Genomic DNA, 263417 nt, shown 5'->3' with positions numbered 1-263417 from the left:
GGGATACTCTCCACCATGGCTGAGGATTTTGCAGATGGGGAAGATGAGGAGGAGGACAAGCTCGGGGAGAGCACACAGCACACCGTTTTCCCCGACAGCCAGGATCTTTTTATCACCTTGACTGAAATACTCTCCCAACCCAATGAAGCCGGAGAAGGGACCTCTGGTGAGTGTACCTTTTTAAATATAATACATGTTATAAAGCAAGCTTTTTTTAATGATTAAGTAGCCCTTAGGACTTGGGATGCATTCATGGCCAGTACTGCTACTGGAAAAATCTGTTAACGTGTCTGGGGATGGAGCAGAAATCTTCCAGGGACATCTCCATGAAGCTCTCCTGGAGGTACTCTGAAAGCCTTTGCAGAAGGTTTCTGGGGAGAGCAGCCTTATTCCGTCCTCCATGGTAGGACACTTTACCACGCCATGCTAGTAGCAAGTAATCTGGTATCACTGCATGACAAAGCCTGGCAGTGTATGGTCCCGGTGTTTGCTGGCATTCAAGCAACATCCGTTCTTTATCTCTCTGTGTTATCCTCAGGAGAGTGATATTGTTCATGGTAACCTGGTTGAAATGGGGAAATTTGATTAAGGGGTCATTCAGAGGTGCCCATTCCTACTGGGCTGTTTGCCTGTGGCTGAAAAGAAATCCTCCCCGTAGTTAGCCACGCGGTGGGATGGGGGGCCATTGGTGCTGAGCTGTTTGCGTTTGGCTAGCAGGGATCTTCCCTGATACCAGCCAGGCAGTGGGGGGAGGGGAAAAGCGATCATCCCAGAGAATAGGATGGGGGAAGAGGGTTAGTTTGGTTTCTGCTGCTGTACGTTAACAGGAAAACTGCAGCACTAAATGGCCAACTCAACGGGCTTTGTTTGGTATGGGAAAGGAGGGGGCTGCTGTTATGAAGGTTGCAGAAGCCAAAAGACTATGGCTTACCATGGCCGCCTGCAAGCCGAATTCTGTTGCCCAGCCCTGCGTGTGTGATCTCTAACAGCAAAACCGCAGGCACTCAATATAAGATGCAAAATGTGACCTTGTACCAAAATCTCATGTGCTATGTAATGTGAATAGTGTAGTTCACCGTGAAAGAGTATAGCCATTGTTCTGTAAAATGTATCTTTTTAAATACTTCACTCCCTTTTTTATCTCCAGCTGCTGCAAATGTTTCAAGCCTCCCTTCTCCATCCCAGAGGCAATATTAGATAAGGCGGCGAAAAAAAACACAAGTGCGATGACATGTTCTCTAAGCTCATGCAGTTGTCCGGCACTGACAGAGCTGTGTGGAGGGACACAGTAGCAGAGTACAGGACGGTGGCCGATGAACGTGAGGAGAGGTGGCGGCAGGAAGATCAGAGGAGGCATGAGGAAACGCTGGGGCTACTGTGGGATCAAACGGACATACTCCGGTGTCTGGTGGAGGTTCATGATGGCAGCAGGATCACAAACTGCTGCTGCAGCCCCTGCTTAACTGCCCTCCCTCCTCCCCAAGTTCTATAGCCTCCCCACCCAGACGCCCAAGAACGCAGAGTGGGAGGCTCCGGACACCCAACCACTCCACCCCAGTGGACAGCCCAAGCAACAGAAGGCTGGCATTCAACACGTTTTAAAGTGGCCTTTTCCTTCCCTCCTCCCACACCCCACCCAGGCTACCTTGTGAGTTATCTCCCTATTTTTATAATCAATTAATGAAGAATACATGTTTTTTAAACTATAGTGACTTTATTTCCTTTGCAAGCAAGCTGTGATCGAAGGGGGGAGGGCGGGTGGCTTACAGGGAATTTAGAGGCAACCAAGGGGGCGGGTTTTCATCAAGGAGAAACAAACAGAAGTGTCACACAGTACCCTGGCCCGTCATGAAACTGGTTTTCAAAGCTTCTCTGATGCGCACCGCTTCCTGCTATGCTCTTCTAACCGCCCTGGTGTCTGGCTGCTCGTATTCAGCGGCCAGGCGATTTGCATCAAACTCTCACCCCACCATAAACGTCTCCCCCTTACTCTCACAGAGATTGTGGAGCACACAGCAAGCAGCAATAACAATGGGAATATTGATTTCACTGAGGTTCTGAGCGAGTCAGTAAACTGTGCCAGCAACCCTTTAAACATCCAAATGCACACTCTACCACCATTCTGCACTTGCTCAGCCTACAGTTGAACAGCTCTTGACTACTGTCCAGGGTGCCTGTGTATGGCTTCATGAGCCAGAGCATTAAGTGGTAGGCTGGGTCCCCAAGGATAACTATAGGCATTTCAACATCCCCAACAGTTATTTTCTGGTCTGGGAAGTAAATCCCTTCCTGCAGCCATTTAAACAGACCAGAGTTCCTGAAGACATGAGCGTCATGAACCTTTCCCGGCCATCCCACATTGATGTTGGTGAAACATCCCTTGTGATCCATCAGTGCTTGCAGCACCATTGAAAAGTACCCCTTGTGGTTTATGTACTGGCTGCCCTGGTAGTCCGGTCCCAAGATAGGGATATGCGTTCCATCTATAGCCCCACCACAGTTAGGGAATCCCATTGCAGCAAAGCCATCCTCTATGACCTGCACATTTCCCAGAGTCACTACCTTTGATAGCAGCAGCTCAATGATTGCGTTGGCTACTTGCATCACAGCAACTCCCACAGTAGATTTGCCCACTCCAAATTGATTCCGGACTGACCGGTAGCTGTCTGGCATTGCAAGCTTCCACAGGGCTATTGCCACGCGCTTGTGAACTGTGAGGGCTGCTCTCATGTTGGTATTTTTGCGCTTCAGGGCCGGGGAAAGCAAGTCTCAAAGTTCCATGAAAGTGCCCTTACACATGCAAAAGTTTTGGAGCCACTGGGAATCATCCCAGACCTGCAACACTATGTGGTCCCACCACCCTGTGCTTGTTTCCCAGGCCCAGAATTGGCGTTCCGTGGCATGAGCCTGCCCCAATAACACCATGATCTCCAAATTGCGGGGAAACACAGTTTTAGAGAAAAGTGTGTTCATGTCCTCATCACCACGCTACCGTCGCCTCCTCGCCTGGTTTTTCAGGTGCTGGTTCTGCATACACTGCATGATAATGCGCGAGGTGTTTACAATGGTCATAACTGCTGCGGTGAGCTGAATGGGCTCCATGCTTGCTGTGCTATGGCATCTACTCCTGCTTGGGCAATCCAGGGAAAAGGGCGTGAAACGATTGTTTGCCCTTGCTCTGATGGAGGGAGGGGCGGCTGACAACATGGCTTACAGGGTTGGCTTACAGGGAATTAAAATCAACAGAGGGGGTGGCTTTGCGAGAAACAGAATGGCCCCCTCAAGGATAGAACTCAAAACTGGGTTTAGCAGGCCGTTGATTTCACGGAAGAAGGGAGGAGAAAATGAATACAAAACAAATCTGGTCTATTTCTTGTTTTGATCCACTTCATCTATCTTTATACATCTGCTGTCAGCAGACTGTGCAGTACGACCGCTAGCCATCGTTATCTCCTGGGTGCTCGGCAGAAGACGGTGCAGTATGACTGCTGGCCATCGTCTTCTGCTGGCTGCAGATTAAGACAGGGCACTGCCAGTAGGACTGAATCGCCATGAGACGAAACTTAAAAGGGAAATGACCTGGCTGAGTCACTCCCATGTTTGCCTAGGCACCCCTGACCTCATCGAAGTCAGTTAAAAGAGCACCCTGGACTACGTCGACGACGGCTACCAGTCATACTGCACTGTCTGCTGCCAAAAGGCAATAAACTGTTGCTATGTAGCAATGCAGTACCACGTCTGCCAGCACCCAGGAGACGTACGGTGACAGTGAGCTGAGCAGGCTCCATGCTTGCCGTGGTATGGTGTCTGCACAGATAACTCAAGAAAAAAAGGCACAAAACGATTGTCTGCCCTTGCTTTCACGGAGGGAGGGAGGGAAGGCGGGCCTGATGATATGTACCCAGAACCACCCGCGACAATGTTTTAGCTCCATCAGGCATTGGGATTTCTACCCAGAATTCAAATGGGCGGTGGAGACTGCGGGAACTGTGGGATAGATACCCACAGTGCAACGCTCCAGAAGTCGACGGTTGCCTCGGTACTGTGGATACACTCCGCCGACTACATGTACTTAGAGCATTTGTGTGGGGTCACACAATCGACTGTATAAAAACGCTTTCTACAAAACCGACTTCTATAAATTCGACCTAATTTCGTAGTGTAGACAAGGCTTTAGGTTGGTCTCACCCCAGGTATCATTATTGGTTCACCTGGCATGAGCCAACTCATCTGGAATGGTTATCAGCTATTCTGGGGTGGGTCTGTCATAGTTTTTTGTGAAATTTTTTTGAAAGGTCTCATTTTCGTTCTGATGTGGAATAAAAACAAAAACGTTGAAATCTTGAATTTTGTTTTGCAAAATGGAATTTTTTTACAAAATGGAATTTCCAGCCAGCCCTAGCTGGGATGTGCGCCACAAGGAAGTGGGACGTAAGAAAAGGGAACTAGAAGGAGCTGGTATGACAATACATGAAGGAGCTTAGAAAAGGGGAGAAGCTAGTAGATTTGGAGGTAATGAGGGAAGTCAGGGCATGTTAGGTTACAGTAGAGGTCTGATTGAGGAGGGATCTCCTTAAATTAACCTAAAAGAAGACCATCACTACTCAATATGTTAGCCTGATAAGTTAGCTGGAGAATGACACAATGTGCTTCCTTGCTCAAAGAGCTGAGTGTAATGCTTAATATTATGGAAGTTCCATATATATATGGTAAATGACTTTATTTGGCAGGTTTTGTATGTTTATCCAGTTTTGGGGAAAAAGCAAACCATGGGTCTGAAACAATCCTGCATGCTTTCCTCAAGGATTTTCCAAATACAGTCGTCACAGTACTGCACCTGGGTATTGTCAGATGGCGTGGATTTGTCTTCATTGACTGCAAAGCACAGGGACAAAGGATAAAAATGGGAACATTACAGCTATACATAACACAAAATCTCTTTCACGTTTGTTAGCTATAAACATGACTTGCTCTGCGTTTAGGATTGTTCCAGTAATTTGTTGAAGACTTTTCTTGGGGAGAGAGGGGCAATCTAGTCTAATGAAATGGAATCTAGAAATGCCCAAGTGCTAACACCTGCTTTGCCACTGACTTGCTGTGTGGCCTTGAGCAAGTCAAATAACCTCTTACTCAGTTTCCCCAGTAGCTTTTACTATCTGTAAAATAGTAATAATTACCTACCAACCTTAAGGCTGTTTTGAGGCATAAATAGTTAATGTTTTACAGCATTTTGAGTGTGTAAATTGTAAAGGGAGCAAATTTAGGCCAACACTGAGTGCTTCTAAAAGTTCTACTCAAAGATCAAAGATGAGACATTGTGGATGTGTATTTGCATAAAGGCATAGAATAACCTATCAAATAAGCAACTATACTATAAGAAAAAGTTAATCACTCATAAAAAGTTAGGCATTTTTCAAATGCCGCTGCAATATTCCAAGACAATATAAATATGTGATTCAAAGTTCTGTAAACAGAAATCGTATGTGTAGTAACATTTTGGAAGAGTTTTATTTCTGAGAATGATTTAACATTCTGATAAGCTTTTATTTTCATGATCCATGTAACCTCATTTACTAGCAATTTTCTAATATTTACATATGAACTTGTGTCAAGGTTCCTTCCCCACTCTGAACTCTAGGGTACAGATGTGGGGACCTGCATGAAAACCTCCTAAGCTTACTTTTACCAGCTTAGGTTAAAACTTCCCTAAGGTACAAATTATTTTACCTTTTGCCCTTGAACTTATTGCTGCTGCCACCACCGAACATCTAACAGGGATATAATTTGGAAAGAGTCCGTTTGGAAACGTCTTTCCCCCCAAATGTTACACCCCCTTTCCTGGGGAAGGTTTGATAAAAATCCTCACCAATTTGCATAGATGACCACAGACCCAAACCCTTGGATCTTAAGAACAATGAAAAAGCATTCAGTTTCTTAAAAGAAGAATTTTAATAGGAGAAAAAGTAAAAAGAATCACCTCTGTAGAATCAGGATGGTAAATACCTTACAGGGTAATTAGATTCAAAACATAGAGAATCCCTCTAGGCAAAACCTTAAGTTACAAAAAGACACAAAAACAGGAATATCCAATCCATTCAGCACAGCTTATTTTCTCAGCCATTTAAAGAAATTAGAATCTAATGCGTACATAGCTAGATTACTTACTAAGTTCTAAGACTCCATTCCTGTTCTGTCCCCAGTAAAAGCATCACACAGACAGCGAGAGAGAGACTTTGTTTCTCCCTCCCCCCAGCTTTTGAAAGTATCTTGTCTCCTCATTGGTCATTTTGGTCAGGTGCCAGCAAGGTTATCCTAGCTTCTTAACCCTTTACAGGTGAAAGGGTTTTTCCTCTGGCCAGGAGGGATTTTAAAGGTGTTTACACTTCCCTTTATATTTATGACAATTTGACTTAAGTGAATAGTATAAATAGTGGGTTTCAGAGTACAGCCGTGTTAGTCTGTATCCACGACAAGAACAGGAGTACTTGTAGCACCTTAGAGACTAACAAATTTATTAAAGCATAAGTTTTCGTGGGCTTTTCATTATAAATAGTAAAACAATGATGGAGTCCTGTTAAAATCCATAAGGAACATCCAGGTCAATCCCTGAAGTTACCAAAGGGCCGAATTCATCCCTTGTGTTCAAATGTCATGTTGGGACCCAGTTTGGAGAAGCAATGAATGTTTCTTGGAACAGCTAGTTCTGGAGCACACAAGTACTCTTGTTGTAGGGTAATTGACTGCCCAGGTGGCTGATTAGTAAATAAGCACTTGGATCTAATAATGGTTACCCAAGCTCATTTAGAGAAACTCCAGAGGGAGACAAGAGGCTCCCATAGAGGGGAGCTCTCAAGAGGAACCTGAGTCACAGGGCTGAATACCTAAAAGGTGAACTCTCTGGGGAACCTGCCAGGCTGGGGAGCCTATAAGAGGAGCTCCTGGAAAGGGGAGCCTCTGAGACAGAAGGCTTTACCATTCATGCCTCCAGACACTGGCTCCAAGCCCAGCCTGGCAAGGATCACCTGCTGTCCCTGGAGAAGAGTCGCAGTGGATAGACCTCCCTGGAACCCAGATTCCAGAGAAGAACATTACTTTGGGGGGCAAGATTATGGGTAGAGGCTGGAACCAGAGAGGAAGAGCCTGGGTAGAGGTGAACGTGACTCAGGGGAGGAACATGGACTAAGAATGATCTCATCACTCCACTGGGATGTTGGGGTGAAAGTTTTGTTTATGTTCTGCATTGGCTTTTTTGCTAATAAATTAGGCCCTCCACAACAAGGGCCTCTTTAGCACTTATCTGGCTGTTTGGACTTATTGGTACCCTAACCAAGGGGAAGATCAAGTAAGGGCTTGTCTGTAACACTATGCCTGCCTGCAAGGGGGTGAGCTGGGTCAGACTGGAATGGTGACAGGAAGGTTCATGAACACCAGTGCTGGACACACAGGAAAGGTTTATGATGCCAGGGTTTTCAAGAGAGTGGAATTGTACTCGAAAAGGGAAGAAGAGACTTAATTCCCCAGAAACCACATGATTCACTAAGGTGTTTCTGTACCAGCAGTTAATTTGGGGAACCCCGTATACCCACTTCTAACTTGACTAATGTAACAAAACCACAACATCAGTGATCCAACAAAAAGGAAATTTGGTTACAGACTGAGTAGCTGCAGAATGGTCATAGAGGGTGCATTTGGGAAGCTGAAAGCTCATTGACAATGTCTGCATACGTGTCTGGATGTCATTGTGGCCAACACCCTTTGCATAATCGTGGCATGCTGCGCCCCTCACAACATATGTGAAGGGAAAGGGAACTACTTCAGTATGGAGTGGGCACAGGACCAGAGGTGCCAGAAGGGCAATGCCCCCCTCCCCCCACTCTTTACTGGCCATAAGGGTGAGCAACAGGGGGACGGTGTGGAGAGAAGCAAGTGGGGGCTCAGGAAGAAGGGGTGGGGCAGGGCCTCCAGGCTCATGGCCATTGTTCGGGCACCTGTGGTTCCCCCACTTTTAGGGTGCCTCTGCCACACCTGCAAAGGACAGAACTAGTTTGCAAAGCTTATGCTAACAACTGGATTCCATTCATGTGAACACTAGTCCTGGTTCCTGTTGGGCAAGTGAAATCCAGGATGCAATATATTCTCACATCCTGAGACAGCAGGGAGGGAGATAGTGCCCTCAGCAGAGTCAGAAGTCACTATTTCATCCTGTGGAACCACTTTTAAAGCAGTAGAGAACACTTGCATAGAGTTGTGAGCCAACATACATTTTTGTAGGTTTTGATCTCCTACAGCCAACATTCTGTACCTATTGACCATAGACAATTGTGTGAGGGCACCTCCTTAAGGTTAACACCTTTAGCCATGTGTTTGTGTGGAGGAGGGTGCTGACACAGTTCCATTACCATAATTGTGCAATGTTTTGTATTATGTTAACACCTCTATTAAGAAGTTCCTTATCAAGAACACTCAATTGGTGTTAACCACTTTAAAAACAGTTTTGTACGTTGTTGTGAGGGGCTTCAGAATATTTCTTTTCACCATTCACTGATAGCCTTGCCTATAGCATTTAGCAGCTATTATGCCTGACTACGCCCAATGTTTAAAGTAGTCAAGGTTTGTTGGAATTTGGGGGAGGGAGGGGCCATTTAAGCACTGTTTGGTGTCTGATGTCTTTACTGTTTAATTTTCCTTTTTCTGTGTACTAAATTAATATATTAACCAAGCTACAAAGACATATATGTAAACTTTTCCTGTGTGTTTAATTCTGCTGCTGGTGAAAATATCCAGTGCATTCTGATCACACTTCACTTTTCATATTCCTCCAGTGGTCTTTTTAAAATTATTTTATCTATGGCCCAGGGAGTGGGCATGGGGGGGAGAGGGAATTCTTTGCAGTGTTATGGCTGCAGTGATTTATGGAAGTCAGTCATGTACTGTGAATTTTTGGGCCCGATGCCAAATCTGGAGAAAACAGCCCACTGATCAGATTTGCAAAGGAGGGCCTACACACAAGCCAAGGGAATAGTAACATTATAAGTGGCATATGGAACATAAAAGTGGGGGGATCTTGACAGAACTGCAAATCCAAAAATCAGGGGTCAGGCTCCCTGAGCAATGTGCACACATTATTGTTGGTGAACCTGTCTCCTTGCCCTTTCCCTCCCCGTCTCCCTGGGAATGGCAGAGGAAAATTGTCTGAGCATCTCCTGTGTGGGGTTTGAGGGGGAGACACAAGCTGGGCTTTGGGGAGTGCCATAGGCTCATTGTTCCACCTCTACAGAGCCCTGGGGAGCAGCTGGAGGAGGAGGAGAAGGAGATGGCACCAGTTCCCAGAGAGGCACAGCGGCCTTCGCTGGTGGGCCCCAAATTTGTTTGGCTACCAGCTGAATGAGTGACTACATCAGGGCTTGATCCCATTTCTCGAGACATGCGTCCTGCTTCAGGAACTGGTTCACCAGTGCCTTCTCCTGCTGAAGAGTCTGATCCACCCAAGCCTTGAGGAACTCAAATTGCTCCTGATTTCTCCTGTCCATGCCAATGAGCTAGACCTCCAGGGTCCTTCTCCATCTGCCTCTGCTGTCTCTGGGGTGCTGCTCCTGTCCACCTTGCAGAAATGGTTTCTATTTGGCAGTGGAAGGTCCTGCCAATTCAAAGGCAAGGGTAGCATTTCATTTGTATTTCCTTTGAGGGAAGCTAATAAATCTTCCCACGCAACATAGCTGTGTTGCCAAAGGCCTCAATATGGATACTTTTTAGCAGTTCAGGAATGTAACTGTTACACTCTCCTTCATTCTTAGACTTCTGTAGTCCCCTAGGAAGGAGCAGAGGTTAATAATTGTAAGATACCTGTAGTAATGTGTGAGCAAGGTCTGAACGAGCTCTCCCACACTGGAAGCAGGGGCCCATGCCTGCCTCCTTCCCCCCCCCCCCCCGCTCCGCACACTTTTTAATAAAAGAATCACATGCACAGTGGGGAAAAACATGATCATACTGCTAAAGGCCGAGATGCATGTTGTACTCCTGGGAGAGTTCAGTGCTACTGCGCAAGTGCAGAATTCATGTCCCCTGCAGATTTTTCCCTCCACAGAAAAATAGATTATGTTGGGGAGGCACTGCAATTACATCTTTTGCCTACCAAGAGCTGCTGTGGCACCAGAAGTGAGGGCAACTGCTCACCACCAAAGCAGCCAGCTGTGAAGAGAGAGGGGACGCTTTGGGCTTGGGCCCTCCACTTCTACAAAGGTTCTGGCACCCTTGGCTCTCCCCTGAAATCTACTGATGAGCTGGAGGAAAAGATTTCAGAAACTGAGCTTGTTTGCATAGATACACCTAGTCTGCCTAGGTGCACAGCATGGAGCTGTTTTGACCAAATGATCACTTTTGGCTGCTGTTGGATTGCAAGTCACTTGGGCGTTGGGTGCAATGAAAGGTGGTTGTCCTTGTTGTCTGAGCGTGGGATGGCAGAACTGTGTTTAGCCTGCCCAGGTTGAGGGGGTCACCCTCAACTGAACTGCATTCACTAAGCAGGGGTACGGGTGCTAAATCCCAGTGAAAAGGAAAATGGGTGGGGACAGATAATTGTACCTGGTGGTGTGCTCTTTATCTAGAATCATAGAATCATAGAATCATAGAATATCAGGGTTGGAAGGGACCCCAGAAGGTCATCTAGTCCAACCCCCTGCTCGAAGCAGGACCAAGTCCCAGTTAAATCATCCCAGCCAGGGCTTTGTCAAGCCTGACCTTAAAAACCTCTAAGGAAGGAGATTCTACCACCTCCCTAGATAACGCATTCCAGTGTTTCACCACCCTCTTAGTGAAAAAGTTTTTCCTAATATCCAATCTAAACCTCCCCCATTGCAACTTGAGACCATTACTCCTCGTTCTGTCATCTGCTACCATTGAGAACAGTCTAGAGCCATCCTCTTTGGAACCCCCTTTCAGGTAGTTGAAAGCAGCTATCAAATCCCCCCTCATTCTTCTCTTCTGCAGACTAAACAATCCCAGCTCCCTCAGCCTCTCCTCATAAGTCATGTGCTCTAGACCCCTAATCATTTTTGTTGCCCTTCGCTGGACTCTCTCCAATTTATCCACATCCTTCTTGTAGAGTGGGGCCCAAAACTGGACACAGTACTCCAGATGAGGCCTCACCAGTGTCGAATAGAGGGGAACGATCACGTCCCTCGATCTGCTCGCTATGCCCCTACTTATACATCCCAAAATGCCATTGGCCTTCTTGGCAACAAGGGCACACTGCTGACTCATATCCAGCTTCTCGTCCACTGTCACCCCTAGGTCCTTTTCCGCAGAACTGCTGCCTAGCCATTCGGTCCCTAGTCTGTAGCGGTGCATTGGATTCTTCCATCCTAAGTGCAGGACCCTGCACTTATCCTTATTGAACCTCATCAGATTTCTTTTGGCCCAAACCTCCAATTTGTCTAGGTCCTTCTGTATCCTATCCCTCCCCTCCAGCGTATCTACCACTCCTCCCAGTTTAGTATCATCCGCAAATTTGCTGAGAGTGCAATCCACACCATCCTCCAGATCATTTATGAAGATATTGAACAAAACCGGCCCCAGGACCGACCCCTGGGGCACTCCACTTGACACCGGCTGCCAACTAGACATGGAGCCATTGATCACTACCCGTTGAGCCCGACAATCTAGCCAGCTTTCTACCCACCTTATAGTGCATTCATCCAGCCCATACTTCCTTAACTTGCTGACAAGAATACTGTGGGAGACCGTGTCAAAAGCTTTGCTAAAGTCAAGAAACAATACATCCACTGCTTTCCCTTCATCCACAGAACCAGTAATCTCATCATAAAAGGCGATTAGATTAGTCAGGCATGACCTTCCCTTGGTGAATCCATGCTGACTGTTCCTGATCACTTTCCTCTCATGTAAGTGCTTCAGGATTGATTCTTTGAGGACCTGCTCCATGATTTTTCCAGGGACTGAGGTGAGGCTGACTGGCCTGTAGTTCCCAGGATCCTCCTTCTTCCCTTTTTTAAAGATTGGCACTACATTAGCCTTTTTCCAGTCATCCGGGACTTCCCCCGTTCGCCACGAGTTTTCAAAGATAATGGTCAAGGGCTCTGCAATCACAGCAGCCAATTCCTTCAGCACTCTCGGATGCAACTCGTCCGGCCCCATGGACTTGTGCACGTCCAGTTTTTCTAAATAGTCCCTAACCACCTCTATCTCCACAGAGGGCTGGCCATCTCTTCCCCATTTTGTGATGCCCAGCGCAGCAGTCTGGGAGCTGACCTTGTTAGTGAAAACAGAGGCAAAAAAAGCATTGAGTACATTAGCTTTTTCCACATCCTCTGTCACTAGGTTGCCTCCCTCATTCAGTAAGGGGCCCACACTTTCCTTGGCTTTCTTCTTGTTGCCAACATACCTGAAGAAACCCTTCTTGTTACTCTTGACATCTCTTGCTAGCTGCAGCTCCAGGTGCGATTTGGCCCTCCTGATATCTTTCCTACATGCCCGAGCAATATTTTTATACTCTTCCCTGGTCATATGTCCAACCTTCCACTTCTTGTAAGCTTCTTTTTTATGTTTAAGATCCGCTAGGATTTCACCATTAAGCCAAGCTGGTCGCCTGCCATATTTACTATTCTTTCGACTCATCGGGATGGTTTGTCCCTGTAACCTCAACAGGGATTCCTTGAAATACAGCCAGCTCTCCTGGACTCCCTTCCCCTTCATGTTAGTCCCCCAGGGGATCCTGGCCATCTGTTCCCTGAGGGAGTCGAAGTCTGCTTTCCTGAAGTCCAGGGTCCGTATCCTGCTGCTTACCTTTCTTCCCTGCGTCAGGATCCTGAACTCAACCAACTCATGGTCACTGCCTCCCAGATTCCCATCCACTTTTGCTTCCCCCACTAATTCTACCCGGTTTGTGAGCAGCAGGTCAAGAAAAGCAAGAAAAGAAAAGAAAAAAGAAAAGACTCTAAAGAGTCTTGAGGATACCATTTGACCCTATCCCTCTTCTGCGTTGGATGACACAACTGATAAGACTCACTAGGAAGTCATTTATTTTGTTACAGAACGTTAGAGCTGAATTCAGTGATGACCAGGTCTAAGTGCTAGGCTTACATCTTCTGTGGGACAGTGTCTCCAGTGAAAGAGAATTACCAGCCTATGCAAGTAGTGAGGCTTCCCCCCTGCCCCGCGTTGAAATCACTGTGTTAAGTGGTGGGACCTTGAGACAGAATGATGCAGTGGTGGGGTGAATGATGATGTGGCAGCAGGCATTAATGCAGAGTGCATGGCACAGCAGCAGCAGTAGAGGAATTGTTTGACACCTCCAACACACACACTCTGGGGTGGAAGGTGAATGCACCTCTGGATCTTTGCTGACCAAGGACAAAAACTGTAAGTGGGGTGCTGTGGGGGGAGAGGAGTGAAATGTAAAAGGAAAATTTGTTTGTTGGACTTTCACATTGTAAGGTGAGAACCTGAGGCAAAAATCACTGCCCAACATACTCTTGGGTATGCTTCCAAATCATGCTTGTGGCATTTCCGCAAACTAATGCCAGGTTCTATTCCACTTTTTATTAAAAGTTTTCTTTTCTATACTCTGACTCAGTGCTTGCGAGACAAGAAGTATTGCCTCTTAGAGGCACCCAAGAGTGGAATGTAATTTTCCCAAGTTACCGGATGGGGATTTGAGACAGTTCTGTATTATGTTGTAAAAGGAACCTCTACATATTGAACGGCCATGTTACTGCCAACTCCATCTGGCAGAAGGGTTAAAAATTTTTTTTTAAACTTAGTGTATCAAAGGGGGCTTCCAGGGGGCTTTGTTACTAGTTATCTATTTCTTCTTTAAAAGCTGGTCATCATTTGGAGAACATAACAGTTTTCAAGGTACCAGAATGGAACAGAGAGGTGGCTTTCCAGTCCTGTGGAAGAGATCCAGCCATCTACACAGTGAGATGTTTCTGCTAATGGTCACCCCTCTACACATTGCTGATAGAGGGGTGACCATTTTGTCAGTTATGAAGGTGGACCAAACACATTTGCATTGCCATTAACCTGAAGAACCAGATGGAATTTCTGCTCCACCAGAAATTTGCTGATGTTTTCTTACAGGACTGGGAAGCAATTTGAGAGAAAATGAACTATATTCTAAGACTAGCAGACGGAGTGTCTATGGAAGGAAGGAAGCGAACCACTGAGAATGCCCAGCCACTCTCAACCAGCACTACCAGAAAATCTGGCCCCTGTATCCAGCAAACGTCTTTGAAAGGGACAGGGAAAGAGAGACACTTCAACTTTATTTGTTCCCTGAACTTTCTGATCAACACTGCAAGCCACTAGCATCTCCACTGCTAAAAGATACCACATTGTGTTTGTTCAGCCACCAGAGTGGATCAGTCACTCAACCCCATTTCTCCCAGCTTCTGCAGCATGGGGCAGAGTGGGGAAAGGCCACACACAAGGTACAAGGAATGGTGAAAACATCTGTAATGTTCATAGAGAGAAAGGACTGCTGTGATTTTCCTTGGACAACCAAAGAGTTTCCTTCCCAGACTTAGGTGACGCTGCACCTAACCCAGCCCCACCCCCTTCAGCCCCCTTACGAATGGTAGCTGCATTGGAGGACCAGAGGGAAGTGGAGGGGTGGTTTTGTGCCTTATAGCCATAAGTTTTCTACTACTGTCCTATCCCTGGCGGGTCCCTTTCCAAACCTGTCTCCTCCCTCCATTTGCCCCGACTCTGTGTGGCCCTAGACTATTGTAGCTAGTGTGCTGGCCCAGAAATGTACAGACATAGGGCACAATGACCGTTCATTAATAATTTGTTCTTCGAGTGCTTGTTCTTGTCCATTCCACATTAGGTGTGCGCGCGCTGCATGCACGAGCGTCGGAAACTTTTCCCCTTAGTGGCTCCCATCGGGCCGGCGGGGCCCCCCGAGTGGCATCACTGCTCTGTGCATATATACCCCTGCTGGCCCGACCCCCTCCAGTTCCTTCTTACTGTCCATGGCGGTGTTGGAACAACCTCTCTCTCTCGTAGAAGAGCAGTCCCTTAGCCTTTAGAGTAGCTGTTATCAGTTCATTAACATACATATTGTGGACACTTAAGTTATTAGGTGCTTGGAGGCCTCCAGCACCTGCCCCGGGCTGCGGGGCATGCCGCAGGCCCATGGCTTCAAGGCTTGCGCCACGTGCCGCAAACCTATGCCAGTTAGTGAGCCCCATGAGTCGTGTCTACGTTGCCTGGGGGACAGACATCAAACTGAATGGGGTAGGATTTGCAAGGCGTTTAAGCCAAGGACAAGGAAAGAAAGAGACTTTCGTCGAAAGCAACTGTTGATGGAGGCCACATTGTAGCCGCTGGGCCTGAAGCGCCCAACACCAGCTCAGGCTTCCTCGGTGCATAGTGCCCCAGAGTCGTTGAGAGACCTGGCACTGGCTAAGCACCATAAACTGTCAGCCCCAGAGCGACAGGCTAGGCCCCGGCATCGCTCGTCCTCCCCGGTGCGGCCCCCAGCACAGCTGAAAGGAAAGCGCAGTCATTCCCCGCACAGGAGGCCGGCGCCTCCCAAGGCCCCGAGCGCCGATAAGAGTGGGAAGGCCACGGTACCAGTGCTGACACCAGCGGTCCCGGCAGCACAAGCCCCACCGAGCCCAGACCTAAGTGAGCTCAGTGCGGACGATGGGCTCGAGGGCGTAACGGATCAGCCCTCAACGCCTGGCACCTTTGAGGCTGCAAAGGACCTCATTGAGCTGTCGGCAGCAAGCCCTCTCCCGTATAGGGAGAACCCTCTGGCACCCATGCCTTGGGTGCCATCAAGGGGTAAGCCGGCAATGGTGTGCCGCTCGAGGACACCGTCCCAGCACCAGTCCCGGAGTTGCTCCCGGCCGAGCTCTGACTCCGCAGACTCACACTTGCCAGCAGCCCAGAAGGAGGTTTCAGCACCGGCAGCGGGTCAGCACAAAAAAGCACCGGAAAGGGCATGCCGCTCTCCAGCACCACCCAGAGACCGGCACTGGGAGGAGTTGAGACACCCTTCGCCAGAGGACTCCTGCAGATGGTCCCGGTCCAGGGAACGCCGGTCCAGATCCCGGTCCTGGTCCTGGGGATACCAGTACCGCTCCCACTCCCGCTCAGCCAGAAGCCGATCGTTCTCCCGCCGGCACAGATCGTTGGCACCGCCATGGCCTTCGCGATCGGCGTCGCTGCAGTCTGGTGCCAACTCCGGCCGCTATAGCTACCCGCACGGGGTGCCGGACAACAGGGACCCTCATGGGAGCTGGCAACCCCAATGGGGGCCACCAGGCCATTGGCCATTCTGGACCCCCTGGGCCTAACAGGAGCGCCAAGGGGCCCCATCCAGGGCAAGTTACTCGGTGCAGCGGTCCTGGTCCCTGCACCAATGCCAGATGGTGCCGGAGGCTACAGTATCCAGGCCTCTGGTATCCCCCCAGCATAAACCGGAGAGACCAGCACCGAGCCCGGTGCCGTCCCATGGACTCCTGCCCCGGCCTGAGCCAGAGGTCCCTCCCACAGGAGAAGGGGAGCAGGAGGACCAACCAGAGGGGGTCAAGCAGCAGCTAACCTCCTTGTCTTCGCCCCATGAGGTGCTGGCGGGTACAGAGGTGTCTGGCCCTCTGCCGATAGACCATAGGGCCCACCAGGAACTGCTGCGCAGGGTCGCCCAAAACTTGGGATTGCAGGCTGAGGAGACAGTTGAGCAGGAGGACCCCATGGTGGACATTTTGAGCCCCGAAGGTCCATGCAGAATAGCGCTCCCTCTCACTAAGATCATTCAGTCCAACTATAAGACTATATGGCAGACCCCGGCCTCCAGCGCTCCAACGGCCAAAGGAGTGGAACATAAATACTTTGCCCTATCTAAGGGCTATGAGTTCCTGTTCTGCCACCCAAGTCCATGCTCCCTAGTAGTCTCCGTGGTAAGCAAAAGGGGACACCATGGACAGCAGGCCTGGGCCAGCAGGCCCCGGCCCCTAAGGCCAAGGAGGCGAAACGCCTGGACTTTTTTGGCAGAAAGGTGTACTCATCTGGGGGCCTTCAGTTGAGGATTGCTAACCAGCAGGCCATCCTCAACAGGCACAATTTCAACTCCTGGGTGGCGGTGGGGAAGTTTAAGGACAACCTCCCATAAGGTTCCCAACCGGAGTTCACGGCCCTGGTGGACGAGGGCAAGGCAGTAGCCAAGACCTCTCTCCAGGCCTCCCTGGATTCGGCAGACATGGCGGCTAGAACAATCACATCAGGGGTGGTCATGAGGCACTTGGCATGGCTCCAGGAGTCAGGCCTGCCGCGCAAGGTCCAGAATACACTCCAGGACCTCCCCTTCGAAGAGTCCAGGCTCTTCTCGGACCAGACAGACACGAAGCTGCACAGCCTCAAGGACTCGCAAGCTACACTGGGTATGCACACCCCGGCGACCAAGAGGAAGCTCTTTAAACCGCAGCCTTCCCCTCAACGCCAGTACCAGCCTCACCATAGGCATGAGCCTTACCATAGGCGAGGCAGGGATAACAGGCGACAGTGCAACAACAATAGTAACAATAATGCACCGGGCCAGAACCAAGGCCAGCACAAACCCCAGCCAGGCACTAAGCCAGGCTTTTGAAGATGCACTTGAGGACAGCGTACCAGACCAATCACCGGATCCATCCCTTTGTTTCCTGAACTGCCTGTCCCGTTTCTCCCGTGTGTGGTCCACCATTACGTCAGACCGTTGGGTCTTACGCATGGTGCGGAACGGGTACTCGCAGTTCGCTTCCTTCCCTCCCTCCCACCCCCTTCCCTGTCCCTCTTCAGGGACCCCTCTCACGAGCATCTCCTAGAGAAGGAAGTCCGCTCGCTGCTAGAGGCGGGGGTGGTAGAGGTGGTGCTGCACAGCCTAAGGGGCAGGGGTTCTACTCCCAGTACTGCCTCATCCCCAAGGCCAAAGGGGGCCTTCGCCCCATCCTAGACCTGTGCAGGCTCAACAAGTTCCTGGTCAAGGCCCGGTTCCGCATGGTCTCTCTGGGCATCATCATCCCTTCCCTGGATCCGGGGGACTGGTACGCTGCCCTCGACATGAAGGATGCGTACTTTCATCTCGCCATCTTCCCAGCACATCGACATTCCTATGCTTCACTGTGGGCTGAGAACATTACCAGTTTGCGGTTCTCCTGTTTGGTCTAGCCATGGCCCCAAGGGTGTTCATGAAGTGCATGGCGGCCTTCTTACGGAGGCAGAGAATCCGGATGCACCCGTACCTCGACGACTGGCTCCTGGCGGGCTGATCCGAGGCGGAGGTGCGGGGCCATGTGGAGGTGGCCCTGAGATTGTTCCACGAGCTGGGGCTCCTGGTCAAGGTCCCCAAGTCCATGCTCATACCCATGCTGAGAATGGAATTCATAGGGGTGGTCCTGGATGCGGTGCAGGCCAGGGCAAGCCTTCCTGAGGTGCAGGAGGTACTTCAGGATTGCCCGCACTGGGGCCTGGCACGGCCGCACCTGTCAGGGTTCACACCAACACGAGAACCTTTTCCACTTGGTCATATAGGCCGCCCTGGTAGAGGGCAGTAGAAAGCCCTCTACTAGGGCGGCCTATATGCACCTTTCCTGGAAGGTGGCATTTCTGGTTGCCATTACCTTGGCCAGAAGGGTGTCCGAACTAAGGGCCCTCACCTCTGAGCCACCGTATACAGCATTTCACAAGGACAAGGTGCAGCTCTGGCCGCACCCCAAGTTCCTCCCTAAGGTGGTCTCCCAATACCATTTGGGCCAGGATATTTGTCTGCCGGTGTTCTTCCCGAAACCCCATACAGACCCGAGTCACCGCAGCTTGCATACCCTGGATGTGCGTCGAGTGCTGGCATTCTATTTGGAGTGCACCAAGCCCTTTCGCAAATCCACACAGCTGTTTGTGGCTGTAGCTGAGAGGATAAAAGGCTTCCCAGTGTCAGCGCAACGGATTTCGTCTTAGATTACAAGCTGCATCCGGGTGTGCTATGAGCTCGCAGGTGTTCCAGCCCCAGCAGTCATGGCCCACTCGACCAGGGCGCAAGCGACTTCCACGGCGTTCCTGGCACAGGTCCCGATCCAGGAGATCTGCAGAGCAGCCACCTGGTCCTCGGTGCACATCTTCATGACCCACTACGCAGTCAACCAGCAGGCCAGAGAGGACGCGGCGGTTGGCAGAGCGGTCCACCGAGCAGTTGTTCCGTGACTCCTACCCTCCTCCAGAGGTAAGCTTGTGATTCACCTAATGTGGAATGGACATGAACAAGCACTCGAAGAAGAAAAAACGGTTACTTACTTTCTGGTAACTGTTGTTCTTCGAGATGTGTTGTTCACATCCATTCCACCACCCACCCTCCTACCCCTCTGTCGGAGTCGCCGGCAAGAAGGAACTGGAGGGGGTTGGGCTGGCTGGGGTATATATGCATGGCGCAGTGGCACCACTCCGGGGGGGCCGACGGGAGCCACTAAGGGAAAAAGTTTCCGATGCTTGTGCACGCAGCGCGTGCACACCTAATGTGGAATGGACATGAACAACACATCTCGAAGAACAACAGTTACGAGAAAGTAAGTAACTGGTTTTTTTTTATAGCTTTTGCTAAGTGCATAATGTGGCCCATGGGAATTCAATGAAATTCTTGACTTATAGCCATGTCTTGCTCAGGGACCATTTTGGGGTGGAGCAGGGATTGGGGTTCAGGCATGTAGCACTGGGACAAGATGGGATATGGGTGGGAGCCCATTGCAACTTAGCAGCCTCAGGTTCTGGTTCCTGCTGCAGCTCAGGGTCCTCCTCAGGCTCATTGTTGGTGGGAGGAAGGGGCTGCCTGCTCAACCAGCTCCATCGGGTAGAGGTACAGAATGACATGCTTCTCTTCCTCTGGGGCTTCCAGGGCTTCCTTCATGCTATCTCGACACCCTAGCCCCTACTGGCATCCCATTGTACTTAAGGCAGTGGAGTTGAGGAAGGGGTCATGAGATACTGCAGGCTACTACTGGGAGCTCTGGAGAACACCAGGTCTAGGTCATCATAGCATGGGCACGTATGAGGGTCCGTTTTGGAATGATTGTTGGAGTTCTTTACCCTCCAGTATTGGAGTCTCGGGTGTTTCATTCATTCCTGCCATTGGGCTGGAGTCCTGTGAATTCCTGCCTCCTCGAAATCTCCCAGCTCAGGTGAATGTTCCTGCTGCTCTGGGAGAAGTCCTGGAGGATATTGTAGCCTAACCACACATTGTGATCAGCGCCCAGGTATGCTTGGCAGACAATGCGGCTGCAATCAGAACATGATCCATGTTCACCTGTACTCATCAAAAGAGTGCAGCAGAAAACTGTTCTGAAGTGGTCAGCCCAGTTTGCTACTATCACTGGCAACAGAGTCACAAGGCTTTTATATAGATGTGGTAAGGGTCAAGCAGAAAAGGGTTCACTGCATTGTGGGAATGGGTCTGGAGGAATACTGAAACTTGGGATCTGGTACATGCCTCTTGCCCCATCACACACTACACTCTACCATGGGTACAGATCCATGCCACAGTGGAGACACATGCATACCCACAGCCTCAGGCATGCTAGCTTCCTTGTCCTGTACTCGCCTTCAAACTCATGCTTCAGGGATTTAGATGTGGGCAATGTGTGTGTGGGGCGGGAGTGCACATGGAGACATTTACAGTCACTAGTATTGTAGCCTAAGAGACACTGTTTTCCAGGGTACAGTCCCCCATTCTGTTGGTATGACCTGCATTCTTTGTTCCTAAATGTATGACGTTGCCACTTGGCTGTACAAAAATGCATTTTATTTATATGGTCCCAGATTAACAAGTGATCTACATTACTCTATATGACTGCCCTGGCCTCATTGTTATTTATCACGCTGCCAATCTTTGTGACAGTCACAAATTTTATAAACCATGACTTTACATTTACTTCCAGATCATTGATAAAAATGTTGAATAGCATTAGGCTTAGTAATGATCCCTGCAGAACCCCCCTAGAAATACCACATTCAATGATGATTCCCTATTGATAACTACTATTGGATATCTGTCAGTTAGCCAGTTCTTACCCCATTTGAGTTGCTCTGGAGTTTGCTGCCCTGGCAATGAGATTAACCTGTCTCCTGGCCAAAACTAAAAATTTGGCCTGCCTCTCTGACATCTCCTTGTGGATGTCTAACCATCAGCTCAAGCTCAACATAGCTAAAATAGAGCTCTTAAATCTTCCCCCAAAGCCTTCCTTCCTCCTCTTTTCTCGATCACTCTGGACAACACCATCATCCTGCCTGTCACTCAGGCCTGTAACCTGGGCATCATCTTTGACTTGGACCTCTCTCTAGGTCCTTACATCCAGGCTATTTCTAAATCTTGCCAATTCTTTTTGCATAACATCTCAAAAATATTCCCTTTCCTATCTATTCACACAGCTAAAACTCTCCTCCAAGTTTTCATAATCTTGTATCTTGATCTCTGGCCTTGATAAATGCTCATGTCCATTCTGCAAACTTCATTCTCTAGCTAATCTCTTTGACCATGTCACTCTTCTCTTCAAATCCTTCCACTGACTCCCTCTTCTCTATTGCATTAAATGTAAGTAGCTTGTCTTCACTTTCAAGACCCATAGTGTGTGTCATTCTCCACACTATCTTTCATCTCTTATTGACTATTAAGATGTCAACTCCTCCCTTCGATCAGTTCATGATGCTAGCCTCTATTACCCATTTGTTAAATGTTCAAACAAGCACCTTTCTATTTTTTTTTTAGGACACCCCTCATACTTCGGAGGATCTCCCTATAAATATCCACAAAACGAACTCATTATCACCTTCAAATCCCTACTTAAAACTCTCCTTTGGTGTGATGCCTACAAAAAAATTTGACAATGGCTAGACCATTGTTATGCTGAGCCCACTGCCTGTCATACTGACCAACATTGCCCCATTGTTTCCTTGTGCTCCCTCATCTGCATGTCTGTATCTATCTAGTGTCTCTTGTCTTCTACTTAGATTGTAAACTCTCTAGAGCATGGACTGTGTTTGTACAGGGTTTGTACAGTGACTAGCACAATGAGGTCCTGGTCCATGACTGGGCCTCCCAGGTGCTACGCTAACACAAATAATAACAATCTGCACCTTGTTCATGTTAATTTTCTCACATCTTCCGCTACTCCCCGTTCTACACACCACCCCACTGCTATGCTGTCTTTCCTAGTATCCAGCACCCCAGTCTCAGGAAATGGGGCAAACCTTTGGCTTATTTTCCTACCTTGCTCTGCTCCCTGGTTTAGTTGCACATTTCCACAGGTCTGTAGAGTATACCAGTTCCTATCTGTATGTTTGGTCTCTTCTGGATCTCAGATGGTCCAGTCCTACATGACAATTGCCAGTGCTGTTAGATACATTGCATTTGTGTCAACAGTGTAATGCTGTTGCAAAAAAAAGCGAACATCATTCTGGGATTTATTAGCAGGAGTGTTGTAACCAAGACACGAGAAGTAATTCTTCCACTCTACTCCATGCTGATTAGGCCTCAGCCGGAATATTGTGTCCAGTTCTGGGTGCCATATTTCAGGAAGGATGTGGATAAATTGGAGAAAGTCCAGAGAAGAGCAACAAAAATGATTAAAGGTCTAGAAAACATGACCTATGAGGGAAGATTGAAAAAACTGGGTTTGTTTAGTTTGGAAAAGAGAAGACTGAGGGGGGATGATAACAGTTTTCAAGTATGTACAAGGTTGTTATAACGAGGAGGGAGAAAAATGATTGTTCTTAATCTCTGAGGATAGGACAAGAAACTTAAATTGCAGCAAGGGACATTTAGGTTGGACATTAGGAAGAACTTCCTAACTGTTTAGAGTAGTTGAGCACTGGAACAAATTGCATAGGGAGGTTGTGGAATCTCCATCATTGGAGACTTTTAAGGGCAGGTTAGACAAACACCTATCAGGAAAGGTCAATAATACTTAGTCCTACCATGAGACAGGGGACTGGACTAGATGACCTCTCAAGGTCCCTTCCAGTCCTATGATTCTATGTACCTTGCCTCTGGGCATGGCATGAGGATGATAGTGTTTGGGGAGATCAAGCCTATTACTCTGTGGTTTCTTTGGTCTGTCGTGTCATTTGTTCTCACCTTATATGTACCTTTTAGTGTTCTGTATATTGCCTTACTATCTTTTTTTCTCCCTCCCTTCTAGCATCCTCTATTAGGAGATGTAGTATGGGCTCATCTTTGCCAAGGGAAGAGGCCACTGGTTCTTTCTATGGTGGCCAGTCAGTTTTCCCTATCCTGCCTCTCTACCTAGTTCCAGTGGAGCCACTTGTGAAGACAGGGGATGACTACCAGATGGCCAAAAACTATAGGAAGGTAAGTGTCCTTCCTCAAGGCTGTTTCAGATGACCTGGGGAAGGAGCCCACACTATGCACTTTCATTGATGTACTAATTATATCTTATGTGTATCAGCATGCTGGAGGGTTTAAAGTGATCCTCCAGAGATGCCTGAACATCCCACATACACCAGTTTCACATTTTTGAATGCTTGGGGTTGGCAGTATTGCCATATATATATGGCAATAGAGAAGAATGAGGGGGGATTTGATAGCTGCTTTCAACTACCTGAAAGGGGGTTCCAAAGAGGATGGATATAGACTATTCTCAGTGGTACCAGATGACACAATAAGGAATAATGGTCTCAAGTTGCAGTGGGGGAGGATATTAGGATGGATATTAGGAAAAACTTTTTCACGAGGAGGGTGGTGAAGCACTGGAATGGGTTACCTAAGGAGGTGGAGGAATCTCCTTCTTTAGAGGTTTTTAAGGTCAGGCTTGACAAAGCCCTGGCTGGGATGATTTAGTTGGGGTTTGGTCCTGCTTTGAGCAGGGGGTTGGACTAGATGACCACCTGAGGTCCCTTCCAACCCTGATATTCTATATGTTTCAGAGTAGCAGCCGTGTTAGTCTGTATCTGCAAAAAGAACAGGAGTACTTGAGGCATATGTTCCATTCTATGCATTCGATGAAGTGGGCCGTAGCCCACGAAAGCTTATGCTCAAATAAATTTGTTAGTCTCTCAGGTTCCACCAGTACTCCTGTTCTTTTTATGATTCTATATGTGTCTTTTGGGGTGGGTGGTGGTTGTGCAGCATCCCATATCTGTCTATCTTGTAACTTGTATCGTTAATCACCTTGGTTGAATTAGTTGTTTTTCAGACTGAACCACAGGGAACTGTTCTCCTTCCTTCTTTCTAATACAAAACAAAGTTTTAGTTTTGTATCAGCTCTGTGTCTTTACTTTACTTTACGTTGGCACCAATACTGCCACCCCCAAGCATTCAAAAATCATGAGACAGTACCCAAAATCATGAGATTGGCCTAACCATCTTGAGATGTGAAGAGGTAAATAACACTTTCTTCACACCATTCATGACTTTATAGATCTCTGTCATATCACTTCTTAGTCATCTCTTTTCTATGAACAGGCCCAGTCTTTTTAATCTCACCTCATATGGAAGCTGTTCCATACCCTTAATCATTTTTGTTTCCCTTCTCTTATCCTTTCCATGTATAATATAACTTTTTTGAGATGGGGTGACCAGAACTGCACACAGTATTCAAAGTGTGAGCATTGGATTTATATAGTGGCATTATGATAGTTTTCTGTCTTATTATCTTTCCCTTTCCTAATGGTTCCTAACAGTGTCAGCTTTTTTGACTGCTGCTGCACGTTGAGCAGATGTTTTCAGAGAACTACCACAAGGACTCCACAATCTCTTTGTTGAGTGGTAACAGCTAATTTAGACCACATCATTTTGTATGTATAGTTGAGGTTATTTTCCACCGTGCGTTGCTTTGCATTTATCAACATTAAATTTCATCTGCCATTGTGTTGCCCAGTCACCCAGTTTTGTTAGATCCCTTTGTAACTCTTAGTTAAGTCCAAAGTAGACTGCAATCTTGAGTAATTTTGTATTGTCTGCAAATTTTGCCACCTCACTGTTTAACCCTATTTCCGGATCATTTATGAATATGTTAAACAGCACTGATCCCAGTACCGATCCTTGGGGGACACCGCTATTTACCTCTCTCCATTCTGAAAACTGACCATTTATTCCTACTTTTTGTTTCCTGTCTTTTAATCAATTGCTGATCCATGAGGGGACTTACCCTCTTATCCCATGACTGCTTATTTTGCTTAGAGCCTTTGTTGAGGGACCTTTTCAAAGGCTTTCTGAAAGTCCAAGTACACTATATCCACTGGGTCACCTTTGTCCACATATTTGTTGACCCCCATCAAAGAACTCTAATAGATTGGTGAGGCATGATTTCCCTTTACAATAGCTGGGTTGACTAAACTCCAACATATTGTGTTCATCTATGTATCTGATCATTCTCTTCTTTACTATATTTCAACCAATTTGCCTGGTACTGAAGTTTGGTTTAGTGGCTTATAATTGCCAGGATTGCCTCTGGAGCCTTTTAAAAAAATTGGCATCACATTAGCTAACCTCCAGTCATCTGGTACAGAAGCTGATTTAAGCTATATGATACACACCACAGTTGGTAGTTATGCAACTTCATATTTCAGTTCCTTCAGAATTCTTGAGTGAACAGTATCTGGTCCTGGTGACTTATTACTGTTTAACTTATCGATTTGTTCCAAAACCTCTTCCATTGACACCTCAGTCTGGGACAGTTTCTTAGATGTTTCACCTTAAAAAAAGAATGGCTCAGGGGTGGGAATCTCCCTCACATCCTCTGCAGTGAAAACAGATGCAAAGAATTTGTTTAGCTTTTCCACAATGGCCTTATCTTCCTTGAGTGCTCCTTTAGCATCTCAGTCGTATAGTGGCCCCACTAACTATTTGGCAGGCTTCCTGCTTCTGATGTCCTTAAATTTTTTGCTGTTAGTTTATGTCTTTTGCTACTTGCTCTTCACATTCTTTTTTGGCCTGCCTAATTATACTTTTACACTTGACTTGCCAGAGTTTATGCTCCTTTCTATTTTCTACAGTAGGATTTGCCTTCCAATTTTAAAGGATGCCTTTTTGCCTTTAATCGCCTCTTTTACTCTGTGTGTAGTTATGGTGACTGTTTTTTGTCGTCTTACTATTTTTTTTAAAATTTGGGGCATACATTATATTTGAGCTTCTATTATGATTTGTTTAAATAGTTTCCATGCAGTTTGCAGGCATTTCAGTTTTGTTAGTTTCCATTGAACTAGCTTCCTCATTTCTGTGTCGTTCCCCTTTCTGAAGTTAAATGCTAGCCTGGAGGTATTCACACCCCATCAAGGATGTTAAATTTAACTACATTATGGTCGCCATTAGAGAATGGCTCAGCTATATTCACCTCTTATACCAGATCCTGTGCTCCACTTAGAACAAAATAGAGACTCTCTCCCCTTGTAGATTCCAGGACTAGTTGTTCCAAGAAGTAATCATTACTGATGTCTAGAAATTGTATTTCTGCATTCTGTCCTGAGGTGACACGTACCCAGTCAATATGGGGATAGTTGAAATCCCCCATTATTATTGAATTTTCTATTTTTATAGCCTCTCTAATCTCCCTGAGCATTTCACAATCACCATCGCCATCCTGGCTAAGTGGTTGGTAGTATATTCCTACTGCTATCTTATTATTATTCAAGTGTGGAATTTCTATCCTGTGGTACAGTTTGATTCTTTGAAGATTTTTCCAATATTTGACTCTATGCTTGCTTTCACATGTAATGCCACTCCCCCACCAGCATGACCTACTCTGTGATTGCTATATATTTTGTACCCCGGTATTACCATGTCCCATTGATTATCATCATTCCACCAAGTTTCTGTTATGCCCATTATATCAATATCCTCATTTAATATCAGACACTCAAGTTATTATTCAAGTTATTATTTAGACTTCTAGCATTTGTGAATATTTATAAGCACTTATAAACGCACTTATAAAATTTGTCAATATTTGTCTGCCTTCATGTGATATAACTGAATGGGACTCTTTTTTTTTCATTTGACTGTTTCTTTTTAGTTCCTACCTATACTTTTATCACCTTCTATCCTCTCCTCTTTTCTAGGATATAGAAAATCCTCATTAATAGATCCTCCCCTAAGGGACATCTCGGTTCAAACTGTGTGCTCCTCCATACCTGTCGGCTTTCCCCCCAGCCCTTAGTTTAAAAATTCTTCTATGACATTTTTAATTTTACGAGCCAGCAATCTGGCTCTGTTTTGGTTTAGGTGGCGCCGATCCTTCATGTATAGGCTCCTCCTTTCCCAAAAGGTTCCCCGGTTCCTAACCTAAAACCCTCCTTGGTACCTATATGTACTACGTCTATCAGCTCCTCCCCAGCACTGCACATAAGTTTGTCTAAATTACTCAAGAGATCCCCAACCTTTGCACCTAGCAGACAATTTACCATCTGGTTCTCCCAGTCATCACAAACCCAACTATCTGTATTTCTGATGATCAAATCCCCCATTACTATTACCTGTCTCTTCCTAATCAGGGCCGGTGCAACCACTAGGTGAACTAGGTGGTCGCCTAGGGCACCAAGTGGTTGGGGGCGGCGGTGGAGTGGAGGTAAGCTGGGGCACGGGGGCGAGGGGAGGGCTGCCTGCAGCAAGTAACGGGGAACCACTCCCCACCCCAGCTCACCTGTGCTCCGCCTCCTCCCCTGAGCACCACCCCGCTCTGCTTCTCTCTATCCCAGGCTTGCGCGCTGAACAGCTGATTGGCACCGCAAGCCTGGGAGGCGGGAGAAGCAGCGGTGTGCTCGGGGAGGAGGTGGAGCAGAGGTGAGCTGGGGCAGGGAGCTGCCGCGGGGGGGGCTCCCTGGGCCGAGAGGAGGGAGAGAGGGAGGGGGCAGCAGGGAGCTGCTGCGGGGGGGGCTCCCCGGGCCGAGGGGAGGGAGGAAGCGGCATGGACCTGCCGCGGGGGGGCAGGGCGGTGCAAAGTGGAAGTTTCGCCTAGGGCGTGAAACCTCCTTGCGCCGGCCCTGTTCCTAATAACTGCAGTTCCCTCCCTGGAGAGGTATCCGCAGTGTAAGTGGATATCAGGACATCATCTGGAAGGAGGGTGCCAACTATGTGATCATTTCTCTCCGCTCCAGCTTGATGTTTTCCTTCCCCAAGACTTTCATCCTCCTCAACAGCACAGGGGCTGTCAGACTGGGGGTGGGACCATTCTACTGTGTCCCAGAAAGTCTTGTCTGTGTACCTCTCTGTTTCTCTTAGCTCCTCCAGTTCAGCCACCCCGGTCTCAAGAGCCCATACTTCGTCCCTGAGGTCCATGAGCTGCTTGCACACATACGCCACCTGTCCACAAGGCAGGTAATCATGCAAGCTAGATGGCCCAGCTCTGCTGCTGGGCTTCTACCTGCATTATTTTTACTCCTGAAGCTTTTTTGGGGGGAGGGATTGTTTTGGGTTTTTTTGCAGGAGGGGTGAATATTGGCCCAAGTTTAAAGAACATTAGGTATAGCTGGCTCTCATGCTCCTTCTCTAAACTCCTTCACTAAAATCCTGTTTGCTGCTTCTGTTCACTAGTCACATAGGAGCTGGCATTTTAAACCCTGGTTTTCCCTGAGTAGCCCCACTCCCTGGTTAACAGATCCTAAAGGATTAGAGATCAAAGCCTCATTAGGTAATTCTCAGCCTTGCCTAACAGGCCACTAGGCTCAGCCACAACCCCCGCCCCCAACAGACCACACTGTAAGCTTCAGGCAAGCAGAAAGCACACAAACAACAAACTAACAGACAACAAGCTCACCCCAAGGGTCACGTAGTTGCTCCTCCTTCACCTGGAGAACTCACTTGCAAAACTCCCCTGTTTGCTGCTCCAGTTTGCTAGCTCCTCCTCTGATCTCCTTGCCTGCTGCTCTCTGAGCCTTTAGTCACATTTTTGAGCTTTTCTCTGCAATCATGAGGGCTAGAAACTTACTTATAAAAGTGAAAATTGAGATTCTCATGTAATCACATGAATCTGGGAGCTGAGGCATTACGAAGAAGCAAATAATATGAGACTCACGATAAAATCATGAGAGTAGGCAATGCAGTGACACTGAGACTCAGGAAGCGTGATTTTAAACCCCCCCCCCCCCCCCCAACAGAGTCTGGTATAAAGAAACTTAAGACAACAGTTAAGAAATTAAAGGTGTTAGACTCCACATGGAGCCTGCTTGAGCATACCATTCTGTAATTGCCAAAAACTGAAACAGAAAAACAATAAAATAAACCAGAGTCCACAGTTATTCCCATGGCCACAAGGGGGTGCAAATTGCAAATAACCACAGCTCTCCCTCAGATTTTCCATTGGCGGAAAGCAACTTCAAATTCCAGCCAGGACTCTGTATAGAAGCCCTACTGGCAGAGGGTGCTTGGGACAGGTAACGAAGTATCTCATCTTTGGTTAGCCTGGCCCCAGTGCCTCTCAGACCATCCCTCTATACTTGTGGTATTGTGTGGGCTTCAAGCCTTCTACCAAAGTGGAGGTTATAGAAGGTGGATAGCCTAGGTGTAATTGAGGAAGCCCTGCCCTGGCATGGGGATTGGCTATTTATCAAGGGAGGAAAGTAGAAGTTATGTTGGTTGCAGCAGGTGGTGGTTTGTGTGTCAAGCTCTAGGAGACTAGTCTGACCAGATTCCTCTACTTTGTGTGAGAGCTCTGAACCAGGGTGAGGACATTATGTATTGTTTCATGTAATTGTGTCTGTCCTGAAACCTTATTAAAAAGGGACATACTATTTTGTTAGTTTGTGTTCGCTTTTCCTTGCCCAGATCTTATTGATGCCCAGTCAGGGAAAGTAAGGTGGAACTCACCTCCAGTGCACACCTGGCTACATGAGTGCATTCAGGGATGGCCTATGCATTTACAGGTAGTGTGCATTTCTGTGCACCTGCTCCAGGACTTCCCGTGGGCAGAGATCCACAACATGTGGTTCTCAAAACACCAATAACACGTTATATTTACTAGTCAAGAGAACTGTGGCACAGCTGTGTCTCTGGTACAGTTTCAGCCATACTATGGATGCTTTTTTAACATGCTTGTCGTAGTGTAGATGGAGATATCGTCACAGCCAGCTCTAATCCACCATTGGATCCCTGCTGAAACCTAGAGGTGGGCCCCAACTAAATGTCCACAACTGGACTTTGGAAGAGTTCACATATGGATATAAAATTTGTGGTTAGCTATAAAGGGCCAGACAAAAATGTATGACAGGGATGCGGAAATAGTGGTGATTGGATACCTCTTTCTGAGTAACTGTTAATTGGGGAGATAACCTGTTAGTCTGTGATTGTGGCGCATTAGACCCAGCAAAATGCATTTTATTAATAAATACAAACATCCATTTAAAAAAAATAAAATACAATGAGCTCCCATGTATTGTGTAGCTAGAATGTGTCTTGCAAAAGACTCTCCCAGTACAGTGATGGGCCTATAAGGTCCCCACAGCTCTAGTGTTTTTGCATATTTTTTCAATTTTGATGCAGCCTTAAAAAAAAATCTGTCAGACATATGCTCTGATGTTGGCAGCAGCGACAGCAGCAGAGAGTCAACAGCGTCTGTTTGTTACTGCAATTGTTGGATTGCAGCTCTGTTTGGTGCAATCCAACAGCCGTTCTACCAGAAGCTGTTTAACTTTTTGTACCACTCAGGGAGCCTCCTGAAAAGATGACTTTGCAGCAGGATCACTCCAGCTTTGCTGGACAAAATGTAAGCAAACAGATGAGGAGAATGTGGGACTCAGATCAGGGAAAGAAGGGAGGTTAGAAACTTCCTGGAACTCAGACTTCCTGTTCAACCAAGGACATCGGATCACCAGTTGTCAAGGTAGAACAAAGCCTTGGGTTCATGCTGGGCTCCTCCCCACTGCTCCTGGACACACATTTTGCATTTCGGGGCAAGGAATGATTTTCACTATCTTTGAATGGCCAGAAGACTCCTCATCTCTGAGGAAGGGATGGATCTTGCCACTGTGATCCATGTATTTGTCACCTCCAGGTTAGACTTCATATTTGATCTCCCTAAGGAAGCCAACAGCTACATCTCACAAGCTGCAGCTCTTATACCATACAGCAGCCTGCTTTGAGACCAACAAAAAACTTTTTGATTAAGCATCAGTGCCCTCCCTCGAAGGGAGAGGCACCAGAGTAGTCCTGTCCATTTCCGGAGCCTCTCTGTCACTCTGCCCTCTAAACCATGCCAGTTCTCCGGTGGAGACAGATACGTGGCAGAAAGGTAAATGCCAAGATAGAGCAGCAGACCCACGCTCCAACTGATGGCCTGAAGCGCAGGTGGGAAGGAGCTCGCCTGCCACCCATCCCCGACCACCAGGCCAGAGCTCTTGACCCAGTTGACTCAGGAGGAGGAGGCTGCAGGAGCACCTCAAACCAGCACTCTCTCACCATTGTTGATAACTTGAAAATGAATTTAAAGTCTTAAGGCCCAATGTGGTGTTACTTCTGAATCTGGACCCAAACAGAGGTAGTGAAACAAAGGTGACTTTACATCACTTTGGTAGTTCCTCTACTAAAGGGCCAGGCTGGGGAAGGTAAAGTATTTCCCAGCACTATACCATTACAGTGTCATTATACACACTGAGCTTTGGGTTAATGAATGGCTCCTGCCCTGTGATGCCAGAAATGAAACACTGCAATATAAGTGAAATATTATTTGTAATGGTTATTTGGCCCTTCTGCATAGCCATTGTTATGTGGTGTGCTGCATGGGTGCCACCCTTTGGCTGAACGGTAGGGTGCTGTGGGTAGGGCTACTGCTCTCATACCCCAGGTTGAATGCACTGTGAAGGGTGGGGGTAGTGCCCCAGTACCTAGGGGGGCTGCACCATAAAGAGTGGGGGTGGTGTGCAGTGATTGGGGGGTGCTGGGCAATGGGGTTCTGCCATTTCAGCCGCAGGTGCTGTTCTTTTATACCCTTGGGTGCTGTGTGGTGATCACTGGGATGCTGCACTGTAGGGTTGTGCCCTGGCACCCCAGCATGCTGTGTGGGTGAGGTGCTCCATAGTGGGGTGATGTGTGGTCATGGGTGGGGTGCCACACTAGTCTGTGGGGTGCTGCATGCTGGGGGGTGCTACCCTTGCCCCCTAGACTATGGCTTGCTGAAGGGGATGCCTAGAGGGGAATCCTATGTGTTTTGAATCTGATTACTCTGTAAAGTTACCTTCCATCCTGATTTTACAGAGGTGCTGCTTCTTTTACTTTTTTTTTCTTTATAATAAAGTTCTGTTTTTTAAGACTCTGGTTTACCTATTTGGTTGGTAGATTATTCTCAAGCCTCCCCAGGAAAGGGGGTGAAGGGGTTTGGGGGGATATTTTAGAGAAACAGGACCTCCAAGCGGTCCTTTTCCTGAATCTTTGTCTAACTCACTTGGTGGTGGCAGCAGTACCCAGCCAAGGACAAGGAAGGATTTGTGCCTTGGGCAAGTTTTAACCTAAGCTGCTAGAAATAAGCTGAGGAGGGTCTTTCACGCGGGTCCCCACATCTGTACCCTAGAGTTCAGAGTGTGCTGCCTGGGGGATGCACACAGTGGGTTACTGAGGCGTTTGGGTGACAGAGGCAGGCGCTGCTCCCCTGCGGTGAACAGCAGGGGTTCGGGCGCCCCCATCCCTCTCCCCCCACTCGCTCCCTGAGCCCACAACTGCTGCTGGCCCTTTAAATGCTGGCGGGAGGCCCGTGCCGCCGCTGGCTGGGAGACCCCGCGCCTCCAGTGAGAGGTGAAACCAAGATGGCGGCCGCGCAGTGACTGAGGCGGAGACAGAGCCAGTGGGAGACGGACGGGCCTCGCCGCGCCTCAGCCAGCCAGCCAGCCCGCCCGGCCGGGGAGGGGCCTTTCCTGCCGGGCGCCCGGAGCGGAGCGGGCCGGACTACCGGAGCGGGCCGAGGAGCCGGGGCTGAGCCGCAGCAGTAGCGGGAGGAGGAGGAAGAAGAATATGGCGGCGGAGCCGGGCTGGGAGTGAATCTGCCGCCTGCGAGGGGAGCCCATGGGGAAGACGGGGCGCTGAGCCCGGCCGCCTTCGCACCCCGCCCGGGACAGGCAGCGCCCGCTGGCCGCTCACGAGCCGCTCTGGAGAAGGAGGGGCCGCGCCTCCTCTGCCCCCCGCACTGACGAACTGCGAGCGAGGGGGCGTCGGGCCTGGGCAGCGCCCGCACAATAGAGCCGAGCGCCGGGCAGGGGGTGAACTGACCCCGCTCCCTCCCCCTTGCCGCCGATCTGCCACCACCCCTTGTTCCCTCTGCTAATCTGGCTGCTTCCTGTCCCCTTCCCCGGCCAGCACACGGTTCTCCCGGCTCACCCCTCTCCTAGCACCCCTGCTCTGCAAGCCCCATCCCCTGCCACCTTTTCCCTTTGCTTTCCCCCCACCCGCTTCTAGCTTCCATAGCCATCTTACCTCTCCTTCACCATCCCTCCTCTACCACCTCTGCTCACTCCCCACGCTGCCCCTTCGGCCTGCCCCTTTACCCCCGGCAGCTCAACTGCTCCTTCGGCTTTCCCTCCTGAATAACACTTCCCTGGTCCTCCAGCCTCGTAAATAGCTTCCCACCAACCACCCCCTTCCCCAGGACTCTGCTGTGCCTCCAAATATTGGGGATGAGGAGGAGACTGCCCCAGCAGTGAAGAATAAGGAGAGATCCCGGGGTGTCTGTGTGGGGCTGCTACCCTCTTTCCTGCTCCTCTCCTCTGAGGGGGGCCTAGCCCCCCACCAACCTCCTGTTCCTTCAGGTGTCACAGGCCAGTGTGGTGGCTGTGGTGTGGCAGGCGGCAGGATGACCGACACCCGGCGGAGGGTGAAAGTTTACACGCTGAATGAAGACCGCCAGTGGGATGATAGGGGCACCGGACATGTGTCCTCTGGCTACGTGGAGAGGCTGAAGGGCATGTCCCTGCTTGTCAGGGCAGAGAGTGATGGTAAGTGTGTGAGAGCATGCCAAGTATTGGTAGTAGTCTTTTACCAATCCACCTAAAAAAGGAAGATGGGAACTGGCTTTGTATATCTATTCCATGACACTAGTGGCATAATTTGTATAGGATTCTGAAACGAGGGAGGCAGCAACTATGGTTAACTCTTGTTAGGCCAAGTGACAGGGTTGGAAGATTAGGACAACACACTCCTACCCATCAGGTACACACTTTGTGCATATTGGACACACAGACGTAATGGTGCATACCAAATACACTTAGTCCACATTGCACACACTATTTTGCATCCTGCTTCTTGCCCCCCCCCCCCCCCCAATGATCTTTGCCACCAACGCTACTTGGGATCTCTTCTTCAAATAATTTATAATGCCCAGATTAAAGAAACTACTCACAGTTTGGATTACATTTGTTGAACATAAAATATTTTAAATTCAGTGTAGTGTCTAACCTATTCAGCTCTCAGTAGTTGGGTTTCAGATATATTTTTCACTCTTTAAAAGTGTTTTAAAGGGTGTTTTATAATGTGTGGCTATACATATAGTATTAAATTGTTGATTTTAAGACAGTACAAAGAACAAAACAATATTGTTGGGATATATTTTAAGCAGCTACAGTATTCTGGACTCATGGTAAAACTGCTTTAGAATTACCCCTTAAATAATAAATTCACTTAAAGCATATCACCTGTTTTCCTCACATTGCAAGCATGTTTCTCTACAGATCACTAAATTATGGTAGGTTTTGTGTAAGAACTATCCATGATTATTTGATCAGTGAGTTAATGGTTGCTGTAGTTACTGTGGATTAAACTTGAAGTATATCTGGCTTTATTTAACACTAGTAGCATGAATTACGGTGTCCTATCTCATTTAACCATATAGTTGCATATTTGGTGATGTTTTTCTGACCGTAGCTATTTCCAGGCTTTTTATGTTATGTCTGGTTAGGTTGGATCATTCTTGCAGATTGCTGTCTACAATTGATTGTAATCTCCCCTCTCCCCCATGTTTATTTGACTTTCCTGTTGCTGATATTGAAGGATAGAAAACTTCATTGAGGTCACTTACTTAGTCCAGTCATTGCATGGAAAAGTTCTGAGAACGTGCGCTATAAGGAAATCCTAAACTGATATAGTAGAAATCAAATTTAGAAAATTGATGATTATCAGAAACCTGCTTAAATGCTAATTACATTGATTTGAGTCTTTTACGTTGCTAAATTATTATTAATGAATTATGAAAGCCAAATATATAATTGATTTTACCAAAGAAAATTTGAAGACTGTTCTCCCCATTCTTTTCAGCATGTCTTATTTCTTATGTAAGATAAACTCCTCCAGATGGCAATGGACCTCTACTACTGAATTTAAGGGTGAAAGGGAGCACAGTGGGGGGGGGGAGAATCACCATTGTAAACTGGTTTTATTTTACAATGGTATAATTATAGCACTCACCACCACCAGGACAGCTTTCAAGAGCATAACAAATGAGTAAAGTACAACTGAAACATCAAATGATAGAGTGACATTAAAACATATATATATATAGTGGCAATATTTTAAAAATACAATGATGTGGGTAGAATTTTTGAGTATAAAATGCTGCAGGTTGTAATCTGTCAAGGAGCAGTCTGTTTAAGCTACACAGACTTCCGCTGATTTCAGTGGGATTTGCATATGTAGATTGATTTTGGTAGTTTACTTGCTGTAAATGAGCTTGTTTAAATCTATAAAAGAAAGTGGAAGTATGAAGTATTGTAAGTGGTGTTTTAAGGTTTATCTAGGAGTTACTGCATTTTAAAGATTAATTATCCATACTTTTAAAAATATTCAGCAAACTAATATTTTTAAAAATTGAATAACTGAAATTAACATATAATAGTTTATTTAGCTGTCATAACTCTTACAGCATGTACAGTTTATAGGATTATTAGATAATAAAATCCTCTTCAGAAACTTACCTTTTTTGATCACTGAGGCTAATATATCACTCCTTTTAGGCAAACATGCCCTCTAGTAATTGTTTTCTTATTCTTGTCACTTTACCTTATCAAATTAATATTCAGTTTTCTCTCAGTGTCAGAAGTCAGTGGCCAAGAAAGTTTTGAAGGCAAATTTGTATGTAATGAAATTTTTTTAAAAATTGTTTGGTGTATTATTGTATGAAATGTTTGTAAGTGTGAACAGTTAATTCACAAAAACAAACAAACAAAAGTGACACCAGATTGTTATACTTCAGATGCATTGATGCCGTTTACAGGGCTCAGGTCCCTTGTTCCTCCTTCTTTCAGTTACCATTCAGCTTTTCTGTTAATTGCTTTGTTAAATGTAAGGGTCAAAATTAACAAGTACTGAACAAGTACTAGTGTTCCACATGTCTTTGCGTCCCTGTGTAGTTCTTTCATCTTTCCTTGACAGTTCCTCCCCTTTCCATCATGCTGTCTTCTGCCTTTGTTTCTTCCTACAGTTTGGGGTCAGGACTCAACTTCCTTTTATTTAATGGCTTACCCACAAAAGCTGAGAGACCAATTTAGGTTTCAGAATTCTCTAAGGGAGAATGCAACCAAAAGTCAATTTTTATCCGTGGCCTTTTAAGATACAGTGCTATAACCACTTCCAACAGATGGAACATAGGAATTACCATACCAGATCAGGCCAGTGGTCCATGATATTGTTGTCCTGTTTTTGACAGTGGCCAGAAACGTCAAGTAAGTTCAAGCATCCCTGGTATAGACAACTGACACTAACCTGTTAATACAGGAAATCTCTTACTGTACCCAGTTATAGGATGGCTTATGCCCTGAATCATGAGGGTTTATATCTCCTAATTGTTCTAAATCCCATCTATTATAATTGAATGTTCTTGTCGTTATCCATATAAATGTCTAGTCCTTTATTTGGATCCTGCAAAATTCTTTTCCTTAATAATACCGATGTGGCAATGAGTTCCACTTGCTGGTTTGCTTTTTTTTTTTTTTTTTGAGGAAAACAGGGTATCTCAGTCAAATCTAAACTTGATGCGTTTTAGTTTCACTGCATGACCCCTTGTATTTCTGTTAGACAATAAAGGAGTGCCTAATTTCCACTCCTTCTGTCATTCATTTTTAATAACTGTATCCTTTCGCCGCCTTGTCAGTTCCATGACCTGAACAGTCCTATTCTTCATATGACAACCTTTCTATGCTTTTAAATCATTTTCATTGCTTGTTTCTGAACCTTTCCCCCCCCCCCCCCCCCTTTGAGGTAAGGTGACCACAACTGAAAGCAATATTCCAGATGACGGTATACCATTCTCTTAATGATACAAATAATTTTCAATCCCAAAGATATAAAATATCAGGCACTTGCTAGTATAAGGACTAAGCTTATTTGCCTTGTCAGAATACACTGATTACCAATCCATGCTTCCCCTTCTGCTTAGTCTTCGTCTGGGCAGCACCTCCCTGCTGCTTGGGCCTGAAGACCCAAGCTTCCAAGTCGCTGAATTCTGAATCCTAATTAATTCTCTGCCAGTCCTCCAACAAATACCGTTTTTTCCCTACCCGCCAAACAACGGTGACAGCAGCCAGGTCTCCTCTGCCCCTATTACAGAGGCAGGAGGCTACTCTGCCCCAAAAGCAAGGGTGGCACTGCTTCTGTCTCTCAGCACAATTAGGAAGATGTCACTGGTTTGATTTATACTTTCTCCCCATTTGGAAGGTTTTCTTTGTGACCACAATGGCTTTAAACTATTTTTTAAAAGTAAAGCTTAGGAGTCTGCTAAAGTTGATGGCACTTGCCCAGGAAAGTTTAGTACTCACTCTGGAGGAGATTGTGTTTTTGTTTTTGTTTTTGTTTTTTTACCTCCCCCCGCCCCATCCCATTTTCTGTACATCCTACTGCTGTTTTGATTGCTGCTAATCATGGAACTGACTAGTCTGTATACCATGACTGGAATGCACGGTAATGCCCGTTAGTGATGCTGTTCTACCTGTCCTGATATCATAAAGGGTGATTTTTACTAGCCACAAAAGAGATCTTATGTGGCCTGTAAGGCAGGGGTTCTCAACCTTTTTCTTTCTGAGGCCCCCCCTCAACATGCTATAAAAACTCAAAGGCCCAGTGTGGGGACTCAGGGCTCCAGGCTGGGGGGACCCTTGAGCTTAGGCATACTTTAACTTCTATTTTTGGGGGGGACGGACAAGGACTGGTGGGGCTTTGGCCAGCTGTGCACAGTGTGGTCCGGAGAGGGAGTGCCACATCCACCTTCTGACTCACCTCACCTCAGGAGGCCACCCAGCCTGTCTGGGTTGTGGGGGGATGCAACCAAAAAATATAACTCAAAGTGGGGACTCGGCTCAAAGTTTGAAAACCACTCAGGGTGCAGAGAGAGGGGTAGTTAGGGGCTGTGTGCTAGGAGTGCTTCCCCTGTGGTGGCTGTTTCCTGAGGGCTCTGCTGCCCCAGAGTCAGGTCCCCCGGCCCGAGCAATGCTTTCGAGCTGCATGAGCAGTCAAAGGGGGCTGGCAGCTGAGGAGCAGTCACAACCCCGAGCATCAGTAGCAGATGGGAATGCCACGGCTGCCCTCTCCATGGCACCACCAAGCAGAGGAGCAGCTGTCCCGCACTGCCTGATTCTGGCTTCCCACCTATGACCTGGCCACAGGGCGGAAGAGCGGGGGGAGCTGCTCCTGGGACTGTTCCACTCTGGGTAAAGTGCTGCAATTTTTTTTTTTTTGGGGGGGGGGGGGGGGGAAGCAACACCTGTTGGCAACCCCCAACTCTGCTTCTGCCCCAGGGAGTTGCCAGGGCTTGGGACTTCAGCCCCGTGCTGCTCCTGGCCTCAACCCTGGGTGGGGAGGGCATTGAGGCTCCCCCACCACTCCCAGCTTCAGACTAAGGGGAGTAGGGGCAGTCCAGAGCTCCCGGCTTCAACCCCACGCTGCTCGTGGCTTCAGACCAGTGGGGCGCCGGGGCTCCCAGCTTCAGATTGGGGGGCACCAGGGCTCGTGGCTTCTACCCCACATGGGGGCATTGCGGCTTACAATATGGGGTTTCAGCCATGAGGCCCTGCGGCCCCCCAGAAAGGGCTCGTGGATCCCCAGTTGAGAACTGCTGCTGTAAGGTTTCATCTTGCCTCAGAAACCAATTGAACATCTGAGAAATTTGGGCTGTGGTACCACTATTGCCTGGGAAATAAAAAATAATTCTGTGGTAACACACTTCAGTCCTTTTGGGTAAAACTAGGAGTGATGGATTGAAATTAAAAGAAACATTTAAGATGAGGGAAAATGTTAATCCACCTATTAGACTGTGAAATAGTCTCTGAAGGAAAGTAGTGTACGCACTGTAGTTTGTTCTCCTGCCATTGTGTGGACCCTTTATAAGAGAGCTTTTAATAGGTAGAGCTATATGAATTCTGTAACAGCAGACTTTACTGCAGAATCCGCCTTTTGCGCACACTTTCCTCCAGCATTATACTATTAAAAAAAAAAAAAGCCCTCCATTGTTGTGAAGGAAACATTGCCACTTCTGCTCATGTTAATGATGAAGTATTTTCCCAAGTCTGCAGGCAGCCTGTACTAATAGCTGAGTAGTATGAATTGCGTTGTTAACTAATTTTCATTGCTGGTCACTGGTAGCAGAAGCATCCAGCTAATTTTTAGGGTTGTGGGAGAAGCATGAATCCCCAAGTGCCACCTCCCTCTACCCTTTCGAAACAAAGAAGGGCGCTGAGAACCACTGGCTTAACACATTTAAAGTATGTTTCTTTCCTAAACAGTAACTCTCAATATGCCATTGTGGAGCTCTGTAGTTATTCTTGCTCACTTCCCTGTCAGAATTGTTTTGTTTGTGAATCAAACCATACCCACCCTACCCACTTCTGCAAAGCTGCCCTGAGCTATTGGACTCAAGCTGGGTTCTTTCCATCTTGCATACAACTCCCAGTAATGGAGGTTCTGTAGACTAAATCTTACTCTCCTCTCCACAGGTAACCCTGCTGTCTTCACATTATTCCTTCAGTGATGCCCACATAAACTCATTAGCTTTAAATGGGTTTGTATAGATATCACTTAGTGCATCATTTGGCCCGCAGAATTTTTTTCTTGTGGTTATGTAAAAAATGCAGTTTGACTCTGAAGTTTTAAGATGAGTTTTCAGGGCAGGCAGTTCGAAAAAATGTTTAGAAAAATGAGCAAACTTCATTTGGAGTCATTAGTGAACATGGAATCCTGCTGATGTTTTTAAAAATGTGCTTTACAGGCTATAACCGCTTTCAAAAAGTAGTGTGGATAAAGTCTTGGAGAGTATTCTAGGGGCTTGTCTACACGTACAACGCTGCAGTGCATCTGGTGAAGGCACACTATGCCGACAACAGAGAGCTCTCCTGTCAACATAATAAAACCACCTCTGCCCTAGACAGTAGTTGTTTCTCCCGCCGACATAGCTCTGTCCACACCAGTGCTCATGTCAGAGTAACTTATGTCACTCAGGGGAGGGGTTTATTCACACCCCTGAGCAGCATAAGTTATGCTGACAAAAGCTATAGGACACCCATAGCCTATGATAGCCCCAAGAAATGGAAGGTATATTTTACAAATTTATTAGACATGTCTAACAAGATTGATTAAACCCAAGAAAATATTTTTAATTATACTATTCAAAAGACCAGGACTGGAATCCAGTATTTTGAGTGGAGAATTCATGTAATTAAAAACAAGAAATTTTGTTAGTTGCAATCTATGACCTACTAAATGAAGGTTGACATTGTTAATGTTTCTGTTATCACTACCATACCTATTATTTACTATTTTTACTATCCACAAATGTGCTTCAGGTTCCTGCCTCCAAAGAACTTACTGTATGGGAGCTTTATCCTGCAAAAGCTTATGTGTATAAGTAGTGGGTTTTTTCACATGAGTAGTCTTATTGACTTAACTACTAGAGTATTTATTAACTTGAGTAACTATCCGGAATGTCAGGCCCATTATAATATCCTCACAAGTCCATCATATTTCCTAGGTGGAGTGGAGTTGAGGGAGGTCATGGGTTACAGAGAACTCATTTATTCATTCTTACAACAAAATATGGTTTAAATGTTTTGAGTCTCTCAAAAGTGTGAAAACGACGCATGCTTTTGCTAGGTGACTGCATAAATGAGTAGGAGTGAGTTGAATTGTAAGGTTGGAGCCTTGACAAATAGATTTTGGAAGGCTGTTGCAAGCATCAGGTACAGAATAGAAGAAAGCAAGATTTGTGATAACAGTAAAAAAGAGGTAATAAAGACTGACCTTTTTGATAGCCTGGAAGGAGTTGTCCGACATAGGCAAGGACTTTATTGTCTTAAGTATTTGTTTTGAATAACTTTTCCACATTCTGTATACTGTCTTGTCAGTCATAGAATTAATCACACGCACAAGGTCATCTCGCGTATTCCCTTTACTTTTTTCAGAAATCCAGTATCTGTAGAGTTTGTCCAATAGGGGTTCATGAAGACACATAGCTTAACAATTTCTAGTGGCTTTTAATTCCACCATACCTTTTGGAAGTTGTTTCCAAGTCTGACTGTGTCACTCTAAAGCCTAGTATGTCTGTTTAATCGGTGTGAAGTCATGGAAGCTGCTAAGGCTCATGAGAGCTCTTCTTGTTTAAACTATCATCAGGTTCAATCATCACTGGGATTTGTGTCCATTACTGTCAGATTTCTAAGTTCGCACCCATTTTGACTTTACAAATTACACTGGCACAAAGCATGGGCTTTCAGTTACAGTTAGGTGTGTATTTATGCCATGCCAAGAGCCCAAGACCGTTGTGATTACAGAGGTAACTCAGCCAGTTGCCACCCATACTCTACAGCTAATTTGCATGCAACAGTTCAATTGGTTATATGATGTAGACTGCGCAGATAGTGGGTTACTTGGCCCAGCTGCTATCCTTGCAGCATGGACTTTCACCTAATACAAATTAATGTACATTGAACACATTACCAGTGATTGCTTTATATGGTAGCCTTGCTTAAGGGAAAAAAACCAACTCCGACAATATTTCCCACTCCATATTGTAAGAGAGATTATTTTGTTTTGATAATGCTGAATTGTTGCCTTTTCACAAGGATGGCAGTTAAAGACGCACTGCACAACTGGGTTCCCAAAAGCAAAATGAGTTGTATAGAAATAATCTCCTATCACAAGTTGATATTTATCACGTCTATCCATCTAAATGGGACACACATTCTAGTGCTTAACATTTCTGGTTCAATAGGACTTTGTAACTAAGTTAATCATGAGGAAAACATACATTTGCATGTAATGTATTTACACAATTTTTTTAAAAAACTTAAAATTAAGGTCTGCCACACTGAAGTAAATTACATAGCATTACTGCAAAATTCTGTTCTGCTCCCTTGTGCTGTTCTTTCCTGTTATTGCTACTTACCAAGGTGAGTGTTTGAACAGAAGCTCACAAAAGTTATGCTCAAATAAATTGGTTAGTCTCTAAGGTGCCACAAGCACTCCTTTTCTTTTTGCAAATACAGACTAACATGGCTGCTACTCTGAAACCTTCTTTATAGTGAGATTCTTCATCCTCCTTGGTTCCTTTACAAATATAAAAATATTGAGGAGACCTCTATAGTAGTGATCCATATCAAAATCCTGAATTAATATCAAATAGCTGGATTAGAGTCCTTTTAGGTCTTGTCTGCTCATGAAGACAATCAGGAACAGCTGTTCCTGAATAATGTGTGGACATTTCCAGAATAAGAGTGCCCTGTTGAACATGGATTGAGTGTACACACATGGAGTTATTTCTGAATAGGCCCATGTGTAGATGGGCCCTTAGTCTTTCTACACACACTTTTATAATCAAAAAGGACTTATCAGTTCAGTGGGTATGTGTTTTTGATTTGTTGTTTTTTTTTTAAGTCAGTGTGTGACAGGAACTTCACAGATGGCTTAAGGCTGTTTACAACTTCCTTAGAAAAAGAAAGAATTGGGCTAGCAGATATATGATTAGCTGACAAAAGAATATTTATATACAGCAAAACTTCTGAGAGGAAAAAATAGTTCAGGTCCACAGTATGTACTGTGTGAACTTAAACTTGCAAATAGATTTAAATTTTAAAACACATGAAAATCTATTTCTCCTCTTCTTTACCTGTTGGCATCTGAGTTGAGGATTCTGTTATGCAACAGTTGATGATATATGAACAACCATCTCTCTTTGGAATCATCAACAGTTCAGGAGAGTTTTTAGGTGGTTGCAAGGCAAACAAAATCCTGAACTTGGGACTTAGGCTTTGTGTACACTACATAGTTTTGTTGGCAAAAGGCAGCTTTTTGTCGCAAAGTTAAAGTGATTAAAACATCAGTGTAGAGGCTGCTGTTCGTTATGTTGACATAACTTGCCCTCCCTAGTATCCCACAACGCCCAGCATGACTGCTCTGCTCAGTCCTTTGAACTCTGCTACTCTGCATCTAGCTACACAGGCATGCATCCCTCCCCTTTCAAAGCTCTGGGAAGCTGACATTCCTCAGCGTTTGTGAAGAGCGCATGGAGCTGCTGAGGATACTGCTTCTGGTAGCTTAGGAGGCTGTGGGAGAACTCTGAGGGAATTACAGAACCCTTAATGTGGAATTGGCTGGCAGGCAGGCAGAGCAGGCTGCTGCTGAGGGGTGGGGGAAGAGGGGAGAGACTGTTGTGCTGTGCAGAGCCGGGGGGGCTGATGAGCCAGGGGGCCTGCTTCAGGATTTGTTGGTTTCTGCAGCTGTCTGAACTTAGAGACTGCATTCCGACACTCGCTCTCCTCTTCCCTCCCTCCCCCAACACACACATTTCCCCATCTCTCACACTCTGTCTCTCTGCGCGTGCACACACATACACTCCGTCACACACTTTCCCCACCTTCTCCCCCCACTTCAGTTGAAAAGCAGCTGGTAATCTAGTAGGATGCCCATGGAACGATCAGATTGATGTGCATCATGTGATGCTGTACCTGTCCCATGAGGCATTGCAAACCTTTCCCAAAGCACCCTGTGGCCAGTTGCCCAGTGGGATAGCTACCCACAGTGTACTGCTCTATGTCGATGCAAGAGCTGCTAGTGTGGGTGTGCTCTGCTGACACAAGGAGCATAGTGTGGACATGTGAGGGTGGTTTAAAGGGCCGTAACTTTTGTCAACAAAACTATAGTGTAGACAAGGCCTTAGAGTTAATAAGTAGTACACTAATTGCAGGTAAGTTTAAAAAAAAAAAAAAAACACCCGTGTCTCCTTTAAAGTGAATGTATTTGTAATTTTTAAAAACTACATATTCTGTTACTGACGTGGTTTGTGTGTCTCTTGTTTGAATATCAATATTTTGTAACATTCTAAATTTATACAGTAAGAAGCACTTTTATCACAGGAGGAACTATCATTAACATTGGTATTCAGTTCTACTGCTTTTAGTAGCCATCTTGCTGAAAAAGTAATGTATGGTCTAATTCTGCAGTCCTTATTTAACCAAAATTCTTATTGAAGTCACTGGAAATCCTTCAGATAAGGACTGTATGTCTAAACCCAGGGTTTGTGACTGACAGTGTGAGAAACAAGTGTAAGATTCTTTCAGTAATTCTCTCCATACTGTTAACATAGGTTTTTAAAGTATGGATTTATAATTAATGAACTGTTCAGGTATTGAACATTAATTTCTGGTGATCAGTTCAGAAAGTTGGCTCCCACCATGAGATTCAGAAATGACCATTTTAATTACAATTGTCCTTTTCAAATTCTGTTTATTCATGGAGAATTGCTTCTCACCTTTTAGAAACTTCAGAGATTTGCACTAAGAAAAACGGGTTTAAGTATTTTAATTTCTCTTAAATTCCAGGACAGTAAGGTTCAGTGAAGGTTAAGCATGCATACCAGTAACTTATGGGTAAGAATGACGAAATAAAAAAATATTAGTGATGTTGTAATTATACTAAAAACCCAGGAAATTCAGAGTTAAGGTTAACCTAAAAGAAGTCCAAACAGGTAAAGGTATGGAAAAGCACACTTAAGGCACCCCATACAACTTTAACTCTGCCTGTTGTCACAGGGTTGTATGGGTGCCTTAACTGTGCATTTCCATATCTTTACCTGTTTAGATTTCTTTTAAGGTTACTGGTAATTCCTGGTTTTATAATGTGATTGTGTGGACTACCTCCCCCTGGTGATAGAAAACATTTTTGTGGCAACTACAGTAACTGCTTCCATGGAAAAAGTAGTATCAAGAAATTGACATGGATCATGAATTTTTTAATGAGATTTAGCAGATGGAAACAAGCAGAGCCAGCATCATGTGACCAGTGAGGTGTCTGCAGACCACCAGGAAGTGCTTTGTGGACCACATCTTAGGAACCATTTATTTTTCTAATTTGATCATCTCACCCATAAATGCTGTTTGGGGTAGGAAATAATGAAGTCAAAATAGATTATGGAGATTAAGGCCCCAATCCTGCAAATACTTATGTGTGTTCTTAACTTTATTTGTGAGGAGTCTTGTTGACGTCAGTGAAACTACTCATGTGAGTAAAATAAAGCATCTACGTACCTGTTTGCAGGATTGGGGATGAGGTTCTGAACATAGTCTTAGGTTGTGTGTATTTTTAATGTGTATTTAGTGTATCAGTGACCGAAAAGAGAATTTTTCAATCCCCATTATTGAATTCACAAATGCAATTGTAGAAGTAAAACAGAACTTTCTTCTTTTTAATTCCTTCAGGTTCTCTTCTTTTGGAGTCCAAAATTAATCCAAACACTGCATACCAGAAGCAACAGGTAAACTCTAATTATTTTATATTGCCTTTCTTTTTAAAGGGAGACTGTTACTTCTTTAATATGAATGTTCTCTGCGTTTACTACCCTTTATTACAAGTAATGCTATCTGTTACTGTAACTGAAAGATGAGAGAAAATACTTGTCAGTGTTTTTGTGTATGATCATACAACCAATCAGTTTCCTGTGTGAGTATCTTTGTGTACTTTACACAGCAACAAAACATAGGGAAAAACAGCATTTTGATTGTAAAATTACAAATTAGCAGGGGGTTCTTGAGACCTTATACTACCTGAAGCTATTTATAATCCCTTTTTGAAACAGACCTCGTTTCAAATAACTTGATTGTCCCTTAACTTAAAAAATGTATTTTATATATTATTCTTTTTACTCAGATATGTATTTGTAAATATCTATATGTTGATTGCTTAGAAAGATGGTGATCAAAGTTTTAAGGCATACAGATTAACTCTGCCCAAAATATGCTACCTCTTTCTAAACAAATAGATGAAATATTGATGCCTGCCTGCTTTTTTGCGATCCTAGGGTTGACTGTTCTTTGCCAGTAAGACTTTCACATCTTAAACTAGTTAGTTGTGTGCATTGCTAGCCTGGAGAGTCTTTTTGCTTAAAGAATTAAAATGGAATTTGATGGGTGTGTATATTGAAAAGCACAATATTCTTTCAATACTAGAAAGGGACAAATGCTGCTGTCCGCTGGTTATTGTTATATTGAACTTAGTTCATGCAAATTAAGCCTATTTTCTAATCGGTTTTCTACTGTGTTGTAGACAGAGGCTAGCTTCAGTAATGCAGCTCATGATATCTAGGAAAAATGTGTCTGTAAAATTGTCTTTGTTTGGCATTTTTGGCCTTTAGTTGTCCTAAAACCTTTTTTTTTTTCCTCTGCAAATAATAGTCTAGAGCATTTGTACCTCTGGAACTTACTGCTTGATTAGGAGTTTAATTTTGTACTTGTCGAAGGGAATCTACTTACTCTTCCTTCCTGTGAAATGAGACATGGGGTTCCAAACTTTTAAGAGGACAGGCTTATTTCTTAGTTTCATTTGACTGCAATTACAATAGTGTGATACCCTTTTTTGAACTGGATCAGTAGCCAAAAATATAATTTAAAATTACAGATTTTCTGTCCTCTTTTTCTCTTCATTCTCTCCTTCACCTCTACTCTTTTTGTCTCAACTCTTCTTAGGTTTTTCCCTGTCCAGTACACCTCTACACACCCCCTTCTAAAGTAACTATTTCCATCAGTACCCTTACTTCCTTCTGCAAAGTCTCACCTCACGTGCACTGTGGTGATTTACTCCAGCTTTGGAGGGTTAGATCCTATCAACAATAACTTTCTCTTTCATCCAGGGCTACCTTATACCAATGAAATTCGTCATGTTAGCCACTCTGTGATCTCCTTAGCATGTGTGTAACACTTCTCGTGTCCACACAGAAGTGCTCCTGCTGATGTGCATGATTGGGAACCATTGCTTGGATTAGATTTGCTGCCAGAAATGCTGCCTTGTTGTCTCAACTGCATTAGTGTCAGTGTGAACAGAGATCACTCGCATAACACTAGTGGTACAAATATTGCTATCCAAGAATAAATCTGTTCACACTTCAGTGACAGTTTTCACAGCTCAGAACTCTATTGTTACTTGTCAAGTTGGTTGTATGCAGACCCAGAAACAGCTTTTGCTGGTTTTGCTCCCCCAGCCTCCAGAGCATCAGTGAAGGACACAAAGATAACAGAACTATATTATACCAAACTTTATCAGATCTGTTTTTTTTTTTTTTTTTCCTGGAAAGCCAAAAGCAAAAGTTAGCTTTTTTAGATTACATTCACTTATACGTGTAGAGAAATTCCACAACATAATTATTTTAATTGGGGGCTGACTTAGCTTTTTAACCTGTTAGGGCTGTTTTCCACATCCTGGAGCTCTGAAAAACAAAACAGAACAGGGAAATTGGTTAGCAGATACACATCAAGCCTATCCCATGTGCCGCCTCTTGCCTTCAAGTCAGGGTGGATTTGATTTAAATCAAATTGACTAGTCAGGAAGACTCGATTTAATCACGGATTTCTACATAAAAGTGCATTCTTGTTGGTTGTTATAACCTTAATACATATTCTTCACAACTCAGAGATAGATGTAGGTTTCATTTTTAGAAGGTACACACTATACATTTTTAAAGTGATGTTCCTTTCATCATCTTCAACGCAGCTTCCTCCTGAGAAGGAACACTTCTCATGATGTTGTTTCATTTGGCCAACCAGACTTTGCATTTCTTTGTTGCACTGTTTGCGTTTTGCACACATGCCTGTCTTACCCACAGGTAGAAGAACTTCGTTAAAATATTCCGAAATTGGGTCTCTTTTACGGCCTGCTGCCATTATAGGTTTTTCCTTCTAGGGAGAGAATGCGATGGTAGATGTCAAATCAATGAAGACTACACTCAGAAAGACCTCAAGACTTCTGGAATATGCTGCTCAAACAGTTTCACTTTTGTTTCTACTGTCTGTCCCTCCTGTCTCACATTTATCTCCAGACTTCTTTTCCTTGTCCAGATTTATTCTGCCCCCAACAATCTTCTGTTCATTGAACTTCTTGAAACTTAGCACTTTTAGAGAGAGATAAGAGATTGACTCTGTGTACACAAATTTGCAGAGGGACAATAGGGTTGAGGTCTGTTATTTCTCACCTTTTTATATTTATTTATTTAAAAACATTTTTGCTGTTAACAAGCATGTTGTCTCTGGAGACACAAATCCACAGTTTGAGAACTGCAAAACTAAGCATTTCCGATGGTATCTTCTAGACCAGAGGTGGGCAAACTATGGCCCGCAGGCCACATCCGGCCCACAGGACCCTCCTGCCCAGCCCCTGAGCTCCTGGCTTGGGAGGCTAGTCCCCGGCCCCTCCCCTGCTGTTCCCCCTCCCCCGCAGCCTCAGCACGCCATGCCGCCGGTGCAATGCTCTGGACGGCCAGGTAGCGCAGCTGCAGAGCTGCGGCCTGACCTGGTGCTCTGGGCGGCGCAGCTGTAGCACCACCAGACACCGATGCTCCAGGCCACACGGTAAGGGGGCAGGGAGCAGGGGGAGTTGGATAGATGGCAGGGGAGTTCAGGGGGATTGGCAGGGGTGTGGATAGGGGTTGGGGCAGTCAGAAGGTGGGGAACAGGGGGGTTGGATGGGGCAGGAGTCCCAGGGGGGCACTCAGGAATGATAGTGGGGGGTTGGATGGGGCAGCAGGGGGCAGTCAGGGTTGGGGATCTGGGGCTGGTCAGGGGACAGGGAGTGCTGGATGGGGCAGGAGTCCCCTGGGGGCCGTCAGGGGACAGGGAACAGGGGGTTGGATGGGGCAGGAGTCCCCTGGGGGCCGTCAGGGGGCGAGAAGCAGGGGGGTCAGGTAGGAGGCGGGGGCTGTGCTGTGCCTGGCTGTTTGGGGAGACACAGCCTCCCCTAACTGGCCCTCCGTGCAATTTTGGAAACCTGATCTGGCCCTGAGGCCAAAAAGTTTGCCTGCCCCTGTTCTAGACTGAACACTGAGTCCCATTGCGTAGATAGAAAGATTAACCTAAATCTGTACAGAAGCCCCTGGAACCCCGTAAGATTGGGTCCCTAATTCTTGAACTGTTGGAACTCATTTACAAAACTTTTCTTAAACATTACATGAATATTGTCTTATACTATAGAATTAGAATGTATAATCCCTATTCCATGATGAGATATCTTTGAGCTATAATGTGTCTTAATTAAAACTATCTTTAGGTCCACTTTTTTTTTTTTTAAATCATTGATTTTTATCCACCCTGCTCCAAGTACAGCAGTGTATCTCTCCATGTTGCTCCCAGAGCTACTCTTCAATGCTGTCCACTCCCCCCCATTTGGCTGGAGGACCACTATATCCTTGGGGACTTTACTGAAGTAGGTGGGTGGTTAGGAGGTGAGAGTGGAAATTGGCTGAGCTATGTCTAGTGGCCTTGAGTGTGGATATCACCACCACCAAACCTGGGCCTGGATATTACCTGTTTCTGAATAATATAGGGAAAATGAAAAATTTTAAAAAACCAATAACAAAAACTGTAGCAATAATTGAATCAAGCACCTTAATTTGAGTGTTGTCAGATGCTGGGCCTCCAGTCCCAGAGTTGACCTGACATAGGGAACTCCTGACTCTTGGCTATTTCACCTGTACAACGTGTGATGGTATTTCTGTGCCTCTCACAATCTGTGGTGTTCTTGTGCAGGAAATAGATAATGGAACAAATCAGAAATGAGAGTGAACAGGTGCATGTGTATGCTATATACTGTAGAGATTATATGTCTGCTGGAAGAGCTGTGTGGGAGCAGTGGGATAGGTACTTGGAGAGCAGTAGAGCTGCTGTGACATAGCAGAATACTTCTGTGGGCGTTAAGCCAAACCCTAAAGGATCTGCACCCACAACAGCTTGACTTTTGTGAACATACTGCATTGTTGATGCTTACACCAGCGCAGCCCCACCACTGTTACTCACAGTTCAGTTCTGTAATGTATATTCCAGAGTCCACCTCTAAAGAGCAATGTGAGCTGTTTTTTTCCTAGCCCTTTTTCTGTCACCAAAAAATTAAGTGCTGCAAGTGCAGAGCCTCCTGGCCTAGAACAAGGCATCACTTGTTGCTGAACCACCTGCTCATCACCATTATAGTGCAGCTCCCTCATTTGGTTTGTATGCATTTTCACCCTTCCAGTCTCTCTCTTCATTTCTGCTTTTCTTTTCCTCCAATCATTCCGTACACAGCACTCCTGGAAAATGTCTGTGCTGCTGTTCCTGCACCCATTGCTTTTCCAGGGGTACTGGCAAGAATCTCTACTGTGTGATATTGGTCCACTCTTATTAGGCTTTGTTCTAGCTTATCCAGATTAGTCTCTTCCTCAAAAAATTGTGCTGAAATAGGAGAATTAAGTCAAAAATTCAGTTTAAATTTGTGGTGATTTTCACGTCTCTTTTCATGAGGAAGTAGTGCTGGTACAGTGCTGGTACAGTGGACGTGTAGTGTGGTATCTCATTGATGTGGAGTCCACAGATGTATAGAAAATGCTTGCTTGTAGATCCCTGGATATTCACATGGACTTCACATCCGTTGTATTACCTTCCAGCTGCATCTTTCCCTAGCAAAATAGCCCATTTGTAGTTCAGCTACCATTGGCCCCCCTTCTGTGCTTGAGTTCTGTGATCTCTCGTTCATAGGGTTAGGTCCTTGTACCTGTAAGCAGAGGGTTTTTAACAATCTGCTGGGGTAAGGGAGCCAGAAAGCCGGCTTCATTCAGCAGCAGGGGTTTCCCCTGAAGTGGAAGGAATCCCTGGCTGATTGTATCAAACCTCCTTGCAGTTCCAGGTACTGGGTTTGTTGCTGGACTGCTCTTGCAGCTCCAGCAATCTTTGGCTGGCCTCTTAGGAGTTTTGTTACCATCCAGCACAAATTAGAGTAGCCTCAGGGATGTTTCAGCATGTTCTCAGGGCTGAACTGGTTCCCAGTCAGTTCTACACTTGGCATACCAGACGAAACATACCATAAAAATCATGCTCTAAAAGTTTAGCAAGCCTCACTAAAGGGTTGTTCTGCTATACATTTATGTATAAAGTTCAAGAATTGTCAGTCACAGCCTAAATCTTTTAAGGCCTCCTACTTCAAGCTTATTGGCAGAAGTTCTTCCTGGGTATGTGAGAGTAACAAGCATTTGGAGCGTGTTCCTATTTACTTTTAGTTCAAGATGTTTCTGATCAAAGTTCACCATAGCAGGAAGAACATAATGCATTGCTTAATTATACTCTCATTAGCTGGAAACTTCCAAATACTCTGCATTTAAAAAAAAAAAAAGCCTAAGAAGGCATACTTGATGTAGTAATACTGTGTAATATGTTCAGTTTTGTACTCTATGGAAAGATTATTAAGATTTTGGATCTTTTAGACAACCTATTCAATAGCAAATTTCCTGGCATGCCTTCTTCCTTTAGGAGTGTTTTAAATATAGAAAATGAGGTTGGAGGCAGAAATAGCTAGGAAAAGAAACTGAATTCTTCGAATTCCCTGTACTCAGAAAAAGGAGAGAAATTCAAAACTGCTATCAGAAAGCAGAAAAATTGCCACCTCTTCTCCTAGCAGTTCCTCTGCTGTGGCAAGACATGTCCCAGAGTCATATGACTGATGACTTGCTTGACCAATAAAAAAAAGACTTCTCTTTTTTGGCTTATTTAATCCATTGAAGAAGACACGGTCCATTCACTAAAGAGTTTATATTCGAATGTAGACAAGCACTACAGTTCAGCTACGTAATACAGTACCTTTAATCTATAGAGAGTAATGTATATTTTTAATACTATACTGTTAACGAATGGAGTGCATTTTTAGATTATTTTAAACCAATTATCAAAGCAATTGTAAAAATAAATAACAAATTTAGGATTACAAACAGAAAAGGCAGATGGAAATGATTAGTCCACTAAATACAGAAAGTACTCTTGGGTTGGTGGGAATATCATAGAATCATAGAATATCATGGTTGGAAGGGACCTCGGGAGGTCATCTAGTCCAACCCGCTGCGGCCTCGGATGGGGGGCTGTCTCTGCACGCTGTCCCCACCCTGAGCGCTGACTCCACAGCTCCCATTGTGATGAAGTGAGCTGTAGCTCACGAAAGCTTATGCTCAAATAAATTTGTTAGTCTCTAAGGTGTCACAAGTACTCCTTTTCTTTAAACTGGAATATGTTATTCTATCCCACGTTCTTGAAATATACTGCAACTAAAAACAAAAGTTCAGCTATTGAACATAGGAGCTAATAGAGCAAATGCAACAAAAAAATCACTTGTAGATATGTACTTAATATTTTTTGCAGTTTTCAGGAGACCCAAAGTGAATTTACAGAGCCTTCAGGATGAGCAAATAATATGGGACCAAATTCAGAATAAAAGTATTCACATTGGTCATATTAGCAATATCGCCAGAAGATTACTTCAGTAGGTATAAGCTGAAACTGATTCATTCCTATCTGTGTGAGGGAACGTGGTGTTCTGGCTTGACATAACTGATGCTTCAGAGAATATTTTTTGAAACTTGGTTTACCAGTAGGTCAGGCTACAGCATGTCATCAGAACATCATGTCACGGTATCCATTAGATGGTAGATTATATGACTCAGTAACATTAAGCTGTCTTTTCTGTTACATCTTCAGAATTGATTATAGATGCCTGCAAAGATAGCTGATGATCCTTTAAACATGTCAGTACTAGTGCAGGAAAAGACTACAGAACACGGTCAGTTTTCTAGAATTAAGATCAGCATCTCTTGCTACAAGATTCATCTTACTACAGAATTGTTTCCAAGGCATCCTGATCATGGCACATGTTAATTTTTTGGCCCAAATAAACTTATTGCTCAACTTCTTCTTCCAATTCATCCACCTCATTACCATTTCAAGACAGGCTGTGAAGAGTTTTGGTGAAACTGTGTCTCCTTGCTTCACACCTTTTTTGACTGGGTTGCGAAGGGGAGTGTCGAACAGAGTTATACCTGTAGTGCAGTCAGTTTGCTTCCTCTAATAGTCTGTAGTTTGTGTCGATGCCCTACTCTGCAAGAGCTTTCAGCATTCCATCGATCTCTACGCTGTCAAATGCTTTTTTATAGTTGACTAAGGCAATGCATAAAGGGAATTTGTATTCTCTTGAGCACTCCAATAGCTGTTTTGTAGTGAAGATATGGTCCATTATGCTGAAATTCCTTCAAAAACCTGCCTACTCTCTCAGCTGCTGCTTGTCCAGACTCTGCGGTTTGTTGTTATTTTGGTGAACAGCTTGTAGACATGTGAGAGCAGGCATATTGGATGACAGTTCTTTAGAACTTCACGATCACCCTTCTCGTACAGCAAAATGATGCAGGAGCTTGCACCCAAGGACTAAGAAGAGAAACTTTAGACTTAAGTTTCTCCTTATGGAGTCAGCTCTCCATCTCTAGCTGGCTCATACTGCATTGGAAACCAAGCCCAGCACTTTGGTGCGGAGCGCACTGGCCTGCGTCAGTAAGGGAGGCCACGGTGCCGGTGAATGACTTGGGGCCCAGAGACCTATGGCACCACCGCTCTCTGGTACTGAAGATAAGTTCAGTGACTTCTCAGCACCGATTTCACTCGCCAGTGCTACATAAACAGAGAAGAGATGAAAGGGGGTGCTCACCAACAGTCTGAGCAGTGGAGCGTGATGGGGCCCATGGAATGCATCCCACTTCTGGACACTCGGCTCCTGCTCAGGGACAGCCATTGACTCTGGCCGCCAGGCAGAACCGTTGAATCCAGTTCAGTTGGACTCCCTGAGATGGGAGAGCTACATTGGGGTGTTGAACATGCCGTCCATTCCTGACACATTTGAAGCCTCCAGGAACCGCATAGAGATGGCAACCCAGCACTCCCCGGCGCCGGCAGAGCTGACAGCGCAGGCAACACAGAGAGTGCTGGCATTGGCAGCTCCAGCACTGCGCAGGAGGGCTGGATTGTCTAAGGGAAAACTGGACATGCTGCGCCACCGGTTGTCCTCGCCTCAGCACCAGCACTGTCCTGCCCGGCACTGCCGTGGAACCAGAGATCAGACTCTTGAGTCGGAGCTGGAATCATATGTTTCCAGATGCATCTGGCACTGATTTCATCACTCCAGGCATAACAAGACACAACAACTTCTGATGATGCCCGGGCCGCTACAGTGACAGGCACCCACTCAGTGGCTGTTCTGGACCCCATGGGCGTATCATCAAGCCCACGGGCCAAGCTTCAGGTCATTTTCGGTCACCTCGGACAGATGGGGACCTCTGTCTGCTTCCATGGTGAGGGAACCACCAAGGGGTTTGGAGCCCAGCGCCCAGGCTGGCACTGAACCGGCACAGAGTTTGTGTCCAGCACCGCATCTGCCCCTGCGCGGGAAGCACCTGCACGGGAGGACCTCTGTAAGTTGGAAGGTCAGGAGGACCTTTGCTCCTTCCTGAACCACAGCCCAGACTCACTCGCGGATGCCTTCTTCCTGTGCTGGAAAGGGCGCCTGATGTACGTATTCCTGCCTTTCCTGTTCATCCACAAGGTCCAGCGAGAGAAAGTGTCATTGATTTTAATAGCACCAGCATGGCCATGTCAGCACTGGTTTACCACTCTGCTGGACCTGTCAGTGAATACGCTCATGACTTTGCCCTTGGTTCTGGACTTGATCACACTGCCACCTCCAGCACCTCAACCTAGATTCTCTCCATCTCGCAGCATGGAAACTCCATGGCTGAATGTGCTTGAACTTACCTGCTCAGACCCTGTTTGGGAGGTTCTCCTTGGCAGCAGGAAGTCTTCCACTCACACCACTCATCTGACAGAGTGGAAGAGATTTTCTATTTGGTCTCTCCAGAAAGGTATTCCTCTATTACAGTCCCGATTCCCTTTTTCCTGGACTACTTGCTTCACCTGAAGCAACAGGGGCTGACAGTTTAGTCAGTAATGGTGCACCTGGCGGCAATTTCAGCTTTCCATCCTGGCTCAACGGGATGCTCGGTGTTTACTAACCCTATGGTTGGCCGTTTCCTCAACGGGCTGGACAGATGGTACCCCAAGTAAAACAACTGATCCCTCCATGGGATCTTAACCAGGTGCTCTCAAGGCTTATGGTCCCTCTCTCTGAGCCTCTAGCAACATGCTCTCTGCTCTACCCGTCTTGGAAAGTGGCGTTCCTAGTGGCTGTAACATCAGCCAGGAGGCTTTCTGAGCTCAAGGCTTTGACGTCCAAGCCCCCTTATACCGTTTTATATAAGGACATGGTCCAATTGCAGCTGCACCCAGCTTTCCTCCCGAAGGCAGTTTTACAATTTCACGCGAATCAGGACATCTTTCTGCCAGTGTTGTGTCCTAAGCCGCATGCCAATGACAAGGAACGCATGCTACATTCTCTTGATGTCAGACGGGCATTAGCCTTTTACATCGAGCGAACAAAGCCATTTAGGAAGTTGACGCAGCTCTTCATGTCTATTGCCAAAAGAATGAAGGGTTTCCCTGTTTCATTTCAGAGAATCTCTTCTTGGATCACAGCCTGCATCAGAATGTGCTACAACCTGGCAAAGATTCCGTCCCCTGCATTGACAGCGCACTCCACAGGAGCGCAGGCTTCATCTATAGCATTCCTGGCACAGGTCCCCATTCAGAACATCTGCAGGGCGGCGACATGGTTGTCTATTCACACCTTTACATTGCACTATGCCATCACTCAGCAGGCGAGAGACTATGCTGCATTTGGTAGAGCCGTGCTACAGCTGGCAGCTCGGTGAACTCTGACCCCTCCTCTGGGGGACTGCTTGGGAGTCACCTACTTGGAATTGACATGAGCAATCACTTGAAGAAAAAAGAGTGTAACCACCTTTCATACCTGTTGTTCTTCGAAATGTGTTGCTCATGTCCATTCCAAGACCCACCCGCCTCCCCTCTGTCGGAGTATCTGGTAAGAAGGAACTGAAGAGGTGGGGGGTCGGCAGGGACCTATACTCACTGCCATAAGTGCACCACTCCAGGGGGCTCCACAGCTGACCCGAGAGGCACCGCTAGGGGAAAAACCTTCAGATTGTGCATGCGGCTCGCACACAGCTACTTACAATGGACATAAGCAACACATCTTGAAGAACAACAGTTATGAAAGGTAGGTAAGCATTTTTTTGTAAATTCATTTGCCATTTAGAAACCACAAATAGTCTAATTCCAAAGCAGTTAGGAGCATAACAGCATAGTGGCTTATTCGAGACTTATTATGAGAAGACTATATATTCATTTGTAATATATATGTGACAAGAGTTGAAGGCAGTAAGATACGTAGCTCTAACAAAGTTTGGAAACACTAGTATGATAAATGGAATGTTGCTTTTATGAACTTAAACAAAGCAACCTTGAAAGCTGTTAAAGGATGTTTCCTTATCCAAAGTATTCTTGCTAGTAATTTCTTTAGTTAATGTTTTCAAAAAGTAGACTCCATATTAGGAAAAGAAAGGATATTGCTTGACCTTATTTGAAAAGCAGTAGCTGATGTTGTTCAACAGAAGTAATTGTGTTTAAACCAGTGGTTCTCAACCTGTGGTCAGTGGACCCCTGAGGGGTCTGCAGATTGTCTGAGATTTCCAAAGGGGTCTGTACCTCGTTTTGAAATTTTTTAGAGGTCTGCAAATGAAAAAAGCTTGAGAACCACTATGTTAAACTATTATATGAATAATTATGTTTGACCTTCTTGTTATGAGTAACTTCCCTATTAGTCTTGATGGTCATGTCTTTGACAGAGGGGGAAAAATGCATCTTACCTATTGACTTCTTTCTGCTTTGAAATGGTTTTTCCAGCAATCCAACCGCACCCAATTAAATGAGAATTTTATCTACTGTACTAGTCTATATCAAGTTAGCATTACTATTTAAAGTGAAATTAATCTTTTAAATAAACACAGGGCCTGGCACAATGGGGATCTGATTCCGATTGGGGTCTGTGGGTGCTATTGCTATGTATTATTGACAAAAGTTTCAGTATAGGTAGTGCTAGAATTTGATACAGATTCATAGACTAACTGCAGTTTTCAGTTAGGTGGTGGTAAAATAAGAAACTGTGATGAAGAAACATCAATTTGATATCTGGTTCTTATGTCATTATTTCAGTGATCTTCAGTTTTCTTTCCTACTGTCTTCCCCCCCCCCCCTCCTAAAAATTATAGGCAGTGTATTTTCCTTCCTCATTAGGTGACAGCAGCACCATGTGCTGCTAATTTACCACCAACGCATTTCCACTGTAATCTGTCTCGCATGAGGATACATCATTCATTGCAACTTTTTTCCTTTTGTATTTTGGAGGTGGCTTGCTAAATCTCTTCCTTCTGTCCACCACCTCTTCCCCAACCCTTTGGAAAAAGAAAAGGTAAACTGCCGTTTGCAAGATAAACCCAATGGTATATTTGAAGCTGAATAGCTGCTCTGGTAATGGCAAAAGGATATTATTTTCTTGATTGACTCGCTCACAGTGGAGCAGGATAGTAGTGCTGTGCTATTTGACTAGTTTTTGTTTTTTTTTTAAGCGTTGGGGATTGGGTAATGGGTAGAGGCAAAAATGAAGATATTTTTCTGGCAAGTTCACTTTAAAATAAAAATGCTCACTTTCCCTTTTATGGTTATTATCCATTTAATGCTTGTTGAAGTAAACAAAAACCCAACTGACATATGAAATGTTTAATAATGTAAGTCTCTTGTAACCTCTCACTATGACAAATTTAAAATGAACTCCTTTAAAAATGAGAGTAGTAAACTAAACAAGGTTATGCGTAATGTAGCATAGGTATTCTGTTTTATAGCATGCTTCAGATTTAAATGTTGAATTTGATCAGAAAAGAGTTTCTGATGTTTTAATTTTTTATATATCCAATGAGTGAGTGTATATTTTTGCATTTGACTACAAAAGGTGGTCTTTTATCAGGCCAGCTGTATAACTCTAATTCATATTTCTTTTAAACGGTACAAGAAGAGAAAAAGAAGTTCCTAAATAACACTCTAGTTACTTTCTCCAGACCTGAGGAAGAGCTCTGTGAAGCTCAAAAGCTTGTCCCTTCCATGATCAAAATTTGGTTCGATAAAAGATATTTCCTCACCTTCCTTGTCACTCTCATATCCTGGGACCAACACAGCTGCAACACTGCAAACTAAACTTGAATGCACTACTTAAATAAAGTAGATTATACCGAGATGCATGTAAAGGGAATTAACAGTCTGTTAATTTTAGCAATATGTTGCCTCATAGCCCTGCTCAGAGAGAGAATTGATACCTTTGTTTGAAAAGGTACACCAGATTATCAGCTTCTATGCCTGTTTAATACCCCTGCATGTACTATGCTGATTTCCGTAAACGACAGGGCAACACTTGGACATGGTCACAGGCTTAGTAAGAGACAAGCACAACTTGGTGCCATTTTAACCAAGTTTTGTGGTCTTGCAAACTGGTAAATGTTATATCCTTTCAGATTTAAAATAAAGGAGTGGAGGGCATACAGTTGAGTATAGTGGTAGAAAAGACATTCATACACCCAATAAATTAGCTCCATGCTTATCGTGTGCTGATCCTGCACACGACTTATGCATGTGTGTAATTTTATGCACCGTCATTAGTCCCATGGAAGTCTAGTTAATATAACTGATGTAGTGTACTTGTTAGCATGTTTTATTAGGGACGGAAGGAGAATAATTACATCCTGAAGCTAAAGAATGGTATTTACATTATTCAAATATAATTTTTAGTTGCGTAAAGTAAGATTGAAACAGTTTTCAGTTTTATTCTTTGACTTAGTTTATTTTGGTTTGTATAAAATGTGACTATTTCAAGATCCTAGAAGCTTCAAACATAACTTTAAAATATGATGATTGAATATGTATTGTTATACTGTCCTTCTGGTTTTTGGTTTCACATTTGCCTTGTTAAAATAACTGATAGATCACTCTTTTTTAAAACATTTTTTAAAACCTGTTATAGCTAAAATATAACTCCATCTCTTTCAAGGACACTTTGATTGTGTGGTCTGAAGCTGAAAATTATGACTTGGCACTTAGCTTTCAAGAAAAAGCTGGATGTGATGAAATATGGGAAAAAATATGTCAGGTATGTTTGAAAAATGGAAGATTATCTGGATGTTGCAATGTTATGCCTTTGATTTTTATGGACTGTTTTAACAATGAGATTAAGCATAGTACTTGTAAGTAAAAATACAGAGGGAAAAAAATTACATATTTGGTAGTTGAGAAACTGCTGCTTTCCCCATAAAGTCTGGTGCTAAGCTTAACAGTTACAGTTATGAGGAGAGCTTTCAAATATATTAAAAGTATCTTTGAGATCACCCACACTTTCCCTAAGGAAAGTTTGCACAAAGTACAGGTTCATGAAAAAGTTTAGACAAACATAGGTCTGTGTCGAGTTTTACTTAGCCCTGCCTTGAGTACAGGGGACTGGACTGGATGGATGACTCTCAAGGTCCCTTCCAGTCGTACACTTCTATGATTCTATGAGGTTTCATAACAATGATTTCATTAGTTACTAATTACTTCATTTTTTTTTTTTTTAAGGTGGGAGATAGTTTCAAACTGCAGTTCAACATTAGAAGTAACTATAGAATAGAGATTGTATTTGATTTAATCTACCTGTTATCTTTTCCATTTTTGTAGGTTTCTTAATGCTAGTCTGTTTTCTCTCCTAGTTCCTGTGCTTCTCCTCATTTCCTGTTTTTCATATAATTTTTTCTTATCTGTGCATTTCTCTTTCTTCTCTCTCATACCCTCCTGTTTCAGTTGCCTTTCTGCTGTAACAGAGAGAGGGGAACTCGGTTAATTTACTTGGGTGGATTATTCTTCTGCATGTGTGTGATGGAGTCCCTGTGGTGACTGGCAGGGGTTGAAAGATTTATTTGACATCTTTTAGGTTGGGAGTCAGATCTGTACCTTTATATTCTCCCCCAAAAGTTCTGACCTTTTCAATTTAAAGCAGTTAAACTGTTCATCGTACACTGCATTTTAATTGTGACATGTCAATCAACTTTCTATTTAATACAATTTTTAATATATTTTACTAGGGCTGGTTGAATAACAGAAAATATATTGACTGTATGTATCTGCTGTATTCCACAGTGTTAATAGCATTTGTCCAGCTATGTAGATGTTTGAATACCACCCAAAGGATTAATCAAATAAATTCATTGAATATTATTACTAATGTCTCGTTTGCTTGATGTTACTTTCTCTCCCTCCTAGCTTCACTTCATTCTTTTTCTTTTCTGTAATAAACCATGGGGTGTCTCTTCTTCCATCTCTGCTTCCCTTTTCTTTCTCTCTGCCCCCTTATCTCTCCCACCACCCCTTTATCTGTCTCTTTTCTTTCTCTCCGCTCTTTGTTCTACTTCTGTCCTGTATATTTTGTCCTTCCACTTCTTCTCTCCAGAGATCAATGTCTTCATACATCTCATTTTTTCTATTTTAGCCCATTGAGCTTTCCCACCCATGAACCCACGATCAGAAATATTGCCAGAGGATTAAAACTGTTAGCTATAGACAGATTCAAAAGATAGGGTGGCACCCACTGTTCCTAGGGAATACTCAGGTGAAAAGTCAATCATTCCCAGCTTTGGAAAAATTGAATGTGCTAGTGTTCTTGCCAGGTTGTTGTCCTTGGACTGTGTTTTGAGGCCCCACCTTTTATATCCACCTGTGGCTGGAAGGCATCCAAATTTGAAGCCTTTGAGTCTCTCTCTCCTTCCCCTCGGCCTTCTTTGGTTGTTATGAGGATGGAGAGTTGTTCTCATTATTCTTCCATAGCCTTCTTTCTGGCTGCTGCAAGGATGAGGTGTTTGTTATATATCTCCACTAGCCTCCTGGCTGCGTCAATGAGGTGAGAGTGTCAACCTCTTCTGTTCCCTCAGTTTTTTTGGCTACTGCAGATATATTGAACAAAGGGCACAGTATTGGAAACAACCTTCATTTTTGAGTTCTCTTTCTCAGTGAATAGCACCAGTGCCTGTCTCTGCTGATGTTCAGTTTTCCCAAACTGCAGCAGAATAAAACTGACTTGATTCTTGTCATTTTCACTACTACCCACAGATGTAAGAAATACCAATAAACACTGACAAGACTCTGGTCAGTTCATTCTGGTGTAGCTCATGGAAAGTTCTGATCAGCAGCAGAGGTAGTTGAACAAGTTGTATATAAACTTAAGAAGATTGCGCTGCATCAGTTTAATATCTATTTGCGTTAGAACCTTATATTCAAAATCATAAGTGTTAGAAAAAATATTTTTAATTGAAAGTTTAGATTCTGCAGATGTGTTGTTCACCTGGGAACACTTCTTATTCACCTTGGGCAAGGGGACCTTTCAAGCTCTCGTGATGGGCACCTGAGAAGTGCTGATAATAATAATGTCTTCCTTTTTGCCTGAAGTATTCAGAAAATTCTGCTATTTCTCTATTCCCTGTATTTCCAGTTTCCTGACATTTAAGTATTCAGCTTTATACAGACTAATACAATTAAATATCTGGTCCAGAAAATTACTCCGTTTCAAAATCGTATATTAATGAAGGTGTTCAATGTCCCATACTGTGCCTTTTATGCCAGGATTCAAAAGCACATCAGAACCTGAACTGCATTGTATTTAAATGGCAAACTCTTATTCATGCATTTATTTTTGGCTCCAGGAAGTACAGTAACTCCTCGCTTAACGTTGTAGTTATGTTCCTGAGAAATGCTACTTTAAGCAAAATGATGTTAAGCGAATCCAGTTTCCCCATAAGAATTAATGTAAATGGGAGGGTTAGGTTCCAGGGATATTTTTTTCACCACACACACACACACACACACACACACACACACACACACACACAGTGTAAGTTTTAAACAAATTAATACTGTACACAGCAATGATGATTGTGAAGCTTGGTTGAGGTGGTGAAGTTAGAGGGTGGGATATTTCCCAGGGAATGACATAGTGCTAAATGATCTAGCATTCGGCTGAGCCCTCAAGGGTTAATGTAGCCTCACACTGTACAAGGCAGCAGGAATGGAGGGAGGGGAGACAGCATGGCAGACAGAGAGACACACCCTGTGTGTGGGAGAGAGAGAGATGTGCATTGCCCCTTTAAGTACGCTGGCACCACATTCTAAGTACATTGCCTTTAAAAAGATCAGGAAGTTGAGACAGCAGCTGCGGCCAGCTCTCTCAGTCCTGAGTCCTGTTGTGTCTCCCCCCTGCTCTATATGGAGAAGGGGTAAGTGGGGGGCAGGAGTAGGAGGAAGGGGACACCCTGACCTTAGTCCACCTCTTTCTCCCCCATCCCATGCAAGCAGGAGGCTCCCAGGAGCAGTTCCAAGGCAGAGAGCAGGAGCAGCACATGGCAGTCGGGGAAGGGATAGCTGAACTACTGGCAATTGGTAGCCTGCTGGGCAGTTGCTGCACAGGGAACATAGGGGAGCAGGGAGCTGATGCGGGGGGCTGCCGGTCCATCCTGGTTCCAAGCCCCTACCAGCTAGCTCCAATGGGCTGCTCTTCCTGCAAGCAGTGGACAAAGCAAGTGGCTGCCAAGCAACGTTATAAGGGATCATTGCACAACTTTAAACGAGCATGTTCTCTAATTGATCAGCAACGTAACAATGAAACAACTTTATCCGGGACGCTTTAAGTGAGGAGTTACTGTAGAATAATTGACATTCCAGATCATGCTTTTAATAAAAATATGATTAGAAGTCTTTGTACCATCAAGGAGTGTAGTGTGGCTTTTTGCTGTTTTCCTTCACCCTCTGTCCCTTACTGGAAATGCACATCTTTAGAAATTTTTTTTTTTTTAAATTGCCAGTAGAAATTTTACAAAATTTACTTACAAAAAATGTCTCATTGCAATAGGTTCAAGGAAAAGATCCTTCAGTGGATATTACTCAGGACCTTGTAGATGAATCTGAGGAGGAGCGTTTTGATGATATGTCATCACCAGGTCTAGAATTGCCATCTTGTGAATTGAATCGGCTAGAGGAAATTGCGGAACTTGTGGCATCTTCACTGCCTTCCCCACTGCGTCGTGAAAAACTCGCACTAGCATTGGAAAATGAGGGCTATATTAAAAAGCTCTTAGAAATTTTTCATGTGTGTGAGGACTTGGAGAACCTTGAAGGACTACACCACTTGTATGAAATTATCAAGGGAATCTTCCTTTTGAACAGAACTGCACTTTTTGAAGTAATGTTTTCTGAGGAATGTATAATGGACGTAATTGGATGCCTAGAATATGATCCTTCTTTATCGCCGTCACGGAAACACAGGGAATTTCTGACAAAAACAGCAAAATTTAAAGAGGTGATTCCTATATCTGATCCAGAGCTGAAGCAAAAAATTCATCAAACATACAGAGTACAGTATATCCAAGATATGGTTCTACCCACTCCCTCAGTGTTTGAAGAAAATATGCTGTCAACACTTCACTCCTTCATTTTTTTTAATAAAGTGGAAATAGTTGGTATGTTACAGGTAAGTCTGAAGCTCTTACTTTTTAACGTGGAAAGTTGACTTGAAACTGGCTTTCAGCATTTTTTTTTTTTAATATATATATTTTATTATGTGCAAGAGATTAAGAGAGTTTGGAAGGCTGAGCTATAAAGTTGATATTCTGCAATTAAAATGTGAACTTTAGACTTATTACTGTAGAACTTATAGTGTAAATGTAACAAACTACCTTAGTACCTAATTGAGCAAAGTTGAATTGAAGTTAGCAAGGTGTACTGAGTATTCTTACCCAGTTGTTACGCCTTTACTTGTTAAGACTCCAGCCTCTGTAACTAAGAATGAATGTGCCCTAAATCTTTTCACCTAAAATTTCACATGTATGATTTTATGCCAGAGTAGAATTTTTCTGAAGGTTGAGGCCGCGCAGACAAGTTGTTTGGAAGATACAAATTTGAAAAAATAGTGGTGACTTAGTTTCTTAAACATGTTCCTAATTATTTTGGCTCATAATTGCAAAATGGTTTTGCCAAGAAACTCCCAATCTGTTCTAATCTGTCTTGTTTTGAATTTGTGCATTTGTTGAAAGGTTTTCATGGAGAAATTTAGATATTAAAAACAATTTATGCATGGTGTTCTTACCCACACACATTGCTTAGGTATTCATACCCAACCCTATGAACTGGGCAGAAATAAGTATCAACTTTGTGTAGCACAGTGAGCGCTATAAGGCTTTCATCAGAGCCAGGCAGAGTTGGTAAGGCACACAGATGTGTATTTTATTAATCTGCAGTCAATGGATCCAAGCTTCTTAAACCAAACAAAAGCAAGAATGATGGAGATAATGGTCATGTTTTCTTGGTAACTGTGTAGTCTGTAGAAGTGACCACAGTGCTAAATGTTTCTGCAGACTTGCTGTGACTGTGGTCCTAGTGGGGCCTGGCTATGGTAACTCAATTAGGGTGCACTGCAAAAAATGGGGCAGCCAAACCCCAAAAAGCTGGTGGATATTCCAATACTTAGATTTACCAAGCTAGCATAAAACAGCTTCTTTATTACCTTACTGCTTACTCAGAAGTCCAGACACAGTTCCCTTAAAGTAATCCAGCCTCAGGCCTCCATGCAGGAACCCACATCAAATATGATGAAAATTTCTGTAAATCTTATTTCATCACATAAAAGAGAAGGTTTTACCAATCCCAAAGGATTGGACACATTACCTCTCAGGTTAATGAATGTTTCAGATCTTACCCAAATACACGCTACAGCCAATTCTTATTAAGTAAACTAAAATTATTAAAAAACAAGAGGTTAAAAGATGGTTAAAAGATCAGTGTACATACAGAAATGAGTTCAATTCATTTAGGTGCAGATTCATAGCTGAGATGGTGAGCTTTGTAGTTGCAAAGAGTTCTTTCAGAAATAGTTCGTAGTTTATAGTCCAATGTCCAAATATCGTATTCAGGGCATACCAGCATAACTGGGACCTCAGTCTTGTGACTCAGACTTCCCCTGATGTAGCCTAAGCAGATCTGAGATGACAGAATCAGGATCCAAGGATCTTTTATACAATTTCATGTCATTTGACAAGTTGGAGTTCCTCAGGGAACAAAAGGTAATTAGGATGACTTTGAAGGAGGTCCATAACCAGTACTTAGCTATAAGAATTAGCATAAGGCCATTTGCTTGTTCCTCCACCATTCACAGTACATTTTCAAAGAGAGATGAATACCAAGATATCCCATGTTTACAATTCATTTAAATGTTAGGATCTTCTTTTGACCTCTGAATTATCAGAATGCAGCATAGACAGGGACTGTTGATTACATTGTTGACCCTACTCCTATATTTGTAATTACAGAAAAACAAACATCTCCCCACATGTCTTTTGAGGGTTATTTATTTTGCAGGATATTTAACCCTTTTTAGCCATGTGTCACACTTGCCATAACGTTTTAAGCTTAGTTTATTTAGATGAACCTCAAAACACCCTGTTGAATATCGTTACCCCATAACAGATGGGGAAACTGTGGCTGAAAGATTAAAATTACTTGCCCATAGTTACATGGGCAAGTCAAACCCAGGTCTCCTGATTTCTAGTCTAACTTGCTAGACTACGATGCTCCTCAGCTGAATCACTTGATCTCTGAATGTGTTTTCCTGTGTGTAGAAGGGGGAAAATGCACATATTGCCTAAATTTTCAAAAATTGACTAATAATCTTGGGGTGGCCAGCTTGAAACACTTTAAGGGCCTGATCTTCAGAAAGTGCTCAGCGCCCACCCTCTGAAAACTGCCCATTTAGGTGCCTTATGTTAGGCATCCAGGCTCATTAGTCATTTTTGAAAATCTTGACCTCTTTGTCCACCTCAAAGGTGCTTACCCTCCTCCACCCATTGCCATCTTACTTATTACAAAATTGGAACGCTGTTTGCTGATGGCAATTCTTCAACAAAAAAAACTTCAAAAACAGACTCCAACAAGAGACTGCTGAATTGGAATTAATTTGCAAACTGGACACCATTAACTTAGGCTTGAATAAAGACTGGGAGTGGATGTGTCATTACACAAAGTAAAACTATTTCCCCATGTTTATCCCCCCCACCCCCACTTTTCCTCACACGTTCTTGTCAACTGCTGGAAATGGCCCACCTTGATTATCACTACAAAAGTTTTTTTTTTTCTGTCTCCTGCTGGTAATAGCTCACCCTGCCTGATCACTCTCATTACAGTGTGTATGGTAATACCCATTGTTTCATGTTCTCTGCGTATATAAAATCTCCCCACTGTATTTTCCACTGCAAGCATCCGATGAAGTGAGCTGTAGCTCACGAAAGCTTATGCTCAAATAAATTTGTAGTCTGTAGGGTGCCACAAGTACTCCTTTTCTTTTTGCGGATACAAACTAACACGGCTGCTACTCTGAAACCTATTTGATGATGATGTCATTTGCTGACCCAACAAACATCAACTACTGACTCCAAGTTACATGAATTGGATAAGCTTTGGGGAGGAAATTTGGGCAAGAGGAGTTAGTACTGCAACAGCCTCAAGCAGCAAGACTTGCATCACATGTGCAGCTATCAGAAATAGGAGTATCTGTTGTTCAGGATGAAGGAGTTGATAGAATAATAGCAGACCAGTTTCTTCTCTACTGTTGGTTTTTGTGCCTTAGCCAGTGGTGATAGTGTATTGCATGTGGAGTATGGTTGAAGAACTTGTATGCAGGGGGTACTTCGAGGCTGGAGTCTTGGTTCTCACGTTGACTTGCTATATGACCTTGGATAAGTCACTTAAACCCCTCCCTACTTCTGTTTCTACTGTCTATAAATGAGAATAATGCTTATCAACCTCACAGTGGGGCTGTGAGGATTAATGATTTACTTTAAACATAAAAATGTGAGTCCTATTAATTGCCCTCTGCAGCTTTGAAAAGCAGAGAGCAGCACTACACAGGGCAGACTAAACATCCTTCACTGTATCCTAGCTCTTCTGACTTCCACAAAGTATCAAGAAGGAGGGAAAATTCTCAGGTATATAAATTGGGAAGGATTAGAAAATGGAAGATGTTTGGCAGAAACATCTAATTCTGCTTGTTTCTGGAGAAAATGAAAGAAGGTACACAGAATAGTAATGGATGCTTTACACTGTGCTAGAGGGAATGGCTTATTGGTACATTTGAAAGCTTGAAAAAATTACCAAACATTACTGGCCCAAAGTTTAAACCTACTAATCTGGCTGAAATACAGCTGTGCCTCAAGCCATACACCTCCCAAACTGTGTTATCTGAGATTTTAAAGCAACAAAAGGCTTTTGAACAGTCAAACTTATCAGGGTGGCAGCTCGCCCCCAATACATTAATTTATGCTGCCCTCTCCTCTTCTTCCCTCACACAGTAAATATTAAGGTTTGACACAGTGTTCATTTTTAATTTCTTTTCTCTTTATGTGAGACCAAAGACTCCCTGAGATCAAATTTTAAAACCAACAAGCTGTCTTTTCACTGTCATCTTATATCTCCTCCCTAGTTCAGTGTACATCTTTATTGATTGACTCTCATTCATTCCACTGCTCCACACTCTTTCTTGCTCCCTTCCCTACTCTGGGAGAGGAGAAAATGCAGTGGTGGAGCTAAATATGAGGTATGGTTTATGGTGGAGCTAAATATGGGGTCCGGCTTGAATGAAGGAAAGAGAACAAGTCAGGTACATTAGTGGAAGAGGAATGAAAGTAGGAAAGACCACACTCGTGTGTGTGTTTTTTTTAAACTTGAGCTAGGGTAGTCATTCATTTTACAGAGAGAGAATGAAAGAGAAAGGGAGAAGAAGAAAGGATAGCCCCAGAAACCCTTCAGACCATTAGCCACAGCGTCTGGGAAGGTGGAAAGGAGGGCTTCAAATGTTCCTATTCACTGGCCACTTGGAGCAGCTGTAAGATAGATGGGAGAGCAGCCCTCTGAGCATCCTCCCTTTGAAAACTTACTTACCGCCTCAGGCTGCTCACCTCTGGGATTCTTGTTGTGCTCTGTCCCATTCTGTTAAAGAGGCAGTGGCATTTAGGCTGCTATTCTCTTTTCCTCTCCTCCTGAGAAATAGCATGCAGTTCCCTGGTTCCACTCACCAGGCAAAATTACTGCTCAGCCTGGGTGAGTAAGTTTTGTATGCCTTATTAAAATCAGGTTAGAAACATTTACCTGGAGGTACAGTCTGGTTAGGGTTGCATTAGCCCTTTGTGCTCAAGGTAAAATGAATGAGTTCCGTGAAGTTTACTTTGGATTTTTTTAGACAGAACTTTAAAACTGAAGGTCTGTCTGCTCTATGTGAATATAGAAGCCCATTGTATTTTTTGTTAGAGTAGAGGCTTGTCACAATGTAACTGAACAAAATTTTCCTTTCTGACTGTTGTTAATCCTGTGTATTAGTTGGTGGTTGCTGTCCACTGTAGAAGCCATTGTAGTTAGTGGAGTGCCTGGTTCTCTCTCTCTCCTTTCTATCTCACCACTTCCTGCTGGAGACTGGTGCTGCTGGAGACTGGGGTCTTTATAAGGTCCTTTTAACTGAAGAGACCCCTGGACTTGATGTTCGGAGTGCTTTAAGATAGTCCAGTGGGAGCCAAGGATGGTGGGTGCTGAGTGCTTGGCTGTCTTCTGTGGACCATGGTAGTGCTTGTGGTGGTGATACTGCTGCTATTCATTGTAGGTCAGCCTTGAACAACTCTGGGCCCAATGAACGTGGGCTGTACAGGAGCAAAATGGTTCTGCTTTACGTTTAAATGCATGAAGTTATTTAGAATGTAAGGCATTTTACACTCCGTCCACAACATCTGTGCCTCTTCTCTTGCCCCCTGTGCCTTTCTTCCCTTACATAACCCTACCATACACACCAGACTAAGACTGACTGAGATGAGGAGCCTGGGGTGGGTTGGAAGAGACAGGACTGGGCCTGGCTGGAATGGACAGTGGTAAAAGGGAATCAGGCTTAGGGGGAACAGGAGCACAAGAGTCCACTAGATCAGTGGTTTTCAAACTTTTTTTCTGGTGACTCAGTTGAAGAAAATTGTTGATGCCTGTGACCCAACGGAGCTGGGGATGAGGGGTTTGGGGTGTGGGAGGGGCTCAGGGCTGGGGCAGAAGGTTGGGGTGCAGGGGTGAGGGCTGCGGGGTGGGGCCAGGAATGAAGGGTTCAGAGTGTAGGAGGGGGCTCTGGACTGGGGCAGGAGGTTGGGGTGTAGGAGAGGCTCAGGGCTCTGGGCTGGGGCTGCAGGCTCTGGGATGGGGCCGGGCATGAGGTGCAGGAAGGGGCTCTGGAGTGGGGTGGGGGAGCTAGGAGCTGGGGCAGGGGATTGGGGCGCAGGCTCACCTCGGACGGCTCCCGGTCAGCAGCACAACAGGGGTGCCAAGGCAGGCTCCCTGCCTGTCCTGGCACCATGGCTGCGCTGCGCCCCAGAAGCGACCAGCAGCAGGTCCAGCTCCTAGGCGGAGGTGCGCAAGCGGCTCCTCACGGCTCTCGCCCGCAGGCACCGCCCCCCTGGCCCTAGCTCACATTGGCCGGTTCCCAGCCAATGGGACTGTGGAGCCGGTGCTCTGGGTGGGGGGCAGTCGTGGAGCCCCATGGCCCCCCCGCCTAGGAGCCGGACCTGCTGCTGGTTGCTTCCGGGGTGCAGTGCGGTGCCAGAACAGCTAGAGAGTAGCCTTAGCCAGGCAGCACCGCCGACAGGACTTTTAACAGCCTGTTTGGTGGCAGTGACCAGAGCCACCGCGACCCCAGTGCCTTACGTTCCGCGACCACAGTTTGAAAACCACTGGGCAGTGCAGGCTACCCTACAGAATGTGGAATTGAACCCTAGATTCTTGAGTCTCAGTATTCCTCTGCTGTCAAAAAATATTTGTGGAACCAAGTGGCAAATTGTGTCTCATCCCCCTCTAGTGGCTGGTCTACACAGAGGATGATAACTTATTGCTTCTATCAATTTCTCCATTAGCTTGTGTGGCCCTGCAGATGACCTATGTCAGTGTCAGTATTATGCCACCTGATAGAATTTTGTTTTTTTCCGTTTTTCTTTTTTAAAAACCTAAGACATTGCACACAAAAATATTAGGGCTTTCAGACAATTTTAAAAAATAATCGCGAGATTTAAAAAATTGCAATTAATCGCAGTTTTAATCGGACTGTTAAACAATAATAGAATACCAATTTAAATATATTATAAATATTTTTGCATGTATTTCTACTTTTTCAAATATATTGATTTCAATTACACCACAGAATACAAAGTGTACAGTGCTCACTTTATTTTTATTACAAATATTTGCACTGTAAAAAAGATAAAGAAATAGGTTTTTTTAATTCACCTTATACAAGTACCGTAGTGCAGTCTCTTTATCATGAAAGTGCTACTTACAAATGTAGGGTTATTATTTTTACATAACTGCACTCAAAAACAAAACAATGTAAAACTTTAGAGCCTACAAGTCCACTCAGTCATAGTGCTTGGTCAGCCAGTTGCGAAGACAAACAAGTTTGTTTACATTTACAAGTGATAATGCTGCCGGCTTCTTATTTACAATGTCACCTGAAAGTGAGAACATGCATTTGCATGGCACTGTTGTAATATAAAGTGAGCACTGTACACTTTGTATTCTGTGTTGTAATTGAAATTAATATATTTTGAAAATATAGAAGAACATCCAAAATATTAATTAAAAATGGCAATTGGTATTCTATTATTGTTTAACAGTTCGATTAAAACTGATTAATAGCAACTTTTTAAAAATCTAGTTAATTTGTTTTGTGTTAATTGGTTGAATTAACTGCGATTGACAGCCCTAGTTGCAAAGTCAAGCACTCAAAAGTGAAAAAATGCCAGAATTAAGATTGCCCCCTTGTGCATATACGTTACAATACAGTATTTATTTACATGATGAGGCCTCAGCTATGCCCAGTTCTGGGTGCCACAGTTTATGAAATATATGGACAATTTGGAGAGAGTCCAGAGGAGAGCAACAAAAATGATAAAAGGTTTAGAAATCTTTACCTATGATGAAAGATTAAAAAAACTGGTCACATTTAGTCTTCAGAAAAGAAGACTGAGGGGGACTTGATAACATACTTCAAATATGTTAAAGACTGTTACAAAGAGGACTGTGATCAGTTGTTCTCTATGTCCACTGAAGAGGTAATGGGTTTAAAGCAAAGGAGATTTAGGTTAGATAATAGGAAAAACTTGCGAACTATAAGGGTAGTTAAGCTATGGAATAGTCTTCCAAGGGAGGCTGTAAAATCGCCATCACTGGTGATTTTTTAAGAATAGGTTAAACACCCGTGAAGGATGGTCTAGGGTTTACTTGGTCATGCATCAGCGCAGGGGGCTTGACTTGATGACTTCTTGAAGTCCATTCAAGCCCTGTGTTTCTATGATTCTATAGTATTTTTTTTCCACAGGATCCCTGCTTCATTCAATGAATTGGATAGATCTGTGTGTAGTGAAGGAGGCTGTAATCTGTAGGACTGCTCTCTCGTTTGTTGCAGAAATTGGAAGGTGTGTAGTGAATAAAGTAGGGTGTTAGCAACTGTGTTGCACAAAGAGATGTGATTTTGGGCAAGTCATTCAAACCAAACTTTTTTTCACAGGTGAACATTAATTGTGTTCTTTGTTTTCTGGATGTTTTACCTGGTGTCTGATGTGCAAAAGAGCTTAGCACTCACAGCTTAATCTGAAGTCAATGTGCTTTGAACATAAGTCGTATATAAAGCTAAGTACCCTCAAAAATAGATTGTTGGGATGTCAAACTGAACTCTCAGAATTATTGGACACTTTTTTGACTTTTATCTCTCTGTTCTTCAGTTTCCCCATCTGTAAAACTCAGATGATAATGTGACCTCATCTCATAGGTGTGAGAATAAATTCATTCATGTTTGTGAAGCAGTCTGCTACTATTGTGATGAATGCCATTGTAAATGGATGCATCTATATTATATTGCCCCTTCTGGCCAACTGTGACTCTGCTGAGGCATGACTCAGTTTCTCTTTAAATCAGGCTCCCTTTTAATAAAAAGTCCACATAAGCCACATCTTGCAAACATTTTGGGGTCCAGTTTGGTACATCCAGCTCAAAGTCTTTCAAAAGAAAATTTAGACCTTCAAAGACTTCATCCCAATCCCAGTTTCAGCTGAGCCCACCTCTCCTCTCTGTAACAATTCAGTTCTTCCACCCCAATCCCAAATTGGGTGCAGCTCCTCCTCCCTGAGGGCCTATCTTCCAGTTCTCCAAGCACTTCTTGCTTGAAGTTTGGCCTTCTCCACAGATCTTTCTGGTTGCTGCATTTCCCCTGTTGTCTCAGGGCCATGCAGAAACATCCTTACTCCCTGCATTGTCTGCAAGCATCCCTCAGCACCTGTGGCTGACTCCCCTTCTATAAGGCCCAGGTGCCTTCCTTTATACCCAATTGGGCATCAGCTTTTCTAACCAGGTGCACTGGACCCTGCTCCCTTTCTTGCTGGGGGCAGTCATCCTGTCACAGCCATAAAAAAGCCACTGGGGAAATTAATAATACTGTCTTCCAAGTAGGGTTTGAATGGTGTGCCTGGGACCACACACTGAACAATGGGAATAAACCAAAATATTAAAACAGCAGCTCAATCACTGAGTATGGTGAGTCCTGGGTACTGAATGAGCCAGCTATTCTGTGGAAAATAGGGTACGTGTTCATGTAATTAATGACCATGTCATATGCACAAGGGAGCTGGATTAAGGTTGCATGGGCAATTTTAATTATGGTATTTCCTTCCTCACGTTTGAGTACTTGACTTTGCAACCTTAACAATCTTTTAACATAGTTTTGTGCATGTGTTTATATGTATAAATTTATGCAGTTCTAATTTTTTAGTGTTACGAGGGTGCCAACAGAATAGTATGGGTGCTTGTTGAATTGTGTACATATTTTATAAACATAATTATTTTTTTAAAAAACCGTGTGTGTGTGTGTAAAATAGATTTGATGCTCTTTATTGAGAGGGAAAAAAATTGATGTAATATTTATTTACATTTATGTAATCATGAGTCTCAAACTGGTCATGAGCAACCAAGCACCCCCATTATATAAGTAAAGTGACAAAAGAGGCTGTTTTTTGTCTCCTTCATGTTTCCATCTGCAATCTTATGTTTCTTTGCAAATCAATTTTGACAGCTGTTCAAAAATTGTCCTGTTACACCAGCCCAGAGAGTGGGTAGTTGGACTTTACCATTTTAGAAAGTAGTTCTAAGACTACCTTTCTTCATTCTGGGCCTGCATAGAGGAATATTGGTAGAAACAAGATGAACAAGTAAGGTGTTAGCATTTGAATGGCCGCAAAATTTGCGAGGGTAGTAGTATGGGACTGCTGGGATGGTGGGACCTTGGCTGTATTATTTATGCGTTGATACAACAATAATATTTGACAATTATGTAGTGTTATGGGGCAGTGTCGGCTCCAGCAGGGGGTCGGGGGAAGGGCAGGGTTCCAGTGTGCAGGGAGCAGTCAGGGCTCAATAGAGCAGGGACCCCAGTCTCATGGTGGGGGCTAGGGGTTGTGGGCAGGACTATATCTAGGGTTGGAAGGATTAGATTTTTATCAGTGTCAGTTTCACCACTCAAACTGATGAAAAAATATTTCCGTAGATGATAATGATCCAAAAACGTACAGATACACAAAGTAAGAATGCTGCTTGGATTTAAGGCTATTTACTTCGTATGTTTTGACACATGATGTTAAAACACAATTTGTCAATGGTTATAAAACTTGAACTTCTTGAATCTCAGTATCTACTGTCATTACATAATTACCTGACTCCTCCTGTAACTTCCCACAATTGAGAAAATTAAAATCAATAAAAATAAATCTTAAAACCCATAATTTTGCACAACTGTGAACACTTTAAGCTTTTTTTATTTTTGTCAATTTAAAATAAACATAAATACTATCTATCAAAATTATTAAAAAAAAAAAAAATTGCCACGCCTATCATTGGCCTGTGTAGGTGGTATAAGAAAGGCATTCAGCACATAATTCAATTTAAATTCGTTCTGGGTTTTTTTCCCCCCATTTTCTTTTTCATCCCCTCCTAACTGCCAACACAGCTTGGTGTTCCAGCATGCCCTATTCTAGTGATATCGCAACTATCAAAAAAAACACTCACTGGAACCTGGAGCTGACCAATTTCAGGAATGGGGGGAAGACAGGTAAGTGGTGGTGCTTACTTTGTGACGCTCTTTTGCAACTTAAAAATATTATTTTATACATTTCTTCTCTCATTGGAGGCTATCAATCCTATCCCTTTGTATTATTAAAGTTTAAAAAATAAAAACTTGCAAAAGTGTGCCATAGAGTGAGTAAACACCATTTACTTGACCCCTTTTATTGGCTGGTTCTGTGTGCCAGCAAGCTCCTGTGATGTTTGTAATGTTGCCAAAATAAAGCATGTTGTTGGGCTCACTTTGAGTCTATGATTTGTGTTTTCTAGGGATCTGAAGAATAGAATAGGAGGGGAGGAGCAGATAGGTTATGTAATAATTTATGTACTTAGTGCTGTCTTATCCCTTGCTATTTGGAATTTGAGTGCATGGCCTTTCTATATTATAATTTTCCTTTATTATACTCATAGATTAGTTTTCAGACAAAGCAATTATTTTTGTTTAAGCCAGTCTTTTATTTAAAAGGATGGAATTAATACAAGATTCTATACATGTATGTTTATTCTCAAATTGCATCATCCTACTAGCCGGTCCACATGTAATAGTAATATTCTGCTCTTTATTTTGAAACTGCTTTACAGATATTAATTTGTTTTGCAGCACCCCTGTGATGTAAGTATATATTATATGTAGGTGATTTGGGGGGAACTGAGTTAGAGAAGTTTAGCGATTTTGCCCAAATATCAAAGGGAGTGCATCAAGCTGAAATTTGACTGTCTCAGAAGGATGCATGCTGTCAGCAGTAGGCTCAGAAATGCCAGCTTTAATTTATTTGCATTTTGAAATGCATTTTACAGAGCAGTTTACCATGAAAATTATCTGATGCACTAAAGTAAATAGGGGCAGTTTTCCAATGGGAAATGACTCAGTGAAATTATGTATGCAAGTGTTGCATATTGGTGGTATCAGAGCTTAGTTTCTTCTTTCTTCCATGCTGATGAAATAGTTTGGATGTGTGTGCCATCTACAAAATATGATGGGTTCCTGTTACTACCAAAGCTGTGCCTAAATAATAATGGAGAAGTGTCTCAAGGGGGAAATTACTTATCAATAGTGTATGAAAGGACCTCTGTGTAGCAGGATAGCTCAAGATCAAGGAGATGAGGGCACTTTAATCTACATCACAAACTAATCACTTGTGTCTGATGTGGGAGGGAAGGGTTATGTAAAGTATGTGCAATATTACAACAGGAGCAGCAACAATAGCACTATACTTAAGGCTGACACACTGTTTCTGTTCTAGGAACTTACTTGCTTGTAACTTTATTAAACTTTCACCTTTTGGGCTGAAATCTTCCAGAAATTATCTCAGACCAAAAGGGAATATGAAGAAAGCAGGAAGAATAGGGTTTTGTGGGGGTTTTTTTGTTTGGGGGTGGGGGGGTTCTTGTCTGGTTTTCCACAGCTGTGAAGTGGATAGAAGTTGAAAAGTAATTTTATTTCACAGAAATAGCCCTAACTGGGAAGTGTGTTAAAATGTTTCAGCAGGGAAAATTGCATTTAATTTGACAAGTATTCATGCCTTTGAAAACTGCATATGGAGCATATGCAGTGTATTTTGTATGAGTGTTTGGGGGGAGGGGTTGGTTTGGTTTGGTTTGGTTTTTTGCTAAAGTTCATGAAATATATAGCTAAGGAAGTCTGAGCTGCACTTAAGTACATTTCTAAAGTTAACTGTGTAGTGAAAAGTACAGTGGGCTACAGTGAGGACTTTGCAGGAGACCTTAGCTCAGTCTCTGCACAGACTTTGTAAGATGCCGAAAGGCTAAGAGAAGCTGCTGCAATCTTCCAGAAGCTTAATGTACATGCTTAACTTTCAGCATAGTCCCACTGAGTGCTATAATTGTACAATCTTGTTGTTTCTCAGTGTAGTTTATGATGCGGAATTTCTTAGGCTTTTTGAAGATGGGAGTTAGAATTTCTGTTTGGTTTGCATAAATGGGCAACAGAACATGGATATTTCATAATCTGAAACTATTTAGCTTATAACACTTGAACCGGCCAGAGGAGGTCTTCAGGAGAGAACCTTTTCTCTGAAAACTCTATGACCTATATAGCTTGTAAGGTATATCAGAGTGGGTCTTCCCATTGCACACCTTACTAAGGAACTGACTTCACAAAGAATTATGCATGTGCTTAACTTATTTTCTGTCTTGGAAAAGCTGAAGAAATTCAGTATGATAATCTACATCAGGAATATATTAAGATTGTACAATTCTAGCATTCAGCTTTGACGTTTTCTGACTTTTAACCTGCAGCATTAGCTATGTTCCTTTGTACTGTGTATTTTTATAATTTGGATCACGAAGTCCATGATTCTTTCAAGTACAGTATTGCGCAATTTATTCTACAACTTTTGATGCATATGTAGACTCTTCTAATATTTATTATTAGAATATTTTCACTGTCATTCATTTAATTGTCTTCATGGTTCAGTATATTCTTCTTCGAGTGATTGCTCATGTCAGTTCCAAGTAGGTGTATGCGCACCACGTGCATGATCGTCGGAAAGTACCCTAGCGGTAGCCGTCGGGTCGGCTGTGGAGCCCCCTGAAGTGGCACCTACATGGCTGTGTATATAGGTCCCTGCCGACTCTCCGCCTCTTCAGTTCCTTCTTACTGTCAGTAACGGTCGTTGGAGCAGCTCCTCTCTTGTGTTAGCAAGCAATTCCCTGGTGATTTCTTTCTTCTCTCTCTGTAAGTAGTTTAAAGTATAGGTAGTGATAAAATTATAGTTAGGGTTCAGTGTAGTTGTTGTTAAGTTTTAGTTGGGGGTTACCTCCTACCCACCACTTTGTTCCCGTCCCAGGGACCAGGGTGTTAGAGAGCTTATTCCTTCACTCTCCCACTTCCCTGGTCCCTCTCGCATGAACAGAGAGCAACAATACCCCGAAGTCTGAAGGTGCAAACAATTCATTGTTTATTGGGGTGAACTTCCAGCAAGTTTAAATCCAAGTTCCTTTTTCCTTATTTTCGAATCCCAACTTACTTCCTGTTTGCCCCTAATTTATATAGCAATATTCTTAGCTATACCTTAACCAATCATTCTACTAAAATTTACCCAATCCTAATATATTGTAACATGATTAGCTAGCCAATTATATCCCACCACCTTAATTAGTTTACACCCAGCAAAATGAATTATACAGCAGACAGAAACAATCACAGAACCAGACAGAGACCATGCAAATAAACAATAGCAAAGTGGGAACAAAAATGACAAAACAATACAGGAGTGAGGATTTCACAACTACATCTATAAAGACATAAGGGTTTCCTAGCTGTGTCTATTGATAAGTGAGTTCTTACCAGCCAGAAAACTATCAAACTAAATTTCCTTTTACATCTTCTAGGCTCTTCCTTTTCTCTGGAGGTGATAGATCGGATCATCTAGCTAACAGCCCCATATTGACTAGTTTGGAACGTGAGGATGTGACCGTATGCTTCCCAGCTTATGGCTGCCTCTGCTGCTTAGCCAAAGGCATTGGCCTAAGAACAGGGCCTCAGACTGTCACAGTGAGAGAAGGCCGTTAAACAGATTCTTTCTTGTATACCTCTATTACTAGCTAAATGATAAACATATACCTAAATTCTTAAAGTATAGGCCTTTATAGGCAGGCCTGAATATCTATATCCTAATACAGGGCATTCCTCTGTCTCAAGGTTTTAAGCCATGCAGGTCCTGCCTGAAGCCTATGCCAAAGGGAAACTCTCACAACTCCTGTCTGAAGTGTCTTGGAGAGGGACACCAGTCCGACAGGTGTAAAACCTGTAAGGGGTTTAAGCCCAGAACTAAGATGGAGCGGGACTTCTGCTTAAAGCTCCTTCTGATGGAGTCAGCTCTTCAACCCCAACCACCTCGGGCAGCGTCTGACCCGGTGCCAGGTGCTTCAGTGCGCCGGCCTCGGTTTGGAAAGCCTCAGCACCAAGAAAGGACTCTGCCAGGGTGTCACGGCACCAACATTCCCCGACGCCAAGGACTTGCTGTAGTGCAAGGCACCAGTTGCAGTCGCCACACAAGAAGAAGAGAGCTGACAGGGCGCTTCCCTGCTAGGGTAGTGGAGCAGGCGAGCACTAGTGGGGTGTGTCCCGCGTCGGGACACCCAGTCTTGGGCTCACCTAGACTGGCACCGTCGACTCTGGCCTCTCGGGGAGGTCCGTTGAGTCCAGCCATGGTGGACTCCCCAGTGCAGGAAGATTTGGAGGATGACTTGGATGCTCCCTCCACACTGGACACATTCAAGGCGGCCAAGGACCTGATTACCATGACGGCGCAATTACCCCGCTCCACCAGCAGGTGCACCGGCTCAGAATCCGGGTGCAGCACTGGCAACATTGTCAGCACCAACGTTGATTCAACATGGGGTGAGTCCACTATGATGTAGCACCGATTTCCTTTCCCATGGCACCGATCCCCGGCACCGATCCCCAGCACCATCTCAATCTCCATTGCCCTGGTCAGATTCGGACTTCTCCTCAGAATCCGAGGCGGACTCCTACGCTTCCAGGCGGAGCCAGCACTGCTCCCAGCACCGTTCTGGACAAGACAAGGGGCAGCCCTTGCCTGTAGTGTCCTGGCCTCCACAGTGGCAAAGACCGATGCAGTGGCACTTTTGGACACCATGGACCTACCACCAAGTTCAGGGTCTGAGTTCCAGATCCTTGTTGGAGGTGTGAATCCCTCCATTGGCCACATAGAATCATAGAATATCAGGGTTGGTAGGGACCTCAGGAGGTCATCTAGTCCAACCCTCTGCTCAAAGCAGGACCAATCCCCAACTAAATCATCCCACTTTGTCAAGCCTGACCTTAAAAACCTCAAAGGAAGGCGATTCCACTACCTCCCTAGATAACCCATTCCAGAGCTTCACCGCCCTCCTAGTGAAAAAGTATTTCCTAATATCTAACCTTAAACCTCCCCCACTGCAACTTGAGGCCATTACTCCTTGTTCTGTCATCTGCCACCACTGAGAACAGTCTATATCCATCCTCTTTGGAACCCCCTTTCAGGTAGTTGAAAGCAGCTATCAAATGCCCCCTCATCCTTCTCTTCCGCAGACTAAACAATCCCAGTTCCCTCAGCCTCTCCTCATAAATCATGTGTTCCAGTCCCCTAATCATTTTTGTTGCCCTCCGCTTTACGCATTCCAATTTTTCCACATCCTTCTTGTAGTGTGGGGCCCAAAACTGGACACAGTACTCCAGATGAGGCCTGACCAATGTCGAATAGAGGGGAACGATCACGTCCCTCGATCTGCTGGCAGTGCCCCTACTTATACAGCCCAAAATGCTGTTAGCCTTCTTGGCAACAAGGGCATACTGTTGACTCATATCCAGCTTCTCGTCCACTGTAATCCCTAAGTCCTTTTCTGCAGAACTGCTGCCTAGCCATTCGGTCCCTAGTCTGTAGTGGTGCATGGGATTCTTCCGTCCTAAGTGCAGGATTCTGCACTTGTCCTTGTTGAACCTCATCAGATTTCTTTTAGCCCAATCCTCTAATTTGTCTAGGTTCCTCTGTATCCTGTCCGTATCCTCCAGCATATCTACTACTCCTCCCAGTTTAGTGTCATCTGCAAACTTGCTGAGGGTGCAGTCCACGCCATCCTCCTGATTATTAATGAAGATATTGAATAAAACCGGCCCCGGGACCGACCCTTGGGCACTCCGCTTGATACTGACTGCCAACTAGACATGGAGCCATTGATCACTACCCGTTTGGCCAATGTTCTAGCCAGCTTTCTATCCACCTTATAGTCCATTCATCCAGCCCATATTTCTTTAACTTGCTGGCAAGAATACCGTGGCAGACCGTATCAAAAGCTTTGCTAAAGTCAAGGAATAACACATCCACTGCTTTCCCCTCAATCCACAGAGCCAGTTATCTCATCATAGAAGGCAATTAAATTAGTCAGGCATGACTTGCCCTTGGTGAATCTATGCTGACTGTTCCTGATCACTTCCCTCTCCTTGAAGTGGTTCAGAATTGATTCCTTGAGGACCTGCTCCATGATTTTCCCAGGGACTGAGGTGAGGCTGACTGGCCTGTAGTTCCCCGGATCCTCCTTCCACATCTGTAGGCGTGGTAGGGATAGGGATGCTCAAAGGGTAGGAATGCTCAAGTACAGGCTGATGAGAACGTCAGCACTGGCACTGAAGTGGCTGTGGCATTGAGTGCTAGTGCCGCTTCCTGCTTCTCTCCAGTGGTGCAAGAGGATCCCCGTGAGCCAGAGGGGCAAGAGGACCCAGTACCTCCGAGGGCGTCATCTTCGTCCTCCCCAGATGAGGCAGTAGCAGGCACATCCACCACTTTGCCCACTGTGGACACCAGAGCCCATCAAGACCTGCTCAGGAGGGTGGCCCAGAGCTTGCAAGCAGAAGTGGTCTCTGAGGACACAGATCCCATGGTGGATATTCTGGCCCCATAAGGGACCTTGAGGGTGGCTCTGCCCCTCATCAAAACTATACAAAATACCACCAAGGCGCTGTGGCACACGCCTGTCTCTATCCTGCTGACAGCCAAGGGCATAGAGCATAAGTACTTTGTGCCTTTTCAGGGGTATGAGCACTTCTTCACCCACCCCCAGTCCGGGACTCTGGTGGTGGAGGCAGTAAACCACAAAGAGCGCCGGGGCAACCGGAGCCTACCCCCAAATCCAAGGACCTCTTCGGTTGGAAAGTCTACTCCACTGGGGGGCTCCAGCTTTGCATAGCGAACCAGCAAGAGGTACTGAGCTGCTATGCTTATAATTCTTGGAGCTCTCTGGCCAAACTCCAGGAATTGCTTCCAGCGGGACTCCCTTTTGGGGTTTGGAGCGGTTCTGGAGGAGGGAAAGATGGTGGCCAGGACCTCGGCCACCTGCATCAGAGCCAAGGCCATAGCCATGATACACTCTTGGCTACAGGTCTCAGGGCTCCCGCACGAGGTGCAGAATACAATTCAGGACCTGCCCTTTAATTGCTCCGGATTTTTTTGCGGAACAGACAGACTCAAGGCTACATAGCCTTAAGGACTTGCGGGGTGACCCTCAAGTCTTTCAGGCTGCATACACCAGCCCCACAAAGAAAGACATTCAAGCCCCAGGTCGCCCAACGTTTCTACCTTGCCCCTCCTAGACAGGACTTCCGTAGGAAGCGGGGTAAAAGCAATAGGAGGCACCCATCTCAGTCCTCCTCTGGCCAAGGGCAGGGCTTGGCTAAGCAGCCCTCAGGTAAGCAGTTCAAGGTCCTCCCCTTCGGCCTATCAGTGGCCCCCTGGGTGTTCACCAAGTGCATGGCAGTTGTGGTGGCTTTCCTTCGAAAGCGTCAAGTGCAAATCTTCCCGTACCTAGACTGGCTCATCAAGGGCCAGTCCCAAGCTCAGGTGGAGGACCATGTGAACCTGGTACGTATGACGTTCCTCAGTCTCAACATGGTGAAGTCTGCTCTGGTTCCCACTCAAATATAATTCATCAGGGCCCTCCTGGACTCAGCCTAGGCCAGGGCGTTTCAGCCCAAATCTTGTTTTTTAGCCATGAGCACCATCATACAAGGTTTCCACTGGTTCCCCACCATGACAGTCAGAAACTGCCTAAAATTACTCGGGCATATGGCAGCATGCACTTGTTGTGCAGCATGCAACGCTGCTCCTCCATCCCCTCCAGGCGTGGCTGGCCCAGGTGTACAGACCACACTGGGACCATTTGGACAGTCTGGTCACACTTTCTCCTCGGGCTCTCGAATCCCTACCGTGGTGGCTCGATCCACAGATAGTTTGTGCGGGAGTACCCTTTTCCAAACCTCAGCCGTCGCTAGTTACAGATGCATCAGTGCTTGGGTGGGGAGCGTACCTGAGCAACCTCAGGATTTCAGGGTCTACGGTCCCAGGCAGAACTATCGCTGCACATCAGTGTCCGGGAGCTATGGGTGGCCTAGGTTGCCAGACATTTCAGACCCATCTTCAGAGCAAATGTATATTGATGTTGACGGACAATACCACAGCGATGTTCTATATAAACAAACAGGGTGGTGCTCACTCCTCTTCCCAGTGCCAGGAAGCCCATAGGTTGTGGAACTTCTGCATCGCCCATTCGATACAGTTGGAGGCATCGTATCTACCAGGCACACAAAATGACTGGCCGATCACCTCAGCAGATCTTTCCACGGCCACAAATGGTCTCTCCAACCGGATGTCATCAGCGATATCTTCTTGAGGTAGGGATCTCCCCAGGTAGATGTGTTCGCGACAGGAGGCAACAGGAAGTTGCTCCTGAATCACAGTCCCAGCTTGATTGTGGATGCCTTTCTCTTCTCGTGGACAGGGCTCCTGCTGAACGCATTCCCGCCATTTCCACTCATCACAAGATCCTTCTCAAGATCCAGCAGGACAAGGCTTCACTGATTCTCATAGCGTCAGTGTGGCCCCGCCAGCACAGGTTCGCCATGTTGTTGAACCTCTTGGTGGACATTCCCATGATTCTAGATCTCATCACGCAGGACCACAGCCGTTTACAGCACCCCAACCTGGACTGTCTCCACCTCACCGCGTGGAAAATCCATGGCTAAACCCGTTAAAGCTCCAGTGCTCCGATTCATCAGGAGGTTAGGGAGGTTCTTCTCGGCAGTAGAAAGCCCTCCACTCATGCCACTTATCTAGCCAAGTGGGAAATGTTCTCTGTTTGGTCCTTACAGAAGGGCACCCCTCCGCTTAAGTCCTCAATTCCCTTTATACTGGACTACTAAAGCAGTAAGGGCTGACAGTCTTGTCAGTTAAGGTGCACCTGGCAGCTACTTCTGCTTTCCACCTGGGCGCAGCGGGGCAGTCAGTATTTGCTAACTCCATGGTTGGTCATTTCCTTAAAAGGGCTAGACAGACTGAACCCCCAGGTGCAGCAGCTGGTCGTCGTCCCCCATGGGACCTTAACCTAGCCCTCTCAAGGCTCATGGGGCCCCCTTTCAAACCTCTAGCAACTTGTTCGTTGCTTTACTTCTCTTGGAAAGTAGCGTTTCTAGTGGCTATAACGTCTGTCAGAAGAGTGTCTGAGCCCTCTTGTATAGTTTTTTTTTTTTTTAATAAGGTCAAGGTGCAATTGCAGCCGCACTTGGCCTTTCTCCCTCAAGTTGTTTGACAGTTTCATGCAAGTTAGGGCATCTTTTTGCCAGTGTTCTTCCCAAAGCCACACGCTAATGACGGGGAACACAGACACCATTCCCTAGATGTTAGACGGGCTCTGGTTCTTTACACTGAGCAAACAAAGCCGTTTAGGAAGTCAACACAACTCATCATTGCCATTGCTGAAAGAATGAAAGGTCTGCCGATCTCATCCCAAGAATTCTCTTCTTGGATCACAGCCTGTATCAGGACATGCTACAACCTGGCAAAGATTCCAGCTTCACCACCGACAGGGCACTCCACAAGAGCCTAAGCTTCATCTGCAGTGTACCTGGCACAGGTCCCCATCCAGGACATGTGCAGGGTGGCCATGTGTTAATCTATGCATACCTTTACATCATCAGCAGGCTAGAAACAATACTGCGTTTGGCAGAGCAGTGCTCCAGTCTGCAGCTTGGTGATCTCTGACCCCTCCTCCAAGGGACTGCTTGGGGGTTACCTACTTGGAATTGACATGAGCAATCACTTGAAGAAAAAAGAGTTTAACTACCTTTCATAACTGTTGTTCTTCGAAATGTGTTGCTCATTTCCATTCCAAGACCCACCTGCCTCCCCTCTGTTGGAATATCCAGCAAGAAGGAACCAAAGAGGCGGCAGGTCGGCAGGGACCTATATGCACAGTCATGTAGGCGCCACTCCAGGGGGCTCCACAGCAGCTTATTGTGCACATGTCAGATACAGGATTTGTATGCATACTATAGGATGGGATTTTTCAAAAGCACTCATTCCTATCTTAACTCTACAATGACTTAAATGGGAGTAGGGTTAGGCCAGGGCTGAGAGCTTTTGGAAAAAATCTCATCCATAGAAAGCACTATGTGTTTATTAGAGGTTTGAGGAGAAAATTGTATATTATATTTGCAATGCAGTTTCATAAAGTTTCAGAACAGAAGATACCATTATTAGAGCTACTCTGGCCATTTGTATATCCTAGGTAATTACACTTCTCCCAGTTACTTTCATTTTGAACCCAGTTACTTGGGTTAGACTAAAGCATTCCAGTACTGATTAGACTAAACTGTGTGCCACAAGCAGAAAACAGGAGAGATTAAGATACCACCAGTGCCTGAGGCCTCCACAGTGGCGGGCATTTGACTGGGTGGGATATGCCCAGATGATCCTAGCTTCTAGGAAGTAGATATAGTATGCAATCACAAAGTACTATATTGTAATACATACACAGAGGGTTATAGAGTTATGGTTGCATACACAACTTTTAGCACTTGGGGTAAAATTTTCAAAATGCCTCTCCAATTTAGGCCCCAATCTCATTTTCAAAAGTGATTTAGGAGCCTAAATCATTAACTTTCAATGAAAATGGTACTAAGCTAAAGTCACTTAAGCACTTCTGAAAGTTGTACTCTTCCTGACTTTTTATTGCTTTTAACCCTGCAATTTTAATGTTCTACTAATTTAGCTTTTTATACTTGCTTCCAGGGATCGTAATTGAGGTGAAAAAGATGTGGTATAGACCATCCACTCATTCCCACTCCCAATAAAGGAGAAGAAATATGTTCCTTATGAGGTCATCTAGATGACAGTTATGATATGTTGCTATCATGGCAGGGATGAGCATGGATCTTGTTACTGGTTTAAGTGGCAATACATGGACCAGACTACTTCTCTCTTCCAGTTTGAGGTGGTGGTATTAATAATATATGGTTCAATGTGCCACCCAGATCTACGTAGGGCTTGCCAGCAAGTTAAAGAAGTATGGGATGGATGAATGGATTGGATAGAAAGCTGGCTAGATCATTGGGCTTAACGGGTAGTGATCAATGGATCCATCTCTAGTTGGCAGCCAGTAAATTGAATTGTAGACCCCATACTTGACTTTCTTGGGTATGACTTCAGTTGGAATCTGGAATGTTCGCTCCAGGCTACTAGTAAAGTTTTTTGTCTCTTCAGCTATAACTCAGTTTGGAAGATCACTAGAAGCTTCAAATGAGGCTTCTTAGATTTCCTTTTGTTGTGAGTAGGTGGTTGGCATTGCTTATCCTGATCTGAGTCGAAGAATTGCAAGATTGACAAATGGCACTCTTTAAGTATATAGGACACTTCCAAAGAAATTTGGGTTTCAGTCACTGTTTTGTTTTGGGTTTCTTGGCCACTTATTGCATTAATAATGTCTTAAGTATATTTCACCTTAGTGTTGAGTAGATTTTTCAAACGCTGCTTATATGTGGCGTGTAGGAAGCTTTCCCAGGCAAATGCTATCAATTACTGTTTGGGGGCGGGGGATTGTTTTGTTTTAAGAATTTTTAGCTCTTAGAATTATACTTGGTTTATGTTTGGAAGGTTAACTGATATAGTGCTGTCTTCTTAAGTCTGCAGACAGATGGCTCTAGTGTGTCTGCCGCTGCTCATAGCTTTGCTAAGCTTCAGCAGCATGAACGTTAATCAATCTTGACTGCTGCCATTAAGAATCTTGTGAGCAGCGGCAGTGGAACTGATAAGAATCTAATCATTTTCATTTGGTTTTCAGCACTCACCCCTTTCCCAACATCTTGGTGTTGGAATTTTCCTTTCCTGTCATATCATTTTTAAGCTGCTGGGTATAGTTATGTTGTTAAGATCTCTGGTAAAATTTCCAGGTCCTGTTTATGAATGATATGGATAGAAGAGAGTGATTGATCAGGGTACATTTTAAAAAAAAAAAAATGTGATACTGAGAAAGAGTCAAAGAATGATTATTGAGGGGAGGGGAGAGACCGAATATGGGGTGATAATCAGACAATATAAGGTAGGGAGATAAGAGGATTGAGAGAGACAAGGAAAAGAGGAAACTGACAGATGACAACATAAGATATAACACAATTGGAAAGAAAATGGAATGAACCTAGGAAAGAAAATTGCACATAACAGCAAGGAAAGGACACATAGTTACATGTCACCTTGATTGATCGGTCTTTCAGCCCTCATATAGATTACGCCGATCATAATGTCTTCCATCAGTTACATGTATTAAGTGGAAAGTTGATTAACACTGTTACAATTAAGTATCCTACACAAATATATTTTCCCTTTAAAATTACTCTTGGGGGAATTCTGTGCCAAAAAAATAAAAATTCTATGCACAATATTTTAAAATTCTGCAAAATTATGCATATTTTATTTGTCAAAATAATACAATATAATCACACTAGTTTCAGTTATTTTGGTAATTTAGTTCAAAATATCATCAAGTATGTCTGAGTGTTTGGTGTTTTTGACAAATTAGATTTCTTACTAGACAAATCAATAGAGAACTTTGAGTAATCCATTTAAACTACAATGCAGAAACTTATTTCCCACTCCCCTCAGAAGCAGTGCAACGGCTTGGGGCAGGGTGTTGTGCTGAACACAGCCGGCTGACCACTGTTGCTATCTGTTCTGGCGCCACAGCATCCTCTGGTGGGCAAAAGGTGGAACTGCAGCACTTCGTGGGCAGAATTTTTTTCTGCACAGAAAATGCAAAATTCTGTGCCAGACATAAATTCTGTGCATTCACAGTGGTATAAAAAGCTTGGAGGCATGGCTTTGGGGAGTTAATATTCTGAGGGTTAGTTTCAGTATTGTCAAATAAACACATGGCATTATCTTACTTTTGTAGGAAGATGAAAAATTTCTGACAGAATTGTTTGCACAATTAACAGATGAAGCCACAGATGAGGAGAAAAGACAAGAATTGGTAAGCATTTGTAAAATATACATGAAGTGACTATTCATTGTCTGAATTTTGTTAATCACGAACATGTTTTCTACATTTTAGGTAAACTTTCTGAAAGAATTCTGTGCATTTTCTCAAACATTACAACCTCAAAACAGAGATGCTTTTTTCAAAACATTGTCTAATATGGGTATACTGCCAGCACTAGAAGTCATCCTAGTAAGTTAACGCAATACGTATTTTTCTGAAATGACTCTTTGTAAATATTTGTTGTAACAGTTATATTTTTTTCATTTCAGAAAGGTAATTATTTAACAAGTAGTTACAACAACATTGCAGTGTCATGGCTCTCTGAAGTACTTTAGTGATTTGTTTTGTCTGAAAGGGATACTGTCATCTTGAAATTCAGTCCACTTTAAAAAAACAAACAAAAAAAACCCCACAACTTTAAAGTAGTTTTAAGTATTACATCACTAAGTCCCCCTAGCAGTTTTTGTGAATTTGCAATTTTTTCCAATCTTTATTCCTTTTTCTGGTCTGTTTCTGTGTTCAAACTAAAACAGGGCTATGACCAATAAACCAGGGAAACTGTTAAACTGATTTCATACAAAGCTATCAATTAAACAAGAAAAAAACGGGGGGAAGGTCTCATCTCTTATTTATAGTGACTTTAGTTATTATTTGTAACAGTAATAGTTAACAATAAAAAATTCAGACAGAACTATGATTTCTGAAATTGCTTCTGCTCATTTAAACTACTGTCATGCCTTTCAAGTACAAGGATTTTTGTTTTTTAAAGTACTTAAACAGTTTTACTTGACTTCCCAGGGTATGGATGATGCACAAGTGCGAAGTGCAGCTACTGATATATTCTCATATTTGGTTGAGTACAATCCATCCATGGTACGAGAGTTTGTTATGCAGGAAGCTCAACAGAATGATGATGTAAGTAGGAGGTCTTCTGAAGCTTTTTTAGAAGGTTCATATTTCTGTCTCTATTATTAGTGACTAAATCCTACTTTATGAGTTTGCATTTTTGACAAATGTGCATTTGGAATAGTTTTCTAGAACCTTTCCTTTTTAAAAAAAACAAACAAAAAACTATGGTTGGAAGGTTCTCTCTCGTACCCATCACAGTAGTATTTACAATAATATTATTAATCACAACACAATTATATAAACTACAGCTTACCCTATTTTATCTATTAATCTTTCATATGTGGAAAGGTGACCATATCTCCTCATTTGCATAGCCTTCTTGGACCCCAATTCTGCAAACACTTAGTCATGTTCCTTAACATTAAGTGTATGAGCAGTCCAATGGGGCGTGGGCACATTCTTAAGTACTTACTTTTTGTTTAAAACACCCCAATCCTGTAACTTTTCTACCTTGCCAGGTGCACCAATTGATGTGTAAATTTTAGGGCTGTCAAGCAATTAAAAAAATTAATCACACGGTTAAATAATAGAATACCATTTATTTAAATATTTTTGGATGTTTTCTACAGGTAGCTAATTGATTTCAATTACAACACAGAATATAAAGTGTACAAAGCTTGCTTTATATTTATTTTTGATTAAAAGTATTTGCACTGTAAAAAAACAAAAGAAATAGTATTTTTCAATTTACTTAATACAAGTACTGTAGTGCAATCTCTTTATCATGAAAGTTGAACTTACAAATGTAGAATTATGTACAAAAAAAACTGCATTAAAAAATAAAACAATGTAAAATTTTGGAGCCTGCAAGTCCACTCAATCCTACTTCTTGTTCAGCCAGTCGCTCAGACAGACAACTTTGTTTACATTTGCAGGAGGTAATGCTACCCCCTTCTTGTTTACAATGTCAACTGAAAGTGAGAACAGACATTCTCACGACACTGTTGTAGCCAGATGCGCTGAAGATTCTTGTGTCCCTTCATGCTTCAACCACCATTCCAGAGGATATGTGTCCATGCTGATGAAGGGTTCTGCTCGATAACCATCCAAAGCAGTGTGGGCCGATGCATGTTCATTTTCATTATCTGAGTCAGATGCCACTAGCAGAAGGTTGATTTTCTTTTTTTGGTGGTTCGGGTTCTGTAGTTTCCGCATCAGTGTCGCTCTTTTAAGACTTCTGAAAGCATAATACACACCATGTCCTGCTCAGATTTTGGAAGGCACTTCAGATTCTTAAGCTTTGGGTCGAGTGCTGTAGCTATTTTTAGAAATCTCACATTGGTACCTTCATTGCTTTTTGTCAAATCTGCAGTGAAAGTGTTCTTAAAACAAACAACATGCTGAGTCATTATCCGAGACTGCTATAACATGAAATATATAGCGGAATGTGAGTAAAATAGAGCAGGGGATATACGATTCTCCCCCAAGGAGTTCAGTCACAAATTTAATTAACACATTTTTTTAACGAGCATCATCAGCATGGAAGCGTGTCCTTTGGAATGGTGGCTGAAGCATGAAGGGGCATACGAATGTTTAGCATATCCGGCACGTAAATACCTTGCAGTGTCGGCTACAAAAGTGCCATGCAAATGTCTGTTCTCGCTTTCTGTTGACATTGTAAATAAGAAGAGGGCAGCATTATCTCCTGTAAATGTAAACAAACTTGTTTGTCTTAACGATTGGCTGACCAAGAAGTAGGACTGAGTGGACTTGTAGGTTCTTAAGTTTTAGATTTGTTTTGTTTTTGAGTGCAGTTACGGAACATCCAAAATATTGAATAATTTCAATTGGTATTCTATTGTTTAACAGTGAAATTAATCACCATTAATTTTTTTGAGTTAATCACGTGAATTAACTGTAATTAATTGACAGCCCTAGTAAATTTTAAGCTTTTTGTTTACCTTCTTTATTTTTAATAAACCCTTTGCAACAACTGTCACTTTTAATATGCATCCAGAGATTATTTTTTTACTTGAAAAATTACATTAAAGCAACTTTGTTCTTGTAATGTATTTAGCAAGCTAAATTCTCTAAAATAATTTTGATTATAGGATCAGAAATTTAGGGGTGTAAGAGATGTCAGTTTCAGAATGGTTAAGAAACATGAAACAGTTCAATGTTTAATAGCACTTAAATGAATCCTTCAATATGTTAGGAATTTGCTTGTACAATATAATAAACAGAAGCTCTTTAAGTAAGATAGTGTATTAGTGAACTGTTGCTGTATTAGAACAGTCCTGCAACAGAAATAGAGTTGGGGCTGGAATAAAGTAACTGTGAAGAGCAAAGAAGGAAACGGAAGGCCATAGAAAGATGGAATTTTGAATAAAAAATGAACTCATAGCCGTTTAAAAATGAATTCTGGATCTAATATACTTGGTATATATTTTTAGCTGCTTTATATACCTGTCTCCCGTAATCTTTTTGGTGTTACTTTAAAATACAGTCAGCTAAACAAATAAAGAAATTGTACTACCTTTTATTTCCATGGTAATTTAAGATGATTCTGAGCATAGCTCTATTTAATTTCTGTATTGGTGGTTTAAGACCATAATTAAATAGTGGGCAGCTAAAATATTTTTAGTTCATATTTGGCCAGTGTTTCAAGTTCCCTTTAAAACTTGTTTTGTTTCAGGAAACATACTTTCGTATAGTACAGCTAATTTAGTTTCTGTGTGGAAAACTTCCTACAAATATGAAAGACAAGTTATAAATTAAGGCCCTGATCCTGCTAACATAAATGTGCTTAATTTTACTTGTGAGTTGACCCATTGTCTTCAGTTGACTACTCAGGTGTGTAAAAGTAAAGCATGTGTATAAGTGTATGCAGAATCAGGGCCTTAACCCATTGACAGATGTCTGAATTTCCAGAAGGTCCTCCTGTTGCTGGTAAAAGAATAGAATATCAGGGTTGGAAGGGACCTCAGGAGGTCATCTAGTCCAACCACCTGCTCAAAGCAGGACCAATCCCCAACTAAATCATCCCAGCCCGGGCTGTGTCAAACCTGACCTTAAAAACCTCTAAGAAAGGAGATTCCACCACCTCCCTAGGTAACCCATTCCAGTGCTTCACCACCCTCCTAGTGAAAAAGTTTTTCCTAATATCCAAACTAAACCTCCCGCACTGCAACTTGAGACCCTTACTTCTTGTTCTGTCATCTGCCACCACTGAGAACAGCCTAGATCCATCCTCCTTGGAACCCCCCTTCAAGTAGTTGAAAGCAGCTATCAAATCCCCCATATGCTTCTCTTCTGCAGACTAAATAATCCCAGTTCCCTCAGCCTCTCCTCATAAATCATGTGCTCTAGCCCCCTAATCATTTTTGTTGTCCTCCGCTGGACTCTTTCCAATTTTTCCACATAATTCTTGTAATAGGGCATGCAAGCACTAAGGGATTATATAAGAATGGAAAGTTTTACTCTTGAACTCCTATTCTGCAAACATTTATGCATTTGAATAACTTTACACATGTGAGTAATCCCATTTAGTTCAGGAGTTCTGTGTGTTTTCAGAAGTAGGGCCTTGCATTATATTTTAAAAGGACACTCAGGTTAAAACTCCTAATTTCAAAAAACAAATTCCCTAATGCACATCATAAATTCAATTTAAGAATTTTAAGTATGTACCTTCTCACTACCTTTTTTTGTGTTTTCAAAAAATGTGTCTAACTTTTATCCAATGTTTTTATTTATATGCCATTTTTAGTTGCTCTAAAAGATTCTCATGGATGAGTATAGTGCATTAGTATTAGGGATGCAAATAGAGTAGGTTTTCATGGGCATTTTTAAAAATACATTTCAAGGATCTATTTCTATTAGTCCTGAACTTTGTCCTAAAATCTTGTATTTTACAAAATCTTAGTTTTGGGCCAAATTTGACCTGACAGTGTCCCTTTTAATTTTAGTTTTTCTTAGTCATTACTAATCTCTTCATTTTTATCTCTCTTCTATTAGGATATTTTACTCATTAACCTCATCATAGAACACATGATTTGTGATACAGATCCTGAACTTGGAGGGGCAGTCCAACTCATGGGTCTCCTTCGTACTTTAGTTGATCCAGAAAACATGCTGGCCACAGCCAATGTAAGTGCATTCCCAAATTCGAGTAAGGTTGGGGGGTTTTGGTGTGTTAAAATGCTGTTGGTAATGTATGTTACTTTCATATTAAAATATTAATGATATATTTTTTTATCCTTTAGAAAACTGAAAAGACAGAATTCCTGGGTTTCTTCTATAAACATTGTATGCATGTTCTCACAGCTCCCTTACTGGCTAATACAACAGAGGAGAAGCCTAGCAAAGGTGAGACTACTGTGAATGTTAGCAGTCATGTCCAAGGCTATTGAATTGTAGTACATAGAATAGAATAACTGTCAAAGGATGTCTGAAACTCTGCATGATCAGAATAAGAGTATTTCAAAAGATTAATGTCTGATTGGAGCTAGAAAGTTGACTCGGAGCCACGTGAAAACATTGGAAGTATGCTTTTCAGTTACTCCTTTTGAAATGCATATATTCAACAAAGAAAAATAAAATTTAATTTTGAACTGGCTTCCAGAAAATTTTGAAATTGTATTTTATTTTTCTTTGAATCTCATATGTGCATTTATAATAGCCTGTAACTCAACTATGTTTTAAATCAACTAGTTTTACATTTTTAGACGAAGAAATCTGAGTTTAAATTTTCCATTTCTCTCTCTCGTTCTTTAACATATAATTCTAATGGGTCCTTATTTCATCTTTGATCTAGTGCTAGGTTGTAGTCTAGAAGCCTTTTTTTTTTTTTTTTTTTTTTTTTTAAATCTCTTACATGCCTTTTAACAAATTATCTTAGGCTGGGTCCACATTAGAAACTTTTGCTTGTATAGTAATGTCAGTTAGGGATGACTTTTTGTACAACATTTCTATACTGGCAAAAGCCCTAGTATAGATGCAGTTATGTGAGCATAGCAGGGCTTTTACTAGTCTCTCTTATTTTGCTCACCAAACTGGTATAAACTATACTGGCAAAAGCACTGTTTTGCGGATATAATCTGTGTCTATAGTATAGGAGTGTTTGCTTGTGTACTGATCCTGGCAAACCTTTTCAGATGTAGACCTGGGCTTTTGGTGAAAATACCAAATCACTGCAGGGATTGTATATTTGTTTTGTAAAGGTCTAACTGTGGCTTCCAGTTATTTACCTAAACTAGTTGCAGGAGAGCACAATGGCGTTTAAGCATCTAGTTATCTGATTGCATCTGCAAATTTGGAGTCACCTTGTGAAAAGTAGGCCCTAAATATTTTTAAAATCATGTTCTTGTTAACATTTTGTTTTTTGTTTTATAGATGATTTTCAAACAGCCCAGCTCTTGGCATTAATATTGGAATTGCTAACATTCTGTGTAGAACATCATACGTATCACATAAAGAACTATATTATTAACAAGGATATCCTACGGAGAGTACTAGTTCTCATGGCCTCAAAGCATGCTTTCTTGGCGTTATGTAAGTTTGAATTATAGAGAATAAACTATTAGCTTTGTGAAGATTAATATTTAATTCTTTAATTGTATTTTACTGGAAGAAAAACACATTTATAGAAGCATGACATTTACCAGTTCAGTACAAATATGCTACCTTTACAACTAGGTCTATATTTCTCATAGCAATTTGTTGATATGTTATTCCTCAATGATGAAGCAAGATGAAATTGATAGAGGCTGTATTAATTAAACTAGCTAGGGGAACACTTCCTAGGTTTTAAATAATACTGGCTTTAGAAAAAATTTAAAAGCATTTTTTAATTGGACATCTGGATCTCTATCTATAATAAATGTAAAATTTTAAAATACTTAGGATCTTCGCTGTTGATGCATGTTCAGATGCTTCTCCTGAGCTAGTATTTAGAATCCAGTAACAGCACATTGGTCACGGTCAGCACTTCTTGGGCTTGTTTATACAGGGCTTTAGTCTGCACCAGAGACGTGTAAATTCTAGTGTGTTGCACATTAACTGGCCTGTTCTGACCCTGCTGGCACATACTAAAAGTTCCTTAGCATGCATTAACGTAGTCCCATTTAAAGCAGAATTATATTAACACATGTGAAAAAACTTCTAAAGTGCATTAGCATGATTCACGTTGGCTGGTTAGTATGTGACACCCTAGTGCACACTAGAATGAACACCTCTCTGGTGTGGACTAATGCACAGTATAGACAAGACCTTTTGTTGTGCTAATGATAGTACTACTTTCTGGAGAGAAAGCACTTCTGGTGGTAAATGTCAGTGAGCTTTGCACAACCATGTAAAGAAAATTCATTTCATTGTCAAGACTAATAGTGGGAAGACCTTGAACAGCAACTCCAAAAAGTTCAAGTGACTAACTGAGCAGTTGTTACTACCTTTGCAAAAGGTTCGCAGGGAAATAAACAGCTTAGAGTGAGAAGGGCATTTTGAGTGTTCCATTGAAAATCATTCTGGCAGAATCAAAGCCCTTCAATAATGACATTTCACACATGCATAGTTGGTCCATTTTCATCACTTTTCACAAAACAATGGAGGGAAGGTTACCTGCATTAGACCTGGTCTACAGTACAAACTTATGTCAGTAGAACTACATTGGTCAGAAGTGTGGAAAATCCCCATCTCTGCTGAGCATGCAGTTATACTGACCTAACTCCTGGTGTAGACACACTATGTAGAGTTATAACTACTGCCTCTCAGGAAGGTGGAGTGCCTGTGCTGACAGGAGAAGCTCTCCTCTTGGCATAGGTAGCGTATTCCTTAAGACTACAGTAGCGTAGCTGCACTGGTGCAGCGCTATAAGTGTAGAAAAGCAAGCCCTCAGTTATGTACAGTAAGGTGCTGTTAGAGCTCAAATGCTAACGGAGCGCTGGAGTTCCTCAGAAGGGAGAGCCTTGAAAGAGATGTAAATAAATCAAGTCTCCACTGTGTGTTTGAAAGAGAGAGAAAATGCCATTTCCCATTTTAAAATAAAAGAAGGTTTACATTTCAAAAACTAATACAAAATATAATGAAATAGTTTCAAGTCTCTCATTGGAAAATAGAAATTATGAGCAAAATTCTGATTGGAGGAAAATGTGTTTTAGAATTTGGTCATGAAAGGGTAGATGCCACAGGGAATGCTAGTAGTTTATCTTTGACTTTTGATCACTAGTTAAATAAATTAAGTAGTCTCTGTCTAAATTCCAGTGGGCTTCTAAATCTCAAAAGCATAGCACAGTAAGGTTGACAGTGTCTGCTCCAGAGAGGGCTGGGACTGGATTTTCAGGTTTCATGACAAATGCTGGGAAGATTCAGCTAATCACTCAATACAATATCTGATTACAGTCTGTACTAGTAATTTCTTGTTTTTGTTAATGGCAAATTTCTCTTTTTTTAAATGATCACATCATAAGTCCAACCGTGAATATTGTCAGCGTTTCCTACATTGTGAAATGATTTTTCTTTTAAACTTGAACAGTTGTTTCAATTACACACTAACAGTGTAATTATGAAATTTGCCTAATTTACAGCATTCTATTATGTTAAAGCATGTTCATTGAAAAGACATGACCTATGAATTTAGGATTATTCTGAGGATTTTTTCCCCCTGGTAATGTAATATGTCATCACATTTCAATTCTAGTTTCAAGAGCTACTGTAGATTTAATCCACAGGATACTGGATATTTGAGTACTAATCCACTACCAACAATGTAAAGCTCCATGAGAGTTGGGATTGTGAGTTATTCTTCTTGTAGTCAACTTGGAACAATTGCTGGGTTTTTTTGGTTTTAAATGTAAAATATGAAAAATTCATGGCTTTTTAACAACCATTTCTCTGTTTCAGGTGCCCTTCGTTTTAAGAGAAAGATAATTGGGTTGAAGGATGAATTCTATAACCGCTATATAATGAAAAGCTTTTTGTTTGAACCTGTGGTCAAAGCATTTCTCAACAATGGATCCCGCTATAATCTGATGAACTCTGCTATAATAGAGATGTTTGAATTTATTAGGGTGGTGAGTACTATCATGTCTTGAATTGACAATTTAATTTTTATAATACATCATGTATACTTGGAGTTAAATAGACTTTAATTTATGATACAGTTATGGATGCCCACTTACTTCTGATGGTGTTTAAATGAGAGCATCATAATAATGTGACCACTAGAAATCCATAATTTAAGTGAAGTTTCACACGTACCGCTGTTGGAAAACACTGCCTTTGTTGTCAAAGCCCTACATTCAGTGGATGTAGTGTTGAAGTTGCCCTCCATTGTGCCCAGAGTTAGTTTATACAATGGTTGCATTTTTAACTCTGGATTTAATTATTTTTTTCTGAAAATATTGAAGAATAGATGTAACTTGAAATTTCACACATGGACACACTAATTGTGTGCTCTGGTGCAACAACAGTAATTCTAAAGAATATGGAGAAGTGTGTTAATCTACCTGATGATATAAATATTGGCCCCCAAGATTTCTGCGTGTGGCAATAAGGGACTAATCAGTTCCCTCCAAAGAACTGTTCCCCCCACTTGCCACCTTCACCCAGACTCTGGCAAGATGCTTTCTGGTTTTAAGATCCACAAGGGGGAAGGGCAGCCTGATGTTGGGTTGGGATGGGGGTCAAGATGACATTTATCATTCCCCCACTAGTCCTGTAGAAATTATTTGGGAAATGTAACACATCCTGGAGCTTTAGTAACTCTCTGTGATGGGGATCCTCCCACTTACATGGGGGAGCCTCAGGGTAGTCAAGGCCTGGAATAGTCGTTGGTAGCACAACTTCAGTGAAGTCAAATTTTCAGAAGTGGAGAGAGTGGTATTCGTGTTGAAGCTCCAGAGCCAGAGGACCCTGGCTTCCTACTGGTCCCTTAAAGTTTTGTAGGATTGGGAATTGTCCCCGCAGCTCATTCTGTGAAGAAATAAACCTCTCTTTCCCCTTGTCTTCCCTCTGACATAAAGATATAATTATTTGTTTGTTTTTTCCTTTCTTTGTTGAGTAGTGATTGTTTGTTTTCCTCTCTCCCTCTCTAGAATAAAGGTATTGACGTCCTTGTTTAGTTATTACAACAGATATAAGGAGACTGACTGATTGTAAAAATATATGTAAATTGCCATCAGAGATCTTAATTTTTAGAGTTTGCTTTCATTGTTTTTATACTGGCTTTGTAGACAGTCTTTTATCTTTTTTTTTTTTTTTTTTTAAAGTTTAGAGGAGTTTATCAATACAAAACTGTTACTGTTCTCTTTTTATCAGATTATTAATCAGAAGTTAAGTACCAGATTTCAGCTACACTGATATATACAATGTTTGTTTTTTAACTGAATAAATTAATATGATGTTACTTCGAAGGCATTTTATGAATATTGCATCTTTTCCATATCTTTCAGTTATATCCTGCTGTATTTTTTTTATAGTAACAAAATAAATTAGTTGTCTTGAATTAAAAAGTCTGTGTGTTTGATTGTACTTTTCTTATAGGAAGATATAAAATCATTAACTGCTCATGTAATTGAGAATTACTGGAAAGCACTGGAAGATGTAGATTATGTGCAGACATTCAAAGGATTGAAACTACGATTTGAACAACAAAGGGAAAGACAAGATAATCCCAAACTTGACAGGTAAATATACATTTAAATGTATTAATACTTTCATGGTAAATTGTCTTTGAGGATATAGGCGTTTGGATTTCTGTGTACTAGCGGGGCAGCCATAAATAATTCAGACCCTTCGCTGTTTGCGGCTCAGGTCTTGCTGAACAGATCTGATTGACAGTGTGATTTCCAGATCTGTGTTGCTCAAACACTTGGTCAGTTCAACTGATATCTCTTCTGAAACTGCACCTAACTTAAGAGTATGGAGGTTTTTTTCAAAAGTATAATAAATGCAGAAATAGTCTAACTTTTACATAGATTATCCTAACTGGAGCTAACAATATCTGAAGCTCATTCACTTGAAAATAAGATTCTCAACAGTAATCTGAAGGATTCTTGTCTCTTAGATTATCCCAGACTTTTTCCTAAAAAAATCATATACATAAACCACTTTTGGTGCAGTTAATTCCTGTGCTAGACCTTCACACGATTCATGTTTAAAATCACCAAGAAATGTAATTCCCAAAGCAATTCGTAGGGGGCGTTTCATTTTGTCACTATGCGTATCAATAAAGTAAAAGATGATGTAATATTCCCCTTAGGCTATCCTGCTCCAGTGCTATAACAAAGCTATATGACTGCTGACATGCTTTTCCCTACATCACTTTGAAGTTACGCAGGGATGGTACTTCCTCTCTTAGGGTTCACACCTGTATTTATAGGCGAATAGTTTTACTTCTGTGCATATTCCTATGGAATTAAAACAGCTATTCAGATTAGAACATTTGTTCATCTTCATAAATGTTTGCAGATTCTGGATCAATATTTTGAATTATTTATATTGTGGTTCAACACATTGAGAACACATTTTAATGAAATTATACATGTTACCCATTCTAGAAGTTCAAATTTCAGATAGAGTTGCCAACTTGGTAATATATAAAAATCGGACACTTCAGCAGGACTGCCAGAACCTCCCCGCCCCTGGCCCTTCTCCCTGAGGCCTTGCCCCTTCCCTGCCTCTTCCCCCCAGGCCTTGCCTCTGCCTTGCCTCTTCCTCCTGAGGCCCTACCCCCATTTGCTCCTCTTTCCCCCTCCCACTGTCACACGCTGCTCTTCCACTCCGCATGTGTCGTGAGGAATTTGCCTGCTGATCCGGGGCTAGCAGCTGCAACTACCTGATGCAGGTAGGAGGCAGCCCCGGCTGAGTAGGGGCTGGTGCGTGTGATAACTCTCCCACTTGCAGTAACTGAACTTTGGGTGTCCAGTCAGTAGATCTGACAATTCACCGTCAGGTCCCTTTTTCAACCGGCATCCGGCCACCATAATTTCAGAACATGTTATGTTGTTTTCATGTAAATTTGACTTCATTCTGAGAGATTTCTTAACTCTGATATTTCATTTTGAGAGTCTGAAAATTTAAGCAAAGGAGCAGGATTGCAGCAGATTTCTTTTAAAATGTCAGAAATTTTTTTAATAGATCTACCATGTTCTAGAGTGTGCTTCAAATATACAGTATTTAGTGCTAATATGTTGTGTTAAATATTATTACTCTGAATTATTAGTATCTAATGCCTGGTAAACTGAGCATTTCAATATACGTAAAACTCAAACCCTAGAGCTTTTATATTAGCATGCGTGTGGGAGCGGGGAACAAACATTCAGCCATACCATAGATTTCACATCTGAAGAAGCTGTTTGTTGACGGTTATTGCCACATTTAAAGGCACCACATTGTCTCTACTTAATTTATTGATTTGTTAGCATAGAAAAATCTGATTTAGAGGTGCATTGCCCTTAATTAAAAAAAATAAACAAAATTCTCTCTTTGCCCCTTTATGGCATTAGCCCAACACAGAAGAAATCCCTCTCTCCTATTCAGTTAGAAAAAAATCAAACACTAAGTGCTAAACTATCCTTTGCATTTATCCCTGGCTAAGGGATAGCTCATAGTTATGCTGCCTCAGAGCAGCCCAAGGAAAGAATTATGGCCCTGAGAGGCACAGTTGGCCTAACTTTCCTCCTCCTATGCCTATAGTGGATATGGGGGAAGGCTTCCTATTTGGAGGCAGCATGGGAGGGGAGCGACTTGCTCTCATTTACATTCCTTCATGGCCTTGTAAGCCAGACCACTAGCTGGCCCTAAGTGAAGCATGCAAAAATAGCAAAGATTCGATTACGTGGTTTAGTGCAAGAAGTACTTTGGTTAAGACAGGCCCACAACTTGGGAGAGTGTGACCTCCAGAATACTCACAAAGGTGTAGGACTTAGTTTGATTTAAGATGAAAACTTGTAAACTTATCAGAATTCTAAATTCAACAAAATTAAAAGTGGTACTGTACATACAGACACAGCAAGACCGCAGTATTGCCAGTCACAAGCATTAAAATAACATGAGTCACGCCACAAAAACATGAGATGTTGAAAACAAAACGTTTTGGATTCTTTTTATTTGCCTCCTGATTTTTGAGTGTAGAGGGCTCACATTTTAAAGATTTTTCTCGGCACTCAGGAGCTGTAGAAACTTACTTTTTTTAGTGAAAGATGAATCTAATTTCCTGACTCTAGGAGCTGGACTTCAAAAAATACACAAACCGTCAGATTCACAATATAATTTAGAGTTGACAATACTGACACCTTGTTCGTGACATCTATTATAACATTGGTATTAATTGATTGAGTTTTCATTTATCTATAAAGTATAATAATTTTATAATTCTTTAAAAATGTCCTTTGGTTTCTTTTTTGGCAATTGTAGATTAGTATTATGACAATACTCCACAATTTACTAGTACTTTTAGTGCATTTTATTTAAAAACACAAAGACTACTCTTAGTAATTTAAGACTTACAGCACCTTTGGAGAGAGTGATGAAGTATGTGTGAATGTGCTTATTAGTGAGGTTTTGCTGTGCTATATACTAAAATTTTCTCTTGTTGGATTTCTTTATGTGGTCCACGTAAAGTAAATAAATCCGTTTCAGGATGACTTTTAAAAAAAATAAAATATTGATAGTTCTTTTATCACATTATTTTTGTCTGTAAGCTCAAATTGTGTAAACCTACGCCATTCGGTTTATTCCAATGTTTATGTAAGCTTAAAGCAATACTTGAGTCTCAGAACCCTTAAAACCTACTTGTTGTTCCACAGCATGCGCTCCATCTTGAGAAACCATAGATACCGGAGAGATGCAAGAACCCTAGAGGATGAGGAGGAAATGTGGTTTAACAGTGATGAAGATGATATGGAGGATGGCGAAGCAGTGGTGCCCCCCTCTGACAAAACTAAAAATGATGAAGACATTATGGATCCCATAAGTAAATTCATGGAAAGGAAAAAATGTAAGTGACTGGAAGAAGAATGGCCATGTATCTAGTTTAAATTAAAGCCTGGGCTTCTATTTTAAGGAAGTATTATTTCTACTATAGTCAGGGGTTTGCCTGTATTTTCATATAAAGCCTTATTTTTAGTATTAGTACTTGCTACATGCAACTAAACTCAAACCATTTTAGGTTTTATTCATATCTATTTTAAAGGCATAAAAGTGAAAAAATAATGTTCTTTGAATGAATTTGCCTGTTTTTCTTAATGCACTGAAATGAAAAAATCCCAGCTGAATAATCAAGTTGTCCATATGCTATTTGCTTAATTTATATCTAGTCAGCTTCTTTGTACAGTCAACAAATATCACTGAAATAGTACACAATGGGGTCCGTGACAAGGGCTGCTAGGCATTACAGTAATACAAGTTGTTATAAAAATGTATTCATATCTCCTTCCACCAAGGTACAAGTGAAGATGGACAGGTGGAACTTTTGTAGCAAAATATTAAACATTTCATAACTCACATTTATTTTAAAAAAATCACTGGGGTATCACTGAAAAGTATATTTCTTTTCTACAGTGAAAGAGAGCGAAGAAAAGGAGGTTCTTCTGAAAACTAATCTTTCAGGTCGTCAGAGCCCAAGTTTCAAACTTTCCTTCTCTAGTGGTACAAAAACTAACCTTACCAGCCAGTCATCTGCAGGTAACTTGTCTGGCTCTCCAGGATCGCCAGGATCTCCAGGATCACCAGGATCACCGGGATCAGTTTCTAAAAGCACATCTCAGATGGCAGCTATTACTACCAAGGTATTTTTCAGCTACCATTGGTCAAATTTTTATTCTAGCAAATTTAGAGCCCATCTGATCACCTACATAAATTTGAGTTATTTCCAGTAGTTTAAGAATGGGTTCATTTTGGTAGAGTCCTCAGTACATTTTCCTGGTCTCTAGCACTTTTGAAGAACCTTGACCTAATATAAACAAAAGGAGTATTTAAATCAATTTTTATGCACAAACTTGTGCACAACTTAAAAAAAGAAATCTTAAGTATGAAGTATTTATTTGACGTATTCTCCATTTTCGTTTACTTTTATTGTGGAATATAAAAAGCAGTCTACATTCATTGGGTTGCATAGGAATACTGGGTGGGCAGAAATAGTTTGCTGTTGAAAGAGTTAATGGAAATATTACCAAATTTTGCTGCACACCACCATATGTCCCTAGCAGCAATTCTTACAGCAGTATCCAGAATCCTACAGCTATTTTATTAGCTGTGGCCATATATTCTTGGAGACAGTTGCTGTATTCCACAACACACGTGTGATTATTAAAATTTTGCTTCGAACGAAATTTCAGCTTTTTTTCAATTGACTGTCAGTTTTCAGGTGGGACACACTAAACTAATAAAAAATCATTAAAAAGGATTATCAGTAGTTGTATGAAATACCCAGAAGGAGCATATTAAAACTCCGACAACACTATATTTGTAAATGCAGTTAACTACATTTTGTCCTAAAATTATATTTAACACTTGTGTATTATCAAGCTCAAGTTTTCACAGTGGGAAAAGAATATATGGAGAGTAGAATTTCATGGTAATACAAACCCACTAAGAAAACCGGAACCTACTATAGTACTGAATTCTTCCATTTCTGAAGTGTCATTTGGATCTTTCTCTAGTCATGTGTTCTCCCGGAAGCCTGGAAATGAGGCCATTTCATCAGTTTTTAAAAGTCTGGATGATTTTTTTTCACCTCCATATCTCATTTTTGTTCTGTCTTACCAAAAGTTTTCTTCTACCAGTCATAGTATACCAGCAGGAGGGAAGCCTGATTGGAAAGAGAACTAGTGTGAGATTCCCTTAAAAATGTCCCCTCCAAGTTCTTCTGTAGGGAAGAGGGGTGGCAGATTTGTCCCACCCTTGGAAGAAGCAGTAGGTCAGGTATTCATGGAATTTAACTCGGTCTCCAACAGATTCCCTATCCATGTGGAGGCTTTTGTTCCCTCACCAGCCTCTGGTAGCCCTGCTACTCTACCTAGCAGGAGAGCAGAGTTAAAGCTTGGACACCTTTTAGGACGTTCCTTACATTGGGTGCTCTTCAGAACAGAGGGGATTCCACTAAAACATGAATACAGGGATTGCACATCTTCCTACCCCTCTGCATGCATGGGTCACTGAGTATGTAGAGGAATATGGGAGAGTAGGATAGCGCCACAAAGGAAGCTAATTGTTCTGTTCTGGAATGACAGTATCTACATGTAGAAAACTCCCCTTTATGTACAGATATTAGGGGAATGATACTGCCCTTTGTTTTTTAGTATTCTGTAAATTAGTTTTTGTTTTATAATTCACTCACAAGCTCAAAAGCCAAATCAAAAGTGAACCTTAACTACAGTACTTAGTTTGACAGTTTCCTGATCCTGACAACCCCTCTTCCTCCATCCCACCCCCCAAGCAATAAATCTAGCTGTATATATAGTCTTACATGTTGAATAATTAGACTGTTTTAAATGTCAAATGGTCCACAGTACTTGGAAAAGGTTATATTTACACTGTTACTGTGCAGTTTGTTGGGTTATCTGTTAATGCAGTGCAACAATGGTCTTTCTGTATAAGGTATCTTCCTCTTAACTTAATACCATAGTATTTCTGTGGATTCTCTAAAAATATTATCACTTATTCTTATATACGCCCATTAGAAATTAACATTGGAATTAGGTTTTCTAGTAACATTTATTTACTCACATTATTTTATATAGATAATATATATACAGTGTTACGCTGTATAAAATACTACTGTATATTGTGTGTATATATTATATACAATATACTTGTTGCATTTATGCCTCGGTATGCAATGGCCAAAATTTTCTAACTAAATTAAAGTTACTAAAGTTAGGCACCTAAACAAGGGGCTTGATCTTCAGAGGTGCTGGATGCCCACAACTCTTGGTAGTCATGTGTTGACTAAATTCCAGAAATTGGAAAATATTGTAGTAAGTGGGAGTTGTGGGTGCTTACCATCTCCTAAGATCAAGTCACATATTTAGGTGCCTAAATATAGATGTAGGTGCCTAACAATAGGCATCTGAATTAGAACATTTTGGTCAGTATGTGCAATGTAGATGAGTTAATGTTACTAGAGATACTTCTAATTTTGAATTTCCTAAAATTGTTTACATTTTGTAACCTTCACATCATATTAATATAGCTACTTTGCATATAATAAACATATATTTAAAATTACTATTACTACTTTTAAATTAGTGTTAGTGAAAAGAGACCATATTATAAAATTATCCTAATTGATAATTCAATTTGAAGGATGTTCCATATTGTCTCTGAAGTTCTGCCAGATCGCTCATTGCTGCAGTCCAGTCAACTATCCTAGGTAAAGGAAATTTCCATCTTTGTACAGATAGAGCTGCAATGACAATTTTTTGCTAAGTAGTTTGCATTTTCTTTAATTTCTACCCAAATTATCCCCATAGGTAGGATTGTTTGGAGGGGTAGAACCCTTTTTTTGGATTTACTGTAATCAGCACTTCCAAAAGACATTACTTTTGTGCATGTTGGAGTTGGGGTGTTTTTTTTTTTTACAAAACTTCAGACTTATCAATATTCTTGTGGTAATAACAGTTTCTAGTATCTCTGGGTTTGGGCAATATTTGGTTCATTTTTGTGTACATCTTAATTATTTGTATTTCTTCACAGGGAGGCCTCGTGGGGCTTGTAGATTATCCTGATGATGATGAAGAGGATGATGAAGATGAAGAAAAGGAAGAAACTCTACCTTTGTCAAAGAAAGCAAAACTTGAGTCATCATAATGGCAACCGTCTAATATCAATTCCAGTTGGGGAACGGAAAAAAAACTACTAATTTTTCAAATGAAAAATAATACACAACAAAGCAGCAATCTTTTGTGAATTACTGTGTGTGACACAGATCAACCTATACAAATGGATTTCTGCTAATCAAGTGCCAATTCAAAGGAGCAGAAGAAGGGGAAAATATTACATTTAGGGGGAAGACTTATGCCTTTGAGCTCTCCAGCTTGGACCACACATTGCCCTTTTCTCAGGGAAGGAAATGGAAAAAAATAAAAAGCCAACAGGGCAGGAGTTTTGTTAATGGAACTCTGGATTGGCTGGTCAATTACTACAATCAGAATATGCTTTCTTGGACAATGTATGCGACTTTTGAAGAAAAGGCTGTCTTGCCATAATTCTTCACTAAGAATGCCAGCAGTTTCTTTGTATAAAGAGACCTGCCTTTGAAATCATAAATTCTGAACATTTTAGTCAAGCTGCAACAGGTTTTAAAAACCTCTATGGGGGAGGGCCTGAATATAAAGTTTCCTCTTTTTTTATCTGTTCCCTTTTGCCCTTTAAACTGCAGAATTTTTTTGGAGGTGGGGGATTTGTCTGTCCCTTCTTGATTAAAGATTGAGTGGAATTCTAGATGTGGTCACTTTTTGTGTCATAATTTTATTTTATTTTATTTTATTTTGCCCCCTGAGTGTATGCTTAGTTGTTGAGTATATATTTGGGACCATTAAAAATTTTTTGATGTAATATAATCTCACTGTTGTGCTGGTACCTGTTTCACCCTGTGTAATTTTGTTTTGCATCACAAATCTTAATATGTGTAGGATTTTATGGAAGATGGTATAGTTTTTATTGAAAAAAAAAATGATTCTTGCCACAATGTGCATACAAAAGCAATACTATTTTGTGACTAAATATTTTATATTAAACTTTACATCAGCAACTGTCTTGAGAAACGATTCAGGGAAATAAGGTGGAATATAAAAAAAAAGTTGAAGAAACCTATAAAGATGAAATTAGTATTCCAAAGAGATTTTGAAATATCATAACTGGGAACAGTGATGGTATACTTACGAATCAAAATGGATGATGGATGATTTAGGAGCACCAGTATATTGACACATTTGACTTATGAAAATAAAAAAAGAAATCATTAAAGGTGAAGGAAAATCTGCATTAGTGGTATTTTTTAAACCTCTGACTCCCTTTGGAATACCAGTTTTAGTGTTATAAAGATGGTTCCAGGATTTGTTCATTTACCAGAATACCATCTATTGAGATCTATTCTGGTACCTGGCTGGAAAACACACTAAAAGTTCAATTACTAACTCAATGACCATATCTGTTTTCCAAAACCTGATTAATCTCAATTCTTAAGTGAAACTAAATGCTGCATGCTACTTCCTTAGTTTCTTTTGCAAATGTAGACTTCATTACATAGAGGGATTACGTTCAATAAGTAGCAAAATAATAAGAGTATCTTCTTAAAAATTAGTTTCATTCTTTTCCAAGCAAAAGATACCTGCTTAATGAGAAGTTGATTGCCCTCTGCTCATTCACATCACCAGACTGTCACAAGTACAAGTATGCCATTTTATAGGATTTGACCATAGATAGCAGCTTAGCTTTTAGTGTCTGTAGGTGGAATGTTGCATGGAAACTGACACATTGCCTGTAAGGTGCCTACAAAAAATACTTTTCAGATTGTGTGCCAGTTGTCAGTGTCAAAGCATTTGAGCTTCATCTTTATTAATACATATGTAATTGCACGGTGATTCCAGATTTAAATGAGAAAACACCATGGGGGAAAGAAGTGAATTGGTTATTCTAGCATACAATGTGAGTTAGTCTTTCTTTGCATTAACTACCTTTTCCTCAACAAGTTACTTCAGTTTTTCAGGTCCATGGTTATTTTATAAGTTATATTCATATATATATATGAATAGTTATATTCACATATCAGGGTACAATCCAGACTAATGAACAGCTATGTCACCCCTGTCCTGCAACCTTGGGTGCATTACAATTCCTTGCTGAAGTAGCTCCCAGCTGGGCCACAAACAGCATTCCAGCATGCAAGCCACATCCTGAATGTCTGTATGTAACTGCAGCCTGCCAGCCACACTTGGGTTATACTTTGGCTATCACTAGCCTTGGTTATATTGCAGGATGACTGCAACAGTCCTAGATTTTCCCCTAGAACTGTATGTCCTGTACTGCCTAGCTCTGTCCTGAACAGTATATGTATTTTAAGGAAACATGCCAGCTTATTGTTTCAAATAGTTATTCAGACACTTCAGTTTAAACTCAGTTTTATTTAATCCAGTGTAAAACATAAATATGAGCACCAGCAAAACAACTGCAAACCTAGAATTGGCCAGATTAGAGAGAGAAGCAAGAGACAAAGAACATGAATACTAAGAGTGGCACCAGAGATGAGAATGAAGAAGCAGGAAGCTGCCCACTGGTGAGCCATGGAGCTGAAGGAAAAAGAAACAGCTGCCCTCCAGACCCCTGGAAGCTGAGAAGGATAAGGAAAAGAGAAGCAGCTGCCCGAAAACAAGCCATGGAGCTGAATGAAAAAGAAAAAGCAGCCCTCCAACAAGCCCTAGAAGCTGAGAAGCCGAAATAGAGAGAAACAGCTGCCCGCAAGGGAGCCATGCATTTGAAAGAGCAAGAGGCCCAAGAAAAGAAGGAACAGAAATATAATCTGGACGTGATGGGGAAAAACATGGACAGATCCCAGTCACCAGCCTCTCCCTCAGTTCAAGGAACCCTCAGCTGGGATAAGCTGTGTGCTGCATGCAAGGAATTGGACTGCATTGAAGAATACCTTACCACTTTTGAAAAGCATTGTAAGGCACCCCAGGTTGCAGGGCAGGAGTGACACAGCTACTCATTAGTCTGGATACATCACAATGGTGTTCTGTAAAAGGACAATTATCGGTGAATTTTGTGCTGACGAAAGGTGTTAGATTGATAGCCCAAAAATGAAGTCATCTGTCACTAACCAAACAGGTACAACCCAGAGTTGAAGTGTGAGTTTCCCCACATTGCCTTGCTGAAGTGGCTCAATGCCGACTTGGAGGGATTTATCTTTATGGATGAGAGAGAGGGGGATACTTCAATCCATGTTTTTTGGGGTTTTTTTGTTTTTTTAATTTATCTGATCTAAAAGTCTGGGTAGCTGTAAGCCAGTCCTGGAAATGTTATTGCTTGAAGACTATCGACTGTTTCACCATTGTGATAGGCTCAGCTGTACCAACTAACTGGAAATGTGCAAGACACAATTGATGGTCATTGGACAACAATTTGAAAATCAAAGGCTTGGTATCTCTCTGGATGTGCCACTAAAGAGGGGCAGCCACCAAGGCAGGAACAGGTGCCACTGTTCATCAGCAAAGGGTTGATTCTTGGTATCTAATTGTTTTCATGCTACTGCTTGAGAAGTTGCAGCCATGTATTTCACTTAGGTGTGTGCACACCCAATGCACTGGAGCCAGAGAATTTTGCCTAGTAGTACCTGTAGAGGGTCAGCACTTGCATCATGTGGCCATAGTCCCTCCCCTCGCTGTATGTGGTAGTGCCACCCTGACCCCTCCCTCAGTTCCTTCTTACCACCTGTTGATGGAGTCAGAGCTCTGGGTGGTCTTAACCTCACAACCTCTCACTATTTTAGTCTCTCTCTTTGTAGTTGTATATAGTTAGTGGTACCCTTAGTATTATATTAGTGTTAGTTGTATTTAATTAAGTATTCCTTTGTGTTGCCCTAACTGGGGTTTAAATATTGTCCATCATGTGGGGAAGCAATCCCCAACAACAGTCGCCATACATGATGCATGCTGTGCTTGAGCAAGGCCCATGTCAAGGAGCGGTGTTCAATTTGTTGATCATTCATGAAACAGACTCATGGCTAGGGACCTTCACCTAAAGCAGCACCTACTCAAACAGACCGTGCAGCCTGCTTCCGCACTGAGGCCCTCATTGGATTGGAGGTCACGCTTGGATTCTGAGAGTGCTGCCGCTTCACACCCTGGAGCAGGTGCCAAAGAGCTTGAAGAGTCCCTGTTGAGTGCAAAGAGGAAAATGTCATATAAGACTCAAGACCACTCCATGCCTCGTAGGGACTCTTCCACCTCCCCCAGGAAGAGCACGGATTGGCATGGGGTAAGTGCCAGCATGTGGGATGGTGTGAATGCCTCTGACCACTCCTTGGTACTGAGTAAAGAGGTTAGAGACATGTACTATAGACTTCGGTTCTGGCCCTGGGGTGTCTATTGAGTCCTGTACTGATGAGTTAAATGTCGGTGGCATACCAGGCCGCCACAGAACTCTTCTGCCTTTCCATTCCGACCTCTCCCTTGGTCCAGGACTTTGCCAAGGCTGCATCATTTATAGCCCCACTACCTGGATGGGCTGCTGAACCCTTGGGTCTATTGGCACCACACCCTGCTGATCCCCTTCCACAGTCTGAAAGCAGGGCTGGTACTGGACTCAGAGCAAGGGACTACCCTCATCGGCACCAGTCCCTGCCTTGTTCTGGGCAACAGATGAGTCAGACCAGTTACTTACATCCTCTGGACTAGCTCCACCTTTATCCCTGGAAACCCAAGGCTCCTCGGTATCTAGGTGTGGATCTTCCTCCTCCCACTATCCATTGCCTGATCCATATTGGAGACTGTTTATGGAGCGCTACAGGCACCAAGATTGGCATTCATCTTGCAGTCGGGACAGGGACCCCTGGTCAAGTGCCTACTGGCCACCAGTGCCCTATCCTTATCAGTCACCTCCATAGAATCTGTGGGACATTCCTTAGTCACAGAGGTCACTCTCATCAGCTAATTCTAAGATGAGGTTGCCAGGCAGATTGGTGGCAGGAATTGTCGGCCCACTGCAAGTTCAAGCACCAGTTAGCCTTCCCCATGCTGAGCTCCTGGAGCTGTCCCTCCCAGCTCCACCAGTCTAGGAACGGGAGCCAGCCTTGGTGCAGTTAGCCGCTGCTCTTCATCCCCGGACAATTCAGCAACGCCTGGCTCATCTTCTCCAATACCTGAGGGTTTCAAGGCCTACCAGGACCTTTTGCAGCATGTGGCTGCTTCCCTGGACATGCAGGCAGATTTCCTGCAGGAGAACACCCATAAGCTAGTGGATATTCTATGTCTATGATGGGCTCTTAGAGCCTGCAAAGGTTCTGTAGAGCATGCTAGCATCAGTACTGCCTACCATGAAGCACATGGAGAAATGCTGTGTCTATCCTGTTGCAGAGGTTTGATGGCTTTTACTCCCATTTGGCCCCAAATTCCATAATCCTAGCAGCAGTGAATGATAGCCTGCCAAGGTAGGTTAAAGTCCTATCCTAAAAACAAGGACTCCAAAAGGATGGATTTAATGGGCAGGAACATTTACACCACCTCCTCCCTGCAAATGTTGATTGCAAACCAACAGGCAGTGTTGTCCAAGTACGACTTTGTAAATTGGACAGCTATGTCTAAGTTTGTGGGCCAGCTGCGTGAAACCTCCAGAGAGGAATTTTGGGCATTTATCAATGGAGGCTGTTCAGTAGCCAAGACGTTGCAGTCTGCACTGGACATTGTGAATACTTCAGCCAAAGTTATGGTTTCTGTGGTGACCATGAGAAGGGTCTCCTGGTTGCAGAATTCAGGCATTGCTCCTGACGTGCAGCAGGCCACAGATTTGCCTTTCGGTAGCCAGGTCTTGTTTTTGGACAAGACCTTGCACTCCTTCATGGATTCTAGGGCCACGCTATGTTCCTTGGGAATGTATATGCTGGTAGTGCAGAGGCGCCACTTCAGTTGCCAACAGCAGCATCAATACTATCCACAGTGCACCTTTTGGGCAGCCTTTTCCTCCCTTGAGACAGCTGGCTTACCCCAGAAAGGGGCATAGATCCCAAAGGAAGAGGCAGTTGGGTCCAGGGTCTGGCCAGTCAACACACCTTCTCCTGGTCCCCATTTTGACTCTTTGGTCTAGAGCAGTGGCCAGTCATCAATTCCTTTGCCCCACCTCTGTTCAGGGACAGGCTAACTCACTTTTAGGATGCCTGCGGCTTGATTACAACTGATAGCTGGGTCCTAAGCACTGTCAGATCGGGATATGCAATCCATTCCTCTCCACTCCTGCCCTCCACCCTTCCTCCCTGTCCATCTTCAGGGACCCCTCTCCCAAGATGCTGGTCCTTCAGCAGGTCCACTCTTTACTGGTCATGGGAATGGTGGAGGAAGTTCCTTCGGAACACTGGGGTCAGGGTTTCTGTTCCCAGTGCTTCCTGGTTCCCAAGTCCAAGTGAGAGGTAAAACCTATTCTCAACCTCTGCAATCTCCACAAATATATCAGATATATGAAGTTCAGTATGGTCACCCTATCAACTAACCTCCCCTGTGTTGACTCAGAATGGCTGGTTTGCTACTCTGGACCTTCAGGATGCTTGCTTCCACATGGCAATTCTCCCAAGCCATAGAAGACATCTCCAGTTCATTGTGGTGAATGGTTATTTTCAGTACACAGTCCTTTCCCTTCCATCTATCTTCTGCCGTCTGGGTTTTGTCAAAGTCAGATTCAGGACTCACATAATTTGTCAGACTACTCTGTTTATTAGCAAAGCACTTTGCCAATGCACCCAGATATGTGAGTCCCTCTCTGAGGCTCAAGTTAACTTATTTATACAAATAAGCCAAAGCCAATTTAACATAAGAGACAAAAGGAAGCAGAAACTGACAAATATACATACATATCTTATTTGCATACTAACGTTTACCAATCTCCTAGCTCAGTAGGAGCTCTAAGTTTAGTTTGAGGACCCATTGTCTCACACTCCTTAATGTTTCTCTTCCTGACAACTATATTTCAACAAACCCTTAAAGTAGCATTTCTTTAATGAATTATAATTTCAATATAATTCATTCTACTTTCACAGTTTTTATCAAATGTATTCTCATGGTGATGGCATACCTCAGGATGAAGGGAATCCACGTCTTCCCGTATCTGGATGACTAGCTACGCAGGCCAGGTCTACGCTACAGACCTATATTGGTATAACTACATCACTCAGAAGTATGAAAGATCCATAGTTAATACACCTCTTGGGGAGGCATATTAACTACACCAGCGGGAGAGCTACCTATCTACATAGGAGCATCTTCACTTAAATGCTTAGAGTGGCGCAGTTGCACCAATGTAGCATTTTAAGTGTAGACCAGCCCTCCAAGCAGGTCCAGGGAAAAGAAGTCCTTTATCACATACGCATTACATTGTGCTTACTTGACCATCTGGGTCTCGTCCTAAACACTGGAAAGTCAACGTTGGTCCCCACTCAGAAAATCAGATTAATTGGGGTGCTGATACTCTACAAGTTTGAGAGTTTCTGCTGACCAACCATTTCCAGACAATTTACCACCTTTGTCTCAGTCTGTAGTCTTAACCTTCCACAACAGTTTGCATATGCCTGAGGCTCTTAGGCCACATGTCCACTTGTACACAGGTGGTTAATTTGCAAAGTTGCACCTTTGTCGTCTTCAGATATGGCTCAGGACTGTTTTAACATCCAACCCTTCACCCTCTGGACAGGTTGGTCTGCCTCCCTCTGTTGATCCTGGATTCCTTGCAATGGTGGACGGTTCAGAGAACTGTATGTTAAGGCGTGCCCTTCGCGCCAGCCCTTACCAACCAGGACTGTTGTCATCAACGCCTCCCTGGTAGGTTAGGGAGCATATCTGAAGTCGCCGAATGTTCACGGCCTGTGATTGGAGCAGGAAGTGCAACTGTATATCACTGTCCTGGAGTTTCAGGCCATCTACAATACCTGTCTCGCTTTCCTAGACCTCATCAAGGGTTCAGTAGTTCACATACTTAACAGTCAATACCACTGTGATCTATTATGCGAACAGGCAAAGGGGAGCACACTTCAGCGTGCTCTGACAAGAGGTGATCAGGTTGTGGCAGTTCTGCATCAACGAGAGTATCAATCTGATGGCCGATCACTGGTCCTGGGTCCAGAATCATCTTGTGCACAATCTCAGGAATTTTGCCCTGCACCACGAGTGGTCTCTGAAGTTCAGGGTTCTGAGAGTCATCTTTGCAGCGTGGGGCATCCCGGCAATTGACCTGTTCGCTACAAGGGACAATAGGAAATGCCATCTGTTCTGCTCTCAAGGGAGCCCCAGTCTAGGTTCTCTGACTGACTCCTTCGACCTCAACTGGCAATCAGTTCCCTGTATGATTTTCCTCCAAGCCTGATCATTCCGCAGGTCATCAAGCTGAAAGCAGATCAGGCCAAGCTCATCCTCATTGCCCCGGCATGGCCGTGGCAGTGTTGGCTTTCCAAGCTTGCACTAACGATTCAGCCTCTCATATCCCTTCCTCTCCATCCTAACCTGCTTACTCAGAATCATGGTCATACTTTATATCCCTCGCTCAGCTCCCTGCATCTCACAGCATGGCTGCTCTGTGATTGAATGAGGAGGAAGAGCTATGTTCAGCAGCTGTTTGACAGGTCCTACAAGTAGGATAAAACTCTCTACCAGGGTGGCCTATGGGGCAAAGTGATCGTTGGCCCATTGAGTTCAGATGATGCTGGCTGGTATCCAAGACCTCTTGAAGTATTTGCTGCATCTTCAGTCATCGGGTCTTACACTTAGCTCATTGAGGGCGCATCTAGCAGTGATCTCAGCCTTTCATCCACCCGTTCATGGATTATCACTATTTTCCAATGCCATGGTGACATTGATCTTAATGCTTGTCTTAGTGGCTTTCATGGGACCTGTTCAAGCCTCTGGCATCCTGTCTTTTTCCTCTCGTGTCAAACTGCATTCCTCATGGCGATAACATCTGTGAGGAAAGTGAGATTGTTGCAGGTTTTGATGGCAGAGCCTCCTTACACACATTTCTCCAAAGACAAAGTGACGTTGCAGCAGCACCTGAACTGGGTGCCGAAAGTGGTTTCTCAGTTTCATTTAAACCAGGCCGTATGTTTGTCTGTGTCCTCCTCTTCCCCCACCAAGCCACATTCATCTCCAGAGGGGCAGCATCTTCATGTGCTGGATGTCAGATAATGTCTGGCCTTTTATCTGGACAGGACTAAACCCTTTCAGGCTTCGTCTTGTTTGTTTGTATCGCATGCAGGCCATATGAAGGAACAAGCAGTCTTCTCACAGACTCTCTGAGTGGGTAACTTCCTGCTTCAAGACTGCATACGAAACAGCTTTGGCTACATCTCCTCTACGGGTGTGAGCTCAATTCTACGCGAGTGCAAGCTATGTCAATAGTGTTTCTTAAGTGAGGTCTCAATATTGGATATTAACAGGGGTGCCACATCGTCATTGATTACTGCTGCATCCAGAACAGATGAAAATTTTGGGGAATTAGTCCTGCAATATTTGTTTAAATAGACTCTGAGCCAGACACTCCTGGGTATAGCTAGTGAGTCATCCATGTGGACTACACAACTGCATCTACTCGAAGAAGAAATGGTTACTTACTGTAATGGTTCTTCAAGATGCAGATGTGTATTTTACGACCCTCCCTCTTCATTGAAGTCTAGTCTTCAGGCATTCAGTGTGAAGGAACTGAGGGGGGGCCAGCGCGGTGCCACCTCATAGCTCCTCCCTTGGCTATATGGCCCTGAGGCACGAGCAGCACACCTCCAAGGGTACTGCTAGGCAAAATTCTCTAGCTCCGGTGTGCTGCCCACGCATGCACTTAAGTGGAATACACAGTTGCATCTACTCAAAGAAGAAGCAGTTACAGTAAGTAACCATTTCTGCTATTCCACTCCACATATTTGCATGTTTCATACATGCCTCATGCCAAGCTGCAGGTGTGGCACTGGATGTAGGAGAGACATGTATATAGAGGGAGCAGCAGTTTAAGACAGTTGTTTTCAAACTTTTTTTCTGGCAACCCAGTTGAAGAAAATTGTTGATGCCTGTGACCCAACGGAGCTGGGGATGAGGGGTTTGGGATGTGGGAGGGGCTCAGGGCTGGGGCAGAGGGTTGGAGTACAGGGGTGAGGGCTGTGGGGTGGGGCTGGGAATGAGGGGTTCAAGGTGTGGGAGGGGGCTCTGGGCTGGGGCAGGGGGTTGGGTTGCAGGAGGGGGTCAGGGCTCAGCTGGATGTGCAGGCTCTGGGGTGGGGCTGGGGATGAGGGGTTTGGAGTGCAGGAGGGGGCTCAGGGCTGGGGCAGAAGGGGTTGGGATGCAGAAGGGGCTCTGAGGCGGGGCTGAGGATGAGGGGTTTGGCATGCAGGAAGGGGCTTATGGCAGTGGATTGGGGTGTGGGGTTGGGGCACGGGCTTACCTCAGGCGGCTCCCAGTCAGTGGCGCAGCAGGCTTCCTAAGGCAGGCTTCCTGTCGGTCTGGGCACCTTGGACTGTGCTGGGCCCCAGAAGCAGCCAGCAGCAGGTCCGGCTCCTAGGCAGAGGCCCGCAGCTCCCACCTGCAGCCACCGCCTCCCCCAGCTCCCATTGGCCAGAAACCGGCCAGTGGGAGTGCGGAGCCAGTGCTTGGAGCGGGGGCAGCGCATGGAGCCCTGTGGCCCCCTGCCTAGGAGCCGGACCTGCTCCTGGCCACTTGTGGGGCGCAACGCGGTGTCAGAACAGGTAAAGACTAGCCTGTGTTAGCTGGGCAGCACCGCTGACAGGACTTTTAATGGCCACCAGTCGGTGGTGATGACCAGAGCCACCGCAACCCAGTGCCTTACGTTCCGCGACCCAGTACTGGGTCGTGACCCGCAGATTGAAAACCACTGGTGTAAGGCACTGCTGAACATCAGTAGTTAGTCTCCTTTACTCTGTGCTGGGAGATGTGTGAAAAAACACTTCGGCAGGGGAACAAGCTGGCAAAGTATCGGGGTGGAGGGAAACTGGCTTTTTGAAAAGCAGTGTAAAACAGAATGCTGATGAAACTAAAACTGGCAGAGGGATAATTATGCATCATGGTTGTGGCTTTATTCTGAAACTTGACTGTTGCAACTTAGATGCATCAGAGAGCATTAGCAGCAAAGAAACCTATAACATTATAGTTTGTTTATTTGTATTAATAGGAGCTCTAGCCATGAACCAGGACCCCATTAAACTAGGTGCTCTAAAAACACAGAACAAAAAAGACTCTTCGGACCCAAACAGCTTACAATCTTGTCATCAGTTCTTGAATGATTTAGTTAAGTTTAAAATTAACACAGTTAATACAATCCACAAGCTAACAAAATTGTCTGAATTGTAGAGTAATAAATGTTTTTAAAACTGTCCATTTTATGTGGAACTAGAAGACCATTTAAGTGCAAAGGGATATTTCTGTCATATCGTGTGTACCTTACACTCCTTTTTAACTAACAATTCTGGCCCAGTTAGACATGCGTATCTAAAGGGGCCATAGCATGTTATATAACCAGGTTTGGAATGGAAAAGTGATCTTGCTCAGTGTTCTCATACCATTTTCATTCCACTTTTCGTGGAAAACTTTAAAATGAAACATTTTCAGAACAAAGAAATTGTGAGGGGATATGGGTCCGTAAGATCTCTCATACAAAGTGGGCCACAGGATGAAGATGATTTATAGATTCCATGGCCAAAGAGACCATCGCAATCATCTAGTTACACCTCCTGTATAACAAGCCCTAGAACATCCCCAAAATAATTCCTAGAGCATATCTTTTAGAAAAACATCCAATCTTGATTTTAAAATGGTCAGTAATAGAGACTCCACTACGACCCTTGGTAAATAATTCCAATGGTTAGTTACTCTTAGTTAAAATTTTACTCCTTATTTCTGGTCTGAATTTGTCTAACTTCACCTTCCAGCTGTTGGATTGTGTTATACCTTTCTCTTCTAGATTGAAGAGCACACTATTAAATATTTGTTGATGATGAAGAAAACTGTTCTGACCCACATTTCTATCTAGTCTAAAGTAGGGACAAAGCTATGATCTTTCTTGTAGCTCCCTACTGGCCATGGCAGTTTTGGGTGACAAACTTGTTACAGATGTCTGTTCAGTTTCTGAATCAGCTCCCAGACTGCCTGGACCTGATTTTCACATCACCACAGCCAAATGCTCCATCCAGACCCAAAGTCAAGTCACTGCATCTGATGACAAGGCTGTTGTTGGCTTCCCTAGAAGTCCAAGAAATCCAGGCAGGAAAACATCTGTCAGTAAAATATCTTCTTCTTCTTGGTATGGGCAGTCCAACATAGTCTGGACTCTGATACCAAAGAATGTTGACTACTTATTGCATTTGAAGCAGTGGGGTGAAAATCAGGGAATAAACTCCTTCCCCTGTCCCCCCCCGCCCCAATCCCAGAGGGAGTGTTTGCTGGGAGTTTTTCCCCTAAACGGTCCCTCAGTGCTCTGCAGGCTCACTGCCTGTACCTCAGCCTGCAGCATGTCTGGGCTCAGCAGATACCCCTGTTCCTCCTGTTCAGCCCTGTCTACGGCTGCAGCTAATGGGAATTGTGCCTACCTGGCACTCTGCCAGGGAAAAGGGCTCTGTCAGGCAGCTGTGGAATGGGAACTGTGCATTTTGAGCATCAGCCATAAACCCTGCTCTGCCAGGGAAAGGGGCTCGGAGTCTGAAAGATAGGAAAAAGTCTCTCCCCATCCCTCCCCACTCCACAGGCTGGTTCCACATTTAAGCCTTAGGAGACTTTCAGGCAGACTGTGACCATTAAGAGGATATGAGCGTCAAGCTGTCCTGCAGTGGCTCAAGAGTGTGGGTACCAACCTCAAGGCAGACTCTTAGGAAACAGGGCACAAGCCTCAAATTGGTTGAGTTCTATGGTTAGATTTCACCAACTAGTTATCAAGTGTTCACTCCTCAGGCACTGTAACAGCCTTAACATGGAGTCCCCTTGGTTACTCAGATCTGTCTTGCCCCCAGGTAAGCTTACCTTTGGGATAGCTGGTCTCTTACACCAAACATCACAGCAATAGTCAGATTACTGCCAGTCCCAAAGGCCCAGTCATTTACTCCAGGTCAGTTGCACCTTAGATCTCACCCTGAAAACAACCCTTGTAGTCAATCCTGTAATGAACTGTGTAAACATTTATTATGTCGGCAAAGAAAATGAGTATTATTTACAAGATGAAAGTAGGCAACCATACAAACATGCAAATGAGTTCCAATCTTAACTTTCAAGAAGTAGTAGAAACTTCTATAACAAGCTAGGTCTATATGTCCTTCAGAGCTAACCCAAGCTAAACACGGGAGATCTCTTGCTTATGCGTAGAAAACCTTGCCCTTGAGAGTCCAAGCAGCACTGAGATACAGTTCCTCTTTGTTAGGGATTTATATTAATTCCCCTCCTCCCACCCCATCTGTTTTGAGTTGCAAACTTAGCTGATGGGAGGAATTCACTTGCACATCTCATCACGGGAGAGGGATTGGGAGGGAAGAGAGAGAGCAATCAAGAAAGTCCTATTCTCTGATCCACAAATTTTGTCTGGTGTCAATGGGCCTTTTTTGTCATGCAGGTCATAACATCATCTGTTGGAGACTAGTATTTCACACTAGTTAATGCTTTTCTTCTGTCTGGTGATTTACATAGTTACGGAGACGTACAATGCAAATGCTCAAATATTACCTTACAATATGGGATACAGATGTTATAAGTGAGATGCAGGTAGCAACTTACAAACATTTTTATAATTGTAATACCTATTTTAATATTAACACTATGGGCATGTCTGCACTACACAGTTTTGTTGACAAAAGTCAGGTTTCTGACAAAACAGTTGAAGTGTACACACAACAGAGCTCCTCCTGCTGATTTAACTCTCCTGCTATGCCAACATAATAAAACCACCTCAACGAGCGGCATGGAGGCTTTTGCGAAAAAGTTAGAGTGACGCAGTACAAGTGTAGACGCTGTGCTTGCTTATGTCGCCCTAAGTGGCCTCAAGGAGGTGTTCCACAATGCCCATCATGACCACTATGTTAAGCCGTTTCTTCTCTGCTGCCCTGCCACCACGTACACAGGCATCCACGCCTCCCCCTTTAAAGCCTCAGGAATTTTTGCAATTCTATTTCCTGTTTGCTTGGCGTGGACAGCTCACATCGCATCTTCCTAGCTGATTATGCTGGCTTTCTGCAACAAATAGGCTCCTGTGTGGAGTACAGCAGAGTTGCTGGATCTGTTGGCTCTGTGGGGAGAGGAGGCTGTGCAGTCGCAGCTCTGAGCCATAGGATAGTTCAGATGGCTGAGAAGGGCACACAAGGGACACAGTGTGCCCTTCTCAGCAGTGCCGTGCCAAGATCAAGGAGCTGAGGCAGGTGAACCAGAAGGCAAGGGAGGCCAACTGTCACTGGTGTAGCGCAGAAAACATGCAGCTTCTACAAGGAGTAGAAGCTGGTCTACCTCTGCTGCCAGAGCTCTGTGGATACTTCGGGGTGGGACTGGAGGCAGCACCCAGGAAGTCAAGCCCAAGGGCGAAGTGCTGGACAAGGAGGTCGAGTTGGAGAAGGATGTGGGACAGGCGCCAGGCTTGTCTGGTGGCGTGGTGAGCCAGGACCTCTTTTGTCTCTGGAGGGGTCTGGCCAGTCCCAGCAGTCTGGCTCTAGTGTGTCTGAAGCAAGAGAGTGGAGCTCTGGTAAGTACTCATTTTTTTTTGTTTTTCTGATAGTGCAGTTACATAAGGTAGAGGCGTCCTTTATTTTGTTACATGGTGCACGTGAGAGAAGGGATCAAAATTAACAACACTAGGTACTGTTTGCATCTGCTTCGCATTCCCCTGTGCGGCTACATGGGGGCGGGAGCTACAGAAAAGTTTGTTAATGCACACTGAGATCTCCCAGGAATCCTCCACAGAGAGCGCTAGGAAACTTTCCTGCAGATACTGTGCAACTCTCTGCCAAAGCTTCCTTGGCAGAGCTGCTTTGTTTCTTCCCCTATTACGGGAAACTTTGTCACACTAATCAGCAGCTACTTCTGGAGGCACCAAAGCAGCACACAGGTGAGCAGAATCCAGACCTGCTCTGAAACCTCACACATGCAGGAGATGCACCGTTTTATCTTCGGTTACCCTCAGTAGTGCGATTTCAGCTTCGATCGCTCCCACCTGTGAAAAAAGGTGCCAGTATTCAGAATAGTATCCCCACATGTTTATACTGATCCCCTTCTCGAAACCCAGACCCTTTGTCCCATCTTGCATGAGTCAAACTCACCATGTTTAGTGAGGGCCGAACTCACCATGTTTAGTGCTCTGGCCATGCTGCATGTTTGCCAAGGGAAAGTGAGAAAGAGGTGTATGTAACTTTTATGATTCAAGACTGTGAGTGCACCCACAATACTGACTCTGTGTATTGTTTCTTTTGCTTCTGGATGTGCCCTGGAGGGCCAGCTCCTACACACAGGTGGATGGCCTCCATCAGATAAGGAGGCCAACGAGGAGTAAAGAGGACATGTTTCACTAAGTGCTGCAATCATCAGATCTATCAGTCCACTGTCAACTGGAGCCCCACAGCCTGGGGCTGACAGCTGGAGCCCTGCTGCCCAGGATCTCCTCCTCCCCAGTCCCCCACTGGGAGGGAACCTGGGTTCAGGCTTTTTCCCACCACGGTCAATCCCCTCACCAGGAGGTAGTGTCAGGGCTCCAGCTGTCAGCCCTGGGCAGCAACAGGCGATGTAAGTGTCTACCTAACTACATTGACTTAAGTGCTTTGCCTTTCATGGAGGTGAAGTTATTAAGTCGGTACAGTGGGCAACTTACGTCAGCAGGACTGACATTTTAGTGTAGAAGCTAATAGCATAAGCTGCCTTGTGTTGACCTAACTCTGTAATGTAAACCAGGTCTCAGAAGAACCAGACTGGTTCCAGCTCTACGTTTGTCAATGTTTAATTGAGGCCTGGGGACCTTGGCATAAGCTGGCACCTGGTTTGCCACGGTCACAATGAGGATTCCACTCTGCACGAAACTGCACCTTCGTGGGATTACGGTAAGTGAGAAATCCCTTCCCATGTTCTTAGTGATCCTGATTTACTGAGCGGAGCCCGGAGTGGTATTCGGTCACTCCTACAGTATATATTTGCATGCTAGCCAACCTGGGGAAGCAGACAGGCAGCCTTTCAGAGTTCTGGGGACACCTAGCAAACTACTCCCACCCATAGGCGTTGACGCCGTGGGTGCTCCGGGGCTGGAGTACCCACTGGGAGCTCCCCGTCTCTCCCCCCCATCCCAGCTCACCTCTGTCTCCACTCTGCCTCCGCCTCCTCCCCTGGGCGCACCGCGTGCCCGCTTTTTCCCTCTGGCTCCCAGCGCTTCCACCGCAAAACAGCTGATTTGCGCAGCAAGCTCTGGGGAGGAGGGGGAATGCAGCGGGCTCAGGGAAGAGGCGGGGCCGGAGCAGAGATTTGGGGAATGGGTCCAATAGGGGCAGGGAGGGGGCGGAGTCGGGGTAGGGACTTTGGGGAAGGGGTGGGAATGGGGGCGGGGCAAGGGCGAGGAAAGAGTGGAGTCGGGGCGGGGCTAGGGGGCACGAGCACCCACCGGTGTTGGGGAAAGTTGGCGCCTATGCTCCCACCACTGAGGTATGTATACCAGTCCTCCTCATCATTTGGGTGAGCCCCATGCCAAGATGAATAGCCTTCTACCTTCCCCCTGTAAACAGCCAGGGGAAGGACCATACATACATGCACACAACCAAAGCCTGCCCACCCATAAAAAAAAAAACACAAACCCGCAGGACTTTTCCAGACCAGGAAGCCAAGGCCTTGCAAGATCTCTAACAAGATATCTTCCTATTGGGCCACTCAATAATGGAGTACACCAAAGCCCCAGGGTGCCTGTAGCTTATCAGGTGTACTTGTAGGCAAGCATAGTAGGTACTATCGCAGGTGCATCCCAGTAACCACTCGCCTTGTCTACACAACTGTTACAGCTGTAGCGCTCCAGCGAAGACACTACCTATGCCAACAGGAGGGATTCTCTCGTTGGTGTAGGTAATACACTCCCCAAGAGGCGCAGGCTGTGTCAAAGGGAGAATTCTCCCATCGACCTAGTGCTGGCTACATGGGCTTAGGTCAGCTTAACCACGCTGCTCAGGGGCTGTGGATTTTTCACATCCCTGAACAACATAGTTATACCAACCTAACTTCCTAGTGTAAACCAGACCTTAGACACATGGGTAAGGGAAAGGGTATTTTACTAGGGCTGGCAGGAAAGGGAAAGGGTGCAAATACCCTACGTACAGTGGCTTAAACAGTTACCAATAGCGGTAAAACTTTGAGTCCTGGGTCAGTCCAGTTGAGAACTAGGAGTCTTCAGGCCTACTGGCTGGGGTGTCTTTCCAGTCCAGGCTCAAGCAGATAGTCAAGCAGATAGAAGCTTGTGGGTTTTCAGGCCAGTCTCAGTTAGTGTCTCTCAGTGGGACCCCTCTGCACTGGCTTTCTGCTGCTCTCCCATAAGACCCACACAGACCTGCACCCACCTGTAACGTGCAGCAGTCTCAACTTATTGCACACACAACCTTGCCTCTGGTTCCTGAGGAACCCTTTCTGCACCCAGTTTCTATGTACCTCTTCATTTGCCAGGCAGCCTCTGCATCCAGCTTCTCGGTGGCTCCTGGTTAGCCACTACTCCCAAGCAGAGCTCAGTCACTTCCAACCTCAGACCTTTCCCCTTACCTCCTTACAGCAGATCCAAAAGAGCACTTCTGCTTAAAACCACATTTAAATTAATATGTTATATAAAAACAAATAAATGTCATAAGTCTTGGGAGCCTAAGGTTGGTGCAGCGGTACCTCCATCATTGACAGTCACACCTTCAGAAGGGGACTTCCTTTCAAAATACCCTAATAGGCCATAAGAGTGAGGACACAAACACAGCCATTTCAAAGATTCATTACAGCAATTCAGAGCAAAGATTTTTCATATGTAAGGTAAGCCTGTTTAGCCATGGAACCCTGATGCACCTGCAGAAAAAACCAGATGCGCTGAAGCAGTGACTCCTTCATCGACGCCTAGAACACTTTTCCAGGCTGTTAAGTGTATCAGAAGAGAAGTGTAGCTCAGAACTGATTCACCATTAGCCACATTGATACCTTTTGGTATCCAGAGAGAACATAATTAGGAAATGAGTCATTGATCTGATCAGATTTACATGTCTGGTGCATGGGGAAACAGAAAGCTCTTTTCAGGCACTGACGTCTAGATGCTATTGTAATCATAAGAATTGCAAAGTACTGGTGATCTCAGCTATATTACAGTTTCTCCAGAATGGCTGATAGGAGTCTTACAACCCAGCCCCATTAGAAATGTGGGTACCAGTCCTATCACATCAGACTCTTCATTAGAATATCATCAGATGCCAAGATTAATTAGCAAGACAGGTTAGACAAGCCTGTGGCTGACCTTTCTAGTTGCCATTATCTCTGAAAGGCAGGTGTTGGAATCAGATCACCTGTTTTTACAAGACCCATATTATTATTGTCATGAGGAAAAGGTCATTCTTACCTTGAACAGAAAAGTTTCTGGAGCTATAAGTTCCTTTCTCGTAATTCCTGGGAAACAGTTCTCCCATCATTTGGTCTAACCCTTAGCTCTCCTTTGGCAAGTTGTGTCATAAATAGGCATTCCTAATGCTATAAAGATATAGCTCAAGCATGTGGCATTCACACACCAATAGCACCCTGCTCATCTTATTCTACCCAAAATGCCAAAGCCTTAGGGTCTCAGAGTTGCTACAGGCAAGATATAAAAGTCCTGCATCCGCTGGCATGTTGAGCATCTAGGAAGCTATACACAGAAGCCCCCTACTGGCACAGAGGAAAAGTAGGTTTCCATTTCTCTGTAGAGGCCTCCTTCAGTAGAAAGGTGCTACCGGGTTGGTTCCCACAATTCCTTGCCTTATATGGGGGGAAATTTCACTACTGCCTATTATTCTATTATACCACTTAAAACTCTGCTTATCATTTCATCCACTACTGCTATGTTTTCTCTGCTTCCCATTAGTGACAACTGAGGAGAGATGCTGTGCAACACAATGTAATATTTCTTATCTGATCATTTTCTGTTGCACAGCTTTTCTCCTAATTCAACCCATCCTGATAGTCTGGTAAATGACTAGAACACAAATTGAAATTTTTATCTAAAAGAAAACAATTACATGTGTAAGGTTCAAGGTTAATTGATACATTATATCAAGTTGTCTTAATGCTAATAATCAGTTGCTAGAGTATTTCTACAGCTGTGGAAGAAATCTGGTGGTGGCCTAAACTGCAGGGTGGAGCTTAGTCCTGGAGCCTCCAGCAACAACATTAGGTTGCTTCTGAATTTCACAGAGGGGGCATTAACCCATCAGTGGTGAATGAAGAGAGAGCGTTCTAACAGAAAATTATCAGGTAAGAAATTTCTCAGTACTGGACCCTAAGGCCAACCCCCTTCTGTCTCTCACATACCCAATGCTGCTATGGATTTAGCTTCTCGGTGGTGGACAGAGGATGTTAAAACTCTTCTGTTAGATCTTCCTGCATAGTAGAACTGTGGTGATTCTGCAACATTTAGGACCTTCTGTGCCTATGGTTAAGAGGGGAACCAGCTTTGGCCCTTACAGAATGTACTCTAAGGAACAATCTGGCAATGGCATGAAGTTATTTGAATAGTCTAACAAATCTTTTCCATATCAATTTATTTTTATACTCCCATTCAAAGGAGACTAAACTGAAACATAACACCCTCAGTGTTGTCTGAGTCTTGTCCCAAAATTCTTCAGATGTCTTCAAGTAGAATCTGTCTGAGACTGCTCTACAATGGAATGGAAAATGCTAGGTCAGAAAGCTCATAGAAGAGTGTGCTAACTAGCTGCAGGGAGCCAGTCCATGCCTGAACTTCCATAAACAATTCTGCTAATGCTAATGCACCTCCTCCCGATCCAACAACCCTCCATACTGTACTATTCCTGGGCATCCTGAATGGAAAATGTCAGTTGTTAGGTAAATTGGTAAACCAGAAAAGCACCCACTAGGTCAGAATTTCCCCAGCTGGTTGCACAGAACTGGTTTCTCCTTATTTCTAGTTGTTAAATTATGTTAAACATGACTAAACATATATTGAATACTTCCTAAGTGTCACTTTTCCATGTAAGCAATTGCTGCCACTGCTCCAGGGGATATTCTGTGATTATAAGTGAGCAGGAGGGCGGTTAATGAAGTTGTGAATTGGAGCATGTGTATCTACCAATAAAAATATGATTCATGTGATGAAAGTTTGAAAACCCCTGAGCTAGACAGCAATAAATGGAGAACAACAAACATTTCATTTGTGCCCAAAACCAGATTTAAAATTAGATTTCCAAAACCAAGAAACATTAATCCCCTAGATTTTGGGGGGGAACCGTAGTTGGCCAATGTTTAATTGTCTTATAGGGCTGAGCCAGCAGACTTGCTGTGGAAAGAGATGTTTCAAGCTTGTAAAAAGATTAAAAGACGGTAATAAAAAATTGCTGTGGACACTGGACAGCAAGATATGGGGAATCTCCTGTCAATGCTGCACTAGCAGCTCTTTTCACACTAGTTTATTTATAATAAATGTTCTTCATTGCTAAGAATCTTGGTTGTGAACAGCAGAGTCATATTTAAAAGCAAGTTTCTTAATGACACTCCTAGGCAGACAGAAATAGAAACCCTACTTTCATTACCATCAATTTAGCTGTCCTGTATTGTAATCTTGTACATTCTGCTATTCCCATCGCTCAGGGCCTTACACTTCAGACAACACATGAATGGTGTAGCTTTGTTGATGCTTATAGCTGTTGCCAGGGGACAGTTTGAGAGAGGTGAATCATGCTGCATACAGTCAGCATAAAGGAACATTTGAAAATGCTTGGACTTAGAAATTTTCTTCTTCTGTAGTTTGTGTTGGTCTGTCCCACAACTACTGTGTGGTGGTGGTGGGTGCTTTAGAAATGTGTGCAGTAGTAATAGAGGCAATAATTATGGCCTCTATTTTTAACGGCTTGTATTCTCTTAGCTGCTTAAAGACATTGTTCTGGTAGGTTTTGGTGCTCTGGTAACTAGGTTTTTTTGTTTAGAGGCTGAAGTTCAGCATTTGTAATGGAGAGAAACGAGCTCTTTGCCAAATCTTGACAAAAAGATTTAGAAATGAATGTTACAAACCACTAGAAAAAATCACATAATACAAATGTGCACAGTATTTTCCTTACTGATCGAAGCGGAGAGTGCTGTTATCCATACAAATACTCATGCTTAGACCTAGCTCTGATCACATTCAGATCAACATTTATTTCACTGCCTTTTTGACAGCAGCAGTACCAGACCCTGTCAGTGGTTTGGACAGGGACAAGCACTTAATTCTTGATAGGTGGGTAGGTGTTGGGAAGCCAACTCTTGCTTGGGTGAGATAGGACAGAGGAAAGTGGGCTGATTATACTATGGTAAGAGAGACAACCAACAGGGAGTAAATATAGGAAAGCAGTGTGTGTATGGGTGAGGGCTGGGTCAAAAACATGAGACAGAATCAGTAGTGGGGAGGAGAGAAGGGGGAAAAATCACATTGGACCAAGGACTCCAAAAGCAGGGGGAGCCTTTGTTCCCCAGACTACCTTTACGCACTGAGGATGGGATTTTCAAAAGCACTCAGCGTTGACCTAATTTTTGCTCCCATTGAAGTCAACAGGAATTTTATCCTTGACTTTAATAGGAGCAGAGTTAAGCCAAAACTGAGTGCTCTTAAGAACCCCACCCTGAAGATCATGGCTCTATTCCAGGATTAGAACAGAGGTTGGAAAGCAACAAATTTTCCAAGTCATGGGCTCAAAAAACTCATCCCAAATAAATCTCTCTATCCTTCATTTTTTAATTTTTGTATTTAGACTCTTTAGGCAGGCACCCTTCTTCTTAACTGGTTTTAAAACACCTCACTCACTTTTGGGTACTAGAGTAATATATTTTTTAAAGTGTGTGTGAGTGGCGAGAAACAGTGGAAGAAAAGAGAATGGAAGCTCATGATACCTTTTATTTTTGTATCACACTTTCAAAGTGCATCCATTTTTCAAAGCTTATACTATAATTTGTTTTTTTTATCTGAAATGTGCACTACTCACATGTTTTTATCTTGAATTCAGCATAGCTATTTGGTTATGACATTTTAATTTAAGGATGCTGCAGCTTTCTGCATCCACTAAAAAGCATGCTGTGCTTTCCTGTATCCACTAGATGGCACTCATCTCCTTACACAGAGAAGTGAAATCATGGGGTGAAATCCTGGCCCCATTGAATTCCCATTTATAGGAGTTTTGCTACTGATTTCACTGAGGTCAAGATTTCACCCAGAGCATCTGCTGCTGTGAGGGGCCAAGTACTGAATGCAATGGGAGCTGAGGTGCTCAGCACCTTTCAGGATCAGGATTTTATTCCCTTGGGGCCATTAGATCAGCACACACTAATTTTATAATTTGTGATCTATAATGACCCTTTCTTCACAGCTCCTTTCAATTATCCCATATTCCTAATTTCCAAATTCTATCTTGTGAGAGACTGCTCTAGTTTAGGACTCTGTGAGAACAGAGAAAAGTGCACTCAAGTCATGACAGGTAAGGATATATTTACACTTACATAGCGCCTTTCAGATGAGGATCTCACACCACTTTACAAAACCGGGTAATTATCCCCATTTTGTAGATGGGGAAGTTACTGCTTAAAGAGATTAAACAACTTGCCTCAAGGTCACATAGCCAGTCAGTAGCAGAACTGAAAATTAGAATCCAAGGTTCCAGACTCCTGGCCCTATGCTTTAGCCAGTTAGATCTTCCGGATCACTGTTCCCCTGCTCTAGCCCCTAGAGAACATTCACAAAGAAGTGGAGGAACAGACCAGTCAATAGTATGGACAGGGTACAAGAAGTGAAATTGTAACAGTCCACCCCTCTAAAACTTTTGTAGAAAAATTGTTAACCACTCTTCTGCATTTTTCTCCATTCTTTCTCAGGGTTAGGTTCATAGGTATCTGAGACACTGGGTATGTGGCCCACTGTTTTCTGAGTCTTTTGTTTATTGTTCAGACACCGCTGTTCACTTCTCTCAGGAAAGCTAGAGAAGCAGATATACAGGGATGTAGGCAAGTGACAATTCATATAGACTAAGTCTGCCAAGTACCCAAGAGTTTAGGGGTTGTGGTAATTTAGCAGTGGTTCATATTTTACAAGTGTGTGTCTACTAACCAACCCCCTAGATAGGAATAGCCCTGAATTGTACAGACATCCTAATGCAGATCTGAACTCTGAGGCTTGAGCCCATTTTGATTTGCAATAAGATACTACACCTCTTACAGTGAGGAATAGTAGATAAACATATTCTCCAGCTGGGCTGATTTAATAAAGTACACAAAGCACAGGTTGTTCAAACAGGAAGTGATTTTCCACTTAGTTTACCTAGCCTTTAAATGACAGATGAATGAGTATGATCAATCCCATGTTGTCTCAGCAACTCTCTCCAACTTGGAGAGAATGTTTTCTTTCCTCCTGTCCTATTAGAAAAATCTCTGTCACACACATGGGGCCTAATCTTTTTCCCACTGATGTCAAGGAGATTTTTGCCATTGACTTTTACAAGAAACAGGCTCCTAAAGATCAAGGATCCTACTTATCTGCCTATAATTATGAGACACTAAAACCCCACTTAAATGACATGAACAAGACACTACAATTAACACTGACTGCTATCATTTAGCAGTAGACTTTTTACAAACTCTACAGCTATATTGTACAAACCAGCTGATGTTCCCCATCTTGTCCAAGGAAAATGTGCAGAAAAATAATTTAAATGGTATCTTTATTGAGGTATTCTGTCCTATTTGCTTACTGCTGCTAATGTGCTTGGCCCCTCTAAAATACCCAAAAATAAAAGCGGTCTCTGACCTAGAGAGCTTAGTGCCTAAACAATAAAAATATAGGTTGTACTAGGAAAGCCATGGGGGAGGCTGATAAACAGGGTAAATAAAATACTACATATGTGAAAAACAAATGTAGCAAACTCCAGCTAGCTGCTAGTATTTTGCATACAATGGTTTCATTTCAACTCTGAGAACCAATGAACGGGACAGATTTTATTGTAACTATCAAGATACGAATTAAACATATCAAAATGCCTACTAGCAATTTGTTAGGACTATCATGCAGCATGTTAAATTATCTGGAAAAGGAGTACTTGTGGTACCTTAGAGACTAAAAAATTTATTTGAGCATAAACTTTCGTGAGCTACAGCATCCAATGAAGTGAGCTGTAGCTCACGAAAGCTTATGCTCAAATAAATTGGTTAGTCTCTAAGGTGCCACAAGTACTCCTTTTTCTTTTTTCTGGATTTTTTTTTTTTAAGTTCAAATAGGCTAAATTCTGTCTGAAAGAAAATAATTCCCACTTCCTTTTTGCAAGACTCTATTTTGACAGTAGTAAATATTTGTAAGTGTTAAAGAATACAGCTAGCAGAGCATAACCACAATTAACCACCTAATTTTGTATTTATTTCAAAAATAGAGACGTGACATGCAGTAGATTATGCTTCTCACGTGCTGACTGTTCATCAAAATTTCTCCTTTTCCCTCTTCTGTTTCTTGCTTTCTTCAGTATCTCTGCCGTATAAAGTAATACATTTTAAAACACCACTTTGTTTCCTTTGTTTTAGCCCACTGAAACACATCTCAGTAGCTTTCAGAGTCTTCATTTTGTTTCTTCAAAAGATATCAATTTATTTAATAATAATACATTGCACTTATATTGCCTTCTAGCTAAAGCACTTTATAAATGTTAATTAACTGCACAATTCCTTTGTCAGTAAGTAGTAGCATCACCATTTAGGGCCTGATCCAAAGCCATTAGAGTCTTTTCACTGACTTCAGTGGGCTTTGGATCAGCCTCTTACATACACAGAAACAAACACAGAGAAACTAAGTAACTTTCCTAAGGTTACACAAAAAGTCTGCAGCAGACTTTTGAAGCCAGAGCTCCAGAGTCCGATTCCAGTCTCTTAATCGCATTCCTCCCTTTCAGCCTCTTTGACTACAATAGAAGAGAGGTTCATGCAATAGTGTACACTAATTTTAGGGACCACACAGAGAAACCACCATTCCCCATGGAGTTTCTGCAGCCACCCAAACTTTCCTCAGTTCATGTTTTTCTATTCCATTCATTGCACTTTGGGGGCAGAGAGGGCCCTACTTTTATTTCTGTAGTTTTTTTTTTTTTCAAATAACTTTACCTGAGTGGATGAATAAGAGTTATGGTCATTTACAGGGGGCCAAATAGAAGTGCTGATCTCTATGATAATTAAGTTGTAGCTAATTTGGGTACGGCTGAAAACAACGCAAGAAGTCCCCATCCCACCTGTTGTATTTAGCAGTGCTGCTTGGAGACCTGTCTTCAGAAATGACTAGTTTTGGAGGTCTGCCGAGATAGGATATTCAAAGTGTCTTTCAGCCGACACTGTATGGATCAACATTGGGTGGCTCCAGCAACCTGCTGCTCTTCCTCTCAGAGCAGAAGTGGTGCAGATTTGGCAGCTGAGTTGATGAAAGAAGGGGAAGAGAGATGCATGCAGCTATCAGAATTTAGAAGGAGAACTAACACCAGGCATGGCTCATATACATCCCACAGCTTCCCCAGGGCCCTCCTTTGGTTAAGGGATGAGGGAAAGTCGGAGACAATAAGCAGAGCCCCCTGAAAACGAGAGAACGTGGAACTGAACGAAAGGGGTCACTGCTGAAAGTGCTGCAGGTGAATCTAGTTTCCCGCTCCCCTTTGATTTCAAAATTAGCAGGGCTCCGAAGTTAAACGGAAGGATTTAGCTACTGTGTCTAACTGGCCACTTACCCAACCGCCTTCCCTCGGTTTTGGGAAGCCGTGAGCATGAGTTCACGTTTAAACAGACGCAGGCTAGTACTGGAGTCATGCTAGCAATGGCCATTAACATAGACGAAAAATAATCCTGCGCGTCAAAGGAGGATTTTCTCTCTCACACACACGCCGTACACCCCCACCCTCCGCCTTCCTGCGTTGTCTTTTAGCTTCGCACGTTTATAGATCCCCTCTGTTCAATATTCGGCCAATAAGAACCGGCTTTCACTACCGCTGTCTGGGCACCCCCTGGCCGGCACCCCTGCCTTCGGTGCGTCCACACCCTGCGTTGAGGGAGCGCCGTGGGTTAGTCACTGAGGAATACGCTAGGAGCCAGCTGCAGGCAGGTTCCCCCGCGGGCATCACCCCTCCCCAGGAGCAGCCCGGTGTGCTGGTTCTCCCCCCGGATGCGCAGACAAGCCAGGCCACCACACGCCACCCCTCCGAGTCCCAGCTATAGCCCTCACGGCAGCAGGGACCAGCGCGCGCCCCCTCGCCCCACCACCTCCGCCGCCCCTCCTTGCGTTCGCTCAGCTCCGGAGTAAAAGAAGGCACCAAACTTAAGCCAGCGGCAAGTCCCATTGGTCAGCTTCAGTCCATCCTCCAGCCTCCCATTTGCAGCCGGCGATGCCTGTCAAAGCTCCTCCTTACCGCCCCCTCCCACCGCCTGTCTAATTGCGGGAGCAGGGACTTTCCTAGTTGCTACAGGTAGTCGTGGAGCGACGGGCGCTGTATCGCCCGCTCTGCCATGAGGGGCTGCGAGTTGCATGGTCTCTCTCGAGCGCAGGGGAGATTCTGGGCCGTGCTCTGTTGTTGTTATTATTAATGCACCCAACTTCCCCGCACGCCCCTGACAATGCTGCAGCGAGGCTCGTGAGTTTCCTTTGATTCCCCCCCAGTGCACGCTTAAGAATCCGCTTCTGCCGCGCTGAGTAACCTGCCGCCGCGGAGTTTGTGCGGAGTGACTCTCCGGGGCTCCGCAGCCTGCCGGGGGAGTGACTAGCGAGCCCTTCCCGGGCGCAGGGGCGGAGGGACCGGCCTGCAGCCGGGGGGCTCCGGTCCCTGGCGGGGCAGCCTGGGGAGCGGACTCGCAGCCAGAGGCAGCGGCCCCGCGCACCGTGTGCCCTCCGGGGAAGGGGGGATGGACCGCGCATTGTTCCTCTGCTAAGCAACTCCTGCCGGGCGCTGGCGCCGCGGAACATGGGCTCCTCGCCTTTGTCTCCCGAGTGAGCCAGCCAGCCAGCCCTTCGCACGCTGCCTTTGTGAGCCGAGCCCCGGGAACATGGATGTGACCGTTTCCGAGCTCATGGAGCTCTTCCTGCAGAGCCCCTTGGTGACCTGGGTAAGTGGAGCCTCATTGTTACAGGTTCTGGGACGTGTTGTGTCCCGGGGAGGGGGCTGCCCGCTCCCCCCGCGCCTCAGGGAGCACCTGGCCGCGGGGCTGGGGGCAGGTTAGCGTCCCGCTTCCGCTGCGCACACAAACCAGCACCGCTTTTTGATTCTTAACAGCAACTTCATGCAGAGAGATCTCTGGGCCAGGCTGAATTATCCCCGCCTTGGCGGCTGGCAGGGGAACAGGTTTATGGGTCCTGGTTATTTTCAATAATAACAATTAATATCAGCTGTCTACTCCAGGAATCGTGCAGTTACAAAGTAGCTCTATTTTTCAACTTTAAATAAAGCTGCCGCAAGTGACTGCGACCAGTCCGGGGGTCTCCAACCGATCTGCCTGCAAAACAAAAAGAAACTTTCCTTTCTGAGAGCTAGCGGGTTGTTCCCCTTGTAACACCGTTTGTTCGTATGCGCTGCTAACAATAGGGGCACAGAAGAAAAGGGACTTTGACCTGGGAGGGAGTGGGGACCATCTTGCAAACAGGAATCCAGTTATTCTGCTGCTACTTACCTGCTGTTTGGAGGCTTGAATGCTAGGCCCAAAGCAAAAATACCTTCCAGGAGATGATTGTCACAAGAACTGTAGATAAGTGTTGTGAGATCAATAATTGGGATGAATAATTCGCAAAATCTGAAAAAGGACGGTGTGGCTCTGAAATGGGGAGCGTCAAACCCCACCTTTGGAATGGGGGATGGGAAACGAGCCGGAATGGTGTAACTCTTGCTCTGGTACAATGGCAGCAAGGAGCTTTCTTTCCCAGCCAGTGGCTGATGTCAAATTCATGGAATCTGTCTCAATCTTTTAATTTAAATGTGAACAATGTTGTCAAATAGGCCTGGGCACCCTCAGCCCAAAATATTTGTCCTTGTTGGTGATCAGAGTCCCCAAATACGAACCACTGTCCTTTGCTTTTATGACACATGTGCACACTTCTTGCTGGAGGAAGGGAAAAAATGTGTAAGCAGCGAGAACAAGGGTGTGAAGAAGCTTTGGTCAAATTCATAGATTCCAAGGCTGGAACGGACCATTGTGATCGTCCCGTGTGACCTCCTGTGTAACACAGGCCAGAGCCCTTCTCCAAAATAATTCCTAGAGCCGATCTTTTAGGAAAACATCCAATCTAGATTTAAATTCGCTGCTGGTGTAAACAAGTTCAGCCCTGTTGACATCAACAGTTTTATAGCAGGGCTCCTTCCCTCCCCTTATGTCAGAAAGCCTATTCACAGATGAGCCTTTTGTGTTTGGAAGATGTGCAGGGATTGTTTAACTACTCAATTTGTAGCTGCTTTGGCAGTGGTGGGGTTGGAGATGGTTTCTAGTGAGTCTTTGGGACGTGTGCAGTTTTAGGTTAGTCTGTAAGAAAATTGTGATGGATTATTAAAATATCTGCTATTTTTTCTGACAGGTGAAGACATTTGGACCATTAGGGAATGAAAATGAAGACAAATTGACTATGTATATGGATCTGGTAGATGGTGTCTTTCTGAACAAAATCATGTTGCAAATGTAAGTAATCTTTTAAGGGATAATGAAAACTGCTTAGTGTTACAAGATCCAACCTTGAATTACTGTAATTGAGTTGACTTGCATTTAAATGTATTCTGGAAATCAATACTTTTGAATAGACAGGTCAGTTTCCTAATATGCAGATTGCCTCATTATTGGTGAATTAAATGTGTCTTCCTATTGAAGGTAAAGTGTGCGTTACTGTTGTTTGACAGGCATTAAAGCATTTCAGTCTTCTTTATAATTGATAGAGAGTTGGTTGGAAAACAGGTGCATGGCAAAAGATTTTCCTCTTGCAATATTTTTCCCTAGGTTGGGAGGGGGATTGTATTTTTATTTCCTGAATTTGAAATTGACCACACACAAAAGTTGACCCAGCTTTAAAAATGATTTAAAAAATTGCCCTGATACATTCGTTAATTGTTTGTGTATCCCCCTGGGATGGCACATTTCATCATCTCTGAAGAAATGAAAAAGCCTTATCATGTGAAACTTTACGTAGTCAGTGTGTCACACTTACGTAGAAGTGAATAGAATTATCTGTGTTCAAATATAAAGTTTCAAAGTGTTCATGTAGTTCAGGAAAATGCTTTTTCATTTGGGTGGCGTGTTTGTCACGGAACACCACAGATAGAATTAGGACATTTATAAATAGTTTAATCTGAAATAGAAAACAGTTATATTAATCTAGCTCTTTTTTTTTTTTTTTTTAACATTTAAGTAAGCTCTTAGTAAAAAGTTTCTACGTTAATCTAGTTTTGACCACATCCTTTCCTGTTGCTGAATTTATCATATGCAGATTCTGTTTCATATGAATTTGTATTTGGCTTTAAACATAATGGACATATTTCAGATAAGGAGTTTATGTGGAAAAGTTTTTTTGATTTAACTTTTAAAGGTGGAATGTTCAAAAGCACTTAATATGGGTCTGATTCTGCTCCCATTGAATGAAGTTTATTGACATTTTACCATAGATTTCAGTGGATTCAGATCTAGGCCAACCCTGAGCACTTTTGAAGATCCTGCTGTAGATGATTAACTTGTCATTGGGAGCTTACTGTGGAAGTACTTTCTGAAAAGTGACTTTGTAAAGATGGTGTCTTGAGTCTGTCTTCTTACCGCAAGGTATCTAGTCCAGTATCCTGTCTCTGATGGTGGCCAGCTCCACATGCCATCCTGAAAGTGAAACAGAATTCTTTCTGGTTTGTGCATTACCAGCAATAAATATTCTGTAAATGGAATTTGGCTAACAATTAACATGAGCCAAAGTCGAATCCAGGGCACTCCCTCTGAGGTGTATTGTTTCTGCAGTGCTAACTGTTTGTTACCTTTTTTTTTTTTTTTTTTTTTTTTTTTTTTTTTCAAATCTTACATGACCTATGACTCTGGTTACAGAAAGGCCACGTTTCTTAGTCATTTTTCATGGTAGAACCCCTTTTTAAATAGCATTTCTAAAATCAGGGCTCCAAGCATCAATATAGATCTGAACTTTCTCAATGTGTAGAAGTGGAAGGAGGTTTCACATCATGTCCATCTTTCTGTAAAGTACATTTCCATGCCAGACAAGGTTACAGCTGTAGTGAGGCTGCTATGGAATTAACTAACTAGGATTAACTAATTTATGGACATTGTTGGAAATTTTTTTTTAGCGGACCTTGTATGTCCAAATAGAATGTACCTAACAAAGGAAAACAAAAACGGTGCTATCTTGGTGTCTATTTACAACAAAGAAATATGAGCAACTGAGGTTTTTTTTAAGTGATAGAACTGTAGAAGGTCACTGCGTCTTATAATAATGACTCCCAAAGTGTTTTGTTGACAAAATATTTACATATAATTTTAATAGAGTGTTTACATCACCTCATCAACCATTGAAGTGCAGCCACTTCTAGGGAGGAACGTAACTGTTCTACAGCGTACAAAAATTTAACAGCATTTTGGGGCAAGGAGTGAACAATAAAATCCAATTGAAATTGCAGGGGAGAGGGATTCAGGTTAACTGTAATTATGCTAGTTGGTGTTCGGTCAGGATACCATACTCTGGCGAAAAATGCCATGGGATCTTTAATGACCACTAGCATTCAAGAGCTTAGTCTTACATCTCCTCCAAAAGACAATTCTGCCAGCAGCACCATGGAAAATGTAGGACGGAAGCACTAACACACAATGACTATTGGAGTAAGAAACTCCCATTAGATTAAACACAAGTAGACAGGGCTTTCTTTTTCCTTTTTTAGATAGCTTTGGCAGTGCTTCTGATGGTGTCTTGGGATCAAAGAAACCAAAATTTTCCTATTGAGAGCCTGAGATTATTTAACTAAGGAACCAGCACTACAGTATTTATGTACACCCAACCCAGCAAGGTGCTGAAGAGAGCTGCTGTTTGTGACCTTCACTCTTTGTTAGCCAACCTTTAGAATTTGCAATGCAATTACTGCTTGCCTGTAAATCAGGAGAGCCTTTCTAAATGTGTTTCTGCCCCACAAAGTTTTCAGAATAGAGAAACAAATGTCTCAGAAATGCTCACTCATCAGTTCCTCAGGTTCCATGTAAGGTTGACTTTAAATGCTTGTGTCTTGCTGAAACCCTGCTTGTCAGGGTCCTTGATAAATCGGATAGTATATTATGTGCCATGTTAAAATAATGTTGGCGCTCTGAAGGCACGCAGAGGGTGCAGTGTAGTAAAGAACTGTTAGACAACTGTCTGACCAATCAGGTGTTCTCTTCTTGTTAGTCCTACCTGAAATTGTATAGCCTGAGGAATATCCTGTTGACAAAGTTGTTTGAACACACACAACACAGGCATATGACTTCACACCTAAATGCCAGTTTGAGTTTTAGGTTTGGATTTTTTTATGGTCCCATGTGATTGAAACCCTTACTGTGTAGTTGCAGCAAAACAGATGTCTCTAAATGGGAGCTGGTGATGCTGGTATTTGTATTACCTCCGTGCCTCCTCCCCCTCGTCTCCCATCCAAAACCCCCGAACAAAACTTTGTTTCAAGCTGCGGGGCTGATGCTGTAGGTCCTTCATTGTTAAAATACATTATTTCTGTCCTGCTGTCAAGTGAGGTTTAATGTCAGATCATCGCTGAAAGGAATCCAGTGGCTCTATTAAGTGGTATGGTTAAACTTGGTGAGCTTTGATTGCTGGCAAAATATAGGGCTTTGACTGTGTGCGGTGCTGAGCAGGCTCCATTCACTCAATCAGGCCAATGATTTCTAAATATGGTAGGCTGGATTATGCCCTACACACCATCTGGCATGCTGGTGTGGGTGCAGAAGGGCCATGCAGCAGCCAGAACCCCCAGGAGGCATTTTGGATGGCTTAGTCAGATCAGCGAGGGAGGTGCAGTGCAGGCTGCCATTCTTTTTGCCTGTCCAGGTCTGCTGGCTGTGTGAAATGGGGGAGGGGGAGTGAGGGTTGGCCAGTGGCCTGCTGGCACCCTGTCCTTTTTAGACAGCTAGAGTTCAGAGGGACTCAGAAATGAGCTGAGCTTCCGGCATGCAACTTTGCAAGGAGGGACGATAGGCCTCCTTACACACTCATGCAGGTGATAGTTACATACTGAGTCAGACTGTGCCCAACTATCCAACGTTAATGTCACTACATTTTTAGATACTGCTAAACAAGATAAGTCTTTGTTGTTGATGGTCCCCTTCTTCTGTATTCTGGCACAGTTGACTCTGACCTAAGCACGGATATGGCATAGTTGCATATCTGTAAATAATATCCCTTATGAGCAAATGATACAATATTCTTTAGTGGGGCACTAAATAATACAGCTATCCATGGTGAAACTTCAGTAGTACTAGAACTTCTGCATTTCTTGTGGGTGCATTTGTATTAAATTAATACACTGTTCTACAGCCACATTTCAAAGTTTTTCAGACTCTGCTGCATACCGTTTTGTGTCACTTCCTGGTATGAAACTGACACGTAGTGACAAAGCTGATCGCCTTGAGTACAGTGATTACATTGGGGCAGGAATATCTGTTAGTATAAGCAAATATTTACTGCTTAAGGCCTTAGCTTCTTATGATGGAGTGTTTTTATTGGGAAATGGTGGATTATATACACAAGGAGCCCTAAATTTTTGTGTATTGACTTGTTAAACAATAGGTTACACACCTAGACTGGAACGCATCTGACAGGAATAAAGTGACAAAATATCTAACAGGAATAAATTTGACAAAGCCATCACTTTTTGCAACTCCTAAATGGAAAGTCTGTTTAATAAATATCTTTGAATTTTGCTTGCAATTGTCGTGGTTTATAATACCATCAACCTGTCTTCTGTGATCTCAGTATATGTGATGGGAGTAGCCAATATAATAATGGAAGCAGCAAGCAGCCATGTATATATGAGGGTTACATTATTTGGAAGCATATTTCCTGTTGTTTTAAAGCATATTTACATATTTATTTTATAGTCTGTCAGGCAGTTTAGGACCCAATCCTACTCTCATTGGCTTTAGGGTATTAGATACGAAAGAAGAGGAAGCTGATCATTGAATCATGTGGCAATTAGATTAAACAAAGTCCTCTTCTGTTGTTTGTTTTCCATTAGTGAATTACTTCCAGGAACAAAGTGCAGGCAAAAGAATACAGGAGATTGGGACTGCAGGATAGTTCTTCCCAAACCAACTTTTATCTCAGACAAAATCAGCCCTGAGGCAATAGAATACTAGTGACCCCTGGTACATTTGATTATCTGTGATACCTGATAATTCGCTGGCCCTATTTGAGGGCTTCCCACTTACTTTTAACACTTATTTGCCACAGATTACTCCAGTGAGACCTGTCATTTTGAACTTAAAAATCCTTTCCCAGAATTCATGATCTCTTTTAACTGATGGCTAGCTCTCCAATGAGCTCTTTTCAAGCACAGTTGCCCAGTATTAGCAGCTCAAAGCATTTAAACATCAAGACACCCCCACTTCTTCCAAAAAAAAGATTGGATTTTTTTTAATTAATAATTTTGGCTGTCCTTTTATTTGCCTTCTGTTTTTTTAACTTCTGGGTTACACTCAACTCATGTTTTTCTCTGCAATCATGAGGGCTAAAAACATACTTTCTCTTTAGAAATGAAAGTTAAGATTCTAATGTACTCATATGGAGCAGGGGCTTTAAGGAAAATGCTGAATATCGAGGGACTCATGAGATTCAGTTCAGTGGTCTCAAACTCATTCATAGTGGGGAGCATATTTTAATACTGAGATTCTTGAGAGCTGTCACCTCCACTTGCATAATATCCCTGTTAGTTTTCTGTGTAATCTAAGTATGATATATTTTTAGTTTCTTTTAATACAATTAATACCTAGCTCTTACAGAGATCTCTTCATTCAGAGCTCTCAAAAGACTTTACAAAGGGAGGTCAATATCATTATCCCCATTTTACAAATGGGGAAACTGAGGTGTGGAAAGGGCTAGTCACTTGCTCAAAGTTGTCTAACAGGCCAGTGGCCGAGCTGAGACTGCTGGGAATTTAGACACTGGAAACAAGGAGGAGAGCCAGTATCATGTCCATAGGCCACAGTTTGAGACTCGTTCCCTCAGTTTAATTAAAGGAAAAAGATATTCCTGTAAATGTGAAGCTTGCTTCTTATTGCACAGCTTACGCAGTATCTTGTGATTGTTGGACCCTGTTTCCCCCTCCCCGACTTTGCTCCACATATTCTTTGCTATTACAGATTAAGTTGTAACCTTTTCTGTGTTGTTATGTGTAGCTTCCTCTCTTTTCCTACACTGAGTTCTGTTCTTTTGCTTCTCCCCTAGATTTCTGGTATCTTCTTCTCTCGCTCTGTGTTTTGTTTTCATTTATCTCCCCCTCCCCGCAAACATCCTTCCCCTCACTCCCCAGACCCACATCTTCCAACATACCCACCTGTCCTGCATGTGCCCATATGCAGCTACCCATTTACAGGCTCATTTCTGGTTCACCCAGTTAAAGAGAAGTGGGGAGATGCCACTCTGCTGCCTCTTGTCCTGAAGATACAGGAGTGCTCTGGTCCCGTCTTTCTAATGTCTAAAAGGAGTGGCTGCCTCTCTGTTGCTGTGATTCCACACTTGCTCCCTTCCCTTAGCAGCCAGCCACCCTACTGTCTCTGCCCCCCGACACCACTCAGCCCATTCATGCTCTCCACGTCCCTACTAGCCTGGGGAAAATGGATTTTTAAATCCTGGTGAGAGAGGTAGAGATAGCAGCAGCAGTCCAATCCGTCCCCTTTGCATTATGCTGCCCACTCACACTAGACAGAAGATCAAATATAGAAAATGTATTTTAAAAGCTTACTTCATTTTTAAATATCAGTTTTTCTTGCAGAAAAGCTGAATGCCTAGAACACCTGGGATTCATAAGTAGGTGCTCATCCAAGTACTAACTGGGCCAAGATGCCTTCAGGTTACAGAATCGTGTAAGACCAAGCAAACCAGGACCTGTAAGATTATCTGCTTTTCAGGAACCAGCCATTGTCTCAAAGAGCAACTTGCCATGACTCCCACAACTTACTGATCTCCTATTGCACATGTGCATCTCCAGTATCCGTATCTGAATTTGTTATACAGTGAGCATTAACATTTCATAAAGTGCTTCTGTGGTGACAAGTTGAAAAGCATTTCTGTTTCAGGGAAAGAAGCTACTTACCTCACCGCATGCATAAGATTCCGTGCTGTTTAAGAAGTTTATAAAGTTGCTGTATACGTGGTCTCACTTATCCCAGTCCTTTCTATTGGGCAACAAACTGTACATGACTGTGGTCTGTATACTGACTAGCAGCTGTGAGCTTTCGGGGCATTGCACAGTGCCCCTTTCTAACATTAAAAAAACCTGCCCACTTATGCAATTTCTTCAAACATCTGTAACGTAATGTTCAGACTATATTTTATTTTCAAGAAAGCACTTGGCCTCCATCTTGGAGAGGAAATGGTAGAACCATTTACTCCAGTCTGGCTCCTCAGGCAGATCAAGAAGCCTCATTGTCAATGATATTAAAGGCTGCCCTGGGCAAACTGATTATTGTCATTAAACGTAATAGTGGCAGTTTAGGAAGTTTTTTCCTCAGACCCTGATCCTGGAAACACTTATGGATGTGAATAGTCCCAATGATTTCAGTGGGGCTACTTGTATGTATAAAGTTAAATGGCTGTGTGGGTGGGTGTTTTGCAGTTTCTGGGCAGTAAAGGGGGTGTGATTTTTTTTTTTTTTTCAAAGATGTCTCAATGATTTAGGAGCAAAAGTCCCATTAAAAGTCAATGGACCTTGTGCTCCTGAGTCACTTAGGTGCTTTTGAAAATCTCACCCTGGGCCTAAAACTGCCCTGTGTAGGAATATTCAAAAGAAACACCAGTTCTTTGCCATGGCCAGTTGTCTTCAGTGGGTTGGGTATGTTTTCCTCTTGTGGGTTTTTTTTATTAATCAAACTTTTAAAATCAGCATATTTTCCAGCCCCATCATCATTCCTTGTATGTCACAGTGATAGATTTGTGAGATAAGCAACCATCAAAAATAATATTTCCTTTGTTAAAGTATGGCAGCAGGTGCAAACAGAACAGCAAAAGCCAGCGTGTCTTCTTTCTGGATCTAGACTTTGGGCTAATGGGCTATAGTATTGAACAGCAGCACTGCTATGTAGTGCATGCATGGATTGGTTCATGTGGAACCTGGAGGGCTTTGAACTACCCCATCTGTGTAGTCAACTTCTCTTTACTGTTTTTTTTGCTTCCCTGTGTACTGTAATGACTTGAATCACAAAGGCTAAATATCCAGCATCCATCAGAATCAGACTCTGCCAGAATTCTTCAGAGAGTTCCCCATACTGGTTGGTCTAACAAGGACCTGGAGAGGTCAAACCCAGGTTCTGCTTTCAGATCTTGCACATGTCTTGTGCTGGTGCACAGCTGTCTGATCTGTCTCACTAGGTACTTGTATGACCCCATCACCATAGTATTTGAGCACCAATTTCCGTAACAAGGGCAAGTTAATCTCAGGGCTGCAAACATCAACAAAAATGAGGCAGTTCAAGTAAAGGTGATAGTATGGCATTTTATGTTGAAGTCCTGTGTTTTTCTTAACTTGTGCATTAAAACTGCAGTCAGTGTGCTGAATATTACTGCTTCTGTAAGAGTGGATGAAGAGGAGTCTTTCCGATTTATGCCAGTGGCAAATTTACGCCTTTGTACCTCAGTGCATTTAAAAACACCAACTGCACATGCATATAGGTATCAAGTCTAATAGCAAAGCAGGACTTTGGCCATCTCTTCAATGGGAGAGGCACTCTGTGATGTCTACATGTATTACCCATGTTCTGTGCAAAGATGAATTGACATGGTTATGCTTAAAAACACAAAAATACTCTTAGCTGCTTATGATACTTGTGTAAACTTTTGACAAACAGTCACACAGCATATCAGTTCCACTTTAATTCACCTGTCAACACCCAAATTCAGTGTTTCCTCTGGAAGAGTTGTCAATGGCTAGATTAAAAGCAATGCAGATGCCTATGTTGGTTAGGCGTCAGCGGATTACACTCTGAACTAGGGGATTCACTGATCACAAGTTTTTCAGATCCCTTTTAAGATGCATTGATGTGTTTAACTTGCATACAAATTCTTAATCATCTGGGGCTTTTTTTTCCTTCAAAAACAGTCATTTCAGTTCACCCTTGAGATTCAGTTGTAGTCACTTCCTTTAAAACAAAGAAAACTTCTAGCCTCCTAATCTCCCTCCTCCTCCGCCCCGCATCCCGATTAATTGCTCTCTTGCACACACATGCACCTTTATATATATTCCAGTAGTTCCTAGAAGCCCCACTCCGGATCTGGGCCCCAGTGTGCTAGACACTGAACACTCTTAAAATATAAGACAGGGCTTAAATCTAATTAGACAAGACAGAAAATGGCCTGTGTCTGAATGAGATTTCCTTGCATGAGGGATGGTCTAACTACATGTATGCTGCATGCCCCTTGCTCTGGGGGTGCATAGTGGTTGCAGGATGCTGTTGCTTAGAAGTGAGGGAGGCTCTTGAATTGTCACATAGGATCACCTAAAATGCGTTACGCAGAGTGGTATGTGGAGGAGTTCCAAACTCTCTCCCTCCCTTTCATTACATGGCTGCAAAGGGAATATTAAGTTGTTAGTTTATTGAACTGTAAGTTTGTATTAACTGTACTGAAATATTCAGATGCTTAAGAGTCCTCCTCGTACTGCATTATTGTAGTGTGACAGGATAGAGCTGATGCATGCCCAGTCTCTAACATTAGGTTTTCCTTTTTTTCCCCTAGAGATCCACGGCCGACAAACCATCGTGTCAACAAGCACGTCGATAATGATGTCAACCTCCGAATCCAAAACCTGACCATCTTAGTCAGAAACATCAAGATTTATTATCAGGTGTGCCTTCTGCTCTTACTGGTGTCTGCTGAGGGTTGTGGTGTTTCCGCTAGCACAGGAATTAGTAGTCTGTTAAAGAAAACTACCACAGGAAATGAAGAGGAAATTGTGTTCATGTAAAAGCATTTTCAGCCATCATTGCCAGCACTTTGAAATACAGATAGAGCTAACTTTTCTAGCTTTCATGGCCCATCAGCAGATTTTAAAAAGGAAGGAAAAAACTGAGTTTGAAGGCTATGATAGCTCTTTGGTTAGCTGTGTTGATATTCAGCTCTTCTGCAGGATCATTGAAATAGGACTAATGTCTGAGGATATAAAACGTGTTTACAACAAGTAGCGTTGCTTTCACCCCTGGAGACATCTTGAAATGCCAAGGAGTATTAAAATGGTCCTGTACATACCTATTGTGTTTAAATAAGTCTCATGAGAGACTGACCACATCAACTCCCATTCCCAGGCTCTTCTCATCCACCTGCATCTCTTCTAGCCATACGCTGTACACTAGAGGCAGCTGGATGGAGCGTTGCATCTCTTGAGAGTGTGGGAGAATAATGGTACTTCGTTAACCTTTATTACAGTTCTGCGGCTTGATGCAACTATAGTAGAGAGAGACCCCAAAATATTACTGCCACCAATTGCTATCTGTGCTACAGAGCTTGCTAAAGAAAGTCCGAGAGTGAGAGGGATTCATGCAGAAGAAAGTAAAGTAGAACTGATGACTTTTAAATGCACGTTATGGCCGCATGTTAGGAGAGTAGATTGTGTAGCTTTTTGATCTGAGGTGGTGTGTTGGCATTTTATATATTTTTGAAGACAGCAAACTTATGTCTCAATCATTTAGCATTGTAGGTATTGCTGGAATGGGTTGTCATTCACTTAAAAATAAATAACTTTAATCGTCCCATTGAGTTCTCTACCCCAGCAGGGAAATCCCATTTACTCAATCTTTCAACATAATAGGATGGGATTTCATTGTCCATCTTGTTATTGCTTACTCAACACCATAGATCTGTATGAAGTTTTACAGACATCAGAAGACAGAGACAAGGTGGGTGAGGTGCTATTTTTTATTGACCAACTTTTGTTGGAGAGAGAAAGAGACACAAGCTTTTGAACCACAGATTCTTCTTCAGCTTGTCTGTCTCACCAACTGAAATTGGTCTTATAAAATATATTACCTCACTCACCTTGTTTCTCTAATATCCTGGGACCGACATTGCTACAACTATACTACATACAACATTGGAAGACACAGTCCTTTCTCCACAGTATTTGCAATCCAAGGGCCGGATCCTTACGGTGTTGAGAACTGTTAACATTTAGTCTCACTCATGGGAGTTGAGCACCTTGTAGCAGATGATCAGGCCCTTTGTTAGACAGTGTACAAAGAGGGGATAGATTATGGAAGAAAATAAATGAGATTCAGAATTGTGTGACCTGGCTTCTTTAGTGTCTTGTTGGTTCTGCGCTGTTGGATTTTTTTAATATAATCTAATCCAGCCAGGCACTACAGTAATACCTTATAATGTTTTCTTACTATTTGTAACCGGGAGCAAGAGCTGAGGCTGGAGATGGGAGGCATAATAATAAGACTCTGGCCATATTCCAGAAAAATCTGTACCATTACTTTGTCAGGCTAGTGCATCTCCCTGCCTCAGGAATGCATACCCTGCATGTAAATAGTATGATAGCAAAATTTAATTACCGATAGTTCTTGAAAATGTTAAATAATAGCAAACCTAACAAAAAATTTTATTTTTGTATCTATACACGTAAGGAGATCATTTCTCCTTTATCACATCAAGGTCTTTAGGGCAAATCATTGTTAATCTAAGAGAGATTCCCTTTTAAATGATGTTGCATAACCTTCAATTCCTAATAGCCTGGAAGGAGTTAAAGGCTGTCTGTGCAGCAACCTGCACAGTTCTATATATGATTGATATGCACTGTCACATTGCTGCTAATGGTGGTTGTATTGTGGAAGATTCCTTGTGTGTTAGAAGCCCAGCTAGTGTATATCATTTTGAATTAAATGATGGTTGGTTGTTACAAAGTATAGCCAAGGCATGGATATTTCAGGATGTACTAGAGAATTTTGCCATCTGAAACTTTTCATAGTAATTATTGTGAAACCTCGCCTCCTTTGAGCCTTTTTGTTTGTTTTGTTTGTTTTTTAAGTAGCCTGAAATTTCGTTGTGTTTGTATAGTTGAATAATCAAAGTCAATAGCTGGAGATGAGGCTAGTGTGTTACTGACAGAAAACATCTAATCAATTTCAGTGGCAGTCTGGAAGCCTGAGGGAAGGTTCCTGAAAAACAATAGAAGCACAAATTGCTGCTTCCTCAAGGAAGCACAAGCTTAAAAAACACCATGTTGGCCTTGGGGAATTCCCTTCATTTTAACCAAATGGACTCAAATCTAGTTTACAGCTAATTCCTTGTATTTAGTGGGGAGAATGTATATGGAGGGAAGTGAGGGTGATTATTCTTTTGTGTGTTATCAAACACAGGGACAAAGTGGACGTCACAAAACAAAAGCCTCCCCCCCCCCCACCCCAAGACAAGGAAGAATAGAAACATGATGAGTTCATGATCCCCTAGTCCCTGTGTTTCGGAATAAGATATCAGTAGCTACTAAAATTAAACTATTTTAAGATATCACTCAAAGGCTGGATAGCTTTTTGGGTCCATATAAATGTCTAACTTATTGTGCTCAGTATAGTTGATCTCCTTGTTAAAACAAAATTCATTTCAGTATTTGGTGATATTCTTCTGAAAGTAGAGATGGGAATGAACCAGAACCCTGGACCCAAATGGCCCCCCACAATGTTAGGACATTCCAGATCTGGATCAGAACTTTGAAGCACTATCTCTCTACCAGGTCTGAATCTAAACCTTGTATCTGAAGAGAGCTGGGTATCGGGGAAACTTGGATCTAGATCTGACCTTTGTGGCTTAGACCTGTCTCTTTTTAAAATTTTACTTCACTGTGCATAAATGGGATGAGCAAATGCACTAAATACACACTTTTACACTGGAATAAGAACAGTTTAAGTGGCTCTGACGTTCACCTGGTGTCTCATCAATTGCTGTTTTTGTTAACTCTGTCAAAAGCAATTAATCTATGAATTCAGTGAAGTTACGCCAGCACTTACAGCAGCACAAAACTTTGATCACCGGGGGCTGTAAAAAAACAACCACCAGTGCTTTGTGTCTAGATTGCTGCAGTGAAACGGGGAGAAACACTGGCAACTTTTAATATGAGAGTTTTGAGTTGGCTGGTTCCAATTTTTTGTTTTAATAGAAACAAAGTGTATGAAAAAGGGTTAGTCTTGGTTGCAAGTAAAGTCTCTAGGTTTCCCACTGAGTAGCTGCACTTTTACAGGTTCTGTAATTGTGGCCTGTGAGAACTTCATCACCTGAAACGAAGCAAATTAGTAATTTTGTGGTGGGATTTCTTGAGCAGAAATCTGTTAGAGGATCTGTCACTAATTCCATTTAATGAACATTGTGCCACTGGCTAACAGCCAAAATGCTGGTAATTAACTTTTTGAACTTCTGTGACATTTTGGGAAGGCTTCTATGAGGGAGAATGTGAAATGTCTTGTGTCATTGTGTCAGCTTTGTGTATATGTACATGTGTGTTGGAGGGTGTGTTTTTACTTTCTAGCTCGTGCTTTGAACAAGCGGGAGACTGGCTGGTCTCTGAATATTTGCGTTCGGGTTAAAATCCAGGGTAACTTTGTATAGTGCCTAACACAACAGAGCTCAAGCTATTTGACTGTAACTAACCTTTAAGGAGGCTGATAAAAGGATTTCTGGAGACTGGATGGATCAGAGAGCATTGGCAGCTTTCCACCACTCTTGTTGATATACGTATTTGTATGTCTTTAATGAACTGAAAATCAAAAAGGAATCCTAAAAAAAGTGGAAACATGGATGAAATGCTTAGGAGGTGTACAAAAGAATAACACAAGAATGTAGGGACAAAACCAGAAAGGCTAAGATACAAAATGAGTTATACCTGGCAATGCATGTAAAATGCAGTAAAAACAGGTTCTTTAAATACATTAGGAGCAAGTGAAAGATACAGGAAAGTGTTGGACCACTACTTAGAGGAGAAGTTGACCTAATAACAGGACATCAGGAAGGCTGAAGTGTTTAATGTCTGTTTTGCTTTAGTCTTCACTAAAAAGGTTAGAGGCTAGCAGATACTCAACACAATTAATGTGAGCAACAATGGGAAAGGAAAATAGGACAAGAACAGGTCAAAGAACATTTAAATAAGTTAGATGTATTCAAATTGGCAGAACCTGATGAAATTTATATTAGGGTACTTAAGGAACTAGCTGAAGCAATTTCAGAGCCATTAGTGATTATCTTTGAGAATTCATGGAAGACAGGTGAGCTCCCAGAGGACTGGAGAAGGACAAACATAATATCTTTAAAAAGGGGGGAGAGGTGGGGAATTATAGACTGGTCAGCCTAACTTTGATTCCTAGAAAAATACTGGAACAAATTATTAAACAGTTTGTAAGCAAGTAGAGGATAAAAGGGTTAAGGTACAGCCAGCATGGGTTTGTCAAGAATAAATCATGCCAAACCTGCTTAAATTCCTTCTTTGACAGGATTACTGGGGAAGCGGTAGATGAGATATATCTTGACTTTTAAAAGGGATACAGTCCCTTGTGACAGTCTCATAATCAAACCAGGGAAACATGGTCTGAAATTACTATAAGCCGGGGTCCCTCAGGGGTGGTCCTGGATCCAGTACTAGTCAATATTTTCATTAATGACTTGGATAATGGAGTGGAGAGTGTGCTTATAAAATTTGTAGATGACACCAAGTTGAGGGGTAAGATATAGCTAGAGCAATGGCAGGAGAACTTGGGGAAAATCCTGAGCGTAGATACCCTATTCTATTCTGTTTGGTTCTTTTACTGAATTCATCACCATGTCACCCTTTACCACACTGTAGGTAATGCTTTATTTAGCCTGTATACACTAGCACTGAAACAATTGTCACCACCAGTGCAACTGCATTCTTTATCAACAGTGGGTACAGAATGTGCTTGTGTGGACTAGGCTTTGGAGCAGTTATTTGAAACAAGCCTGGGGTGGGGCAGTCTGGCAGAGTAGCCTAGGGAAGCTTGAAGTGGCTGTGTCATGTTTCCTCCATTCTGTGCATCAGCCTGTTGATCTGACACCTTTTATGGGCATTGAATAGTTTGAAAAAACTAGAAGCAGCAAAAGGATCTGTTTTCATATCTGCTAGATCCTTAACTTTCAGAAGTGCCAATATTCACTCAAATGGCACATACTGCATCACAAAAATCCCTACAGTTTGCATAAAAGCTTGTGGTCGTGGGAAGAAAAGAATTAACGTTATCATCACTTGGCTAGTGTCTGTGTGGTTTTGAGGCACATCTTTCATTTGAAGAATGCAGATTGGAAATGCCAGTGGAAGAAGCGCTTTATGTGTGGTCACTGCTACATTTTGATGCCTGTAGTTCCCATACTTGTGACCACTAAGTCCTTGGACAATTGCTTGACATTTCTGAATGGCTGGAAATAGTTCTGCATTTAAAAAAGAATTGCTGCTGAGAGACAACTCTGAAAACAGTTATACTTTCAAAATGGCTCCTGTGCAGCTTCCATAAGTAACTCAAACCTTACAAGTTCCATTAATAATGGTGGGAGGAGTAAATATGAAGTCATTCACTGAATGTGCAGAAAGAACATTATATATATCGTATTGCTGTAAATCCGAGTTCTGGTTTTGGTTCATAACTTGTGCCCAATAGCTGTGTTGCCAGCTGTAAACAAGTTTTTATATCCAGTGTGCCCCTTTGTTGAATTTAAATCTCTTCTAATAGTAAGAAGAGCCCTGGAGTCCCTGATTTGTTGCTTAATTAATAGGCCTCTGTAGGTAAACTTTATTTCTTAGTACTACTATATATATACATTTCAAGCTGTTTCTCAGTTCAGGAACTCAAGGGAGGAACTTTTTTCTTGAATTTTAAAATCTAAATTTGTAAACCACAACATTTGTCTCTTCTCAAGACCACAATGTCGCAGTTTTAACAAATAGTCCCTTATAAATTCACCCAAACTACTTTGCTGACTTTATACACTATGGGTCTGTCAATTTCCTCTCCAAGGTGTATGCAACTGAGAGCACAATTTGTTTGTAATATATATTTAAGTGCATGAATCAGTTTCACATCTGTAATTTTGAACATTAATGTGCCTCTCAAAGATAACAGATTTTCAACTGTGATAACTTGTAACAGGATATAGGGAAGGTGATGTACAGAAGCTGAGATTCTTAGTACCATAAACCTTATTACATATATACTGGGAGTAATTTAGTACCAAGCGCTTTGTCATTGCCCCTTTTGCCCCTTCTCCCCCAGCTGCCGACAGGGGGGTGGGGGTGGAGGGTGGGGGGCAAAAGGAGCAGCTGCCCCAGGGTTGGTGATTTAAAAAGGCCTCTGGAGTCCTGGGTGGCGCTTGCCAGGCAGCACGGATGGGCTGTCTGAGGGATGCTGACCCCCCCCAGCCCCGCCCCTTCTGCTCGAGGCCCCGCCCCTTCTGCGGGCCGGAGCCAGCTCCCGTACCGGTAAGAGTTCAATTTTACTTTAACCCCTGGGCTCACAGCTTGAATGGAATGTACTTGGAGGAGAAGGGTTGTGCTGCTGTCATCAGCTGCCTCTTTTCTTCCGATCCAAGGTTTCAGTGGGTTTGTTTTAGTTCAGGGATCGGCTACCTTTGGCCCGCAGCCCACCAGGGTAAGCCCCCTGGCGGGTCGGGCCGGTTTGTTTACCTGCCACTTCTGCAGGTTCAGTCGATCGCGGCTCCCACTGGCTGCAGTTCGCTGCTCCAGGCCAATGGGGGAAGTGGGAAACAGCGGCCAGCACAGCCCTTGGTCCGCGCCGCTTTCCGCAGCCCCCATTGGCCTGGAGCGGCGAACCACAGCTAGTGGGAGCTGCAATCGGCTGAACCTGCGGACGCGGCAGGTAAACAAACCGGTCCGGCCTGCCAGTGGGCTTACCCTGGCAGGCTGCGGACCAAAGGTTGCTGATTCCCTGTTCTAGCTTTTGGCAGTTGTTGGTTAAGGTTGCCACATCAGAGGTGGAGTCAAAGGGGCATTATTCTGAAAGCACAAGTGGGGAGGTGGGTTCAGTTGCCATGGGATGATCACGGTGGGCTGGAGCACCCACTGGACCTGAGGGTGCAAAAATGGGTATTGTACAGCATGAAATATCTCTTTGGCTTTTATTCAGCACGTCTTGATTTAACCCATATCATTTTATCATCAATTTACAAAAAAAAAAAAAATTGGAATGGTCTGAATTATGGAATGTTTCTACTGTGTCATTTAGATGGCTTAAAAAAAAGTGAGTGAACGTTTATTTTAGGTCTGTTCTAATTTGAATTTACCTGGTGTAACTCTTGTGTTTAAGAATTTAATTTATTCTAGTGTTAACCTAGTAAACTGTTGCACTACAACTTGCAAGAGTAAAACCACTGGGCATTTTGCTACCTTCCACCACCATATCTATTTTGAGTTTTAGATTAGGTTTAAGGCATACATCACTGTATCTAGACAATCTCACCAGACTCAACATACTTTTGACTTGATCCTGCTACATATACGCAGGCAAAATTCTCATTTACATCAATTGGAGTATTGTTTAGGTAGGTACTATAGCCTAAGGAAGCTACAGTTTCAGATATATTGGAAAATATTCTGTCTGCTATGTGTAGTAGTAAAGGGATTTATTTTTGTTAAATTAATTGTTTATACCAGCAGTCTTCAACTTCACAATGTTTGACTTACAGCGAATGGCACTTACAATGTTTTTGGATTGACACCCTGATTCGACTTATGACAATTGGTTTCGATTTTACGACGCTTGGTCCCTCAATGGAGTGGATTGTGGTTCCAAGTTACGACGTTTCGACTTACGAAGCAATTTTCAGGAACCAATTGTGCTGTAAGTCCGAGGATGACCTGTAATGCCTCGTACGTAGCTATATCTGCAGCTTTAAAGGCCTGCTTTGGTCAGTTGTATTTCTGTAATGGGTTCCATTTAATTTAGCCTTTTGCATACAGATATTTTAAAGTGAAGTCTACATGAATTCCATAAATTATACGGTAAATTTAAAAAAAAAAAAAATCTTCCGGTTGCACAGCAGTTCCCTAAACACAGAATTTCTGCTTTTTCTTGGCAGGTCACAAATGGAAATATTTCTTTGATTATATGCACATTCTATCAATGAATAATTTTATTTTATGATCTTGGAAAGCATAATCTGTATATACACTATTTACATATGCTGATATATGACACCATATTAGATCCCATTCTGTTTTGGGTGCTGGTTCCCCTATAAATCTAGATTAATCTCCTGTACAGAAGTGGTATATAAAGAGGGGGATTAAAATCTTAATCCTGCAATGTCATAAGCATCCCATTGACTTTAATGGGGCACTGCATGAGCAAAGGGTTCTGCCTGTATCTGTGAGCTTGCAGGATCGGGGCCTATGACGTCAGCTGTATTAGCACTTCATCTTGAAAACAGCAGGTTTATTACTTGGCCATCATTTTAACATAGGCTGATATATATATTTTTCCCCCTGACAAGTTGTTTGACCTGCAAACGATACCTCCAGGCTGTTTTTAATTTTGGAAAAAAGTTTGGGCAATATTTTTTTTTAAATCGTAGGCATTCCAGAAAAGGAAGTTACTGTTTTTAGATTTGCTTTTGATATCGTCATATGTGCTATAGAAATGCAAAGTAGTATTTGCTTCTGGAAGTCACATGCAGTTCATTGTTGTAACTGGCTGGCAGTGTTTGTCTGAAACACCCAATCCTCCTAGCAGGTGTAGATCCTGCTGGGAAAATGGGTCAGTGGGGTTTGCTGAATTGTGTGGCTGATTACCACACCTGGATATAAAGGGGTTGGGAGTGACTCTCTGGAGTGTGGTCTGAGCAGGCTGGGGAGAATGCTTGAGCTAAACTTCGTTGCTTTGTTAATAAAGGCAAGCCCCAGGAACAAGGTGAAATTTTGACACTACACAGCGTGGACTTTGTGTCAGAGTTGGTTGTGAAGAACACCTACTCACAGATGTGTGTTAACTGAAATTTTGTCATCCACTAATCCATAATTCACGATAATGCTTCTGGGTTCATGGCTTTGTTTTTTAATGGGTAAGATTTTTAAAGACAGCTCTTAGTTAATGTTGTGTTTTAAAGTAACAGCTGTGCTACCACAACATCTGTTTCTTGTCTCTTGGAAACAATTTGAATGTGTGCACTGATGGTTACACTGTCTGTAACATGCTGTGTGGTTTAATCTAGGTAGACCCGGCAGCTAAGGAGTTAAGCTTTGAAATTCTATCAGGTCCTAATCTGGCCAATAAAAATCCCTAAATAAGAATCTTGTTCAACAGACTGAAATCACCCCTGTGGAGCTGTCACTGTCAGTTTAATAATTAGCATTATTAAAAGTCCCTAGATACTTACATAATCTGGGGGTTTAGGATTTCTAAAAACATGGATAGAGGCCATTAATTCTGCTATTTCTTTTAAAAACCAAGCCTACCCCTTATAAAGTAAGAGTTTGTGCACACCACATATAAATACCTCTCTCCATTAAAATTGAGCTGTTGGAATTAATGAATATCTTTAAAACCTTTTAACTAAGCTTAGTCCTTCTCTCAGGAAAATGGATCCAAATTGTTGGAATTAGTCACTTCATGTTAAATGGCTAATTTAAAATATTTGCCAAATTTATTTGCTTTGAAGTTTAAAAGCAAGAGAAAAAGTAAATGTCATTTTTTTTTCCCCATGGCATCTTAAATACATATTTTTTCAAAAGCTGGCCCAATAGACTAATGCGTAAAAGATCCACCAATGTGGCGTTTGGAATGGAGTCCAGTGTCCAAATGGTGTTTGCTAAGAGACCTACTTCTGTGAACCCCCTTGGTGAACAGTGAGTTATAGGAAGGAGAGGGTCGTATTGGGGTTAATGCCTAGTTTATTTGGAACAGCTGTGTTGCAGTAAGTCCAAATGGCTGTAGTCCCATGAGAACCATAAGAATTACCACTAGAAAACAGTGGTGGGTAAACTTCTCTTGTAAATGTTCAATTCAAAATTGTCAGTTTATGAATTTATAATAGACCTTTTATATGATAGCTGTTCAAGATTGATCAATATTAGCTACTTTAACACAGAGTAATGTGGAATTCAATTTTTAATCTACCTTTTTAAATTTACTAATTGCATGTTTTCTTTAAAATGAGTTTATGATCTGAAAAATTAGCCCATCACACTTGCTCCTTGTGTGTGTATTTCAAGTCATATCAGCTTATTTTAGTGACAGAAGTATCATCCAGGGGTTTTCTTTACTGGTGATCATCCCTGCTAGCCCTCCTGAGCCAAAGCAGCTATGGCAGAGGGAGGTGGGTTATTTTCTGGCTCACAGATCCTCAACAGAATTCTTAATTAAATTTCAGTTATAGCATCTTTGTTACTGATAGTGACACAGAAAGCAAACAGCTTGACTTCCTGGTCCCAAGCTGAGTGTGTAGGGGTGACAATGAGAATGTTTTATTAATATGGGCATGTTTTATATGAGTAATTAAGAAACCATAAATGTGAGTTCTCTCAGTACTATTTAGTCATATTTTTAAGAGCAGAACCATAGTGTAACTTAAAAAAAAAAAGTTACCCTCTCATACAATTCATGTCTTCAAGTCGCTTCTTGGATTTTGCCCCTTAAAAAAGAATGCATGTATTTTTAGGTTTTTCCTGAATGTGAAAAGCCCTGGGTGCAGCCAGCCTTTTGTCTTCAGTGTCATGATTTGTGGCTTTTGTCTTCAGTGTCCTGATTTGTATTTATCTGAGTAGCACATGAATATTTCTTTATGGTTTTATGTGCAGAAGGCATAAGCTGATACACAGAAACAAATGCTGTCAGTTTTGCAAGAGTTGCTTACATTTCAGTGCCTGGGCACTTGATTTTACCCTCCGATTCCAATCCTACAGAGAAAATAAAGCTAATTTGTTCCTTTTCATTCTCTAACTTGGAGCCTGATCATGAGTGGTGTTGAACACCTTCAGCTGGCTTCAGATGAGATGCTGAGCATCTTCCATGACTGGGCCCTAGAGCAGTTTTGTTTGATACACTTGTGTATGATTAAAACAAAGCTGGGTGCCAGGTCACGGTTTGCTTTGGCTCTTCTCCTTGACAGCCTGTTGCAATCTTAAACACTTTCAAGGTACTGGTCATAGCATATTAAAACTAATTCTTTCAATGTTTATAGCAACCAGTTGGATACCTGAAACCATCCTTATCAATTGTTTTCATCTTTGTGCACAAGTGAGTTTCTCAGGTTTGCCACAAGCATGTTAGGTTGATAATGCCTCTCTGCCCATCTCACCAAAGAAAGAACTTTTTTAGTTAGTCAGTTGCCTGTTTCTAGAGCTGTTGCCTGTTTCTACAGCAATCTTAATCCTGCTCTTCTATTTTCCAATGTCCAGAATTAAGGTCAGACCTATTCCTTCAGTCATTTCAGCAAGAGTAGATAGAATTTCTGTTAACGTGATCCTAGGTCATGCTTTAATTTTGCAGTCATCTAGATATGAAACATGAAGGAGTAGTTACATAACCAGTGATCCTATTCTCCTGGGTCTCCAGTACCAAATTTAAAAGAAGCAGAAGGATGGATCTAGTCAGTATTTATGGTGAAAGCCGCATATATTGGACTAACCCAATCCATGTCCTAGTATACACAGAAAGATAACATAACCACGCGTAATTGCCAGCCTCAGTTTATTTATAGTTGGCTATCCACTTTGCAGAATGATATACAAAATGCAAATAGGCAAGAATCTGACTGCCCTGGTTCTGACAACTTGTAAAATATGATGCCTATCCAATAAACGTAGTATAATCTAGCATTTTGGATGTTTCTCCTAATTAATACATAAAGTCTTAACGTTGTTGGTGACAACCAGGTTACGCTGCTAAACAAAAGGCATATTTAAAATGAACTGCTGCATTTTGCTACTCCATATCCCTGAGCATTAGCATAAAAACAGGAGTCGTAGCTCACCACTTGCCTAAATGATGCTATTTCACAGATGTGTGTAGAAAATGACTGAGAATATGGAATGCTCACCACATTTGTGGGTTTTAAAATCTTGCTGTAATATAAACAAATCCGTATGCAAGACCTGTTTTGTAGTTTGAACTGTACATTTTTTTTTTTAAGTGGAGGCAAATATAAACTATAAAAGCTTACATGACAGGATTATAGGTCTCCTTGCTTCCCTGTTTGTTTTCTCCTCCCAGGGCTGCCAAAGCTGCTGTGTGGTTGACTACCACACTAGTCTTTTTTTTATGGTAGTAGCAACAGTTGTTTTTCTTTCACTATGGTCATAGGTGTCAGTTCCATGCCTGTACAGTGCAAACAAATGGCAAAAAGGAGAACCGTGTAATATTAGAGACAGCTAAAACTTGTAAGTAGTTTTCTCATCCAATTCATGATTGCTGGTTATACTGTCACCAAATTAATCTATCTAATATATCTATCTAATTATCTAATTAATCTGTGTATTAGAAAATGTACAAGACTGAATAGGTCAGAAAATGCTGAAATTGCAGTAAAATCAAGAAATGCCTTATAACCAGATGTTCACTTCAAACACTGCAAGAAGATAATTCAGAAGTATGTGATGTTTCAGACTTCAGTATATCTTCAGTATATCTGACTTTTCTCTGCCTCTTTTCAACATTTGAAAAATACATAAATATTAATACAGTGTATTGGTATTGATGCATCTACTTTAAAAAAAAAAAAAAAAAAAAAGACCTTGAAGTATTTTCACTACAGTAGGCTAGTTTTACTGTTACTGTGTTCCTCCATCCCTACTTATTTAAGACTCCAGCTCCCAAACTGTGGTCCAGCAGATAGCTAGTTTGTCACATGGTGCTGACTCCTCCTCCCCGATTCTAGCTGCTAAATTGCATTAAAACTCAGCTAAAATACATTTAATACTTTCCTATTGCTCTTTCTTGAAGGCCATTGTTGCAGTTGATACAAGTGTGATGGGTTTGATCTCCGATACCCTCTTGGGACTGTCACCTAACGTGCTGAAATTACCTCTGAGCCTGTTTTCCCTGCCAGCTTGGGACTTCCAGAACCCTGCCTTGTTGAGCCAGACATGCTAGCCTGCTGCAACATGCCCCCAAAGCTGCAGGCTTTAAGTGAAAACAGCTCTGCAGGTTACCTGACTCCAGCACCCAGACACCCAGCTCCCAATGGGATCCAAACCCCAAATAAATTTTGTTTTACACTGTATAAGCTTATACAAGGTAATCTCATAAATTGTCCGCCCTCTATAACACTGATAGAGAGATATGCACAGCTGTTTGCTCCCCCAGGTATTAATCACTTACTCTGGGTTTATTAATAAACAGAAGTGATTTTAAAGTATAAAAAGTAGGATTTAAGTGGTTTCAAGTAAGAACAGACAGAACAAAGTAAGCTACCAAGCAAAATAAAGCAAAAACACACAAGTCTAAGTGTAATACATTAAGAAACTGATTACAGGTAATATCTCGCCCTCAGCGATGTTCTAATAAGCTTCTTTCACAGACTAGACTCCTTCATAGTCTGGCCCAGTCCTTTCCCCTGGTACAGTCCTTGTTAGTTCCAGCAGACATCTTAGGTGGAAAGCAGGGGCTTTCTCATGACTGTCCCCCCAGCCCTTTGTTCTACTCCACATCCTTTTATAGCTTTGGCACAGGGTGGGAATCTTTTGTCTCTCTGGGTCCCCACTCCTCCTTCTAAATGGAAAAGTACCAGATTTAAGATGGATTTCGTTATCAGGTGACATGGTCACACGTCCATGTAAGACCTCAATCTTCATTACCCACGGGCTGGCCCCACATGTACACAGGAAGGCTTGTAGGTACATAAACCATTTACAACCAATTGTCCTACTCAATGGGAGCCATCAAGATTCTAAGCCACCATTAATGGCCCACACTTTGCATAGTTACAATAGGACCTCAGAGTTATACTTTGTATTTCTAGCTTCAGATATAAGAATGATACATACATGCAACTAGGATGAACACACTTGGTAGATTAAAAGCTTTGTAATGATACCTTACAAGAGACCTTTTGCATAAAACATATTCCAGTTACATCATATTCACATTCATAAGCATATTTTCATAAAGCACATGACGTGCAACATCACAACAAGCATGTTACCTGGCTACAAATGGGAGGGGTCTGTGTAATAGTTAGGGCCCTGTCAAATTCACGGTCATGAAAAACATGTCACAGACGCTGAGATCTGGTCTTCCCCTATGAAATCTGGTCTTGTGTGCTTTTACCCTATACTATACAGATTTCACCAGGGAGACCAGCATTTCTCAATTTGGGGGTCCTGCCCCAAAAGGGAGTTGCGGGGGGGACGACTCAGAAGGTTATTTTAGGGGAGTGGCAGTATTGCCACTCTTACTTCTGTGTTGCTTCAGATCTGGCTGGCCAGAGGGCGACAGCGGCCGACTGAGGGCCCAGCTCTGCAGGCACCAGCACAGAAGTAAGGATCCAATGACTGTGACATTGACCAAAATGGACTGTGAATTTCATAGGGCTCTAGTAATAGTGCTTGGAAGGAAGGAAGACCCCAAGATGATATCTATTATCATTCACACTGGAGAAAAAGTTAGACGACCTCTGTTTTTAGGAGAACAGCTCAAACTAAATGCAAGGCACACATAGGTGAGGCTGGAAGTTCTTTCAGTAATCTAGTTTCTGCCACTGTCTGAGTGGTCAGAAGGTCCTGGATTCCAAGAGATAGATTACTTCTTTATTGGGAGAGAGATGAGTTGATATAGATACAGGATGCTTTGTCTAATTTATTTATAACATGTATTCTGATGAACAGAGATGAGACGACAAAAGCAAGTCTAGGATGTAGTGTACCACTTCCAGAACTCTAGAAACTTTATTCAAACCCTCAGCCAGCTGGATGGCTTTATTCTCTGTTGCCTACAGTTTGTGCAGGTACTTTTGTTTATGCACAGTGGGTGTGAAATAGTACCAGATCACCGTGATTGCATTTTACACTCACTCTGCGCTAGTGAGAGTGACTGTACAAGGTGCAGGGGAACACCGAATCAGACCCTAGGTGCATTAACCCTCATCAGATACAATAAACTCTATGAGCGCGTTCCAAGGCAGTTATTCAAACCTAAAGACCAAAGCATTTGGGTGTTGGGTATGTTGTTCCCCTCCTTGTCTCTTGCTGTTTTGCAACACAAAAGGAAGCTCAAGTGAAATGAACAATCTTTTCTTTTAAATCTAGTGGCTCAAATCTCTGCTGTTAATTGTCCCTTCCATTGTGAAGTTTTCCAAGAACTCAGCGAGGGGTGGGGAGGAAGGGGTCTCTAGACGTGGTCAACCACCTCTGCACATCATCAGCTCCCCATCTCAAATAAAACACATTTCCAAATGTTAGCAACTTGACATGTTCATCCATCATGGCCAACAAACAACTTGCCATTTATTCTATTTACACAAAGAAGGGTTCAGAACACAGTGAAGCCCAGCTGAAATTACAGTGCAGTGCTTTTCACTGACTGCTCTGATAAGCCTATTAAATAGATGCTGTCAGCCTGTTTAGCTTTAAAATATGGCTGGTCTTAAATATGGGGGACTGGACTGGCGATTGTACCCTGCATTCTAAATATGTAGGACTAGAGAGAATTTCACGTGCATACTGACAGCAGTATTTGGCTCTTAAAACATTTTTTTAAAATCCACCCACCAGTTTTATTACTATGAGGTTTTTGGGTTCTAATGCTTCCATTTTGTTTGATCACGCTCCTCACCATCCCAACATGTGGTGTGTGGAGGGCCCTTCTGAGTTCCACTCCTCTTTCAAGCCAGTAGGCACCCTGAGACACGCTGCTAGAGTATCAAAGAGAAATTAGGAATGGAATAAACTGGTTTCTTGGCATTCAAACACAGATGTTCGTGTTAATGCACAAACCTAAAAGAGCAGTCATGCTGGCAAAATTAATATAGTACTAAATACACAGCATAAAATATTCACCCTAGTAGAGGGCCAAACCTGTTTTTTGTTTTCAAAAAAGCATCTTCTGGAGGATCATTAAACAAAGAAATGTCATCTGTTTATTTCGTTGAGGGGTCAAGTACTAAAGGATAGGTTTTTTGCTGCTGCTGCTGCTTGCCTTTTTTTTTTTTAAGGACAAGCCATTCATTTTTCTTGGTTGGATTTGGAGCAAGTCTCTTCAGGTTCTCTTCCCAGAATGTATGATGTATGCCCTCAAGGGGGAAAGCAGTTAACAGTTATGAGATGTACTGTAGTTAGCTTACAAATAAACCTGCTGAAGCAATAGCCTGCTGGGTACCTGTGAAGCCTCCCCCCGAAGCAGGGATTTAGAATGCTAGCTTAGGGTTTTCCAGAAGAGAGAGATCTTGCTTGTGTTTAACAAGAGAATTCTTCCTATATCAGAGCAAAAAGGAGAATGAATTTTGTTGCATGAAGGGCAACGTAAGGGGGCATGAAAAAATTTAAACATCCGTCATGGTTTAAATTGCTACCACAGCCCTTGAGATGATAACCTTTGTGCTGACCAGAGCAGTTTTTAGCTTTGGCTACATGTACTTTATCAGACTGGAGAGCTGGTGCAATAAAGCCCCATTTCCTGACTAAATTAACAGTTTGAACACTCAGACTTCTTCCCTGGTACGCCGGCCTGCCAAAGCAGCCTGACTTGCTAAACCTCCCAAATAAGTTTTCCCATCCTCTGTCCCATAACTCATTGCTCTAATTCTCCCGTGTGGGGTACCAGCATTGGTGACCTGATTCTGCCTGGGCCCTCCAGTGTCCTGTGGTATAAGGATATCTCCCATTGTGGAGTCGTGTCTGACTCTTGGTCACAAGCTTTATGCCCAATAGGTCCAGGAGGTGCTTGTGACCAGCTTCTACCTAAGTAGAAGGTCACTGTGAATCTGCATTGGCTAGCCCTCCAGACGCTGCAGCTCCGAGAATGCATAGGCAGAGTTTATTTCCAAACCATTTCTTGGCAAACCCTTCAGTCAGCCCGTGTTCATAAACTAATTAATTTTTTAAAATAAATTTGGTCAAAATTAGGTTTCATAAAGCACTTGCATGGAATGTCTTTCAGCACAGAATCCATGAGCATTGGTACCTGTGAAGTTCACAGGGTCTTGGGTATTATACTTGTGTGTTCTCCCCATTATGTTCATGCATTATCCTTATTTTACAGAAGGAGCATCTTGGGCACAGAGAGGTTAAATGACTTGCATAAAATGTCACAGCTGGTCCATGGCACAGCTGGAAACAGAAACCACGAGTTCTAATTCTGTCACCTGCTCTAAACACTGGGGTTCATTCCCTGAGCTGACTGAATTCATGTAAAGAGTAGTATGAGTTTTTGAATCCAAGCCAACTATACAGGATATAGACTGATTTAGAGTATACAGTAATTGCAAATGTAGCTAAGGGGGAAAAATATAGCTCTGATAAATAAATGGTTAGGAGTTTTTTTGCCAAGAAAATTCCTGTATAAAATATGAACTCTCAAATATGTAGTTCCATATAACAAAGCCCTTTTTTCAGTCTATAACAAGGAGTGGTGTCAATTAGCCTGAGAAACCAAGGCTATATTGTATGTATTCATGAAGCAGGAGGCCCTCATTAAATATGTATTGTTAGTCACCACCTGCTATTTGTTTCATGTGATTCATTCTTTAATGTGGTGATGTTTTTTTTTCCCCCCATCATTCTTCTTTTCTGAAGTACATTATTCAGTGCTTTGAACCATATGGGCTGAAATACATTCAGATTTCTGGTCTAGCCATCCCCAGGGAAAAGACTTCTAATGCACCATGTTTATGATCAACTAGAAAAGCTGGTTGATGTTTTTTTCATTCTGATTTGGTGGCCCTTGCATAATAACTAAAGAGCTAAATGTGTGACCCCAGCCAAGAGCGAGCAAGATGGTTAAGCTACATTTCTGAGTAGGTAGCAACTGCCTTACGGATAAAAAGAGGCTCCCCCAAGTTCCTTACAAGGTAGGACTGTGAATTTAGTCTGTATTCTTTGGGGTAGGGACCACATCTTTCCTAATCTTCTGTGAAGCACCTAGTACACTAACAATAATAATAGGACCAAACATGCACAAACGTAAATCCTTTTGTTTTATTGAGGAAAATGGAGAGGTGGCAAAATTTCCTGATCTTGACTTGGTTTCAAATCCTATCTTACATCACAAGTGGACAAACTTAATTTCCTCCTGCTCCCTATTATGCAAATCATAAAACTGACACACAGTTGGACGAAATGGACAGTCTGCTCTAGTGAGGCCTGGGGTTTGAAATACTAGGAACGCTGCAGCTCAGGGCGGAGTTGTATTGGCAGAGCTGTTTGAAAAAGCTTGCACACCTTCTGTCTGCATTAGTTTTGGGTAAGATTAAAGTGGCTGTTCTCTATTTCATGGTATTGCATTCAATCATAATCCACAATGAATTGTTAATCTGCTGATCTGGAACACTAGCAATAAATTCTTCCCTTCTGCTTCATTTGTACATGTATATATGTTAATACTAGAGATCAGCGTGAGTCATCAAGTTTGGGTCAGGGTGCAAGCTTCCTCATTATCTGTGGGTATTGGGGATTCCTGTCTAATAAATACTTTATGTAGCACCATTCATCAGAGCAGTGGTTCCCAAATCTGTTCCGCTGCTTGTGCAGGGAAAGCCCCTGGCGGGCTGGGCCAGTTTGTTTACCCGCCGCGTCCGCCTTCTAGCAGCTCCCATTGGCCTGGAGCAGCGAACCGCAGCCACTGGGAGCCGCAATTGGCCAAACCTGCGGACGCAGCAGGTAAACAAATCGGCCCGGCCCTCCAGGGGCTTTCCCCGCACAAGTGGCGGAACAAGTCTGGGAACCACTGCATCAGAGGATTTCAGTATGCTCTACAAACATTCCTATGCCCCCCATAAGATAAGTGGCTATTATCATATTATCATTATCAGGTACAGAAACTGAGCACCCAGATCAAAATTTTCAATCTTGGAAATTTAAACTTTTAGCATCCATATTTAGACATGTCAATAAGTGGCTTGACTTTTCAGAGGCACTGACCCTATGCAGCTTCCTTTCAGTTCAAAGAGAGTGGTAGGACTTTGGCATATGTGAAAATCGGGCTACTTCTGTGAAGGTACTTTGTCATCCAGATCTACATTCAGGCACCTACATAGAAGCGGTCTGATTTTTCAGACATACTGTACTGAGTATCTACTACTCCCTTTGAAGTTAATGGGAGCGGTGTGTGCTCAGCTCTGAAAAATCAGGTCACTTATTTAGGCACTTAACTATAGATTCCTAACTTTAAGCGTGGAATTTTGAATATGTCAGCCCTTGTATGTAACACACTTTAATTGTAGATTTTAAGAGTGCAAGACGTATTTGTTTCCCTGCAGCATTTCCTTTGATAAGCAACTGAGCTAATTCCCACCGCTCTCCAGTTTCAGATCAGCCATTCACCAGAGTCAACTAATTCATGGCATTCTCAGCAAAGAACAGGTTTGACAAAGTAACCTGACACCTTAGTATAAATATATTTAAACAATGATTCAGGGAAGTTTTAATAAGTGATGTGAAAAGCTGTTTGTAAACCAGAACAAAACACTCCTCTCCCCTAACTCCACCACTTACCCTCAACTCTTTGAAGCTCATAATAAACACAGTGTTGCTCTAGTTACACTCGTGCTTTGCAAAGTTTTTGTGTGCCACAAGAACGAAAGATGATAAACAATCCCCTTGCTGATCCACGTATTAACTGAACTACTTGCTCGGGCTGTGCTTTTCTGACTTGATTTTAAACCCCTCTAAACTTAGTTGCAGTAGGAGAGACAAACTCTTGCCATTAGCTGCAGTGTTGACTCAACACAATATAGGAGAGGCAATTGCGGGCCCCAGGGCAGAACAGTCAATGGGCGCTCTTCTGGCACAGCCAGGGCTTCCACGTGCCCGCCCAGATGACTTAATCGCTGCCAGTATCACCCCGTGCATGCCGAGGACCCCTGTGGCCTGCTCGGGTGATTAAAAGGGCCTGGGGCTCCCGGCTGCTGCGGTAGGGACGGCCGGCAGTCCTGGGCCCTTTTAAATTGCGCAGGCCCTTGGGCAATTGCAGGGTTCCCATTGAAGCTATGGGTTGCTTAGCACGCCTGAAGATCAGGTCACTTGTTTAGGCGCCTAAATATGGATTTGGGGGGGGGTTAACTTTAGGCACCAAGGTTAGTAAATGTTGGCCTTATTTCCCTTCAGCCTTTGCTATTTGTAAATCAGCATTTAAAACCCTCCTGGAGCGAGAACATGGGAGGCACTGTTATCCTCTCAGCCTTCTGAGGCTTGATTCTTTCCTTGCCCCTGAAGCATTCTTTCTGGGGATTTAACATTTAGTCCTTTTCATATCCTCCCTCCCTCCCTCGGCTTCTAGCTGGCTGGGAGGTCAGCCCCATCGCAGTAGCACTCCTGTTGTTTCATGATCTGGCCAAGAGAGAGTACAGATCATTTGATATACATCTTCTTGTGTTTCTTCCTTAGTTCCAAGTCTGACACTGTTACTTTCACAGTAATCCTGATCTCCAGCAGCACAAGTAAAGGGCGTGGTGGGAGAAACACATGGCTGCTTTCAGACATTGTCTTAAAGCATTGTAGTTGTCTTGCCAACCGCCAGCACCTTTGCAAATGTTAACAATCTAGGAAATAGGTGCCACAAGTACTCCTTTTCTTAGAGACTAACAAATTTATTTGAGCATAAGCTTTCGTGAGCTTCAGCTCACTTCATCGGATGCTGTAGCTCACGAAAGCTTATGCTCAAATAAATTTGTTAGTCTCTAAGGTGCCACAAGTACTCCTTTTCTTTTAGCGAATACAGACTAACACTGCTGCTACTCTGAAACCTGTCAATCTAGGAAATGTCATTCTGAGCGTCCCTCTCTCCCAGCCCCCAGCTGTTAAATCCAAAGAAACCATGATCAAGAAGTATAACTGAGAAATTAAATTAGTAACGCAGGGAGCTTTCGGTAGGACATGTGTGGTAACTCCCCAGCTCTCCCTTTTCCTGACTTGTAGCAAGCATAATATTTTGCGGGGGAGGGATAGCTCAGTGGTTAGAGCATTGGCCTGCTACACACAGGATTGTGAGTTCAATCCTTGAGGGGGCCATTTAGGGACCTGGGGCAAAAATTGGGGATTGGTCCTGCTTTGAGCAGGGGGTTGGACTAGATGACCTCCTGAGGTCCCTTCCAAACCTGATATTCTATGATTCCTTCTGGCTGACTGTCTTCTTAGTCCATAACAGCCTATGGGCGACCTTTGAGGAAAATGCCGTATTTCCAATCCCACACATTCAAAAATCATAAGCCAGACCCCCCCAGATAATGAGATTTTAAATAATAATGTATGCACAGTTCTTTTTATTTGCCTTCTAGTTTTTGAACCTGTAGAGCAGTGGTGGGCAACCTGCGGCCCATCAGGGTAATCTGATTGCGGGCCGTGAGACATTTTGGTGACGTTAACCGTCTGCAGGCACAGCCCCCCGCAGCTCCCAGTGGCTGTGGCTTGCCATTACCGGCCAATGGGAGCTGCTGGGGGGCCATGCCTGTGGACGGTCAATGTCACCAAAATGTCTCACGGCCCACAATCAAATTACCCTGATGGGCCGCAGTTTGCCCACCACTGCTGTAGAGGGTCACATTTTTCCAAGTTTTTCTCTTCAGCCACGAGAGGTAGAAACCTTTATTTATATATTTTTCAAATAAAAGTAGCGATTTGTCACATAATTACCTGACTCCAGGAGCTGGGGCTTTACCAACTATCACGAGACTCCAGATTACAATGGTGAGAGTTGGCAATACTGAAAATGTAATGCTTGGAAGCCTTAACACTGGCATAGCAGAGGTATTAGATAGTTAATCTTTTGTGAATGTTAATAAATTACCTAGTGACACAGCTTACCTTTGTCTCTGTGACAGATGGTGGAAGAAAGGAACTCCTAGAATGCAGCTGCACCGTCTAAATTTTTCTTGGGGTTTGATGGATATTCCCAGGATATTATAAGTATTAACCGTGTCAGGACTACAGCAGGTATTAGAGAAGGCAAGTCAAAAAGAGGAGAGGAAATCCCTTTAAAAATGTATGTAAATTATTTAATGGCTTTCCATCTTAGATGCACAAGGATGACACTTAAATAATAACTCTAGCTAAATTGTGCGCTAGTGCTGCTTTAAAAGAAAATCCTTAATTCGGGGACTCCAGGGAGAGCCTGGTGGGAGGAAGCGGAGAAGGGGAGGTTAAAGCTCTGCTGAGTTAATTAATGTTAACAGTTGCTAGTTATTTGTAAGATCCACAGTAGATTACACAGATTGTATTAAGCAGGGCTAATCAGTAGTTTCAGATCTTTAAAGGGACACTGCTAAAGTTAGCAAGTCTGAAACACAGTGTTCCTTAAAACTGTATAGACACTCTGTGTGTACATGTACGCACATGGGTGGGTTACAGTCAATAAATCAGCCTTTCCTAACAGCTACACACAGAGACATCTTGGTTGCGCATTATTTTATAATCTAAGTGTAAGCAAAAAATTGGGGCAGCTGATGAAATCATATTTCCTGGTGACTGTATTTGTGTTTAAAAAAAAATTTCTGCAATTTTGACAGCAGCAGTAGTACCTTTCTCTTTTTAAAATAGGAGATAATATTACAGTGCCACAATCACCCGGGGTGGCAAACTGTTTAATTTTTAATGGCATAATTTCTGGGATGTGTGTGAAATCGAATATGCGAAGCTCACATGATGACATTCAGGTGCACACACATGCGTGTTGCAAACTGCAGGGAATAATTGCTAACACATGGGGCTGAGTTGAAAGATTATGTAACTCTATTAAAGCCAGTGCAGTGCCTCCTGTTCACATCAAGTCAGAATTTGACTTCAGCTTTCAGTATCTGCACAGACTTGTTATTACTATTGCAATACAAAATTTCTAACCCTTGCAAAAGCTACTAGTCTGGTATCAGGTTATACTCAGACAGTACATCAGAACTGTAAGCAGCTAATGATTTAGCTTCTTGCCTTTCCCTGTAGTAAACCAGGTGGAGATGTCTTGAGACTTTCCCTGCTTAACTAGATGCAAGTTGGCTCCAGGATGCATGGACAGGATGTGGTGCCATTAACAATGAGGCAAAGGGCACCATTTCCATTGGGAAGTATTAGCTTTGTCACCACTGCATAAACAAAGCTTCCAGAGTATGTCCCTGCTCATTGCACATTTTTCTGGACCAGTTCCTGCATTCTTCATGTACTGCACCCCTTAAGGAGCTTAAAGAGTTAAAGTAATGCAAGGCTGTGTCCTTCCTCTGCTCTCCAACAACCCTCTGTCTTCCATTTGGACTTTGATGTAGTCACAGAACAAGTCAGTCTGTTCCATTAAGAGAGCCACTGTTTTTTCTGACCAATAAAAGCAGCTTCCCTTTTCTGTCTTGCTCTCAATTTTTTTAAGCTTGGCTATTTTTGTTATTCTTAATGTACATCATATAATAAGCTCAGGCAGCGAATGAAAGAGGAGATGGTAAAAGCAGAGATGTCCATGCAGGGGCGGAAGCTGAGGCATTTCTCTGGTGCCCCTGGTTTTCTTCTGACTCTGCTTGCATTTAGTAGCTGCTGAGGGCTATTCACTGTGGAAACGCTCTCTCTTTTTGTCATGGTAACTTCAAGCTGACAGTTAACAAAGTGAACAGATGTCAGTGAAAGGTCTCCTTGGAATGGAAGGGGGGAGGCTTCTCTTTCAAGTGCCTTGATGGCAGCAAGTTGCAAAAAAACAGAGATTTTGTTCTGCTGGTGATATGATACAATCGTCTCTGGGCCACACATGACTCTGTGCTTTGAAGAAACAAATCTGTGGCAGCAATCTACTTGATTAGTAGCTGAGTGTCAGTTGCAGATGCCTGTCTTCATCGTCACATGGCATTGCTCTGCTGTGAAGAACTCCTCCCTCCTCCAAAGGATGCATAGTGGCCAAGCCATCAGAAAATATTAGTAAACAAAGGCCATGTCTACACTGGGAGCCCTTTACCGTAATAGCTGTATCAGTATGCTGTATGCTATATCAGCAGTGCTGTGCAGATGCAATTTATACTGGAAAAACTGCACTTTTCCCAGCACGCTTATTCCAGCCCTCCTTAAGCGAAACAAGCTATAACAGTAAAGTGCAAAACTGAATCTACACTAGGGGCTTCTGCCAGCGCTGCTCTGTCAGTCAGGGATCACAACTCATCACACCCCACATATTTCAGAGTAGCCGCCGTGTTTGTCTGTATCTGCAAAAAGAAAAGGAGTACTAGTGACACCTTCAGAGACTAACCAATTTATTTGACCATAAGCTTTCGTGAGCTACAGCTCACTTCGTCGTATGCATCCGATGAAGTGAGCTGTAGCTCACGAAAGCTTATGCTCAAATAAATTTGTTAGTCTCTAAGGTGCCACAAGTCCTCCTGTTCTTTTTGCACATCCCACATAGTTATCCTGGCAGAAATGTGTAGTGTAGATGTGGCCTAAAGGGAAAAATCCAAAAGGCGCAGTGGCGTGAGGGGGATGTTTTGAGGGTGTGGAACCTTTTTCAGAAGTTTAGCTCCCTTTTGTGCCGCCCTCTTTTTTTAGGGCTACTAAGCAGTTTCTGTCACTTGATCGAGTATTAAAATTGCAGCATGACCTGGAGCTCAGACTGGCATTGGCGTAAGAAGTTCTAGGATCTTTTCTCTGCTCTGTCGCAGGCTTCCTGTGTAACCTTAGGCAAATAACTTACTGCTTTTGTGCTTCATCTTCTCCATCAGTACAACGCCCTTGGAATTCTGTACAAATTACCAGCCTGTGACAATCCACTCCCCTACTAGCTTTTGCCAAGGTGAGGGACGGAGAGCACTGCTGTAGAGTTGTGCTTAGAAGAATCACATGATCTTTGCCTCAAGATTCCTTATTGGCCCCCAAGAAAAAAATTACTTGCACAGCACAGTTGTGGAATAGGATAAATCTTCTGGCTAATGACCTGCTGGTGGATGATTTTCAAGGTTTCCAAAAATGGATAAACTAGATAGGCACTGACTCTGGTAAGAGATCCTGGCAGCAATACTGTATGTAACTAATCCAAACCATAAAGGGGCACTCTAAATCAACAGGCCCCAAAAGTAATCTACCTTTTAAAAACAAGACTCCATTTTGTCCGGTCATCATTCCCCTATTAAAACTTACCAACAGTCTTCCTGTGTTAGATAAAAGCCTAACAGAACCAAGTGGAATCTTTCCTTTCAATACCTATTTTAAAGATTTTATACCACTGACTTTCTGCAGGGAAGCCTGGAAGCAAACTACTCTCGCCCAACTTGATTATCATACAAATTAAGCTATTACCAGCAGGAGTGGGGTGTGGGAGGAGGTATTTTTTCATGCTTTGTGTGTATATAATAAGATCTTCTACACTTTCCACAGTATGCATCCGATGAAGTGAGCTGTAGCTCACGAAAGCTTATGCTCAAATAAATTGGTTAGTCTCTAAGGTGCCACAAGTACTCCTAATCTCATGAGCTGTTTGGGTACCTTTTTTACACACAGCCATAGCAACTAGCAGTAAAAACCGGTTTCACTGGCTCCCACCTCCAACTCACTCCATGCATATCCTGCCACCTAACTGCTCCCTTTGTCTTCTTCTGGCCCTCTTAGTTTCACACCTTCTTTCAGGTTGGCTCTCTGAGCTCAGATCAGCTTCTGAAATAACATGGACCAAGTTATCCTTCTTTCTTCCTTCCAGACTCTTTAAAACTTGTTTCTCCTACAAATCCTACACTGATCTCTGCACCTTCTCATGGCTACGCTGTTGTTCCATGTGTAGTATTGTCTGAGTAAGAAGATACGGTCTTCTCCACTTGGACTCTGTATCTCTGTGCGTATGTGTAATGCTAGGTTTAGTTTGCAATCATATATTTATAAAATAGGCTGCATGAACACAAAAAGTTTTATACTCTATTGCAAACTGATGCCAGTTTTAAGCTCTACATGTGTTTCAGAAATTAAGCATGGTTTAAATTTATTTTTAACAGTTTCTATTTTTTTTCAGGGAGAGGAAAGTAAGATGGTCACCAATAGATTTTTATTTGTTTTTATATTGTGATGGATAATATTGCTTTATTGTAAGCATTTTTTTCTGTTTTTATCAATTTAAATTTTAACAGTTAAGGGGAAGGAAGGCAGACTAATGACAGCAGATGCTGAGATTCAGAAAGTTAAAGCCCCTGCATCAGCTCTGCTACTGCCAGCATTACAACATGTTTTATACATATTAAGGTGGGAATCTAATAAACTCTTAAGCAGCATTTTTCTTTCTTTGCCTATCTGTAGATTTCAGTTATTATCAATAGCAATATGCTTTCATCAGTTTGTGTGTGTACAGTGAAATCAATGTTTACCAACAATTACCCATAAACATCTAATCCTTCCAAACCTACCAATATAGACCAGTTGCTCACTTATTTCTAGAGCCCTGCAAATCTGCGGCTATCCATGGACCATATTTGCGGATCGTGGCTTGGATGCAGATACAAATTTTGTATCCATGCAGGGCTCTACTTATTTCTCTGGTACTCCTAGACCGCACTCACAACCCGTTTAATCCAGGAGCGTATGGTTTTACCACTGGCAGAATTTATTGCAGATCTCCAACTTACATTAACCATAGGTTGGATCACTACATACCTTATTATTGATCTGAAGAACTCTGACCTATACTTTAGACATCACTTTGAAACCATTTACTTATCTGATTTATTCCAGTACATACATACAGTAACTGTCCTATGTCCATATATCTATCGCTGCTTAGTTTGCAGGTACCTGCTTATAATGCTTTGCATTTCCCTAATGCCATCCAGCCAAAGATTGCAAAGCAATTTACAAACATTAATGAATTGTCTCATGACTCTTGTATGGTAAATGAGTGTTAGCCTGGTAAATTGAGGCAAGTAAATGATTCCTCTTTATAAAACTTTAACAATTTAGCAGCTCTATATCCAAGCAACCCTGAAGTCATTTTATGTACTTAAGACCACACTTCTTCACATTGAGAAATGCGTATGCTCCATGAGTAGCCCCACTGAAATCAGTAGGGCTACTTGCTGAATAAGATACTACTCATTCTGAGGAAGAGTGGCAGGCTATAGCCCCTAGTCTCTTTTGGGGCTTAACTGGCAGACTTTCAATCTGAAACTGACACAGAGAAGGATACACTGATTACCAGTTTTGCAATGACTGGTCTGTGTGCTCCTGGCTCAGTTTTGTACATTCCATTTGGAGTCATTCGTGAAGCCTGATTCATACAGCTACTCTGAACTTGAAAATGTCTGCTAAGATTTTCATTTCTTACTGAAACATTAGTCGTGACAGACCAGTCATTTCTAAAATCCCCCAAGGACCACCACCTGATCCACTGTCCCCTCCCCAACATCCAGCTATGTTCCTGTTTTTTGTCTTTTCTTGCTTGCTCTCAGTTTAGCATTGCAGGAGTTTGAGCTTTTCTGAAAGCTGAAGTTGACATCTCAGTGTCTCTGTGGAGAAACTTGGAAATGGCTCCAGCCTGTGGCCGGCTTTGCTTTCTCCTGGTATTAGCCCTTGGATCAGCAGCTTGCATTACAATATTTTCCCCAGTGCATGTGGTTCTTTTCAAAGCACAGCAAGAATGAGCCACATGTATATTAAAATAAAGTAGCTGGGTCAGAGTTTGGTAAAGGGGCTGTTTGTGTGTGGAGCTGTGTTTTGAAGGGGGGCACTTTTATCTTTGGATATGGCTGTATTACTTTGTCTCATTTTCTTTGTTCTAATTCTTTCCTACCTGTCAGGTCTGTGTACTTCCCCACTCCTTAGTACGGTTTGTACAACATCCTCCTCTTCAGACCTTACCTTACCTCTAAAAGGACAGGATGGATTCCTCTTTGAAACCCATGAATGATACTTAACTTTACACAGTAATAACTGGTGAGCAGCATGGGAAACTCCCTCTTCCCCACACTGTTCAGGGGCTGAACCTTCTGCTTCCACAGCAATCCCAGTCCTGGTGAGCATGAAACAAGATTCAAATCCAGATGTTTCATTTGCAGTGCAGAGCACTAACATTATGCCATTAGACCAGCCCCACTGCTCAGTTGTAAGCTCTACATGTGTTGCAGAAATTAAGCATGGTTTAAATTTATTTATAACAGTTTCTATTTATTTTTGGGGAGAGGAAAGTAAGTTGTCTCTTAGGCTGATCATGACATTTAAGATGCCATCTTACAAATTGATCACTTCATGTTACAAACCCAGTGGAAGAATTTAACATCAAATGGTGTTCTATGCCAAGAGGTGTCTGTAGTAGCAATGGCTGTGTATTTTGGCTTCTCTATGAACAGAGTTAGAAAACTGTCACCTATTTGAAAACTATAATAAAAGCAGTTTTTGCAAGCACTTACCAGGGTGAATGGTTATTTGATGGGCAAGTAAAATGTTATTTTTACATTTGTCATTAACACTCGTCTCATTAACAGGCAGCCTGATAGAATTTGTTGCTGGGCTGGTAAATGTTCATGGCAATTTTGCAAGGCTGCTGTAAGTAGGTAGCAAATTTCCACCTAAAAATTGAAATATACTTAATGATTCAGTGTTCGAATTTGATGTACAATGTCAAGGTATGCACGTGCACACACCCTGCTGAAATTGTGAATGGAAAAAAGATTTTTGTTTAAATAGGTATTTACTGCTGTTATTCAGAATTTTAAACCGTTTAATTTTATTTCTTTTCAGCATGTGTTGGGTTAAATCATTATGGGCCCTTGAGACCACCACAGATTAACTGAATGTATGTTGAACAGATGGATTGCATTTTAGCTGGTTACAGCTGTAATTTTAAGTGACAGCCCTTTAACACAACACAGTTTGTTATTCCCTGCTACTGCAGAAACTGCCCCTGGACAATCTGAAGGCAGAATTAAATAAAAGTCTAGAGTAATTTGTCTGGATACTGTTATAAGCATGTGAAGTCACTTGCACGGGCTTTGAAGGGATTTGAGGCTAAATCAATAAGTTTTTATTTTCAACGAGTGGTTAAATTAGTAAAATGTGCTGCTGGCTATAAAACCTGGAGGACACAGACCTCGACAATTGGATTTTCCCCTTCAGGGTCAAATCAATAGTGCCACTAGGACCCAACCGCAGTGCTGCATATCATATGGAAATAAGTGATTGACATTTCTGAGTCAGGGAGGTGGGGGAATAAAGTTTGTGTCATACTGAATTACTATGTAGAAGTAATCTTAAAATGTGCACCCTATATTTTGTGAATCCTTTTTTTACACCGTTAGGCATGGCAGTTTTTGTATTTTGTTTGATAAAATAGCTTTTTCTGTCCTTATTACTTTGTGATATGTAAATCGCAGGGAGACGCTTTTTACGTGGAATGAATTCAAACTTTAAGGAATGGAACAAACATCTTAAAATGCAATACATTGTGCCATATTTTAATAATATTTCAGTAGCCACTTATATATGCCAAGAAGTGCATCTTAATCAGAACTTCTGTTACATGACTTACACATTATGAAATCAGCTATTTCCATTGATAAGACACCCCCCCCCCCCCGCCCTCTTTCATACCCTCTTCAAGACCCACTTCTGCTGCTATTTCTGCAAGGCATCGTCCTGTCAGTGGTAGTTTCATTGTGTGCCAGCCGGGAATAGCCAATTTATTTATTTTAAAAATAATAATAATAAATATAGTACCTTCAGGAATAATCTAGTTATGCAGTGTCTCTCTTTATAACCAGAGGATCGTATTTTCGTTTTCCACCTCTTCTGTCCTCCAGTCTTGCCAGGTATCTGGTTTTCAATCGGAACACACAGTTGAAAAGGGACCCTGGCGACTCCAGTCAGCACCACTGACCGGGCCATTAAAAGTCTGGTTGGTGCGGGGCTGGCAGGCTCCCTACCCGGCTCCCTGGAAGCAGCGACATGTCCCTTGGCTCCTAGTTAGGGGGGGCTCCGCAGGCTGCCCCCATCCCAAGTGCCAGCTCCGCAGCTCCCATTGGCTGGGAAATGCGGCCAATGGAAGCTGTGGGGGTGGTGCCTGCAGGCACGTGCAGCATGCAGAGTCCCCAGTCACCCCTGTGCCTAGGAATCGAGGGACATTTCATGTCGCTACTTCTGGGAGGCACCTGAGTAAGGTAAGCGCTGCCTGTAGCCCAGACCCCCTCCCATGCCCCAACTTCCTCCCCTAGCCCTGAGACCCCTCCCGCACCCAAACTCCATCCTAGAGCCCGCACCCCAACCCCCTGCCCTGAGCCCCCTCCCACACCTAAACTCCCTCCTGGAGCCCACCCCCCCACACACACACCCAAATCCCTTGCCCCAGCTAGGAATCCCCTCTCACACTCTGAACCCCTCGGCCCCAGCCCAGAGCCCGCTCTTGCACCCCAAACCCCTCATCCCCGGCACCACCCCCGATCCCACAGTCCCAGTTGGAGCCATCACCCCTTCCTGCACCCCATCACCCCAACCCCCTGTCCTAGTCTGGGGCCCCCTCCCACACCCTGATCCCCTCATGTCTGGCCCTACCCCAGAGCCCCCTCCCACACTTGACCCCGTTGGCCCCAGCCTGGAGCCCCCTACTGCATCCCAAACCCTTCATCTCCGGCGCCACCCCAGAGTCTGCACCCCAAGCCAGAGCCCTCACCCCCTCCTGCATCCCAGCTCCCTGTCCAAGCACAGGGAAAATGAGTGAGTGAGGGTCGGGGAGAGCGAGTGGCAGAGGGAGGGAGATGGAGTGAGCAGGGGATGGGGGCCTCGGAGAAGGGGAGGGACAAGGGTGTTCGGTTTTGTGCGATTAGAAAGTTGGCAACCCTACTGTCTTCCCTTGCCTCCTATTGTTTGTCACATTTCCTTGTTGCAATTGGTCTGTAGATGATAAGCTAACCGGGGCAAAGGTTATTTTTTAATGTGTTAGTACAGCATGAAGCATGTTAGGGCTCTGCTTCTGACTGGGACCTCTGTGCTCCCGTAATACAAATAACAATCATAACACTGATCATTAGTGATGGTATCTGACCAGTAATGGGCCACTGGACTGGTGGAAGATGGCTTTATGGAAGTTCTCTTTTTATAGTGCCAGTTGTCTATAGAATAACCCTCTGTATGCTGCCGAGACCCTATTAAACTTTTTAATAGAACGTTGCTCATGCTCTCCTATGTTGGGTTTACTTTTCTCTCCTTTGGCTGCTACTGCAGTTATCTGGATCCCACATACGCATAATATAGTTAAGATGAGATATGATTCCTTCACTTTGCCCTCCTGCTGAAATTCCGGCCTATGATTGTCGGGGCTGATTATTCTCAATGGATGAAGTAACTGCTGTTTTACTGGCTTTTAGTTTCCACTTGATGGGGATTTGGACTTGTGCTTTCTAAGTTGCGCACTTTCAAAAATCGCCCCTGAAACACTTCTCATCCTATTGTCCATCAAATAATAAATAAAAATGTTGCAGAAGTAAGCAAAGTTCTTAATCAAGTAGTTTGTCGTGTATATAATATGTTACCTCGGGAACAAGTACCTCGTTGTACAAGAACTGTGCTCAGGTATGTGCAAATTGTAAGTTGTATATGAAGAGATTTTTGATAGATCTGTTTGTATTTAATTGCACTGAAATTTCCCAGCAACAACTTGTTTTATCTTGTCTAACCTTTAAAGGGGCACTGTCACTTTGGTTTACAACATTGTATGTTTAATGTGTTTACTCATGTAACTAATAACGCCTGTGCTCATTAAAACTGAAATAATTTTTAAAATCCAATTTACTTGTCAGTTTGTAACTTTTATCCCAGCTGGGACACTGAACATCAAATTTCCTTACTGGTTTTTCTTTTTGCAGTCTGCAAGCAACAGGTTACTACTTTAAAAATAACTGTTTTCACTGACATATAAAAAAAATTGAAAACATTTAGGTTTATCTTAGAGTTAATATAATTAAATTAGTTTTGAAGAAAAGCCTATTTTCTGTATGTTCTCTAGCAAATTAGAAATTGCTCTGAATCAAAAATACCTTGAATCCAATCACCTCTTTGACTTGGGGCCTATCTCTCTAGTCAGTGCAATTTTCATCCCATTTGTACCCCTGGATTCTGTGATAGCCAGGTATAATGAATGAAGCCATCAGTTGCTATCATGATCCAGAGCTGCCAACACTTTGTTGGGGGGGCTGATCTTCAACTGGTATAAATTGTCAGATGTCTACTGACATCACTGAAGCTCTGACAATTTATACCAGCTGAGGAGCTGCCCCAGGGTGTGGTACTTACTACAGTGAGTAGTCCCACTCCAGGTGATGTTTCCAGGATCAGGCGCATAGTTTTATTTTTCTGGTACACGTATTAAGGTCATAGGTATAGGGGGATGGAAGTTTGATCATAATGTATAATTAAGAACTCAAAGAAACTCATGACAAGCCTTAATATTTCTGTTAGCCCCATCCACTCTATGCGGCCTGAGTTTATGTTGAAATTTAAACTAGCTGCTCTGAGTCAGTAGCGTTGTCCTTCTGGTGAAGATAAAGCTGGTGATGCTATTTCTCATGGTAATTGAGTAAGTAGGAAAGGGCCATTTGGCTTTCAGTCATCTGGGCAATTAGCATTTTCTAGTTAAATAGTATTCTTAAGTGGACTTATCTGGCTTGGGCATTGAATTACAGGGGCCAAGAGACTGCAACTTTTAGATAATTTATTTAGTGCCTACATGTTTTTTTAGGATTCAGGGGAAGGTTAATTTAAATCTACAGGAGAAGCTAATGGTGACTGTACATTAACACTGTACTGTGATGTAGAGAGAAGCTTCTGTGTAAATCATGTAGTAGCCTTGAAAATCATGTAAATGGACAGTACAGCTGGGCTGAGGAGGTAGTGTTTGGATCCTGATTAGGCCAGGGTTCTGGTTTGAGGCTGAATCAGGGCTGAGGTTCAGTTTGGGGTTTGAATTTACATGTCACCTAAACCTTTCAGGCTGTTCTGGTAAGATTTCAGCTGCCCCATAGCCTTAAAATGAGCCTCTTAAGGTTTTAGATCCTACTTGCAGCAGAAGTCTTCTTTCCCACCCCCGATCCAGAGGCACGTCTTTGCGGTTCGGGGGTTGGCCCATCTCTGGTTGACTGGGCATTTTAAGTTCTGTTTCCCAGAACAGACAAGCAGAAAACCCCAAAGCCCAGCTTTGGAACTGGTAAACAGAAAAACAGTCCTGTTCAGGACTTTTATTTCAAGTTTACTTAAAAGACAAAAATGTATCCACAGTCTGATTGGTTCAGACACTCATCAGAGGGGTCTGCCATTATAAAGCAAAGGATTATACAAGCAAACAAAAGAAAGTTGTTTTTATTTCCCCAGGAGAGACTCATTGGCACAACCTGCATCCTTCCGGGTCTCTCTCAGCTGTGGAAAGGCCAGTTTTACGTACTTCCTAGCATGCTTTGCTTAGAGCTGGGGTCACAAAGTCATGGGCTTTGTTATAAACTTCAGAGCTGTTTCCCTGAAACCACTTGTTCCTCACTCTGGACTTACCATGGCTGCCACGAGAAACTACCTTTCCCAGCAACCTTGCTTCCCTAATACAGAGATGCCAGTTAGGAACCCGTCTGAATCAGCTTTCTCCCTCACTGCTGAGGGGACAGAAGTCTAGCCTACCTGCCAGCCCTGAGCTTCTGAAATAGAAAAGAATAATTTATTTGTGAACCAGGAAAAAGTTGTTTTTCCAAAATCATTTAAAAGTAAAAAACAGAAACCGTCCAGAGTTTTGTACTCAAGTTCTGAAAGTTCAGATGAAGAAATTCTTCAAGACAAAAAGGTTGGCTCTCCTCCTTGTTCTATCACAGAAACTCCAAACTCTGAGCTTCTTGGAGCCATCGGCGCACAAGCTGTTAGAAACTCCAGACTGATGGAGCCGTTTCTTGCACGGCTGACGCACAGGTATTTTTAAGAGTCTGACCTGGAATAGGGTTGTGTTGGCCCAAGAAAGTTTCCTTCTAAACTTCAGAGTATCTGTCTAATCTGTTGCAGAATAAAATATTCATATATGACCATGCAGGTTAAGAATGGGAAGTGCTCTTACATCCCATCTGCCTACAAAGACAGACAAGCAAATGTCCTGAGAGTAATCCTGGGTTAGTAAAAAAGAAAACTAGAGGTTTCAGAAACTCCTCAGCAATAAATTAGAACGCTTATCAGACAAAGAGAATGAAATAAAGGGGGATCTTATGACTCAGACTCCTAGTAATGCCACGTTACCAGCTCTAGCAAGTCTTAATACCCAGCTGCTGCAATCAAGGAACTGCAGGAGAATCTCAACTTTCGTTTTTTAGAGTGAGTTTTTTGGTCCTAGTTGTTGCACAGAAGAGCTTAAAATATGACATGAAAGCACGCTGAAGGCTCAGAAACCAGAAGGCAAATAACAAGAAGCCAACAAAATTTATTATTTTAGAAACATCTCATGATTCTTAAGCCACTCTTATGATTTGTGGGTGCTTTACCAATTAATAGGAATAGACCTGCAGTTTGGATCTGAAGCCAAACATCCTTAAAGTTTGGGGTTTTTCACTGTGGGTGGGATAGGGCTTGGTTTAAGTCAATTTCTGCTAGCTATGGGACAGCCTTGGTCTTTGAAGTTCAATATGGCACCTGCCAATACCATAAAAGGGTCCTAGATTTCAGAAAATTCATCCAGCCTTCTGATGTTCTGATCTTGGGAGAGGCTGGTTTCCAATATCATATCGTTCACTTTGAAAACTGAGTAATGAGCTGTATGAAGAGGATCCCATACGTGGGGCTTCCTGTATCGAAATTGTTTTTTCATGGAAATTTCATTACGAAGAAACATGGAAAACCGTAATCTCTGTGAAATGATTTATGACTTGCAGTTAATGGCCACTTGGTTGGTTAATGGCCTCAGGTGTAAAGCTGACAGCATTACCACTAATTGTTCTAATAGCTTATAGTTAAGGGAGATTGGTGCCATATGTTGTTGCTCTTACCTTTATTGTTTTAATCAAGGGTTAGTTTGGCTGTTAAAATCATTAACTGGCTCTCTCCTAGGAGAAAGGAGGATTTATTATGTACCACCCCTCCCTGTTGCTCTGAAGAACACCAGTCTTTCTGGACAGTGTAGTTTCTTTATTCACTGTTCTTTTTAGTGACTCTCCTCTCACATTGGCTACCATACACGGTGTAATGTCTTGGGGGAAGGGGAAGTGGAGGAGACATACAGTTTCTTTTGGACTTCTCTGTTTCAAAATCCATATCCAGCTCCAAGCATTTAACAAATATTACAACCTCCTTGTTGTCTTAGGCTTTGTCTACACTTGCGGTGGTGTGTACGTGTACATGTAGCTACATGCCGCACTAGAAAACTGCGTCCACGCTGAGATGTGTAGATACATGTGGAAGTGACGGGCTCTGATAGTGGGTAGGCAGTGGGACGTTACACTGCTAAAAACAGCAGTGTAGACATAGGAGACACTGCTTGGGCTTGTAGGGAACTGTGTAGGGTATATACCCTAAAGTTCTAGCATGTCAGTAATCACCCAAACAGTGCATCACCATCTACAGTGCTATGTATATCCATGCTGCGGCAATGTCCGTGCACTACACGCTGCCAGAAGTGTAGACATTGCCTAATACAAGTATTTACTACACCTTTAGAAATAAGTTGCACTGTATTTACTATTTGCTTATTGTCAACTAAGTTCCAGTTGTAGGGCCAAATTTCATTTTCAAGTGCTATTGTTCATTGACTCCTGTTGTAATAATTGGAAGACGGTGGGCTTGTATCACTGAAAATAGAATTTGGCCCACAGAATCTTTTTATTACTGATGATTCACGAGCTGTAAAGAAGACAGCTCTGTTGTTGGAGCCCAGGTTGAATTTGAAGGGCTTTCATTTGGGGGCGGGGGAGTCTTACTTATAGTTGATTTGCAAATCACTGGGACAGAAAACATTCCAGTTCATTTTAGAGTCACATGTGAGTGCGCTCAAAGCTCAAAATTGCTCCATATTTTATAAATCCTGATGTCTTCAAAACCCTCGGCTAATAGAAATGTTTGTGATTTTTACAATTCCAGTAGAAAACAACTGCCTTTAAACAAACATTTTCCTTCATTGTATGCAACTCAAATAATGCAGCATTAAGGATCTGAAAGTAAAACTGGCTGGCTGGATTTTCATTGTCCAAGCTGAGAGGAAATGCCAAAACTAAACAAATAAAAGAAATATTGATGCACACGCAGTTATTTTAAGAATTCTGTGATCTTGTTAGAGGGAGGCAGTGTGGCCTAATGAATAGAGTATTGGACTGGGACTCTGGTTCTATTCCCAGCTCTGCAATTGGCCGGTTGTGTGACTCAGGTAAGTCAGTTCACTTCTGTGCCTCAGTTTCCCCATCTGTAAAAGGTGGATAATGATACCAGCCTCCTCAGATTTACTGATGAAAAGCTCCATATAAGAGCCTTACTATTTACTATAAGAGTATTACTATTATTAATAACCTAAGATGATGCTAATAGCACAGGTAAAAATAATTGTTCTTTAGCTTAAAACCAGGTCAGAGAGAAATAGGTACAATCTCTTGCATCAGATGGAATCTTTTAATCTGAATTAGGAAATCATGGTTTGATGTGATGTTCATAGTTTGGGCCCATTTCTTATGTTAGTAACACCTAAACAAAGATTCTTGCATGCCACCTCACAGAGAATAAAATCACACAACTCAAAGGGAAGCTAGTCATTGAAATACTGGATGGTGTAATCAAATAATAATTTGCAGAAGGAGTGTGTGGAATGTTAACTACATAAAGTTTAGCCCCAGTGCCTTTTGTCTCTGTTGGTTAAATAGCAAGAGATCTGATGATTAGACAAAGACAACAAGAATTCTTTATGCATTCCTGCCTCAGGGCCGCTCCATGCGCTGGATGATTGAAAACAAAATTTTCGTTTGCCAAGGAACTCAGTAATAGGAGACAAGTTCATTAACAGAATTGTCAGAATTTGCATCTGCCAAAGAAGACAATACATTGTGGAACTGATTAGCAGAGTATCATATTCCGGCCATGTACTGTGAAATCCAATTTGTTTTGCACCTGTTGGCAACAAGTGGAAATGAATTTTTGTGTAGCATGTCTTGAAAATGTGTACTGTACAACATTTGGATAATGACTCAGCAAACAGTCAGTCCAAGTCACAAATCTTGATGCAATGTAGTGTTTGGTTAAATTCTTGTTTCCTAACATCACCAAAGGTATCAGCTGTGGTATTTACACATTTCTTCTTTATGCAAGCTAACTATTGCTTTAAGCATGTGTTATTTATTTAAAATGAGAGCAGAGAAAAGATGAAACATATTGCACCCAAAGTGGTTTTAAAAATACCTTCCGGTTTCCCTAGACACTGCTAGATCAGTGAATGATTTTCTTACCCATTCAGATTCAGTTTTCCTTTTATGATGGTTCTCAAAGTGCAGAAAGAACAATCCAATAGTTTAAGGGGGAGTGTGTTTGGATGAATTGGTGACTCTTTCTGTAAGAGTGTGCGTGTGTATATATATATAGAGAGAGAGAGAGTCCTTATTTATAGTCTTTGGTATGGCTCTGATTCCCATAATATCTGAGACACTAATGAATTTGTCTTCTCAGCATCCTGTGAGGTAGGTTGGGAAATGTAGACAGGCAGGTTAAGGCACTTGCCAAAGGTTAGGGGGAGATGGGTAGAGAATCTGGATCTCCTGAGTCCCAGTCCAGTGCATGAACCAAAAGACCATCTTTTTATTGGGGGAGGGGAAAGAGAGAGAGAAATAATGGTGTTGTCCCAAACGAGTGCTAATTACCTTCATGCTAGGTTGCAAAATATTCCTGGATCACATGGTTCGGCAATTTTTCCCATAAATGTCATCTCTGTGGTGTACTTGTCATGCACCTTTGACCACTGCACCTGCCCTCTGGCTACCAGTCCATCTCCTCATGACCCATTCTGGTACTCCAAGGCCCTGCTCAGCTTAAAACAGCTGACAGTTTTTGAAAAATGGAACCTGCCAAAGTAACGTGACTTCCTGTTCTCCATCTATTGTGGGGATTTCCCCACACACCCCCAAATTAAAATTACACTTGCGCAAGACCCATGATGGGAAAAATTAGTATTTAGGCAGGTGTCAGCTCTCCTATACCTAAAGAATCACAGCTTTTCAGTCCAATTTCTCACAGCAGTCGAGATCACTTTAATAGCTTTCTTTCCTCCTCCCCTCTCCCCAAGCCATCTTTAAAATGTCCAGACCCATGAGATAATTTGATCAATTATTTGAATTAACCAGCCATACCAGAATGGCTTACATGGCTTTGGTCAATATGCTGCAGCTGTAAATCCAGAAAAATGGCAGCAACTATGGATTGAGCACTAAATGAACAAAGGTCTTGTCAGGAGGAAAGGTGTGATGGATGGCTGTGCCCAGGCATCACTTTGCATTCATTTTTATTCGTATCGTGAGACCCTTAAGTCCTACGTTAACCATCATTGAAAGAGACCATTGGTGTATCTCAGTTGTGGAGTCTGTAGCCATCTTCAAAGAGTGATTTATGTCTCATGTGAGACTTCACCTTGTGACCTCCTTAACTGCCCGCATGCTGAAGTCTTGCAAATCAGTAGAGCTGTGTATTTTGTGTGATTTAATTGGTTTGGATTCTTGACTGACTCTTGTTTACAATTCTCCATTTCATTTAGGAGATCCTCCAGCAGCTGATCGTAATGCATTTACCAAATGTTTTAATGATTGGCAAAGATCCTCTTTCCGGTGAGTAATTCGGGTAGTTTTTTCCTTCGAGTTGTACCCGACATTGTTAGTTCCATAACATTTTTTTCTTTTGATACTGTACATGCAGTTTCCCAAACTAGGACTAGTCTGGGGGATGGGGAGAAGAGAGAAAAAGCTGGTTCTTTCTATCTCAGGTACTTATGTGGCCCCTATTACCATAGTATATGAGTGCCTCACAATGTTTTGTGTGTGTATTTATCCAGACATTACCCTGTGAGATCAAGAAGGATTATTATTTCTATTTCATAGATGGGAACTGAGGCACAGAGAGACTAAGTGACTTGCCAAGATCACACAGGAAGTCTGTGGCAGAACACAGAATTGGCCCTGTCTCTTGAGTCCTATACTAGCACGCTAGCCACTGGCTCATCCTTCTTCTTGTGGAAGATTGGCTCTGTATCCACTCCCCATGTGCTCCCATAGCTGGGGAAGAGCAGCGAGGGTTTTCTTGGAAGCGACCTTCCTTGGGTCTCTGCTCCAGTGCAGCCCGTGCGTAGGCTGACATGGGAATGTCTCTTGTCCTGCTGTGTTCCTGTCCTCTGCTCCTGCAGCACTCAGCTCAGTCATGAGAGCACACATGGGCAAGGCCCACAGAGCCAGCTGTGGATGCTTGCACCAAGAACAGTGCTGTCTGAGTAGCTATTTGCTAAGTGGTGTGATGAAGGGACTGCCACCAAGAAAGTGGGGGAAGAGGCAAAAATACACAAGAAAACATGGAGAAAGGGAGAAAATGAGGAGGAGGAGGAGAGGGGAGCCAGGAAAGGAGAGGATAGATGGGGGTGGAGGAACGAGACAACGGATGGTTAGCAATCATGCCAGGCGTTTTGTTAAGGGACACCAGGGCGGGCACCCTGCCCTGCCACTCCATCGCACGGAGAATGCCACCAAAAATAAGTTGGGAACCACTGAGCTAATGTTTGACTTTCCGAGTTCATTGCTGGGGTTTAGCCAGAATAATGAAAATGATCTCTCCCAGCGTGCACGTCTCTAAAATTATGGGTTTGTTGTTAGGTTTTGACTTTATGCCAAATGCCCATTTCCTTCCCTCCTTGCAAAAGCCAGGGAAGAAATACCAGTTTTACCATAGAAGGAAAATTGCATAGCCAGCGTTGACTGGGAACGACGTGGTGTAACAAACATCTCACCAGAATAATAAGCCTCAGCATGAGGTTTCCTTTTGCTGTGCTTAGCAGCTGCAGTGGGGTGTTTTGTTTTATTTTTAGTCAGAAAATAAATCTACCCTCCAGTCCATGGACCACTACAGTTTGTACTCCTGGCACATTTGCATTTGCAATTGCCACTTGCACAGCATGCCCACAAAAAGGAGTGTAAGGGGAGAGGGATAGCTCAGTGGTTTGAGCATTGGCCTGCTAAACCCAGGGTTGTGAGTTCAATCCTTGAGGGGGCGATTTAGGGATCTGGGTCAAAAATTGGGGATTGGTCCTGCTTTGAGCAGAGGGTTGGACTAGGTGACCTCCTGAGGTCCCTTCCAACCCTGATATTCTATGATTCTAAGGTCTGCAAGCCCCTGCCACCCCTCCCCCCCCCGCCCTTACAGGCTACCTGAATGGCCAGTCCCAATACAATGGGGAGAACAGACATGGGAGTGTTCTGTGTGCACAGAGAACAAGTGAGGGCAGAGCCTTGACTCCACCCATCCAATGCACCTGGGAGCAGAGATGCCCAGGAGCAAAGGGGGACTTAATCTGCTGTTGGCCAAGAGTAGGCTTGGATTACTTCTTCCTTTCTTTCAAAGGTGAGTTGTGCGTCAGAGGGTCGTTCTTGGTCTGTCCATGGGGCAGCTCAGCTACACAGCACCCCTTGCCCAGGGCAGATTGTGAAGTTGCTGTCTCCCTTTAATATATGGCCAGTGTAGTCTGTGTTGCATACTACAAAAAACCCCCTTGAGTACTTCTGTTTTCTGGGCCACTGTTCTTCTGGAAGTGTAGATGTAGCTGTGTTGCTTTCTACTTTCAGAGGTCACCAGTCCTCATCCTTCTCCCCCTATCTAGTAATGTCCCTCCCAGAGCAACTTTGAGATCCATCTTAGGAAAAGGCTGGCTGGCCTGTCTTCCTGGACCTATGTGAGCAGCAGTTGACAAAAAACTACCACAGTAGATTTTCAAATCCCTTCACAGCGGAAGCTGCATTCAAAACATCCTAGAATGTGAACCTGATGGATATCTGCTTTTAGATACCACTTGACATTAAACAGTCCTGCTGCTTGTGTTTGGTCAGGAGATCATTGCTGTGGGAGTCCGGTTGGTGTAGAACTCTCTTCCCCCACCTGAAATCAATCTCAGTCCTTCTTTCCCCACTTTTAACAAGCAGCTGAAATCTTTTTTGTAGAAAAGTCTTGCTTTAGAATGGCCACTGTTGGCCCATATTCATTACCTTCCGAACTTCTTCTGTTACAACCACTCACTTGTTTAATCCCTTTGAGGTTTTTTAGAAGGTGGATTTCAATTAATTTGTTATGGCAAGTAGGGGGACTCTATAAGTATTATTGCTAATATTCTACAGGAGTGTACACTGTGGTAGAGGCTTGGTAATGCAAAAGTGGAACAGCTTGAAGGCTGAAAGCAATGGGATTGGGAAAATTTGAAGTTATTATTTAATATTTATATTATCATAGCACCTAGGAGCCCTAGTCACTGACCAGGACTCCACCGTGGTAGGTGCTGTACAAAAACAGAACAAAAACACTGACCTTTAAATATAAGACAAAAGATAACAAATGGATTCAAGACAGGTAGTCAAGGGGAGTACAAGGAAACAATGGTTTCGGCACACTGATGGCCTAGCTGTTTTTAAGTTTTTTTGTAGGCTTCACAGCAAAGGAATGTTTTCGAGAGGAAGTTGAAGGTGGATAATGAGGTAATTTTGCAGATGTTTACAGGGAACTTTTCTCAACCATGAGCGGTAGCTTGGGAGAAAGCATGAAGGTGCTTGTTTGAAAATTTAACGAGTGGGTGATGTAGGCTCATATCATGGGCCAGTTGGAAGCGGCAGTCAACACCTTGGTAGTGAATGAGAGATGATAGGTAGGGTGGGGCTAGGCCTTTGACAGTGGAGACAATAGGTATGTTTGATACAATAAAGAGGGAGCCAGTGAAGGGACGCAAGAGACGCATAGTATGGTCAAAGCAACATGGTACAAGAATGATCTTTGCAGCAGCATTCTGAATGGATATGAGTGAGGCAAGATTGCATTTGCCACGGCCAGAGAGTAGGCTGTTGCAGTAATCAAGATGTAAGATGATGAGGGACAAGCGCTTCAGTGGTGTGGAATGATAGGAAAGGCTGTATCTTAGAGATGTCATGCAGAAAGATTTAGACATAGCCTAGAGAGAGCTCTGATTCAAGGATGGAGGAAAATGAAATGAGGAGAGAATCGACTACCATATCGGTGGAAGAAATGGGGGAGAGAGAGGGGCAAGGAAGAGACGGCTGAGAGCAGATAAGAAATCAACCACACTGCTGCACTGGAAATCATAGAAGTGACAGGGCAGTGTGACAGGTAATAGTTGGAAAGGGGGAACTCCGCAAGAGAGAGATTAGAGAGAGCGAGAGCAAAGCTTGGTGGAGAGTGGAAGAGTTGAACCAGGGCCCACGTGCAATGAAGCGGTGAGGACGAGGAAACATGGAGCTAAGGGGTCAGAGGAGACCCCAACGTGGAAGAACAAGTCATTGAGGATCAGTGTGGGAAACCGTCAGGAGAGGAAGAGAGAGACAGGTTGAAATCAGAGAGGAAGGCTGATGTTTGGGGGAGTTGAGTGGATGGTAAACAACAGCAACATGGAGGGGGAGAGGAGAGAAGAGTCAGCCGCAGTGCTGTTCAAAAGAGGAGATAGAGTGGGAAGGGGGAGAAGGGAGGAGTTGGAAGTGACAGGAATGGAAGAGGAGAAGCCCAACACCCACAGCAGGGCCTGATCCAGGGCAGGGAGTGTGAAAGAAGGAGAGACCTCCGTAAGAGAGTACAGCTGCTAAGGCCATGTCAGAGGAAGGAATCCTGGTCTCTGTAAGAACCAAGAACTGGAGGGAGCGAGGTATGAAGAGGTCATGTATGGATGTGATTATTTTTAGAGATGGAATGGGGATTCCAGAGACAGCAAGAGAAGGGGATGGGTGTGAGGTTAAGAATGATGGCATAAGAGGATGGGGATGGGTGTGGGAGATGGAGAGGATGGAGATGGAGGGGGGGACATTTTCTGGGGCAAATGTCACCAGAGGTGAGGAGGATGAGGCAGAAGAGGGTGTAGATGTGGGATCTGGATTTGTACTGATGGGAGCAGGGGGAAACCAGGAGTTAACTAACATGGGTAAAGGGTCTTTATGCTTTCCTGGAAAAGGGAGAGGTTGAGACAGCCATATTAGTAGGGGAAATAAATCAGATCTCATATTTAGATTCCTGGAATTTTGCTTAATTTAAAATAAGTAAATAAATAAAGGGATGATTTGTTTTGCTCAAACTTGAAAGGTTTCTGAGTCCCTTCTGCCTTCATAGTCATTGATCCAAAGCCAGAAGGTATAGTCACTCTTGTATTGAGCCCAACTTGTGTTTGCCTAAAACATATCTTCCAGAATTGCCTGTTTGACAATTCAGATTTTGAATTTTCCTTTGCCTTTGTTAAGATGTTGATCAGAGTGGCGTTATGTATGTTAAAATGGGGATCTTGGAAGTAAGCAAGGATACTTATATCCCTTAAATACTTATCCACCTATATATGTGAGTGTTTCAGGCCACTGGGACAGCTATATTGTTCTTAGAAGTACCGTCCCACCTCCTGGAGTTAACACTTCCAACAGTGGCATTGCAGTTTTCAGTGGGACAGTGCTTATGCAATGGCACATGTCCACTGGGTTAAGAAGATGTAACCCTTCCCCATGCCCTCTGAATATTTTTTCCAGTCCTTGGTAATTTCATCTGGTTCAATTCAGATGAAGATGAGAATAAATATTTCAAAAAAAGCCTGTGAGCTGAATTGTTTGACTTAATAGTTAGTTGCTGAAAAGTAAGGAACTTAAAAAAAAATATCTGTGAGTGTGTAGTGGTGGAAAACTTCTGAAACACATTAGACAGTGCTGCTGAGAGATACAGGATTGGTTCTCTCTCTACTGCTTTGTACAATATACAGTTGTTAGAGCATTCCATTCACATGTTGCTATCTTCTTCCCTTTGGAATATTTCCCCTCGCCAGTGTAATTCTCAGTGTACTATCTCATCAATTCATTATAACTCCACATATCCCATGGTGCCAATGGGGGAGCTGTAATGAACATAATACACCATGGTTGTCTTTCATAATTTCCTCTTTGCAGCAAGTCTTCTCCCCCCCCCCCCCCTCCACACACACACAGTGAATCAGTAATGTATGATGATCCTGAACTTCTGTAACTGACTTCGTTTCTTTTTCTCAGTTGCCTGGCAACCTTCACTTAGACCCAAGCACACACAGTACTGATACTTCAGAAACTGATGGAAATGAACATTTTGAAACATGCACTTTTTTTTTTTAACTGAGCCTTTCAGGGTTTTTAGCTTCACTTCCTCCAAAAGATTTTAAAAAGTGACTTAATTTACTAACCCTACAGCTCATTTCCGTCCTCTGGAAACACTTTGCAGGTTCAGTACATTTTTCAAATTAAAGGCCGTTAAGTCCTTGCACGGGAGCGAGCCAAAAGTTCCTGCTAATAAATGTCTGTAGAAAATGTTTTTCATTATAATCATAAAAGATTTAATCTCCCACTGGTATATTTTTTTCATGCCTGGTTTCCTTCCTTATTTTGTTCCATAACTGTCCAGGGAGACAAAGACTTGTAAAATATGTTGTACAGTTTTCCCCTGTTAATAACAAAGCTCTGTCTCTAAAATGTTAACTGTAGAGTTCAGGCTTATATAATTTGGGACTCTGTTCTGACTGGAAGAAATGAATGCCGGTGTGTTTTCCCAGTTTTCACCTGCTCCACGGTCTGCTGGATGTTAGCCCCCGCCACACGAACACATTACAGCTTTCTGTTTTCTGCTGAGGAAATTTAATACAGAGTACGAATGTGAATAAATAAAATGTATCAACTCAGAATCTACCATTTCTTCTGCACTCTCTCTTTCTCATTTCTCTCTCCAGCTTCCTCTCCTCCTCCATTCATTTATCTCTCTTATTTTCTCTTTACCTTTATCCTCCTTTTTGTTGTTGTCTCCTAATCTCCTTCCCCGCCTCCCCCGCACCCGTCCCGCCATCTGTTTCTCACCCTCCCTCTCCTGAGAGACGTTGGGGGTGTTCTGGGCCCACAGCACAGAAAGAGGCTCCCAGAGTACAGGATTTTTTCCTAAAAGCCCAAAGGCCCTTTCCCACTGTTGAGAGCAGATGGCCTTTCTGCAAATCCTCAGGTCACTGGCTGCCTCACTGGCTCAGAGACCTAGCATAGGAACAGCTGCCCTGGAATTTTCAGCAAGGTGGAAAATGCTGTTGTGTTGAATTTAGAACCCTTCTCTTTGGTTGCTGGGTTCAAGTCCACTCCAGGTCCGCTCTTGGTTGTCCCACGCAATATGAGTGGGTACATCTCAGTTCAGTTCCTAGTAGACATTATCCACATCACAACGTGGCACTCTTCTTGGCAATCTCAGCAGAGATCCCAAGGGCTGGATTGAGCTGGGCACTATCTTCTCAACAAAAATAGGACAGCACTGAAACACTTTGAGGCAGCCTAGGGACGCTTGCCTACGACTGCTCATGCTGTGCGTTTCCTATGGATGTAGGACTTCAGTCTCCAGTTTTATCAGCATGGTGCTTTGTGGCTTCACCACCTCATTATGTTAATGCAAATCAATCCTTTAAAAAGCACTGCAGGAGTGTGTGCTGTGGAGGAAGCATTATTAAATTGGGGATGAAGAATAGTTGTTTTTATTCAGTGTATATTGTATCTTAAATGTACATGATACTGTATATAAGTCCCCGGTCTGTCACTGTGTTGTTTTAATCCCAAGTGTACATAGTACTGTACTGTTTTAGTTCCAGCCAGTGACTTGCTCTGTAACCTGCTACAAGCCACTTAACTTTTCTGTGCCTCAGTTTCCCCATTGGTGAAATGGGAGTGGCTCAAAGAATTGAACTAAATGTGGTTCTTTAAACCTTAATACATTATCTTTAAAACATTTATGCAGCCTACAGAGTAAAACTATTAATATACCTCATGACCTTCAGAGTGCTTCTAATGGGCCGTAGAAACCAGCTTTCGTTAGAAGTGCATTACACATCCTCAGGCATTAAAAATGTTAATCAAAAAACTCTGCTTTGGAACACTTCTGACAGCAAAGGGTTCTGTAAGCACTAGCCATTGTCTTCCTTTTGATTTCTCATTCCTTCCCCTAAATTCTGGCTTTGCCTTCACTACAAAAAAAAAGAAAAGAAAAAAGAAAAGAAAAAAAGCAGGTGTTAACTGCGAGATAATTAAAGTGCTTTAGCTATTCTGCTGTGAAATCCGACTGCAGACAAGGCACTTTTAGTTTTTACCACGAGGGAAACGAAGCAAGGTCTAGCACTGACCTCACCTAGCTACTCCACAGCAAAAACAAAAAGTGCCTTGCCGCCCTAGGATCTTACAGTGGGATTTCTATTCTGCTTTAGTTAGCCCACTGTCAAACAAACAAATTGTTTTACAGTGAAGACTTAGCCAGACTGGATTAAGTAACATCTACACCTTTTGGGTTAATTGGTTATACACTTACTAGCTAAAATCAATCACATTATTTTTGGAAAACTTTGTTTCATTGAGGGCAATTACAGGTACCATCACAATTATCCGATTTAGTTATTCGCCTGGGTTGCCATACCAGTAGGCATACTGATAAATGTTAAACACAGATTTTTGATGAAGTATTGTACATGAGCTAATATTGTAAGCTGTAGTAAGTCTTGCAGGTAGTTAAGTATGTATTCGATGTTACTCTATAGTGATTAGAGTGCAATGATCATAATTATAATCTCGATATTTATCACTTATTGTAGTCGTACCACTAACTAACAGTATTCATGGCATTCCCCAATCCTATCTTTACAACAGTGCAGTAGACAAAGTATTTTAATGGTGCCCTCTTTTCCTAGGAATATAGTGATAACTTCCTAATGCAGATAAGCACTTAATCACACTCCTTTGACATACTTGAGAGTGTTTTGAATGTAGATATGGCAGCTATGGCTGATTATTCTCATTGGTCGCGCCTGATTAATAGTGGAAGCAAGACTGTGTCAAGTGTCTTCCACTTACATCATGCACAAGCGGGCAGAGAGCTGAACATAGTTTTTAGTGATCACGGAATAAGGCATGATTCACACCTGGTTTATCTAGGCATCACGTTGGATAGAACTCTCACATATCGTGACCATTGTACAAAGTCAGCAACTAAGGTCAAAACGCACAACAACCTGCTCGGAAAAGTAGCCAGAATGACATAAGGTGCCAACTCCCAAATGTTACACACTTCAGCCTTGGCACTGTGTTATTCAGTGGCAGAGTACTGCACTCCAGTATGGGCTCGCTCGTCTCACACAAGGATGATCGACATACATCTTCATTCTAACATGCGTATTATTTCAGGCACACTTAAATCTACTCTTCTACCATGATTACTGGTTCTTTGCAATATTGCTCCACCAAGTGTTCGCAGACAGGAAAGCTTGGCAAAGCTCATAATGAAATTGTGTGATATGCCACATCTTAGTCTCTAAGGTGCCACAAGTACTCCTTTTCTTTTTGCGGATACGGACTAACACGGCTGCTACTCTGAAACCTGCCACATCTGCTGTTAATTAAAGATTTGTTTAGTCCACCACATGGTCATCTGCCCTCCTGGCGCTTGTTGCGGATAAGTTTACCCGCTGAGGGATTTACAGTAGAGGACGTAGGGCAAGCTTCATGGTTTGCAGAGAAAGTGACAAATAATTATCTTGTCTTGGACCCCACTCAGTGTCAACCTGGGTTTGATTTACCACAAAGGCAATGGAGCCTTCTCAGCCAGTTTCGTATCAGACATGGAATTTGTGCTGCAGCAGAATTTCAGTGGCATTTTAAAGACAGTCCACTATGTCAGTGTGGGCAGCCACAAATTATGACACACTTTGTTGAGGACTGCAAAATTACTCAACTTCTTGGAGGTCTTCATGCCTTGAACATTGTTGATAAGAATGCTGTGGCTTGGCTTGACCTGATTGCATATGCCAAATAAATAATGCACAAGCAAACAAGATTTCGAATTTAGATCCATGTTCTGCTCTTCCTGGAATGTAAACTGTTCATTTCAGAATTATCTTAGGATTGTCCTAGTAGATGTGTGAGATGTCTGGGCAATATCTGTAAAACTGCAGGAATTTTTCACTGACACATTTTTTTCATTGGAAAATACTAATATGTCAAAGCCAAAACCATGTCCATTTTGATTAAAGTTTTGTCAGGAAGGTTTCTCAGGCCCAGGGTGGGAATTTCTGGTCAGAGAGAATAACCCCAGAAGAACCCCAGTGAGTAAGCCATTCACTTGGAATGTGGGACACCAAGATTCAAGTTCCTGCTCAGAGTCTGCTCTGAAACTGATGTGGAATGATGCCAAAACCTCCTTTTTTTTATTAAATGAAATTAGAATCATAGAATATCAGGGTTGGAAGGGACCTCAGGAGGTTATCTAGTCCAACCCCTTGCTCAAAGCAGGACCAAACCCCAACTAAATCATCCCAGCCAGGGCTTTGTCAAGCCTGACCTTAAAAATATCTAAGGAAGGAGATTCCACCACCTCCCTAGGTAACGCATTCCAGTGCTTCACCACCCTGCTAGTGAAAAAGTTTTTCTCAATATCCAACCTAAATCTCCCCCACCGCAACTTGAGACCATTACTCCTTGTTCTGTCATCTGCTACCACTGAGAACAGTCTAGATCCATCCTCTTTGGAACCCCCTTTCAGGTAGTTGAAAGCAGCTATCAAATTCCCCCTCATTCTTCTCTTCTGCAGAATGAACAATCCCAGTTCCCTCAGCCTCTCCTCATAAGTCATGTGTTCCAGTCCCCTAATCATTTTTGTTGCCCTCCGCTGGACATTTTCCAATTTTTCCACATCCTTCTTGTAGTGTGGGGCCCAAAACTGGACACAGTACTCCAGATGAGACCTCACCAAAGTTGAATAGAGGGGAACGAATACGTCCCTCGATCTGCTGGCAATGCCCCTACTTATACAGCCCAAAATGCCATTGGCCTTCTTGACAACAAGGGCACACTGTTGACTCATATCCAGCTTCTCGTCCACTGTAACCCCTAGATCCTTTTCTGCAGAACTGCTGCCTAGCCATTCGGTCCCTAGTCTGTAGCGGTGCATGGGATTCTTCCGTCCTAAGTGCAGGACTCTGCACTTGTCCTTGTTGAACCTCATCAGATTTCTTTTGGCCCAATCCTCTAATTTGTCTAGGTCCCTCTGTATCCTATCCCTACCCTCCAGCATATCTACCTCTCCTCCCAGTTTAGTGTCATCTGCAAACTTGCTGAGGGTGCAATCCACGCCATCCTCCAGATCATTTATGAAGATATTGAACAAAACCGGCCCGAGGACCGACCCTTGGGACACTCCAATTGATACCGGCTGCCAACTAGACATGGAGCCATTGATCACTACCCGTTGAGCCTGACAATCTAGCTATCTTTCTGTCCACCTTATAGTCCATTCATCCAGCCCATACTTCTTTAACTTGCTGGCAAGAATACTGTGGGAGATAGTGTCAAAAGCTTTGCTAAAGTCAAGGAACATGTCCACTGCTTTCCCCTCATCCACAGAGCCAGTTATCTCATCAGAGAAGGCAATTAAATTAGTCAGGCATGACTTGCTTTTGATGAATCCATGCTGACTGTTCCTGGTCACTTTCCTCTCCTCTAAGTGCTTCAGAATGGATTCCTTGAGGACCTGCTCCATGATTTTTCCAGGGACTGAGGTGAGGCTGACTGGCCTGTAGTTCCCAGGATTCTCCTCCTTCCCTTTTTTAAAGATGGGCACTACATTAGCCTTTTTCCAGTCATCCGGGACCTCCCCTAATCGCCATGAGTTTTCAGAGATAATGGCCAATGGCTCTGCAATCACATCCGCCAACTCCTTTAGTACTCTCGGATGCAGCGCATCCGGCCCGCTTCTTTCTCCACAGAGGGCTGGTCACCTCCTCCCCATGCTGTGCTGCAGTGCAGTAGTCTGAGAGCTGACCTCATTCGTGAAGACAGAGGCAAAAAAAGCACTGAGTACATTAAGCTTTTTCCACATCCTCTGTCACTAGGTTGCCTCCCTCATTCAGTAAGGGGCCCACACTTTCCTTGACTTTCTTCTTGTTGCTAACATACCTGAAGAAACCCTTCTTGTTACTCTTAACTGTTACTCTTAACATCTCTTGCTAGCTGCAACTCCAGGTGTGATTTGGCCTTCGTGATTTCACTCCTGCATGCCCGAGCAATATTTTTATACTCCTCCCTGGTCATTTGTCCAATCTTCCACTTCTTGTAAGCTTCTTTTTTGTGTTTAAGATCAGCAAGGATTTCACTGTTAAGCCAAGCTGGTCGCCTGCCATATTTACTATTCTTTCTACACATCGGGACGGTTTGTCCCTGGAACCTCAATAAGGATTCTTTAAAATACAGCCAGCTCTCCTGGACTCCTTTCCCCCTCATGTTATTCTCCCAGGGGATCCTGCCCATCAGTTCCCTGAGGGAGTTAAAGTCTGCTTTTCTGAAGTCCAGGGTCTGTATTCTGCTGCTTTCCTTTCTTCCTTGTGTCAGGATCCTGAACTCGACCATCTCATGGTCACTGCCTCCCAGGTTCCCATCCACTTTTGCTTCCCCTACTAATTCTTCCCGGTTTGTGAGCAGCAGGTCAAGAAGAGCTGTGCCCCTAGTTGGTTCCTCCAGCACTTGCACCAGGAAATTGTCCCCTACACTTTCCAAAAACTTCCTGGATTGTCTGTGCACTGCTGTATTGCTCTCCCAGCAGATATCAGGGTGATTGAAGTCTCCCATGAGAAACAGGGCCTGCGATCTAGTAATTTCTGTTAGTTGCCGGAAGAAAGCCTTGTCCACCTCATCCCCCTGGTCCGGTGGTCTATCGCAGACTCCCACCACGACATCACCCTTGTTGCTCATACTTCTAAACTTAATCCAGAGACTCTCAGGTTTTTCTGAAGTTTCATACTGGAGCTCTGAGCAGCCATACTGCTCTCTTACATACAATGCAACTCCCCCACCTTTTCTGCCCTGCCTGTCCTTCCTGAACAGTTTATATCCATCCATGACAGTACTCCAGTCATGTGAGTTATCCCACCAAGTCTCCGTTATTCCAATCATGTCATAATTCCCTGACTGTGCCAGGACTTCCAGTTCTCCCTGCTTGTTTCCCAGGCTTCGTGCATTTGTGTATAGGTACTTGAGATAACCCGCTGATCGTCCGTCTTTGTCCGTATGAGGCAGGAGCTCTCCCCTCTCGCACTCTCCTGCTCTTGCTTCCTCCCGGTATCCCACTTCCCCACTTACCTCAGGGCTTTGGTCTCCTTCCCCCGGTGAACCTAGTTTAAAGCCCTCCTCACTAGGTTAGCCAGCCTGCTTGTGAAGATGCTCTTCCCTGTCTTTGTTAGGTGGAGCCCGTCTCTGCCTAGCAATCCTTCTTCTTGAAACACCATCCCATGGTCAAAGAATCCAAAGCCTTCTCTCCGACACCACCTGTATAGCCATTAGTTGACTTCCACAATTCGACAGTCTCTATTCAGGCCTTTTCCTTCCACAGGGAGGATGGACGAGAACACCACTTGCGCCTCAAACTCCTTTATCCTTCTTCGCAGAGCCACGTAGTCTGCAGTGATCCGCTCAAGGTTATTCTTGGCAGTATCATTGGTGCCCACGTGGAGAAGCAGGAAGGGATAGTGATCCGAGGGCTTGATGCGTCTCTGCAGTCTCTCCGTCACATCGTGAATCCTAGCTCCTGGCAAGCAGCAGACTTCTCGGTTTTCTCGGTCAGGGCGGCAGATAGATGACTCAGTCCCCCTGAGGAGAGAGTCCCCGACCAATACCACCCAAACAATTCTTGTTTTCTAGCCAGTGCTAAATATCTGCTTAGGGCAATAGTGACTGACTGGACCAAATAGTTATCAGACACTGGCTTCAAAATGCATGCGGCCCCATTCCTGTAAAGGGAGTATTTTGTAAACACAGGGAGAAAGTTCACTTTACACCTATACAGGATCAGCTGATTCACCTGAGATAGCACTTGCTATATAGTAAGATTCAGCAGCATTTGGTGGGAGGATGGAGAAAGGTGCTGTGGATTAAGGTTCATCAACTTTAAAGGCATGTCTCTGAATTGTTTATGTTCCTGTTCTTAAAACACCTAATAACCAGTCCTCCTGTACAGTCAGTCAGTTTTACATAGGGTCTTTCATGGTGCAACAGGAGACACAGAAAAAAAATTTAATTAGGAAAATTTGATTGTAAAGCCACAAAAATTGGCAAGTGTACTTAGAAGCAGAAATATTGCCTGAAACTACTTTTAACTCAGTTCTTTTTTGTTATTGACTACATTTCAAGTCGATTGTATCCCTCAGAATAATGTAGCATTATTTTATTTGTGCAAAACTGGATTCTATAGGTACACAAAAATTCAGTTGTACTAAAGAGAGTGAGCCACGAATACTGTAACACTGTGTGTTTATGTGGGAAGGATGTTGACCCTTTTTGAAAAATAGGGTTTAAATAGCCTGAAGGGAAATAAAAATATACCTGTAAGATAGCCTGGGATCTGGCAGGGTTTACAACTGTATGTTCTCCTAGAAGACTAGAGCTCTACTTATGGAGCCCTAATGATACATCAGATCCTATACAAATCAGGCACTGAGAATTTGTGTGGAGCACTCTTGAAAAACTATTTATTACTTTTAAAATTGATTCTTATAAAATTGTTTTTTCTTTAAACAGACAAAGCATTCTGTCCTCAGGTTGTCCTGGAAAATTTAGCTAACAAAAATGGTTTATTTAGACACTTTGGGACTTTTTTATTAAAAGAAAATAGGGAGGCAAAAAAAAAAAAGGCAAAATAATTATTTCACTAGAGCTCTTCCCCTATTTAAACAGTAACATTGGTTGGTTTGCATTGCAAGATTCTCAGGTTGAAACTCCACCCCTTTGCTAATTTAGGTCAGTGTGCCTTCTTTGTTAATCTGAAATGCTGGGTTAGCATAACTGATTAATCAATTTCACTCCCGTTCTCTACTGTCAGTCCTGCAGATGCATGTAATTTACTGCACAGCACAGCCTTACAAGGACATGGTGCATGTTGGTGTGTTAATACAGTTGCACACAAAAACTTCTCAGTGAACAGAGGGAATTTCCTTCCTCGGCTTATATATAGATATGAACAATTGAATATGCAAGTAGAGAGGTGCAGAATGTGAAAATGTTTATCTCACGATTATACAGTGTGTGAAGAGTGCATACATTGACAGATGGGTAAGGGAGAGAAAAGTGTGCATTGCCTATTTTTTCGCCATGGTGTGTATATCAGGTGTTTCCTGGATGTTTCATTTTGAATCTAACTTGCCTCCAGTTTTTTACCAGCTGCACAGGCAATTTTAATTATGCCTCAACCTTTTGTTCTTCTAATTTCCTCATCCCTTATCTTTACTATATATAACTTTATTTGCTCCCCAATGAGGAGGTAATAGCCATATTTTAATTTTGCTGAAACAAGATCTGAACTTGGCAATAAGCCAGAGCAATTTCCATTCCCTAGCACTTTTTCTTCACCTAAGAATGAGAATGATACTTGCTGGGTTCTTGGTCACAGCAAGATTCCCTGCAATAGCAACCCGCTTATGCCCCTTCTCCCCCGACGGATCCACGAGCATATGGTCACTGAATATTCTCCGTTCTACCCAGCCCCCCCCTTTTTTTTTCCTTAGCACATGGAGCATTCACTTCAAAGTGTGTACACTTGGATGCAGAACAGAGACAAAGCTCATTGCTGAAGCATACCACTGTGCGATAGACAATGAATTAAGTACGCACTAATATTCTTCAGCATTCTGATTTTAACTCTGGGGAAAGCTGTGTGGTGATTACTTTTAAAATGTGTAATTTGGGTTGTATGGGGGGGGGGGGTTTCCTTTTAAAAACAATCCCTCCCCCACTCCTGCTTTTTATTTTTTCTTCATCAGAAGTAAGGGATTAAGCATGGTGCCTGTACAGGCAAATGCATAAGTGCTTTGCTGGATCTGTTAAATTAATCTATAACAATCATTTTGCTACATTGAAATCATGTTAAACATATCTAGACGTGTGTATATATGCAAGCACTCAATTACTCCAACCCAACAGGGCTTTGCTCTATCTTTTGAGATCACTTTATGCAAATATTTTTTGTAACTCATGTTGTGCATGTGGACTGATTTGCCTCTTTTCTTTCAATGTAGGTAAAAGTATGGATGAAATTAAGAAGATGCTGTTGTTGGTATTGGGCTGTGCTGTACAGGTGAACATGACTTATGGAATTACAAAATATTTTAATACGTCGTTTGAATCTGATTTTGGTGCTTGAACTAAACGTACCAATCAATGATCGAGGTCCCATTATGCTAAGTGCTGTATGAACAAATTCCCTGCCCCAGACAGTTTGTGGTCTAGAACTGTAAGACACAATAGGTGGATGAAACAGAAACAGAAAGGAGATGGGAGAAAAATGAGCACATTTTACATAATAAGTTATAGCCTCAGCTTGCCACCTGCCTTGCCAGTGTTTGAACCAGTGCTTTGATACATGCTGTCACAATTAGGCAATCCAAATCATTGGCATCCAGTAATTCCTGCAGGAGAGAACGTGAGTTTGAACAATCTCCTGAGTCTAAGGACTGTTGCGGGGGAGAGGGAGTTGGTTTGGTTTTGTTCCGGGGTTGGTTTTTGTTGTTAGAGTATATAGGAATATAGTGGAGTACATGAGTGCAAAGAGAATAGATCAACCAACAGCTACTCACTGTCTTCTCAAGAATACTACTCAGCTGCACCTTTTTTTAAAAATATGTGTAGACAGAAAGTCCTAAATAAATAGGAACTTTGTTTGATCACATGAGGGTTTTTATGTTGTGTTGTTAAACCAAATGGACAGTTGATACATACGGTAAATTCCCCTGAAACACATGACAGTTAACCAAATAAAGGAATCACTGTCCTGCCCACCAAAGCTCTGTGTTCGGAATTCCACTGTAAACTGTTGTAACAGACAATAGGAATGTTGCGGGCCAGTCTTTGCTTATAATTGACCTTGTTTGTGTGTCTGTCTAATGTTCTTGTCATGCCTTAGGACACTCTCCCTGCCCAGCTGTGTCAAGTCAATTATGTCAGAGCAGTGCTCTCTTCATGTGGCTGTTCGGAACTTTATACTTACTAACACATTTTAACGCAAAGAATAAAAGGTCTGATTCGGCAAGGGGCTGAAGAGTCTCAGTTCCTGTTTAAGGACTTGAACCTCCTCCCACTGAAGTGAATGGTTGTACTCAGAATTGGGCCAAAATCGGCACTGTATATCATGGAATCAACAGAAACCAGACTGTGGAAATGTTCAACTTCTCTGTTACTTCTGTCTAGAGATTCTGCCAACTTGAGGTCCCAAATTTGCACTGAGTGTCATGGTGTGGGGTGTTTTTTTGTTTTTTTAAGATTTACAAAACTAATTTGATAAAAATAGAGTTGCGAAGCTATGAAGTTAAAGTTATTTTTCATTAAATATTCCCCCTGTGGTATTTTACATACAAAGCACACATTTCATTAGTGCCCAGGAACCAAAAACTGAAGTTGAAGTGAGCAGAAGCAAAAGCAGAACCAATTGATCTGTTGTCATTGCCCAAAATGAGCAAAATGCAAAAAGTAAACAAACGGTTTAAATCATGTAAAGTAAAGTTTGGGCCAGATCCTCAGCTGGTATATATTGGTGTAACTCCTTTGAAATCAGTGGAGCTTTGCTGATTTACACCAGCTGTGGATCCAATCCTTGATTTTTAGCTTTCAGGAGGGTGGGAGGTTGGGTTTTGGTTGGGTTGCTTTTTTTTACATTTAACTTAGCCTGAAGTTTAAAAGCTTTTGGCAGAACTCAGTCACCCTTACTTGGGCCACACGTTCATTGACTCACCAGTTAGTTCAGTCACCTCAAGGAGCATTGGAATAGTGCAATAAAGCGCTAGCTACTCAATGTGAGTAAGCCTGACGGAGTCTGGCCCTTAGTGTTGCAAGTGTCTTTTTAGCTGTGCAGAGACGTTCAAAGAAAATAACACCATGGTAGAGTTTTGATCCATAGCTGTTTTCAAGTGATGTGTGTATTTATTTTCTGTTTGTTTACAGTGTGAAAGAAAGGAAGAATTTATCGAAAGAATAAAACAATTGGATATCGAGACCCAGGCTGCAATTGTTTCACACATTCAGGAGGTAGGGTGCTCAGCCCTTGAAGCTTGCTTTCTTTTTTTCTTCCCGGTGGGTTCAGCGGTATTGTTTACTTTGCTATGTAGTAGCACAGGTTAACCTTTCATAGTGGCACTAGTGTGTCTGACACAAAGAAATATCTGTATTCCGTCAATGTATGGGTGTATCTATTTTTGGGCTTCGAGGTATGATTCCCAGCTCGCATAGACATACCCACATTAAAAATAGAAGTCTAGCCCAGATAGCCTGGGTAGCAGCTTGGGCTACCTGCCAAATATGTGCCCACCTGGACGCACTAGGTACGTACTTGGGTGGCTGGCTCGAGCCACCTTCCCTCGCTACTCCAGCTACACTGCTGTTTTTAGCATGTTAGCTTGACTAGCGCTAGCACAGGTATGTCTACTTGAGCTGGGAATCTCTGCTTCCCAGCTCACATGTAGATGAACCCTCTAAGTGTAATCAAATTAAAAGGTAAAAATTACTAGGTGGTTAGGAAATTAACTGGCCTAACCACTTCTCAAAGAGTGGCAGTGATAAATGTCAGAACTCCCAAAAGTCGGCTCAAACTGAAAGTAGTTTTATAAGGATACACAAAAAGGATTTCAGGTAAAATTTTCAGAAGCACTTTAGTGATTTAGTAGCCTAAGTCTTATTTTCAAAAGTCACTTAGGAGCTTAAGTCCCATTAGAAGGCAATGAGACTCCCAAGTGCCTGTGGCACTTCTGAAATTGGGACTTAAGAACCTAAGTCCCATAATTGCTTTTGAAAATATTATCAATGATCCAAAATTTGATTTCAGTCTTTAAAAATGGTATAATTTGGTGACATGTCATCTGGATTCTAAATGCTTCTTTAAAAGAAAAAAAAATGTTTGCTCAAACAGCAGCTATCATCCCACTTTCAGGAGTTCAGGTGAAACCTTCTGTAAATGCCCTCTGCTGGGCGGGCCTCAAGTACAAAATGCACATTCTCGCAGGCTGTGCTGGCGTCATCTGATGCAGAAGCGAAAAACCAACTAACCTAGGAGGGTTGGGGAACACATACTGTTAGAAGATGTTGACAGTAATCTTTTAATATATTTTAAAATCTGCTTTCTAAAAGTAGATTCCACAGACTAACAATTTCATTTAAAGACTAAGGAATATAAAGAATATGATTCTGGTAAAAGCAGAAACATACATAGTCCTAAATGTGGACATAGCAACTTGAAACAAACCTTTCCAGTCTAGTGCAGTTTTCATTTGGAAAAAAAGCAATTATTAGAGAATTATAGTAAAAAAAAATGTTTTTTCCATACCAGATTAGATCACTGCCACATCAGATCCATTAAATCAGATACTCCCTGTCACAGTGGTCAATAACCAGAGCATCAGGGAAAGGACAAACCTTGTCACCCCCACAATAATGCATCTAGCTAATTGTGCAATACAGGGCCGATGTCTTCCTGACTCTTGCAGTGACTAGCTCACCCGCTTGAAGATTGAGAGTTGAGTACAGTACTCCTAGTGTTATTGAGCACAAAATTATCTGGCCACTTTTTCTAAATCTAGTTATCATGTGAAAACTAGAAGCTTTGTTACATGATGTTGCAGTTGAACTGAGCATTTCTGTACCATTTCCTGGCTATATTTGCTGAAAAGTGACATTTATGACCAGGTTTACCCACTCATCGATTCTTGAAAATTGTTGACAATTGGAAGAGGAACTGTACTGATTCCAACAGTTGAGTTATATAAGTAGCAAACTTGAAAGAAAAGCCTTGCACAGAATGAATCAATTCAACAAGCAACATTTGAAAATATACCAGGCAAAATTAGAAAAAACAAACTGTATTTTGTTCTTGTTTGCAGGTGACTCATAACCAGGAGAATGTGTTTGACTTGCAGTGGCTAGAGCTCCCAGATATGGCCCCAGAAGAACTGGAGTCTCTCTCAAGGAATATGGTTTTCCATCTCAAGAGGCTTATTGATGAGAGAGACGAGTGCACAGAAGTACGAATGAGATGTCTGTTTCTCATACAGTTCATTTAAGGGATCAGACACAGGCTCTGCTTTTCTATTGTCTTTTGCTTCTGTACTGATTGCCTCTGTGTTTCATTTAAGGTTCAATCTCTTCTATTAAATCTCTAAGAATTCTAGCATTTGTTAGAGTGATGTTTAATCTTCCCTTAAATTGTATACTTGAGCTACAGAGAATTGATCTGTGAAGGAGAAGTGTGTGCAGGAAACACAATATGCTTTATTTTGTGAATTTGCCTTAAAGCTTTTGTCTCCTATGCTCTTCTCACCCATTGTTCTCTGAGTGGATGCTTTTCTGTCCCTCCAACAATATCTGCCATTGTTGGTTCAAGAGCCTTCTCTCTAGTTTATGCCACCAGTGACACCTTTTCTCTGTATCTGTGACTCATCAGTTAATCTTATTTCAGATCTCTGCTAGAAACCTCTCTTCTCCCTGACCTAGATCTCTTAACTTCCCCCTCTTCCTACTGGTATTGATTTGACTCTGATTGTATTCGTTAAAGCTGTAAATTGTTGCAGTTTTTATAAAAACTCTAAGCAAAATAAAGTCCTTATCTGAAACACTAGGAAGTAGTGTATGCCAGTGGTCAGCAAAGGGCTGGGAATCAAAATTGTGTTCTATTCCCAACTCCGTCACCAACTTCAGTGTGTGACATTAGGTACATCACTTGAACCTTCTGTGCCTGAGTTTCCACATCTGTAAAGTAGGCTAATAATTACCCACCTTTGCAAAGTACTTTGAGATGCTTGAGTGAAAGGAGCTATAAGTCCAATGTATTGTTATTTCTTGTTAATGCCACTGGCTCTCTCCTTTTCCAGCTGATTGTAGATCTCACTCAAGAGAGAGATTATCTGCAGTCTCAGCAACCACCAAGTCCTCTGAAAACATCTAGTCCAGACTCTTCACCAAAGCTAGCCAATCGTCTCTCCAATGAGGACAAGCAGCACCTGGCTGTTGAACTGGCAGACACAAGAGCAAAGCTGAGAAGGGTCCGACAGGAATTGTAAGTCACCAACCACCTGGGCTGCTGGAGAAGCGCTGTCTATTTCAGGTTCTTTGCTAACAGCGTCAAGTAAATGTGTATTAAGCCTGAGTTTGCAGCATCGGGTTGCCCATTGGCTTCAACACGTTGACTTATCTCTGAGTTCTACACGCAGACTTGCTACAGAATTGGGTCTTGTAGGTTGGGGGTTGCTCAAGGAAAGGATGTGCGCAAAGTAGCTGGCATCACCTTCTCCCATCTTCCCTCTTTCTTCTCACCAATCTCAAGCCTCCATTAGTTTGTCTTTCCCTTCCCTCTTTTCTTGCCTTCCCACCTCCCTCACTCTTTCTTTCCCTTTTCCTTCTTTCCCTCCCCATCCCTATACCATCCTTAAGTTTTCAAAGATTGTTGATTCCAGTTGTTGTTTCCCCTTCCCCACATGCATACACATTACCCTCGCTTGTTGGCAGTCATCGTTGAGAAGGACTGATTACAAATGGCTGTTAGCTGTGGCAGCAGGAATGGCAGGTGAAATGATGATTTAAAAAAGAGAGACAGTCCCAAATATTCTGTGGCTCAGGGCCCCACAAGAAAACATCTGTAGCTATTGGTAACTTTGAAACTGGAGCAGCACCAAGAAAATCTAGAAGGTCTCATTTCCAGATTACCCTGGTAGACTCCTGTGACTAATACCCCCAGCATCTTGCCATGATGTTAATACTATAAATATTGTTCCAGAAACCCTTGTTATATTTTTCTTATTAAGTTTTCCCTAATCATTTTTAGGGAAGAAAAGTCTGAGCAACTTGTGGACACTAAACACGAAGCAGAACAGCTTGTGCTAGAGCTGCAGAAAATAAAACAGGAGGTAAGTGGAGCTTCTTCAGTTGTAATGCTGCAGTGACACATCACTTTAAAAATTGCTTTCAATAGTAAGATAAAAATTCTTCTGATGAAATTTGAATGATGGAACCAAGTTACTGCAGCATGTTGTGTGTAGGTCTGATTGTGACAGAGTAATGCAGTGACTTTACTGGTGAGAGCAGGTCTCATATCTGCTCAATTCACCGACTAGTCCAATAATGCCTGGAGCATATACAACGCTGATCACTGAAAACGGAAGAATCCCTGTAGGCTGAGTTACCACTCAATCCTGCAATGAGTTTGATGGCTAATTGAAGAGTTCCCCACACTTGCACCATGGGGACACTCTTGGCTTTCCATTCATTTCTGCTCATTTGGACTTGGGGGCAGGGGAAGGGGTATGTCATTAGTTTTACCAGCATAGGGGAGGGGTTAATTTTATTTTTTTCTGTTTGTCTGACACTTTTCCCAGAATATCCACCTGGCAGCTGATGCCCGCTCTGCCCGAGCATACAGAGATGAACTGGATTCACTGAGAGAGAGGGCAAACCGAGTCGAGAGACTCGAGATGGAACTGGTCCGGTGTAAAGAGAAACTGCATGATGTGGATTTCTACAAGGCTCGTATGGAGGCAAGTGAAGACCAGGAAAGAAATCTGCTGTGCAGGTCCCATTTTCCCCAGTGCTGCTCACCAGTTCATGCTTCATTTGTAATCACACCCACTCTACCAGCACATTAAAGCAAACTGAAGTTCCAGATAATACTTGATGGATGGGATTTCTGAAAGCACTCGGCAGTGGCCTAGCTCTGCTCCCCCATTGGAGTCAGTGGTAAAACTCTCAACAGTGACAGCAGGGCTAGGCCAGTGCTGAAAAGCCCCCTCATTATAGATCTATTGGGTCTCCATTAAGTGGCTGACTGTAGCAGCCCTGTTCTTTGACACTACAGGTCTGAGTCCTCTTTGCAACTTCCTTGCAGGACATTTTCAAGCTATCTTTGTGCCAGAGTTGATTCTTTGGCCAAAATTTTCCATTTGTGAGTACTCTGTGCTAATTATCTAAATAAGTGGCCTGATTTTTTCAGAGGTTCTTAGCATCTGCGGCTCCGATTGAAGTGGCCAGAAATTTTTAAGTATAGATTCGGATGGCAAACTTTAGGAATCAAAATCTGCAAATGTTGGCGTTTGTAAATAACAGAAAGAACAGGAGTACTTGTGGCACCTTCGAGACTAACAAATTTATTTGAGCATAAGCTTTCGTGAGCTACAGCTCACTTCTTCGGATGCTTATGCTCAAATCAATTTGTTAGTCTCTAAGGTGCCACAAGTACTCCTTTTCTTTTTGCGGATACAGACTAACACAGCTGCTACTCTGAAACCTGTAAATAACAGAGAAACTGCTCTTAAGTGGAGTGTTTATACCTATAAGTTTATGATATTAGTAATACCAATATCTTCTGCTTAGCCACTTCAGGACACTGCTCGTCCTATCTTCACTCTCTTTCTAGGCCTCTGGGCTAATCTCACCTTAAACTCTTGAGATCCCCTACATTTCCCTGATACGGAGGGATACCTGCCACCCCACTTCAGCTCACCCACAGCACAAGCACCTCATTCTACCCCCTGGAGTTTTTCTACTGATCATTCATACTAATTCTTTTCCACCCAAAACTAATAGAGAAGAAGAGCTGAGGATTCTGTGCTAGAAACATTGATGGACCTCTTTTCTGGTAATATGGGAAGATAGCAGTGACCTTGTGGCAGGAAGGGTTGCCTAAGTGTCAGGGCCATCCTTAGGTGGTTGCGGGGCCTGGGGCAGAAGTGACGAATCCATCACTTCCGGGTCCGGCCTGTGGGGCCCTGCAAAGCGAGGGGCCTGGAGCAGTCACCCCGATTCACAGTACCCAAGGGACGACTCTGCTCAGTGCATTTGCATTAGCCTTGTTTGCTTCTGTTAGGATTCGTGCTAAAGAAAATGGATAGACTCAACGTGTGACTGAGATTATTGGAAACAGCTGTCAACAAATACTTCACTGAATCTACTGTATATGGGCTCCAGAACTGAATCAAACTAATACTGAAGTCCTCTGCCTTACAGCATCCAACTCCCTTGTTTATTTCACTGTGTATGAAACTTTTATGGTAACCAAAAACAAATGCAGAACAGGACAAAATTCTTCTGCTTGTCCTGTGGATAAATATCTGATTGTGACTGTCATGCCCCTAGCAATAAAGAGAATGCTTTGGGCTGGTTGAGTAATTTTTTGCCTTTGCAATGGAAGAATGTGGCACTTTAGCCAGTCAGATGCAATCAAAAGACTGTCTGAGATTGATTCTGGAGGCTGAATCTTGGAATAATGTAATCCCACTTCTGCTTACACTGAAGCCAGTGGAAATTTTGCAATTGACTTCAAGATTGGGCCCAAACTGTAAGCAGATGAAGCCCCTGGCTCTGAGATAATGGAGTGTTACTAAAACATATGCCCATAACACTCCCTGCTGAAAACATGGCTGTTCTTTATGGTTTGCAAACCTCACCTTGTAAATACATTTTTCTCTTCGCCAACCTTGGGACCAGCTGTCCACTGCATCTTATGAATAGGTCCACTAAGCCTGCTGAGTATTAAATGTATAAACTGCAAACTGAGGCAGGTTACTCTCTGCTGGCAATTTTCCAGTTTACTGGAATCTCTTCCTGTTAGTCGTCTCTCTCTCATACTCCCTCAAGCTGGCAAATCAGTTGTGCATTCACTCTATCATGCACACTAGATAGCAGAGCCATGTCTTGACAGTTTCCCTTCAGCGCTGTGCTGCTGTACTTTAATTTGTCCCTGCTGCCCAAAGCATGCAGAGTGGAGTTGGTTCTGGTAGCATGGGAGAGGCTAGTGTTTCCTCTTATCTTCATATGAGAGCAAGAAGGAAGCCATTCTATTGTACTGTACTTGGGTTCTCAGCACTGTGGCTTGTCCTAGAGCCAGCAATACCCTCAAACTAACCACTTCTGCTTCCTGTGTGCTAAGTTAACTTGATGATCCATAATGTAAAATTTACAGTGCTCTCCGTTATCTCTTTCTTTTCTTCCATCCCTTATGCAGTCTCCCACCTCTGTCTCTTCTGTGTTGGGTGTCGAGGTTCTGCATCATAGGTGAGCTTCTGTGTTGCATCTCTAAGAGCTGCAATCTGGAGGCAAGGGGTGGAGCAAAGATCACTTTACATCTTCTTGGCACCTTTCTAACTCTGTTTGCTCTAGGGGTCAATGTGTCCTCTGGCATAAGTTAGGAGCTGCCTTAGCTGCCTTTGGGCTGCTCCACAGTGTAACATTGCCAGTATTTTGCATTCCAGCCACTCCTAAATACCCTTTGTACAAGGGCAGCGTAAGTCTGTCTCCTTTGGCCTTATGCTGCTCCTGCCGGCTGCATTCAGGAAATTCCCCTGGGGGGATTCTGGCCCTCTTATGTTGCTGTACCAATGTAAAGCCGCTGCAATGAGGCCAGAATCTGACAATATATATGTCCTGCAGCCAGTGTTATCCCTCAGTTTCCCTTCCATTTCCACCCTGCCTCAAGCAACTGTCCTTCAAAGTGAGGTGTAATGAATAGGACTTAATTGAGAGCTGTGCCTACTCACATTCCTCTCACCTCCTTGAAAAATAGCTGGATTTACAGTTTCCTCAGAACCACTCCCAGTGTCAGAGCAGGGATCTAGTTCTAGTCTCTCACTTGACAGTAAGAGATACCACTAGGCTATAAAGCTGATCCAACTCCCCTGATGCTTACTGGTAGCTTCCTAAGCTCAGAGGGTCTGAGACTCTCAAACAAATTTCACATAGATGGGGCAATCAAAATACAGATGCATAAAATACGTAGGCCATCATTCTGTAGTAAAATGATGCCGTGGGGACCTGGGGATTTCACAGTGTTGTCAATAAGCTCTGCAAAATCAGTAACTGAAGAGAAATCTGTTGGTGCTTGAGGAAAAGCCATTTTAATTGCATGCGCTTCAGTGAAGAAACATGATGGGCACTTCACAAGCCTCTGGTTCTGGTACTTGAAGTACAGCCATGAAAACATGCCCCTAAAGAATATCATCTCCAGGAAGTGTCATGAAAGTGCCATATGGAGGGCAGACCATATGAGACAGTTTACAAGAGGTAAGAGTAGAGAAATTGGAGTGAGACTTTAAGTAGCTCCTTAAACCACAGGCTAAAAGTCCCTAATGTCAGGAGGGAGATTGGAGAAGCTGCCTTAGAACAAGTGCAAAAGGAGCAAGCCTCACTGCAAGCGAGCAAGACTTGACATGTCTGAGCAGGTGAATGTTTTCCTTCCGCGTCTTTCATGACAAGAAGAAATTACCAAACGCTGTTTTAATTTGATTATAGCTCTAAGAAAACACAATGCAAATGCAGTCTATGGACTTGCCCGCTGTGGTGGCTTAATGAGGTCATAGCTATCAATGTGCAGGGGCAGGCTTAATGCAGTGCTTCCTCTGAGGAGGTGGTTCCCTCCAACATAAAAACCCTGCTGCAGCATTCCTCTCCATTGAGTCTAGTGCTGCTCCAGGAGATCAGATTCTTTTTGGAGACTAGGGAGTCTTGCATTTTTTCCTCCCTCAACTGCAATAAGTTTCCCCACGGGGTAATGGGAAGAAATTCCTGTGAACATTTAAAAAAAAGCATTTCTTTTACATTTTCATTTAGTTTGATGGATGCAAAACGCAATTATTCCAGGGCATTTGTTAACATTTTTGCAGCTCAGCAAGAGCAACTTCTGTTGCATCAGATATATGGACTTGTGTGAGAGAGAGAGAGAGAGAGCGAGAACTCTCCAGTTTCAATTGAATAGAAAACACTCTGGCTCCAATCCTGCAAATGCTTATGCCAAGATTTAATTTTAAGTGGTCTACTCATGGGCGTAAATGTTTGCAAGATCAGGGCCCATGTTGTTACATGCAGAACAAATTCTATGGTTTAATTCAGTGAGAGGATTATGAAGGCAAGATCAGAAATTGTTGGATATTTTATAGTCATAGTTTTAAGGTAAATTTCCTCTAATTGATTTTGGAATCTCTTATAAGTAAACATATTATAAATCTTAAAAGACCAAAGATAACTATTTTGTGCTGTTGATTTAAAAATACGCCACAGCTATAAAACCATTTTGAGAGTTTTATTAATTGAAAAGGGGAAAAAAATCTTCATTCCCATGAAGAACACACCCAACCATTCTGCTTATCTAATACAAAAATGATTTATACCAAACCAATTCTCAGGTCAGTTGTGCTACCGTAGGGTTATCTGTGGTGACATTAGTTATAATATGCTGTGGTTAGAACAAGTCTACCTCCCAGGCTCTGAGACATAACTTTATAGAGCTATCCTGGAGTAATTACTTAAATTAAGTTTGCACTATAAAGATGACCTCAGAAAATGGGTGCAAGTAAATAATGTTGGCCCAACTCTAACAGGCTTCTGCAAAAGGTTCTTAATTTAAGATTTCATCAGAAACATTCTGATCTCTGACAGGTCTTCCTCCCCCTCACCCCTCAGGCACATGCCTGGTGCGTACCTCCCATTTCTCAAATATTATGGCTCCCAACGATGTGTGATTTGCAAACAGAGATCAAATACGTGTACACCTTACTTGGCACAAAGTTAGACTCTTCATGGGACACTGAAATAATCAGTTCCTGCTTGGTAAGCAGTTTCAGAGGTTGTTCTGAGGTGATGTTTATGAGGTCAAGCACCATCTTACTTCTCACGGCTGTGGTCCAGACTGAGCAGGATGTATATATATTAAATATACTCTGATTGACCCATTGTTTCAATATGAGTATTTTTGGTACTCATTTTACACGCAGCCTGCTGCCTGTTTTTAACTCCACTCATTCGCATCTGTTTTGGTATCAGACAGTTCAGCATATCCATCCTCTCTGGTCAAACCTGGCCCAAAATTTAGGTCTTAAAATATCAGCCCTGGTCTACACTATGGGAGGGGGATATCGATCTAAGTTACGCAACTTCAGCTACATGAATAACGTAGCTGAAGTCGACATACTTAGATCGACTTACCATGGTGTCTCCACCGCGGTGAGTCGACTGCTGCCACTCCCCCGTCGACTCCACTTGCGCCTCTCTTGGCACTGGAGTACAGGAGTCGATGGGAGAGCGCGTGGGGATCGATTTATCACGTCTAGACTAGACGAGATAAATCGATCCTCACTGGTAGTTTCAACATTTTCTCTTTATTCATTTACTCACAGATGTCTGTTTTGCATCACCATCATCGTATCTCCTGTGAGCACAAAGTGCAATCATCCCTTTTTTACAGATGGGGAACTGAGGCACAGATCACTTAAGGGACCTTCTTTAGGTCTAGGGTAGCACAGGGTGTCTGTACCAGAGCAGGGAAACGGAATCCAGCATTCCTGAGTCCCAGTCCAGCCTTAACAACAAGAACATCCTTTCTCTTTTTATAAAACCAAAAACTAATAGAAACGTTTCTCCATGGATTCTTACTACTAGTGGAAATTGTTCTCAAAACACATTAATCTAAAGTTTTGCAACAGCTTTGCACTAATCAGTTTCAGTGTGATGGGGACTTAAGTTATTCCACACAATAGGTGATGGAAGTGCTGGTTCTAAACAGTAGCAACAATAACCAGAGATTTTTCTTTTGGATGTGACAAAGTTCCTGCTCTACCTTGGTGGGTCTTGTGCTTATTGGCGGATTTGCTCGCCTTGGAGCTTCACGGCAGCCCGCGGCTTGGCCGTTTTTCTGAATTCACAGTCCAGGTCGACTCCTCCTGTGTCTGACCAGGAGTTGGGAGGATTTGGAGGGAACCCGGGCCCGCCCTCTACTCTGGGTTCCAGCCCAGGGCCCTGTGGAATGCAGCTGTTTAGAGTGCCTCCTGGAACAGCTGTGCGACAGCTACAACTCCCTGGGTTACTTCCCCATGGCCTCCTCCCAACACCTTCTTTATCTTCCTAGTGTCTGATAATGCTTGTACACCTCAGTCCTCCAACAGTCCGCGTTCTCACTCTCAGCTCCTAGTGCCTCTTGCTCCCAGCTCCTCATACGCACACCACAAACTGAAATGAGCTCCTTTTTAAAACCCAGGTGCCCTGATTAGCCTGCCTTAATTGATTCTAGCAGCTTCTTGATTGGCTGCAGGTGTTCTAATCAGCCTGTCTTAATTGTCTCCAGAAGGTTCCTGATTGTTCTGGAACCTTCCCTGTTACCTTACCCAGGGAAAAGGGACCTGGGGCTAATATATCTGCCTTCTATTACTCTCCTATAGCCATCTGGCCCGACCCTGTCACACGGGCCAGGAGATTTTTTTTTTTTCCTGCCAAGGTTTATTTTCAAGAAATTGCAGCACATCTCCACCCCACAGCACTCTCTATTTCTAAGGAGATAGCTGATGGCTAGAGTTTTGCATACTGCAGGAAAGTTCTATATGAATGCCAAGAAATGCCTGAAGATTAATTGCTCAATTGCTGACTCCTCCCACTGGCTTTAGGATTAATTAGGGTTAAATTGAAAGCCTTTGTAGGCTTTCTCTTTAGTTCAGCATTAATAGACAGGTTATGGGCTATGATTAAGGGTTATGTATATATTGGGTTTGTATACATGTTAGAGCATGAACACCATTTCATATGCTGTTTTTCTTTTTGTATTTTAGGAATTAAGAGAAGACAACATCATATTAATTGAAACAAAGGCTATGCTAGAAGAACAGTTAACAGTAGCAAGAGCTCGTGGTGATAAATTGCATGAACTAGAGAAGGAAAACTTGCAATTGAAATCCAAACTTCATGATGTAGAGCTGGTACACGCTCTTTATTTAACTATGCGATTTTTTAAAAATCATGTTTTTAAACTAGGTTACATACTCTTTTTACATAATCTGTTGGAGTTGGACAAATCCCATTTACAAAGTTTTTAATGTGTCTCAGGCCATGTGACCTTTGTGTCAGTGCAGTGCGTTATGCATGCTTAAAGCAGCATGACACTCAACTTACAATAAAAATATATCAGTAGCCCCAGTGGTCTGCATGGGAGAAGCAGACGGTTTGACAGATTTCAGGTTACATGAGCATGTATCACCAAGTTTAAAATATTGAAGCTATGTACATGGATGTTAGAGGGTTTAGAATGTATCAGTTTTTTTTTTTTTTTAAATCTCTTACACTTGGGATATGAAAATCTGCTGCAATGAACAACTGTTCTTGCTGAAAATAAAATTTAGAGTTATTGCCGGAGTTCTGTGAGGCATTGACCACTGCAAAAAATAAAATGTTCTCAATATTTAATACTACATAAATCAGAGGAAAGGGGTTATTCATTTGAACACAAATGAGAGACTTAAGACCTGGCAGTTTAGTACTCACAACTAAAAGGCTAATAAATAACATTGGATATTTATTACTGCATTAAAGATATGAAATGTTACTTCATGTGCCGTAATTTTAGTTACTAGTGTTCCTCATTCTTATGGGTTCGTTGTTCTGAATTCTTGCAAAGTGCGGTCAGTTACTAACCTGAAAAAGATTTTGCTGGAATGGAGGTGTTGTTCAGATCCAGCTGAGTTATGCTAAATGCACAGCTCAGTACATTGTAAATTAAGGAAACGAATGATACCCAAGATTTTCAAAATTGGCTCATGATTTTGGATGCCTCAAACTTTGGGTGCCTCTCTTGAGACATGCAGAGGGGCTGGCGCTCCTTTCAGGTGTCTCAAGTTGAGCAACCAAAAATATATTGCCCCAAATCACTAACCTAGCTGACGCCTTTCATCTTGGATGTGTTTTGCCTGTCTTCGTGTATTAGGTAGCATATAGAGATGGTTGTTCTCATTTCAGTGCAAACATCATGCATGTAAATATATTCAGAGTGATTCAAGTGTCTTATAAGGAGAAAGGGGTGGGGAGAGTGTGTGTGTGTGTGTGTGTGTGTGTGTGAGTGAGAGAGAGAGAGAGCATGCCTGCGCCTATATGCTACACCAGTACTTTGACTGGGAACAGCTATTCATCACTCTCTAAAGTCTATCCCATTCAATACCAACTCACTTTAATGGAAAGCTTTCTCTGTATTCAAGCCTATTTTTCATCTGTTCATTAGAATAATTCCCATTTTGTCAATCAGCAGTAAAAAAACTGACTTCTATTGGGAAATGTCGAACAGTGTCTCATTGAGCCCATACATATTTGGTGCATTTTGCATGTGAAAGGCAAGAATTAAGTCAAGAAGTTAATGTCAATTAGAAATTACTGAGATCTTACCCTAATAGCACCTAGTTCCAATTACAGCATGTGGTATCACCTGTTATGGTCGTTTTTTTAAAGTACATTATATGAATTTATTTTCCATTTTTTCACAAGGTTTCTTTGTTAAAAAGCTGTGTGAAGCTGACAGTGATGTGACATGAAGATTTCACTTTTGGGCATTTCAAGAAATGAAGAAAAACTGTATCTGATTCTGTGATGCTTATCTTCAGCTTTAGGAAGAACAGAGAGATTATTGCAAAGCCCACATAGTGTCAAAAAGTTGTGTCAAGTTAGTTGTGAAATTATGCAGGCTTGATTGTATTAAACATGTCTTGAAGCGTCCATTTAGTATTCCAGGTAATTAGAGATGGACCTAAACCAAAACCCAGGATCTTAGTACCTCTGAACCTGGGAAAGTTTCATTTGGGATCTGGCCCATCCATAGGGTGGCTTTAATCTTGGATCTCTTAATATTGTATGTGTATATTAACATATGCACACATGTTGTATAGAGGGGTCTGTTCAATTCTTGATGCATGCATCATTCCAGGCTTCCTAGTTAATAAGCTCAGCATGATATTCCATTTGCATGCTCTTTCCACAGGACCGGGACACAGACAAGAAACGAATTGAAGAGCTGCTGGAAGAGAATATGGTACTGGAGATAGCACAAAAACAGAGCATGAATGAGTCTGCTCACCTCGGCTGGGAACTAGAACAGCTGTCAAAGAGCACAGACCTCGCAGATAGTAAGTAGCAGTCATAAGGTGACTCTTAATTATTATTGTGCTTGTGCAAGGTTTCCTTGTAGAAGAGGAGGGGAACAAGTTACTGCATTGGGCAGGAGCAAAACCTCAAACTCCAGGCTGAATAGTTCACATGGGGAAATAAATTTCCGTATTTAACCACTTGACAGTTTATTATTTAAGCTGAACAAAAAGTTTCTAATAATGCCACAGCTTCCAGCTTCTTTCCTTAAATTATGTAACTATTAACAATGACTTCTTTATATTTAAACCTTCCTTGAGAAAGTGCCCAAAAGGAAACAAACAGCCCCATATATTGCACAGTAATAATCCCAGCACAGGGTATTTTTAACTAAATAGTTAGTGGCTGGGAGGAGTCAATAACCCTTCTCTACTCCCAGCTGATCTTTAGGTCCCAGGAAAAAGCCTATGCTATGAGGTAACTATTTTTAATAGAAGGTGAAAAATGAGTGGGAGCAAGGGGAAATAACTGGCTGGATATTTTGTAAGTTGGTGATTCATTTTCAGTAATTATATGCAAGACATAAAAAAAATCAGTGCTCTGTATCTCATAGGCTTGATAGTTGGTTTCTATTTATATAATTAATTCAGTTTATAATACTAGGGTACAAAATCGTATTTTAAAGAATCCTGGGATATATAACAGGATGTTACTGGCAGAAGTTTTCAGTATCAGATCTTGACTGAACACTTACCTAATCCCTCAAAGACTCATGCACATGCTTAGCTTTACACACTGTGAGTAGGTTCACTGATGTCAGTGGGGCAAATCACATCATGTAAACTTTAGCATGTGCCCAAGTCTTGGTAAAATCAGGGTCTTGTAAAGTGACTATATGTAAAAATGGCACCACCACTTTGCTCCTCCGATTGGCTTGCTGTGTGTATTCTGAGCTGTCTACTAACAGTAGTGACTAATTAGCTCTTATTACTTTTTACTTTGTTAGCCCTGCAAAGCGAGCTCAGCAAAGTTCAGAGAGGGTGAACTGTACTCTGGTTCTTCTTGTACAGCAAAAATACGGTTTCATCAACATTGAAACATTTTGGGAAACAGTGCAATTTTTCAATGGCAAATTTGAAATGAGGCAAAAATTTCGGCCTCGTTTCAAATTACAATTTTTGTTTCATTTCTGGTTTTTCCCCTCCTTTTTTTGCTTTTTCCTGTATTTCTTTTTTGCCACTGAATGCATTAGAATGAATGATGCTTAGGTTCTTCCCCATTTTTCATGTTTGTTTTTTGTTTGTCCATTCTGTAACCTTTCAGAACTTCCTCAACTTTAGAAAAGTTATAAAGGGGGAATAATACTTAAGGATAAACTTCGTAACTCTTTCAGTCTGTAACTCTTCAAAAGTTGTAGCTTTTCAAAACTTCTCCAGAGTAGCAAAAGAAAAGTGGAGGGGAATCAATGACATAATTTATTTTATTGCACTCAGTGGCAAAAGGGGGACAAAAAGGGGGAGCGGGGGACAAAATTTTGAAAATCTGAATAAAAAATCATTAAAATTTTCGAAAAAGACCCAAAAAAGTTATTTCATTTTTTTGAACCCTGTGAAATGAAAGCAACTTAAAAATTTCAAAATCGTTCACAAAAATGTTTTCCTACTTTTCAACCAGCTCCATTTATGAAGTTCCAGTTAGTTACACTTTATCCCACTGAGGACAGCTGAGGTTGTGTAGATGTAACTGAGAGCGCAGTTTGGTCTGCAGAACTTTTATTTTAGCTATGGTGATGCATGACCAGGAAAGAACCCAGCTTGACTGACTATTGGATTTCGGGTTGAGTTTGGAAGGATGGCACGTAGAAAAAACATTTTTTTTTACTTCTAAATTGAGCAGAGTTGATAGAGAAATCATTGGGTAACAATAAACATGGAAACCAACAAAGCCACTTTTAAAGTCTTTATTTCAGAATAGAATTGAAATTGAACCATGCTGATGGTATTAGTGTTAAACGTCGATGCAACCAAAACTCACCAGTGTATTGCTCATACAGATCATGGATGCTGTGAACCATTCAGCCTCCCAGGAGTTTCTGCCAGTTGTAAGTGCTGTTTAAGGGGCTGTAGCAGCACTGAATTTTGTCTTTCTTCCTGTAAGAATGAATATTTTCTAAGATGAGAACACAGAGTTAATGTCACTTTCATGTTAAACATACGATTTTTATGTAGAGAGTAGATTTGTTACATTTGAAAAAAGGAAGTAGATTTTTAGCTACTCGAGTGTTGAGTTACTAAAATCAAACATTGTGAAAAAGGTAAATGTGCAGTGGAGATGCTGGTATTGGGAAATGTCACATGAAATGTGATAAAACTTGTGAACTCTAAACACCTGGGGTGAAATCCTGGCTCTATTGAAGTCGGTGGCAAAACTCTCACTCATAGAGAATTCTCTGTGATTGTTGCTTAGTGCATGTGTATCCAGCCTTAAAATACACACACTGTTTCAGTGTGTGCCTGTTGAAGTAGCTGGGTAACCCAGAGCACTGGCACCCATTCACGTGAGCTATTTCTGTGGTTAATTGATATAAAAGTTTTAATTGGCTGCAGCTGCAACTTCATGGTATAAATGATTGAAAATGGCGTTTTCCCTAGTTTCAGAAGTTGATTTTTTAAGCATTTCTATCTCAGCAAAAGTGATGGATTCTAGTCCAGTGTGTCTCACCAAACATTTCTAGTTAATCATTCAACTTAGTAGCTAACCTGACTCTTAGATATGAGACTATGAAAATAAGCAGCTTTTGCAATATCGTGTCTTTGGACACTTTCCTGTTCATGAAGGGATGTAACTATTATCTATGGAAGTATGCTCCATTTTTTTATGTAGGTGTTTTTACTTAGGGACTACTCTGCCACCTTAGCTCAGCTGAAGTGCTAATAAGGATCTGGTCCTAATTATCTATGTTTTATGATCCTAGAAATGATAACATGTTTATGAATGTGTATAAACGCCTGCATTCTGATTCTTATGTTTCAACAGCTAGGAAGTCCTTTGTGTTTGAGCTGAACGAATGTGCATCGAGTCGCATTCTGAAACTAGAAAAGGACAATCAGAGCCTGCAAAACACCATCCAAGAGCTCAGAGATCTCTCTCTGACCACAGAAGAGAGCAGCCTAAAGTTTGTGGAGCTGGAGAAGGAGAATCAACAACTTAGCAAGAAGGTAACTCTCACTAGGTTCATGCTGGCTTAGCTATTTGGGAGCTGATTCTGCTGTTTCTAACAGTGTGCTGGAATTAGACCTGTTACACTCTGCAGCTTACAGCATTCCTGAGTGATGCTTGATGGCAGTACTGCCAACTCTGGAGAGCTCATGCATATTCTGCATGAGATTCTCAACTAATTTTTCAGTGCTTGCCTAGATAACTTATAGTCTTCCTTTTCCTTGTATATGCACACCACAGAGCTATTCTGCCACTGGCAGATTGTGCTCTTGTCCCACTGCCTGTTCCTGTGACAAGTATTTCCTCAGCTTGTTCTGTTACGGAGGAGAAAACAAATGGGCTACACTCACCCTTTGTGTAATTCCATTTAAATCAATGAAGTTACATGAGAGGCGAGTTCAGCCCGATATATTTTTAAAGAAATGTCCTCTACTGTTCACAGTCTTTGATTGACTTCTCTGCCTTGTCTCCTTTTCTGGCTATCACAACGTTCTGCTGCATCTCCCTTTCCCACAAAGCCACGGGTTCTTTTCATTCCTGGTAATGAATGTGCTGCTAGTCGCATTTTTTGCTACACTCCCTTGTCGACTGTTAATACTTTTAGCTCATGTGCCAGCCCAGCTCTGCCTTTGGAAAGGAGTGTTCAGTTCTGCCACGGCCACCTGCTTGGGTTTTGTCTGGCTGCAGCACGCATTCTGATCTCCAGCTAACAGACCCCAGTGCCAGTGGGGAAACGGGATGCTTGTTAGTTTGATGCATTTGAAGAATTCCCATGTAAGGGACTTAGTTCTCCTCACCCCTCTACACACACTAAACGTGATATGGGGCCTACTCCTGCCTTTTTCTTTGCTGCTGTAACCAATGTCTTTTGTGGTATTGATAAAAGCTTATACAACACTTCAGCCGTGAAACATAATGGCTCCCCTCTTTGCTCAGCTTACCGTTAAAGATGTGCTGGATCATTAGGATGCCCTAAATGAGAGAGCCCATTTGCTGTGTTGTAGATAGTAGTCTAGACGTAGATTGGCTGATTATAATTAGCACAGTACCTGCCTCTATGCCAGTGAGCGGAGGTTGACATCCCTTTACTACAGGGAGCACTTTGAGGGATGCTTTTGCCAAGGTGAGAGAACAAAATCCACTTCTCAGAGTCCCTATCTGGGCAAGAGAGAGTCTGTAAAAATTCATCTCTCCCACTCCACTCCCACGTGGCCCCTTTGTGACAGTCATTCAAGCTAGGTTCTCTAATTAAAACACTCAGAACTTGAGATCTAAGGGTATAAAGTGCCCAACAAATGTCTCTGGTGCCCAGCAACTTAAGTCATTTGAACAGCTGCAGTTGACTTTGACTTACCACATACATATTTCTTTGATACCTCAAGTTGTCGCACTATATCAGTACCAGCTCTTATGGGCCCAGCATTAGTCTGATTTTCTCCTGTTTTGGCAGTGGGAGAGTGTTACCAAGCTTGGGTTACCTAAAGGTTTGATCCCCTCCTTTAAATGAGTAGGATTACCCAGTAATAGAGAGTGCCAGTGCAGGGGCGGGGCAGAATGTGTGGGCATGAAACAGAGGAGCAAAAATGCCAGTGGGTTTAAAGTGTTGTGATCAAGAACAGCTGAGAGTCACGAAACAGAAAATTCTTTGCTAATGATGCATCACTTTGGAACAGGGACATAGACTGTGATGGGAGCTAACCTGGTCTACGAGTGTTGATTGAATATCACAATCTGATCATGTTGCTGGTGACTCTGTCACGTATTCAAGGAGATTTGAGAAGAAGTTACTGCACAGTCATTTGGCTGCTCAGCTACTGTGTCAGTGCTACATGGTCTGTTGATACTAAGAGATATAAGACTTGTAAAGTATCTTACATTGGGTTTATTAGGTGTTTATTTTAACAAAATGTGTCTTCTTCACACATGCTGTATGGAGACTTACGACGCTGAGATTCCTGATGCTGACAAAACTGCATGTCCAAGAATGAACAATGGATTTTTGTAGAGTGGGAAGGTTTTGGGTTTTTTTTAATGCAGCAGCAAAGCAAATATTAATGGTGGGCGGACACAAGGGGCCTGGGTGTCAGATATAGGGAATGTGGAAAAGGGGTGATGATAGAGAAGGTTTTAATGGAGGAAGAGGTAATTTAAAAAACAACAGTAAACCAAACCATAGTTCCCTCAGACTTGCTGGATAGCTAGCAGCCACATTTTTAGAAGTTTCTCTAATTTCATGTGCCTCCATTTTGGGTGTCCAACTTGAGGTACCAGGTGTGAAATCCTGGCCTCATTGAAATCAATGAGAGTTTTACCATTGACTTAAATAGGGCTAGGATTTCACCCCTAGTCTCTGACTGACTTTCAGATTTCTGAAAATTCTGTCCTAAATTTGTATAGTTGGTTAAACAGTGGTTGGCAACTTTCAGAAGGGAAGGGTTAGTTTCCTCAGTCTTGTTGGTTTGACATAACCCTTCCGGAATGGATAGCATCTTGGCCATCTATTTAATCTCTGCTTTTCAAAATGCTCTGAAATAAAAATAGTCATGGTTCAGTTTGTTGTCTGATGTATTTTGTGGTGCTTTTTCCATGCAGATTGAGAAGTTGCAAAATCAGATTGAAAAAGAGAAACAAAGCACCCAAGACTTGGAGACCTTAAGCGAGGAGCTGATAAAAGAGAAAGAACAGCTACAGGGTGTCATGGAGACTGTAAAAGCTGACAAAGACAGACAGGTGCTGACTTCATAAATGTGATCCAAAAGCTTATGCTTAGTAGTGGTCATTTTACCATGGCCATTTAGAGGGTCTCAATGGCTCAGGGGCTTGGTAATAGACCGCAGAGAGTATTGCGTGCAGAACACTCATTCAAATACAAGTCAAGGTGTCTTTGAGCAAAAATAACTACATGTGATGGTGTCTGCTGCTCATCCCATTGCTCTTTGGGAACCTTCAGGTTGTTTGTGGCATTGGTTCTTCCCTGCCCTTCAAAAAGCCTTGACTAGACAGATTAGGATGTACAACTCAAATCCCATATTGCTGAAGAAGATTGGATTGATACCAGCTGTGTGTCATGGTAGTTTCCTTAGACTTACTTGATCTAAGTAAAAAAATGCTGAGAAAGCTACTACACCCATAAGATTGACATTTTAAATGCCCTGCAGCCTTTACCGCTGTGATGCAATTCAAAGTACAATACCACTATTTTACAAGCTTACAAAGTGTCATTCATACTTAGTAATTTAAGAATGGGAATAGATGTGGTCCATGGAGGATGGTGTGCTTGCTTTTAAAATATATGAAATTGATTTGTGTGACAAGGCTGGGGTGAGGTTAAATAATAAAAATAAACCTTGCATTTATACAGTGCCTTTCATCCTGAAGCATTCTTAAGTGCTTTACAGATTTATACTCCAGGAAAACTCCACCTCTGAAATACAGCTGTGGTGAAGCACAGCCGCTCTGTAAAAGCACGCAGGAATTCTTCATGACATGATAGGAAGTGGACGCTTCACATTTAGGACAGGAAGTGAAGAAAACTACGGTAGGCAAAAACTAGAGTAGGGATGTCCTTTACTCGGGCCTAACTCCATTTGACTTCAGTAGGTGTTCTGCCTGAGTAAGAACTAGGTAAAAATCTGACTAAGGATTTGAGTATTTGGTCCAACATAATTACCTCAGCTGGAATTTGGCCAAGAAATCGTAATGAACACTCTTCCCTTACAAAGAATATTTTTTAATGAACTTTTTAACAACTACTAGTGTTCAACACATTAATTTTACATCTTATAAGAAAGAGGGCACTTGTGCTTTCAGTTTTCACAGTGATGAGTGGAGAATATGAACCTAGAAAGAGAGGGAACAGTGCCCCTGCGCACTGTGCTAGAGCATTGGTTCAATCTGACTCAGAGACAGGAGTGGCTCCTCATAAATCATCAAGTCCAAGCTCTTCCACGGAGATCACCCATCCATGTACTGACTCTGCCTAGACCTGCTTAGTTGAAGATTTGAAAGGAATAAAGCACAATGTTTAACTCACTAGTACCTTGAGATACCTCGTATATGGTATTAAAAGAGCTAGATAAAACCAAATTTTCTTCAAAATGTCTCTTCCTTAGTTTGGGTTGGTGGTGAGGGTTTGAGTCAGGGATGACAATGGCTAATGGCTGAAGAATTTGTGTTGTGTTAAATGGGCATTGTTTTGTTAATACAGAGTTCTGACTGCCTCGAGGGTAAATTGCCAGATTCTACATTGCTATAAAAAAACATACTCACTAGGAACACCTCAGGTGCCATCTACTCTACTGTAGATAACTCTCTCCTTATTTTATTTTTAATGTAGATAAAGGACCTCAAACAAGAGAATGACCACCTCAACCAAGTGGTTTTGTCCCTGAGACAGAGGGCTCAAGTTAGTAGCGAGGCCAGAGTAAAAGACATTGAAAAAGAGAACAAGATGCTCCATGAAACAGTTACAGAGACTAGTAGCAAACTCAGCAAGCTGGAGTTTGAGAAGAAACAATTGCATAAAGATTTTGAACAGGTTAAAGAAAAGGTAGAACGAGTGGAGGAAATGGAGAAAGAGCTCCATCGGCTAGAGAGGGAAACTGAACAGCTCACAAAGAAGGCAGCAGCCATGAAAATTGTAACAGAGAAGGTTGAGGTTCTAGAGCAGGAAAATGGGGATCTGGAAGTGGAGAACAGGAAGTTGAGAAAGTCCCTGGATACCTTACAGAATGTTTCCATCCGGCTAGAGGACCTGCAGAGGGACAACAAGCAACTGGATGAAGAGAACCTGGAGCTCAGGAGGATGGTAGAGACCATGAGATTCACCAGCACAAAAATGGCACAGATAGAGGCAGAAAATAAAGAGCTGGAGCGGGAGAAAGAGGAGCTAAGGAAAAATGTGGAGATGTTAAAAACACTGGGAAAGAAATCAGAAAGGCTGGAGCTGAGCTATCAGAGTGTGAACTCTGAGAATCAGAGGCTTCAGCAGATCTTGGAGAACAGCAGCAAAAAAACCCAAGAGCTAGAGAAAGAGCTACAGGGAATGGAAAGTGAAAATCAGGCCCTCCAGAGAAAACTTGAAGAGCTGAAGATTTCCAGCAAATGGCAGGAGAGGTTAGAAAAGGAGAACAAAGTGCTGGAGCAAGAAGTGTCCCAACTGGAGAAAGACAAAAAGTTGCTGGAGAAGGAAACAAAAAGGCTTTGGCAGCAGGTGGAGTTGAAAGATGCTATTTTGGATGATAACACAGTAAAGCTGGCAGCTGTGGAGAAGGAAAACAGAACACTTGAAAAAGAGATGGCTCGATTCAGAGACTCATCTAATAAGATGAAAGAATTTGAAAAAGACAATAAAGACCTTATAAAGCAAGTTACCATTGATAAAAGAACACTAGCTACATTGAGAGAGGTAATCAAAATAATAATATTGCCTTAATCATATGCATTTTATTTATTTAATTTATGCTATGCAGTGTAGACAGTGGTCCATTCCATGCCAGTTTGATCCAGACCATGAATTAAGGAGACCAAGAGACCCTGGGTTGTGACTCTAGGCATCACAGGCTGTGCTGCCCGAGGAAGTAGAATTCTAGAACTTCAGTTTGTCTTGTGTCCATAACTCTATAATCAGGCTTAGCTTTGCATTCACTACAAAGGAGTCCTGACCCTTTTCTGCTGTGGCACAAGGCAACACTACTTACTGTGCCTCATGTATTGTACAGTAGTGGTTCCTCAAAAGCATACCTGTTGCACAAAGTTAATAAGGACTTGTTCCTGCAGTCGTATCCATATGGCTGGAGCCTTTAGCCCAGGCAGAGCCCTGTTAAAACCAGTGGGGTTTGCATGGACACATTCAGATGTGGTTGCAGGATTGGTGTCCAAGGAAGTATTTTTAGTATTCAAAGAATTTTCTGTAGAAAGTATAAGGACGTGTAAGGGAATATTGTAGATATTGAGGTAACTTAGTTAAATGACCATGTTTTTAAGGGATGCCACAGCATAAGCACAGAGCATATACTTATTATGTTGAAAGTTGATTTTATTTTAAAAGTCTTCAAGCCACCAGTGTCTAGTTTACAAATTAGACTGAGGTTTTTCAGAATTACTTTAAACAAGATAAAGTGAAAACCTGAGTTGCTGTTATTATCTATACTTCTGCTTAGTCTTCTGTGGTCTAAAAAAATGATTTCATATGTACAAATTGGGCTAAATTTCTTTGGGGAGATAACATTTGATTTTTTTTAATTTAAAAAAACCCCACATTTGTTAATTCATTCTAGCTGCTGTTCAACATCCACTTTCTTTAGTTTTAGAAAATGTTTCTTGGGGAAAAGGTTGTAATCAGTTGTCTGTCCCTCTCCTCCCAAGGATGGTTTAGGAAAGGATCTTGGTGAGGAAGTAGTCTCAGTGCTTGTCTACAATTACAGCGCTTTAGCACTTAGTGAAGACACTACCTATGCCAGCAGGAGAGCTTCTCCCATAGGTATAGGCACTCTACCTCCCTGAGAGGCAGTCGCTATGTCGAGAGGAGATGCCCTCCCATCGACATAGCACTGTTCGCAGTGGGAGTTAGGTCAGTATGTCACTTGGAGTGTGTATTTTCCGTACCCCTTAGCAACATAGTTATACTGACGCACGTTGGTAGTGGAGACCAAGCCTTAGCATAACGCCCTGAGGTAGATTTAAGTTAAAGAATTTTGCCCAGCATTTTGCCCTATCTTAAATCCTTACATCAACTGACAGTGTCCTCTGGTTTTTAAATTTAAATTTTAAAAATACATAGATATAAAAGAAAATTTATGGCAGTCATATTGTCAGTAGGAAGAACATGCATAAACAGTTAAAAGAATCTGCACCTTCAATGTCAAAATAGGCATTCGCACCCATAATCCATATCCTGTTGGAATATAATCATCTCAGAGGTCATCAGAACCATTTAAGTAGCTCTGGGTCCTGTGTGCAAGCTTAAATTTGACACGTGTTATTTATAATACCATTTTTCCAATAGCTTATTTGAATCCCTGAAGTGTAAGTACTGGGCGAAATCCTGGCTCCATGGAAGTCAATGACAAAACTCGATTGACTTCAGTGAGACCAGGATTTCACCCATTGTTTATGGTGTGTGTGTATGTATATAATATGCCTAAATTTTCAAAAGCGTTCTGGGTGCTTAGGTAAATCAGGACTCTTTAAAGATGTCTCCGGTTGGGCACCCAAAATCATTTGTTGCTTTTGGAAATGGAGTCTGACAATGAAACCAAGAAGGTTACCTTACACGTCAGTATTTCCTTTTACATACTTAGGGCTCATCTACACAGGGAAATTCACTTGCATAATTATATTGGTATAATTATGCCACTATATTTATACTAGTATAACTCGTTGGGTGTACACTTTTTTATTCTGGCGTAATTAATACTGCTTTCAAAGCAACATAACCTAAACCAGAAAAAGGCACTTGAATACCAGAGTAAGAGTGTCCGCACTGGGAGTTATACTGCTATAATTATGCTGGTAAATTTCCACGTGTAGACTAGCCCTAGGTTTAGAAAATGCCTTCATTACTGTAAACGCAGAGGTTAGTAAACTGAAAATCTTATTTAATTATCACAGGAAATTGGCAATTTGAAGTCCCACCACTGTATATGTGTTTGTGTTTCATTAGTTAATTTTTGTGCTATTCAGAAGATTACAAAAAAAATACTTTTACATGTAATTCTAAAACGTTTTTTTTTCTTCTTCTTCTTCTTCTTCTTCTTTTGGTTGGACTCAGAAGACTGTGAGCTCCCTCTGCTGGCCCAATATCGATTCACTAACAAACCTGTCTCAGTGCTACAATATGCTAGCAACAGTGATGCTAATGGAAGCATAAAGAATTAAATACAAATTAGCAAAGGCAAAAATCTGAAGGAAAAATCCTTCTATTTTATTTGAGAAATCTCAAATAGAGACTGAAAATAGATTGCTATTTAAAAACAGAGCATCTGATTCTCCTCTCACAGTGATGTACAGTGCAGGTGCTCTTAATTTACACAGGTCTGAGAGAAGAAACAGGCCCCAAAAGACAATGAGTGAGATCCTGACCCCGTTGAAATCAATGGGAAAACTCCCTTTGGTTTTAATGGGGCCAGGTTTCACCCAATGCCCTTATCATACGTCAGGGTTTTTAAAATCACTGGCACTGTGTAATTATCACTGTCTTCTGTATGATGGTTAATGATGTTTGTGTTGTTACAGGATTTGGTCCTTGAAAAGTTAAAGAGACAACAATTGTCTAGTGAGATGGACAAACTGAGCCAAGAGCTGGAGAAGATTGGATTGAACAAAGAGCTGCTGCTACAGGATGACAATGGCAATGACAAGTGAGAAAACTGAGCTCCTTTAACAGTGTAACTCCAGAACTCCTTAAACCCTGCTAACCACAGCCTTTTGCTTTTTCATTTTCACATTTTGTGCCCTTCCCACTTCCACCCACTCCCACTGAAATCACGGTTTCATGTCCTAGCTAAGAGAAATTACATGAAACTATTTGTCTTAGATTTTGTTTTCTAACAATAGCAAAGCCACTGTAACAAGTCTTAATGGAAGGCGACCACAGATGGGTTTTCTGTATCTACTTTAAGGAGAATAAATTCCAGTTCAGTGTGCTGTACTGGTCACATTAACTTTGTAAAATCATTACATAGCATTATACTGCAGTACATTGGGATTACAGCTGTTTTGTGTCCCCCTATAAATTTAGCAGGTGGAGAGTAGGATTCTGACCTTTTTTACAGTGAGTTATACCAGGAGTAACACCAATGACGTCAAAGGAGTTTATACCCATGTAGAAATTAGTGTGGGTTCAGAATCAAGGCTTGCATGTACATATCCAGTAACCTGATTTCTATTCACTTATCTTCATGAAACCTACTTCTGGAAACCCTTCTGGTGATTAGTGTCCTAAGTTCTGCCTTCACTTGAGAAGGGAGGTGACTTTTAAATTTAAGATGGGTAACCATTTTTGCCACCTGCTAACTATATTTATAGTTGAAGTCTGCTGGCAAGGTAAAAGATGCTGTACTTGACCATTATCCTTTATATGGTGCATTCCATGCCTCTAACATTTAAGTGGTGATCCAGCTAGATGTGAAAATAAATGCAATGTGTAAGGTGTGACACAGGACATCCCTGATGGGCAAGTCCTATAGAATTTAACAAAAAAGATCTTCTTTCTATAGGCTTTTTGAACTGTCCTATAGAATGTAATGGAGAATTATATGCTTAATGCAGAATTCCGTAGGGTTGGGTTTCCCCCCAAGCTATAGAAATCCACAGCAGGGATATAATTTTCTATTAAATTCTACATTATGGTTAGGAAAAAAATTAGAAAGGCTATTCTATATTGAATTCTGTAGTTCTTGTTCTTCTATAGAACTGAATTGGTTTTATCCATATTAAAATCTGTTGGACTTCCCCATAAGCAATTTTTTTCCTCCTCAGTAATCTTTCAATTTATTTTTGCCCAAATGCAAAAATATAGAGTAGTGATGGAAACCAGGTGTATATGAGGAAGCAAATACATGTAATTATGAGATTTGTGATATGGGAGAGAAATGTCTGCAAGCCAGATGGTTGCATGTTTTCCAGTGACAAATGTTGGAATGCTGTTCTCATTATCTTTCAGCAAATATAAGATTCTGGAAGGCAAAACTGACTCTGCATTAAAGACAACACTAGCCATTAAAGAAGAAAAGATTGTATTGTTAGAGGCTCAAGTGGAAGAGTCTCTTAACTTGAATCAGCAGTTGCAGAATGAGCTAAATACGGTAAGAGGAAACTCCATTTTAAGGTGTAAGGTTTAGCTATTCTATAGGTTGGCATGGCAGACATGCATTTTTACTCAAGAGGAACAGGTAGCAAAAAACCCCTATTTGACTTAAATGCCTTCTTCTATCTTATCCTATACCAGGGGTGGGCAAATTTTTTGGCTTGAGGGCCACATTGGGGTTCCAAAACTATATGGAGGGCTGGGTAGGGAAGGCTGTGCCTCCCCAAACAGCCTGGCCCCCGACCCCTATCCGCCCCCTCCCAATTCTCGCCCCTGACTGCCCCCCTCAGAACCCCCGACCCATCTAACCCCCCCCCGCTCCTTGTCCTCTGACCGCCCCCTCCCAGGATCCTCCACCTCTAATGGACCCCCAGGGACCCCACTCCCTATCCAACCCCCCCTGCTCCCTGTCCCCTGACTGCCCCGACCCCTATCCACACCCCCGCCCCTGACAGGCCCCCCAGAACTCCCAAGCCTATCCAACCCCCCTTTCACCAACCCCTAACCCTCCTCCCCCCGAACCTCCGCCCCATCCAACTGCTCCCTGTCCCCTGACTGCCCCCCGGGACCTCCTGCCCCTCATCCAACCCCCCCACTGCTCTTCCCCTTACCATGTTGCTCAGAGCAGCATGTCTGGCAGCTGCGCTGCCCGGCTGGAGCCAGCCACGCCGCTGCGCTGCCCGGCAGGAGCTCGCAGCCCCGCCGTCCAGAGCGCTGGCAGCACGGCAAGTTGAGGCTGCGGGGGTGGGGGGACAGCAGGGGAGGGGCCGGGGGCTAGCTTCCCCAGCCGGGAGCTCAAGGGCCGGGCAGGACTGTCCCGCAGGCTGGATGTGGCCCGCAGGCCATAGTTTGCCCACCTCTGTCCTAATCAATAATAATAATTAATAATAATACCAGCATTATTGTTTTTTTGAAGTCCAGGATGAGATTTTCAAGAGGGCTCAGCTTCGGCTTAGTCCTGTTTCCTTTAGAAGTCATGGAGTTTGACCACCATCTGCTGTCTCTTGTCTTGTGCCTAGATTGTAAGCTCTTTGGGGCCGCCACCATCTTTTTGTTCTGTGTTTGTTCAGCATGTAGCTCAATGGGTTCCTTGTCATGACTAGGGTTCTTAGGTGCTACAGTAATACAAGTAAAAAATAATAATCTTCAATGAGAGCAGAGTTATGCCAATGTTGAATTCTTTTTAAAATCCCCACCCCAGGTATAACCTTTATATTATTTTTATTTATTAGGAGGCAGGGAGTTCAAGTGGAGAGGGCACCTGGCTGGGAGTGAGGGATGTGCATTCTTTTCCTGATCTATAATTTCACCTCTCTGTCTCACTTTCCCTATCCATAAAATGTGAATAATGATACTCTACCCCCGCCCCATCTTTTATAAAGTATTTTGAAATCATGAGAAAAAATTCTGCATAAGGCCTAATTATTATTGTTAATGTTTTATTTATTTGAATGTGCTGCAATTACTTTCCAAAAAGCCAGTTTTACAAGCATATTTCTTGTCTACTTCACAGATAAAGAAGGACTTTGAAGTTCTTAAGCAAAGCCAAGAAGATGGGCAATGTGTGCAGAACTCATTAAAATCTCCTGCAGAAAAACTCGTTTCCACCCACCAGATGAAAGAGAAATGGGAGACGGGACACAGAGAAACAACAATGGAGCTGTTGAAAGTGAAAGACAGGGCTATAGAGCTGGAAAGGAATGTAAGTCTTCTCCTTCAGGATGCGGGTATAGGGCATTTGGGGATGTTTATGTCATTTTTTAAAGTAGGAAGCAACCCCGAGTTCTTTGTCTCCAGAGAGGATCAATGGTCCAATGGTCAGAGTGCTAGCCTGGAACTGGGTTTGATTCCCTGCTCCACCACAGGCTTCCTGGGGGACCTTTGGCAAGTCCATGCCTTAGTTCCCCATCTGTGAAATGGGGCTGATAGCCTCACAGGGTGTTATGAGGATAAATACTTTAAAGATTGTCAGGAGTTCCGATACTATGGTAATGGATCATACAAGTACTACAGTTTGGAATAATTTTGTCATTGCAGGGGAAATTCACTCACGTGCAGAGAACCAACACCAGGCCTATGCACCACTTAAGCCCTCACCTTAGGGTCTATGTGGGACTTGCGTGACACATAGGTCTTGTGCTGGCCTCTGTCCAGGGGTGAATCTTGCACCATAACATCTATCCTAACTTTGATTTAATGCTGTGAAGTATTTGCTACTAAAACTTCAGAGCTTAAGGGGTATCAGAAGTTTGTTCTCACCTTTGATAGGGCTGTAAATAATCAGAACAGCTGTTTAATTTTTTTCTCCCCCCACACTTCCATTCTATTTCTCTGTTAGAATGCAGCCCTCCATGCTGAGAAGCAGCTGCTTAAAGAACAGCTGAAGCACTTGGAAATGCAGAATGTCTCTTTCAACAATCAGATCCTGACACTACAGAAGCAAAGTGTCTTCCTTCAGGAGCACAACACTGCTCTGCAGACCCAAACAGCCAAACTCCAGGTCAGAAGAACCAAATGCCAATGTGTCAGGAAACTTTGGATTTGATTTTGGTTGTGTAGAGAGGATGGAAGCTGAGAAGAAAGATTTCAGTGTTGACAATAATCAGTGTAGATGGTGCTGAAGCAGGGGAGTTCGGATTCAGATCTGAATTTCCTTCAAATTAAAAAGGTTTGGATCCAAAATTTCAGCCTTGGCTCATCACTATTAAGAAATTGCTATTTATAGTACTTGGGAAGAAGTAATTAGTTATCCAGATTTGCTATTCCAGCTAGCATATCATATATTCCTTCTTCATGTTAGTTCTTTTTTTCTTTTCATATTGTGTCCCAGAAAGAACTTTCCCGGGGAAGTGAGAATGAGGCGACATATCCAAATCAACATATTTCAGTTTTCATTTGGTTTCTTGATGAAAAATCAGAATTTTCCATGAAAAGCAGAAACTTTTGGAGAACGATTTCATTTAATTGAGAACCCAATTTTCTATCAAAGCAGTTTCAATGGAAACTTTTTTAAATAGCCCTACACTGCACTCTACTTCAACTTTACTTTCTTCCCTCTTTTAAACATGCACTTTACACCAGTTTAGATTCACTTAGTCCTTCTCATAACCACGTGGTCACCACAAAGCCAATGCACCACGTAAGTACCAAAAGTGATCTTAACTGAGATATAGATTCATACTGGCCCCCTGCACAGTGGTGAATTTCACCCCCACTTGCCTTAGATGAAATTAACAAACTTGCATTCAGTTGTATTCAAACATGGAGCAACTTCAGTTCTTGTACACTCTTGTCAGAGTTATACATGGGACCCAAATGTTCTAGGTTACTTACCTTTCTCAATTCTAGTCTTAATATTGCTGTACCAGCTTTGGGATTCTCTTGCTACAGGACAAACATTGATCTCACGTATGCCATGACTTCATATCCTGTACATTACCAGTAATACTAAAAGGTTGCTCAAGTGTCCTTTCCAAATTTCTTCATGTTCCCAATAACTGTATAAGCACCTTGTGTATGTTTACCCACTTCTGAGTGTATACTGAATAGCATGTCTGTGGTGTGTACCAGCATTTGTATATAAATATAATTACTTTTTATTTGAGAAACTTTAGGTAGAAAATTCAACCCTGAGCTCCCAGAGCACTTCACTGATGGCCCAGAATGCTTTACTCCAAAACCAGCAGACAGCTAAGGAAAATGAGAATGAAAATCTACTGAAACAGAAAGAGCAGCTAAAAGCTGAATATGAGTCACTGCTGCAGGACCACGAACACTTTGCCTCACTGCATGAGCGACAGTCCACAGAATATGAAATGCTAATAAAGCAGCACAGCTGCCTGAAAACATTACACAAAAATCTGGAACTGGAGCACAAAGCTCTTGGGGAAAGGTATGAATTTTTAAGATGCATTACAATGTGCTGAATAGTCACTACTAAGGGAATTATAGTTCAGCAGTACCCAAGGGAATTGCATGGCTAGTGTGTGCTAAGTACTCATGTTGCAGATTTCTATTTTTCTTTTTGTTCTCTGAGAGTAGACATAACTAGCGTTTCATCAGAGTAATTCATTGCTTTTGGAGGCCTTCCTTCCCAATCTTACTTTCATCAAGGGGTTAAGATTGGCAACATAATCACCTGCAAAGGAGTAGGTATTTGAAATTGTAAAAGGGTGAATTTGGAAATTACAAAGCAGGTGCCTTTCAATGAAATGTAGGATCCTAAGTGTCTAAGCACTTGTGAAAATGGGACTTAGGATCCTTGATCATTTAGGCACTTGTGAAAATTTTGCCCTTAACGTCTTTAAAATGTAGACCCTTAAAAGATTTCCCTGGTCCTGTTTTGTGGTGGTAAAGTCATAGGGTAAAACCTCTAGATCAGCTAATTAACTAGCAAAGTGAGAATGATTTGTATCTTGAGAACTGTGAAACAATATGAATCACTGAGAATTGTATGGAGGAAAGATATGGATTATTGTGACAACAGAGGTTGTCCTAGAGCAGTGGTTTTCAACCTGTGGTCCGCAGACCCCTAGGGATCCATAGACTAATACCTACGATTTCCAAAGGGATCCTCCATTTGAAATTTTTTAGGGGTCCACAAATGAAAATAAGTTGAAAACCACTGTCATAGAGGCTATGTCTGCCCTGCAGTTAAACACCTGTGGCTGACCCGTGTCAGGAGATCACAGCGCTCACGCTATGGGAGTGTTTAATTGCAGAGTAGACGCTTAAGCTGGAGCCTGGGCTCTGAGATCTCCCACCCAGCAGGATTCTAGAGCCCGCACCCCATCTCTAGCCCGAACGTCTACACAGCAATGCAGCAGCCCAAGACCAGTGAGCCCGAGTCAGCTGGCCTGAGCCAGCCGCAGGTTTTTCTTTGCTGTGTAGACATACCCTAAGGGACCCTGCTGGGATAGATATAAATTATGTTTTTTATATATTTTGTTTTCCTTCTAACTTTTACCCTTCTATGCCATTTAGGTGCTTCAGTTTGCACAATGAAATTAGACTTATATGTTCCACTTCTAGTTGCTAGTCGTTTTCACTTTCTGGTGATCATGTATTGGTCTAATGCTCAAGAATGTGTTTTTCCCACTCCCTGCTCTAAAGAAAAAAACCCAAAGAATTTTAATTTTAATGTTTTGATTATTGTCCCCAACATATCTTTATTCACATTTAATTTGTATATAAAAGCTGAACTTCAGGCTCAGATTAAGTTGACAGTGTCCTGGGGAGGTGGATTAATAGAAACTTTTCTGTCCTAAACTTGAAGGATCTGGCCATACAAGCAGGATTTGAGAGGGGAACAGAAATAAACGTGCTGTGATGAAAATATCCATTAGAGCTGTATGACAGGACAGCTGCCTGACTGTCAGCTAAATGAGCTATAAGTGATTACACAGGCACCATCCCTGCTTGCTGTGTCTTTCACAGACTGATTAATGGTTCCCACTGATGTAAGCCTTGCCTTCGATTATCACACTGCCGTGTGCAAACGTAATTTGTTGATTTCCTTGTTTTCTTGATGAGTATCAATAATTAAACGGTTGCAGCCTGAGGAGTCAGTGGTTTGCTGAAAAATAGGTTGTTGTCACGGATAAGCGCTATGATCATCATTGCCTATGCCGGTGATAACGTTTCAGACTCTCTTGCCCCAACTATTGCTGGGACGTAACTACCAGTGAAAAATGCTGGAGTGGAAACAGATGGTGACCTTTTGTGTACTCAGAACAGATTGATTTAGGCAGTTTTAAGAGTAGGATGCGCTTCTCCATAGTCTCATCTCAGGTCAAGTTGGGAAAATATTAGTCAAGGTGATTTGTGTAAGGCCAGCCTGTAACTTTGTTTGGCTGTCAGAAAAAAAATATGCATGTCACTTTTTTTTTTAATCTGTGTGCAACATGGGGCACAACTGGCTGAGAGCAGTCCGGGGAGGAAGTTAGCAAAATAGCAGGCAGCGAAGTCAGCTGTTTTCGTCTGCTACTCAGGAGGTATTTGACTGATGACAGGAAATTTCTCACTTTCACCTTCAACTAGGATGTGCTACCCAGGAAATGCACCCAAAATTTGTAAGTGCTCCTGAGCGTGTCCAGCAGGCATGAAGTAACTGTCTACTCTGTAATGTGTCTGAACAAGGTTTCTTTGTTCCGGGCTGCCAGGCAATAGTTTTTTTTCTCAGATGATGATGATCATGAATGTAGATCCTAGTCCCACTGCATAGGTTGTATCTAAGTACAGTGAAATAGTCTGCCAAAGCCTAGCCGTACACAGAAGATGTGGGTTTGACTTGGCAGGGAAAGGAGTAGTTGACACGTTACAGGGCGTCTATTCAAAACAACATTTTCTTTATGCTGTGTTTGGCTGGCTTGTGCTGAGAGGAACTGGATCCATCTTCTGCATTTTTGGAGTACTTTGGATACACTTATTACTAAGGAATCATAATAACTAACTAGCCACCACGGCTAGAGATTACACAGTTCTGTATGGCTTGCTGTGTAGAAACCTGTAATCCATCACAGATATTGAAATAACTCTTCCCACTGGAGAAAATAGGTCCTGCCAGGCAGAATTACATGTTGCAGGGACTTGCATTATTAACTTACCAAGGCTGGTTGGTAATGCTGCTTTGTGGGCTGCTTCTGCATATGTTTCTCATCATGGCTGTGCATTTTAAAAATGTTCTCAGTCACAAATATCCACCCATGGTATCGGTACAAACAGAGCAGCAGCAAGTGGAAGCCAAGTAATATTGTCAGAACAGGCGTGTAGAGGAATACGGCCATTCACGTCCTTGATCAATGTAGACTGAATGAGTACTGGGATGCACTTGGTCTGTGCCTATAGTGAAATCTTCCCACCATTGGACTGGCACTGGTGCTACACCAACAGTGGGGATACTAGTGAAGACTGGCCATTGACTGATTTACCTCTAGATTGTCTAACCCTGCTCAGAGTTGGACACTTGGTGTAAAGCTGCTGGTAGCAAACCTATACTAGTGCCAGTCAAGCTGCAGAAACGGGAGGGCAGTGATAAGAGAGTTTCTGTACGGCTCCATACAGACAAGGCCTTGATGACCTCTGTCAGGATATTGACATAGAGCTGGTTTGGTCAAACTCTGGGATTGACATGGGCTGTCTTTTGAAAATAATTCTTGAAGCTGGACATAAAAGTCTAAATTAGAGCCAAGATTCAAAGGCAAAGCAAGGGGTTTGTAAAAAAATAAAAATCCATAAATGTTTTCACAGAAGGGAAAATAATTATAGAATCATAGGGTTAGAAGAGACTGCAGTGGTCATCTAATCTAACCCTTAATACCTCAGGTTTACATGAGAAACTATCCCCCTCATTCAGGATCTTCCATTCATCATGTGGACGTTGAACGCTCAGTATTTAAAATGTCCTGCAGCTGAACGAGAGAAATAAACAAGGTTAATTCAACTCCATTACTGCCCCTGGTGATGAATAGTAAAGAGCAGCTTTTTGTGTGGTAGACAGGTACTCCTCTGTGAGGGAGCTCACTGGGCTGGAATTTGGAACAGGCTGTAATGTGACCCCTGGGGGAGAGGGATGGTAGCCTGAAAGAGAAATAACTTGGCAAGAGTCAGTACATTTTGGTGCTGCTCTCTTTCTTTTGTTTTGTTTTTACTGTTTACTGTGGCTGCAAAGTAACTATCCTTGGTCTGCTTTCACCTCTCTTGAAATGAGAATTGCCAATGCCTGGTCAGATGAATGCAGTAGAAGTCTATTTGTTCACTGTACCTTTTTAATGTACTTCTCTATCCTCTGCTTGGCTGCTGTTTTGACTCTTCTTATAACAGAGTTCTTCCATGAATCACAACAGATATACCTGCCCCAGCAGAAGCATGCTATGGGGTGAAAATCTGCTGTCCCACCTCCAGCAGTGATTGCACACCATTGTCACAAAAAGCTGTGCTAAGTCAAGACACTGGTCATTTCCACTTCACTGAGCCAGAGTCCTATATAGTCTAGCCCAGTTTATGCAAACGTAAACCTTGGCAGAGGACCCCAGTTGCAGAAAATCCACCTGAGAACAACTTACTATGGTGCAAAGTGGCCATAACCTGCCTTATATCTAGGTGGCAGTAAGGGATTAGTGTTATCTGAAAAATGGGCAGCCATGGCTTGGAAGGGACACTCAACCCCCTCATCCATGCCTGTCTCCTTTAGACATTAGGGAAATTGTTCCACTGGGCCAGCAGGGTCAGGAGAGATGTCACGGTAAAGCTGGGTGTCCTCAGCACAGAGACAACACCACTGCGCTTTCTCACTCCCTTCCTTGCTGCCCTTGATGGCTCCATAGGCAAACTGCACAAATCAGGAGGTGAAATAGAGTGGAGGCCTTGGGGCAAATAAAACCCTGTGATACCCTCTGGGATTTCTCATTACCAAATGAGTAGAACCATTTGAGCAACACAGTCAACCACTACAAAAGGCTACAACACTTCAACAACACTCCTTTGGCACTCACGTGTCATGATCACATTGTCTGCCTCCTATATATAATATTTGAGGGCTGATATAAGTAGTTGATTTCACTCCTTTCTTGTTTTTGGCTGCCTCTTTATGCTCTGCACAGATGCTTTGGGACCTGCCCCTAGTAATTGATTCTGAATGGTGTGTTGGAGTAAATGGTGCAGTAGTGTCTGGGAACCCTCCCTTTAGGTTTCCTTCACTGCAGAGAAATCCTTGCTTTGTACCAGTTGATCAGGATGTACAGAGTGATCACAGTACTTACAACTTGCATTTCAATTCAGTCAAAAATATAATTGTGTAGTCTCCTATAGGCTTATAGACTAGCCTGAATTCACTCACTTACTATAGATTTCTTTTGAACTCAACTACATATATACATATTGACGAAGTCTTGTTTTCTAATGGATGCATTTTTATCTACTGAGAAATCTTGTGCTAAAGGAATAAAAATGTGTAGGCAAAGCCCAGAAGATGCTTATTTGTCTCTTGTAGGTACAACAGTTTAGTAAAATACAAGGCAGAATTGGAAGAATTGGAAATTGTTCTAAAAACCGAGAGAGAGGTTCTGCAGCAAGAAAAGAGAACAAATGCAATAGCCACTGGAGAAAATCAAAAGATGAGAGAAGAACTGGACAGGTATGGCTGCTTGGAACAGTGTTTTGCATATATTAGTAAAAATTAATCCTATGCAATATAGACTTGCTCTAATCCAATGTTGTGCTAACATAAAGTTCCTGGAAGCCTTCTTCAGTGTGTCTAGTCATAACAGAATTTCTGTTCCCTAATAGCTCTATTTTGTTAATCTGCTCATGTTTGCTTAATCGCTGGTAGATAATCAGCTTTCTAATAATTGTAAATTATTGTTAGTCAGTGATTCAGATGTCGTCTGCTGCTGTGACTTGCATTCATTCCAGATAGGGTGGGGCTATGGTTTCTGTTCGCATGTGGATCTGTTTTATAAAGGGTCTACTGACCAAATTCTGTGCTGACTTCTGGCATTGCAATCTCATGAAAATCCATGGAATTGCATGGGGCATAAATCAATGTGGAATTTGCCCCACGGTGGGAAACAGGAGGAACATGCCTTCCAGTTGTTGAGGAATCACTAGAGGGTGCTTTGCTACAAAAAGTTTGTGGAAGAAATGTTGTATTCAGTGTCAGCTGAAAGTGCTACCCAGTATTGTCTCCCTTACATTTGTAACGATATTATTTCTGATTTGTTCAAGAGGTACTCTGGTGCCAGGAGTTAAAGCTCTGATGTTCCTTATTTTAAGTTGTAATAGCCTGTCCAGACTAGCAACACTGTGTCAAGGCTTAAGTACAAGAACTAAACATGGGTTAAAAGTGGGCTCAGTGGTTTGTATACTCACTGGGCACATTTTAAACCATGCTGGAACCCACTAGTAGGCTAGTCTTTGAGTAAGTTTAGACAAGACTGTGATAAAAATGTTTCAGGCTGGTAGAACTAGAGTTGTTGGTACAACCAGTGAACCTGAACCGTTCAGGCAAGTTCATGGGGAAATTTTAAGAAGTAGCTTGTTGTAAGCAAGACCTGAGGCTTTATGTATACATCATAGTTTTAACCATGTTTAAAAATCAAATGTTCTTTGAGTTTGCTGAAGATATACCCCTTATGCTGTTCTCATAGAATGCAGGTTATTGCATTACTGCTGTGCAAACCAGGGTTCTCTGAGCTTCCTCTTTTCAACCCTGGGTCATTTTCCTATGTGGACAGGGCTTTGGAACATTGTCCCAAAATTTCAGAGGGTTGGGGGAGAAGTAAGTTTGTTTGATTTATTTGTCAACAGTCAGAATTCACTCTTTTTTATTATTTATTTAAAAGGCATTCAGGAATAGTAGATATTTTTAGCATTAATACTGACTTAAAAAAACACAAGTTGTCTAATTTACTGAAGTATTGCAATGTCTATGACATACAGTGCACAATAACACTTACATTTCATGCATCAGGAAAATAAATTCCAATGGATAGTTCTTACTTGTGCCCGGTGGGGCTGTTTTTACATCAGAATGCTTTTAAATGTATTTTTATCGTGGAAACTTGTAACCTATCCTAAATGCTTAAGTACCAAAGAGGTGTAGTAAGCATTATGCTCTCTATTCTTTTCCTTTCAATTCTTTTGTAGAGATGGAACATTTTGTGATACTGTTGGTGCTGTAGCTAACATGTAAGATACAATCAAGTAAAGAGATATTTAAAAATTGGCCTTGACAAATTCAGTTTAGATTTAACAACAATGACTCAGCATACTGGTATTGTGGCTTTCAGTTGTTGAGTATTATATGTAAGCTCCCTGGTTTCTTCATTTTTAGGGTAAATTTCTTGCATAGCCAGCTAAAGGCAGAGTATGAGGGGCTGCATGCACACACTAAGGAGTTGAAAACCTCACTGAATAATTCTCAGCTGGAGCTGAACCGCTGGGAGGCTCGCTATGATGAGCTGAAGGAGCAGCACCAGTCCATGGATATCTCCCTGACCAAGCTTGATAACCACTGTGAGGTGAGCATCTAGCAGTAGGACATTTTCCCGCATGAGGTAGGGCCATCCTTTCCAAAGGAGCCGTCTTCCTCTATGTTAAAAGGGCATCTGTTAAAATGTGCTCCAGTCCTTTGGAAATTGTTCACCTTGAGCTCTAAGCAACAGAAGAAAATCACCTGCGGTTAAGTTTTCAGTTGAAATGAAAGCCAGACTTGCAGCTCAGCTGCCTCTCATGCTGCGCATTTGCTTATTGGTTCTGAGGCAGGCACATCAAAGAGGTGATGCGCTGACCGTAGGGAAGAAGATTTGGTTACACACACTGAGTAGCAGGAAATTTGCACGGTAGATGTTGCTCCTTGGGAGTATGTTTGGTGTGAGCTGGGGCAAGGCAGGAGAAAAAGGCTTTCAGAAGGGGTTAAACCCAGAGGGAGGAATTATTTGGAAGGTGAGGAATCCTCTGACTTCCTGAACCAGCTACCCCTCTACCACCTTCCTTTGCTGCTCGCCCTTGCAGTCGGGGATCCTGGCTTGAGGACTAGTGTTTTGTCCTTAACCTGATGACTATGTTGAATTTTTCCATGTGATTGAAACAGTGACAGCCAGCATGAAGGAACTGGTAAAACTGAGCGTATTTGCCTGTGGTAAAAGTTGTACACGGTTTATTTACCAAAATATGAGGGAGGGGGAGAAATCCAGTTACCCCTTGGCCTTTTTGTCTTTGAATGAGTTCTAAACCTGCTGGCTAAAGATCCACTTCTGTTGAGTTGAATTTGCTACCACATCTTTTTAGGGCACAGTCCTACAAAGTACTGAACACCCTCAGCTTCCCTCGCTTAAGTGGGAGTTGAGGGCGTCCGGTGATGCTCAGGAGATACTCAGCACACTGTGGTGCTGGACTTTTGAGTAGCAGAAGGGCAATGTTACCAAGATACAGCTGGGGAGAGAGAAGTACAGGATATTGGGAAGCAGGATAATCTTGTGGGTAAGGCGCCGAACTGAGATTCGGGACACTGGGTTCAGCTCCTGGCTGTGCTATATAGTCCCTGTGTGACCTTGGCCATGTCACTTAATCTCTGTGCCTCGGTTCGCCATCTATAAAATGGGGATAACACCACTCCCCTACTCCAAAGAGGGTTTGTGAGGACAAATTACCACAAGATATGGGCTCAATTCAGGAATCGCTGAAGGAAATTCTTTGGCCTATGTTATGCAGGAGGTCAAACTTAAGTGATTATGATTGTCCCTTCTGGCCTTAAAAATCTATGACTCTGTACCCAGGTAATTCTGTACTTGTGCTAATTTATTATACTGCATTCAGAGTGAAGTCAAGTGCAAAAGGAAAATTTACCTCTTATTCTGTTGTCTAGCTGCTTACCCGTCTAAAGGGAAATCTGGAAGAAGAGAACCATCATCTCCTAAGCCAGATCCAGATGCTGAGTCAGCAGAACCAAATGCTACTGGAGCAAAACATGGAGAACAAGGAACAGTATCATGAAGAGCAGAAGCAATACATGTAAGAGACCAGAAATATTGACTTGTGACAAGTAGGAGTAAGCTGATAGGCAAGAAAAGAAATGGTGAGTGTGGAAAATGTTATATATCAGAAGCAGAAAGATCAAGATAACTGGTGGGCTCACTGGATTCCCCAGGTAGGTAAAGGACCATTTAAGGAGAATAAAGACATTGTAGAGAAGCTGTATCTTTCAATGTGTATGATAATCAAGGTGGGCCATTTCCAGCACAAATCCAGGTTTTCTCTCTCCCCCACCCCCAAGGGCCCACCTTGATTATCATACACATTGTAAGGAGAGTGATCACTTTAGATAAGCTATTACCAGCAGGAGAGTGGGGAGAGGGGAGAGAAAACCTTTTGTAGTGATAAACACCCATTTTTTCATGGTCTGTGTGTATAAAAACATCTTCTGTATTTTCCACAGTATGCATCCGATGAAGTGAGCTGTAGCTCACGAAAGCTTATGCTCAAATAAATTGGTTAGTCTCTAAGGTGCCACAAGTACTCCTTTTCTTTTTGCGAATACTGGAGGAGTGGAGGATAGCATGTGTTCCAGGCACTAAACATGGGTTGCTGCCAATTAAGCAATATTTAAGCTCATTTTAGTGATTTATGTTTCCATAAGTATTCAACACAATATTCTTTTAAAGGAACAGAGTCTCTAAGGATCCAAGTTGTTCATCCACTTTCACAATCTCTTTTTTTAAACTGATTCACTAAAGTATGGCACTGTTTTCTTCTATTTTACATCTACAAACAATCTAATCTTCACAGGGATATATGGGCTCTCCCTGTACTACAGTGAGGATGAACGAAATACATTCTTGTTCCTCTGTAGGGTAGATCCTTGGATTTACAGACCCAGGAGGTAGGAGTGATCCTGGGAATAACTGACTGAGTTTTACTTCAGTACGAGGAAAAATTATTGAAATAGTATTTGTAAATGAAACACCTGGATGAACATATGATAGAGACAAACCAGACCGGCTTCTGAAAAGAAAAGTTGTGCCTGTAGATTTGCTAGCATGTCAATTAAATGGTAGCTAAAAGAACTGGGAGAAATAATTTAGCATTGTAGCATGACTCTCTGAAAACATTGGCATTGTTCAAAATACAAGGCATGTTGGTTTCCTACTACCTATCTTCTCTTTATTGAGACCATAACTGGTGAGCCTTCTATCTATGACAACTGTATCAAACTGACATGTCAGTAAGATTAAGGTGTGTTTGCGTTTTGTTTTCCTAGACAGTTAGTGAATAAGATCAGTAGAGTTAAATTACTTCTCTTGCTTGAATGCACTGGATAAGAAGGCTTTTTGATCTGTAAAGTTCTAACCTGTAGGACGGCCTCTTTCTTCTCCTGGTGACTGGTGGCCTTGCCCTTCCATTTTGTCACCGTGGTGAAATCCAAGCAAATCCTTCAAGATCTACCTTTTTTTTTGTATTTTCACAGTGATAAATTAAATACATTAAGGAGACACAAAGAAAAACTGGAAGAGAAGATAATGGATCAGTACAAGTTTTATGATCCTGCTCCAAAAAAGTAAGTTCCCTTCCATTTCCATGCCACTATTGCAATACAGAATTGAGAACAAAAGGGGATCTTCATAGCTGGAAAGGACTGAAACCCTGTGACTCCCTGCCAGGAGATGTGACAAAGAGGGCAACTGGTGCCTCTGGTCATCACTACGCTGTCCTCCTCTCACCCCAGAAGCCTCTAGCTTTAATTGACATTCTTCTTGATGAGAGCCTGTGCATTGTCCCCCACAAACTCCATTGGACATCCACACAAAAGTTAACTGACTCAAGCTGAAATCCTGTTTAGCATGTGCTAACATAGACTCCAGTGCACATGCGGAGTCCCAGTAACTTCATATTGGGATCTGAGTCAATATAAGCTTCTACCGGGAGCCATTTTGCCCTGACGAATACCTTCTTCTTCCTCCAGGAGTGAGCTTCAAGCAGCAGAACCCATCTCTGAGAGGGAGCCGGGGGGGGGGGGGGGGGAGGGGACAGAACAGTGCCTCTATTGGTGCTTTAATGCTTTCCTGAAGCGGGGCCTGAGTGACTGTTTATTAAGTAAAATGTCAGATTCATCTATTTAAAAGACCATTCCCTAAACCTGCTTCCTGGTAGCAGGGGAGAGAGAGAAATAAATTATCATATTTTAGTAATGGGAGAGGCCAAGGTATTCCAGTGCTGAGGGCCATACAAGATCCTGATATCCAAAGGATGCTGAATTGCTGATCAGGGTGGGGTCGTTTAATCTGTTTGTGAAAGCCTCACAATATAATCTGTCAGTTTTTGTTTCAAATCCTGTGCTCGAATTCAAGCTAGGGTATCAGATCTGAGGACCTGCTAAGCAATGTATGGCCACTAATCTGGGCTGTCAGACTAGTGGGATGGTTTAATCAACAAAGCCACCTCTGTCTGTCTTTGGAACTGCATCTTCCCGTTGACACTGAATTGGCATCACAGACAATAGGACCCAAACAATGATTAAGCAGCAGAGCTGCTTCCAGAGCTGCTCTTTCAGTGGGGGATAAGCAGTCCAAACAGAGGAATAGGCCTTTTAAAAAAAATCAATGAAACAACAAAACCGTGTGAACCCCAGCATAAACGTCTGACACGCCCAGTGCACTGGACAATCCATACTAATGGTTTGAAGCCTTGATTTCACAACTTTTCAGCCTATTCATGTAGCAAGGCCTCCCACCCTATTAAAATGTTTCATGTGGGTCCACACATATGGTTTTGCTTCTAACCGTGGGACAGTCCCCTTATTCAGATCACTAGCTCTGGAGAAATATTTCCCTTGACTGACACTGACCTCGAAGGAGGAGAACCAGCCACTTTCATTTTGTGAAATCATTCCCTGACCACGTGTTTGATGATAAGATCTCCACATCTCACACTCTGGGGACCCTGCACCCTGCCTTAATTCTCAGCGTAATTTAAAAGTGGGGGGGAGAGGGGAAGCTGTGGCACAGTTCTAGATTTCAAGGAAAAAATGTTCAAGTATTTTATGATCTTCCCTTATCAAAATGTTCCTCTAACAGGAAAAACCACTGGATTGGAGCCAGAGCTTTAGTCAAACTGATCAAGCCAAAGAAAGAGGCTACAAGGGAGCGATTGATATCATCAGTGGAGAGTCCTCGATGGCACTCTGACTCCACAGAGACCGCATCATCTCCATCTGCTTCTCAGATATTCAGGCATCAGCAGGAGAGTCTGGATAACACCTCTCTGGGGTCAAACTCTATGGAAGAGAAAGTGAGCCACAATGGAGCTTCAAACAAAGGTATATGTCTGGCTTAGAGAGGTAGTTAATGAAATAGAAGTCACACACTAGGCATTTTATTTGCTGGGAAGGCTTAATAGGCATGATTCTTATATAATATATTATGTCACCATGAGTTATACCCTTTTAATATTAAACCAGTATTTATATTTATTAGTTTTCCTTATCTGTGACTTGTTTTTCAGTTTTACATTTTCCCTGCATATGTTGCATGTTACTTAATAAGATGATGGGCAAAATTAAGTTAGCTTGCAAAAAGAAAATAAAGTCCATCTGTGAAACTATGTAATTCACTAGCCTTTTCTGTAAAGTTGTTGGTGTGGTATAGTTTGGCACCAGCAGAGGGCACTCTCAGAAAATAAATGCAAGAAGAATAAAATAATTTTAATTTCTAATAAATGCCTATTATTTGTGGAGACAATGGAGTGTTTCCATTTATAGTCGGTTTAAGAGTTTCCTAATGCAAAGTTATAACAAGTAATTTCTGTGATGTTGCAAGAATGTGATATAAAAGGAATATAATTTTGTGCATGTATATTTAGTGTAGTGTGTTGTTTTTGTGTGCAATTGGGAGAATTATTTTGTACAAGAATCAAATGTTCCCAGTAATGCAGAATTTTAATGGAAACCCCCACAAAATTAATGAATTATTAACTTTGCAAAAAAAACCTCCAACCTTCACTGCTGCTACTGAGATCGCTCAGATCTGCCTCCATTTAACTTTTTGTCCTCTAAGAATATTTTTCAAGGAACAACTTGAATGGTCTCAAGAACTTACACTCATGGTTTCATGCTGGGTGTGAGGGAAGAATGGAGGGCTCCATTATTACAAACGGCAATTTAGAAAAGTCTTTAATTGTTTTAATTCCTCTTTCCCCTCATCCCCCACCCCCATTCTGCATGGTCTGTGACCAATGTACAATGAAAAGGCATATTTAAAATCATCTGTATCTTAGCTGTGTGTAATTCCAGAAAATGTGAAATGCGATCTGTGTGCATCCAAAGCTCCCACTGACCTAAAGGAGAGTTTGGGATGAGCAAGAAATGCAGAGTCAGGCCCCTTCAGAGTGCCAGGGACTCCATGAAGTCCTCTAAGGACTTCACTGTTACTATGATTTTACATGGAAGGTGCTCAGATACTGCGGTGGTGGAAAGCTGTATATGTTACCACTAAGTAATGTTTCGATGCACATGAATTATATCAAGTGTATATATAATATGTTATAATACATTTTATTATCACAGATGACATTATTGGCAGTTCTAGATAGAGGTTGCTCATGTGTACCGTATTAACTAATTATGAATCTGATTCCCTAAACATTATTTAGTCATAGTTTAGTCTTTTTCATGTTTCACTGGATTGTGTTGTCACTTAGCTGTTTTAAGACATTTTAGTTATATTTTTATTTTTTTGTTCACTATTTTTCTTCTTCTTCTTTTTGGAATACCTGGGTGATAACAATTTAGCTGCTCAACGCAAAAAGATTGCCTTTTTGAGAAGCAAAAGCAAGGACAAAGAAAAGCCTCCTAAGTCTCCATCGAATCATCAGTCTCTCACTAATCGTCTGCGGTTCTGGTCTTCTTCCGACATCCCATCCTCTCCTAATGAAACTCTTTCTTTCTCGGAAATGGGAGATTTCTAACACCTTGTCTTTATTTTCATATATTTCTCAAGTTTAAAACAAAAAAACCCACATGCTTAAATGAACACACACATTGGTACAAACACTCAGCATGTCCTTAAAATAAACTAAATACAAGCACAGATTAGTTGAATGTGGACTTAATTTTTTCAGTAGAAGATGAATCATTATTGCACACTATGGATCATTTCTTCAATGCAGTATACTTTTAGGGGACCTTATGACATACAGTATGCGTATGTATACTGGCTGTGGTGCACGTTATAAGTAAGTGAAGTTGCTGTGGGCTTCATTGTCTTCTTGCAATTACAGACTTGCATCATGTCCAGCTGAAATGTGGAAATTGCTTTTGCTATGCTTCCTACAATGTATTATCCCTACTAAAATACAAAGCTAATATATAAGCACACTCAAATCTTGGAGATTTTTCCAGTGCTCTGTGCAGCTAAATTTAAGATTGCCACCTTATTAAAATTTCTCTATGCTTTCAGGCAGTCTTAGATCTAGAGATATAGTGGCTCTCATTAGCAATGCTACTCTCCAAATGTCTAAACATTTGCATTCTAAACAGCCAGTTTTAGAAGTTTTATAAGTTTGGTTGTAAAAATTCATCTTGAATGAAAGTTGGGGGGTAAGATCTGAGCCTCTGAGCATTTGGTTTTTGAGAGTGTTTTTATGTCACAAAAGGTGATTTGATCTCTTTTAGTTGCCCAAACTCCTTACCATCTAGTAGTCATTGCTATTTGGTGGCTTGTGAAATGAACTCAAGGTCATAATCCACTTCCTGTTGGACAAGTGTCCATATCACAGTTGGTGCCCTTGTGGTCATCCTCAGCAGAGAGGCCAAACTCCCCTTTCTCTCCCAGAGGTGATTCCTCCATATCAGAGCTGAGCACACAGGCACAGCAGCATAGAGAAGTTTGCACTGTCGCTACCTGCTCTTTGGATTAATAGAGAGCATCAGTCTCCAGGGCTATTAATTCAGCATCTTTGAAGGGCACTAAATTAATTTTTCAAAGGCAATTTGAAATATTGACTTGCATGGCAAGTTTTAGCCCATAACAATTTTTATGGCTGTGCTATAAACTTCTAAAATGTGGGAGAGAATAAAAATGGTGTAGACTTCATGCTGTGGAAGCACACACAGACTGTACCTCTGCTATAAAAGACTTTTTTTCTGAGAGAAACTTTCAGAAACAGCATAACCCAATAGTACCCTCGTCCACCTTCTCTAATACATTTGTGTTGCTGCCCTGTGCCTTTGAACTAACCGGTTTTGTTTTGTCCCTGCCAGCTGTTTATTCTGACCACCTTGCTCTGCTTTGTTTTCAGTATCTAATTACCATTATTTAGGAAACCAGAATCTTGCTTCTCATCAAGGCTGTTTTCTAAAATGAAGGCTTTAAATTTCGCTCTGTTTTATTTGAGCCTTAAAATATGTATCAGCTGTGTTAATTGGGGTTTTTTAATACATTCCACCTCATCACTGGAAAAAAGACTTTCTGTCCACCTAGGTGTGTTTAATATTTTAGCAGGCAGTATTTGCTGTTAACCAAAAATCCTGTTTAAGAAATCAGTGCATTGAAGGAGGAGAGTTTAAGCCCTCTGGAGAGTCTGAGCTCTTATCACAGCAGAATTCTGTATGGACAGAGAGTATATCTTTGCATGAATCCTGTTAGGTGATTTTAAAATCAGGAACCTTTGTTTTGAATATGGCTTTGACTCGTCAATATATCGAAGCTTTATTCCCTTTTATTACTGAAGCAAGTGCTTATAAAATGTACCTTAAGGCATTTCATATCCCACTTATTTGTTCTGCTTTCATGTCTTTGCTCCCATGTCTATCCTCTTCCTTTCAAAATATGTGTTGCATATATAAAAACAACCTTCCTACTGACACTAAATTAGCCCTTGTCACTCCGAAGCTCCCTCGTGAGCAGACATAGGATTACAAAACTGGTTACAGAAATCTCTTCCCCAAGAGTGAACTGTTTCTTGAAAAGCTTGCAAAACTAGCGCCTCTGTTGTGCATTTGTGTGTGTGCCTGCTTGTTGTGTCTATGAAAGTGGATAGATAGATACATACATGTTTGACTGTGTTGTCCTCTATTGCCTCATTTATTTATCTCTTTCTCCCATGCTCAGCATTAATGGATCTAAAACCAAACCGAATTTCCCAACGTGGAGGCAGCAATGATAATGTTGAAAATTCAGCAGACTCTGCCACTAAGCACTGCATGGAGCTGGGTTCCAGAACTTACTCCACCTCAGCCATCCATGTGACCACTTCAAGTTCTACTCCCACTTCCAGGCACCAAAGCAAACCCAAAGGTGCGTGGTGCAAGCTTGCATTTAGCCTGCCTACAGCTAGTCCAACTCCCAGTACTTGGAGCCCCACTTCACTGTAATGTGACCTCCCATCATAACAGATACTGCAAGGTACATAATAGGCCTTCTACAATTACAGAAGCTCAGCACATGCTATAACTAGAGCCCTGCAAATCCATGGATATCCGCTTCATATTCGCGAATATTCGCATCCCCGGATGCAGATACCCACAGACCATTTTTGTGGATCGGATGCAGATACAGCCACGCAGGGCTCTACTCACTGGTGGCACCTGCCCCACGTTATCCAGATTGGGCAGCCCTGGGGGCGCAGTGCACTTGAGGCCAGTGGCTGGGATTGGGCGGCAGGCTGGAGCCGGAGCCGGGGCTGTCCAGCACCCGCTCGCCACACCGCTTCCTGTCCAGCAGCTCGGGTCCCTCCAGCATGCCCGTGTCCCCACCATGGCTCGTCCTGGCAGCACTGGCTGCGCTCCTGGCCCGCCAGTTGCTGGACAGCGGGGCCCGCCCCCAGCCACAGGGATTGGAGCAGGCGGGGCCCCAGCGCCTCACCTCTTCGCCCCACTGTGGTGCAACACACACTGCTGCTGCCATCCCTTGCAAGTCCCCAGGAGCAGCACACAATGCGACACCCCTTCCCCCCATGCCCCCGCACCGTCCCTTCTCCTCAAGACCCTGGCCCTGCACCGCCCCTTACCCCCAGTCTCCACCTTTGTGCCGCCTCTTCCCTGCAAGACCCCACCCCCCGCTCACTCATCTCCGATCCTTTCCCCACCCTCCCCATCACTAGCCGTTGCAAGATGGCTTGCTGCTGCGGGTGTGAATGTGGATACACAGAAAAGAGGGCTAGCGGATGGGTTGGATGCATGTTTATTCTGGTGGATGAGGATCCACATTTTTATATCCGTGCAGGGCTCTAGCTGTAGCACAGTGGTCCCCTTGATAAGTTATAGGTAGGGCCTTATCAAATTCTCAGCCATGGAAAATGCGTTACGGACCATGAAATCTGGTCTTTTGTGTGCTTTTACCCTATACTGTACAGCTTTCATGGGATAGATCAGCGTTTCTCAAATTGGGGGTCCTGACCTAAAAGAGAGTTGCAGAGGGATCGCAAGGTTATTTTAGGGGGGTCATGGTATTGCCACCCTTACTTCTGGGCTGCCTTCAGAGCTGGGCAGCTGGAGAGCGGCGACTGTTGGCGGGTGCCCAGCTCTGAAGGCAGTAGCCTGCCAGCAGTAGCACAGAAGTAAGGGTGGCAATACCGTACCCTGCCATCCTTACTTCTGCGCTGCTGCTGGTGGTGGCGTTGCCTTCAGAACTGGGGTCCTGGCCAGCAGCTGCCGCTCTCCAGCTACCCGGCCTCTGAAGGCAGCACTGCTGCCAGCTGCAGCGCAGAAGTAAGGATGGCAGTACCGCAACCCCTCTACAATAACCTTGAAAGTGCCCGTCCCATCCCCCCCAACTTCTTTTTTGGTCAGTTACATCACCATGAAATTTCAGATTTAAAGAGCTAAAATCATGAAATCCTATGACTGTGAAATTGACCAAAATGGACTGTGAATTTGGTAAGGCCCTAGTTATAGGGCTTCTTTACACTAGCAAAGCTACCATGTGGGAGGTCACATTACAACGCACTAGTCTTTCCACAACTTGACTGTGGGCCCATTGATTCAAAATGACAGGTTTCAGAGTAACAGCCGTGTTAGTCTGTATTCGTAAAAAGAAAAGGAGTACTTGTGGCACCTTAGAGACTAACCAGTTTATTTGAGCATGAGCTTTCGTGAGCTACAGCTCACTTCATCTATGCATCCGATGAAGTGAGCTGTAGCTCACGAAAGCTCATGCTCAAATAAACTGGTTAGTCTCTAAGGTGCCACAAGTACTCCTTTTCTTGATTCAAAATGGTGGCCAAAGAGATGGATACTTCTCCCATGTAACCTTTATAAGTCATTCAACAGGCTTTACCACTTAAACTGTAATGGTTCAAGGCAAATCTTTGGGATTGACCTTCCTAAACTTAATGTTACCTACTAAATCTTATATTCTTTCCAGGATATAATTCAGAGGATAATCTTTGTGACCAATCCCTTGAGGTAGAGTTTTCAAGAAACAGACAACATGGTAAGTTTATGGAATGTAAGATTACACTAACCCTCTATATTGGGGCCTGCTTCATAATGTCTAAACAAACCCTCATAGGCCATTATAGTTAAACTCGGATTATAAAATGATCTGAAATTGTTTATTAGTAATTTCTTTAGGGTTTTAGATCCAAATGTTTTATTTTTATCTTAAGATTTAAAAAAAAAATTCATTATTTCCCAACGAAACTTATAAAAAAAAAAGAAGAAATTCATAATCAAGACAAACTGACCTGCCTCAGCAGCAGCATGTTCAGTGCATGCACTGATTTTTAAGATCAATATTTACATATAACAGGGAGGGAAGGAATCAGCCATAGTAGATTTCTTCGGGGGTGGTAGCAGCAGCTCTGGGTAATAAGTGCCTTCCGGGAGGACTTTGAATTTGCAAGCTGGTTAACAGCACTAAAAATTCACTAGCTCGCCTCTAAAAAGGATCTTGAAAATAGAAGAGAAGAAGGAGAAAACGTTTTAAATAAAAATGCATGTTTCATAGTTGGACCAATAAAAACTACCTTGGTATATCAAACGTAACATCACATTAGCCCTTTTCATCATTAAAATTTCTCTTTGTGGCAAACATAATTACTGTAGAAGCGAACTGAAGAATACACAAAATGGTAGTAAGAAAATGAGATGTTCTTAAACACCTGACAAAGGAAGAATAGGGTTGATTTGTGTTGTGTCCAGGCTCTCACTTGATGTACATCACATTCTGGTAAAATTTTCAAAAGTACCAAAGTCATATTTTCAAAAGTCACTTAGGCATTTAGCATCCAAAGTCTCACTGAAAATCAATGGAACTTGGGCTCTTAGGCACTTTTGACCTTGTTATGTGCTCATGAACTTAATATTCCTGTTTCTTTACAGTTTCCAAGCCAAATAGTTTAGAGAACAGTCGAAATGCATCCAGCAATAGTTCACCTCTCAACTTGAAAGGTAAGATATTTTCAGAGCTGAGGTACCCTCTGCCGAACAGGAAATGAAATTGAATTGCATGCAAAGCATTTTCTTTTCTTTCCAGTTGGGCTTGAACAAATAACATGGTTTTGTAATCTGAGCAGGGGCCTGGCTACCACAGAGACTTGAAACAATGCTAGCAAGAATAATTTTTTAAAGTATGAACATGACTAACATGGCCTGAACTCTAGGACAGAGAGAGACCAATTCTTCTGCCATATCACAGGCATCATTTTGGGGTATTCTGATGGATGAAAGTCCAGACTTAAACTCTATCTGTATACACAAGCAGTTCTCCAGCATTCTCATTCTGTGCACAACTTCATAAGAGAAACATGCCCTCTAGGTTGCTAGAGTTCTGTCTATTGACAAGGATAAACCTATTAGGCTAAACGTGGTGAAGCCACTTTTTGCTGCCTCACTGGCAAATTCTGGCTCTCAAGTTGGCACAAAGCCAGGGCTATGAGGCTCTTTTAGTGCCACAGAGCTGACACGGAGGCTCAGCTGTCATGCCTGCTGCTAGCAAAGAGCCTGGCCCTAGGAAGGGATGTGGCCAGGACGCTACCACACTATACCAACCCCCTGGTGGCTGTTTCAACTCCCTAGGACCATTAGCAACCAGCATAATTTAGAGGAGCATCAAGGCTGCTGTACCTTGGGGACTTGAGGACTGGCCCTGCACACAACAGCCCCGAGATCAAGGTGAAAAGCTGACTTTTGTTGTGTGCTCTTCTGTTGTGGCTCAGAATCTGGCTCATGAAGTAGAACTTCTTACTCCTGTTCTGGGGGCAAGTACCTCGGCTCATTTAACTGGATTCCTTTTTGAAGCTTTGGAATATATACTGTTCCTGGTATTCTGAATCTTTGATTTCATATGGTTTTGGGGAGGAGGAAATAATGATTGTAAAGTCCAATTTTAGTTGACATATTCAGCATGGAAAAGGAATTGAATCATACATACTTACTTCAGTAGGGAGTTGACATTCTGCTAAAATAGAGGAAAATAAGCATTTTTAATGCTGCTTATTCCCCTCCTCAGGTTCTTCAGATCATATCCACGGCAGATCTGAGAGCCTCAGCAGTGAAGATATGGTGCCAAGTAGAGACACACCTGCCTTGCCCAGAGACAGCTACATCTGTCATTCCACTTCTGCCATCTTAAGCTCTAACAACAGACAAGACCCCTCCCTTCACAGGAATGGCTCAATCTCTTATGACATACCTCAGAGGAGTAACCCAACCCAATCCTATGCTGGCAGGCAGCGATCTGCTTCTCCTGGCAATGACATGGTGACTTTGGAAGAGTTTCTGGAAGAGACCAACAAGTTATCCCCACCGAGTGTACGTAAAATAAAACTATAGCTATCTCAGGTGACATGAAAATATTCCAAGCTGATGTGACAGGGAGGGGACAAAATAAGAAATACAGTGAGATTCTCACTAATAACTGTGAGACTCATGAGAGAGGAAAAGTGGATGAGGTATTATCTTTTGTTGGACCAACTTCTGTTGGTGAGAGAAAGAGAAGCCTTCGAGCTACACAAAGCTCATTGTGAGCTATGAATTCTGGAAATCAGCATTTAAGCGAACACCCCCCCCCCCCTCAAAAAAAAAACCCTAAGGATAATACATCACAAATATCCTGTTAGTTTATTTTTATATTTGTAGCTAGAGCTAGTGAAATAATTCATTGCAAGTGATATGTGTTGAAATATTGGTATTTTTTTCATCTATTAATTCTTTGTGATTTAAACTTTCCCATTATTCCACCAGCTCTAAGTTTAGGTGAGTTTTAATTATTTGTGAGCTAGTAACCATTCTGTGCAGTATTCTACAGAATTAAATTTTAATCATCTGAACCTTTGATACAGTTCTTGGCTGGTAAAACTCTGCCAAAAACTGAAGCTTGATGAGCATCATTAATTGAATGATAAAGTGTGCATCTTAAAGAAGGTCTGCTCTATTTAAAAAAATCTCATGATCCAATTTTTTCAGGGGGATTTTATTAAGGATTTGGGGGAGGGAAGTCTCTGTTCCCCTGGATTGTGTTATCTGTTTCTATGAACCATGTGGTACTGTTGTGCTGTTGGTGAAATCAATCCTACAGTATTTCACTATGCTCTTAAAGATGTTTTATAGGAAATAATATGCATTTGTTTGTAAACGTCTTGTATCGCTTAGTGATGGTGCATATCAGTCTTGTGAAATGTCGCAATACAAAACATGTTGATGTCTTCAGACCAAATTCACTGCTGGCATAAGTGAGTGAAAGTTAATGGTACATCAACAGCCAAGTAGCATTACTGATGTCGTCGGAGTCTCACCCTCTTATGACATCAGCGAACTTTGGTCCTCAATGTTTAAGACAAACCTTTTAAAATGTACCCTAGTCCCTTGTTCTGAGTCCCCTAGAGGTAAACTAGTTGAATGCAAAACACTCGTTGTCTGTAACCATGTGATCATGTCTCCATTTTCATTCTTTCTGTCATCCTTGTTCCTTTTCAGCGGCGACACATCTTAAATGAGACCGAAATTATCTCATTGCACCAATTTCTGTTAGAAGCTGATGCACTGTATCCCTCCTGCCATTTCCCATCTCGTTCCCTCCATCAGGAACCTTCGCGTTCAGTCGAACCAGTCCTCAGTCATTCGTGTTGTGACAGTGTGAGCCACAGAACTGGCAGGGGGAGTAGGAGAGCAACTTCGCTGTATATCCCCAGGGTATCCATCGCTATCACTGTGCAGTTAACGGCTCACCCCCTCACTCCAGCCTGCAAGCACGTTAACGCCTATGGAAGCTTGTTTTAATGTTTCATCACCACTTTAGTTTAAAAACTAAAGTAGCCAAATTACTCATATTAACGATTCCTAAAGTATTTCTAGTGTTGAGCATGAGCCCCTATTTGGTGGGAGGATTGTAATAGCACAATATGGTGGCCCTCTAATTTTAACATGCACAACAGAGATTTAGACTAACATAAAAAATAACCCAGACTCTTCGCATTTGATTGAACCTGGAATGCTTCTGACACAGTAGGGAATTATGAGCTGCTGTTTTATAACTATTACTTTTTACTATGAGCAAAATGGGTTTTGCTGCTGGAAGTAACCTTCTCTGTAAACTCTAGTGAAATGAAAAGCTATATTAAACCATGACGTACTACCCCAGAGAAGAGCAAAGAAATGAAATACATCAGGTTGTTTCAGCACATTCTTTTTATAACTAACATGCCCATTAACTGTTCACAGCATGCCTTGTACTAATACCTCAAGAGCAGTTGATAGTGTCATCCGTATGTTTTGCATGAGTCCATCTCCATTAAGCATTTATTGTATATTTTATTTTATGGCCAGGTTAATTATTTGCCTTCAGAATATTGCACATTAATTTCTGGATGATCAATCATTCATCTATTGTACATACAGCATCTAATATGTGCAGTATGTTGGCCTTGGTCCAAAAAAACCCAAGCCCAGTGAAATTGCCCTATAGTAGGCTGCTAGCACACGTCCACTCAGAGTAATCACCTGTTGTTTCACTAATATTGGAACAAGGGGTTGTCCATAACAGCCTGCGTTCTAGAAATGACAAACACTCAATCACTGATGTGCACTAAATTGGCCGATACTAAATGAAGCAAAAGAGCTGCAGCCCAGGGTGCTATCAAGATGAATTTCTTTAACTGGTGACAATTAAACTGGCAAATAAGGCTGTCACAATCTAATTTTAGTCATCATGTAACTCATTGATCTACATTTAGATATTCTTTCCTCCAGTGCTCACAGCTATAGGCACGAAATAAGTGGTTTTATATAAGATGTTGAGGGTCCCTCAAAAGTTGACACTGACACACCAATTAGTGCGTAAAGCGCTTTGAAAGTGAGGCATGTTGTACGTAGTGCCAGGTGCTCTCTCTCATACATTTACTTTGTGTTCATCCCTGGGTTGCTTGATGTGTGGAATTATGTTGTGACATCCTTGAGAGGAAAATCGCTCGCTAAACGCATTTTCCTTATAACAGTGTTGCCTTTAATGTGCCATGTGTGTATTTTCTCCCCGTAGGACACTTCCAGTAGCAGAGATGACTTGCTGAGTGATTATTTTAAAAAAGCAAATGAACCCCCTCCTGTTGGGAACCAGCTGGGTCAGCCAGGTAGAAAGGAGACAGCTAAGATGCCTACCAGCTATGTGTCACCAACTATAAAAATGACCATCGCCAGTGAAGAGGGGAGAGTGGCTAAACCTGGACACTATGTCAAACCCAACCTTAGACCAGCTGAATCTGAGCCGCTGGCAAACTCCACAGGATCTCTTAAACTCCCTCCCACGCTACCACATCAGCCACTCAATGGGCTGAGGCAGATGGCACAACCGCAGCAGACCAGTACGATGAGCCAGAGGAATGCCTCACTGAGCAGAGCGTTTAGTCTGGCCTCTGCAGACCTCCTGCGAGCCACAGGCCCCGAGACATACAGACAGGAGAGCCCTCAGAAGCTGGGTGCAGATGTGCGTGCTGGCAAAGACTCTGGCAGTCAGACCTTGCGGCTCTCTGTGCCCCCAGGCTCTCATGCTACCGTACGAGACAGGCCACAGTCTGCAAAGGCAGCGTGCACCTTGCAAGGTGTCGATTCCCGTTGTCGGCAGCTTGACGTGAGACGTCTTTCTCTGGCACCTCCAAAGGAGGAGAGGCCTCTTTCTTTTCATCAGTCTTCTGCCGCTGCCAACAGTGTGCAGCAGCAGGAACGAGCGAGTACAGTGCCTGGGCAACACTATCCACCCACACAATATACACCGGCTAAAGTCAAATCCAAGCCAGCCCCACGCTCCGGGGAAGTGGCCACCGTGACTCCTGTCAGAGCTGCCTCTAGTAACACTGAGGGCGATGTTACCCAAGGGCAAAGTCGGAGTGATGCCCTCATTACCAAATGCCAGAGTAGGTCACCAGAAGGCCACACTGGTGCAGGGGGAATAGAGGAATCCAACAGAGGGGGCAGCTCCAGGAGCACTCCTGGATCTCCAGATCCCCATGGGGACCAGCAGACTGTCTGGTATGAGTATGGATGTGTGTAATCCGTTGGTTCTCTTGGTAATGTGTTTTAAGCTAGTGACATTTGGGTGGAATTTGGTAGTGGCGTTTGTCTAGACACTGTGGCAGGTCTTAAAAGGCATTTACCTGCACCTCATTTTCTAGTTTGTCTAAATGCCTTCCAGCCATTGGTTTTTAATGGAACAAAGGACATTTTCACGGTTAAAACAAAGACCTGAACAGCCAAACCAGGGCCTTTCCTTTAACACTATAGTGCCTAAAACAAAGTGGACCTCTTATAGACTCCCACAAAACATTTTGGGCCTAATTTTCAGAAGTGCTGAGCACCCGCAAATCCAGCTGAAGACAAGGGGATCTGTGAGGGCTCACCACTCTCTGACAATTGGTCACCCCCTCTCTCTATCTTCATACTGCCCTCCCCCCATGTTCCCCCAGATTCTGCATTAAAGAAACATTCATGGGTCATATTTAACTGTGTTGAATTCAGCCCTAATTTTGAAAAATGGCTTAAGATAGCATAAAAGATCATGTAAAATCCAAACTCCTCCCTGGGGAAAAGAACCAGACGCTTGCAGTAGCTTAAAGAAAAGCTGAAGGGCAAAAGTGTATGGCTTTGCAGTGGGTCTAAGTAAAAGCAATTATGTTTGTAACAGCTGCATTTTATAAATAGGAGGAGTAGAATTAAAGAGTCCCATGTTAACCGTTCACATTGGGAACTGTTTGAACACAAAGAGGTCAGTGTACTTGCCTCGCTGCCTGCACTACACGCACAGTTCAGCAGATCCTCGATTCTGAAAGCTAAGTGGTGCTGCCTTTTGACACTTGCTTTATCTTTTATACAAACACTGGAACTGATACAGCCTGTTCAGGGAGATGCCTGATTTCAATGGCGTTGCAAAAATGGCATCCCATGTACAAAGGTGACTTGTACACATGTAAATGAAAAGTTAAATCATTGTACAGGAGTGCTGTGTAAACTGTATTAATAAATGTGCTATCACTTCTTCTTGCATCCCCATGTGCGTGATTGCGCATGTCCTAAGTAATATACAGGAATCTCTCTCATATGATGAAGTCTTTGTTTCTGTCTTAAGGAACTTGTTCAGTGTAGAAACCAAAATAATGTTATATACATGAGAAAGAAATCTACTTTTAAAAATCTATTTATGCTCAAATAAAATTTCTCATATGTGTCTGTCAGGAGTTTCATCAGCTGCTTATGTATATATGATGAAACGTGTGTCTTTAATTCTATTTCGTGTTTGTAAAGGTGTTTTCCTTATGATAGACTAAATCCCTAAAGAATTTTAAGATTTTCCTTACACTGGTTCCGATTTAATATAGTAAAAGACAAATGTAAGCAATTTTAAACTGATATTAGGTCAGCTAGGAATGTTTTTGTTATATAGTATGTAGCAATCACATTCTGAAAACTACAGGATTGTTTATAATAAAAGATTTAAAAAAATTGGTGCGATATATTTTTTCCTTTAGAAAATCCCAGATTCACAGAGATGGGGCTAGATCTGAGTCTGGGAGATTTGTGTAAATTTATTTTAATACTGAAAAGTATTCACAAACAATATAATCACACTTCTCTGTACAATATTTCCATATTAGCTTTATCATAAATTGATATTGTTTAGATTCTAATCTCTTTAATGAGGGCTTCAGGGCAACAAATTGTGAATTAAATGACAGGCATGCCTTCGTAGGATCAGGCACTTAGATGTAAGCATTTCTGAGCAGAGATCATTTTAAACAACACCAAGCACAATTGTTGATATTTAACAAGTATGAATTTACATAACACTTTTCATGCATCAATCTCAAAGCACCTTACAAACGTGGATAAATATTATCTCCAAACTGAGGAACTGGTAAAGTGACTTGCAACATTCCCTGCTATTTCAGTCTAGAACCCCAAAAAGGCATGTCTTTATCTACTGCATTCTCCTCTTTTAAAAATCCTTCATCCAAGAGTTTGCTTGGATAGATTCACTGACCTCCAGGTTAAACTACTAAAGAGTTAGAACCCTATCTGCGAGATTACAGTCATTGTAGCAGCTCTGATTTGATGAGGACACACGAGTTTCGTCACAGCCTTGATCTCTTCAACTTGAAAAACAATGTTTCTAATTATTTATTAAACTGGCATGTGAGGTGTTTTTAATCCCTATTTGTCTTATTTAAACTTATACTGCCTCTATCTCATATCTAAGTGCATCACATAACTTTAAAAACGCAAAGTGTAACAGTGACTATATCTTAAAGTGGTCTTAAAAACCAAAGCCACTGTGAGCCTAATATTCTGTGCTGTAGCACTCAAACTATCAACAGAATTAACATTAAAGAGTGAGTAGGCAAAGGTGAGTGCTCTGTTATAGGGACGTTATACAGCACTCTGTTCAATGTATACATCATTATCACTTGATCTTTAATAGACTTGGTGGCTATAAAATCTTTGCGACGGAGTATATCAGTCCACTCATTTTCTATTCAGTGTGAGCGCTTGGAACATTTCGCTCCCTCTGAAAAGGCCTTTGAGACAGGGAATCCCCTGCCTCAATAGAATAGAATTCCCTCGGGAAGCAGTGGAATCCCCAACATTTGACAAATTTTAAAATAGGCTAGATAAGCTGATTTCCTAATACAAACTAATGGAAAAAATACTAGGAAGAACAGTCTCTAGTGCTGACAGGGACGTGAACCAGGTGATTTAATAGATCTATCCTTGCTTTAATTTCCATAGTACCACTATCTTCCTTATAGCTATCATTCTATGTTCTAGGAAGTGGGTGGGTGTAAAATGAGATGTGAGGTTTAGAAAGGGTTGCTTTTATTTTGCTTTGTTGCTTTAAAAATTCAAAGTAAATTTATAGCCCCCTCACCTCTTAAACAGCAGACTGTGAGAGAGCAATAGTCATGGCTTTTTTTTTCTCTCTGGTGATCATGTTTTGCAGTAAGGGTCAGATTTTCCAAAAAAATGCTGTTCATAGTTAGGCACCCAAATAAGTGGACAGATTTTTCCAAAGAGATCGAACCCTTGACTGCTGAGCTCTGGAGAATCTGTCCATAAGTGTGAGTAGATTTGTAGTCAAACCTTGTGCCTGTGGAAATACTCTCACTATGCAATGCACTCATACGCAGAAATGGGTGAGGCTGTTAAATATAAGTGAGTAATTTTTATTTTAAAAACACCACCACCCGAGTGACCTTGTTAATCTCTTGAATTAAAAAAGCAGCTCGTATGTACAGTACTTCTTGATAAACACATGTTGTTCACTGATGCTATCTCATCTAGTATGGCCTGGTTAGGAAATGTAAAGCCCTGCTCCTCTAAGGAACAACCTTGTAACAGGAGGGTTTGCTCTAATGGATATTCTGTTCCTGCGCCCCAGAGTTTGAAGTTGGCTTTCAAATATACAGACTGTTTATTCTGAGTTTAACTGGGATTAAAGTGTAGGAAATTGAAAAAGCAGAATACCAGATGTAAATTACTTTTTCCCATAATAAAGGAGTGCAGTGTAGGAGCTCTTTGTAAAAATGGACAAAGCATGTATGTTTAGAACATTGACAGACACACACCACATAGCTGGAAATTATTTCTGATCAGCCAATTGGTTTGTGGGTAGGTGAGAGTTGGTTGGAGTTTTTTTTTTTAAATTTGGTTTAAAGTAAGTAATTTTAAGCCAGGAAAATCTCTGAAGCATGCAGAGGGAATCTCCAATTAATCATGGAATGATTTACAGCCTGTGGATTAGCTGAATGTAAGGAGTGTATGGGAAAGAGGAGAGAACAGTGCAATAATAATTATTATTAAAGAAGGCCATGAGAATTTCCAGCAGGATATTTCAGCTTGAGAACCAAATGAAAAAAACTAAGGCATCTCCAGAGACTATTGAATTGGAAGCAGGAAAAAGATGTTTGTAATGCACTGAAGCAAACTCTTTGTGCTGTTTCTAAAATTATGATTAGTTTACCATTCTGCAGGGCATTTGGAAGGTTATGGGACTCCCAAGATTGTCTTCCTGCATCTTTAAATATATATTTTACAAACATTTCTCAAATTCCTTGTGAACTTATGAAAAAAAGCTGCAAGTGCTTGTGAATTATTAGAAATATTTTTTCTTTGGTTATTTGAATTTTTGTGTGTGAGCACTGTGTATTTATGTAATGCCGTTTAATCTTCAAATTTGTATGCTGAGGAGTGAAAAACGTTAAACCATCAAGGATCAGGGAACACGTATTGATATGGGAGGCTCTTGGAGATTTTAGGGTTTTTTTAGCCCGAATGCAGGGCTTTGAAGCAAGAAGCTGTCTCATGGTAATACAAAATTGAATGGAGACAAGCAAGCAGTATGCCCCAAGTAGACCTTGTATCAGCACAGTTTGTAAAGCTGTAATTGGTCCAGAGGCAAATGTGATGCATAAGGTGGGTAACTTAAACTCCCTTTCACTCAGATTCTTCTTCAGCCTGTTCACACTCACTCTGCCCATGTGTCAGGAAGTCTAAAGTGGGGGTAATTTATTCCCTGAGGAGCTATAACATGGTGTATATAAAGAATCCAGCTACGTAGGGTGTAAATTACACTCCAGATCCTTAACACATGGAGAGAATAGATCTAGGGGAGCCTGAATGTAAAGGGGTGTAAATTAGCATAAAGGGAGAATCTAACTCTGACACCGTTTTATAAATCACTTCTGAATTTGGTCTATTGGCTGCACAGGTGCCTTTATTAATTTTGAGTAATCAATACATTGATAAGTTACATAACTTGTGTTTTTGCATAATATTTCTTTGTGCAGGGTGAATAGAAGTTTTTTTTTTTAAAAAACTGCGTGGGGTGGGGAAGAATCAGTTTCTAGGGTCAGTGTGCTCACTAAAATCACTTTCTCAAACTGCTGCATAGCACATGCCTGTGTATCATCAATATAGTTGCTCAGCTTAGAATAGAAACAAGTTATTTGGGTCATTTTTTTATAGGTCTGCCTCAAATACAGCTTCTGAATTAGGCCTTTGCATGGAGAATTATGTGTTTTAAAACACCTTCACTGTAATATTTCACTAAATTGAATAATTTTGATATGCAGCCTTCTTACCACTCTAGTTAACACACGAATTACCAGTGCCACTGTCATTTCATCTCTATAATGGACAAGGTACTAGAAACTGACTGCACTGCTCTTCTCAAGGTTTCGATTACTTCTAGCCTAGATTTCATCCTCTCCAGCCCATTGAAACAGCCTGAGAAAGGTCACTAATGAGCCATTCCTATCTTAAATCCTGGGAGCACTTCTGCATGATTGCTCTTCTTGATCTGGTGCTGCCTTTCACAGCACTGCTCCACATGCTCACCTCTCTTGGCCTTAGCAAATCTCAGCTCTTCCAGCTCCCATCTTATCATGCACCATTCTCATTCGCTCTGGCCTGTTGGCATCCGCCAGGGTTCCATTCCCAGCTGCTGCCGCCTCCTCCTTCAATCTCAGCAACCTCATCTGCTCCCAAGGGTTTGAATTACCACTTGTGTGGGGGTGATTCCATAACTACCGTCCACTCCCAGATTCACCCTCTCTGTTGTGTCCTGCAACTCCAGCTGTCTTTCAGACCTCTCCCATGGGATGTCCTGCCACCTCAGTCTGCTCATTCTTTCCTTCTTCAGCACCTACCTTCTCAGTCACCCTTGACAACTCCAGTCTCCGTTTTTTGTCTCCCAGGCCCATCCCCACAATATTATCTTTGACTCGTCTCTGTCCTTTAATTCTTCCCTCATCGCTAGTCTCTGTTCAAATCCTCTTCCCTCTTCATCATTTCATGTCAACAGTCTGCCCTTTCTTCATTACCCTACTGCTAAAAGCCTTCACTACACCACAGTCATTTCTTCTCTTTACTGTCACCTTTCTGGCCTCCCACCTCTTAGAACTGCAGTTGCCTTTTTCTGTCACACCATCTTCATCAGCCCCTTTGGTGGCCTCCTGTTTCTCACAACATCAAATGTCAAGCTTCAAATCCTCTCCTACAAGGCAATGCTGATACACAGTCTTGTCCTACCTGTGTATCTGCTCTCAATTCCCTCTGTTGCTCCTTAGCACTTCCCTATACAGTCACCTTGCTGCTTCCTAAGTCATCTTTCCCCACTCACAATCTGGCTTTCTGTCATGCTACCCTGACAAATGGAACAGTCTCCCTTTTCTCCTCCACCAAGAGCCCTCTTCTCCACATCTTGCCTTAAAACCCATTGCTACCAGCAATTCTTCCTGCCAGCTCATCATAAATAATCCCCATGCTCTCCTTTAGCTCAGCTGTATTACCTTGTTTTGGCTCCTTTTCATGATATTGGCTAGTTGAGATTGTAAACTCTTTAGGTCAGGTAATGTGTGCCTGTACAGCACTGTGTAAATTTATGATGCTGTACATGTGTGTTAATAATGGCCAAAGACAGTATGTTGTTCAATCTAATTTCAAAACTTGTTTTCTATTGGTTACAGAGATTTATGTCTTTTCTATATTTCTGTATTAAAATTCTTAATAAACATAGCAAGATTTTAATGGTGCTAGACTTCATAGCTATTTTTGGACAGGAGGCTTTGCAGTATTTTAGGTTTGTTGTATAGAAAACCCTGTTGGCTAAACCTTTGGAAGAATTAATTGGTAGTATAAAATAACAATAGAAGTATATACACATTTAAAAGAGGCCATAACTTTCTGTATATATTGAGGGACTTTCTACCACTTTGGACTTACATTTTTAAATAGTTCAACTTTCCACTTTATTTCCATTGTTTTATAAGCTCAAAAGAGCATTTCCTTCCTTGCTGATTTTGGAAAATACTGAATTCCCTTCAACCTATCACAGAATTTTATGTTCCTCCTGGAGCCCCCATGACCAAGAGTCTGTTTCCTTGTTTATATAAGCAGCAATATCAACAACTGCAGACGTTAACAAGACTTTGTCAGATCATATTTGGCCCCAAGTTTAGGTTTTGTAAGTAGAATCAATAGAAATGTTCCCACAGTATGTTGCATTCTAATGGATTTAATCGTTTATGCTAGTGCAGTGTTTGCTATGTAAAAATTTCAACCTTGGTGTGCTGAAGACTCTGGAAGTGAAAGTTGACTAGAAACCCAACGGTAACCAAGAGTAAAATTGACTAGTCGTCCATCTTTCATTAGCCAAGCTGAGAGCAATACAGTAAAGTAACTGGTTTAATGGTGACAAGTGAATTAGATTTTAGAAACTCTAAAGAGATGAGGTGAAGTGGTATAAGGGATTTTTCATTATGAGTCTGTGATGAACAAGTTATTCACTAGAAACAAAATCATAAATTAATTATGCAGATCATTCCAAATTAATGCCAGTGAACACATTTATATCACACCACACCATCATGTATTCTGTGTATGCCATGACCATTACAGAAAAACTATTTGTTAATTTTGTTGGGTTTTTTTTTCCAAACTATTACTGACACTCCCTGCCGGTTGAGATAAGAAGTGAAATCATGGCTCCACTGAGAGTTTTTCCATTGACTTCAATGGAGCCAGGATTTTATCCCAGGTGCTTTATCATGTTTCCCACAGTACATACTCTTGAAACAGCCAATTTTCGTTCTCTATACCAATTTTATGGCTCTATCATGTAACCTCTTATTCATCTCATCACTGATTTTTCTACTACTTTTAACTTTATTAATATCCTGTCAATTTCTTTTTACAATACTGTCATATCCACCTACCTCAATGAGCACCATTTACAGGCTGTTACAGCAGTCAGTTAGTTTTGGAGTTATTTCTCTGGGGTATGTTTTTTAAAAGTGGAAGATATTTGTCTCCCCATCCTCACAAGACTCACATGTCTGAAAGGATTTTACTCAACTTTTCATAACAACATTTGCCCTTAGCCGGAGCTCAAGCAGAGATGAGTGCAAGCTGAAGGTACAGTATATCGAAATTTTGGAGTAGATCCTCAGCTGGTATAAATTGTCAAGGAGCTATGCTATTTTACACCCACTGTAAAAGCTGCTCCTTTTGTTTATGTCCTGGATCATATGTTAGTCATTGCGTGACTGGTCATTTGAGCCACTGGGTTGTTTGTTCTCTTATTGGATGATTGAAACATAAACTGTAGGGAAAATGTAGATAAACACTTGTGGAGTTAGCCTTTGTGGAAAAGGAGAATGTCACCATGTGCAAACGTTCATGTGAATAATAATAATAAAAAAATCACTCATGCAAAAAAATTTATGGAAAAAATTAAAAGGGTGATGAATAGCATCCAAATTGTATTTGCAAACTTCCATTCAAATTTTGGATGTATTCTCCCACATCAAGTCTAAATTAATTGACAATGTCCCTGTAATTAGTAACTGACATTAACAGTACCAGTTTAGCCCTGTTCATTTTTAAGCACAGCATTTTTTGGTTATGCCACTTGCCTACCAGAAGTTACCCTACCCAATGGGACTAATTAATCATCACAAAAGTAAGACAGTCTCCCAATGCAAAACGGAAAGAATTATTGTCACATGCACAGAATAGTTAACTCAGTTTTGAATAATTCATTAGAGAGAAAAGACTATAAGTACTGTCATTACATTTTTCTTTTTAAGTGAGTTCCAACGTGCAATGAGGTGGGGAGGAGGGAGAGGGGTAGGTGTGTGTGTGTGTGTTAATGGCAGTAGAGTTTGTTCTAGTTACTTGTGAATTAACTGTGCTCCTGAAAGGAATCGCCCCATACTTCAGCCAATCCTCCGTTAACACTCCCGAACTCTCCAGAAACCCCCATAGCTGAGCTGTGTGCTTTACAGCAACTACATTCTCATGTGTTTTGTTTTCTTCTTTTAAAAGCTTATCAGGATGTTTGCCAACAGACACAGCCAGAGGCAAGTTACTCTCAAGCCGTACAGCTTCCGCCTCAATGAACTGGACTGAGAAGAGTTGTATTTAATGGATGGACAAAACAAAAAACAACCACAACTATGGTGGGTTTGCTGGGTTTTATTGTGG

General features: G+C 42.5%; 2 protein-coding genes and 2 long non-coding RNA genes across 14 annotated transcripts; 2 read left to right on the top strand and 2 right to left on the bottom strand.

Moving 5' to 3' along the window:
• The first annotated feature begins 32685 nt into the window (after positions 1 to 32685).
• On the top strand, positions 32686 to 105887 carry PPP4R3A (protein phosphatase 4 regulatory subunit 3A). Of its 5 annotated transcripts, XM_037900841.2 has the most exons (16): positions 32700 to 33909; positions 45640 to 45695; positions 59267 to 59365; positions 63143 to 63760; positions 87202 to 87279; positions 87361 to 87477; positions 88087 to 88203; positions 92152 to 92283; positions 92400 to 92502; positions 93529 to 93687; positions 96034 to 96203; positions 97675 to 97817; positions 100941 to 101131; positions 101695 to 101921; positions 104440 to 104506; positions 104830 to 105887. In XM_037900841.2, the coding sequence occupies exons 1-15, from the start codon at positions 33768 to 33770 to the stop codon at positions 104458 to 104460; spliced, it is 2373 nt and encodes a 790-aa protein (XP_037756769.1). In that variant the 5' UTR covers positions 32700 to 33767; the 3' UTR covers positions 104461 to 104506; positions 104830 to 105887. The 5 variants fall into 5 exon arrangements, with proteins under 5 accessions (XP_007055509.2, XP_037756769.1, XP_037756770.1 ...); XM_007055447.4 differs by lacking the exon at positions 104440 to 104506 and having other exon boundaries at positions 32686 to 33909; XM_037900842.2 differs by lacking the exons at positions 88087 to 88203; positions 104440 to 104506.
• Positions 40959 to 65532, bottom strand: LOC122466170. The gene is made up of 3 exons (XR_006291485.1): positions 65304 to 65532; positions 43773 to 43777; positions 40959 to 40971 (listed from the first exon to the last, which is right to left on the bottom strand). It is a non-coding gene; the product is annotated as an uncharacterized LOC122466170 (long non-coding RNA).
• An 18676-nt stretch (positions 105888 to 124563) lies between the features above and the next one.
• On the bottom strand, positions 124564 to 131407 carry LOC122466281. Its single transcript, XR_006291676.1, has 2 exons — positions 131295 to 131407; positions 124564 to 130455 (listed from the first exon to the last, which is right to left on the bottom strand). It is a non-coding gene; the product is annotated as an uncharacterized LOC122466281 (long non-coding RNA).
• CCDC88C (coiled-coil domain containing 88C) lies at positions 130451 to 254898 on the top strand. Of its 7 annotated transcripts, none has more exons than XM_043549102.1 (31): positions 130451 to 132131; positions 133588 to 133688; positions 142972 to 143080; positions 182040 to 182109; positions 197601 to 197659; positions 199519 to 199602; positions 201447 to 201587; positions 202434 to 202618; positions 203384 to 203465; positions 203934 to 204092; positions 211140 to 211286; positions 213329 to 213473; positions 216469 to 216650; positions 219244 to 219381; positions 220988 to 222058; positions 224887 to 225011; positions 226316 to 226457; positions 227973 to 228161; positions 228798 to 228959; positions 230074 to 230351; positions 235449 to 235592; positions 237291 to 237477; positions 238824 to 238969; positions 240423 to 240512; positions 242029 to 242270; positions 246061 to 246246; positions 248314 to 248382; positions 249273 to 249341; positions 250402 to 250703; positions 251868 to 252083; positions 253426 to 254898. In XM_043549102.1, the coding sequence occupies exons 1-31, from the start codon at positions 132072 to 132074 to the stop codon at positions 254431 to 254433; spliced, it is 6288 nt and encodes a 2095-aa protein (XP_043405037.1). In that variant the 5' UTR covers positions 130451 to 132071; the 3' UTR covers positions 254434 to 254898. The 7 variants fall into 7 exon arrangements, with proteins under 7 accessions (XP_043405037.1, XP_043405034.1, XP_037756767.1 ...); XM_043549099.1 differs by having other exon boundaries at positions 248314 to 248397; XM_043549101.1 differs by lacking the exon at positions 130451 to 132131 and adding an exon at positions 132290 to 132910.
• The last annotated feature ends 8519 nt before the right edge of the window (positions 254899 to 263417 follow it).

The sequence above is a fragment of the Chelonia mydas genome, chromosome 6 (genome assembly GCF_015237465.2).
Source record: "Chelonia mydas isolate rCheMyd1 chromosome 6, rCheMyd1.pri.v2, whole genome shotgun sequence".
In the NCBI taxonomy this organism is placed as follows: domain Eukaryota; kingdom Metazoa; phylum Chordata; order Testudines; family Cheloniidae; genus Chelonia; species Chelonia mydas.
Note: the sequence above shows the minus strand (reverse complement) of the source record. Positions and strands in the feature narration are given on the sequence as shown.

Bases quoted from the DNA above. Each gene is read 5' to 3' on its own strand.
- CCDC88C (XM_043549099.1), top strand. From the start codon at position 132,072: ATGGATGTGACCGTTTCCGAGCTCATGGAGCTCTTCCTGCAGAGCCCC. The intron at 202,619-203,383 runs GTAAGTCACCAA...AATCATTTTTAG, and splicing joins AGAAGGGTCCGACAGGAATT to GGAAGAAAAGTCTGAGCAAC. The intron at 225,012-226,315 runs GTGAGAAAACTG...ATTATCTTTCAG, and splicing joins GATGACAATGGCAATGACAA to CAAATATAAGATTCTGGAAG.
- PPP4R3A (XM_007055447.4), top strand. From the start codon at position 33,768: ATGACCGACACCCGGCGGAGGGTGAAAGTTTACACGCTGAATGAAGAC. The intron at 87,478-88,086 runs GTAAGTTAACGC...TTGACTTCCCAG, and splicing joins CAGCACTAGAAGTCATCCTA to GGTATGGATGATGCACAAGT. The intron at 101,132-101,694 runs GTAAGTGACTGG...TCTTTTCTACAG, and splicing joins ATTCATGGAAAGGAAAAAAT to TGAAAGAGAGCGAAGAAAAG.